The sequence below is a fragment of the Bufo bufo genome, chromosome 6 (assembly GCF_905171765.1).
Source record: "Bufo bufo chromosome 6, aBufBuf1.1, whole genome shotgun sequence".
NCBI classification, from domain to species: Eukaryota; Metazoa; Chordata; class Amphibia; order Anura; family Bufonidae; genus Bufo; species Bufo bufo.
In genome coordinates this window covers 323,780,028-324,068,385 of record NC_053394.1, presented here as the reverse complement: position 1 = coordinate 324,068,385, position 288,358 = coordinate 323,780,028, and the positions used below count along the sequence as shown (strand labels likewise).

General features: G+C 44.3%; 1 protein-coding gene and 1 long non-coding RNA gene across 2 annotated transcripts; one reads left to right on the top strand and one right to left on the bottom strand.

The window, feature by feature from the left end:
* Positions 1-148,665: 148,665 nt before the first annotated feature.
* LOC121003968 lies at positions 148,666-166,977 on the bottom strand. The gene is made up of 3 exons (XR_005779633.1): positions 166,967-166,977; positions 165,844-165,849; positions 148,666-148,802 (listed from the first exon to the last, which is right to left on the bottom strand). It is a non-coding gene; the product is annotated as an uncharacterized LOC121003968 (long non-coding RNA).
* DUSP3 (dual specificity phosphatase 3) lies at positions 148,775-283,278 on the top strand. The gene is made up of 3 exons (XM_040435962.1): positions 148,775-149,007; positions 234,787-235,013; positions 282,047-283,278. Exons 1-3 carry the CDS (start codon positions 148,886-148,888, stop codon positions 282,250-282,252), a joined length of 555 nt encoding a protein of 184 aa, XP_040291896.1. The 5' UTR covers positions 148,775-148,885; the 3' UTR covers positions 282,253-283,278.
* Positions 283,279-288,358: the final 5,080 nt, after the last annotated feature.

Sequence of the window (288,358 nt, the reverse complement as noted above, 5' to 3'; positions counted from 1 at the left end):
TAATTCTTTAGGTGAGTGTATAATTTGTTTCCGCTAATACACTCCACAAAAGGCTTTATAACAGGTAACTGCACCACTGAGTGGCAAATATATTTTTTCTTTTTCCACTAATACACGTCACAAAAGGCTTTAGAAAAGATAACTGTACCGCTGAACGGTAGTGATGAGCAGCATAGGCAATATTCAAATTCGCAATATTTTGCAACTTTTTGGCCGAATATTCGCCTTAAATTCGCAAATTCGAGAATTCGTGTTCTCCAGTCATTGTTAACTTGATTGTGAAAATCGGCAATGTAATATATTTGCGAAAAAATTTGCGATTAGAATATTCAACACTATTCGCGAATACGAATATATAGCACTATATTCTAAATATTCGCGAATTCTCGAATTTTCAACACTACTGAGCGACAATTTTTTTTTTCTTTTTCCGCTAATACACGCCACAAAAGGCTTTACAACAGATAACTGCACCGCTGAGCGGCAAATATATTTTTTCTTTTTCCGCTAATACATGCCACAAAAGGTGTTCACAGCGGTCCGTGCCGGTGCCGCTGCCCCTAACCGCGGGCACAGGCACCGGGCTCCCTCTTTTTTTCCTCCTGCCGCCATGCTGACAACGCGGGCTATCTGTGTTCCATGCCAGAGTTTCCTTCCTGCTGGAGACTTGCACTGGTGTTTAAAGAGGACCTTTCACTTGTAAAAACTATGTGAACTGAGTATGCTGCCATGTAGAGCGGCACCCGGGGATCTCACTGCACTTACTATTATCCCCGGGTGCCGCTCTGTTCTCCCGTTATGCCCTCCGGTACCTTTGCTCTTTAAGTTATAGTAGGCGGTGTCTTCCCTTGTCCTGTGGACGTCTCCTTCTCCTAGGCTGCAGCGCTGGCCAATCGCAGCGCACAGCTCACAGCCTGGGAGAAAAAAACCTCCCAGGCTGTGAGCTGTGCGCTGCGATTGGCCAGCGCTGCAGCCTAGGAGAAGGAGACGCCCACAGGACAAGGGAAGACCCGCCTACTATAACTTAAGGAGCAAAGGTACCGGAGGGCATAACGGGAGAACGGAGCGGCGCCCGGGGATAATAGTAAGTGCAGTGAGATCCCCGGGCGCCGCTCTACATGGCAGCATACTTAGTTCACATAGTTTTTACAAGTGAAAGGTCCTCTTTAAGCTTGTGTGGGTGTGTCTCTCTTCACCTATGAGGCAACACATACACGCCCTCTGTCTCACCAGCCTGTGGCTGGATTGCAGCAGGTATTTAAAGGCGCTTCCTACTACAGGAAGATGCCTGTGCAACCTCATGGTTTTAGTTTGTCTATCTTCAAGTGCTAAGGTGTCTCTTTGCTTCGCTGTGTACCAGATCTTGCTTATTGAACTCCTGGACTTTGCCTGTTTGCTGCCTGCCCCTGACCTCGGATCTTGTTCATGGACTTTGTTTGCCGCCTGCCTCTGACCTTGGACTTCGCTTACTGACCTTTCTTGATCGCTGCCTGTTGAGACCCGGATCCTTTTGGCCACACATGTCCCCTCGTTGCTTGCACCGGGTACTCTGACCCCTTGGTCAGCTGCCACTGACTCGGGGACTGCTCTGGAGTGGCACCTGCAACTACCCTAACGGATCAAGCCTATCCTCACCATCAGAGGCTCTAGTGAAGACCAGGTAGTTGCTTAGTTACGCCCCTCCAGAGTACAGCTAGTCAGTTGCGCAGCGGGTCCACACCCGCTTGCATAACAAAAGGCTTTACAACAGATAACTGCACCGCTGATCAGCAAATATATTTTTTCTTTTTCCTCTAATACACGCCACAAAAGGCTTTACAACAGATAACTGCAACGCTGAACAGCAAATATATTTGACTTTTGACACTAATACACGACAAAAAGGCTTTAATTTTAGCACTTCACCACACAACGGCTAATAAGCCCTTTTTTCCCACTAATACAAGCCAAAAAATGCTTTAGAACATATAACTGCACCGCACAAGGGCAAATAAGATGTAGAAATATTTCCTTGTAATAAACCCTGTTAATGGCTGTAACACCCCAATAACAAGAACGGTTTGCTGGAATTACAGAGCTGTATAATGGCAATTTGAGTCCCCAGTCAGTGCAGCAAGGTGTAATAGGATTGTTCCGATTACCCAGGCTAAAACCTCCCCTATTGAACCCTGTTCAACATAAATGCTGTGGAATGATTTCTCCCTATCCTTTCCCTACACCTTAAATAGTCTTTCCCTGCACTTGTAAATCGTTTTTTTAGCACAAAGAAGTTTTTTCTAACACTGTCCCTAGCACCTGCAGATGTCTCTCCCTGTACTAAGTACACTGGTAAATGGCAGAATCTAAGATGGCTGCCGCTATTTATAGGGCTGTGACATCACAGGGCTGTCTGGCTGCTGATTGACTGCATGCATGGCATTATGAGTGATCCCGCCTTCCCAGAGTTCCTTTCTCCATGTCCTCACACGTGCAGCAGCCATTTTAGTAAAAAATGTGATTCGTTACCGTGAAGCGCGAGGAAATTCGGCTAAGATGCGAATCAAATTTTTCCTGAAATTCAGATTGAATTCTACTTTGATTCGCTCATCTCTAATTATGATTATAAAGACACCAGTAATATGTATTAGCTGTCCAGGCAGTATGTTTAAAGAGTCTCTGTCATTAGGATGAACCATATTAAACCAGGCATATTTGCCTGGTAGAGTTGATCATGCTGAATGAAACAATATATTTCCTCTCCATTTTCCTCTCTAGGGTTAATAAGTGCCGACATATATAAATTTTTATATTCATGTAACTTAGTTATTTAGAGCACCAGGGGGCTGGCCAAAGCGCTAGGAGCACCACTAGCGCAATGCCACCTGTGCTTTCTGTATTCCCTTCTCCCCCTTGAGTGACAGGGCCAAGACTCATCAGATCAGCAGCGCTCATCCACTGCATAGGTACCGAGTCACTGAGCTGACTCTGCACTTTCACAAAGGATCTTTTGCTGCCTCCCAAGCTCAAGAAGCAGTAACTGATTCACTGTGCAAGCACGGAGTCACTGGGCCTCAGTGCTGCCACAAGAACACAGGGCTCGATGGATGGTCAGCCCTATCACTAAAAGTGGAGGGGGGTACAGACAGTATAGTGCTAGCAGTGCTCCTAGTGCTATGGCCATCCCCTTGGTGCAACAAATACCTAATTTACATAAATTTAAAAAAATAATTTATGTCAGCAATTTGCATTAATTAACTTTAGAGAGAAATGAACTATATGATCTACCTTACCAGGCAATATTTTCCTGGTTTAATAGGGTTGATTATGTTGATAGAGTCTCTTTAGGCTCTGAGGAGAGCTTCTGTTACAAGTAAGGAATTATTCTAGTAATTAAAACTACGTATGAGAATTCTCAACTTCAAAGAGTAACACTGTAAATGAGTTCTCAGAGATATCATCAGCGCCTGTGAGAACAAAAGGATGGGACCAGGGCGTTTGTTGTGTTGTATGAAAATATTGCAAGTCGTTAATCCAAGTGATACTGGCCCAGAAGATACAGAATATAACAGAACCAATAATGATGCAGTTAAATGATGAAAACAAGAAATGTATTCCAGCTCACCATGAAATCCCTCTGCATGGAACAGACTAGACCGGTCCTTGGCGTATAAACAGATAAAATGTTGCCAATTTCTTTATTAAACTTCGGTTACAATCCAATTAAACAGACATGATCTCCCTCCACTGCTCGGTAAACATGTTTCGAACCAACCAGGTTCTTACTCATAACCCAGGGTTATGAGTAAGAACCTGGCTGGTTCAAAACATGGAGATCATGTCTGTTTAATTGGATTGTAACGGAAGTTTAATAAAGAAATTGGCAACATTTTATCCTGGATGCTGGAACTTTTTCTTCTGTTTATATGCAGTTACATGATGCTCTCATTCTGCACCTGATTTCTGGGACGTTTTCAGTTCTTTAAGGGCATCTCTCATAGGTACTATTAGGAAAGTTTACTTCACTATTTGAACATGGATATAAGATCACCTTCCATTCCTCTTCCCATTTCTTGTGATCATAGTTTGACTTGCTGTCCTGAATCCTCTTGTGTATTGCTTGGTTCTCTGCAGTGATCCTTACAATTTCTCTGTTCCTTCTGCTGCTGTTAAAGCTATGAAACAGAATTAAGCGAAATAAAATTAGTAAGACAGAAAAATACTATACATCAAACTATGCCATACTATACAGTTCACTTCTTTCACGTTATGTTGCGGCCTTGTGCTAAAATTTTAAAATAAAAAATCTAGTTTTTCCCATCAATCTGGACTCAGTTTCTCACAATTAGAAAGTGAAAAAAAGAATTTTAGAATTTTTTTGAAAATTTATTGAAAAGGAAAGTAAAATTTCGCATGAATGTAAGAATTCCCTTGCTATGGCACTTGAAATTGATGTAGTTCTGGGGGCCTCCCATTTCTCTTCATCATCTTAGAGATGTTTCATCTTGATTGAAGTCCACCTGCGGTAAATTCGCTTGATTGAACATGATTTACAACACACACGCTGATGTCTATATAAAGTCTCACAGCTGACAGTGCATATCGGAGCAAAAGCTATGCCATGAGGAGGAAAGAACTGCCTGTAGAGCTCAGAGCCAGAATTGTGTTGAGGTACAGATCTGGAGAAGGGTACAAAAAAAAAATTCTGCTTCATTGAAAGTTCCTAAGAGCCAGGGGCAAATTGGCAATGTACTTTACCAGGACTTTCCCGGTGGGCGGACTGCCTTTCACATGCAGTGGTATCCACTTTTGCCTGACTCCATATACGGCTATTTCCATATATAGAGTCATCGTTGAGGGTATTCCCAAACACTTTTAGCATTCTGACATTGTATGGGGATACCGCTATATATTTAAAATGTTTTACTTTTAAACTGTCACCAGAGGGGTTCAAACTCACAACTTTCTATGCATTTTACCTAGTAGGCTGAGAGGCACCATCTGGTCATAGCCATGACCTCTTTAGGCACATGACTGCCTTTTACCTCTTGACCAAGCAAACTTGGAGGCACTGTAATTAGCTTATAATGTGCACTTTGAATATTGCCCCAATCATAGCACCCATTAAATCACAAAAAAAGTCTTTCTCTAATTAATACATATACAAATACAGAGGGTACTCCATCGTATAAAACCAATGTGAATATTAAACAAATATATAATGTTCATGGCTACTACAGCTAAACAAGCATGTTACTGTAACTGTGTGAATCATGGCTGCACATTTGTACCTCTGACAGCGAGCGATAAAGCTGCACATCAAGGACCTGGGAGTGACTTGGTCACCAAAAGAACCTGATCTTCCCCTAAAATAGCATTGTTTAACCTGTGGGCCGGCATTCTGTGTGGTCCCCAACCATCTGGTCACAGACATGCTTATTTGTATCTGACCATTTCTCACATGTATTTTACAAGTCAGTGGCACATAGTGTGGGAGCAGGTAAGTACTAATGATGTACTGTGTGGCCATCTCTGAGACCCAGATATATTGGCAGAGTGGGGGCACTCCAGTAAGAACTAAATAAAGTGCAGAGGTGGCCATGCATAAGAGAGGCTTACTGTAGATTACTGTAGACTGTTTCACTAATTAAAGTACAAGTGAGATAGACACACTTTCTGCTGTGTGAATTGTGAAGAAGGAGACCTCATTTTCCCAATAGGTGGGAGTCCTGGAGGTGGAGCCGCCACCTACCAGACATGCCATTAAAAGGCTATTCCAGGATTTTTTTTTTACTGATGACCTATCCTCTGGATAGGTAATCAGTCTCTGATTGGTGGGAGTCCGACACCTGGGACCCCTGCCGATCAGGTGTTTTGAGAAGGCATCGGCGCTCCTGTGAGCACCAAGCATAGCACCATACATTTTATAGTGGCGGTGCTTGGGGTTGAGCTGCTCCTAGGCCACGTGACAGATGAATATGTCATCACTTGGCCTAGGAAAAGGCATTCACAGGAGCGCCGCTGCCTTCTCAAATAGTTGATCGGCGGGAGTCCTGGGTGTCGGACCCCCACTGATCAGATACTGATGATCTATCCTGAGGATAGGTCATCAGTAAGGAAATCTTAGAAAACCCCTTTAATTTCTGATATGGTAAAACCCATTTAAAGGGGTTGTCCGGGTTCAGAGCTGAACACGGACATACCCATTATTTCACCCAGGAAGCACGCCTGATGTTAGCATCGGAGCATCTCATGCTCCGATGTGCTCCCTTGCCCTGTGCTAGATCGCGCAGGGCAAGGGCTCTTTTGTTTACAATAACACACTGCCAGGCGGAAGCTTCTGCCCGGCAGTGTGTTAGGTGACGTCACCGGCTCTGATGGGCGTGCTTTAATGCTGCCCTAGCCGTTTTACAGGCTAGGGCAGCGCTAAAGCCCGTCCATCAGTGCCGGTGACGTCACCGGGCTTCCTGGCAGCCCCATGGAAAGCCCGCTACGTCACCGGAACTACGGAAAATACCTTTGCCCTGCGCGATTTAGCGCAGGGCAAAGGAGAGCATCGGAGCATGAACTGCTCCACTGCTCAAGTCAGGGGGGCTGCCTGGGTGAAAATGGAGGTATGTTGTCTGAACCTGGACAACCCCTTTAAGTTTTATTGTGGCCCTTGGGAATGATTTAGTCTTACCATGGGGCTCTCGGACCACAAAAATGTGTCCATCCCTACTCTAAAATGTATCTGTACAGATTCCGTCAAAAATACCTGCATGCAGGACTTTTTCGTCTGGTAAAAGTGTCTTCCTGAACAGAAACCCAATGGACCACACCCATTAAGTTCAGCTACGTATGTGCCAAATCCGGCACTTCAGTTATTTTCATTGTTCCGCTCTTCTAGTGGCTAAGAACAATGAAAATTGCTCCAGCTGATGTAATCCTACCACACAGTTTACCACGCTGTGACAGATTGAAGTCTATTTTAAACGGATGCAAAAGAATGCCCTTCAGTTGGCATCAGTTTTTCATTCTATTTTTTGAGTTTCTGTTAGGGTACCTTCACACGTCGCAGATTTTTTTGCAGAAAGTTCTGCGACTTAAATCAGTTACATTCATTTGAGTGATATTTGTAGAGTTCCAAGTGCTTCCCGGCAAAACAACCCCATTCAGATGAAAGGAACTGATTTTCAGTGACAGAAATTTCTGCAACAAAATCTGTTGCATGTGATGGATCTAAAGATAGAAATGTGATGTGAGCCCAACCTAGGGGCATTGTTTGCTTCCTAACTATTAGCCCCCCCTGCATGTGGTTTACCCATTCTTGGCAGTTGCAGACACAAATGTATCTAATACTGTAAAATACTGTACATAAATAATATGTAATACACATTAGATACAACATAATAAATACAAAAAATATCAAATCAAATGCGATGTATGAATGGCACCAGCACCATTTACAAGTGGCTCATGAGCTAGAAGGTGAAAGATCTCTGCTGTAGTCTATGGCAGAGCTGGCTGTGACAGAAAGAAGATGATTGTGCATTGTATTCACGAAAGAAGAATCATATATCACTGCTCATATACAGTGGCGGAAATAATTATTTGACCCCTCACTGATTTTGTAAGTTTGTCCAATGACAAAGAAATGAAAAGTCTCAGAACAGTATCATTTCAATGGTAGGTTTATTGTAACAGTGGCAGATAGCACATCAAAAGGAAAATCGAAAAAATAACTTTAAATAAAAGATAGCAACTGATTTGCATTTCATTGAGTGAAATAAGTATTTGAACCCTCTAACAAAAAAAGACTTAATACTTGGTGGAAAAACCCTTGTTTGCAAGCACAGAGGTCAAACGTTTCTTGTAATTGATGACCAAGTTTGCGCACATTTTAGGAGGAATGTTGGTCCACTCCTCTTTGCAGATCATCTCTAAATCCCTAAGGTTTCGAGGCTGTCTCTGTGCAACTCTGAGCTTGAGCTCCCTCCATAGGTTTTCGATTGGATTAAGGTCCGGAGACTGACTAGGCCACTCCATGACCTTAATGTGCTTCTTCTTGAGCCACTCCTTTGTTGCCTTTGCTGTATGTTTTGGGTCATTGTCGTGCTGGAACACCCATCCACGACCCATTTTCAGTTTCCTGGCAGAGGGAAGGAGGTTGTCGCTCAGGATTTCACGATACATGGCTCCGTCCATTTTCCCGTTTATGCGAATAAGTTGTCCTGTGCCCTTAGCAGAAAAACACCCCCAAAGCAAAATGTTTCCACCCCCATGCTTGACGGTGGGGACGGTGTTTTGGGGGTCATAGGCAGCATTTTTCTTCCTCCAAACACAGCGAGTTGAGTTAATGCCAAAGAGCTCTATTTTGGTCTCATCAGACCACAGCACCTTCTCCCAGTCACTCTCTGAATCATTCAGGTGTTCATTGGCAAACTTCAGACGGGCCTGCACATGTGCCTTCCTGAGCAGGGGGACCTTGCGAGCCCTGCAGGATTTTAATCCATTGCGGTGTAATGTGTTTCCAATGGTTTTCTTGGTGACTGTGGTCCCTGCTAATTTGAGGTCATTAACTAACTCCTCCCGTGTAGTTCTAGGATGCTTTTTCACCTTTCTCAGAACCATTGACACCCCACGAGGTGAGATCTTGCGTGGAGCCCCAGAGCGAGGTCGATTGATGGTCATTTTGTGCTCCTTCCATTTTCGAACAATCGCACCAACAGTTGTCACCTTCTCTCCCAGCTTCTTGCTAATGGTTTTGTAGCCCATTCCAGCCTTGTGCAGGTCTACAATTTTGTCTCTGACATCCTTGGACAGCTCTTTGGTCTTTCCCATGTTGGAGAGTTTGGAGTCTGCTTGATTGATTGATTCTGTGGACAGGTGTCTTTTATACAGGTGACTAGTTAAGACAGGTGTCCTTAATGAGGGTGACTAATTGAGTAGAAGTGTCTAACCACTCTGTGGGAGCCAGAACTCTTAATGGTTGGTAGGGGTTCAAATACTTATTTCACTCAATGAAATGCAAATCAGTTGCTATCTTTTATTTAAAGTTATTTTTTCGATTTTCCTTTTGATGTGCTATCTGCCACTGTTACAATAAACCTACCATTGAAATGATACTGTTCTGAGACTTTTCATTTCTTTGTCATTGGACAAACTTACAAAATCAGTGAGGGGTCAAATAATTATTTCCGCCACTGTAGTTCACACAGTCTGGAGTCAGTCTTTCTTTTTCATCTGCATCAAAGGCTTTTCAGGTGTCACCATGCTTCCTCATTGATTGCTGATTGCTAGTGTCTCAAAAGATCTGAACTTCACTGTTCTCGTTTTCGTATTCTTCAATCAGGGATATTTGCCCAGCCCCAGCAAACCATGAGAAATTGCATTACCAATACATAAGCCTGCAGAAACTACAACCATGGCCTAGAGCTGATGTCCCAGACACTGGATTTTTTTATACAGAGCATCATAGCTTCAGATGAAAATGTTTGCATCTATACTGTCCCTATAAGTTATATGTGAGAGGAGTGTGCAAAGATGGCGTGGAGAAACCAGTCTTTACACATGGGGGGGGGGGGGTAATTTTCCATCCATGCCAGTTTCCAGGCATAAAAAAGTCGCAAACCCCATTTCAAATGCCACTGCCCTGAATCTAGGCACAAGTGACATTTCTACGCCGCCCTCGTCCCTTTATGAGAAGCGGGTGTAGTGAGGTAGGGGGCGGGGACAGGGGGCCTGGCACATTTACCTTCTTTTACTCCAGTTTTCTGAGCTGCCATAGATTTCAGTCTGGGCAAACAGACTGCCAGAGGACACGTCTAATTTATGATGAGGCCCGCACCTCGCCATAAATTAGAAGAATCAGCCAAAAGCGCAGGGGAAATCATAGGTCTTGATAAACACCCCCATATTAATTGTACCCCACATGATAGGTGATGGCCCTTTTTCCTGATTTTGCATGGGGACCCAGTAGTTTCAAGGTAGGCCTCTAATCATATATGCTCTGTTGACACCCCCCCCCCCCCAACAGGACCTTCACTGCAAAATGATAGCAATTGATTCTTAACTTCTACTATGAATGATATAGGAATAGCACAACTTAAAGGCTATGGACACCTTTGGGTGCTTTTTTTTTTAAATTACTGCATTGTACTCATTTAGAGCTAAAACTCATTTTTTAAATTGGTCTTTATTACAAATATGAAACCCTTTTTTCTGTACAGAGCTGAGATGCTCCCGTAGCAGCCTCTGTATTTTCTCTCTTTTCTGTCAGGCAGGGAGCTGACATGCTCCTTATTTCTGCTCTCTGACATTATAAACTTTCATTATAGTTCAGTTCTTATCTTACTGATACGAATGTGGCTTAAATAAGTGTTTATGACCTCTTAGTAATTTAGAGATAAGGGTTATTAGATGACCGGCACAAAGTGAAAGTAAAAAGTACGATTCACACAGCTAGACAGTTAACCCTTTGTGACAGTATGGCTTAATATTTTTACTAAACACCAATTGAAAAAAGATTTTTAGCCCAAAATAAGTAAAATGCAATCATACAAAAATTGCCTCCAAAAGGTATACATCGCCTTTAAGAATAGATGCTCGAGAATTGTTACTACATGGGGGATGTAAGTAGCTACTCAAATAGACATGTCAGGATATGGGACAGATCATCTCTAAATGGTAACAGGAAAGAACGGAGATTTGCCCTTAAAGGCTATGTACACCTTTGGGAGCCTTTTTTTTTTTTTTACTATTGCATTGTACTTATTTTGAGCTAAAAATCTTTTTTTCAATTGGTCTTTATTAAAAATATGGAATCCTTTTTTGTGCACCTAGCTGAGATGCTATAATAGTAGCCTGTGGATTTTTTGTATTTTCCGTCATGTGGGGAGCAGATGGACTCCTTATCTCTGCTCTCTGTCCTTATAAACCCAAATAAATCTTTGTTGCACTCTTGCAGGGAGCTGTAAGTAGGGTTCCAACCCCGTTTTCAATAAAGTATAAAACTACAGCTTGTTTGGTTTGCAATTATGTTTTTATTTGACTTGCAGCAATATTCATATCGTATAACGTTTCGGCACGCAGGCCTTCTTCAATTACTATACATGATAAAACATAGAAAGAGACATTTTTAGAAAATGTATCCAAAGTATAATGACCATGATTCAGTACAAATAGTACATTATGGGGGTAAGTATTAACAGCATGACGAAACATAATATCAAGGGGGTAGGTAGATACGATATATCGGATTCAACACAGATATCACATCACAGAAATGTGTGAACAGCAAGTGAAGTCATCAACTGGAACAGTTTATATAACAAGTAAAGTCATCAGTTGAAGAGAAAATTTGAGTGGACCGAACTGGAGGTTTGTAGGGTATGCTTCTCTCATAGGTACACCGGGACTAAAAAAACGGACCATATCTGGTTATGGTTAAGACTAAAGGCATAAGTTGATATAATGAATAGGTGAACTAAAATACTGGCACATGCAAAACCACGAATACTTACAAAGGACCCATTTGAACTTACCTATGCCGCAGAATTGAAGGAGGAAAAGGAAGAGCAGGTAGCAGGAGGGCAGACGCAGATGGAGCAGCGCCCCCGTATGCAAACTGCTACATGAATCATTTAGAGAAATCTTTCATTTACACTAATCCACTTTTCTCTGAACATGCCATCACCTGGAAAAGATACATTGATGATATCTTCTGCATTTGGCAATGCCCACAGGAATCACTTATCCTTTTTCACAACTTTCTAAATTCCGTTTACCCTAAACTATACCAGTTTTCATCCGCCAAGTACCAAAAAAGCTTTACCAGGCTCACAATTCCAAAGAGTTAACAGAATAGTCCAGCAGGTTCCCTTACTTGCAAAAAGATTAGAATAGATGAAAACAAGGTTCTCAGAAAGGGGCTATCCCCCTCATATTCTTAATCAACCAACAACAGTTAGAACTAGACCAATGTCACCAACACAACGGGTCTCTTTGGTTCACATCTACCATCCCTGTTCCCGTAAAGTCCTGAACATTATTAGAAATCATTGACACATTCTGCACAAGGCATATCCACAGATAAGTGAATTTAGCTAACCAATCTTACCCTGTAACAAAAGACCCAGAAACTTAAGAGACCTATTAGTACGGGCTGACGTAGGTTCATCCACACGCATTCCCAGACAAACCTTTTTACAAACTCAAAAACGGGGCACATTCCCCTGCCTGCATTGCATGCAATGCTCTCATGTACTTAAGGGATCCTAAATCTCCCATCCACACACAGGCAAAACCATCCCAATAAGGGAGTTCCACACCTGCGATTCAGAGTATGTGGTATACATCTTGAAGTGTCCATGTGGACTCATATACGTAGGGGAGACCACCCAAAAGATACACGACAGAATATGCCAGCATAAATCCACTATCAGGAGAAACAATCTACTTTTACCAGTCCCGGCCCACTGTCACGAGGGTGTCAAGAGCCACGCCTGACTCCGTTATACCCGGGGTCAGGAAGTCGCAGCGGGTGGCTGCGCGCTCTATGTCTAATGACAGTGCTGTTTATTAATGGTAGCTTTCTGGGTTTGCCTTGCAATCCTTTTTGGCTCACTCAGGTATCCGTAGCTTCTCCTCCTCAGCTGTTTCTTGTCCAGCAATCCCAACCTCCTTATATTCCCATCTCTCACTTCTCTGGTTGCCAGATAAAGAGCTTCCTGCCTGGACTTCTATACTGACCCAGTGGAGCTGTGTCGCTGTGTTCCCTGGTTGTTGTTCCAGAACGTTACCCTCCGGATCCCTGTTGGGCCTTGGTGGTCTACTGTTGTCGCCCACCTGGGATTATATGTTTGTCTGTATTGTCTGTCCTCTCCTTGGTGTTCTCCTCTTAGTGTCAGTGCTGCGGACTAGTGATCCCACCGCCCCATTCACTACATAGGGCTCATCTTAGGGAAAGCCAGGGTTTAGGCACATGATCGGCGTACAGGTGAGGAACCCGTCTAGGGACGTCAGGGCAGTCAGGTGCCAGCCACGAGGTGAGTCAGGGGTCACCATCTTTCCCTCTCCCTTGGACAGGGCCTTCCCATTTCCCTCCCTTTGCGTGACGCCGGTCATTACACCCACTTCCATAATGCCAGACATAACATTTCTCAACTCAGGTTCCAGGTCGTAGAACATGTCGTCGCCCCCCCCCCCCCAGACGAGGAGGAGACAGGGCTAAATGTCTTAAAATCAGGGAGGCATACTGGATCCACAGACTACAAAGCCTCTCACCAAAAGGCCTGAACAGAGAATATGAAATCCAGAGTTTTCTGTGATGCATAAAGAGCCAATTTGTATATTTATGTTAATTTCTCTTACAGGCCCATTAAAACTGCGCTGAACCCGCCCTATGCCGCATAGTCGTATCCTTTTATAGTTCCTAATGTAATTTTCTTATTTTCTATATTTTACCTTCTCTTTCTCCTTCTTTTCTCCTTTTACCTTCTCTCTTTCCTTATCCTCCCCCTCCCCCCTTCCCCTCCCTTGCCTATATCTACATTCCTGTACCTCATATACTCACACACATTTTATAACATACATTATTCATAGCCCCACTCCTCACTACAGGCCCTATTCCCAATCATCCCCTTATCTACACTGCGGGCTCCCGATTCTCGTGGAACGCATACCGATTCTGCCCATGCGCACTGGCCAAACCATAACATGCGTTCCACGACTACAACAGGTGGAACGCATGCACTTCCGGTTATACACACTTCCGGTCTTACAATCTCCTACGGAGCAGCGCCCAGTGAGACACAGTATTTATAGTTATATCTATATTTTCATTTCATAAAGCCCACACAAATTTTCTCTTCAACTGATGACTTTACTTGTTATATACACTGTTCCAGTTGATGACTTCACTTGCTGTTCACACATTTCTGTGATGTGATATCTGTGTTGAGTCCGATTGTCACGGCGGACAGGATACAAAATACACAGGATATCAACAAACAAGTGTCTAGGCAAGAAGCTGGGGATAGAGGTCACCTCCTGACAAATCCCTACCAGCTCTCCCTAGACTTCTATGCCCACGTTCAGACCCTGAAGGTAGAAATAAATGTGTTCCCGTGCCTAGGCTGAAGATTCCCTAGAATCCCTAAGATGGTGAAAGGGGGAAAGAGGCAGCCTGCTCCCTCAGGACCTGGAGGGGGCAGGCGTCTCTCTAACAGCCTAGACAGGCAACCACAAGAAAACAAAACCAACTTATCTTTTACTGAGCAACAACAGCAAATCCTTCCTTCCTTCCTCTGAGCCAGACAGAAGCTATAACCCGCACAGGACACTGGGAGTGGGCGTAATTTAAACTCAAACCAACGACCCCACCCAGTGCACCTGAAGGGAGGCGGATATAGCTCAACTCCAAAACAAAAACAAAAAGGCTACACACATGCTGCTAACCTGGCAGACCTCCGCACATAGCCTGAGCAGGGCATGACAGTACCCCCCCTTCTACGGGTGACCTCCGGACACCCCGGCCCAACTTTATCCGGGTGGAATCTGTGAAAAGCCCTCACCAGTCGGCTGGCACTAACATCCACAGCCGGAACCCACATCCTCTCCTCAGGGCCGTATCCCCTCCAGTGTACCAGATACTGAAGGGAACCCCGAAGAACTCTTGAGTCGAGAACCCTGGAGATCTCGATCTCTAAATTTCACATATTTCTTCAGTAAAGACTTGTGGAACACATCATGGATCCTCCAAGTCTGCGGAAGATCCAGACGAAATGCTACTGGATTGACAACCGCAGATATTTTGTAAGGTCCAATAAATCTTGGACCCAGTTTCCAAGATGGTACTCTCAGTTTAATATTTTTAGTAGATAACCACACCAGATCACCCACACACAGGTCCGGACCAGTCATACGTCTCTTGTCAGCCATTCGCTTATACCTCTCACCCATCTTTTCCAAATTCACCTGGATACTCCGCCAGATAGAAGACAAGGCAGAAGAAAATCTCTCCTCCTCTGGCATCCCAGAGGAACTAGTCCCAGAAAAGGAACCAAACTGAGGATGAAAACCGTATGCGCCAGAAAATGGTGACTTACCCGTGGACTCCTGCCTACGGTTATTCAAAGCAAACTCTGCTAGGGACAAGAATGAGGACCAGTCCTCCTGATTTTCAGCCACAAAGCACCTCAAGTAGGTCTCTAGGTTTTGATTAGTGCGCTCTGTCTGCCCATTCGACTGTGGATGAAAAGCCGAAGAGAACGAAAGTTGAATGCCAAGCCGAGAGCAGAACGCCCTCCAAAACCTGGAGACAAACTGAGAGCCCCTATCTCAGAAACCACATTCGAGGGAATACCATGCAATTTCACGATATTATCAACAAAAATCTGAGCAAGAGTCTTGGCATTGGGCAGACTGGCTAACGATACAAAGTGAGCCATTTTACTAAAACGGTCAACAACCACCAAAATTACTGTTTTCCCGGAGGAACTCGGCAGATCCGTAATAAAGTCCATAGACAAGTGCGTCCAAGGACGAGACAGAATAGAAAAAGGAAGAAGTGCACCAGCAGGTCGAGTATGAGCAACCTTTGACCGTGCACAGATTTCACAAGCTGCTACGTAATCCTCAACACTCTTATGTAACCCGGGCCACCAGAACCTCCGGGACATAAGATCAAAGGTGGACTTACCACCAGGATGTCCAGCAAGGACAGTATCGTGATGTTCCTTGAATACCTTGTATCGCAGTCCATCAGCAACAAACAACCTCACTGGGGGACAAGAACCAGGAGCCCCCTCCTGGGCTCCCAACACCTCCATCTCCAATTTGGGGTACAGAGCGGAGACCACCACCCCATCAGCCAAAATCGGAGCAGGATCCTTTGAATCACATCCCCCAGGAAAACTGCGAGACAACGCATCAGCCTTGACGTTTTTAACCCCCGGGCGAAAAGTAACCACAAAATTGAACCTGGTAAAGAACAGTGACCATCTGGCCTGTCTAGGATTCAGACGCTTGGCAGATTGCAGGTAAGCCAAATTCTTATGATCCGTATATACTGTAACGGGATGAGACGCCCCCTCCAACCAGTGACGCCATTCCTCAAAGGCCAATTTGATGGCCAGCAATTCCCTATCTCCTACATCATAATTCCTCTTGGCGACCGAGAGCTTCTTGGGAAAAAAAAGCACATGGAATCCATTTGCCAGGAGATGAACCCTGCGACAGCACTGCTCCAACCCCCACTTCTGATGCATCAACCTCCACCACGAATGGCTGAGACACATCGGGCTGCACCAGAATGGGAGCAGACGCAAAACATTCCTTAATAGCCGAAAAGGTCTGCAATGCCTCATCCGACCAGACAGAGACATCGGCGCCCTTCTTAGTCATATCGGTCAGAGGTTTCACAATGGTAGAATAGTTCAAGATAAATTTTCTATAATAATTAGTAAACCCCAAAAACCGCTTCAAAGCTTTCTGATTCTCCGGTCGGTCCCATTCCAGAACCACCCGGACCTTTTCGGGATCCATACGAAAACCAGAGTCAGAAAGCAGATATTCCAGAAACAGAAGCTCCTGCACAAAAAACACACATTTCTCCAATTTGGCATATAATTTATTCTCCCGAAGGATCGTCAAAACCTGTCTCACGTGATCCTGATGGGTCTTCAGATCAGGAGAGTAAATTAGAATGTCATCCAAGTAAACTACCACGAACCTCCCCACAAAATGATGGAAAATGTCATTGACGAATCGCTGAAATACCGCTGGCGCGTTAGTTAACCCAAAAGGCATAACCAGATTCTCAAAATGACCCTCGTGCGCGTTGAAGGCCATTTTCCACTCATCCCCTTCCTTGATTCTGATCAGATCGTAGGCCCCTCTTAAATCCAACTTGGAGAACACCTTGGCTCCAACAATCTGATTAAAAAGATCGGAGATCAAAGGAAGGGGATACGGATCACGGACCATAATACGGTTCAATTCCCGGAAATCCAAACAAGGTCTCAGTGATCCATCCTTTTTCTTTACAAAGAATAAACCCACTGCCACCGGAGACTTATATGGGCTAATATGACCTTTTGCCAAATTCTCGGCAATATACTTCCGCATGAGCTATCTTTCAGGTTGAGAAAGATTGTAAAGCCGAGACTTTGGCAACTTAGCCCCTGGTATGAGATTAACTGGACAATCATAGTCACGATGAGGGGGCAATTCCTGAGCCCCACCCTCCGAAAAGACATCCGCAAAATCTGAGAGATACTGAGGTAAAGCTGTAGTAGACACACCAGAGATAGATGTGCCAAGACAATTTTCCGAACAAAATTCACTACAACCAATGATCTGTCTTGCTTGCCAATCTATAATTGGGTTATGTTTTGTCAGCCACGGTAACCCTAAGACTATAGGAGTGGGCAAGTCCTTCATGACAAAACAAGATATGATCTCAACATGTGAATCACCCACCCTTAACAGAATACCATGAGCAATATGAGTGAGACTCCTTTGAGAAAGAGGGGAAGAATCAATTTGCGAAAACTGGAATCTCTCTTTCTAAAGTGCAAGTACTTAGACCCAGATTTTGAAGAAAAAGAAAATCAATAAGGTTTACCCCAGCACCACAGTCAATGAATACTTCAACAAAAAAAAATCTTGAGTCTAGCGCCACCATAGCTGGAAGGAATAAACAAGTATTACAGGGAGCTTGCATACCTGCTTGCTCCACCACCCCATTCACATTACCAAGAGTCAGGGATGTTTCTTTTTTCTCTTTAAGTAAACCTCTTTGTGATTCTTTTTCATCAACATGCGGTTTAACAGAAGGACAAGCAAAAATAAAATGACCACTTTTTCCACAGTAATAACATAGTTTATGCAACCTCCTAAAGTTCCTACTACCAGAACGGATAGATACCTGACCCAGCTGCATGGGTTCCTCCCCTACCCCAGAGTTACATGTCATATCACCCTGGGGAGCAGGTGAGACGAAACCACTCACAAAAGGGATTCCTTGCGCGGAGGGAACCTTACACCTCTCTCTAATACGTCTATCTAACCGTACTGCCAAAGAGATAGCATTCTCCAATGTATCCGGGTACTCATGAAAAGCTAGGGCATCTTTCAATCTCTCAGATAACCCCTGACAAAACTGACTACGTAACGCAGGGTCATTCCACTCTGACTCGGTAGCCCATCTCCTAAACTCAATGCAGTAAGCCTCTGCAGTATGTTCACCTTGTAATAAATTACGCAATTTAGATTCCGCCATCGAGACCCAATCTGGATCATCATAAATTAATCCCAAGGCTTTAAAAAATTCTTACACCGACCGGAGGGCCAGAGAACCGGACGGCAGAGAAAAGGCCCAGGATTGCGTGTCCCCTTTAAGCAGGGAAATGATTATCCCTACCCTCTGACTCTCATCACCAGAAAAAGATGGATGCAGCCGAAAATACAACTTGCATGACTCTTTAAAGTGGATAAAGTCATTTACACCCCCTGCAAATCTATCAAGGAGAGCAACTTTAGGCTCCCCATAAATTTGACTTCCTCCTATTGCACCTGATGCCAGAGCATTCTGACACCGTGAGACCGAATTACGCAGATCCGCAACCTCTAGGGATAATCCCTGCATCCGATCAACGAAATGGCAGTCAAAGTATTGGCGGGTTATAATGTCATGGCGGACAGGATACATGATACACAGGATATCAACAAACAAGTGTCTAGGCAAGAAGCTGGGGATAGAGGTCACCTCCTGACAAATCCCTACCAGCTCTCCCTAGACTTCTATGCCCACGTTCAGACCCTGAAGGTGGGAATAAACGTGTTCCCGTGCCTAGGCTGAAGATTCCCTAGAATCCCTAAGATGGTGAAAGGGGGAAAGAGGCAGCCTGCTCCCTCAGGACCTGGAGGGGGCAGGCGTCTCTCTAACAGCCTAGACAGACAACCACAAGAAAACAAAACCAACTTATCTTTTATTGAGCACGAACAGCAAATCCTTCCTTCCTTGAGTTGAGGCGGGTATAGCTCAACTCCAAAACAAAAACAAAAAGGCTACGCTCGTGCTGGTAGCCTGGCAGACCTCCGCACATAGCCTGAGCAGGGCATGACACCGATATATCGTATCTACCTACCTCCTTGATATTATGTTTCGTCATGTTGTTAATACTTACCCCCATAATGTACCATTTGTACTAAATCATGGTCATTATACTTTGGATACATTTTCAAAAAATGTCTCTTTCTATGTTTTATCATGTATAGTATCTGAAGAAGGCCTGTGTGCCGAAACGTTATACGATATGAATATTGGCGCATGTCCTTATAAACCCTCATTAAAGCTCAATCCTTATCTAACTGGCCTAAATAAAGTGTTTATGTCCTCTTAGTAGTTTAGATATAAAGGTTATTAAATGACCGGCACAAAGTGAAAGTACCAGTCACACAGTTAGAAAAACAGTTAACCCTTTGTGACAGAATGGGTCAATATTTTTAATAAAGGTCAATTGAAAATATGATTTTTAGCCAAAAATGAGTAAAATGCAATCATAAACAAAAAATACCCCCAAAGGTGTACATAGCCTTTATAGCACACATACTGTATAAATGTCCCTGGAACGCCTGGGTTCCCATTTGGAGGCACAGTGGTCTGGCACTTGTTTCCACTCCCTCTTTGCATAACCTTTGCGTCATTCCCTTTTCTTTATTTGCTAATTCTGTGGTGCTATACTTTTTGTAGCTGTACTTTGGGTAGACTTTTGGTGATCAGTTTGCAAACATCCCCATATCAACAACATCTTCATCATTCAGATTACACCCTTAAAGCTTAAGTTTGACATTTCAATAGAAGAAAAACAAAGCACAATCTGTGCACAGTAGCAAACATGTAATGTTCTTGTACAGGCCGCCGTGCCCTGTAATGCTGAGATAAAAGAGGCAATCTAGCGGTTTGCTGCACATGACAGAGAGTTGCGAGAAATCTAATTAAAATGGTGAGGGGAAAAAAAATCTAATCTCCAGTATGTGAAGAATTTAACGGAAGAGGATCTCATCTGCAGCCAGACTCCGAAGATTGGGCTTGCACTGGATATGTTGACAAATTATAGTGAAAAACCTCCCCAGTAGAGAATACATATCATGTGAGAAGACTGCTGCTTGTAGAATGGATTATATACATTACTATGTGATTTTATATATATATATATATATATAATGCTCTACAGGGAGTGCAGAATTATTAGGCAAGTTGTATTTTTGAGGATTAATTTTATTATTGAACAACAACCATGTTCTCAATGAACCCAAAAAACTCATTAATATCAAAGCTGAATATTTTTGGAAGTAGTTTTTAGTTTGTTTTTAGTTTTAGCTATTTTAGGGGGATATCTGTGTGTGCAGGTGACTATTAATGTGCATAATTATTAGGCAACTTAACAAAAAACAAATATATACCCATTTCTATTATTTATTTTTACCAGTGAAACCAATATAACATCTCAACATTCACAAATATACATTTCTGACATTCAAAAACAAAACAAAAACAAATCAGTGACCAATATAGCCACCTTTCTTTGCAAGGACACTCAAAAGCCTGCCATCCATGAATTCTGTCAGTGTTTTGATCTGTTCACCATCAACATTGCGTGCAGCAGCAACCACAGCCTCCCAGACACTGTTCAGAGAAGTGTACTGTTTTCCCTCCTTGTAAATCTCACATTTGATGATGGACCACAGGTTCTCAATGGGGTTCAGATCAGGTGAACAAGGAGGCCATGTCATTAGATTTTCTTCTTTTATACCCTTTCTTGCCAGCCACGCTGTGGAGTACTTGGACGCGTGAGATGGAGCATTGTCCTGCATGAAAATCATGTTTTTCTTGAAGGATGCAGACTTCTTCCTGTACCACTGCTTGAAGAAGGTGTCTTCCAGAAACTGGCAGTAGGACTGGGAGTTGAGCTTGACTCCATCCTCAACCCGAAAAGGCCCCACAAGCTCATCTTTGATGATACCAGCCCAAACCAGTACTCCACCTCCACCTTGCTGGCGTCTGAGTCGGACTGGAGCTCTCTGCCCTTTACCAATCCAGCCACGGGCCCATCCATCTGGCCCATCAAGACTCACTCTCATTTCATCAGTCCATAAAACCTTAGAAAAATCAGTCTTGAGATATTTCTTGGCCCAGTCTCGACGTTTCAGCTTGTGTGTCTTGTTCAGTGGTGGTCGTCTTTCAGCCTTTCTTACCTTGGCCATGTCTCTGAGTATTGCACACCTTGTGCTTTTGGGCACTCCAGTGATGTTGCAGCTCTGAAATATGGCCAAAGTGGTGGCAAGTGGCATTTTGGCAGCTGCACGCTTGACTTTTCTCAGTTCATGGGCAGTTATTTTGCGCCTTGGTTTTTCCACACTCTTCTTGCGACCCTGTTGACTATTTTGAATGAAACGCTTGATTGTTCGATGATCACGCTTCAGAAGCTTTGCAATTTTAAGAGTGCTGCATCCCTCTGCAAGATATCTCACTATTTTTGACTTTTCTGAGCCTGTCAAGTCCTTCTTTTGACCCATTTTGCCAAAGGAAAGGAAGTTGCCTAATAATTATGCACACCTAATATAGGGTGTTGATGTCATTAGACCACACCCCTTCTCATTAAGGAGATGCACATCACCTAATATGCTTAATTGGTAGTAGGCTTTCGAGCCTATACAGCTTGGAGTAAGACAACATGCATAAAGAGGATGATGTGGTCAAAATACTCATTTGCCTAATAATTCTGCACGCAGTGTATGTGTTTTTCCTACTTTACTTGGACTTTTTTATAGTCTCTCCTCAGGATAGACTATCAGTGAATAATCCAACCCCCAGATACCCCCACCAATAGGCAGTGGAATAGTGACCACTATATGATTGTGTCTGTGACCAATACTGCAGCTCATTCAATTAAAGATTGTCCCATTAAAAATATTTTACAGTAATCAAACCAGCACCTGGATCTGAATGCTTTTGTAATTGCATGTAATAAAAATTTTGTGTGGGCACAGAGCTATTCAATAAAATGTATCTGTATAGCACCACCTGCTGTTTTTTTTTTCTAATTTCTCTGTCCACCTCACTGAGATGGACACACATGCTCAGTTCTATCCTTCAACTACAACCAGCTACAGCAGACAGGGGACGCCCCCGGGAAAGCACTCACTACCTGAGCTGGCTGCATGAAATAAATCTAGATTTGCGAGAAAGAAATTGGCACTATATGATGTATGATTTACATTTTCTACATTAATCATGGGGTATCCCCTCTAAAAGAGGCTGAGTTGCAGTACCAGGCACAGTCGCACTAACATGATTGTGTCTGATACTGCAGGGAGGGTCCAGTCTCCAGTTAAGTTGTTACTCTGTCATTCCTCCTGGAAAAGCATGATTCAATTAACACCTGGGCAATAGCCCTCCAATTGTCAGAAGAGTTCATCCCTACAATTGTTGGCACTGTCCATCCAGTGTGTGGGGACACAACCTATTGACAAGGGGGATGGTTACATCCAATTAGCAATACATTAATTCCGTTCCAGGTGGAATAACAGAGGAACAACACAAAGAGTTCTAAGAAAATATGTTCCAGAATTGTTATTGCGTATAAGTGCTAAAACAGACATGTTAGGACTGGTCCTCTTTACATATGGAGGGACAGGTGTTTGGAATGAATTCTAGGCTTTATAATGAACCAGAAAAGGTCTGATATAAAAAGTTAGCACATCGTCCTTGACAACAATGAATGAAAGTGCAGAGAAATTATCAAAATAAATGCGCATGACGGAAAAGGCAAATTAGTTCCCACGCCATCCTGTGACATTCATTTTAATCAATACAAATAATGGATTTTGAATATGACAGTTTAATCCACTCCTATCGATAGTCTCCAGTTTACCTTGCCGTTGTATAGTCATTGTATCTGTATGGCGCAGAGATTTGTGCTGGAGGGCAAGCTGGTCTATTATTTCAACATTTTAGATGAAATTGACATAAAGCCATCATGGATATTAATAATAGAAGTTAGATCTCACAGTGTAGTATATGTGAAGTACAGCATGTCATTGCTAAAAGGGAAAGAATTACCAATATTTTTTTTTATTGTGAAACACATATTTAGTCATTTCTTTGTTATTTCCTGAATGTCATTTGTTTCTACTATATCTTCTTTACCTGATTATGACCGGTAGCCATCTATCCCGAGCTGCTGTTCTGAGGTGCAAAGGGAACCATACAAAATGGCAGGACTGGACAAACATCTAATGGAGAGGTGAGTAACCTTCAACACCCCAGCTGTTGTGAAACTACAACTCCTAGCATGCACAACTGCTTAACTGTTATCTGAACGTTCTTAAAAGGGAATGGAGCCTGCAGGGAGTTGTAGTTTCACGACAGATGGAGACCCAAAGGTTGCTGACCACTGATGTCTGTGGGGGTATACTGACTCTCACCTGGTGGCAGATGCCGGAGGAAAGAAGGATTGGGCATATTGATTTTAACATGCCAAATCTTTTTTGACGCAGGAGATAAATTGCTACCAGAGGTGGCAGCAGCTTATTTCCCTCTCCCTATTAAATACAGGCTTGCTTGGCCAACCCAAGTATATATGTATATATGTATATGGAGGAGGGGTTCAGCAGAATAATTTACGGCTGAATGAGTGTCAAGCCGTCAGCTATCTAAGGCATATGGTGACCACAGATAGCAGTTCCAGAGATTATGCACACAGTCATATCATAGCTCTGTTTTGGATGGAGTGGTTTAGAGTTGTGTTGATCCCAAATATTCAAATTGCGAATTTTTATTGCGAATATCGCCACTTCGAGAATTCGCGAAGATGTAGAATATAGTGCTATATATTCGTAATCGCGAATATTCAAGATTTTTCAAAGTCAGTAACCTCCCGTCTTGCTTGTGGGCCAATGAGAAGGCTGCAATGTCTTTGTCAGAGCTTAGCAACATCCCTAGCAACCAATAGGAAAGTTGCCTACCCCATTACTATATAAGAAACTCCCCAGCAGCCATTTTCTGAGAGAGAGCAGTGACATTGCTGTGCTCTGTGCTTTCATCTGGATCCTATTCCTTATCCAATCACATTAGTTAGTTAGTTAGCTCATATATATAATACAGATAGATAGTGGGAGATAGTCAGTGTAGGTTAGATAGTGATATAGTGTAGCTGATAGGTTCCAGTGCAGGGTGTTAGGTAGTGTGATAGGAATTACTGTTTCTCTGCTGTCCATATATACATGCTACAGACATAGTGATGTCACAACAATACTTAGTGCATGTAAGACACTCTCCTGTTTTGCGATCCACTGGGGCCCCCAGGGGTCCTCGTGGGGCTCCGCCTGCGGGGGACCCCATTGGAGTAGCGAGACAGGTCACGTATTTGCCTGGGGAATCTTCGGTTCCGACTCCTTTGTGGGCAGACGCGGTAGTGCGTCCGCATGGTCGCTGGAGGGGAAGACCGCTGGGGTCTCGGAGGCAGGTTGACAGGACTGGTGGCGGCATGCAGCTGCCGGTCCTGTCTCCGGTATCACCTGCGGGTTCCGTTCCGGTGTCCGTGTCGACGCGATCGTGTATTAATGCTGGGCCGCTCGAACGTCCGCGTGCACGCTCGAGAGGAGGTTCACAAAAGGATAAGCGGCCGAACGTATGCGCATCTTATTCACTATGCCGGCCACTGACGGGGAAAATACCTGTACGTAAATTCTAGTAGATTAGAGGGCAGACATGGGTTAAGTGACTAAGGACCAGCCTAGGCTGCACAAGTGTCAGGGATTAGGATCATTATATAACCTATGAGGAATAGACACATGGCACTTTGTGATTGGCTAGCAGGTACTTAAAAGGTGATCTCCCTGGCTGGTCAGTGCCCATTGTTGTTTTGACAACCCAGGTGTTTGTTGTGGTTCATATTCTCCCAGACTTACCTGTGCATGACCTCTGCCTTCCTCGATTTATCTCTAGAGACTGCCTCTAGATACCTCATCTTTGCTGAACAGTTTTTCTCATGTATGACCTTGGATCGGACCCTGGAAATCCTGACGTCTCATCCCTAGGTACCACGTTACACGGACTAATACTGCGCATATGAACTTTGGCCTGGTCACTGACTGTCCCCTTGGTGTTTCCCTGCACAGGGTGTTATTTGGGTTGGTTACCTGTATATGCTTACTGGTTTGGACTGTACTTCAGTTTATTTAATAAATCCACTATTGTTTAACCTCTGTCTGGTTGCTTGGGGTTCTGCACCATATCAGTGCACCAATCAGTAATATCTACTCAGACCTAAAAAAATGTGAAGTTGCATGTATTGCACAAAAATTATGTGGATCATTAGTGTCGATTTGCGCAACCGTGAAAATAATGACTGGAGATCACAAATTTTGGAATTCGCAATTGGGTGGGGGGGGGGTGTAGTCTCTGGCTTATTTTTAGAATTGCAGCTTTTTTGAAGCTTTTGGCATTTTTTTCTGGTGTTTGAACATCTCCTTCTATAGGGAAAGAATACCAGATATAAATGGAATTCACAAAAAAATGCTATAAAACGTCCATGAGGTGTGGAAACACTGCAAGCAGTTTCATTTTTAGTGTTAAAAAAAATAGGCCAGACAAAATTCATGTGTGTATGGACACAAGGGCGGATTCACACAGTTTTCGTTTTCAGCACTTTTGCATTTCTAGTGGCACCTTGTGGTTTTTGGTGCATTTTGCTGCAAAAACACGAGCTCCAGATGTTAGCCGAAAATCACTGGTGAATATAAAATGCAGAACACACATGAGTTTTCTTTAGTAGTGGACTTTTTCCGTATTTGGTGGTGTTTTTCGTGTCTCTACAATTTTTTATTAAAACAGAGCAGCTTGAAGCTATAGAGTTTTTTTTTTCAGCATTTTCCATCTCCTTTAAGAAATTGCTGCCAACTAAACATTTATTTAAAAAAAAAGTACAAAAAAATGCCATAAAAAACGCATGCAGTATGGGAGAGAATGCAAGCGCTTACAATAGTGTTTTTTTAGCGGTCAAAAAATGCTACAGCAAATGCATGTATTTTGAGGCCCTAAAGTAGTCCCTTTTTAGGAGGGAGTCGGATGTGTGAAAGGAGCCGGTCAACCGAAAAGTCAGACAACATAAGAGAAAACATAAATATAAGGCCTCTTTCACACTACAGTATGTCCATTTCAGTGTTTTGCGTTCCATTTTTCACTGATCCGTTTTTCCGTTTTTTGTTTCCGTTGTGGTTTCGGTTCCGTTTTTCCGTTCCGTTTTTCCGTATGGCATATACAGTATACAGTAATTTCATAGAAAAAATTGGGCTGGGCATAACATTTTCAATAGATGGTTCCGCAAAAAACGGAACGGATACGGAAGACATACGGATGCATTTCCGTATGCATTCCGTTTTTTTGCGGACCCATAGACTTTAATGGAGCCACGGAACGTGATTTGCGGCCAAATATAGGACATGTTCTATCTTTCAATGGAACGGAAAAACGGAAAAATGGAAACGGAATGCATACGGAACACGTTCCGTTTTTTTGCGGAACCATTGAAATGAATGGTACCGTATACGGACCGCAAAACGGAAAAAAAAAAACGGTAGTGTGAAAGAGGCCTAATAAAGATTGTAATGCATAAAACCAATTTAGTATTGCCAGAAAAGATTAGTGATACATGTAATTAAAGATATGTTCTTAATGTATATGTAATAAAGATTCACTTTTCTTTATTCATTTATTGTTAAAGTTAAGGCCTCTTTCACACGACAGTATGGCTTTTTCAGTGTTTTGCGGTCCGTTTTAAACGGATCCGTTGTTCGGTTTTTTGTTTCCGTTGTGTTTCCGTTCCGTTTTTCCGTTCCGTTTTTCCGTATGGCAAATACAGTATACAGTAATTTCATAGAAAAAATTGGGCTGGGCAAAACATTTTCAATAGAAGGTTCCGCAAAAAACGGAACGGATACGGAAGACATACGGATGCATTTCCGTATGCATTCAGTTTTTTTGCGGACCCATAGACTTTAATGGAGCCACGGAACGTGATTTGCGGCCAAATATAGGACATGTTCTATCTTTCAACGGAAAAACGGAAATACGGAAACGGAATGCATACGGAGTACATTCCGTTTTTTTTGCAGAACCATTGAAATGAATGGTTCCGTATATGGACCGTATACGGAACGCAAAAAACGGCCCGCAAAATGGAAAAAAAAAACGGTCGTGTGAAAGAGGCCTAACAAAGATTTAAGAAGGCACTTTTGTGTACATGTTTATTTTATTTTACTGCAATTTATTCTAATACATGCATAATCAATTATATTTGAAACGTAGATTATGTGTTCCCACCTCATGTGATATGAAGTAATATTACATGTGAAAAATTAAATTTTTCTGTATGTTATATTGAAATTTCTTTGAAAATTCTAATAAAAAATTATTTTGTTCTAAAGTAGTCCCTTTTTTTATACAAACCCATAATCCAAAGCGGTCAAAGGTCAAGAGGAGGTGAAACAACATGAATTGTACAAAAGACTTTTAAATCTTAATCTAAAAAAAAATATTTCTCTGCGGTTCTTTGTTTTATCAGCCTAGGCGATGAGACATAAAAGCTTTGACGGGAAAAGGATTTTCCACATGGAGTGACGTTTGTGATAAAAATAATCAAAATATTATCTTTATTTGAATATAAAAAGCTTGAATATGCTGTTGTTTCTCAAGCTATTAAATTTTCACTCTTCTATAATAGAGGTTTAGCTTGGTCTATTATGTAACATAATGTATGGCACTAAGACGATATAATGAAGGGGGAAGCTGTGTGAAAAGCAGCACAATGCCGATACAGCTTTACTCGCTGGTATTTTAAAACATTTCAAGTTAAAATTCTATTCACTTCAGTAATTTTATTTTCTTAAATTACTATTAGTACAAAATTTAAGCTGGATTCCCATAAATACACAGCAGCCCATCAATCACTATAAGGAGGGCAAGGAGAGGTGGGGGCGTTCTCTCCTCATGAATACCACAGACTCACTGCTATGCAATGTATTCTTTAAAGGGGATTTTGGCTACAGATAATTATGGCCAATACTCAGGATAGGTCATCAATATCAGATCTAACACACAGCGCCCCCTTCCCCCCCAAATCAGCCATTTCAGATAACCACAGACAGCAGAAACTATATAGTGGATGAAAGGCTCCATCCTCTGTGTAGTGTCTAGTGGCGGCATACTGCAGCTCAACTCCCAGCTACACAGTGGATGGAACCTTGTGCTTTGGGTTCCTTCGTGTACAAAGTTTTCGGCGGCTGCCCAAAACAGCTGATCAGTGGGGATGCCGGATGTTGGACCTCAGGGTGATAGGCCATCAATATCTAAATACTGGAAAACCCCTTTAATAGCTTCTTTTGCATTGCTTTGGCTAATATAGGAGAATAGCCCTATCCCTTTAACGTATCAGGCCTATTTTTTGCATTGAAAGGGGTTTTCCTGCCACATATATTAATGACCTATCATCAGGATAGGTCATCGATATCTGATTGGCTGGTGTCAGACACCCGGCACCCCCCTCCAATCAGCTGTTTTGAGCAGCCACCGAAAACTATGTAGCAGAAGGATCCCGAAGCAGAAGGATCCATCCACTGTGTAGCGGCTGTGCCGTTCAAGTGAATGAGAGTTGAGCTGCAGTTTGCCGGCAAAAGACACTACACAGAAGATGGAGCCTTCTAGTGAACGGAGCGAGTACTTGTAATTACACTACACCGCACCAGAGGAGACGACGCATAGTGTAATAATCAGGAAGCAGCACTCTCATGGAGTGCCGCCTTCTGTTCAAACAGCTGATCGGCGGGGTGCTGGGTATCAGACCCCTCCCCCCCGAATAGATATTGATTACCTATCCCAATGATAGGTCATCAATACATATGGCAGGACGACCCTTTTAAGGCCCACAGAATCAACACATTCTTAGAGCCATAACTTTTTTATTTTTCCATTGACATTGTGGTATGAAAGCTTGCTTTTTGTGGGATGAATTGTATGGGAAGGAATGAAAAAAAAAACTGACATTACAGCATTGATTTAGCATTTTTACTTTTGAGGCATTCAGTGTGCGGCATACTAATTTGTTCATTTTATTTACGGGTTGGTAGGGTTATGTTGATACCAAATGTGTATAGTTTCTGCTTTACTACTTTTGCATAATAATCACACATCTCAAGGAAATAATGATTTTTTATTGCCGCTTTCCAAGAGCCATAACTTTTTTTTTTTTATGTAAATGTAGCTGTATGTGGGCTTGTTTTTTCTTTTAGCAAAATTAGTCATATTTTTTATAGAACCATCTTGCTGCACATATGACTTATTGATTAACTTTTATTAACATTTTTGGGGGTAAATGAAAGAAACAGCAATTCCACAATTGTTTTTTGGGGCAAATGTGTCAGAAGAGGGATAGGTGCTCATAGGGTAATAGTTTTTGGGTAAAATGTTAAGGAAAAAGATTAATTGTTCTCACCTTTTTGTGTTGTGCTAGCATAGGCACAACTCTAGTGTAGGCGTGTGTTTAGACGATGGTCAGTGCTGCCGGTATGGTTCTCTCCTCACTTGTAGGATTGCCAGTCCTCCAGAGGAGCGATGAAAGACAATATATGAGACTCGACCTCGACCTCAAGTGGTTGTAGATAGTTCTTTTATTGTTTATATATAGGTGACAACGCTGAGAAAAATGCGCTGTGTGCACAGAAGGCATCGTTTTCTAACCCCAGACTTGAAAAAGGAGTGTTTCCAACTCAGAAACGCGTTGTCACCTATATAGAAACGATAAAAGAACTATCTATAGCCACTTGAGGTCTTGTCATTGCGCCAAGAAGTATCGATTGTGGACCACAATTATTCCACACGATTGTTTTTTTATATTTTAAATTTCTGCCATTTGTCATGCACCATAACAAGCATGTTACTTTTAATCTATGGCTCAGTTTATTTGCGGCAATACCAAACGTTTAATTTCTTTACATCTTTTACCACTTTTGCACAAATATACTGTAGTACTGTCACGAGGGTGTCAAGAACCACGCCTGACTCCGTTATACCCGGGGTCAGGAAGTCGCAGCGGTTGGCTGCGCGCTCTATGTAAGATAGGGCTGTTTCCTTATGGTAGCTTTCTGGCTTTGCTTTGCAAACCCTTTTGGCTCACTCAGGGATCCGTAGCTCCTTCTCCTCAGCTGTTCCTTGTCCAGCACTCCCAACCTCCTTATATTCCCCTCTCACACTTCTCTGGTTGCCAGATATAGAGCTTCCTGCCTGGACATCTATACTGACCCTCTGGAGCTGTGTTGCTGCGTTCTCTGGTTGCTGGTCCAGAACGCTACCCTCCGGATCCCTGTTGGACCTTTGTGGTCTGCTGTGGTCACCCACCTGGGTGTATGTGTTTGTCTGTATTGTCTGTCCTCTCCCTGGTGTTTCCCTCTTAGTGTCAGTGGTGCGGACTAGCGATCCCACCGGCCCGTTCACTATCTAGGGCTCATTTTAGGGAAAGACAGGGTTTAGGCACATGATCGCCGCACGGGTGAGGAACCCGTCTAGGGACGTCAGGGCAGTCAGGTGCAAGCCGCAAGGTGAGTCAGGGGTCACCACCTTTCCCTCTCCCTTGGGCAGGGCTTTCCCTTTTCCCTCCCTGTGCGTGACGCCGGTCATTACAAGTACATCATGCAGAATTTATTTTTATTTTTTTATGTCATAGAGCCATACCTTAATTTTTCTGCAAATGTAGCCATATGATTTATTTTATTTTATTTTTTATTTTTTTGGGGGTAGGGGGGCTGAGATGTGATTTTCATTGGTATAATTTTGGGTTACATGGGACATACTGATTAACACATTGGAAGTCATTTATTTTAGCATATAAAAGGCACAAATTGTGTTGCAAGTGCCAGTTTGTGACCAGATTTGGGACTTTTTAGCTTTTTTCCAACATCCTCACCACTTTTCCAAAATGTGGGCTGGGTGTGGGCAGAAGGAGGCAGACTGGGGGGGATGGAAAAACTGGCACACATTACACCAGAAATCTACTCTAGCTCCTGGCTGGAGTAGATTTTAGTTCTAGCAGAAGATGGGACATATTTATTAAAAGGTGTGCGCCTTCTAATAAACTGGTTGGATTTTTCTCCAGTTTTTACTAGGACTGGCGTGTGAAATGCTGGTCTTTGGTAAATTATCCCCATTACTTTTTTGGTGTGGAGAAATGGGCAAAAAGTGATTCCAACATTGTTTTTTACATTTTGTTTTATGCTGCTCACCATGTCCTTTTAGTAGCAGATTAACTTTATTATATGGGCCATGATAATTACAGCAATACCATATACTGTATGTGTGTCCTTTTTTTACATTGAACATTGAAATGGGCGTTACATCACAACCCTTCACCCTCTTTATAAGGCCGTATACCTATAGTAGTCAATAGTGTCTGAAAATATGGATGTGGAATTTAGACTCCATTAACTTACGTATTAAGAATACAAATACGTGCTATTGAGCTATATTGTCCCTATAAACATAAGTTAACCACCTCAGCCCCCAGTGCTTAAACACCCTGAAAGACCAGGCCACTTTTTACACTTCTGACCTACACTACTTTCACCGTTTATTGCTCGGTCATGCAACTTACCACCCAAATGAATTTTACCTCCTTTTCTTCTCACTAATAGAGCTTTCATTTGGTGGTATTTCTTTGCTGCTGACATTTTTACTTTTTTTGTTATTAATCGAAATTTAACGATTTTTTTGCAAAAAAATGACATTTTTCACTTTCAGGTGTAAAATTTTGCAAAAAAAACGACATCCATATAGAAATTTTGCTCTAAATTTATAGTTCTACATGTCTTTGATAAAAAAAAAATGTTTGGGTAAAAAAAAAATGGTTTGGGTAAAAGTTATAGCGTTTACAAACTATGGTACAAAAATGTGAATTTCCGCTTTTTGAAGCAGCTCTGACTTTCTGAGCACCTGTCATGTTTCCTGAGGTTCTACAATGCCCAGACAGTACAAACACCCCACAAATGACCCCATTTCTGAAAGTAGACACCCTAAGGTATTCACTGATGGGCATAGTGAGTTCATAGAACTTTTTATTTTTTGTCACAAGTTAGCGGAAAATGATGATTTTTTTTTTTTTTTTTTTTTTTCTTACAAAGTCTCATATTCCACTAACTTGTGACAAAAAATAAAAAGTTCTATGAACTCACTATGCCCATCAGCGAATACCTTGGGGTCTCTTCTTTCCAAAATGGGGTCACTTGTGGGGTAGTTATACTGCCCTGGCATTCTAGGGGCCCAAATGTGTGGTAAGGAGTTTGAAATCAAATTCTGTAAAAATTGACCTGTGAAATCCGAAAGGTGCTCTTTGGAATATGGGCCCCTTTGCCCACCTAGGCTGCAAAAAAGTGTCACACATCTGGTATCTCCGTACTCAGGAGAAGGTGGGGAATGTGTTTTGGGGTGTCATTTTATATATACCCATGCTGGGTGAGAGAAATATCTTGGCAAAAGACAACTTTTCCCATTTTTTTATACAAAGTTGGCATTTGACCAAGATATTTATCTCACCCAGCATGGGTATATGTAAAAAGACACCCCAAAACACATTCCTCAACTTCTCCTGAGTACGGAGATACCAGATGTGTGACACTTTTTTGCAGCCTAGGTGGGCAAAGGGGCCCATATTCCAAAGAGCACCTTTCGGATTTCACAGGTCAATTTTTACAGAATTTGATTTCAAACTCCTTACCACACATTTGGGCCCCTAGAATGCCAGGGCAGTATAACTACCCCACAAGTGACCCCATTTTGGAAAGAAGAGACCCCAAGGTATTCGCTGATGGGCATAGTGAGTTCATGGAAGTTTTTATTTTTTGTCACAAGTTAGTGGAATATGAGACTTTGTATGAAAAAAAAAAAAAAAATCATCATTTTCCACTAACTTGTGACAAAAAATAAAAAATTCTAGGAACTAACCATGCCCCTCACGGAATACCTTGGGGTGTCTTCTTTCCAAAATGGGGTCACTTGTGGGGTAGTTATACTGCCCTGGCATTCTAGGGGCCCAAATGTGTGGTAAGGAGTTTGAAATCAAATTCAGTAAAAAATGACCTGTGAAATCCGAAAGGTGCTCTTTGGAATGTGGGCCCCTTTGCCCACCTAGGCTGCAAAAAAGTGTCACACATCTGGTATCTCCGTACTCAGGAGAAGTTGAGGAATGTGTTTTGGGGTGTCTTTTTACATATACCCATGCTGGGTGAGATAAATATCTTGGTCAAATGCCAACTTTGTATAAAAAAATGGGAAAAGTTGTCTTTTGCCAAGATATTTCTCTCACCCAGCATGGGTATATATAAAATGACACCCCAAAACACATTCCCCACCTTCTCCTGAGTACGGAGATACCAGATGTGTGACACTTTTTTGCAGCCTAGGTGGGCAAAGGGGCCCATATTCCAAAGAGCACCTTTCGGATTTCACAGGTCAATTTTTACAGAATTTGATTTCAAACTCCTTACCACACATTTGGGCCCCTAGAATGCCAGGGCAGTATAACTACCCCACAAGTGACCCCATTTTGGAAAGAAGAGACCCCAAGGTATTCGCTGATGGGCATAGTGAGTTCATGGAAGTTTTTATTTTTTGTCACAAGTTAGTGGAATATGAGACTTTGTATGAAAAAAAAAAAAAAAAAAAAAATCATCATTTTCCACTAACTTGTGACAAAAAATAAAAAATTCTAGGAACTCGCCATGCCCCTCACGGAATACCTTGGGGTGTCTTCTTTCCAAAATGGGGTCACTTGTGGGGTAGTTATACTGCCCTGGCATTCTAGGGGCCCAAATGTGTGGTAAGGAGTTTGAAATCAAATTCTGTAAAAATTGACCTGTGAAATCCGAAAGGTGCTCTTTGGAATATGGGCCCCTTTGCCCACCTAGGCTGCAAAAAAGTGTCACACATCTGGTATCTCCGTACTCAGGAGAAGGTGGGGAATGTGTTTTGGGGTGTCATTTTATATATACCCATGCTGGGTGAGAGAAATATCTTGGCAAAAGACAACTTTTCCCATTTTTTTATACAAAGTTGGCATTTGACCAAGATATTTATCTCACCCAGCATGGGTATATGTAAAAAGACACCCCAAAACACATTTCTCAACTTCTCCTGAGTACGGAGATACCAGATGTGTGACACTTTTTTGCAGCCTAGGTGGGCAAAGGGGCCCACATTCCAAAGAGCACCTTTCGGATTTCACAGGTCATTTTTTACTGAATTTGATTTCAAACTCCTTACCACACATTTGGGCCCCTAGAATGCCAGGGCAGTATAACTACCCCACAAGTGACCCCATTTTGGAAAGAAGAGACCCCAAGGTATTCGCTGATGGGCATAGTGAGTTCATGGAAGTTTTTATTTTTGTCACAAGTTAGTGGAATATGAGACTTTGTATGAAAAAAAAAAAAAAAAAAAAAAATCATCATTTTCCACTAACTTGTGACTAAAAATTAAAAATTCTAGGAACTTGCCATGCCCCTCACGGAATACCTTGGGGTGTCTTCTTTCCAAAATGGGGTCACTTGTGGGGTAGTTATACTGCCCTGGCATTTTACAGGGGCCCTAATGTGTGGTAAGTAGGTAAATGACCTGTGAAATCCGAAAGGTGCTCTTTGGAATGTGGGCCCCTTTGCCCACCTAGGCTGCAAAAAAGTGTCACACATCTGGTATCTCCGTACTCAGGAGAAGGTGGGGAATGTGTTTTTGGGTGTCATTTTACATATACCCATGCTGGGTGAGAGAAATATCTTGGCAAAGACAACTTTTCCCATTTTTTTTATACAAAGTTTGCATTTGACCAAGATATTTATCTCACCCAGCATGGGTATATGTAAAAAGACACCCCAAAACACATTCCTCAACTTCTCCTGAGTACGGAGATACCAGATGTGTGACACTTTTTTGCAGCCTAGGTGGGCAAAGGGGCCCAAATTCCTTTTAGCAGGGCATTTTTAGACATTTGGATACCAGACTTCTTCTCACGCTTTGGGGCCCCTAAAATGCCAGGGCAGTATAAATACCCCACATGTGACCCCATTTTGGAAAGAAGACACCCCAAGGTATTCAATGAGGGGCATGGCGAGTTCATTGAAAAAAAAAATTTTTGGCACAAGTTAGCGGAAATTGATTTTTTTGATTTTGTTCTCACAAAGTCTCCCTTTCCGCTAACTTGGGACAAAAATTTCAATCTTTCATGGACTCAATATGCCCCTCAGCGAATACCTTGGGGTGTCTTCTTTCCAAAATGGTGTTATTTGTGGGGTGTTTGTACTGCCCTGGCATTTGAGGGTCTCCGCAATCATTACATGTATGCCCAGCATTAGGAGTTTCTGCTATTCTCCTTATATTGAGCATACGGGTAATGAGATTTTTTTTTTCCGTTCAGCCTCTGGGCTGAAAGAAAAAAATGAACGGCACAGATTTCTTCATTCGCATCGATCAATGTGGATGAAAAAATCTCGGCCAAAAAAAGAAAAAAGGAGGGGAAAGGCGTCTGCCAGGACATAGGAGCTCCGCCCAACATCCATACCCACTTCAGCTCGTATGCCCTGGCAAACCAGATTTCTCCATTCACATCAATCGATGTGGATGAATAAATCATTGCCGGGATTTTTTTTTTTATATATACAAAGTGTTTGCCAAAGTATATGAACACCGCCACCTCCTCAGCTCATATGCCTTGGCAAACATATCTTTTACTGCAGAGGAGAAATCTCGTCTTGCAGCGCCGCATACACCGACTTGCGTGTAATCTGACAGCAGCGCAATGCTTCTGTCCGAATGCACATCAGTGCTGCAGCTGGTCGATCGGATGGTCCACCTGGAAGGTAAAAAAAACAAAACAAAAAAGAAAAAACCAGGCCGCAAAGCAATAACTTTATTAACTTTAGAACAGAACATATTAACTTTTTTAAACTTTTTTAACTTTTTTACTTACCGGTAATTTTTTTTTTGTTTTGTTTTTTTTACCTTTATAGAACAAACCTCTCCTTCCCCATGGGACAATGTGCAAAGCGCAAATCGCCCAAAGATGTGGCGAAGTACGTTATGCACTTTATCCCAGGTGAAAGGAGAGGTTTGCAGCAGCTGTGAGAGAAAGGGCCCTAATAGCCCTGTGTGCCTGTCCTGGTGAGATGTGATCCCTATGCTAGGTGTACCTGTGTGTGGTACTTCCGGAAACACTCTCCTAAGCATAGGGCAGGGTGGTCCGGACAGTCAGGACAGAAATAGCGGGTGTCACGCCTTATTCCACTCCTGCTACAGACACGACATTTTTTTCGGGGTGGCGGTTGGGTTGAGGTACCAGCAACGACACTGGGGAAATGTCGCTCGTGTAGACGGCTAACTACACTGGTGGATGGGGCCACGGAACCTCCTGGGTAAAGGAGGTTCTCGATGATCTCTTCCTGGAATTTGAGGAAGGATCGTGTTCTCCCAGCCTTACTGTAGAGAACAAAACTATTGTAGAGCGCCAATTGAATTAAATATACAGACACCTTCTTATACCAGCGTCTGGTTCTGTGGGAAACTAAATAGGGAGCCAACATCTGGTCATTGAAGTCCACCCCTCCCATGAGCGCATTATAGTCGTGGACTGAGAGGGGCTTTTCAATGACACGGGTTGCCCTTTGAATTTGTATTGTCGTGTCTGCGTGAATGGAGGAGAGCATGTAAACGTCACGCTTGTCTCTCCATTTCACCGCGAGCAGTTCTTCATTACACAAGGCAGCCCTCTCCCCCCTTGCAAGACGGGTGGTTACAAGCCGTTGGGGGAAGCCCACGCGACTAGTTCGCGCGGTGCCACAGGCGCAAATCCGTTCTAGAAACAAATGCCTAAAGAGGGCCACACTTGTGTAAAAATTGTCCACATAAAGATGGTACCCCTTGCCGAATAAGGGTGACACCAAGTCCCAGACTGTCTTCCCACTGCTCCCCAGGTAGTCAGGGCAACCGACCGGCTCCAGGGTCTGATCTTTTCCCTCATAGATCCGAAATTTGTGGGTATAGCCTGTGGCCCTTTCACAGAGCTTATACAATTTGACCCCATACCGGGCACGCTTGCTTGGGATGTACTGTTTGAAGCCAAGGCGCCCGGTAAAATGTATTAGGGACTCGTCTACGCAGATGTTTTGCTCAGGGGTATACAAATCTGCAAATTTCTGGTTGAAATGGTCTATGAGGGGCCGAATTTTGTGGAGCCGGTCAAAAGCTGGGTGGCCTCTGGGACGGGAGGTGGTGTTGTCGCTAAAGTGCAGGAAACGCAGGATGGCCTCAAATCGTGTCCTGGACATAGCAGCAGAGAACATGGGCATGTGATGAATTGGGTGCGTTGACCAATATGACCGCAATTCATGCTTTTTTGTCAGGCCCATGTTGAGGAGAAGGCCCAGAAAAATTTTAAGTTCGGAAACTTGGACTGGTTTCCACCGGAAAGGCTGGGCATAAAAGCTTCCCGGGTTTGCGGTTATAAATTGTGTGGCATATTGGTTGGTCTCTGCCACGACTAAGTCCAAGAGCTCCGCAGTCAAGAACAGCTCAAAAAATCCCAGGGCCGTACTGATCTGAGCCGTCTCAACCCGAACTCCAGACTGGGCGGTGAAAGGGGGAACTACTGGTGCGGCTGAAGTTGGTGACTGCCAATCAGGGTTTGCCAGCACCTCAGGGATTCTAGGGGCTCTACGGGCCTGTCTGTGCGGTGGCTGCGACGGGGTAACTAGTGCACGTGCCACCGTACCAGCTTCAACTGCCCTTCTGGTGCTCGCTACTTCACCATGTTGTACGGCAGTGCTGGTACTAGGTCCAGGAAGGGCTGCGCTGCTGGTGTATGCCTCACCACGTGATCCGGCAGCGACAGCCCCACTCTGCTGCTCTTGAAGCGGATCCTGCATAACCTGTGGTCTAGCGACACGGGGCCGGGTACGCCTGGTGCTGCCAGGGACCTCAACCTCCTCGTCCGAACTTTGGGTCAGAGAGCCACTGCTTTCTACAGGTTCATATTCTGACCCGCTAGATTCATCAGATGAGGGTTCCCACTCCTCATCCGACTGGGTCAGAATCCTGTAGGCCTCTTCAGAAGAATACCCCCTGTTTGACATTTGGACTACTAAATTTAGGGGTATTCCCTGAGACTACCCAAGAAAAAAAGCAAGCCTGTCTTACAAAGGGGAGGCTAGCGAAGTACCGGAGGCCGCTGCGGTTGATAAAAAATATCAAAACTGATTTTTTTATCGCCGCAGAGCGTGTAAAGTGAATGTGCAGTGATCAAAAAAAAAAATTTTTTTGTCACTGCGGTGGGGCGGGCGTGGGTGAACGCACGTGTGGGCGACCGATCAGGCCTGATCGGGCAAACACTGCGTTTTGGGTGGAGGGCGAACTAAAGTGACACTAATACTATTATAGATCTGACCGTGATCAGTTTTGATCACTTACAGATACTATAAAAGTACAAATGCTGATTAGCGATACGCTAAACAGCGAATAAAAGTGACTGCGGTGCGGTGGGGTGGGCGCTAACTGACGCTAACTACCTAACCAAGGGGCCTAAACTATCCCTAAAACCTAACAGCCAATACTAGTGAAAAAAAAAAGTGTCAGTTTACACTGATCACTTTTTGTCTTTCACTAAGTGATTGACAGGGGGCGATCAAGGGGTTAATTTGGATGATGGGGGTGATGGATGGTGATCAGGGGCTAAGGGCAGTGTTTGGTGTGTACTCACAGTGATGTCTGCTTCTCTGCTGGATCCAACCGACGAAAAGGACCAGCAGAGAAGCAGAGAAGCCATATAACAGATCATATTTACTAATATGATCTGTTATCTGGCTTGTGATTCGATTTTTTAAAAATCAGCAACCTGCCAGCGACGATCATTGGCTGGCAGGTTGCTGATGAAATACTCCTCTAACTTTTGCCGGCCCGCGATGCGCATGCGCGGGCCGGCTGTGACCGAAATCTCGCGTCTCGCGAGATGACGCGCCGGCGCGTCCAGGAGGAATGAATCAACCACCTCCAGGACGCGTCTGTGCGTACAGCGGTCCGGAGGTGGTTAAAGGGCATCTGTCAGCAGATTTGTACCTATGACACTGGCTGACCGGTTACATGTGCACTTGGCAGCTGAAGACATCTGTGTTGGTCCCATGTTCATATGTGCCTGTATTGCTGAGAAAAATGAAGTTTTAATATATGCAAATGATCCTCTAGGAGCAACAGGGGCGTTACCATTACACCTAGAGGCTCTGCTCTCTCTGCAACCGCCGCACCCTCTAAACTTTAATTGATAGGGCCAGGCAGTGAAAACGTCATCACACCTGGCCTTGACTTCTCTTAAAGTCAATCAAAGTGCAGAGGGCGCGACAGTTGCAGAGAGAGCCGAGCCTCTAGGTGTAATGTCAACGCTGCTCCTAGAGGCTCATTTGCATATATTAAAACTTCCTTTTTCTCAGCATTGCCGGCACATATGAACATGGGACCAACACAGATGTCTTCAACTGCCAAGTGCACATGTAACAGGTCAGCCAGTGTCATAGAACTTTACATGTGAAATGCTACAATATGCCAAATTCACACCAAATTCCAAGTCAAGGTAATTTTTTTTTTACTCATCGTTTTTTGCCATTTTTGAAAGACAATGACCATGTACATTTTACAGCTGCAGTTTGTTACAATGTATTAATGTAGGTATCAGATCTATGAAGCTGCTCATACATACATAATGTAGTCTAGCAGCTGGATCTGTATATGGATCACTACTAAATGCTGAGCCACATCTGTATTTGCCAGACCACACTTGTACCCAGTGGCGTACCTTCAATACAGGAAGATCAGGCGACTACTTTGGGGCCTGGGAGAGAGGAAGGGCTTCCTTGCATTTTCATGCAGCTGCCTCTAGGGGGAGCTCAGTGCAATGATATTATTACAGTAACTGTATACATTCCTATGCCCTGAGCTCCTGCTAGTGGTGGCTGCCGGCAGCCAGTTTTGTAATATATTAAGTGAAGGTAAGCAGTGATTTAGGGGAGATGTATCAATGTATTTATGGTAGTTGTCTGGTATAAGTACATTGAATAATATGGTGTTTAGAATAAGAGCCATATTTTTGAAGCACCTATTCCACTTTTTTTTTATTAAAATGTCTTCAGCTCGATGAAAAAGCTGCATTGAGAAAGATTTGGGCGATTGCTGTGATAAGCTCACATAAAGTTTCTAGATTAATCAGCTGTACCAGCAGGACTAGGACATGACGGGTTTTCAGCTTCCATTCACTGACAGACATCTTGAAAAATGCTGAATGAAACAAGGTAAGGATGGTCAGTGATTTCCATCAGTGATTGTGAGCCAAAACCAGGTGCTGCTCTAAACACAGAACAGGAGCAGATCCTTCCCTTATACCTCATCTCTGAGTAGGGTTCACTACTGGTTTTGGCTCACAATAAGGGCTCATTCACAGGACCGTATGAATGGGTCCACATCCGTTCCGCGATGTTGCAGAACGGGTGTGGACCCATTCATTTCAACGGGGCCGCAAAAGATGCAGACAGCACACCGCGTGCTGTCCGCATCCGTAGTTCCGTTCCGCGGCTCCACAAAAAAGATAGAGCATGTCCTATTCTTGTCCACATTTGCGGTTAAAAATAGGCATTTCTATCAAAGTGCCAGCCATGTGCGGTCCGCAAATTACGGAATGTACATGGGCGATATCCGTGTTTTGCAGATACGCAAAATGCGGACCGCAAAACACTGCGGTTGTATGAATGTAGCCTAACTGATTGCAATAACTGACCAGATAACTGAAGTATGAACCTAACATTGCAAAAGGTTAATCTACTACTGAGGCTTTAATTATATGAGTGGACAATTTTTTTTGAATACAATATATAAAATTGGGCATTACCTTCTTAAAAGACAATTGTTCCAGTTGTCCACTGCCCCCCTAGTGCGCATAATGTGAGCAATTTTCTCCATGAGCAGCCGGTTGTCCTTTTCTATCACAGCCAGCCGTTCTTGTTCCATCTGTACGAACAAGGGCGATGCAGAAAATGGGCCTATTAGACAAATCCCCAGCCAGGCGCCTGCAATAATGTTGTAATCAAGTTCCAGCTAATGTGATATGTGGTGTGAAGAAAAACCACTGATTCTAAAATACTGTATCAAGGTCATAAGACGCTAAGAACTAACAGTGGAATACATAGCATTTTCTTTTCAAATACCGCATGGAAAAATAAATGTATTTAATAAAAAAGATTGAGGCCAGAAACAAGTACACAATATACAGGGAGATTCACCCGAAAGAGGCCCCGAATATTCTGTAATAACTCTCACTAGGACGGAGCAATCTAATGTGCTCCTCAGTATATGGACAACGTAGGAATTTCGGACATCACGTGATGCTTAGATGAGGTGTTGGGTTATGTTAACTCGCAAAACACCTGTATATGGGCTGCTGAAAATCCTGCAGCCACTCAAAAAACCACCCCATGATCAGTGTATGTTGCGTGATGTCTCAGTTGCACAACATAGGCCCTTATTTGATATGACACCACCGTGGACACCAATGTGTACCTGAACAGTTCTTGAATCAACTGGATGATCGTGAGTTAACGGAAGTTTATTCCAGCAAGCGTGGAGCAACGTATTACACATACGTCAAGGTATGTAGTATGTTTTTTGGGTTCATATATCTTAACAGGAATTACAGCAGAATATTTGGGGCCTCTTTCGAGTGAATCTCCTTGGACAGGTATACTGCGTTTATACAAAAAAAGATGATGGTGTCAGACTGAATCACGCTGGATATAAAGGGGTTCTCCCAGAATACCAGTTTTTCACCTATTCACAGGTTAGGTGATACATGTGGGATCAGTGGTGGTCTGATTGCCGGGACCCCACGAATCAAGAGAATGGGAGCTCTGATCCCCCTAGAGCAGCAGTTTAGGATGTGCATTGTCTCTGCATTCAAAGTCCATAAGACTGCCCAAGCACTGAGCTCAGTTAGCGGCATTAGTCCTTTAGAGATAAATGGAGAAGCACTGCGCATGCTCATCTGCTGTTCCATTCAAACAGGAGACCTGTAACATCCATTTTTAAGATCACTTAAAGTCCAACCAGTCAGACCACTGTAACACCAGTGGTCAGTGGCCATTGGCATCCCTCCTTCCCCATCTGTCACAGCCACCAGAGTATTTACCTCTCCCACTGCGCTGCGGTCCATGTCACTCGCAGCCACCCCCACATCCTTCCTCTTGCTTGTGTGTGCTCCCATAGGGTACGTGCATGCTCTACCTGCCACTTAAACGGCCAGTGCGTGCACAGGCTAATCTGTTTCCAGCCTATTACAGTGTTCCTTGTGGTATATATGGCACTTTTACCTATAGGAAGGTGCCTAAGCATTGAGGTTGCTCGCCTGCCTAGCTCCTGTAAATGTGTTCTGCTACAGTGTATTCTAACCTCCCATGTCCTGCCATCTGCCTGTTAACCATGCAGACCCTGTATTGCCTGTCTTGGGCTCAGATTTCCCTCTGGTCATGGCTCTGCCTGTCCACTTGGTACCATGCACCACTTGCACCAAAGTATCTTGATCTGCTTTAGGCCTCATGCACACGACCGTTGTTGTGTTCTGTTCCGCAAAATGGGGTTCCGTTGTTCCGTGATCCGTTTCCGTTTTTGTTTCCGTGTGTCTTCTTTTATTTTTGGAAGACCACCAGACATAAAGGAAAGTAAAAAAAAGTCAAAGTCAAGTTTGCCATGCAAATGATAGGAAAAAAAATGGACGCGGACGTGCGGATGACAATCTTGTGCATTTTTTAGCGGTCCCATTGACTTGAATGGTTCCGTGAACCGTTTTCCGCGAAAATAATAGGACAGGTTATATTTTTTGGATGGACTGGAACCACAGATCACGGACGCAGATGGCAAACGGTGCATTAGCCGAGTTTTCAACGGACCCATTGAAAGTCAATGGATCCGCAGAAAATCACGAAAAACGGCACAACGTACACGGAATAAAACAACGGTCGTGTGCATGAGGCTTTAGTCAGCAGCAACTGAACGGAGACTACTCCTAGAGGTAGAGGCCTAGTGGTTCCGTACAGTCAAGTCCAGATCCCCATATGAGGTAAAAGGGTAAATACAAGGGGACCACCTAGACAATGTCCTCAGGAGTAGCCCCAAGTCAAATCAATTCAGTGACACAGTGGGTCCACACCTGATCCATTACAACAACCCCCAATCTGACACATCACCTATTCTGTGGATAGGTGATCAGATGTTATTCTGGACAACCCTTTTACCCATGTGTTTTTGAGAATGCACATGTTATGATCACATTTTTTTTTTATTTCTAAGCTTAATTGCTTTTCCCAGAGATGATTAAAGGGGTGGTCCGTTGTGGAAAATTATGTTTTGCTAGAAATATCCCCAAAACAAGCTGATTGCAGGGTGCGGAACCCCAGTGATCAGCTGCAATTTGTTTGAAATCCTGGCACAAGTGTTCCCTTTCCCCTGTAGTGCCAACCTAGGGTTGGACGATATAAAAAATATTCCCACGATAACGATATTAAGAAATTTATCGCAATAACGATATATATCGCGATAAATGCCCATTTAGAAGAAAAAAACACTTGGGGCCACAAGGAGACGTTATACTGTAGGGGGGGCCTCAAGGAGACGTTATACTGTATAGGGGGCCACAAGGAGACGTTATACTGTATGGGGGCGGCCACAAGGAGACGTTATACTGTATGGGAACAGCCACAAGGAGACGTTACACTGTATGTGGCAGCTACAAGGAGACGTTACACTGTATGTGGCAGCTACAAGGAGACGTTATACTGTATGGGGGCAGCCACAAGGAGACGTTATACTGTATGGGGGCAGCCACAAGGAGACGTTATACTGTATGGGAACAGCCACAAGGAGACGTTACACTGTATGTGGCAGCTACAAGGAGACGTTACACTGTATGTGGCAGCTACAAGGAGACGTTATACTGTATGGGGGCAGCTACAAGGAGACATTATACTGTATGGGGGCAGCCACAAGGAGACGTTACACTGTATGTGGCAGCTACAAGGAGACGTTACACTGTATGGGGCAGCCACAAGGAGACGTTATACTGTATGGGAACAGCCACAAGGAGACGTTACACTGTATGGGGCAGCCACAAGGAGACATTACACTGTATGGGGGCCACAAGGAGATGTTATACTGTATGGGAACAGCCACAAGAAGACGTTACACTGTATGGGGCAGCCACAAGGAGACGTTACACTGTATGGGAACAGCCAAAAGGAGACGTTACACTGTATGGGGGCAGCCACAAGGAGACGTTACACTGTATGGGGCAGCCACAAGGAGACGTTACACTGTATGGGGGCCACAAGGAGATGTTACACTGTATGGGAACAGCCACAAGGAGACGTTACACTGTATGGGGGCAGCCACAAGGAGACGTTACACTGTATGGGAACAGCCACAAGGAGACGTTACACTGTATGGGGACAGCCGGGCAGCCACAAGGAGACGTTATACTGTATGGGGACAGCCAGGCAGCCACAAGGAGACATTATACTGTATGGGGGCAGCCAGGCAGCCACAAGGAGACATTATACTGTATGGGGGCAGCCAGGCAGCCACAAGGAGACATTATACTGTATGGGGGCAGCCAGGCAGCCACAAGGAGAAGTTATACTGTATGGGGACAGCCAGGCAGCCACAAGGAGACATTATACTGTATGGGGACAGCCAGGCAGCCACAAGGAGACGTTAATTGTTATACTTTTATATGTCATTTTTCACCATTTCGGGTATCTGTAACTAGTCGATTGACTTCTAGTAACAACAAAAACATTACAGGGTTAATTCTGTACCAGAACGAGTGGTTTATAGTAATCTTGTGTATCATCTCCTTCTAGAAGGTGTATTGCAGGCTGTAAGCAGAAGTGTTGGTTGTGCTCCTGTCCTGTCCTGCGCTGCGCAGCCTCGCCTGTCATCTGATTCCGAAGTCAGACGTCAGTGGGCGGAGACTGCATTATGGGAGCCTGCATGGAGGAGTCGGGGTAGCCGCTGCGGGCAGCAATTGGTATGGAATCATGCCAATCAGGCGGCCACGGACTCAGATTTTGAAGCGGTCAGCGCACATGACCGCTTCTATGACGCCACAAAATACCGTGGTATATCGTGATACCGGTATATCGCCCAACCCTAGTGCCACTACAGGAAAACTGAAACATGAAGTGAGCTAGCTGTGTAATTCCCAGACATGTTAGGTCCCCCGGAGTAAGACACTTTCATTATAGCCTTCGCTTTACTTTCTCATAGATAGATGTTCTGTATAAGGAACTACATTCGGTGAACTCAGAATGCTGTAATAGGGTATTTTAGAATGAATTCTCTAAACCAGACAACCCATTAAGGTGATAATTAGAGACAGGGTTAAATAGTTGTGCATTATTTTATTAATAAATGTAATTAGAGTAGATAACTTTGTAACATTTTGTTTTCACCTTTCTATAAGAAAAAAATATATAAATTCATTTAATGTCCTTCTATACTTTTATATATTAAAGGACAATACCTTACATGTGAAAAAGTAGAGTTAAAGGGGTTTTCCAGGCTCCTTATATTGATGACCTATCCTCAGGGTAGGACATTAATATCTGATCTGTGAGGGTCTGACACCCTGTACCCCCAGTGATCAGCTGTTTCCTTCAGCCTCTGGTGCTGGAACTAGCTCTTGAATGTAACAGGAAGCAGACAGCCCCGTTCAAAGTGTAGTGGCCGTGCTGGGTTACTGCAGCTTAGGTCCCATTCACTTCAATGGGAGCTGAGGTAAAGTAACCCTGCACGGCCACTACACTTTGAACGGAGCTGTCTGCTTCCTGTTCCATTCAAGAGCTAGTTCCAGCGCGAGTGGCTGAAGGGAACAGCTGATCACTGGGGGTACAGGGTGTCAGACCCTCACAGATCAGATATAAATGTAACAGGAGCTTGGAAAAACCCTTTAAGCTGCAATATCAGATAAAATCGATGGTCATGAATGGTGCTGTTCCTGGCAGAAAGCAGGCGTCTGTTTGTAATCTATAACAACATTCTTGAAGTCAGCCATTTTTATAAAATATGAACAGTTTATACCTGGATTTTTTTCATTTGGACATGGTGGTGTAAAAATATCTTTGGAGGCTTGTTGTCAACTTCAGGTTTAGCTGTAAAATACATAATAGATGGAAGAGTACTCATGAAAACTAATAGACATACATTCAATATTGCCTGCAGATTGCATTATCATGGTGACATGTCCCCTTTAAGTACCACCTGATAATTATAAGTAAGGATCGCCTCTGTAGGGGTTACTGAAGGAAGCATACAGCACTATTCTCAAGTGAATCGGAGCCTTCATAAGTCCATCATTTACCTCTTTGTATGAATATTATTACCTCCTTTTATTATTTACCTCCTTTGTATGAATAGAGCCATATAAAAATGAAGTAAAACAAAATTCTATAACAAAATCATACAGTCAAACATAGAAGAGAGCAGATAGATTTTCCCCAAAGGTCAATTATTGGCTTTTTTGGAATATTACCAGGAATATGTTGTGAATTTGCCTCCGTTCACATAGTTCCAGCTTGGGAATATTTCTGTGAAGTTTTATTAATCCAAGCTGGGGCAGTAAAATTTATGATCTGTGCTGCCGCCATAAATACTGTACTGATATATAAACTGTTTATGGCTGTGAAGAAAGTGAACTTCTAGCACTGGATTAATGAAATGTAAATCCCACCTTCCAGGATGTCCTTGTCACTGAGCAGGCAGCCTACCATAGCATATTTACCGTCATGCTTTGTGTAAGAGCAGTTTATATGCTGATCTGAAGTTTTAATGACCGTTTCTGTCAGGGAATTTATTAACTATCACAGAAAATAAAAATTGAATTATAATTTTGAAATACAGAATTATGGCAAGAACTTATGGCCAAGGGTTAGACAGAAGAGGCAACAGCCAATAATCTTAGGGGAGATGAGCACATAGGTCTTGTAGATGAGTGAATTGATTCTTCAGAATCAAAATTTAGATTTGTTAGAATAAGAATTTCTTGAGATTCAATTCGGGCGAAGAGAGAGCGAGAGGAAGCAAGAGCAGGCGAGAGATGGAGAGAGGGGAAGAGAAGGAGAAAGAGAGAAGAGGAAGGAGAGGGGTAGGAAGAGCCACACACCTGTCAGAATGTCCATGCTGGCCCTTGTACACCACAAACCCATCATGGAGCAATGGAAAAACTATGCCCTAGTTGGATGAATCAAATCTTCTTTTGCATCATGTGGACAGCCAGCTGTGAGTGCATGGTTCGCCTTCAGAAGAGATATTGCCAGGAGGCACCATGGGGAAAAGGCACGCTGGCAGAGGCACTGTGATGCTCTGGACAATGTTCTGGTGGGAAACCTTGGGTCCTGGTATTCATGTCCATGTTACTTTGACATGTACCACCTACCAAATCATTGAACATGTCTTGCATCACCCTTTATGGCAACTGTTTCTTTAAGCAGTGCAATACAGTATGCCCTGCCACACTACAAATATTGCTTGGAAATGCTTTGAGGAACATGATGTTGACTCCAATCTGATTGAAACCTTTTTAGGCATTCAAAGTACTTTCGTTTCAGGTGAAATCGATTCATACCCGAATCGTATCACACAGTCAATTCAGATGAATCGGACCCAAAACAAATTTTAAGAAAATCACTCATCAACACATATAGATGTAGCCGCGCTAAAATTAACTCTGATAACTCTGATAACACATGGCACAGTGTCTTTTGACAAAAGCCATTGAAATACATTGAAAGAGTTAACCTTTTTGTGCCATATTTAACGTAACGCGTTAACCATCAAGTTTAGCTCTGCTGCATCTGTATCTATTGCACACCTTTTCTTTTAGCAATTTCATCAGGTAACCTTTAAAGAGTTTTGTTACACAGGCTGATTCCACTGACGAGCATGCAGTCATTAATATACAAGTTGATTAGCACTTATTTAAAGGGACTATTACATGGGCAAATGCAAAGTGAATGAGGGACAAACAATGATTATTTTGATTGTTCGGCCCCATTCAATTTGCATATGGTTGGCAGCAAATCTGTTTACACAGGGCGGTGTGCTGCTAACAAACAAGGATTTTTGGAGCTGCACGAACAATGCCATCACATAACAAATGAGCATTTGCTTGTCTGTTGGGTGATCGGCTGGGCACAGGCACAAATGCAATAAGGCAAAATAGGACCACGGTAAAGAGAAGCATGCGCACTACTGCTCCATTCACACAGGGACTCAGGACCACTCTCCACTTTGTGGGGCTCCCAGCTGTTAGATCTCCAACGCTCATACATTTATCACCTATCCAGAGGGTAGCCGGTAGCTAATAAACATATGGGATAACCCCTTAAAAAAATTGCTGGAATATGTTTTTACTTTTTGTGCATTTTTCTACGTATAGGGTTCCTTTAACTGAGGGTCTACAGACCCTTCTTTGCCCACAGGCCCTCAGGCACTGCTCAAATTATCAATACAGTTCAGTAACAGTATTGTTACTGACTGAAGAAACATGGATCGCACATCTACAAGCTCTGCATTGATCTGTTGCTTCTCAGCACAATTTACATTGCTTATCACCATAATTACTAGTATACAATGCCATAGTTCACTTCATGTACACAAGGTTATTTGTATACATTTTGATCAAAGTGCATAAGCCCACTCACCATGTCAAGGTAGCCTCTTTTGAATGGGGCCTACTCTAATTTGGTGAAAAGTCTGAAAGCAGGGGTGCTGTTGGGCTGCTGGGTCTTGCCACCTGTCGGAGCTGTATTTTGGTGGCGGTGGTTGCCACGTGGTACTGCACCAAGTAAGAGTAGGCCCCAATCGAAAGAGGTAACCTTGACATGGTGAGTGGGCTTATGCACTTTGATTAAAATGTGTACAAAAGGCCTTGTGTACATTAAGTGGACTATGGCGTTGTATACTAGTAAGTAGGCTGAATAGCAATGTAAATTGTGCTGAGAAGCAACAAATCAATGCAGGGCTTGTAGATGTGCGAACCATGTTTTTTCTCTTTTTGGAATTTTGTTACTGACTGATTTCTTTATATAACAATACTAAAGCCTCAAATGTGGCTAAAATATGTACCCAAAATGTTTTATTTTACTTCTGACATGGTTCCTTCTCAGCATGATGCTACCAGCATGGAGTGGTATCATGATCCATCCTATCGTCTGCATAAATAAATGCTTCCTCTGCTAGATATTAAATGATTTGCCAATAACATTATTTATATAACACAACATTTACCCTTGATGGTCATGACCCAGTCACCAATGACCCCCCAGAAATTGTCACACACCTCAATAAAGAACACGTGGAGAGAAGAGAAAACTGTGATGCATCCACATACCCTATTCTGGTGGAGCCAATCTGTCCATGCATTACATTGACAGTCATAGTGGCCCCTGCAGGAGAAATGACTAGCCAGAGGCAGCTTCACCCATCATTCATCTGCCTGCTTCCATTAAGAAAAGGATTGTGTTCATGAGAACTCCTTTAATAAGAGGCAATAAAATTTGAATTTACTATTGTTAAGCCATAATAACCTGATGGGGAAGTTTATACATGAGTCACCAAACCTAGAGACCCAACAATTTGGAGCAAGGAGCACAATCAATAATGTAATCTATATCTGTTAGCATATAATTATACATATTGGCTAGCATTTCTAAAATAGCTGAAATAAACTTAACACCCCCATAAAAAATATGATTTTCCATACCAGCATCTGCACTGCTTAGCCGAAGTTGGCAAACTTGGACCAAGGATGAACAGTCATTATTGGATTGGAGGTTTATTTTTGTTCTTGGGAACTCGACTATTGGGAAACTGTAAAATAGATATATTTTAAGACCCTCTCTGTTGTAAGAGGGCAATCCATCTTACAACAAGGGTCTGTAATTATTGTTAAAACCATTTTCTCTGTGATATACCCACACGTACTAAATAAAGACTTTTACTAATGTCACTGAGCATAATTACTTTCAGAGACAAGAGCTTAAAATAGGATTCAAAGAATGGTACAGGCTGAAACATAAAGATATAGTTCTGCAATAAGTATAGGTTTTCACTGCAAAGTAACCCATTCCCATTGGAAACTTAACAATACAAACAGTCCTTTATTTTGGAGCGTAAGTAGATGTAGAAGTAATGTGCGTAATAGGAGTAGGACAACTTTTTTTCCGTACTTCTCACTTTTACAGGATGGGGTAATTGCTCTACTTTACTGGAATGTGATGTTACGCACAAAACATGTCCTATCATATAGAATACTTTAAGACCATCAAAGTGGAAATTTACCACCATTGTTCTCTAAGGTGCCTAAGAAGGGGTTGTATAGCACTATGAGAAAGGAATCGCAACTAGATATGAGCAAATTTCTCAAAATTCCATTAGCGTCCAATTTTGTCAAATTGACTGTCAGATTTGATTTTGTCTGAATGAAAAGTTCTTCTAGGACTGTGTCCAACCCCTTTCAAGCACTTTGATGAGAAGACAGCATTAGTAATGTCGAAGTAACAGTGACATACTGTATATACTATATTGACTGTATAGACTACTGTATGTCTAACTAAACTGATGGTAACCAGGGGTAACAAACAGCCTGTTTAACTACTTGTTGACCACCCGTTGACAAAATACGTCCGGGCAATCGGCACACATCTCAGTCCGTTTGTTCCTAAACATCTATGCAGAGATCAAAGTTGCATGCTAATCATGCAGCTGTGGGAGCAGAGAGCCCTCCATCAGTGACAGCAGGGCTCCACATTGAGAAGGGACAGTGTTTTACCGTCTCTGCCTTCCTCATCACTCTAAAGAAGAAGAGAGGGTGGGATATAGCAGAGGCTCAACCGCTCTACACAGAGGTCAGGGAGCAAAAATGCTGCTTCCAGCACCACTCCCAGCAGTCATGTGATCACCATGGACCAGGAGTCTGCAAGAGCTGCTGGTTCTTAGTAGACGCGGATCAGCTCTGTAGTGAGGCTGTACAAGCTTGTGGCAGTATACCCCTACTACTATGTCATCCCTAGTTATAGGAGAAATCAGCAATAAATAAATAAAACATTTTTGTTAAATGTCCCTCAAAGGTCTTGTGTGACTTTATAGAGGGCACAACATAGCTATTTACATAACCAAATGAAAAAAGAAAAAAAAAGTCTTTCAAGGATCCATGTGCTAACACTAAATTCTGAAAATGACCTGGTCTGCAACGGGGGTAAACGGCCCTGTCTGGAACTGGTTAAAAACACACTACAATTTCATATTTTTGTAAAATAAAAAAAAAGGTCCCAAAATAGTGGAAAATGCCTTTTTCTACTTCTTCTGATCTGTAAAATTGTGGCCGCTGTTTTGAGAGATTTTAGCAAGGACAGAACAAAAAATTTTTGGATTGCTGAAATGATAATCTTTTGGGAAATTCATAACAAATTTGATTAGTGTAGAATTAATTTGATTATCTCTAGTGACAACTCCATGTCTTGTTCATGGGCTTAGCAGCTGGATCCCAATACCTGTTGAAGCCTATCAACAATGATGGTGCCGCTTCTAAGGAGCAAGGGGTTCAGCTCTCCATGTTGGAAAGCTCCTTTTTTGTAACAGTCATGATTACTTGTCTAAGAACTGTACGAGTAATAGTGTTACGTTAACCTCTATATTAGGGGTATCTTAAATGCACTGCGTTTTGGTGGACCGCGCGATTTTCAAGGTAGCCACTCCAGCACATATGGGTAAAATATTAGTCTCCACAGATATCTTTCCTCCTCCAGTTATTCCTGCGGAATGCCAAAAAATCACACTAATAGTGAACTACTGCTGCTATTAGCTGTATGCACTCCTGATGCTATACTCACAGGCGCACAATGTTATGCAGACACTTCAAACAAGCGCTATAGTTATGAGCACATCCGGGTCCTCCTTCCCAGTGATGGTCCTACAAGGAATTCGCTCTGATAGTGAAGCACCGTCTCCAATATATGTATAAACAGGTATTTATTATACTCACAAAATTCCATAAAATACAGGCAAAGTCAAAGATAAAACACAGCAGCCTTGTGCACGCCCGACCCGGGTTTCGCCTCAAGTTTCGTCAGGGGCCTTGTGCACGCCCGACCCGGGTTTCGACTCAAGCTTCGTCGAAACCCGGGTCGGGTGTGCACAAAGCTTCTAACATAGTAGTAGTACATAAGGCCGAAAAAAGACATTTGTCCATCCAGTTCGGCCTGTCATCCTACAAGTTGATCCAGAGGAAGGCAAAAAAAACCCTGTGAGGTAGAAGCCAATTTTCCTCACTTTAGGGGAATAAAAAATTCCTTCCCGACTCCAATCAGGCAATCAGAATAACTCCCTGGATCAACGACCCCTCTCTAGTAGCTATAGCCTGTAATATTATTACACTCCAGAAATACATCCAGGCCCCTCTTGAATTCCTTTATTGTACTCACCATCACCACCTCCTCAGGCAGAGAGTTCCATAGTCTCACTGCTCTTACCGTAAAGAACCCTTTTCTATGTTTGTGTACAAACCTTCTTTCCTCCAAACGCAGAGGATGTCCCCTCGTCACAGTCACAGTCCTGGGGATAAATAGATGATGGGATAGATCTCTGTACTGCCCCCTGATATATTTATACATAGTAATTAGATCTCCCCTCAGTCGTCTTTTTTCTAACGTGAATAACCCTAATTTTGATAATCTTTCAGGGTACTGTAGTTGCCCCATTCCAGTTATTACTTTAGTTGCCCTCCTCTGGACCCTCTCCAGCTCTGCTATGTCTGCCTTGTTTACAGGAGCCCAGAACTGTACACAGTACTCCATGTGTGGTCTGACCAGTGATTTGTAAAGTAGTAGGAATATGTTCTCATCACGGGCATCTATGCCCCTTTTGATGCAACCCATTATCTTATTGGCCTTGGCAGCCGCTGCCTGACACTGTTTTTTGCAGCTTAGTTTGCTGTTTATTAAAATTCCTAGATCCTTTTCCATGTCAGTGTTACCGAGTGTTTTACCATTTAGTATGTACGGGTGACTTGCATTATTCCTTCCCATGTGCATAACTTTACATTTCTCAGTGTTAAACCTCATCTGCCACTTATCTGCCCAAGCCTCCAATCTATCCAGATCCCTCTGTAGCAGTATACTGTCCTCTTCAGTGTTAATTACTTTACACAGTTTAGTGTCATCTGCGAAAATTGATATTTTACTATGCAAGCCTTCTACAAGATCATTAATAAATATATTGAAGAGAATAGGGCCCAATACTGACCCCTGAGGTACTCCACTAGTGACAGTGACCCAATCTGAGTATGTACCGTTAATAACCACCCTCTGTTTTCTATCATTGAGCCAGTTACTTACCCACTTACAGACGTTTTCTCCGAGTCCGAGCATTCTCATTTTATATACTAACCTTTTATGAGGTACAGTGTCAAATGCTTTGGAGAAGTCCAGATACACGACATCCATTGATTTGCCGCTGTCAAGTCTAGTACTTACCTCCTCATAGAAACTGATTAAATTAGTTTGACATGACCGATCCCTCACGAAGCCATGCTGATATGGCGTTATTTGCTTATTTCCCATAAGATGCTCTAACATAGCATCTCTCAGAAAACCTTCAAACAGTTTACCCACAACAGATGTTAAACTTACCGGCCTATAGTTTCCAGGCTCTGTTTTTGGACCCTTTTTGAATATTGGCACCACATTTGCCATGCGCCAATCCTGTGGGACATTCCCTGTTAGTACAGAGTCCGCAAATATCAGAAATAAGGGTCTGGCTATGACATTACTTAATTCCCTTAGGATACGGGGGTGTATGCCATCCGGTCCTGGCGATTTGTCTATTTTGATTTTTTTAAGTCGCTGTTGTACTTCTTCCTGGGTCAGACAGGACACTTTTAATGGCGAATTTATTTCAGCATTCAGCATTTCATCTGACAGTTTATTTTCCTCAGTGAATACATTGGAGAAAAAAATATTTAACAGCTTTGCTTTCTCCTCGTCGCTCTCTGCGACTCCCCCCTCATTACTCTTTAAAGGGCCGACACCTTCAGATTTATACTTTTTAACATTTATATAATTGAAGAACATTTTAGGGTTAGTTTTACTCTGTTTGGCAATTAATCTCTCGGTCTCTAGTTTGGCCGCTTTTATTTGTTTTTTACATGTTCTGTTTTTTTCCTTATAGTTTTTCAGTGCTTCCGTGCTACCCTCCTGTTTTAGGGTTTTATATGCTTTCTTTTTGTCATTTATTGCTTTCTTTACAGTTCTGTTTATCCACATTGGTTTCTTTTTGTTCCTTAACCTTTTATTCCCATACGGTATGTACCTCTCACAATGAGATTTTAGGATGTTTTTAAAGATATCCCATTTTTTGGCTGTATTTTTATTTTTGAGGACTTTGTCCCAGTTAGATAGGCCTATTGCCTCTCTTAGTTGGCTAAATTTAGCTTTTTTGAAGTTTGTTATTTTTGTTTCTCCCTGTAGAAACGCTCTTTTGAATGATAATTGGAAGGTTATTACTTTATGGTCACTATTTCCCAGGTGTCCCCCAACCTGCACGTCTGTTGTTCTGTCAGGTCTATTGGTTAATATTAAGTCCAGTATGGCCGTCCCTCTAGTCGGGTCCTGAACCAGTTGGGAGAGATAATGGTCTTTGGTTATTGCCAAGAATCTGTTTCCTTTATGAGATATACAAGTTTCAGTTTCCCAGTCTATATCTGGGTAGTTGAAGTCCCCCATAATAACCACCTCATTATGATTTGCCGCCTTGTCTATCTCGTTTAGTAGTAGATTTTCTGTGGACTCTGGTATATTAGGTGGTTTATAGTAGACTCCTATTAGTAATTTATTGTTGTTTTTAGCTCCATGTATCTCTACCCACAGTGACTCCACATGTTCATGTCCCTCACTTATATCTTCACGGAGTGTGGGCTTTAGACAAGATTTTACATAAAGGCAGACCCCTCCACCTCTCCGGTTTTGACGATCCTTTCTGAACAGACTGTAACCTTGTACATTAACTGCCCAGTCATAGCTATCATCCAGCCATGTCTCAGTTATTCCCACTATGTCATAGTCCTCCTCACACATCACTAATTCCAGTTCACCAGTTTTATTAGTCAGACTTCTGGCATTAGTATACATACATATGAGAGGTTTATGTATATTTTTTACCCTACACCTTTCCTTCTGAACTGTTCTTGTCCCTCCTTCCATTTCTCCCCCAGTCCCACTACCTTGCCCCCGGTCTCTATCTGCACTATCTTCCCCTTCTATAGTGTAATTACCCTCCCCCCCAGTCCCTAGTTTAAACACTCCTCCAACCTTCTAGCCATCTTCTTCCCCAACACAGCTGCTCCTTCCCCATTGAGGTGCAGCCCGTCCCTACGATAGAGGCTGTAGCCGACAGCGAAGTCGGCCCAGTTCTCCAGGAACCCAAACCCCTCCATCCTACACCAGTTCTTGAGCCACTTGTTAATTTCCCTAATCTCCCGCTGCCTTTCTTGTGTGGCCCGTGGTACCGGTAGTATTTCGGAAAATACTACCTTTGAGGTCCTTGCCCTAAGCTTTTGCCCTAAATCCCTGAAATCATTTTTAAGGACTCTCCACCTACCCCTAACTTTGTCATTGGTTCCGATATGGACCATGACCGCTGGATCTTCTCCAGCCCCTCCCAGTAATCTGTCAACCCGATCCGCGATATGTCGAACTCTAGCGCCAGGAAGACAGCACACTGTTCGGCGATCACGGTCTTTGTGACAGATTTCCCTATCTGTTCCCCTAATAATTGAGTCTCCCACTACCAGCACCTGTCTGGCCTGCCCTGCTCTCCTGGTCCCCTGCTTACCGGAGCTGACATTCCCCTGACTGGCAGAGGAAGTGTCCGGCTGCGGCAGTGCCGTCCCTGGACTGACATCCCCCTCATCTGCCAAACGTGCAAACTTGTTGGGGTGTGTCAGATCAGGGCTAGCCTCCCTGGCACTCTTCCCTCTACCCCGCTTTCTAAATGTTACCCAGCTAGCTACCTCACTTTCCTCAGCCTCCTCTCTGTCACCCTCTCCCTCATCTACCCCAAAGAGTGCTTGCTCGGTGAGAAGCAAACTTTTTTGCAAATTGTCAATGCCTCTCAGTGTTGCAACTTGCCCATTTAGAGACTCGATTAGCGATTCCAAACGGGTAATTTGCTCACATCTTGAACAAAGAAATTCACCCTGGAACGGCTGTTCCAGGACTGCATACATCATGCAAGATGTGCACTGGACTGCGTTGTCAATTGTGCAACACATACTAAATGGGGATTACACCACAAAAGAAAAAAATACAATGCAATGTAGTAATAATATACAGGCTAATTGCAGTCCCCCTCTGAAGTCACTTAATCTTAAGTCACACACTTACACAACCACACTTAATCAACCACGCGTCGCGGTCAAACTCGCGTTATATATCTGCTTATATTAATATAAATGCAGCTCACTGCACCAGCCTGGTTTGCTTCCCCTCTGGAATCAAAAAGGCTGTGCTGTTCTTACTGCTGAGTTTTTAAAGTCTCCTAATTAGACAGCCACACCCTAATTAAACAGCCACACCCTAATTGCTCACCTGTGCAACCCCTGGAGAAAGAAAAAAAAAAGTGCCTTTATTTTTATGGAATTCTGTGTTTTATCTTTGACTTTGCCTTTATTTTTATGGAATTTTGTGAGTATAATAAATACCTGTTTATACATATATTGGAGAAGGTGCTTCACTATCAGAGCGAACTCCTTGTAGGACCATCTGTCACAGGACGCAGGATAACCGCGTCCTTCCCCTTGTGCCGCCGACGTCCTGTTCCTCTTCGGCAGCTGCAGAAGGCGCCCTCTGCGCAGAACGGGGAACCGCTCGGCGTCTCCACTGCCATGGCAACGGAGGGCGGAGCGCGCCCGGCCGCACGTTCCTTCTATGTGCGACCGGCGTTTTCTGTTGCCAGGATACCTGTGTGGGCTGAGCGCTGAGCCGGACACTCGGCACTCAGCTATCAGTCCTGGGACAGGTCATGTGGCGCTGGCCACGTGACATGACCTCAGCCCTTCAGTATATAAGCAGGCAACCTGCTGGCCACAGGTTTCCTGTGATATTGTTTATATAGGCTCTTGATACTCTGCTCCATTGCTCTTGAATTTGACCGACGGCTAGTTATTTGACCACGCTCCTGCTTCTCTCTTGTACTCTGACACGACCTCCAGGTTTGACCTCCGGTTTGTTATTGGTATTATCTTTGCATCTCCCTCGTAGTTTGATGTAACCTCTCGTTGTGACCTTTGCTAGTTTGTTGACCCTTCTCGACTGCTGTACGCTCCTGTCGCCCCCCCCCCCCCCCCCCTCCGTTAACTGTCTCTGTATTCTCTGTCCCTCCCGCACTTACTCAAGTTAGGGATCGCCGCCCAGTTGCGCTCCGTCGCCCATGACGGGTAAGTACAAATAGGCAGGGACAGGGGCATGGGTGGCAGACTAGTGGGTGCACGCTCTCCCTCTCTCCTTCCGGGGCGGCGTGACACCATCACTGGGAAGGAGGACCCTGATGTGCTCGTAACTATAGCGCTAGTTTGAAGTGTCTTCATACCATCGTGCGCCTGTGAGTATAGCATTAGGAATGCATACAGCTAATAGCAGCAGTACTTCACTATCAGTGTGATTTTTTTTTGAGCATTCCGCAAGAATAACTGGAGGAGAAAAGATACCCGTGGAGACTAATATTTTACCCATACAGTTGCAAGAAAAAGTATGTGAACCCTTTGGAATGATATGGATTTCTGCACAAATTGGTCATAAAATGTGATCTGATCTTCATCTAAGTCACAACAATAGACAATCACAGTCTGCTTAAACTAATAACACACAAAGAATTAAATGTTACCATGTTTTTATTTAACATACCATGTAAACATTCACAGTGCAGGTGGAAAAAGTATGTAAACCCCTAGACTAATGACATCTCCAAGAGCTAATTGGAGTGAGGTGGCAGCCAACTAGAGTCCAATCAATGAGATGAGATTGGAGGTGTTGGTTACAGCTGCCCTGTCCTATAAAAAACACACACCAGTTCTGGGTTTGCTTTTCACAAGAAGCATTGCCTAATGTGAATGATGCCTCACACAAAAGAGCTTTTAGAAGACCTACGATTAAGAATTGTTGACTTGCATAAAGCTGGAAAAGGTTATAAAAGTATCTCCAAAAGCCTTGCTGTTCATCAGTCCATGGTAAGACAAATTGTCTATAAATGGAGAAAGTCCAGCACTGCTGCTACTCTCCCTAGGAATGGCCGTCCTGTAAAGATGACTGCAAGAGCACAGCGCAGACTGCTCAATGAGGTGAAGAAGAATCCTAGAGTGTCAGCTAAAGACTTACAAAAGTCTCTGGCATATGCTAACATCCCTGTTAACGAATCTACGATACGTAAAACACTAAACAAGAATGGATTTCATGGGAGGATACCACAGAGGAAGCCACTGCTGTCCAAAAAAAACATTGCTGCGCATTTACAGTTTGCACAAGAGCACCTGGATGTTCCACAGCAGTACTGGCAAAATATTCTGTGGACAGATGAAACCAAAGTTGAGTTGTTTGGAAGAAACACACAACACTATGTGTGAAGAAAAAGAGGCACAGCACACCAACATCAAAACCTCATCCCAACTGTGATGTATGGTGGTGGGGGCATCATGGTTTGGGGCTGCTTTCCTGCTTCAGGGCCTGGACGAATTGCTATCATCGAAGGAAAAATTAATTCCCAAGTTTATCAAGACATTTTGCAGGAGAACTTAAGGCCATCTGTCCACCAGCTGATGGGTGTTGCAACAGGACAACGACCCAAAGCATAGAAGTAAATCAACAACACAATGGCTTAAACAGAAGAATATTACCCTTCTGGAGTGGCCCAGTCAGAGTCTTGACCTCAACCTGATTGAGATGCTGTGGCATGACCTCAAGAAAGCGATTCACACTAGACATCCCAAGAATATTGCTGAACTGAAACAGTTCTGTAAAGAGGAATGGTCAAGAATTACTCCTGACCCATTTAAAAAGCTGCACTTAATTGATTAGCAGGGTAGAATTTTGTGGTCACCCATCAGTACTGCTCTTTAGGACAGATACAGTAGCCATTGACCAAATGAGATGACAGCAATCTAATGTGTATGGCCAACTTTAGATGCCCTACCCTGCAGTTGAGGAATCATTAATATATAGCCTAGGAAATAGTATAGGTTCTACATGTTCTATCATGTTTCTCACTGGTTATGCACATTATTGAACTTGGTTGTTATCTTATTACGCCTTATACACAGCAATCTGTACTAGGTTTATTAAACAAATACAGTAAATTCTTCATAGAAAATTTTAACCAAAGAATCCACATTGTTAATTACATTCTTTATTTGCCATGTGTAAAGCCGCTGCACCTATGATACTGTACATCATTTCAGCTATTTATAATAAAATGATAACTGAAGGAAATTCTTACAATCTCCATGGAACCTGCATAAAGAGGCTTTTCATTGCTCACAAGTGGTAAATTCTCTATTTTGCTGGTGTAAATCAAGGCTAATGACAAAATACATTTCATTGCATTTACAAGGTAACAACACAACTAAGAACAAGACAAATGACTGTCTTTAGGTGGTTTTATTTTTCCTTTGGATCCACCAGCCTGTACTTATATATTTCTAACATACGCTAATACATAGTGTATTAAACTTAGGCTAAAAAGTGTGATATGTTGGGCCCCATATCACACTTTCAAAGGCTATGTACACCTTCAGGAGCAGCTTTTTTATTATTGCATTTTACTCATTTTAAGGCTTTAAATCATTTTTTAAATTGGTCTTTTTTTTAAATATTCAGCAGTTTTGTCATAAAGGTTTAATTTCTGCCTAGCTGTGAGAATCGTACTCTAATAACCCTTATCTCTATATTACTAATAGCTCAAAAATACTTATTTATGCCACGTTCTTATCAGTAAGATAAGAATTGAACTATGACTGTTTATAAAGTCAGGGATCAGATCTAAGGAGCTGTCAGCTGAGCTGCCTGATGGAACACAGTAAAAACACAGAGCATGCTACTAGAGAATCTGAAGGCTGTACAGAGAAAGGGGCTCACATTTTTAATAAAAAACAATTGAAAAAATGATCTTTTTTGCTCAAAATGAATACAATGCAATAATAAAAAAAATTCCCCCAAAGGTGTCCATAGCCTTTAAATGCATAGCACCTTTTCTAAATATGGGACCCACAGATAGGACCCTCAGATTAAACATTTTAAAAAACAAACACACAATATACATCTGCTTATATATCCTTGCTCCTGGCTTCTCTTATCTTCAGGCCCAGCCTGTGCTGCAGCACATATGATGTCCAGACACTGCAAACATCAGGACATTCAATATGACGCAGAACACAACATACGTTCTGATACTGCTTACCATCAGGACCTTTTGTGTGCATGGTTGAAACCTTAACGTGCTGAGGTGCATGGAAATAGCCGCATAGGTGAGCAGGGGAGGGCCTAGGTCCAGGACACATGATACTAGAAGAGTGCTGCTTTATGCTTTTTTAGCTTTGTACATATGTGGGCTCATTCGCACATGGTTTTCACTTCACACAGGCTGTTTTTTTCATAATATTCAATTATTATTTTGGAGGTATATGCATATCTTGCATTTTGCAATGAGTTTTTGCTCTTAATATCATAATTCCTTTGCTTGCCTGTGGATAGTGTAACCTGAATAATTGTATCTGGAGTACAGATATGAGTACATTTATGGCAATAAATACTGTTATTCAGTGAAACAGATAATGCTAAGTATGGGGACGTTCACACGATAGATTTTGAAAACGAGTTGATTTTCTGCGCGGTTTTGGTTTTAGGGAGAACCAGTATGGATTTTGCTTCAATATGCTGGTTCTTTTTTCCAAGCTGCTTTTTTTGTATTAAAAAGCAAGTTCTGCCTCCCACTGAAATAAATGGGAGGCTTTTTTGGTGCAGATTCAGAGCAGAAAACGTGCCAAAAAACATTGTGTGAATGGGCCCTATGTGCAAAAGCATCTGTCATTCTTGGTCCTGTGCGCATGCATGCACATTTCCTAGTGACAGATTCCTGATGTTGGTATCCTGAGATTACATCAGACTTCTCTGCATCACTGTGTGCATCAACATCTGATGCCACTGGACGCAGCTCCTGGGGTTTCTGGCGAGCTAGGCACATAACATGCGACATCTGTGTACAAAGTAATTATTTAATTAGATTCACATGCCACTTCAATGGGGGAGATCTGTAAAAGTATGTGCTACACAGAGTCTAGTGTCACCCCTAGACGAAATACAATTTGATCAAAATCATTTGTGCCCATCCACCACAGCAAGATAAACTCTTTTAGATAGGACCCTACTCTATAATGCCTCCTCTCCTTGCACCAACAGGCCTTTAATTAATTAAAGGGAAAGTAGGCTCCTATATACAGCACTAATAAAAATGGTCTGTGGGAAAATGGGATTGTTAGCAGTGCACAAAAAAATGCTGTTGCATTGTTTGGTTTTATTTTTGTCGTTTCAGCCATGGATGTGAACTTTGTGTCTCGGTTTTACAGTATACAACTGGAGGTGTAGCTGATACCATGTTAGTTGTGCACTCCGTCCTAATTAGGCCCTTTTAAGCCTGATCTCCTTGAATTCATTTGAGACCTGTTGGCACAAGCAGAGGGGTCGTTATAGGGTAAGGTTCCATCTAAGAGATCACCTTGCAATGGTGGATGGGCTCAAAGGATTTTTATCAAAATATATTTCTAAGTATCTTATATTCATTTATATAGTGAATAGAGCATTGGTTCATACACTAGCAGAAAATGAAAAAAGAACAGCTAGACATCTTATTGCAATTGACAATGTACACTGCGTGCAGAATTATTAGGCAAATGAGTATTTTGACCACATCATCCTCTTTATGCATGTTGTCTTACTCCAAGCTGTATAGGCTCGAAAGCCTACTACCAATTAAACATATTAGGTGATGTGCATCTCTGTAATGAGAAGGGATGTGGTCTAATGACATCAACACCCTATATTAGGTGTGCATAATTATTAGGCAACTTCCTTTCCTTTGGCAAAATGGGTCAAAAGAAGGACTTGACAGGCTCAGAAAAGTCAAAAATAGTGAGATATCTTGCAGAGGGATGCAGCACTCTTAAAATTGCAAAGCTTCTGAAGCGTGATCATCGAACAATCAAGCGTTTCATTCAAAATAGTCAACAGGGTCGCAAGAAGCGTGTGGAAAAACCAAGGCGCAAAATAACTGCCCATGAACTGAGAAAAGTCAAGCGTGCAGCTGCCAAGATGCCACTTGCCAACAGTTTGGCCATATTTCAGAGCTGCAACATCACTGGAGTGCCCAAAAGCACAAGGTGTGCAATACTCAGAGACATGGCCAAGGTAAGAAAGACTGAAAGACGACCACCACTGAACAAGACACACAAGCTGAAACGTCAAGACTGGGCCAAGAAAGATCTCAAGACTGATTTTTCTAAGGTTTTATGGACTGATGAAATGAGAGTGAGTCTTGATGGGCCAGATGGATGGGCCCATGGCTGGATTGGTAAAGGGCAGAGAGCTCCAGTCCGACTCAGACGCCAGCAAGGTGGAGGTGGAGTACTGGTTTGGGCTGGTATCATCAAAGATGAGCTTGTGGGGCCTTTTCGGGTTGAGGAGGGAGTCAAGCTCAACTCCTAGTCCTACTGCCAGTTTCTGGAAGACACCTTCTTCAAGCAGTGGTACAGGAAGAAGTCTGCATCCTTCAAGAAAAACATGATTTTCATGTAGGACAATGCTCCATCACACGCGTCCAAGTACTCTACAGCGTGGCTGGCAAGAAAGGGTATAAAAGAAGAAAATCTAATGACATGGCCTCCTTGTTCACCTGATCTGAACCCCATTGAGAACCTGTGGTCCATCATCAAATGTGAGATTTACAAGGAGGGAAAACAGTACACCTCTCTGAACAGTGTCTGGGAGGCTGTGGTTGCTGCTGCACGCAATGTTGATGGTGAACAGATCAAAACACTGACAGAATCCATGGATGGCAGGCTTTTGAGTGTCCTTGCAAAGAAAGGTGGCTATATTGGTCACTGATTTGTTTTTGTTTTGTTTTTGAATGTCAGAAATGTATATTTGTGAATGTTGATATGTTATATTGGTTTCACTGGTAAAAATAAATAATTGAAATGGGTATATATTTGTTTTTTGTTAAGTTGCCTAATAATTATGCACAGTAATAGTCACCTGCACACACAGATATCCCCCTAAAATAGCTAAAACTAAAAACAAACTAAAAACTACTTCCAAAAATATTCAGCTTTGATATTAATGAGTTTTTTGGCTTCATTGAGAACATGGTTGTTGTTCAATAATAAAATTAATCCTCAAAAATACAACTTGCCTAATAATTCTGCACTCCCTGTATAAACTGCTAGTGGTGCTTGGTCAATGTTTACACAACCAAGGTGATGTAGCCTGTACTTTGGGTTCCGTAGCAGGGTATATGTTGAGGTAATGTCACATTAATAGTGGATCTCCCTTTGCCTCCATACTGGCATAGTAACAGTCATACAGGTTGGATATCCTCATATAATTCCAAATTCTTTCATTTTGGACCCATTGTTCAGCCGAAGTTGGTTGTTGGCTGCTGTGCATGGGCAGATCCATTGTCCCATCCATTTTGAATGGAGCAGAGATGTGGCAATTTAGCTGGCAAGAGGAGCTGCTGGATACACTAAAAAGCACATTGTGTAGGACAAGCAGTATGTGGACAAGCGTTATCTTGTTAGAACACTGCATCTCCTAAGTCAAAAAGGCCAGTAGGACTGGTTCCACAATGTTCTGGACATACTGAAAGCTGCTCAATGTTCCCTCCACATGGGACTGGACTATTATTGGTCCTGTGTGTATCCACATTATGCATGATGCCAGTAAGTGCTATCCAGACCTCTTGTAAACTGTGATGTGGCCATCATTAGTACCAACCCAGAACCTGCTTTTCTCACGAACACTATTGTGTGCCATTCTGGCAAATGAGCTAGTGGAGTGCATGAATGCAGTCCTGTTTCAAGTAGATGGTTTCTTATGATCCAGGTGGTCCCTGCAGGAATTACTGCAGAACCAATTTATAATGCTGTGGCTGTCTTTTAAGATACAGCAGCTCTATTTATACTGGCAAGCTTGGCATGCATCTGTCTGTCTTGACCATCCAGAACACTCTCTACGTGTGCGAGTGCCCTCCTCTGACCACGGTTGAGAAGACCAATGCACTACAGAAACTTCTCGTCTAACTGTTAATGAGATTTGACAGATGGGCTATCCAGCTCTCTTATTCCCACTATTTGGCCCTTAGCAAAGTCTGTTAATTGCACAAGTGGTGTACACCGTTGTCTAGCAGGAGTGGTGAACACTCTAACAATACCCAACAGTCCTGTAAGAAAGAAGATGAAAAGCAGTACAAGACAAAGAACAACCACAGTGATGCCAGACCAAAAATGTCTGTGGCATTTACATCTGTATGTCAAGTACGAATCTTGGAACTTTGATCACTATATGTAACACCATCCAGCATTGTCATATTGTATAATAGTCTTTTTATGTTAAAGAGGACCTTTCATCAGAATAAAACATCTAAACTAACTATACAGACATGTAGAGCGGCGCCCAGGGATCTCCCTGCACTTACTGTTATCCCCGGGCGCCGCTCCGTTCGCCCGGTATAGCCTCCGGTATCTTCATAGTTAGGCTCCACCCAGGGGAACCTGACGGCGTCTCTTTCTCCTATGCTGTAGCGCTGGCCAATCGCAGCGCTCAGCTCATAGCCTGGGAGTTTTTTTTTTCTCTCAGGCTATGAGCTGAGCGCTGCGATTGGCCAGCGCTACAGCATGGGAGAATGAGACGCCGTCAGGTTTCCCTGGGTGGAGCCTAATTATGAAGATACCGGAGGCTATACCGGAGAACGGAGCGGCGCCCAGGGATAACAGTAAGTGCAGGTGGATCCCTGGGCGCAGCTCTACATGTCTGTATAGTTAGTTTAGATGTTTTATTCTGGTGAAAGGTCCTCTTTAACTTCTTCTAGCTGTTCTTTTCTAGTTTTCCGGTGGTCTGTATTCAATATTTGCAGAGTGTTTTTGCATTGTTTGGTTTTACCCCTAGATGACATTGCAGTGCTGAAGCACGTGCCAGGCCACATGTATGCTATCTGGTTTAGCTAATTATGGGTTAGTATTATATTACTATATTGATCTTTGTACAATATGGTCTTTTTACAGTGTGCAGTTTATAATGTATATCATTAATGGAGGGACCTTGTGTAATTATCTATAGCATTAGATGGCAGTATTGCTTCCTTGTCAGTCAACTGTGTGACTCATTATTAACATAATGTAATTTTAATGCATGAATTTTCAATAACGTATATATTTTTTTTAAAGAATTTGCACATTTGCCCAATAATTTGTCTCCTAGGTTAAGTGTTTGTATACAGTTCAGCCCCGTTATAGATAAGTTAAGATCTCCCTGTATATATGTTATTTGACATTGGTGCACTTACATTTGTGTATACAAAATTGCTATTATTGCTAGAGATAAGCGAATTTCTCAAAAATTCGATTCGGCCTGTTCACTGAGTTTTTCAAAAAGATTTGATTCGATCTGAGTTTATTCATGGTGAATCTCATTAAAAAAACAGCTATTTACTGGCTGCAGAGAGCCTTTATAGTGGTGTAGAACACTATGCCTTGCAGAAACACGCATAGGGAGTCTGCTGTGGCAGTGAAACAATACTGTGAGTCAGTATGACATGCAGATGACAGGCATCGCTCTTAGAATCACTGCAAACTTCATGGGGCCAAAACTGACCAAATAACTCAAGTGTAAACTCAGCCTTACAGGTCAATGTTATCGTCCGGTATAAAGAACTGTGTAGAGGCCTGCGATCTCACTATAGCGTGAAAGAGCGCACTCCTTTTACACAGTCGTCAGCTGATTCCACATAGATTTCTACAGAACCTGTTCTATTAAATGCTTATACAAGTAAAGCCCCCCTGACAGAGTGGAGTGGGTGTCAGCAGTAAGGTTGTGTTGACGTTGAAAATAGGCACCATGTCATACAGGCGTAACAGCTGGTAATTAGACAGGATCCGCTGTGTGTCTAATTTGTCTTTCCTTTTGTCAGATCAGAAGAAGGGTCAAATAAATGGTGATGCCATCCAGGCCAAAAAAGCAAAATAGTGGCCCAGTCATTGAGTGGGGAGGGTGGGAACAGCATGAGTAGTCCACAGAGAGGACCAGTGACAGAGTAATGAACTGGCAGCAGCATGAGGAGACCACAGAGTGGTGAGGTAGCAGCAGCATGAGGAGACCACATAGTGGTGAGGTGGCAGCAGCATGAGGAGACCACAGAGTGGCCCAGTTACAGAGTGGGGAGGTAACAGAAGCATTAGGAGACCACAGAGTGGCCCAGTGACAGACTGTTGAGGTGGCAGCAGCATGAGAAGACCACAGAGTGGCCCAGTGACAGAGTGGTGAAGTAACAAAGTGAGGAGAGGGGAGGAACACCAGAATGACAACAGAAGGAAAATAACCAGAAATTATGCCTCACGGCTAGGGAAAGGGAAGAGGTCACCACCTAGGAAACCCCAAACCTAGCCCTGACTCCTGTCAGAATGAATAGACCCTGAAGGTTGGAATATTCAAACACAAGAAACTTAGGCCCTAGAAGCCCTGGAAAGCCCTAGGAGTAGTGACTGGGTCTGAGACCACTGATTCCCTCCCAGATAAATGAACCAGCGTCTCCCTGAGGCCTAGTAAACAACGAGCAAATGGGAACAACAAAATACAAAGGGAAGTACACTTATCTTCAATAGAAAATGGATGAGCAGGAACACAGATGAGGAACTCACACCAGCTCTTATAACTCCAGGCAGATAACATCAACCTCATGGTATGAAGTGTGAGTCGAGACTAAATAGAGGAGCAGAAATGACCACAAGCTACACCTGAGACAAGGGGTGTGGTCATTACCAACAACAACACTGCAGCAAGTCAGATTGGAACAGTTTCAATGGAGTCCAGGAGAAATGGGACTACTTAAAAGTGGCACTATTGAAGGCAACAGATAATTGCATTAGGCTTGTCAGTAAAAGCAAAAAAAGGAAGAGGCAACTGTGGTACTCAGCAGATGTGGCCAAAATCATTAAAAACTAAAAGATAGCATTTAGTAATCATAAAAAAAACTAAACGAGGATGACAGGCAAATTCATAAGATTAGGCAGAGAGAGGCCAAACAAGTTATAAGAGCTTCTAAAGCACAGGCAGAAGAAAAATTAGCTCAGTCAGTGAAAAAAGGCAATAAGACATTCTTCAGATACATAAATGAAAAAGGGAAACTAAAACAAGGAATTAACAAATTAAAAACAAAAGAAGGAAGGTATATGGAAGAAGATAAAGAACTAGCTGTCTGCCTCAATGAATACTTCTGTTCAGTTTTTACAAAGGAAAATGAAGGAAAAGGACCTCAGTTAGGAAGGAAGACTAATGAATCTTTTGATGCATGTGCCTTTACAGAGGTTCTAAATCAGCTGTCTAAAATTAATACAAATAAGTCACAGGGGCCTGATGGGATACACCCAAAGCAATTAAAAGAGTTTAGCGGTGAACTAGCAAAACCATTAACAGATTTATTTAACCAATCACTGGTAACAGGAGTCGTCCCAGAGGATTGGAAATTAGCAAATGTTGTGCCCATTAACAAGAAAGGTAGTAGGGAGGAATCGGGCAACTATAGGCCAGTAAGCCTGACATCAATAGTGGGGAAATTAATGGAAACCATACTTAAGGAGAGGATTGTAGAACATCTAAAATCCCATGGATTGAAAGATGAAAAACAGCATGGGTTTACTTCAGGGAGATCATGTCAAACTAATCTAATTGATTTTTTTGATTGGGTGACTAAAATAATAGATGGCGGAGGTGCAGTAGACATCGCTTATCTTGACTTTAGTAAGGCTTTTGATACTGTCCCACATATAAGGCTAATCAATAAATTAGAGTCTTTGGGTTTGGATTCCCATATTGTTGAATGGATTAGGCAGTGGCTGAGGGACAGACAACAGAGGGTTGTAGTCAATGGAGTATATTCAGACCGTGGTCTTGTTACCAGTGGGGTACCTCAGGGATCTGTTCTGGGACCCATATTGTTTCATATCTTTATCAGCGAAATTGCAGAGGGCCTCAATGGTAAGGTGTGTCTTTTTGCTGATGACACAAAGATTTGTAACTGATTTTCCTGGAGGGATACACCAAATGCAAAAGGATTTAGGAAAACCAGAGGAATGGCCAAAAATCTGGCAACTAAAATTGAATGTTGATAAGTGCAAGATAACACACCTGGGGCGTAAAAACCCAAGAGCAGAATATAAAATCAGTGATACAGTCCTAACCTCAGTGTCTGAGGAAAGGGATTTAGGGGTCATTATTTCAGAAGACTTAAAGGTAGGCAGACAATGTCATAGAGCAGCAGGAAATGCTAGCAGAATGCTTGGGTGTATAGGGAGAGGCATTACCAGTAGAAAGAGGGAGGTGCTCATGCCGCTCTAAAGAGCACTGGTGAGACCTCATTTGGAGTATTGTGCGCAGTACTGGAGACCATATCTCCAGAAGGATATTGATACTTTGGAGAGAGTTCCGAGAAGAGTTGCTAAACTAGTACATGGATTGCAGGATAAAACTTACCAGGATAGATTAAAGGACCTTAACATGTATTGCTTGGAAGAAATACGAGACAGAGGGGATATGATAGAAACCTTTAAATACATAAAGGGAATCAACACGGTAAAAGAGGAGAGAATATTTAAAAGAAGAAAAACTGCTACAAGAGGACATAGTTTTAAATTAGAGGGGCAAAGGTTTAATAGTAATATCAGGAAGTATTACTTTACTGAGAGAGTAGTGGATGCATGGAATAGCCTTCCTGCAGAAGTGGTAGCTGCAAATACAGTGAAGGAGTTTAAGCATGCATGGGATAGGCATATGGCCATCATTCATATAAGATAGGGCCAAGGGCTATTCATAGTATTCAGTATATTGGGCAGACTAGATGGGCCAAATGGTTCTTATCTGCCGACACATTCTATGTTTCTATGCTTCTATAAGTGAAAACTCATAGGCTGTCAGAAAACTTAACGTGCAGCCAGTCTCTCAGATCTTCTAACCTCTGTCACAGGAGGGACCGTGACAGTGAGCTGGCAGCAGCATGAGGAGACCACAGAGTGGCCCAGTGACATAGTGGTGAGGTGGGAGGCAATACCAGAACCAACTGAAGATGGTGGGTGGCAGTAGGAGCACCTGGCAGCGGGTGTGTGACATCAGGTGGGTGGTAGCATCAGAATAGTAACTGAAGCAGGTAGCCAGAAGAAACAGGTCTCTTTTGACAATGTTTAGGTGTGGCACCATGGATGATGTAGTCTGTTGTATTAGGCACTGGTGTGTGAAAATCCTGGCTGATCCATGCCTGATTTATCTTCACAAAGGTCAGTTTCTCCACATTTTAGGTGGACAGGCAAGTTCTCCTAGGGGTAACTATGGCCCCTGCCGCACTACCTGCTCTAATGCCACACTGCTGGCCGGGCAGGAAAGCTTGTCCAGGGCAAACTCGGACAGTTGATGCCACAAATCTGGTACTGCTCCTGTCCCCACAACCCCCCCTCAGCAGCCATGGCAGTGGAAAGTGAGCGCAGAGGACCCCCCGGTCAGACCTGCATGCGGATGGGCGATGGCGCACATAGGCAGCGGCACACTGACTACATATATCTCGATAGTAGTTCAGTTTGTCCTTCCTCTCAGTGGGTGTAAAAAAAGGCCCCCATTTTGGACTGGTAGCGAGGGTCTAACATGGTGGAGGACCAATAGTCATCTCTCTGCCGAATGGTGACAAGTCGGCTGTCAATACGCAAGCAACTGAGCATGCATCGGGCCATTTGCGAATGTCCTCCTCCTCCTCTAGTTCAGCCCCCACAGGGCTCATGTGGCTGTGAGATGTAGTCTCCATGTCTCCTGTCCAGCCAGATTTAGCATTGATGTTGTTCATCCCATAGTCCTGGCGACTGACAAATAAAGTGGCCTCCTCAAAGGGCCCGATCAAACAGCAGGTGTCACGCATAAGCTGCCACTGGCTAACATTGAAGTTACTTAGGGGAGTACCTCTGTCCACCTGTATTATCAAGAAATCGTTTATGGCCTTTCTCTGTTCATATAATCGGTCCAACATATGGAGGGTGGAATTCCAACAGGTGGAAATGTAGCATATTAGCCTATGTTGGGGGATGCCATTCTTCTGCTGCAGCTCAAGGAGACTGTGCTTTGCGGTGTACAAGTGGCTGAAGTGCATGCAAAGTTTCCTGGCCATTTTCAGGATGTCTTGCAAGTTGCTGGTGTGGCTGGGCAGGAACCACATTTACCCAGTGGGCCGTAAAAGACATATATTGTCTTTTACCTTAGTTACAGCTCCACACATTGGCGCTGCCGTGCACTTCGGCATGCACCGACAGGCTCAAGGACTGGCCCACCTTCTGTTCTAAATATGTGTGTAGGGCTGGTACTGCCTTTTTCACAAAGAAATGACAGCTTGGGACTCTCCACCTCAGCTCAGCACAAGCCATCAGTTCTCTGAAAGGTGCAGAGTCCACCACTTGGAAAGGAAGGGACTGCAGCACCAGCAACTTGACCAGGAGCACGTTCAGCTTCTGCACCCTTGGATGAGTGCATGCATACTATTGTCTCTAGGCAATCGCTTCGGTGATTGATTGCTGACAGAATGACTGACGAGGAGTAGGAGGACGAGGAGCAGGAGCATCAGGACCAGTAGATGATGGGAAGGTCAGACAACTCTCTTCGACTGAGGTGGTGGAGCCTTGACTGCATGAAATCGGGTGCGTGCCATTGGGTGATACAGCAGTTTTTGCGGCAGGATGGACCACCACATCGGAGACACGGTTCTCCCAGGCCACTTTATGGTGACACCGTATGTGTTGATGCAGGGCTGTGGTGCCAACATTGGCAGCCTGGCCACGCTTCACCTTATGCCCACAAGTTTGGCAAATGGCCATGTTCACCTCCTCTGGCGGCTTAACAAAATATTGCAACACCGCCGAGTATGGCATCCCCCTCCCCAACACTTCACGCTGACTGCCCGCTACCGCTGCCTCCATGAACCCCTGCACCGCTACTTTCTGGGCAGGTAGGATCCTGCGAAGCGGGCAGTCTACCCGGGGCACGTTTGGCTCCAGACCTCCCACTGCTGCCTCACAGCCACGCTACCACCTTGCTGGCTCAGCTATTGCCTCATGCATAAGGTGCCACCCTCTTCTCCTGATGATGATGATGAAGCCCCTTCTTCACCCGGCTCCCTCATCATCATCATCACATGCGGCTACTGTCTGCACATCACTTACATCCCCCTCAACATTCTCAGGGCCAGGAGCCTGAACGCTAGCAACACCTGCTCCCATGCAACTCTCATTATCGCTACTTGCCCGCCTACCGGAGGAAACGGTGGATGTCTCCTCCAGATCTTGGCTGGGCAGTAGCTGCTGACTGTCTTCTAGTAGCTCGTCCTTGATGAAAAGTGGAGCCGAGCCTACGGCATATAATACTTCTCGTGCTGAGGGAACAGAAAATGACAGTGGCAGGTTGAGGACAGGTGGGGGCACAGGGCCTGCTCCCGGGCCATGCCAACTAAGCGTCGTGTCAGAGGATCCCGACTCTTGGCTGGGGGTGTCTGATGTCACTTGCGACTGAGTAAACCATTCAAGCACCGCTGGGTCGCTGGTCAAGACACAACCGCTAGACACTGGAAGCTCAGGCCTCTCTTAGCGACTCCTGCTGCCACCCCCCTTCTTCTGCTGCTACTTCTGCCTGCGACAGAATCCCTTTGAAGGGCCTGTCACTTGTCTGTCTGACATACTGTATAATAAAATATTTACATTAAAATTAAAATAATACACCCCACAAAGGCTGTATTGCAATGTAACTTCACCGCAGAACAGCAATTAAGACGTATTCTTTTTCCTATTAATACACCCCCCCAAAAAAAAATAGAACAATCAAAATTCACCCTAGAACGCCTAATAGGACGTATGTATCTTTCCTATTAATACACCCCGTAAATGACTGTAGTACAATGTAACTTTACCTCAGAACGGCAGTTAAGACTTATTCTTTTTCCTATTAGTACACCCCCCAAAAAAATATATAACAATCAAAATTCACCGCAGAACGATTAATTGGACGTAAGTATCTTTCCTATTAATACACACCGTAAATGGCTGTAGTACAATGTAACGTCACCGCAGAACAGCAAGTAAGACGTATTTTTTTCCTATTAATACAACCCCCAAAAAAAGTATAACAATAAAAAATCACCGTAGAATGAATAATAGGACGTACGTATCTATCCTATTAATACACCCCGTAAATAGCTGTAGTACAATGTAACTTCACTGCAGATCGGCAATAGGATGTACGTATATTTCCTATTAATACACCCCATAAATGGCTTTATCACACAGCACTTTCACCCCAATAACCCCATTTAGTGCAATTTGGATCCCCAGTTAGTGCCGCAAGGTGTAATAGGATCGCTCCTATTGCACCCTGTTCTCCTTTTATAGTGTAGATGATGCCTCCCTATCCTTTCCCTACACTGTGAATAAGTTTTCCCTGAACTTATAAATTGTTTTTTTTAGCACAATTAAGTATTTTCTACCACTTTCCCTAGCGCCTGCTGATGTCTCTCCCTGCACTAAGTACTCTGGAAAATGGCAGCAACCAAGATGGCTGAGGCTATTTATAGGGCTGTGACATCACAGGCCTGGCTGGCTGCTGATTGGCTGTATGCATGGCATTGTGGGTGATTCCTCCCTAAGTCCTAACATATGCAGCAGCCATTTTGCGAATTGAATTTTTCCTGAAATTCGGATCAAATTCCACTTCATCAACTTCGATTTGCTCATGTCTAATTATTACCTTAATTTCACGTAAGAGGTGGTTATTCAGGGCTTCCAAGAGGGTCCTCATCCTCTCAAGGCCTGATCACAGTTGCTGGTGACCACAATCATTACACCACTGATAGTTTGGGTTTCAGACTTTCATAGGGACAGATTTTCATACATGTGAAGATTATTATCTTAACTTAAAAGGTTTTTTTGGGAGTTCTATATTGATGACCTGTTCTTAGAAAAAGTGGGGGTCTGACTCCCCGCACATCACCGATCAGCTGTTTGAAGAGGTTGCACCCTAGTTAGTGCTGTGGCCTCTTCTTAGGTCACGTAGCCTTCAGGTGAATGGGCCGGAGCTGCAATACCAAACACAGCCACTATAAAATGTACAGTGATGTGCTTGATAAGCTATGAGGACACTCACTAGAGCACTGCAGCCTGTTCTAACAGCTGTTCTGTGGAGGTGCTGGGGGTCATACCTCCACCGATCAGATATTGATGATCTATCCTGAGGATAGGTCATCAATATTGAACTTTCAGAAAACCAACTGCACATCTGCACTAAGATTCTGGTATTATGGTATGGCACAGGAAGGAAATACAGGAATTACATGGATCTGGCATATGCCAGACACTGCTGACACCTGGCGGATCCCATTCACCATAATGGGGTCCATTAAGTGCATGGCGAGAATGCTATACTATACTATTTTGCCACACAAAATACTGTTGCATGCAACTATATTTTGTCCTTTTTTTTGTCTGAATGTGAAACTAACCTACGTCAATCTGAATCATGATGCACACATCAATAGTTTGGGGGATTCAATCAGCACAACCCTATATGCAGGTGCACATCGCTATGGCGAAATACATATACAAAGAAAAAGACACAAATGCAATAGCACTCTGCAACCAGCATTCTGCCCTGCCTCTATGCTGGATGAGGCATTGGTGTACATTTTGGCCAAAGCGTAATAAGCCACTCACCACGTCAAGGTCGCCTCTATGGAGTGGTCCCTAACACTAGTTCCTACCTGTTTGTGGGCCATGACAGCCACACAAAGTCCAGGGAATGCAGATGCAGCATGCACACCAAGCACACTCTGCTTTTAACCCCGTCCGGTGCCATTACAGCTTTCATCGGATCCAGGGATGCAAGTACCAACATGCATGCTGAGCCCACTATATACTTCTCCTGGAGCCAAATGGCTACTGGTAGGTGCTATATATGCAGACTCAGTTTTATACTGACTTTAAAACCAGCCAGGTGATTCAGTCAGCACAACCCTGTATGCAGGTGCACATCGCTATGGCGAAATACATATACAAAGAAAAAGACACAAATGCAATAGCACTCTGCAACCAGCATTCTGCCCTGCCTCTATGCTGGATGAGGCATTGGTGTACATTTTGGCCAAAGCGTAATAAGCCACTCACCACGTCAAGGTCGCCTCTATGGAGTGGTCCCTAACACTAGTTCCTACCTGTTTGTGGGCCATGACAGCCACACAAAGTCCAGGGAATGCAGATGCAGCATGCACACCAAGCACACTCTGATTTTAACCCCGTCCGGTGCCATTACAGCTTTCATCGGATCCAGGGATGCAAGTACCAACATGCATGCTGAGCCCACTATATACTTCTCCTGGAGCCAAATGGCTACTGGTAGGTGCTATATATGCAGACTCAGTTTTATACTGACTTTAAAACCAGCCAGGTGATTCAGTCAGCACAACCCTGTATGCAGGTGCACATCGCTATGGCGAAATACATATACAAAGAAAAAGGCACAAATGCAATAGCACTCTGCAACCAGCATTCTGCCCTGCCTCTATGCTGGATGAGGCATTGGTGTACATTTTGGCCAAAGCACCTGCATATAGGGTTGTGCTGATTGAATCCCCCACATTTTTTCTTTGTAGTATATATTGGAGGCGTGGCGATCTATTGGAGGGGTGGCGATCTCCATGCAGTCATGCACAATCTGTCCTGGAGGCTGGTTTTAAAGTCAGTATAAAACTGAGTCTGCATATATAGCACCTACCAGTAGCCATTTGGCTCCAGGAGAAGTATATAGTGGGCTCAGCATGCATGTTGGTACTTGCATCCCTGGATCCGATGAAAGCTGTAATGGCACCGGACGGGGTTAAAAGCAGAGTGTGCCTGGCGTGCATGCTGCACCTGCATTCCACTCCATAGAGGCGATCTTGACGTGGTGAGTGGCTTATTACGCTTTGGCCAAAATGTACACCAATGCCTCATCCAGCATAGAGGCAGGGCAGAATGCTGGTTGCAGAGTGCTATTGCATTTGTGTCTTTTTCTTTACACATCAATAGTTGATGAGTTGGATATTATCTTACTACCAAATTAACCTTTTGGGTGAAGAAAACATTTGGCCCAATGTTACAAGGTGAATACAAATGAATGTAATTTTTGATAAAAATGTCAGTTTAGTTTTAGTGCATGAATATGAGGAGACGCTGATGTATTATTTATCATTATCCTGATGAGGTGTAGGCAGATGCTGTGTGAATAAGAAGCTGGCATATTGGGTATTATGGGTATTACACTTGTGAATAAAGGGCAGATGTCATGAGAATTTGAGTGATCACACTGTGGATACGCAGCACAAATAAGGTGTATAATAAGCGTCCTAGGTGGTGAAACAGCAGCAGACAAGATGTGACTGGAAGATGAACAGAACCCCTGTAAGTGAATAGTAGACACAGGCATCAGTTAGTTTCATTTTCTCAATTCTTTTCACTTGAGCAGAAACTTGTTTAATTCCTCACGCACATTATAACCTTCTGTATGCAACAGGATTTATAGGCAATGAAACCACTTTGACATGACTACCCAATATTGCATTGAAAAATGATCTTCAGGAGAGAAATCCTCTCAAAGAATTACACATTGGGGCAGATTTATCATAGTCGGTGACATACACCGGGCTAAGATAACCAGGCACGCCAACGCCAGAAAATTGTCATAGAAGATGATAAATGTGGCGGCTGCAACCTCTACATGCCTCCTTTTCAGGAAAGTGTCGAGGCTTGCAAAAATGTTTGAGCAAGTGCCATTGCGACTTTTTCATGCCACAAAGGTGGTATTATCTTTATGATAAATGTGGCCCTGTAATTTTTTGTGATTTTTTTTTTTAATGCCACTTGCCCAAAAATGTTTGCACAAGTACCATTACTCCACTGGCCTCGCCACTTGTCCAAATAGAGGGGGTGGCGAGGGGAGGGCCAGCAGCCCCTCCACAGTTATTTTCTGTGCCAATTTTATGGCATGGAAGAAGATCTGAAATCGCTTTGGCTGGCATTGATTTCAGTTCACTTGCACAGACTGCCAGATGCTGCACCTAATTTATGACGAGCCCACAGACAAGAGTGCCAATGTTCCTGAACAAAATGCAGACCCTTGTTTCAAATCTCACAGCCCCTTTAATTGAACATTTTGTTAAAGTTGCTTTATTTAATGTGACCATGTGTTGTTTTTTTATTGATGACATTAAAGGGTTTTTTCAGGCTCCTGATATCGATGACTTATCCACAAACAAGCAACGTGGTTACAGTTAATGATGGCCGAACATCGGCCAAGACGATTTGCGAAATGTTCGCGATCCGCGCGTTCGCGGCGACATTTACTTCAATGGCAGGTGAACCTGAAAAACCTTCAGGTCATATTTGCAGCCAACAAACACTTACTAGAAGTACACAAATAGTCCCACAACATGGACAGTGATATACCAGAGGGGGATCATTTGCAAAAATTCCCACAAAAAATATGTATTTTAATCAGGGGCCATTTTTATACGTCTTAAAGGGAAACTCTCAAAAATGTGCCCTGCTGGAGTCTAGAAATTTTTTATTTCCTATCGGTTTGATGTATACAAATGTGCAGCACTCCATGTTTTTGTATCCTGCAGAGTCCATAAAAAAACATACGTTAACGTAATTTTTTTTTCTACCATGGAACTGTATGGTGAACGGACGCCACTGTAGGGCATCAGTCTCAGGCATCTGTTAACACATACCTTTTTGGTATGCATTAAATGGATGGCAAAAATAGGATGTGAACCCAGCCCTAGTGTCAGAATAAGCACCAGTACACAGCGGAGCAGCGTGGCGGAGAGGGGAGGCCGCCATGTACTGACAGAGCGCTACCTGGTCCTGGTGGTCAGGGATGAGGACTGTGTTTCCCAAGGATCATTTTCTACTGGGAAATACAGGGCACAGTATAATACATTAGAATCTATATAATATAAAGATATTAGCCCTACCCCCAAATAATAATACAATTAGGTGGTCATTTATTATATAGAAATACGTCTATGTTAGGCGTATTTCTGACACAGATTGTGGCGCAAAGGTCCTTAGCACCGCAATCTGCATATTTTTCCCGCTCATGCTAGGTCTAAAAAAGGATGGCGTGGGCAGGGAAAGGGATAAAGTTATGGCAATCCAGTTATTAGATACTACCAGCGCCATACATTGACCGGATAACACCGCCATACCGTGACCGGATAAAAGGGTATAAGAGGGTACAGTACAGGGAATGCCTAGGGGCACTGCACAGGGTGTGATAAGAGGGCTCAATGCAGGGTATAAGGGGGCACAGTCACATGACCCTGTGACATTAGAAGGTCCTTATGGTGAATGCGGTTCATACGCCACCATAATGAGAGGCAGAGGAGTGAGACAGGGGTGTGATTATGTGGCTAGAGATAAAAAATGTAACTGTCGGCCAGTACAGGCCCCAAAAATTATGAAATAGGCATTCACCTGACAGCAAAGAACTTTGGATTCTGTGGCTGGAGGTACATTAGAAACATAGAAACATAGAAACATAGAATGTGTCGGCAGATAAGAACCATTTGGCCCATCTAGTCGGCCCAATATACTGAGTACTATGGATAGCCCCTGGCCCTATCTTATATGAAGGATGGCCTTATTCCTATCCCATGCATGCTTGAACTCCTTCACTGTATTTGCAGCTACCACTGTTGCAGGAAGGCTATTCCATGCATCCACTACTCTCTCAGTAAAGTAATACTTCCTGATATTACGTTTAAACCTTTGCCCCTCTAATTTAAAACTATGATAGAAAAAAGGCGGTCACAGGATGAATATGTAACTGTCGGCCTGTACAGGCCACAGAAATTAGGCAATAGGCATTCACTGACAGCAAAGAACTTTGGATTCTGTGGCTGGAGGTACATTAGGCGTCACAGGATAAATATAAAACTGTCGGCCAGTTCATGACCCAAAAATTAGGCAACAGGTATTCACCTGACAGCAAAGAACCTGGATTCTGTGGCTGGAGGTACATTAGGTAGTCACAGTGGAGTACAGGCCCCAAAAATTAGGCATTCACCTGACATAAAAGGCCTTTTATGCCGCTGTATGTACATAGGACAAGGACCATTTTTGGTTCTGGGTGGTGGCAGATATGTGTGGGCTGGCATGAGGAAATTCAATTACACGTGGTCATCACAGGTGTTGAATTACTCTGAGATCCATGCCTCATTCATATTTAAAAGTGTGAGGTAGTCCACACTGTCGTGAGCTAGGCGAGTGTGCCTATCGGTCACGATCCCCCCTTGCTGCGCTGAACGTCCTTTCGGACAGGACACTCGACAAGGGGCAAGCCAAGAGTTCCATGGCAAATTTTGCCAGCTCTGGCCACAGGTCAAGCCTGCACACCCAGTAGTCCAGGGGTTACTCGCTTCTCAGAGCGTCCACATCGGCCGTTAACCCGATGTAGTCGGACACCTGTCGGTCTAGGTGTTCCCTGAGGCTGGATCTGGAAGGCGGCTGTCGATGGGTTGGCTGCAAGAATGATCTCATATCCGAAGTGACCAACACATCTTCAAACCGCCCTCTTTTTGCATGCGCGGTAGGATTGGTACCCGCACCTGTTTCGCTGTGGGTGGAAATCCTGCCAGCCCTCTGTGATGCTGGTAACATGTCCGCCATTTTCTGTTTGTACCAGGGGTCTAAGTACATTGCTACCCAGTACAGGTCCTTGACCTTTATGATTTTTATACGGGGATTCCTTTTCAAACACTGGAGCATGAAGGCCCCTATTTGCGCTAAATTGGAAACGGTGGAGAGCCCTGGCTCCTGCTCATCGCCCAGGTGAATGTCATCCTCAGTCTCCTCCCCCCAGCCATGGACAACACCAGGGATCTGCGAAAAGTTTAAAGCCCCCCTCAAAACCTGCTCTTCTTGCTCCTCTTCCCCCTCAGCCACCATCCTCCTCTGACTCCTCTTCACACTCCTGCTGACTTGTCTCAGATGGAGTAGATCCCCGTGGGAATTCATTCAGCATTGCAACTTCCTCATCTTCCAGCTCCTGCTCCTCGACGGCTTGATCAATGACACGACGCAATGCATGCTCCAGAAAGAAGGCGTAAGGTATGATGTCACTGATGGTGCCCTGGCTGAGACTGATTTGTGAGTGCATTTTGCACTGTTTCAGCGCGCTCAGCAGATTGGCACCGTTGTCGCACACCACTTTACCAACTGTCAAATTGAGCGGGGTTAGCTACTGATCGGACTGTGACCGCAGAGCTGCAGAGCAGTGCAGGACCGATGTGGCTCTTGGCTTCCAGGCACAATAGCTGCAGCACAGCATTGCAACGTCTCACCTGGCACGTCGAATAGGTTCTGGGGAGCTTGGGGAGTGCAGTAGAAGAGGCGGTAGCAGTGGAAAAGGAGTCAGCCGAGGAGGAGACGGAGGATGGAGTAGGAGGAGGAGGAGAAGAAGAGGCAGGCCTGCATGCAATCCATAGCGGTAACACCAAATCCACACGGGTGCCACGGGTTACATGCTTGACGGCCGTCAAAAGGTTCACCCAGTGGGCAGTAAAAGTTATGTACCTTCCCTGCCCGTGTTTGCTGGACCACGTGTCTGTGGTCAGATGTATCTTGTCACCGACACTGTGTGCCAGAGATATATTAACTTGCCGCTGAACGTGGCCATATAGTTCAGGGATGCCCTTCTGGGAGAAATATTTCCTTCCGGGACCCTTTCATTGCGGTGTGCCAATGGCCACAAATTTTCTAAAGGCCTCTGAGTCCACCAGTTTATATGGCAGTAGTTGGCGGGCTAGCAGTTCCGACAAGCCAGCGGTCAGCCATTCTGCAAGAGGATTATCCGGTGTCATGATTGTTTTACGCTCGAACATTTGGGCCATGGAAGCCTGCCTTGTGCCAGATGAACGCGATGACGGAACGGTGGAAGGTGGAGTGGAGGACAAATGGGAGGAGAGAGGAGAAGGAGAAGAGGCAGGACGTTGAGCGTTGGGAGTGTGGCTTTGTGGCTTCTGACGGCATTGTTCCCACTGGGCTCAGTGATGGGAGGCCAGGTGCCTTCTTAAGGCGGTCATCCCTCGGTGAGTGTTGGGCTTACGGCGACTTATGCGTTGACAGCACAGGCTGCAGATAGCATTACTATTGTCAGCAGCTGACACGTTAAAAAAAGCCCACACTGCAGAGTCATGTGCCGGCGTCCCGGGAGCGCAAGATGTGACCATGCATGGTGGATGGCTCGCTCCAGATACATTTGCAGTCTGCTTTTTGCCTCCTGTGCACTATGAGTTCTGCCTGCTTCTCCTCCCTATCTGCTTCTCCGTCTCTCCCTCTGAACTCCCCTCCTCTTCCTCTCTTGTGGGCACCCACGTGACGTCCATCGACACGTCATCTTCTTCACCTTTACCACCACTGACATTAGAGATCTCGGAGTAGGCAGCAACAGCGGGGACCACCCTCCTTGGGCTGATCTTGGTACTGTCGTCAGACCGCTGGGTGGCGGTTGTTGCTACCTCCTCTTTCTCATCCTATGCCAAGAATGGCTGCGCATCGGTAAGGTCTGGGAATGGAGGAAAAGTAATTCCTCTGACTTGAGTGGAGGGGCTATGGTGGTGGTGGTGGTGGTAGTGTCTTTGGGGCTGCACACAGCAGAGTGAGGAGGGTGCAGATACAGAGGATGAGGAGGGTACTGAAGCGGAAGGCTGAGTGAGACACTCAACCAACTCTGGTGCGTCCTTTGACATAATCGCATGCACCTTCTCCAACTGCCCACTTAGGCTCGGGGCTGGTGCACCTGCCCGACCCCTACCACCTCTGCAGAACGGCCTGCCTCTTCCTCTGCCTGTCATTTTCAAAATGACCCTGTGCCAAAGTCCCTAGAGAAGAGCAGTATTTCTGGAAGCAGGTATATCGCAGGTGTCACGGTCATATTGGTGTTTAACCGTGACATGGTTGCCACGCAGACTGGTTGCCGGTGGCAACGTGTTGTTGGCAGTTTGCATGTGCACTTCCCCTTTAAGGTTTGCCTCCCTGCTGTTTGGTGAGCAAGGGGTTAATCTTCTTGCTAGTGGGGATTAAGGTGTTTCCTGGGTGTGACCGCAGGCTTGATATATACCTATGGCTTGCTGGCTGGGTGCGGTTGCACTACAGCCTTGCTTGGTGTTGGAGCTTTGCTCCTTGCCTGGGTGTTTCTGCTCAGTCCTTGAGGGCCACCTTATGGAACATAAATTGTCCTCCCTTATGTACCCTCCATGTACCTTTACCCTCACTTGTTGTATGTGTGGTGTGTGTTTATGTTCTGGGTGTGTGAAGCGTTTTGTTGGTTGTTACATGTCTGGGCTGTTGTTGGTGTTGGTCCCTGCATGTATGCTATACGTCACCCGGTATGTTGATTTCCCTGGAAGGGGGTTGGTTTCCCGGAGGGGTGAACCATTTGCCAGGTGGTGCAGTTGCTGGAGTGCTAGTTCCTATGTGTCAGTATGTACTGCATCTGTATGGTGTTTGGATTGCTGTGCGTCTCTTTGGGTTCCAGTTAACTTTTGGTGTGTTCTTTGTTGGTTTCTTCCAGCAGCTGTGGCAGGTAAGTGACCAGGTTTACTGTTGTTTTGGTCCAGTTGTTACTGCCCACTGGTTACTTGCCTGTCATTCCACTGGGTGTGCTTTCTCTCTGTTGCTAGGCCTTTGGAGACTTTGGTTCATCCATGTCTTGGATGAGCCTGGTTGTCTCTGTTCCCTGTCTCCTAACCTTAGGGATATTCAGGGATTTCAGGGATCTGAGGTTCCAGTGTATGGGCCCTCCTACCTTAAGGGTCGGCTCATACAGTTAGGAGAACAGGGCCCCCACTCCCCACCGTGACAGCAGGCCTCAATCAGTATTTGGTGGAAGCTGATATATGGCAGGCCTCAATGAGTTGTTAGTTGAAGCAGGTATTTCACCCTCAAGCAGTAATTTTGTGGATGCAGGTATATGGAAAACCTCTATCACTATTTTGTGGAAGCTGATATACGGCAGGCCTCAATCAGTTGTTAATTGAAGCAGGTACATCAAAACCCGCAATCTGTATTTTGTGGATGCAGGTATATAAAAAACCTCTATCAATAATTTGTGGAAGTGATAGATGAAAGGCCTCAATCAGTTTTTAGTTGGAGCAGGTATATCAAAACCCGCAATCTGTATTTTGTGGACGCAGGTATATGGAAAACCTCTATCACTATTTTGTGGAAGCTGATATATGGAAGTCCTCAATCAATTGTTAGTTGAAGCAGGTATACCAAACCCGCAATCTGTATTTTGTGGACGCAGGTATATGGAAAACCTCTATCACTATTTTGTGGAAGCTGATATATGGAAGGCCTCAGTTGTTAGTTGAAGCTGGTATATCACCCTCAAGCAGTAATTTTGTGGACGCGGGTATATGGAAAACCTCTATCACTTTTTTGTGGAAGCTGATATATGGAAGGCCTCAATCAGTTGTTAGTTGAAGCAGGGATATCAAAACCCGCAATCTGTATTTTGTGGACGCAGGTATATGGAAAACCTCTATCACTATTTTGTGGAAGCTGATATATGAAAGGCCTCAATCAGTTGTTAGTTGAAGCTGGTATATCACCCTCAAGCAGTAATTTTGTGGACGCAGATATATGGAAAACCTCTATCACTATTTTGGGGAAGCTGATATATGGAAGGCCTCAATTAGTTGTTAGTTGAAGCAGGTATATCAAAACCTGCAATCTGTATTTTGTGGATGCAGGTATATGGAAAACCTCTATCACTATTTTGTGGAAGCTGATATATGAAAGGCCTCAATCAGTTGTTAGTTGAAGCTGGTATATCACCCTCAAGCAGTAATTTTGTGGACGCAGATATATGGAAAACCTCTATCACTATTTTGGGGAAGCTGATATATGGAAGGCCTCAATTAGTTGTTAGTTGAAGCAGGTATATCAAAACCTGCAATCTGTATTTTGTGGATGCAGGTATATGGAAAACCTCTATCACTATTTTGTGGAAGCTGATATATGGAAGTCCTCAATCAGTTGTTATTTGAAGCTGGTATATCACCCTTAAGCAGTAATTTTGTGGACGCAGGTATATGGAAAACCTCTGTCACTATTTTGTGGAAGCTGATATATGGAAGGCCTCAATAAATTACTAGTTGAAGCAGGTATAAGCAGCCCTAAGAGGTTTTCCATATATCTGCGTCCACAAAATACAGATTGCGGGTTTTGATATACCTGCTTCAACTAAGCTTATAGATCGCAGCCCTCAATCAGTATTTTCTGGAAGCATACAAATGCGCTATAATATACTTTCTATGTTTGAAAGTATATTATAAGTATATCACACCCCTCTGTGTATCACACTGATCGATAGCACAACGTTACCAGCCCTTAAAAGGACTTTTGTGGCCCTATTAGCTAGCGTTTGGTGTCCCTAAGTTCCTAACAGCCTGTCCGTGCTCCAAAATGCAACCTCTCCCTACACTTGCAAAACACATAATGTAAAATGGCTGCCAGATCGGGTTCTGTTATAGGGTTTGGGGTGTCCATGTGCTGAAACGTCTCAATTGACTGTCCTGTCCCACCTGATGGATGTGTCATGGGTCAAAGTTCGGCGCAATGCAAAAAAAATGGCGCGCGGATATTGCCATATGTTTGCATGTTCGGCGGATTGCGAACGCGCAAAGTTCGCCGCGAACCGACCACCAGGCAAACCGCAAGGCCATCACTAGTTATAGTTTCATGGAATTCTCACTGTAGACTTTCCCACAGTATAGTATTGAAAATTAGATTTGTGATTGAACTGCTCTGTAGTTTTGATGTAGGAGGATCATGCGCTTTGTATATTCCAAAGCTTCAGGCAGAAATTCACGTTGTTGGTTTTGTTAAATGTGCCTCGCGCTATAATAAAACTTGGCCAATGAAAAATACAAAATTCAAATCATTTTCAAGGTTCCTCCCTTTGCAAAATTGACAGATGATGTTCACCCTGACCAAATCAATCTGTCACATAGCTGCCTTGCAGCTGTTGCAGTTTTCCATTACTGCTTACACTGCACATCTTACATTATATTGTTGGCAGCTGTCATAATTCACAAACATTCTCTTTCTTGGTTCCCTAATCTAATTAACTCATTTTCTGCCAGGACATCTCTGGCTCAGTTCACTGTAACTAGCTGTAAATGGACAGCAACCAATACAGTATGTCAGCATAATTGTCTTAATTAGTCCTAAGAATAAATATAGCCCTATAGCACATTTAATTGACTAGGAGTGGATCATACACGTAGAGAAAGTATAAAGGACAGCTATGACCTCTTGTTTTTAATTCACTCTTGATTTTGGCATTCAAAACTGCATCAGGAAGCGTAATCATGTGGTCGTACCCTATGAGTGTAGGATGAATGGATGGGAGTCTATAGATAGGATTGATAGTCCACATAATACTCTTACCTATATTCTGTTTCTTTCAGGTCTGGACTACCATGGTAGCCAGGGGCGGACTGGCCATAGACCTTACAGGGAATTTTCCCAGCGGACCAATGCCCCAAAGGTCCACCTGAGCCCTCCTCACTGCCACTGGCTAGGTACATACTATTGGGGCACTATAGGGGTCATTATTAGAGGAAGTCTAGGCAGCATGTAAAAGTAGGTCTGGCTTGGTACTATCGACCACATCTCTCTTCGTAAGCCCCCTTCTCTATATCTTAACTGGAGGAGGACGAGGACAGAATGTGGCAGTTACAGAGAGAAGCATCTGGGAGGTATTTTGTGTGGCATTGTGATATTTGGTTCTTTGGGATAGCATTCTGTGCTGCACTATGGTATTGCTGACCCTGACAACTTGTATTGGCCCCATCTACTTGTGTTGCCCCGCCTTCTGTCAATTTGGACCCACCTACAACATAAGGGCCACTTTAGTTTTTTTCCAGCTCTACTTTAAGTTCCCAGTTCACCCCCCAGGAGCTCTAGAGCTCACCCCCAGGAGCTCTAGAGGTCATTGGAGGTGGGGCATAAGGATAGGTGATGGAGCTAAGGCTACTTTCACACTCGCGTTTTGGGCGGATCCGTCATGGATCTGCAAAAATTGATCCGTTACAATAAGGGTCCATTTACACGTCCGTAGAATGGTTCTTCATCCGTTCCGCAATTCTGCGGAACGGGTGCGGATCCATTCATTCTCAATGGGGACGGAAAGGATGCGGCTCCGTACTTCTGGTCCGCGGCTCCTGAAAAAAATAGAACATGTCCTATTTTGGCTTTCCCTTTGTGAGATCCGTTCAGGGATTCGGAACGTGATTTTAACAAGGGGGGGGAGATGTGAGGCCGCACTGGCCACCAATTGGACGGGTGAGTCAAGATGGCAGCCCGCATGTGCCCCCATTCCACAGCAAAAAAATGGCAGCCAAATGGAATGTGCCCCTATTCCACATCAAAAAAATATGTATCATGCACCAATGATAGGGGATTCGGAACGTGATTTTAACTAGGGGGGGGGAGAGGTGAGGCCGCACTGGCCACCAATGATGGGGGATTCGGAACATGATTTTAACAAGGGAGGGGGGAGATGTGAGGCCGCACTGGCCACCAATGATGGGGGATTCGGAACGTGATTTTAACTGGGGGGGAAGAGAGGGGAGGCCGCACTGGCCACCAATGAATATAATATTGGGGAGGGAGGGGGTCTGCCCCCTCCTGCCTGGCAGCACCTGATCTCTTACAGGGGGCTATGATACGCACAATTAACCCTTTAGGTGCGGCACCTGAGGGGTTAATTGTGCTGATCACAGCCCCCTGTAAGAGATCGGGTGCTGCCAGGCAGCAGGGGGCAGTCATGTACACAGTTCTCAGTATATTCTAACTTGAAGCGTCCCCATCACTATGGGAACGCCTCTGTGTTAGAATATACTTTTTATGTAGACGGATCTGCAATCCGTCTGTGTGAAAGTTGCCAACGGCCACGGATCACGGACGCGGATGCCAATCTTGTGTGCATCCGTGTTTTTTCACGGACCCATTGACTTGAATGGGTCCGTGAACCGTTGTCCGTCAAAAAAATAGGACAGGTCATATTTTTTTGACGGACAGGAAACACGGATCACGGCCGCGGATGAACAACGGTGCATTTTCCGATGGGTCCGCAGAAAATCACGGAAAACGGAACAACGGCCACAGATGCACACAACGGTCGTGTGCATGAGGCCTTAATCACATTGCGATTTCAACTTAGACCTGGTTTACTAAATTACTTTAAATTATCGAGGATGACAAATATATTTATTAGTCAAAACAAAATATTCTCCATCTTCACTAATTCAAGAAAGCCAACCATTGTAAACCAGGTACAAGTTAAAATCGTTATGCAATTTATTCAAGTTATATTATTCGCATTGCGATTGCAACTTGATTCTCACATCCGACAGTACATTCTAGCATGGAGGCGTTCCCATGGTGATGGGGACGCTCCATGCGCACGGGAAGTAGATAGAGGCGGCAACGGGCACTGACTTGAGCGGGCAGGGAGCAAGGAATCCTCTCTTAAAAGTACTGCTTTTGGACAAAGCTAGGGTAACAATAAAAAAAAAAGAATACTAAATATTCGAAATAACAAATATATAGCACTATATTCAAAATATTCGCGAATTAGCGAAGTGCCGATATTCGCTTAAAAATTTCGATATTCGAATATTCGCGCTCAACACTAAACAGCAAAAGAGCTGGTCTGGTGTAGATTTGCGCTATAATCTAGGCTAGTTCTCTGGAATACTGTAGATAATAGTGAATGTGCCCAGCTGGTTATAGCTGCCTCTGCACCACCCACTCCCCACCTCATCTGGCTAATTTTTTGCAAAAGTGTTGAGCAGGGCTGTAAATCCCCATAAAGTCATAATATTTTGCGCAAGCCAAGGCATGCACCAAATTTTTCAAATTTTTGACAATCAGTTTTCTGGCTTAAGGGGAATGATAAAGGTTCCTCTAAGTGACTGATAAAAATACTTACCAATGCAGATTTAGGCCTCTTGCACACAAAGGTTTTTTTTTCCCGTTTACATTCAGTTTTTTGCGTTCCGTATACGGAACTATTCATTTCAATGGATCTGCCAAAAAACGGAAGGTATTCAGAAGGTACGTATGCCTTCCGTTTCCGTATTTCCGTTTTTACGTTCCGTTGAAAGATAGAACATGTCCTATTGTTGCCTGCAAATCACGTTCCGTGGCTCCATTCAAGTCAATGGGTCTGCAAAAAAAACGGAACACACACGGAAATGCATCCGTATGTCTTCCGTATCCATTCCATTTTTGCAGAACCATCTATTGAAAATTTTATGCCCAGCCCAATTTTTTCTATGTAATTACTGTATACTGTATATGCCATACGGAAAAACGGAACAGAAACTGAAAGAAAAAAAGCGGAAAAATGCTGAAAAAGCCATACGGTCGTGTGCAAAAGTCCCTAGGGGCCAGATGTTCAGTTCCGCATGCGTTTTTTGCGGACCGCAAAATACTGAAAAAGACATACAGTCGTGTGCAAGAGGCCTTACTAAGCCTGAGGTTTCATACACCAGTCTTAGTAAAAAGACAGCAGGAGGATGATGCTTCACAGGCCTCTTTATTAATTTGGTGCATCTTCCAGCAGTCAAATCTACACCAAGTATAAGCTGTTGTAGATTTTGGTGTAAATTTCTGGTGTAAATTATAATAGATCTGGCAGGCAGTGGCAAGCACGCCCCTCCCGCAAAACCCTGCACTATTCGCCAGTTTTGAAAAGTGACGAGAAGCGCACAAAACCTCAAATTATGCCATGGATACAGCATGTGGAATAATTTGCAAAATTTTAACGCAAAAAAAAGAAGAAGGTGTAAATAGTTTAACCCCTTCAGTACCGAGCCAATTTTCACTTTAAATCCCAGGACAATTTTTGCAAATCACTTTATGTGGTAATAACTTTGGAACGTTTTTTCTTATCCAAGCCATTCTGAGATTATTTTCTCATGACACATTGTACTTCATGTTAGTGATAAATCTGAGTCAATATGTTTTACCTTTATTTATTAGACAATCCAAAAATTTGAGAACATTTGGAAAAATTCACTATTTTCTAAATATGAATTTCTCAGATTTTATGGCAGATAGTGATACCTCACAAAATAGTTATTACTTTACATTCCCCATATGTCTAATTCATGTTGGCATCTTTTTGTAAATGTCCTAAAAAAATTTTAGGACGTTACAAAGCTTAGAATTTTAGAAGCAATTTTTCACATTTTCAACAAAATTTCCAAAACCATTTTTTAAGCACCAGTTCAGTTATGAAGTGATTTTGAGGGTTTTACATAATGGAAACCACCCATAAATGACCCCATTTCAGAAACTACACCCCTCAAATTATTAAAAACTGATGTTACAAACTTTGTTAACCCTTGAGGTGTTCCACAATACTTAAAGGAAAATGGAGGTAAAGTTTCAAAATTTCATTTTTATGGTAGATTTTTTTTTATGTTAATCAAATTTTTTTTGCAAAACAGCAAGGGTTAACAGCAAAATAAACCTCAATATACTTTTCTCTGTTTCTGCAGTTTACAGAAATACCCCATGTGTGTTAGTAAACTGCTGTAGGAGCAGTGGTCAGAAGGAAAGAAGCGCCATATGGTTTTTGGGCACCATTGTGTATTTGAAGGGACCTGACGTACCCCTACAATGGAAACCTTCAAAAAGTGACCCAAGACTTCAGGCGATGGCCTTTCAGGGTGTCCTAAATGAAATTTTCAAACAAGTCTAGGAGCATGAACCTCCCTGGCAGGTACCCAAGATCTCTCTTCAGGTCCATACCCCTTCCAGTGAATCAGGTACTGCAAGGAATTACGCACCTTCCTGACATCCACTATTTTAGACACCACATACTCGACAGCATCATTAACAAGAACCAGCAGAGGCGAGGCTTTCGATGGTACTACCGGTTCAAAATATTTTTTAAGTAGAGATTTATGGAACACATTATGAATGTGGAATGACTCGGGCAGCTCCAACCTAAATGATACCGGGTTAATCACCTCCGTGATCTTATATGGTCCAATAAAGGAGCAAACTTTTTAGAATCTACCTTAAGAAAGAGATTCTTGGAGGACAACCATACCTTATCCCCAACCTGAAAATTCACCCCCCTTGAACGTCTCCTATCGGCCTTGAGTTTCTGAGAACTTTGAGCCTTTTCTAAGTTCGATTGAACCCGGGCCCAAACTGTGCACAGTTCAGAGGAGAGCCTATCCGCCTCAGGGTTAGATGAGGAGACGGATGACCCAGAATGAAAACGGGGATGGAAACCATGGTTACAAAAGAAAGGTGAAACCCCAGCAGAAGAATTGACACGGTTATTCAAAGCAAATTCAGCCAATGGAAGAAATTTCACCCATAATTGCTGGTCATCAGCAACATACAACCTCAAGAATTGTTCCACAGACTGAGTAAGGCATTCAGTCTGCCCATTACTCTCAGGGTGGTAGGCAGAGGAAAAAGACAATGAAATTTGACATTTTTGACAGAAGGCCCTCCAGAATTTGGACACAAACTGCACACCCCTGTCAGAAACAATATTTTCTGGGATACCATGCAATCGAACAATTTCTTTCACAAAAATAGACGCCAGGGTTTTGGCATTCGGGAGTTTAGACAGGGGAATGAAATGGATCATCTTGCTAAACCTATCGACCACTACCCAAACTACAGTCTTACCCTCTGCCGGCGGTAGGTCTGTTATAAAGTCCATCGAGATATGGGACCAGGGTCTACTGGGAATGGGTAGGGGTCGTAGGTTACCAGCAGGGTGAGTCCTAGGTGTCTTGGACCTGGCACAAACCTCACAGGCTGACACGTAGGACTTGACATCCCTAGTTAGAGTGGGCCACCAATAAGATCTAGAAACCAAATCCTTAGTGCCCTCAACACCCGGATGTCCACAAAAGGCAGAATCGTGATACTCACCCAACAGCTGGAGACGAAATTGTACGGGAACAAACAACTTATCTGTTGGGGTGGATACCGGTGCCAGATGTTGTTCAGACCTAATGCGAGCCGAGATATCCTGGGTTAGAGCTGCTATGAAGATTTTTGCTGGTAGGATGGATTCAGGTGGTACCTCAGTAGGTTCAAAAAAGCATGGAAGCTCTGAGATAATGCGTCCACCTTTACATTTTTACTTCCCGGCCTGAACGTAATGGAAAAATCAAAACGAGTAAAAAACAGAGCCCATCTGGCTTGACAGGGATTCAACCTCTTAGCAGACTCGAGAAACATAAGGTTTTTATGGTCAGTGACAACAGTTACACAATGCCTTGCCCCCTCCAGAAAATGCCTCCACTTCCCTATGTCGTAGTTTCTCTCCATGGGAGAGAATTTCCTGGAGAAGAAGGCACATGGTCTCAGGTTAGTGAGGCTAGCAGGACCTTGTGAAAGGACTGCTCCTGCGCTGTCCTCGGACGCATCCACCTCCACAATAAAAGGTCTCTCCTGATCAGGCTGGATCAGAATGGGAGCGCTACTGAATGCCTTTTTTAATTTTTCAAATGAAGAAATGGCCTCAGTAGACCAATTCTCCAAATCCGCCCCTTTCTTAGTAAGGTCGGTCAATGGTTTAGCAATTACGGAAAAATTCATAATAAATTTACGATAGTAATTGGCGAAACCTAAGAACCGTTGTAAGGCCTTTAAGGATGAAGGTCTTACCCATTCCTTAATTGCTAGTACCTTACCAGGATCCATCTTGAAGGCGTGAGGAGTCAGAACATGTCCTAGAAACAGAATCTCCTGTACACCAAAGACACATTTCTCTTGCTTAGCGGATGGCTGATTCTCCCTCAACACCTCTAATACTTGTTTAACATGAGACACATGAGATTCGAAGTCAGGAGAGAATATCAAAATGTCGTCAAGATAGACAATAATAAATTTACCTAAGAACTCCCTAAGAATGTCATTCATGAAGTTTTGGAACACAGCTGGGGCATTGCTGAGTCCAAAAGGCATCACCTGATATTCAAAGTGTCCTGCCGGAGTATTGAACTCCATCTTCCATTCGTCACCCTCCTTGATTCGGATTAGATTGTATGCCCCTTTCAGGTCAATCTTGGAAAACCAGGTTGCCCCCAGAACCTGGTTAAATAAATCTGGAATCAATGGGAGAGAGTATCTATTTTGGACAGTGATTTTATTTAATCTCCGGTAATCAATACAAGGCCTAAGACCACCATCCTTCTTCTTAACAAAGAAAAACCCTGCTCCCATAGGAGAGACTGAAGGTCTAATATGCCCTTTAGCAAGACTCTCCTTAATATAATCTTCCATAGCCTTGCGTTCAGGCTTAGAAAGATTATAAATTCGTCCTTTAGGAAATTTAGCCCCTATTAGCTCTATGGCGCAATCATAAGGTCTATGGGGGGGTAGAACCTCTGGAGTAGGGGATGAGAATACATCAGAATATTCCTTAATAACTGAGGGTAATGTATTAGACCTTACTGAAACCCCAGCCTGGACCACGGACAAGCATGAGTCACACTTAGGTCCCCATTTCACCAACTCTCCTTTGGACCAATCTATTGTGGGGTTATGTAAACGGAGCCAAGGCAACCCTAGTACCACCTCAACCGGTAGGTTCTCCAGGACTAAAAGAGAACATCTCTAAGAGTGGCACACACCCACGGTTAGAGAAATTTCAGAGGTACATGGCCTCACCGTACCACCAGTCAGGGGAGTAGCATCAATAGCCATGACATGGATAGGTGTAGGTAAAGCAAACATTGGAATACCCAATTTGCTAGCATATTCAAAGTCAATAAAGCTGGCCGCTGAACCAGAATCAATAAAGGCCTTATCCCGCCACTTATTAACCCCCAGAGAAATTGTTATGGGTACCAAAAGCTTACATTTAGAAAAATCAGGGTGTACCTGGTCTTTAGGTTGCCTTGCCTTAGGAGACTTGACAGAGAGGACCTTCTTAGGACACTGGTTGATCCAATGGTCAGGATCTCCACAGTAAAAGCATTCTCCACGTCTGTGACGAAGATTCCCTCGGGTCATGCCAACCTGCATGGGTTCCTCGGTGGAGACCTCAGCATTGTCTCTCGGATAGGCCTCTGGCTGGACCACCATCTGGGAAGAGAACTGTTGTTCCTGTCGTCTCTCTCTAACCCGTCGGTCAAGTCGGACAACAAGGGTCATCATCTCCTCTAAGGTCTCTGGAAGTTGATAACTGACCAGAAGATCCTTTAAATTATCAGTAGCGTTACCGTTGGGAAAATCCCCAGGCCCCGACGGCCTATCGAATGAATATTACCGCCATTTCCTGCCTGACCTCCTCCCCCACCTACTAGACCTTTTTAATCGAGTTATGGAGGGTGATCCCTTCCCTAATGACATGCTTGAGGCGCTAGTCGTCATGATACCCAAACCTGGTAAGTCACCTGATATACCCCAGAATTTCAGGCCGATCTCCTTGTTAAATTCTGATATAAAACTTTTTGCCAAGCTCATTGCAAGCAGACTTTCTCCCTTGATCCCTTCCCTGATCCACTCAGACCAGACCGGCTTTGTGGCAGGAAGACAGGCTTCTGACAACACCAGACGCATTGTAGACCTGGTCAATTTTGCAGAGTCTATACCCTCCCTATGCTTGCAGTGACCTTGGACGCTGAAAAAGCGTTTGATCGCTTACATTGGGATTACGCTTTTTCCACTCTCAGATGGATGGGTTTTTCAGGACAGATAATCCACGCCATTAGCAGTTTATACTCTCATCCCTCGGCGAGAGTGTGGATCAATGGAATCCTATCAGACCCCTTCATAATAACCAACGGATTGAGACAGGGATGTCCTCTGTCCCCGCTCCTATTTATTCTCGCGCTAGAGCCGTTGACACAACATATTAGAGCCTTACCCACCATATCGGGGATTACGGTCGGCGATAGATCCCACACTATCACCCTTTATGCTGATGACATCATACTCACTCTAACAAATCCCTTGCAATCCCTTTCAGCCACACTTGAGGTAATCTCCCATTATGGATCTCTCTCATATTATAAAATTAACAGCTCGAAATCACATGCCCTTCCTATAAACATTCCGCCCTCTGACCTAGCCACTTTAAAAGCCTCTCATGACCTTGACTGGCAGTGTTCAGAGGTTTCCTATTTGGGAATCAAGATTACCTCGCCCTGCTCTCAGCTCTACACGCGGAACTACGTTCCCCTGCTTACCACCCTGTCTACAGACTTCGCAAGCTTCTCTATGCAGACGGTCTCTTGGGCGGGCAGGATAGCATCTTTCCAGATGACGACCTTACCGAAAATTATTTACATTTTTCGGGCCCTTCCAATCCCGTTTCCAGCTGCATTCTTTCAAAAAGCACAAGCGTTGCTGGGCAAATATATTTGGGGAAAAGCTAAACCTAGAGTGGCCCGTGAACTCCTAACCAGGAGGAAATGTGCTGGTGGAGCAGGTCTCCCCGACATTAAAGATTATTTTATAGCAATAGGCCTTTCCTTTGCTAGAGAATGGTGGGCGTCCAACAATGAAAAAGCGTGGCAGCAGATTGAATCCCATGTATTGAAACAGATCCCGGTTAGTGATTACTTGATCCATCTGTTATTTACCCCCCAGAGACTTCATATAATCTACCTTACTACATCACCATATTGCTGGAGGAACTGTGGAGGAGGCGGATCCTTGCTTCATATTCTCTGGTCCTGTCCTATCCTCACTGAATACTGGAGGAAGGTCTTTCAACTTGTTTCCACTCTAACAAAGTATAGAATAGACCCCTCCCCAGAGCTAGCCTTGTTATTCATTGGTATTAACGAAATCTCTCTCCCGCATAGATATATTACTGGCCATATTTTGCTTAGCGCCAAACTGGTCATTACCAGGCATTGGAAAAACCTGGCCCCTCCTTCGATTTCCGAAGTCATACAAGAGATCAATCAGACTTGCAGATATGAACACTCTATACCCCCATCAATTATTCCCACTAAGTTGAGACAGGCGGCTTGGAGTGGATGGATCCACAGCACTTTTTATTCCCCCTGAAAGAGGACTTCTGGGTGACTATTGAAACAACGGAGATACAACTGAAGTACCCCCTCACCCTCTTCCTCTGATTCTTCTCCTTCCTCTACTTCGCTCCCTCTTGTTTTCTTTTCTTAATTGTTACTCTACCCTATTTTGCTCTGTGGCCCACCACAGTTTTGGTTACTACTTGAAATGTTTGCTGGTCACTAATTTAGTGACTACATTGTTCATTTTTATTTATTTTATGTTTAGTCGTTCTTGACTTATAGGTTTGAATCAGCCTCACAACTGCGATGGATGGATAGCATCTGCACAGATGCCTTGGTATTACAATTGCATTATAATCGATATATGCTATTACTGTATCTAACTTGTTTGATATACCAGTGGCAAACGATATAACTCAATAGTGGCTGTGACCACAGTTTTGCTGATCAGTTCATTTATACTCATATCTCTTATGTGGCTGCGACCACGTTTGGTTGATCCATTGTCTTTAGTCTCATGGTGCTGATAAAATAAAAAACTATTGAAACTAAATTATCAGACAGACCTGACCTGAACTGACTTTTCAGTGCTGGTTCGTTCCATCCTGAGGGGACACACCACCTTCTGAATTGGGTGCAATAATCCTCTGCAGGTAGATTGCCCTGAACCAGTGCCTTTAGAGCCGTCTCAGCTACTAGAGCCCTGTCTGGTTCATCATAGAAGGTACCCAGGGCCTGAAAGAACCCCTCCACAGAAGTTAAACACCTGGCGCCAGCAGGTAAAGAGAACGCCCAGTCCTGGGGATCACCCTGTAGTCGGGAAATGATAATGCCTACGCGTTGACTCTCGGGGCCAGAGGACACGGGGCGCAAATGGAAGTAAAGTCTGCAACTCTCCTTAAAAGAGAGAAACTTCTTCCGGTCTCCAGAAAAGGGTTCTGGTAGCTTAATCTGGGGCTCAAAATGCGGACTGGAGGCCTGAGGAGTGGAAGAACCTTACCCTAACTCAAAAGAACTGAGTTTTTCCCCTAGCTCCTGCACCATCTGCGTCAGATTAGAGACATGGTCAGTCAGGGTCACCAGAGGATTCATTATACAGTGGTTATTGGGCCTGTTAATTTGTAACGGTCACGTACACACACACACAGGGGGGAGGATAGTGACCACTGCGCTCCACCCTCACCCCTGGCTTTGCCTACTTGCCTCATGAGTCCTGATGACAGGGAGCAACTGGACTGCAGTCCCTAACTTAGTATACGTGCGGGAAGGACAGACAAGACAAATAACGGATAGTGAACGGACCGGGTCAAAACCAAGAGGACAACGCAGTACAGAGGGATAAGCAAAGAAAGGTCAGGAGAAGCCGGGGTCATAAATACCAGGAGAGTCGAGAAGCACCAAAGGAGTCTTCAAAGAATAGTCAGGTGGAAGCCGAGGTCAATATACCAGGAAGGATGCGCAGTACAGGAGGAGCAGGCAAAGGATCGTCTGGGAACAGGATCAGGTAAGTACACAGGTATCCAACAACTGCCAGGAACCTAAATTAACAGGCAACCTGTGGCCAGCAGGCTGCCTGTATTTATAGTGGGGAGTGAGGGTCATGTGACGTGGCCAGACCGACCAGTCGAGCACCGAGTGATCAGCTCTGCGCTCAAGGCAGACCTAGGAGCAGGGAGCCTCCCAGCTAGCAAAGCCGCCCTGAGAATGAGGTCAAACACAGATCCTCGCTCCCGAAGCTAAGCAGCAGGTCTGCGGCTGATGGGAGACCGAGTGTGCCTTCGGCACCCCGTTACAAATTTCTTCCAATAAAATGTTGCTTTAGCCCCAAATTTTTCATTTCCACAAGGGGTAACAGTAGAAAAATCACCCATAATTTGTTACCCATTTTCTCCTGAATACGGCAACATCCAATATGTGGTGGCAAACTGCTATGTGGGCACATGGCAGGACTCAGAACTTAAGGAGCGCCATATGGCTTTTGCAACGCAGATTTTGATGGATTGGTTTACGGGCGCCATTGGTTTTTATTTTTTGAGTGATTATCTTATGTGGGAGTTCATCTTTTGCGGGATTAGGTGACGTTTTCATTGGTATCATTTTGGGATACATACGACTTTTTGATCACCTGGTATTGCACTTTTTGTCTACTTTTCTTTTTTTTTTACAATTTTTTATAACTTAATTATGGAAAGGAACACTTTTGTTTACTTGGAATATTTTTTTATTTATTATATAAAACTCTTTTTTTTTTTACTTTTTCTACTTTTGAGGGTCTTATCCCCTGTACAATGCATTACAATTGTAATGTAATGTATTGTAATGCATTGGCTGTAAGTGTATGACACAGTGTATTACACTTACAGCCTGCTTGCCTGTGAGATCTAGGGGGCTGTATTTTCACCGATGCTGGCGCATACAGCAGTGGCCCGGTTATCAGTGACTGCCGGACCCCTGCTGCTTATCGGGCAGGTGCAGAATCCCTATAAATGTTGCACTGATGTAAAGTTTATAAGTCAAAATGTACAAACTGAGCCATGTTAGGGCGGGTTCTCATTGGCGTTAGGGAATTCCATTATAGGTTCCGTTATAACAGAGTTATAACGGAATATAACAGGATTTTAGGACGGAAAGCAAAGCAGAAAAGCCTGTAAGAGGGATTCCGTTTTACTCTGTCCTAATACATGTCTATGGGGCCAAATAATGGTTCCGTTTGTTTCCGTTATACATGACGGAAAAAATAGTTGGGTCGACTATTTATCTAGTTCTATCTATCTATCTATCTATCTCTATATAGTTATCTATTTCATATCTATCCAAATACCTATCTATGTACAGTAGCTATCTATCTCGTATCTATCTATAAGCAAACAAGGACTACAAATAGGAGCACATTGCCATGCGCTAACACTGCACTACTGCTATACTTACTATATGGAAGCTTTTTGAGCACATTTTTGATCAAAATTGTGTCAGGCCCATCTACCAGTGACAAGGTGGCTTCTAACACTACACTAACACATGCCTCTCCTGGGCTTCTGGCCTACAAATTTCAGGGCAATGTAGAATCCAGCTGTGTGATGACCTGATTAAAAACACCAGGCAGATGAGCGAGAGTGCACGATCTGAATAGGGGACAGCCATTCACTCAAATATACAATGCAAAATACAAAGTTAGACCAGCACCTCCAAACAATATCTATATATCTATCTATCTAGATCTGTTTATCTATCTCTATATAGTTATTTAGTTCATATCTATCTGCCTATCTCTCTGTATCTATCTATCTAAATATATATCTATTATCTATCTATCTATCTATCCAAATATCTATCTATCTATCCAAATATCTATCTATCTATCTATTATCTCTGTATCCAAATATCTATCTATTATCTATCCAAATATCTATATATTATCTATCCAAATATCTATATATTATCTATATTTATCTATGTATCTATCTCATCCCCACAGCATGCACTGTAATACATAACTAAGCCAAATAAAGTCTGTAAATATAGACCTACCAGCTCTCACACGTGACATGTGGCATTGGTAGTGGTAGCTGTCCCATTTTTTCTTCAGGATGTTATTTTGCCTGTGATTGGCAACTATTAGAGGAAAAGCCAAATAATCTACAGTGTTCATCCTTTTTCAATCACAGGTAAGAACTGAGCAGCTGATTCATAGGGTCGCATCGCACAACTATTCTTGGAGGGGTTACTATGGCAACCTGTACAGTGACATCAGTGATGAGGGCCATCGTAGGCAAGTACAATGGTACAGTACAGTGCATGTAGTGGGGTAACGGGGTCTGTGCAAAAAAATGTCATCAATTACAGGGTGAAGAAAGAACTGTCATATGCAGCAATGCAGAAATACAGAATCTCAATGCTGAATAATGTACAATGTTACCAAGCTTTGAAATATACACCAATCAGCCATAGGATTAAAACAGGTGGAAAACAAGTGATTAAAACAGGTGAATAACAGTGTCTTGTGATAATGTCATATGAACAGTAAGTAGCAGCTGATGTGAAGATGATGTGTTGGAAGTGGGAAAAATTGTAAAATGTAAGGATCGGCCATTTTCATTTTTTCTTCCTTTATGGCATTCATTATATGGTTTCAGATTTTAATAGTTTAAGCATTTTTAGACACAGAGATACCAATTTTAAATTTGCAGTTCTTATTATTTTTACTGTACTTTTTTTTACACCCCACCCCCAAGGGATTGAACATGCAAATATTAGGTAATTATACTATAGACTGCAATAGTGTACCACTGCAATCAATGGTAAAATCTCTGTGTTTCTATTAAGCCCACAGGCAGAGCTTAAAGAAGCCCTACCACAAAAGAAATTATTCTCTGACCTGTTAGAAAGATACATGATGTAAACTGCAGTGAAAGTCATTTTCTTACCAGGGACTGTATTTGTGAGTTATCCTCTCTCTTCTGACCCTCAGCTCAGGGTCTGACTTTCCAAACACAGCATCTTATATGTGCTATAACAGGAAGTCAGTTCCTCTGTGTATTCCTATGGGAGCCCCAATGTCAGGCTCATATGAATGAATAGAGAAGTAACGGACTTTCTGTCCTGTGTCAGTTGGAGATCAGATTGTTGGTCACATGACACAGCTCAGACTTAGAAAGAAGGTTATACATTTTTTAATAGTATCTTTTTATTAGTTAAAGATTAACAAAGCAATACAGACATTCAAATAACAAGTACAACACTACCAAGCACAGTACATTAATGAAAATGGGGTTAACCATAACATCATCTCATAACATTTATCCAAGTCTGAAGCGCAAGATAACTGGATAATACGTGTAACACCCAATGAAATATGACTTGAAGTAATGAAAGGCATTTCAGATACATACACATTCATACACACCCTCATCGGTCAGCGCTCAAGATCTCTGTCACTTTAGGGTAGCAGCGTTTGGGCATCAATCCAAGGACTCCAAAAAAGAAGGTTATAACTCACATATATAGTGACTGGTAAGAAGATTTCCTTCACTAGAGTTTACATCATGTATCTTTCTAACAGGTCAGGGAATAGATTTTTTGTGTGGGAATACTTCTTTAATAGGAACATTAGTATTGCAGTTCTGGGAGCCTTCAGAGGGCCCCAAGGTGTCATAGCAACCAAATGGCTCCCACAATCTCATTGTTTTCATGTGGTCACCAGCACGCTCCTTGTACATGACCCCTCAGAAGTTCTGGTCACAAATAACCATGGTAGGGGGGTTAAAAGTCCATGAGTGGTGTTGTCTCCAATGGACTCTGACTGCGGGTGTCTACTGTGTAAAAAGTTCTGGCAACTGCTCAGTTCCTTAGTGAGTGCCATCAGCTGTACATATCAGATGTCAAGAGTATTTCGGATTCCTACATCAGGTCATCTCCTGGACACTACATATAATAGTTGAATGGATTGGGTACCATATTTTGGCTTCCAGGGGAGCTGTGGATTTGGGTGGTATGTTTGTACCACAAGAGTTGGTACCTAGCAATGGTGATCTAAGAAAAGACAATAGGAGACTGAGTCACGGGCGCCCAAGAATCATTGATGCATGTGGGAAGTGCAGACTCCCAATCTGATCCCATAGAAAAGCTTCCAAGAGGGTCACTCAATGATGGCACAGTAATGATGGTGGACAAAGCCCAGTTTAAGGGAACAGGCCTTTATTCCAGCTGGGGCACTAGCATAAAAGTTATAAACAGTGTTTTCTTGCAGTTACAATTTGACACACAGCTTGCTGGTTACAAGACTGCAACCCATCAGAAAAATTATCAGGGACTCTACAATGACAAACGCTGGCAGGGTCTAATTTTGCCCCACTGATCTCTACCAGCCATCACCTACAATTTTAGTACTATGCTATGTACATACCTGCTTAATGAAGGCATTTCCCATTTTCAGGTGCCTCAACCTCAGGGTCTCCTCTACCCCCAACTAAACCACCAGTAGTTTATGCCCTCATATGACCCGGTGGCTCTTACCTGTTGTCAGTTGCTTTCCCATCACTGGACCTCATCACTTCTGAGTAATTATGCTCCTTCCTCAGTGGCATACAAAATACAAGAAATATACCACTGAAGAAGGAGCACGATTGTTCCGAAACTGTGCTAGCTAACAATATTGCCAATATTTCTAGTAATGGCGCACAATTCACAACCGAAGATTAACAAAAACTATTGACTTCTGCCAATTGTTAGCGTGAAAGCCCAAGAAGTCAATGAGAAACCCCAGACTATCCAAGTGAATTTAACTCTGCTGTCAACGTGCATGGGTCGGCCCGCAACGGGAGAAATAGCATCCAGCAGTCCGAGCCCCTGGCTCGTGTAGATTTCTGTCTTCTTTTATGCCGGAAAACTGGTGTAGAAGATAATAAATATGGTGGGCGCCCACAAGTACTGTTGAAAAAGTCACAAACACACAGTTTGTGACTTTTGCATGGCACAAAAGTGGCATATTTTAATGATAAATGTGATCCATTGAATGCAGCTTTGCTTCTTTTCAGTATATATTAATTTTTACAGCAGCTATATACAGCAGTGCGAGGGCCCCGCATTGGCACTTGTTTGGACCCAGAACTACATTGGTTTTATATTTATGTTAAATGTATTTATGGATTTCCTCTTTTTTATATTACTAAGTACATTTGACTCAATCTAATTAATAGATACTATTTATCTATTTGTTTTATTAAAACTACTTACCGTATTTGGTTTTTATACCTCTCTATTAACATATCAAATTGTGATTTTTTTTTAAGTCATTATAACTTGCAGAACCAATGTAGTTTACAGAACCGTATTTCAGCGGGTCAGGCTATAATCACTAAATAGCGAGCTAAACCCTTTTTAATCAAGAACAAATTAACAGGTTGTGGGTAGCTTATTTCATTTGGTTTAAAACTTAACATTTAATTATGTCAATAATAAAAAGATAGGCCCTTAAATATAGACACTAAAGAAGAGAATATATCTGTAACCACTGGTTACACTAGTCTCCTGAAAAAATAGACGGAGACGGGAAGGAACCATAAACAGGGATAGCGTAAGAAATAGATAGGGTGAAGGGTACGTGAGTACCAAGGCAGAGGGACACACTGCTGGGACTATACCCTAGATGTCCCTAGTCTGTCTAAGTCACACCACTATCTAATGCAAAATACCTGCATTCGCCCTCCCTAAAGATGGACTGCCCAGCTTGGCCCGATAGACAGAATAGATGGTCCTTTGATGAAATGAATTGCTCTATCGGGTATGGGCACAAAAGTTGGCAAAATGGACGTAGTGATTGGATTCCAGGTTGGATGGCAATGGCGTTGTAAGGGATCGCAGAACCTGGTCAATGTCAACCACAAATAGATGGTAATAATCAGAATAGATACAGTGTCCCGACGCGTTTCCTCAGTGATGTCTGATTCATCAGGGGACAAAATTATATACAAGAGGCTCCTTGATATAAGGGTACCTCTTCCAACCAAAGCACGTGACACAGGATGGTATCTAGTTCCAGATATTGAGTCCTGTATAGACCCAGACTATATATCAACCACCATCCGGTTATATGTCACAAACCGGATAGTGAGTCAAGAACAATCCTGTGTCACTTAATCACAGCGGTCTATCAAGATACATAGACTGCTGTGACTTAAATCCAAATATAGTGAATACACCACATATAAGATTACAAATAAATAACGATGAGTCAAGGTGTCAATTTCGTTTGCAGTGTAACAGATCCATGCTAGTTGTAACCCCCAGCATAAGTTAAAGATCCGTACAGTGCTAAATATGAGCCATACTGAATCACTATGATGGATAAGTATGTCAGCGTGGTACACTTATCTGTCCAGTTCTAAATGACAACCGTTCCCAGATATCGCTAGGTGGAAGGTGCTCCTTGGCGTCCCGCGTGTAGCAGTGGCAATGGAGCCGCGTTCGCGGGTTGTTTAAAAAGGCCAGGTAGCCCCGCCCCTACTCTACGCCCCCTCAGCGTCATGCCGTGCCGTCATCCTGTGATCTCTCAGCTGTTCGGCTTGAGTTCACATGACCGTACCTCTTCCTATGATGCGGTGTATAGAGGCGTGTACTGTCGCCAGGCAACCATCCGGCTAACCAGCTTCATTAATGAAGCCGAGATCCAAACAAAGCAGGTAACCCAGCAACCAGCCGTCTGACTAGTAACTGATCCTACGGCGAACACTCTCTCTTGCGCATGTGTGAGGCGGGTGTGTTATGGTGCAAAGATCGGGTCAAAGGGCAAGTTTGGCCCAACTTTTGCTACCACCTAAGTACAATATAGTGTCCACCTGTGTGCCTAGTTTGCAGTTCACATAGTGGAGTCTTGAAGTTTCTAAGGTAGTTCCTCAAAATTAATAGCGTTGCCAGCAGTGGCTGTCGCACCCCTTCAAAGAAAAAGGGGGCTCATCCTCCGTAAATAACCAAACCAAGTTAAAAATGAAGGAAGCTTATTTTATCCTACAGTTCATATTTGTTGTTAATGTTATGTGGGTACAGGAGGTGGAAGATATGGTCGGATAGTATGCCAAGTTGTCAGGGAGAGACACTATGGATCTATATAACAACTGAACGACAGTTGTTCGTTTAGACCCGTAGGCACAACTGTTTTAAGATGGAAGATCCACCATGTCTCTCTCTGTAAAATCCTCCGGTCCCAATCTCCCCCCCTGGGTTGTCTTACAACGGTCTCAATTCCCATGAATTTCAAAAATGACACATCACCTCCATGCATCATGTTGACATGTTTTGCCAGGGACGTATCTCTGTCATTCCTCACATCACCAAGGTGTTCACCCACTCTTCTTCGCAATTCACGGGTGGTCTTCCCTATATATTCAAGGCCGCATCTACAGTTCGCTCTGTAGATTACTCCTTGAGTGCGACAATTAATAAAATGTTTAATTAGGTAGGTTTTACCAGTGACGTTAGCACGGAATGACCGTCCCTGTGTAACGTATCGACATGCCACACAGCCACTACAGTGAAAGCAACCGATCGGGCGCTGAAGCCATGTCCCTTTAAGATCACGTGCCTCACTGTAGTGGCTGTGCACTAGGCGGTCCCTGAGGCTCAGGCCTCTACGATATGTGACCTGTACCCGCTCAGGAAGCACCTTTTTGATGTCCGGGTCGATTAGGAGGACCTCCCAGTGATTCCTCAAAATCTGTTTGATTTCATTTGAGGCATCATCAAACGTGCCTATGAGGCGTATAAAGCCATCCCCAGTTTTTTTCGGTTTCGGATGAAGGAGATCCTCTCGCTTACTTTCACATGCTCTCTTGAAGGCAAGTTTAAGCACTTTATCAGGGTAACCCCTCTCCCGAAAACGACTTCTCAAGTCATTTGCCTGTTCTTTAAAGGCTTCCCAGGTGGAACAGTTCCTCCTAATGCGCAGGTACTGTCCCACCGGTATTCCCTTCTTCAGGGGAAAGGGATGATGGCTACTCCAGTGTAGGAGTGAGTTGGTGGAGGTGGGTTTCCTAAAAGTGCTTGTTTGTAGTGCGTCTTTCTTGTCTCTTGAGATCAATATATCAAGAAAGGGTAGGGTGTCCTTTTCAAAGACTGAAGTAAATCTCATGTTGATGTCATTCACGTTTAGATTTTTAACGAAATCACAGAAATCTCGCTCTCCCCCTTTCCAGACAACAAAGACATCATCAATAAACCTTGCCCAAGTAACGATGCATGGGGAGTGTATGATGGGAGTGTCACCAAAGACCAATGTCCTCTCCCACCAGCCCAGGAACAAATTTGCATACGACGGGGCACATGAACTCCCCATCGCAGTGCCCCTGAGCTGGTGGTAGAGGACCCCGTCAAACAGAAAATAATTCCTCGTCAGGACAAAGTTTAACAGTCGCAGGACAAAGCCATTGTGTGGATAGAACTGTTGTCCCCTAGTGAGGAGAAATGATTGCACTGCCCTCATACCTAGATCGTGGGGTATTGAGGAATAGAGGGCCTCAACGTCAATTGAGGCTAATGATGTATCCGCCTCTAGACTGATTCCCTCTAGTCGACCAAGGAGGTCACTCGTGTCCCTCAGGTATGAGGGCAGTGCTTTCACAAAAGGCGCCAGGATGTGATCCAAATAGATTCCTAAATTTTGGGTCAGGCTATTGACGCCTGACACAATTGGGCGCCCTTTAACCGGGGTACCCCCCTTATGAACTTTAGGCAAGCTGTAGAATGTGGCTACCATGGGGTGTTTCTTATAAAGAAAATCAAGTTCATCCCCAGATATCAAATTATCAGTCTTTGCCTGTCGCAATATATCAATTAGATCTTTCTGATAGACGGCTGTAGGATCACCCCCAAGTCTCTCATATGTCTCTTTGTCATCGAGAAGGGTCTTACACATCTTTCTGTAGTCATCCGTGTCCATCAAGACAATATTGCCCCCCTTATCTGAGGGTTTGATGGTGAGATTTTTCTTCTTCTCAAGATCTAGCAATGCTTTGTATTCACTGATGCTACAATTAAAGCCCCCCTGCAAAGAGGTAAGATTAGATAGATCTCGACAAACTTGGTTAACGAACACGTCTATGCATGTTGGATCCCCCAGGGGAGGCATCTTTATGCTCTTATTTTTGAGCCCAGTGAAGGGACCCTTACCCTCGTGGGGGGTACTGTCGCTCAAACTGAACAAGAGGCGGACATCTTGAAGTATATCAGGTGAGATACCCATCTCTTTGCTCTCCCGCCTTGCGATGAGCGCAAAGTGTTTCCGCCATCTAAGTTTACGAGCAAAGAGATGGATATCTCTAACCCAATTGAAGAGGTTAAAATTAGGGGTAGGAACAAATGAAAGGCCTTTACAGAGTATGTTCATTTCTGAACCCTGAAGTAACTGATCAGAGAGGTTAATTATCTGGTTTTGTTGCCTAACGGCCTGTTGGTCTGGGGTGGTGATTTTTGAGTCCCTCGATTGCGCAGGGGGTATGGTGTATCTAAAAAATCAGACCCACCTTGATCTTGCCTACCTCTCTGATTATTCCTCTCCCCTCTACCTCTAAAGTTTTGTACTTTCCTATAGCCCCTACCTCTCTCTCCAGATGTCTGATTCCCCTCCCTTTCGTTTTCAGAGGCCTCAGTGTCACTAGATGTGATGTCCACCTCAGGACGCTTCGTTTGTGATATATTGCGATCTAGCATGGAGTACACCCGGTTGTCCCTAAAATCTTGGAGGTCCCGGTTAAATTGGCGGTGTTTCCGCTCCTTGAGGTGAAACTGAAATTTGTCAACAGTATTCTTCAATTGAAGTTCCTTGTTAGCAAACTCAGTCTCTCCCCCAAATTTCTGTGTGAGTTCAATTTGATCTTTTAGTTTACCGTCCAATTTAACCAGGTTAACCTTTTCTTCTTCCAGCAATATATGCATAAATCTGAGAGAGCTTTTTGTAGCCTCGTCCTCCCACTTACTCATCAAAGAGGTAGACCTACATCTGATTGCTGGAGTTAGGGTAATCCTCAGTCCTCTGGGTACGATCTTATTTTTCAAATAGTTCTCTAATGATTGAATCTCCCACCATGAGGATATTTGTTCCTTGTAAACCTTGGTAAGGTCCTTGAAAGCGGCCTTAAATGAAGGTGCGTATTTGCTCTGTGTCAAGGTCTTCTCTGAGAAAACCTCATTGGCATCAGAGAGCAACTGTGTTTTGTCAACGCCAATGGAGAGGAAGCCAGCCATACTCCAAAAAGAAATGAATGTAGTTTACAGAACCGTATTTCAGCGGGTCAGGCTATAATCACTAAATAGCGAGCTAAACCCTTTTAATCAAGAACAAATTAACAGTCCATCTTTAGGGAGGGCGAATGCAGGTATTTTGCATTAGATAGTGGTGTGACTTAGACAGACTAGGGACATCTAGGGTATAGTCCCAGCAGTGTGTCCCTCTGCCTTGGTACTCACGTACCCTTCACCCTATCTATTTCTTACGCTATCCCTGTTTATGGTTCCTTCCCGTCTCCGTCTATTTTTTCAGGAGACTAGTGTAACCAGTGGTTACAGATATATTCTCTTCTTTAGTGTCTATATTTAAGGGCCTATCTTTTTATTATTGACATAATTAAATGTTAAGTTTTAAACCAAATGAAATAAGCTACCCACAACCTGTTAATTTGAACTTGCAGAACCAGTCAATTCATATATAAAATGTTCAAGGTGTTGACTTGGCTTCAAATACCCCAAATCTCAACCTGAACTGCCATCTGCTGGAAAAATAAGTTTGATCAATTGAGACCCCCTTCTTGCTACTTACAGCAAATATAGTGTGCAATGGAGAGCGCTGAATATATACTGTAAGTATTATGAGACATCCCAATTCTTGGTTGCTCTCTTCTCCCAGGGGGTAGTTCTTAGAACCTCAATTCCTTTGTGCAGAATCACTTGCTAGTCATGTATGGTCCTAATCTGGGACTTCATAGCTGCCCACAACCAGACAAGGTAAATATTTATTGTAGTGCCATAAAATGAGCCAGTTCAATGAGTTTCAGGAGTCTTCCTTTCATCAGGAGTAGGAATGAAACAACTTTGCAAATAGACTTGATAAAAACGATCCTGGAATTGTTCGTCTACAGCTCTTAATATTGCCATCTGTTGTGTTTATGTGTTTGTGGTGGTGGTGGGGATCAGTCCTTACAGAGAGTATTTTTATTTGCCCTGAATGATATTCGTAGCTTCCCACCCTAGGATGGTAACAGACAGACACAGTTGTAGCTTAAAGGGGTTTCCAGCTTGAATCATCCTTTATCCTTAAAGGGTTTCTGTCACCAGATTTAACCCTATTAAGCTAGCTGACATAGCGATGTGCTAATGTCAGCTAAACCTAACTAGCCTATTCCTACTTTTATCTATGCCCCCGTTACGCCAGAAATCTAACTTGTATAATATGCTAATTAGCCTCTAGGAGCAGGTGGGGGGGGGGGGGGGGGGGCGTTGTTCATGTTCCTAGAGGCTCCGTTCTCCCACCTTTGTCGCCTCCCTCCAAGTCCTGACAGGGCCAGGCAGCGCTTGCATCTGTCTGCCAGCCCTGTGCTCTGGTGAAATCTCGCGCCGTTCAGCATTCGGCACAGGCACGGTGAGTGAAAGACTCTCGCAGGCTGCCAGCTTCCTCACCGCGCCTGCGCGAATACTGAACGGCGCGAGATTTCACCTGAGCACAGGGCTGGCAAACAAATGCGCTGGATGGCCCTGTCAATCAGGACTTGGAGGGAGGCGACAAAGGTGGGAGAACGAAGCCTCTAGGAGCATGAACAATGCCCCCCCACCCCTGCTCCTAGAGGCTAATTAGCATATTATAAAAGTAGGGGCATAGATAAAAGTAGGAATAGGCTAGTTAGGTTTAGCTGACATTAGCACATCGCTAATGTCAGCTAGCTTAATAGGGTGAAATCTGGTGACAGAAACCCTTTGAAGGGGTTGTCTCACTTCAGTAGTGGCATTTATCATGTAGATAAAGTTAACACAAGGCACTTGCTAACAGATTGTGACTGTCTATATTGCTTCCTTTGCTGGCTGGATTCATTTTTCCATCACATTATACACTGCTTGTTTCCATGGTTACAGACCACCCTGCAATCCATCAGTGGTGGTCGTGCTTGCACACTATAGGAGAAAGCGTCAGCCTCTCTGGTGGCTCGGACCATGGGATCACACAGAGGCTAGTGCTTTTTTCCATATTGTGCAAGCACGACCACCACTGATGGATTGCAGGGTGGTCTGTAACCATGGAAACGAGCAGTGTATAATGTGATGGAAAAATGAATCCAGCCAGCAAAGGAAGCAATATGGACAATCATAATACATTAGTAAGAGCCTTGTATTAACTTTCTCTACATGATGAATGCCACTTACTGAAGTGAGACAACCCCTTTAATCATGTATGAAGGTAGCTAAAATTTTGTAATGTATTTATTTTTCCTTTGTCGCTTCTTTCTTCCGTTCTCTGGGCTGTAGTCACACGACCATGCTGTTCTCTGTTATTTCCTGTGATGTTATGTCCACGGGCGTGTGAGTGATAGGGAAATATCTATATAACTAGATGGGTGGGAGGATCTATAAAGTAGCTGGGGGCATTGTTAGGGGTGGTGCTGTGGCAGAGAAAGTGGATCATGGGTTTGGTTGGATCCAGCAACAGGAAGTGCTACATACAAGATTATTTGGGCCTTTTTTTGGTGGTGGGAAACACCGTGCTTTTTTACCATTCGATTTCAACGTTTTTTTGGGCACCTTTTGCAGTCTTTTAAAACAGTATACTTATGACAGGCATTTTTCAGCTTCGATGGAGATTCTTGAGGGAATGTCTGAAAAAAAGTTCATGCCTAGAAGATGCTGCCTTTTCATAAAAACATATGCTGTGGATTTCATAGTTCACTATAGACTTGAAAGTAACATCTGACAACATAATAAAAAAAGGAAAACTTTCATATGTCGTGAAACCACACGCTCCACATCAGACTTAATCTGGCTGAGAATATGCCACTCTGATGCTGACCCCACTTATTGGACAGCTTTATGGACAGATCGAGGAGAAAACTGCATGTAAACAAACATGGATGGCTTCCTGGGAACAGGGGGGCCCAGAGACATAAAAGAAAAACCCAAAGCAACAAGTGCCTGAATGAGGTGGTAACCTGCCTCGACCGGTGATCGGCAGAGAGGCCAGTCCAAGTAGTTTCCAGCATGTCGAGCCTGAGAACAAGAAGTGGGGACCAAAACAGTGGAGAGGGATCAGAAAGGGGAGGGCTCACTGTTTGTTATTTTCGCTGTTACCAACCCCATTTTTGTTTAAACTTATGTCATCTTCCTATTCTAGGCATTTATTACGGCTAAGACACCCATCACCCAGAACATTACAAGACCAATACAACCTCAGAGCTTAACTGCAGCCATGCAACCTGCCTCCAGATTTCTTGCTGGTGCCAGAGAGAATTGCACTTGGAAATTGCTGCTATTGAATATATTTGAAGTTCTATGTTGCATTTAGTAAAAAAAAGACTGTTATATTTAACTGTGGCCTCCTTCTTCAGTTCTATATTTCCACTGCACTGATCCCCTGGGAGCATGGCCTGAGGGAATACACCGTGACACAGCACTTAATCTGGGCCACTACCACCCCTGTCCTCTACACCGTCACCTCGGGGTGGGGGGGTCGTGCACATTTATTCATGACAATGATCAAGAAATGCAGAATAAGTTCAGATTCACACACTGCATTGAGTTGTAGTCCATATATTGCTAATGAATGCTTCATATTCTAGTTTGCATCTAATCTCAGATTTGAGTACAAAAAATAATTGAAGTGCAGCAAGACTCCTCTGCAATTGAAGAGTGAACACAGCTTTAATTTTTGTACGATTAACATTTCATTTGTATCCTGCTGAGGAAATAGAAACTTTGCCATCATTTTGCTAGAATAAATTATTTACAAACCAAGGTATGTCCACCTGCATAGATTTATTGGTAATAATTCAATGTACTATGTGTTGAAATGTTTTAAAGGGGAACTCTATCCAAAATATCTAGGGTAAATTCTAGTCCTTGTGTTACAAAAACCTCGGTGTGGATGCTAGTAGTATACCCCCACCCTTATACCGGTAATTCTTTCTCCATTTTGGTCTCACATCATACCCCCTTGTTTTCTAAGAAAGCAGTTCCTCTGGAGAGTGGAGTCCTGCACAGGTACTCACCACCCACTTGCAAAGTGGATGGGACCAGCAAAGTCCAGGCCCCTCTCTCCAGCAGCATAGTCCACCTTATCACTCTATGAAATGAAGACCGGTTGATGTTGCTGGAGACACAAATGGCATAATTTTACATTTATACTTCACATCTACAGTATGAGCCTCCAAATCATCAACTTGGTCATAGGCCAATAGCTGGGGTCTATTATAACAAGTGCAGATTTTTAGCAGTGTATGCAAATCTATAGTACCTGAGCCAAATTGATGTACTGTATGTCCAGCTTACATTTCAGTGAATGATGCACTGATTTAATAATCATATTTAATTATACAAAACCGGTGACAGAACACAACACTACATGTAGATATTAATAACCAGTGAAATCATGCTGGAGACCAGAGCCACAGATCGGGAGGCTCTGGTCTCCAGCATTATTTCATAGCACTATTCATATAAAAAACAACCAATAGTATGCAATATTCCAATCAAAAGCAATCTTAAAGGGGCTCTTCAGGAATGATTTAAATTGGCCACCAGCAGCCTGTCCTAGAATGTGAACAGGACTGGTTGCCTCTACTTGCAGAGCTGCATTGGATGGTGAGGGGCCGCATTACACGCTACACTGTTCTACAGTAGATGGTAATGATGTGATCCTGCCTATGATATGCCATTATGGCTGAGCAGCCTGACATGAAAACTTACCAATATGCAGTATATGCAAGAGCCAAGTGTAGTGTGTAGTGAGGCCTCTCACCCACCTAAGCAGCTGTAACAGAGTATTTAACCCCTTATGGACCAGTATGTTTAGACAGCCATAACCTTTTAAAAAAAAAAATAATTGACATGGCTGTATAAGGCTAAGTTTTAGGGCTCATTCAGAGGACTGCGCTGTGTTTTACAGTCCACAAATTGCAAATATGGATGTCGCCCGTGTGTGTTCCGCAGTTTATGGAATGGCCGGCCCAAGAATAGATGCCTATTCTTGTCCGACAAGAATAGGACACAATCTATCTTTTTTATAGGGCACGGTGTGCTGTCCGCATCTTTTGTGGCCCCTTTGAAATAAATGGGTCCGTACCCGTTCCACAAAATTGCGGAACGGATGCAGACCCAATCATATGGTCGTGTGTAAGAGACCATATGCAGAAGAAATTGTATTTTGGCACTCTTTGTAATTTACGGTAAACACATTAGTTTTTTGCAAATATAGAAAAAAACTATTGTTGACATTGCTTTTTATACTTTACATATTTAACACTGAGTAACATGTTAAATGAGTTGTGCGGATTATTTTGGTCATATGGATACCTAAAAGGTATAATTTATTTTGCTTTTACGTAACTTATGCACTATAATTTGTATTTTATGTAAAATAATCACTTGGAATCAATTTTCAATTTATTTTTCTTAATTTATTATTTTTTTAAATCCCATTAAGAAATTACTGTCTTACAAAATTATTACATACTTATAATGTAATATCATACTACTATATGCTAATACATTATGCTCTGTGTCTCTGTGGCACACATGATTATTGAACTTGGTCCCCAGGTATGACTGTAGGGAGAGCTTACCCAGCCTCTAATCAGATCACTGGGATCCAGTTAGAGCGGAAATTCCCTTTGATCATGAAGGCCGTGGAACTTAAAACGTTAACAGTTGTGATTGGAGCTACCTCCTATCCTGGCTGTAGAGAAAAAAGTTGCTCTAAGAACCACTGCTGATGCTCATAGTTTGTTTGTAAAGCAGGAGTGCTCCCAGAAGTGTTCTCCCTCTTAAACAGCTATAACAAAAGACAATGAGTGGCTATTAAGGGGCCATTTTTACATTAATTCAAATGCAGAGAGCACCTGAGGAGCTGTGCAGAGGATGGAAGTGGTTGTGTCACAGTGTACTCCCACAGGTCGCCACCTTGCAGGGGAGTCTGTATAGCTTAATTGCTTGATGACTCTGCTGACAAAAAATATGCTATATTTTACAGATCTTCTATCGGCTGGGGCCCTGAAGACTCTCTAGAGTAGTGGTCTTCCAAGATGAACTGACTCTGAGATCCTCATGGCCCGGAGGAGCCAGAGCTGGATTGCAAGCTCCATCAGTCCCCCCTCTCTTCTTTCCAACTCCCTAATGAGCTGTGCCTGTCACAGGGTTCCGAAGGTGCACTCGGTCCCCCATTTCCCGCAGACCTATTGCTTAGCTTTGGGAATGAGGATTTGTGCTTGACCTCATTCCCAGGGCGGCTTTGCTGGCTGGGTGGCTCCCTGCTCCTAGTCTGCCTTGAGCGCCGAGCTGATCACTCGGTGCTCGACTTGTTGGCCTGTCGGTCATGTGACGCTGGCCACGTCACATGACCCTCACTCCCCACTATAAATACAGGCAGCCTGCTGGCCACAGGTTGCCTGTTAATTTCTAGGTTCCTGGCTATTTGTTGGACTACTGAATACTTACCTGATCCTGTTCCCTGACGATCCTCTGCCTGCTCCTCCTGTACTGCGCATCCATCCTGGTATTGTGACCTCGGCTCCCACCTGACTACTCTCCTAGGACTCCTCTTGTACTTTGCTACTCTCCTGGTATTTGACCCAGGCTTCTCCTGACCATTCTTTGCTTAATCCGTTGTACTGCGTAGCTCTCTTGGTTCTGACCCGGTCCGTTCATGTTCCGTATTTTGTCTTGTCTGTCTTCCCTGCACATATCCTAAGTTAGGGACTGCCGTCCAGTTGTCCCCTGTCATCAGGACTCGTGAGGCAAGTAGGCAGGGCCAGGGGTGACGGTGGAGCGCAGTGGTCACTACCCTTCCCCCTGTGTGTGTGTGTGGACGTGACCGTTACAGATTAACAGGCCCAACAACCACTGTATCATGAATCCTCTTATTACCCTGACTGACCATGTCTCTAACTTGACACAGATGGTGCAGGAGCTAGGAGGGAAACTCAGTTATTTTGAGTTAGGGCAAGGTTCTTCCACTCCTCTGCCCCCCAGTCCACATGTTGAACCCCAGATCAAGCTCCCAGAACCCTTTTCTGGAGACCGGAGGAGGTTTCTCTCCTTTAAGGAGAGTTGCAAACTCTACTTCCGTTTGCGCCCCGTGTCCTCCGGTCCCAAGAGCCAACACGTGGGGATTATTATTTCTCTACTACAGGGTGATCCCCAGGACTGGGCATTCTCGTTACCTCCTGGGGCCAGTTGTCTGACTTCCGTGGAGGTTTTTTTTCAGGCCCTGGGTACCCTCTATGACGAACCAGACAGGGCCCTGGTAGCTGAGACGGCTCTTAGGGCACTGGTTCAGGGCCATCTCCCTGCGGAGGAGTATTGCACCCAATTCAGACGGTGGTGTGTCCCCTCTGGATGGAATGAACCAGCCCTGAAGAGTCAGTTTAGGTCTAGTCTGTCTGATATTTTAAAAGATCTATTAGTCAGTTATCAAGTTCCAGAGACCTTAGAGGAGATGATGACCCTAGTTGTCTGACTTGACCGACGAGTTAGAGAGACGACAGGAATGACAGTTCTGTTCTCAGATGATGGTCCAGCCAGAGGCCTTTTCCAGGGACAACACTGAGGTCTCCACCAAGGATCCCATGCAGGTTGGCATGACCCGAGGTAATCTGCATCGCAGACGCGGAGAGTGCTTCTACTGTGGAGATCCTGGCCATTGGATCAACAAGTGTCCTAAGAGGGTCCTCTCTGACAAGTCTCCTAAGGCAAGACAACCTAAAGACCAGGTACACCCTGATTTTTCTAAATATAAGCTTTTGGTACCCATAACAATTTCTCTGGGGGTTAATAAGTGGCCGGGTAAGGCCTTTATTGATTCCGGTTCAGCGGCCAGCTTTATTGACTTAGAATTTGCTAGTAAATTGGGTATTCCAATGTTTGCTTTACCTACACCTATCCATGTCATGGCTATTGATGCTACTCCCCTGATTGGTGGTACGGTGAGGTCATGTACCTCTGAAATTTCTCTGACCGTGGGTGTGTGCCACTCTGAAAGATGTTCTCTTTTTGTCTTGGAGAACCTACCGGTTGAGGTGGTACTAGGGTTGCCTTGGCTCCGTTTACATAACCCCACAATTGATTGGTTCAAAGGAGAGTTGGTGAAATGGGGACCTAAGTGTGACTCATGCTTGTCCGTGGTCCAGGCTGGGGTTTCAGTAAGGTCTAATACATTACCTTCAGTTATTAAAGAATATTCTGATGTATTCTCATCCCCTATTCCAGAGGTTCTACCGCCCCCTTGACCTTATTATTGCGCCATAGAGCTAATAGAGGGTGCCGAATTTCCTAAAGGGCGAATTTATAATCTTTCAGGGCCCGAACGCAAGGCTATGGAAGATTATATTAAGGAGAGCCTTGCTAATGGGCATATTAGACCTTCAGTCTCTCCTATGGGAACAGGGTTTTTCTTTGTTAAAAAGAGGGATGGTGGTCTTAGGCCTTGTATTGATTACCGGAGACTAAATAAGATCACTGTCCAAAATAGATACTCTCTCCCATTGATTCCGGATTTATTTAACCAGGTTCTGGGGGCAACCTGGTTTTCCAAGATTGACCTGAAAGGGGCATACAATCTAATCCGAATCAAGGAGGGAGACGAATGGAAGACAGCGTTCAATACTCCGATAGGACACTTTGAATATCAGGTGATGCCTTTTGGACTCAGCAATGCCCCAGCTGTGTTCCAAAACTTAATGAACGATATTCTTAGAGAGTTTTTAGGTAAATTTATTATTGTCTATCTTGACGACATTTTGATATTCTCTCCTGATTTCGAGTCTCATGTCAAACAAGTATTAGAGGTGTTGAGGGAGAATCAGCTATCCGCTAAGCAAGAGAAATGTGTCTTTGGTGTACAGGAGATACTGTTTCTAGGGCATGTTTTGACTCCTCACGCCTTTAAGATGGATCCTGGTAAGGTTTTAGCAATTAAGGAATGGGTAAGGCCTTCATCCTTAAAGGCTTTACAACGGTTTTTGGGTTTCGCTAATTACTATCGTAAATTTATCATGAATTTTTCTGTAATTGCTAAGCCATTGACCGACCTTACTAAGAAAGGGGCGGATTTGGAGAATTGGTCTACCAAGGCCATTTCTTCATTTGAAACATTAAAAAAGGCATTTAGTAGCGCTCCCATTCTGATCCAGCCTGATCAGGAGAGACCCTTTATTGTGGAGGTAGATGCGTCCGAGGACAGAGCAGGAGCAGTTATTTCACAGGGTCCTGCTAGCCTCACTAACCTGAGACCGTGTGCCTTCTTCTCCAGGAAATTCTCTCCCACGGAGAGAAACTACGACATTGGGAATAGGGAGCTGCTGGCTATTAAATGGGCATTTGAGGAGTGGAGGCATTTTTTGGAGGGGGCAAGGCATCGAGTAACTGTTGTCACTGATCATAAAAACCTAATGTTTCTCGAGTCGGCTAAGAGGTTGAATCCCCGACAAGCCCGATGGGCTCTGTTTTTTTACCCGTTTTGATTTCTCCATTACGTTCAGGCCGGGAAGTAAAAATGTGAAAGCAGACACATTATCCCGGAGCTTCCATACCTTTCAACCCACTGAGACGCCGCCTGAATCCATCCTACCAGCAAACATCTTCTTAGCAGCTCTAACCCAGGATATCTCGGCTCGCATTAAGGCTGAACAACATCTGGCACCGGCATCCACCCCAACAGATAAGTTGTTTGTTCCCGTACAATTTCGTCTCCAGCTGTTGGGGGAGTGTCACGATTCTGCCTTTTGTGGACATCCGGGTGTTGAGGGCACTAAGGATCTGGTTTCTAGATCCTATTGGTGGCCCACTCTAACCAGGGATGTCAAGTCCTACGTGTCAGCCTGTGAGGTTTGTGCCAGGTCTAAGACACCTAGGACTCGCCCTGCTGGTAACCTACGACCCCTACCCATTCCCAGTAGACCCTGGTCCCAAATCTCGATAGACTTTATAACTGACCTACCGCTGGCGGAGGGTAAGACTGTGGTTTGGGTAGTGGTCGATAGGTTTAGCAAGATGGTTCATTTCATTCCCCTGTCTAAACTTCCGAATGCTAAAACCCTGGCGTCTATTTTTGTGAGAGAGATTGTTCGTTTACATGGCATCCCGGAAAACATTGTTTCTGACAGGGGTGTGCAGTTTGTGTCCAAATTCTGGAGGGCCTTCTGTCACAGATGTAAAATTTCATTGTCTTTTTCTTCCGCCTACCATCCTGAGAGTAATGGGCAGACTGAACGCCTTAATCAGTCTGTGGAACAATTCTTGAGGTTGTATGTTGCTGATGACCAGCAATTATGGGTCAAATTCCTTCCGTTGGCTGAATTTGCTTTGAATAACCGTGTCAATTCTTCTGCTGGGGTCTCCCCTTTCTTTTGTAACCATGGTTTTCATCCCCGATTTCATTCTGGGTCGTCCGTCTCCTCCTCTAACCCTGAAGCGGATAAACTCTCCTCCAAACTGTGCACAGTTTGGGCCCGGGTTCAATCGAACCTAGAAAAGGCTCAAAGTTCTCAAAAACTCAAGGCCGATAGGAGACGTTCAAGGGGGGTGAACTTTCAGGTTGGGGATAAAGTATGGTTGTCCTCCAAGAATCTATCTCTCAAGGTAACTTCTAAAAAATTTGCTCCTCGTTTTATTGGACCATATAAGATCACGGAAGTGATTAACCCGGTATCTTTTAGGTTGGAGCTGCCCGAGTCATTCCACATTCATAATGTGTTCCATAAATCTCTGCTTAAATAATATTTTGAACCGGTAGTACCATCAAAAGCCTCGCCTCCGCCGGTTCTTGTTAATGATGCTGTCGAGTATGTGGTGTCTAAAATAGTGGATGTCAGGAAGGTGCGTAATGCCTTGCAGTACCTGATTCACTGGAAGGGGTATGGACCTGAAGAGAGATCTTGGATACCTGCTAGGGAGGTTCATGCTCTTAGACTGGTTCGTAAATTTCATTTAGAACACCCTGAAAAGCCATCGCCTGAAGTCTTGGGTCCGGTGGCCCCTCGTAAAAGGGGGGGTACTGTCACGGGTTTCCGAAGGTGCACTCGGTCCCCCATTTCCCGCAGACCTGTTGCTTAGCTTTGGGAATGAGGATTTGTGCTTGACCTCATTCCCAGGGCGGCTTTGCTGGCTGGGTGGCTCTCTGCTCCTAGTCTGCCTTGAGCGCTGAGCTGATCACTCGGTGCTCGACTTGTTGGCCTGTCGGTCATGTGACACTGGCCACGTCACATGACCCTCACTCCCCACTATAAATACAGGCAGCCTGCTGGCCACAGGTTGCCTGTTAATTTCTAGGTTCCTGGCTATTTGTTGGACTACTGAATACTTACCTGATCCTGTTCCCTGACGATCCTCTGCCTGCTCCTCCTGTACTGCGCATCCATCCTGGTATTGTGACCTCGGCTCCCACCTGACTACTCTCCTAGGACTCCTCTTGTACTTTGCTACTCTCCTGGTATTTGACCCCGGCTTCTCCTGACCATTCTTTGCTTAATCCGTTGTACTGCGTAGCTCTCTTGGTTCTGACCCGGTCTGTTCATGTTCCGTATTTTGTCTTGTCTGTCTTCCCTGCACATATCCTAAGTTAGGGACTGCCGTCCAGTTGTCCCCTGTCATCAGGACTCGTGAGGCAAGTAGGCAGGGCCAGGGGTGAGGGTGGAGCGTAGTGGTCACTACCCTTCCCCCTGTGTGTGTGTGTGGACGTGACCGTTACAGTGCCCCTCCCTTGGCAGGAAGTCCCATTCCTGTTGCCAAACACTACCAACCGTACCCCATCTTGTAATGTACAAGGTGTATAGCATGACATTACATCGCATTACACTACACAACATTTACAGTAGTACCCCCAGGTCTGGGGTACTATGCAATAAATAAAAAATAAATAAAAAGGAAGCAACCTTCCAAATAGTCTTTATTAAAAAATACTACACTTTTGTGTACACAGAACCTATGCAGATCCAGGTGTCTCCACAGTAACAGATAACAGATAAGCTCTGTGTGTAGTCTGATCCTGCAGCCAAGTGTTCAAACTACCCCCTACTCGTTTGTCTAGATCGAAGTAACACATGATTTCGGCATAGGCGCTATATACTCCAGCTTTTTTTTTTTATTCACTTTATTTTTTGTTTAGAATAGACACATTGGAGCAATGATAAAAGTTGCTGAAGTGCACATACTCTTTTAAAGAGGCGGTCCAGCCATTTCATTTTTTTTTAAAAGACTCCTCATGTCATAAAATCCCAAAGTAAGTAAAATTTTACCCTACTGGTCCCCCACCGCCTCCGTTCCAACATTTCATGTTTCCCTAGTCACCCGACATTTTCTGCTTAAAACACAGGAAATACTCACTTAGCCCATCACTGGCAGCACCAGTGAACCGCTCAAAGGGGGACATGAAGAGTTGGAAGGGGAGCAGTGGAGGATCGGTGAGTACTGAATTATTTTATTACCGTAATCATGGGGCCTTTATAAAAGATGTAAATGGTAGGACAACCCCTTTAAAGCTGTATTATATAAATTTTGTCTCTTCTTCCCCCCCAGCACAGGTACCACCATCATCCATAAAGTTGTCTGTGAAGGATTCGAGTTTGGTCCATGTGTCCTTCTTTTGGGTCCTCCGTGTGTCATCAGTATTCCATGGACACTGCTAGGCTGAGAGTTAATTTCCAGAGAATATTCTGGACATGATCCGTGAAAACCATGGACCAAAAATGGATGTCATCTGTGTTGTGTCTATGGTTTTCATGACTATAATATGCGTTTGGGATCCATAATCATGGACAAAAATAGGACATGCCTCTGTGGTGTCACTGCAGACCCATGGTCCATGGAAAACCACTGATGTGTGAATACACACATAAAAGTCAATAGATACATCTGCTGTCCACGGACAGCACACATCCGCGAATCACTGATGTGTGAAAGAGGCCTTAGTAAAGTTAGTTTGATTATTTTTACATTTGTTGAAGTGAAAAAGAAATATCTTTTTTCCAGTTAATTACATTTCATACCAAAGAAAATCAAAGTCTGATTTTGTGGTAGAGATGGAAAATTCACAAAATGTTTTGATTAAATTCAAAAGGTGGCTTGGAGTATAATCTACACTTATTTTTAGTTCCTCTTCAGGCGGCTGCTATTGTTGAGACATCATAATGCTGTAAAAGCCAAAAATCCGGTTAATACAAACAAACTGTAGTAACGCTAGAATGTTCCAGAAAGCGGGCCGTTGAGAAATGTTCTACCATATGCTGTTACCTACAATTCTTCTGCCTTATTTTATTAGCTATAATAACTTTACTCCAGTACAGCGTCTACAGGGCACACAATGTGCTGCTGAATAGGAAGCAGTGTGTTATAAGCAGAGACGTGCCAGCTCTCTTCATGGCACAATAAACCACGTTTATTATTACTATTAAGCCATGCACATTTTGCTCACAGCACTGGGCCCAATGGTTATTATTACACAGAGCTGTTTTAGATTGGCTTCTGTATACTGGATTTTCTCTATACATGACTGTATGAGGGACACAAAGTTGTATTTTTAATGGTATCTTTTTGGGGTACACAATGTATTATATAATTTTTGTTAATTTTATTGCGTGAGAAGGGGGTGGAAAATGTTGGCCTTTTTTTGACTACAGCTAAATCACTTTATTCTGTGGGTGTACCGATCCTGGCTGAACATTAGAACTAGACTTCACCTATAGCTGTCACCTTTCCTGGGTAATAACACTGTCTCCCAGTACTTAGCTACCCCCAGGACTTACAGTAAGGCCAAATTGTGTAAAAGGTGGATAGTCGAATTAAGAATAATATGAAGTCTATATCACAATACTAGCAGGTAACAGGAATGATGATGAGAAGCTGGATGATGATAACCAGAGATGAAAAAACAGATAACTGACCCTAGACAACTCTCCCAGAACCTTTCCTTAGATCTATCCTTGAACACTGACCCTCACTGCCCCCAAAAGACATCCTTATGAAAAATCTTAATCGCCAATTATATTATAAGCCTAAGGCCTCTTGCACACGACTCTATGGCTTTTTCAGTATTTTGCGGTCCGCAAAAAATGGATCCGCAAAAAATACGGATGACGTCCGTGTGCATTCTGTTTTTTTGCGGAACGGAATAGCTGACCCTTAATAGAACAGTACTATCCTTGTCCGTTATGCGGACAATAATAGGACATGTTCTATCTTTGAACGGAATGAAAAAACGGAAATTCGGAAACGGAAGGCATACGGAGTACCTTCCGTTTTTTTTGCGGATCCAATGTAATGAATGGTTCCATATACGGAACGCAAAAAATGGAACGTAAGGGGGAAAAAAAAAGTTTGTGTGCAAGAGGCCTAAGACAAACACTAGGACCCAGATACAAGAAACCCAAAATGAACTATTTACTACTTTTATGCAATAATATTTTATATATATATATATATATATATATATATATATATATATATTTGTGGTCATGGCTGCGGATGCAAGGACCTTGTGTGAGAAGTGGGGGACAGGCCTGCCCTGTTTACTTACCTCAGACCTGGACTGAATGGCTGGTGGTGTGCCCTTAGCCATGAACGAGGGTAGGCCTATAAGGGGGCAAAGAATAAGCCAGGTAGCGTAGAAAAGGAGTTTATTATACACGCAGTACGTCATAAAACCAGACTACAGAAAGCCTCAGATATCTCTCTGTGTGGATTCGGAATGTACCGCCCATTGCATGCCGAGTGCCAGCGACCCATTTTTTGGATGATGTGTGCTGGGACATTATGCTTTGATGCTGCGGATGCAGCCCCAATGCGGAAAGAATGCCCAGAAATTGTTTTCGGATCATAACCTAAACCCCCACTAGTGAACGGATGTTCGAAATTAACTGGGATGACGTGATGGATCTGACTTTGAACGGAAGCAAAGGGCTGTCTTGGGCCGAATCGCACAACACCGGAAGACCTGAACCGGGCACCATTTATTGAAAGTAGGGAAGTACCTGATCCCTACTGGTGGACCGACTTGGGATGTCTTGGAAGAAGCGAGGTACAGGATGAACTGGTCATCGTGCCGGACCAGTTGGCCCTTGGTTAAACCTTTGACTTTGGCAGAGGAGCTGGTGAACTCCCCTGGCCTTAAAAAACCATAAAAGCTGAGGTACATGGCCGCTTTGACAACGGTACTAGCAAGGAGCCCAAAAGGATTACCATCTAGGGAGGTGGATAACTTCCTAAAGAGTTCTCCTGACACCGGCTGTCTAAGAGTGCTTGTCCCCCCGCTGCTCTTTTGAATGCCCCTAAGGGTGGCTTTTATCGCCTGTGACAAGAAAATCGACCTACAGTCCGGATCGTCCAACGTAAGGAAATGCTGTACCCCGGCCAGGTATAACTTTATGGAGTTGTAGGAAAGTTTGAGCTCCAAATGGCAGTATGCCAAGAAAGCCATGATGTATGCAGTCTTGCCGGTATCATGTCTTGGGTGAAGGAGTGTGAACTTGTGGAACACATTCCAGCCTGTTCTATAGTTTCTGAACGTGTTGACAGACAAAGATTTTTGCACAGATAGCTCACTGGCAAGGAGGGACGCGCGCCTTTGCTTTTTAAAGGCACCTCCGCCCCTCCCACAAATACAGGCTGATACGTCAGCCTTAACTACATATATATAATTTTTTTTTTTTACATTTGAGTGTGTCACTCATTCTAAGACCCATAGTATTTTCATTTTACTGCTGACCATGGTGTTCATCATACAGGATAAATAACAATTTTAAATTTCCGTTTATTACAGATGTGGCGATACCAATTTTGTGTTTCTGTTTTTTCCCATAATGAAGCATTTTGTAAGGGACAAAGGGTTTGTTTTTTACCTGGGATTTTTACTTTTGTATAAACTTTATTTTGTTACAGATAACAGCTTCTGCAGATGGCAGGAGCTGAACCTGCACCATCCCTATGCTATACGGCGTTGAGCAGAAACTACCTCCCACTAATAACCTAAATGTATGGCACAGAGCGGGATAAGATTAAAGGGCCATGCAGCTTTTTTTGCTTAGACCTTGTTAACCTAATCAGGGGCACACAAGTTGTTCTGGTCCAAGGGCTACAATCCAAATTGTAGCACTTCCAAAGGCCGCAATGAACCCTAAAACTAATACACATACACTGTGTAATGCCTAGTCCAGGTGCTGATTTGCTGAACCGTTTGTGCATGACAGTGATTTAAAGAAAACCAAAGAAAAAACCCAGTTATATTTTTGTTCTTTGTATGTTTCTAACTAGGCAAATGTAAGGATTTTACAATTCACTTACTTTATCTCCAGTTGCTGCTTTCTCAGATTTCACTGAGGGTCACATGACCTGTGATGTCAGTCTCTCTCCCTGCTCTGATGATAATAATTTTGAGCACAAGCCTGAGAGAGCAGATATGTGCCTGTACATGGCCACGACCACGCCCCCCTGCACTGTGGCTGCTGCTTATTGCTCTCTCCCTGGATTCTCATGAAAAAACATTAACCCCCTCAGTTGCACAGACTCATGGCTGAAGGCTTTACTGAGTAGCTGCAGGCAGTGAGGAGACAAATGCTGGGCACAGGAGCTGACAGAGGAGTTCTGCTCATTTTGCCCTGTCTCAGCTCAGGCCCTTCACAGTAGTTATTAACCCCTTTCAGCAGTCCCCCATTCACTGAAGGGGGGACTGCTGAAAGGGGTTAATAACTACTGTGAAGGCGGGACTGCTGAAAGGGATTAAAGTACAAGGGGGGTGGGGGGATGATCTGTGGGGTTGCCCAGACGGCTAGCACTGCTGAAAGGGGTTAATAACTACTTCTCCTCTCTCCTCCCATTTGTCCTCCACTCCACCTTTCACCGTGCCGTCGCCGCGTTCATCTGGCAGAAGGCAGGCTTCCATGGCCCAAATGTTCGAGTGTAAAAAGTTGATGACGCCGGATAACCCTCTTGCTCATCGGCTGACCGCTGGCTTGTCGGAACTGCTAGCCCGCCAACTACTGCCATATAAACTGGTGGACTCGGAGGCCTTTAGAAAATTTGTGGCCATTGGCACACCGCAATGGAAAGTCTCCGGAAGGAAATATTTCTCCCAGAAGGGCATCCCAGAGCTATATGGCCACGTTCAGCAGCAAGTGAATGTATCTCTGGCACACAGTGTCAGTGCCAAGAAACATCTAACCACAGACACGTGGTCTAGCAAACACGGGCAGGGAAGGTACATAACCTTTACTGCCCACTGGGTGAACCTTCTGATGGCCGTCAAGCATGTAACCAGTGGCACCCGTGTGGATTTGGTGTTACTGCCACGGATTGCATGCAGGCCTGCCTCTTCTTCTCCTCCTCCTACTCCATCCTCCGTCTCCTCCTCGGCTGACTCCTCCTTTTTCTCTGCTACAGCCTCTTCCGCTGCACCCCCCAAGCTCCCCAGAACCTATTCGACGTGCCAGGTGAGACGTTGCCATGCTGTGCTGCGGCTGTTGTGCCTGGAAGCCAAGAGCCACACCGGTCCTGCACTGCTTTCAGCTCTGCGGTCACAAGCCGATCAGTGGCTAACCCCGCTCAATTTGACAGTTGGTAAAGTGGTGCGCAACAACGGTGCCAATCTGCTGAGCGAGCTGAGACAGGGCAAAATGACACACGTGCATGGCACACGTCCTTAACAAAGTCGTGCAGTGATTCGTTGCCAAATACCCCAGGGTCCAGGATGTCTTGCGGCAGGCCAGGAAAATCTCTGGCCATTTTAGAAGATCTCACCTTGCTGACGTTCACCGGCGACACCACCTGCCCGTCAGACGTTTGATATGTGACAGCCCGACGTGCTGGAACTCCACCTTGTATATGCTTGATAGGCTGCTCCAGCAGAAATGTGCCGTTAACGACTACCTGTACGAACTCAGCAGCAGGACAGGTTCTGGCAGCTTGATTTCTTTTCACCATGCCAGTGGCTGCTCGACGCATGCAGACTTCTGTGGCCATTTGATGAGATCACCAGACTGCTCAGTCGCAGCCAGGGCATCATCAGTGACATCGTACCTTACGCCTTCTTTCTGGAGCGTGCATTGCATCGTGTCATTGATCAAGCCATCGAGGGTTAAGGAGCTGGAAGATGAGGAAGTCGCAACGCTGAATGAATTCCCAGGGGAAGCTACTCCATCTGAGACAACCTGTCCGTGTGGCCGTACCCAGGGGCGTCGTTAGGTCAAAACATTTTGGGCTTGAGCCCCGGATGTTTTGTCCAGTGCCCCAAAAGTTATGCTGGCCCCACCCCCCTTGTACTTGTTCTGCTACTTGCGCGCTGCGCGGGCATGAGTTCAGTCACTTCGGTGCGTAATCCCGTCCTGCAGGTCACGGGTCTCGCGGGATCACACGCCGCAGGATGGGATTGCGCACTGAAGAGACTGAAGTTGAACTCATGCCCATGCAGCCAGCGGAACAAGTACAAGGGGGATGAGGGCATAATCTGTGGGGTTGCCCAGATGGCTAGGCCCTTCACAGTAGTTATTAACCCCTTTCAGCAGTCCCCCATTCACTGAAGGGGGGACTGCTGAAAGGGGTTAATAACTACTGTGAAGGCGGGACTGCTGAAAGGGATTAAAGTACAAGGGGGGTGGAGGGATGATCTGTGGGGTTGCCAGACGGCTAGCACTGCTGAAAGGGGTTAATAACTACTGTGAAGGGGGGACTGCTGAAAGGGGTTAATAACTACTGTGAAGGGGAGACTGCTGAAAAGGGTTAATAACTACTGTGAAGGGGGACTGCTGAAAGGGGTTAATAACTACTGTGAAGGGCTCCCCCCCTGGTGATGGGGGCGTGACTTCACAGGGGCGTGATACAGTGGGCTTGTGCACCGGATAATTTCAGACCCTAGCAATGCCCCTGGCCATACCCTAAGGCTACATTCACCCGGAGGTATTTTTCACTGATGCCGTCAAAAAAACGGCCGTGTGAATAACCCCATAGACCAGGGATGGTCAACCTGCGGCTCTCCAGCTGTTGCAAAACTACAACTCCCAGCATGCCCAGACAGCCTATAGCTAACTTTCAATGGGTCCGTTGAAAACTCGGCTAATGCACCGTTTGTCATCCGCGTCCGTGATCCGTGGTTCCAGTCCGTCAAAAAAATATAACCTGTCCTATTATTTTCGCGGAAAACGGTTCGCGGACCCATTCAAGTCAATGGGACCGCTAAAAAACACGAAGGCACACAAGATTGTCATCCGCGTCCGCGCATCCGCGTCCGTTTTTTTGCTATCATTTGCATGGCAAACCTGTCTTAGGCTTCTTTCAGACGGGCATTGCGGGAAAAGGTGCGTTTACGTTGCGGGATTTTTTCGCGCGAGTGCAAAACATTGTAATGCGTTTTGCACGCGCGTGAGAAAAATCGTGCATGTTTGGTACCCAAACCCGAACTTCTTCACAGAAGTTCGGGCTTGGGATCGGTGTTCTGTAGATTGTATTTTTTTCCCTTATAACATGGTTATAAGGGAAAATAATAGCATTCTGAATACAGAATGCATAGTAAAATAGCGCTGGAGGGGTTAAAAAAATAAATAAAAAATTTAACTCACCTTAATCGCGCACTTGATCGCGCAGCCGGCATCTCCTTCTGTCTTCATCTTAGCTGTGTGCAGGAACAGGACCTGTGGTGACGTCACTGCGGTCATCACATGATCCATCACATGATCTTTTACCATGGTGATGGATCATGTGATGGACCATGTGATGACCAGAGTGACGTCACCACAGGTCCTGTTCCTGCACACAGCTAAGATGAAGACAGAAGGAGATGCCGGCTGCGCGATCAAGTGGATTAAGGTGAGTTAAATATATATATATATTTTTTAACCCCTCCAGCGCTATTTTACTATGCATTCTGTATTCAGAATGCTATTATTCTCCCTTATAACCATGTTATAAGGGAAAATAATAATGATCGGGTCTCCATCCCGATCGTCTCCTAGCAACCGTGGTTGAAAATTGCACCGCATCCGCACTTGCTTGCGGATGCTTACGATTTTCACGCAACCCCATTCACTTCTATGGGGCCTGCGTTGCGTGAAAAACGCAGAATATAGAGCATGCTGTGATTTTCACGCAATGCATAAGTGATGCGTGAAAATCACCGCTCATGTGAACAGCCCCATAGAAATGAATGGGTCGGGATTCAGCGCGGGTGCAATGCGTTCAACTCACGCATTGCATCCGCGCGGAATACTCGCCCGTGTGAAAGGGGCCTTAGATTTTTTTTTACTTTCCTTCATGTCTGGTGATCCTCCAAAAATAAAGGAAGACACACGGAAACAAAAACGGAAACGGATCACGGAACAACGGAACCCCATTTTGCGGAACGGAACACAACAACGATCGTGTGCATAAGGCCTAAATGAATGGTGAGGGCAAACACAGCTGGTGATGTCATTCATCCGCAACTGACTGTCCAACTTACTCGAAAGCCAGAAAAAAAAGCATTGGGGCTCAAAAGCTAATTAATAATTTTTTATTTTTTTACTTTTTTTAGGCATAAATAGAGAATAAACCATCATGTAAAATAAATAAAGCAAAGGATTTACTAAGTCATTCTTAATTTTATATAGCTTTAAACAGTGGCATGCTGTAAATTGTTAAAACGCAGCTTTTCCCTTTAAGATCTTCAAAGAGTTTCCCAATTACTGAACACCTCATGGGCACAGCTAGTCTACCTCATGACGGAGATTCCTGTTGCTTTCTTGGCAGCCTCTTGACATCCCGATATTTCATATTTTATTTTCATAAATCTACATGAAGCAAAGTATTTTAGATCTCACAGTGACCCCCGTCTTTGAAGATCTGCTCAACCTGAGTTGGATATTGATAGCATAGCAGAGCTGAGAAAAAGCATACAATGAGAGTCACTGTGAAGGATATCAAAGCAAGAATGGAAGCAAAAAACTATCTGACAGACGATACAGATGTTTATTTAATGCTTTAGGCCGCATGCACATGACCGTGGTGTGTTTTGCGGTCCGCAAAAGACGGATGGCGTCCGTGCGCGTTCCGCAATTTGCGGAACGGCACGGACAGCCTTCAATACAAATGCCTATTCTTGTCTGCAAAGTGCAGCACACGGAGTGCTGTCCGCATCTTTTGCGGCCCCATTGAAGTGAATGGGTCCGCATCTGAGCCGCAAAAACAACGGCCGTGTGCATGAGGCCTTAGGCTTTGGAAATGATAGCATTATTATTTAATAATAATTTGTCTAATTTTGAGCATTCCGATTTTCAGATCTTACAAAGGGTGGACTTAGATGTTGTTGGTTCTTGGGCAATAAAGGAGGGGAAGGAGTGTGAGGGCCGGCTCGGGACTTCAGCCCAGACAAATTTACCATCTTTTACGCCTGAAAACAAGGGTAAAAGAAAAGTGAAAACGACTCCAGTCAGGGGTTGGAATACTTTTCACTCCAGGCGCACAGACAGCCGGAGGTGCGATTAATTTATGATGAGGTGCACAGCTCTTCATAAATTAGCCGAATCCTCAGATGGTGCAGAAGTGAAACAATTTTGTAAGTGACCCCCGATGCCTGGATAATGGCTTTGCTGTGGTACTGCAGCAGTTTTGAAGTGAATTTGTTAAAATTGTAACAAATTGTGCTGACAAAACGGTGTTGTGTGGTCAAACTGTGTACTAAATAGGGTTCTCCGGCCACGTAAAAGGTGTTAAAAACCACTCTGAATGCTTTAAAGAGGTTTCCAAGGACATATTTTTTTTTTATTCCCACCCCGCACCCAGCGGTATCAGTGAAGAAGTCTATACTTAGCTGCTCCCTGTCGCTCTGGTTCTGACTCCTGAGATGTCTTCCCTGGATTTCCAGTCCCTGCTTGTGATATTTACATAGATGGGGTCATGTGCGCCGCTGCAGCCAACAATTGGTCTCAGGGGTGACCGTGACATGTCCTCAAGTGGCAGCAGTGGTGTGCCGCTTAAGGACACTTTAGGCAGGACTAAAAGTCTAGTGAAGATCTCTTCTCATGTACCGCTGAGGGGATTTAAAAGAAAATCATGGATAACCCGATTAAAAGCTATGGACACCTTTGCATTGAAAAAGAAAAATTTTGGGATCATTTGCTTCCCAAATCTAAAACAAAGCAACTTTCTAATAATCTTCATTAAATATTTCCTACCATTTTGCTGCTAAAACTGACATAAAACAGAGCTGTGCTCCTGTCCTGAAGGCTCTCTCTGCTCCCCCCTCCATTCTCCAGCAGCGGGGAGGGTGAAGAGGTCGGAGTGGTGGAAAGCACCCAAAAAAAAGGGTAGCTCACACAGACTGTAGACAAGGAGGAGAGCGCACACAAGGAGGGGGAAGACAGCAGATCTTGTATGTTTTCATGAAAAAAGCCGGAAACTAGGTCTAGGTTTATAAACTGGACATCAGGAGGTCTGAAAATGAATGAAAGAATGAAGATTGCAGACTGAAACTTTACTTCTTTTTTTTTTTTACTCAAGGTAACCACTAAAATGTATCAAAATGATTTTTTCATATTAAAGGTGGCCATAGCCTTTATATTAATAACAGAAGTAATACTCACCTTACCAATCCCTTTTTTCTAATTCTACTGTTTCTCATGTCCCCGGCTGGTTTCTATACTTCCTGGTCCCTATCGACACGGAAATGTGATTTGTAGTTGGCTGAGCTCCCTCCATTGAAAGGTTCACATTGCTGTATAGTTCTGGCAATGGAGCTACACCCGAACAGATGATCAGCAGGGGTGCGGGTATCCCCACTGATCAGATAGTGTAGGCCTTTTCATGTTCATGAGCTCTTGGGTACTGCCCTAATGCCAGAACGGTCGATCCGCTCCTGGCTGCTTACGTTTGTTGGGCTCTGTGAGAGAGATTCTCTGTCGGTGCTGTATTATGGATGTGGAGCATAGGTACCTCACTGCTGCTGTTCACTTTGAGGGCTGATTAGCTAGACCAATTAATATCTACCACAAGCTAATTAGGGGCGTGTTGTAAATGTCCTTGGACCCATCAGTGACAGGTTTACTATAAATACGTGACCCTTAGGCTACTTTCACACTGGCGTTTCTGGGTCCGGTTGTGAGATCCGTTTCAGGGCTCTCACAAGCGGCCCAAAACGGATCAGTTTAGCCCCAATGCATTCTGAATGGTTAAGGATCCGTTCAGAAGGCATCAGTTTGCCTCCGTTCAGCCTCCATTCCACTCTGGAGGCGGACACCAAAACGCTGCTTGCAGCGTTTTGATGTCCGCCTGACGATGCGGAGCCAAACGGATCCGTCCTGACTTACAATGTAAGTCAATGGGGACGGATCCGTTTTCACTGACACAATATGGTGCAATTGAAAACGGATCCGCCTCCCATTGACTTTCAGTGTAAATCAAAACGGATCCGTTTGCATTATCATGAACAAAGAAAAAAAACAACGGATACAATAGTTTGCATTATAGGTGCAGATCCGTCTGTGCAGATACCAGACGGATCTGCACCTAACGCAGGTGTGAACGTAGCCTTATTTACAAGCCGGCAGACATTTGTAGAAATATTAGGCAGGGTCTTCTCTGACTAGTTCCAGACGAATACCCTTTTCTATAACATATATTACATTGAGACTAGGGATGAATCCCAGGGAGAATGGGTACGCTGTGTGCATTGTACATAAGATGGAATGACATCATATAATTGGCCCAGTTTTAGTCGTCCTCATTGGCTGAGTGTGTATGGCTGGAGGATAGATAAATATCACACTTGGCAAAAATGCACAGTTGAATTAGCATGACTGAGCTCTTCTCCGAATGGAGCCATGAGAAGTGTGATCACAAGGTAGCTCATAAAACATCGGCAAGAATTTCAATGCACCCTAAATTTAGTTGTGACGTTTTTTACATGAGGAACCTTTTGTAGAGTTTTAAGAACGCACATGAAAATCTGTTAACGTGCCAGTACACCTAAGGCCTTATGCACACGACCGTTGTTGTGGTCCGCATCCGAGCCGCATTTTTTGTGCTGTCCACATCCGTTGCTCCGTTCCCCCGCAAAAAAATATAGCATGTCCTATTCTTGTACGTTTTGCTGACAAGAATAGGCATTTCTACAATGGGCCACCCGTTCCGTTCCGCAAATTGCGGAAGGCACACGGGCGGCTTCCGTTTTTGCGGTCATCTCACCTTAAGGCCCTATAATGTTTTAGAGGGTCTGCTCACCTGCAGGCCCTCACCTACGACCTTTTACAGGGTCAGGTCACCAGCAGGCCCTCGCATATATTTTTTAGAGGGTCAGCTCATCAGCAGGCCCTCGCATATAATGTTTTACAGGGTCAGCTCACCAGCAGGCCCTCGCATATAAAATTTTTGAGTGTCAGCTCACCAGCAGGCCCTTGCATATAATATTTTACAGGGTCAGCTTACCAGCAGGCCTTCGCCTACAATCTTTTACAGGGTCAGCTCACCTGAAGGCCCTCGCATATAATGTTTTAGAGGGTCAGCTCACCTGCAGGCCCGCATCTAAAATCTTTTACATGGTCAGCTCACCTGCAGGCCCGCACCTAAAATCTTTTACAGGGTCAACTTAACTGCAGGCCCTCACCTAATTATACCTAATAGGTAATTTGCGCGCATGCTGCCTTGCTTGGATGTGGTAGTCATAGCTGTTTCTCAGGCTCCCTCTCTGGAATCTTTTAGAGGGTCAGCTCAACTGCAGGCCCTCACCTAATTATACATAATAGGTAATTTGCGTGCATTCTGCCTTGCTTGGATGTGGTAGTCATAGCTGTTTCTCAGGCTCGCTCTCCGGAATCGAACCATGATTCCCCTGTTACCCATCGATTACATGGTTTGGGCTCCTTTATGTGTAACAAAGGGTGTATTGGAGTGCCGGTTCCTTGTAATTTTTGGCAGCCCTTTCACTGTGCATAGGCTTTATGAGTGTAGGAGTCCCACTACATGAACAATTGTACCAAAATGTGAATGAGGCCCTCCTTTATGCGATATACAGGTTGTATCGGAGTGCCTCTTCCTTGTAATTTTTAGCAGCACTTGCACTTCATATATAAGTTCATATACAGGAAAGAATGTTTCCTAACAATTTTTACTCCAAAATCGATTTTATCTTCGGTTTTGTGCGCATTATTGTCAGTCTGTAAAAGTGGCGTACTACTCGGACAACATAGTTCCCAGCAGGGATCTGGGAGTCCAAGATGCATCCAAGCATCCTCCCCATGCTGTTCCCGAACCATTTAGGTGGTGTTACCATTATTTTCTGACCTTTTCCTATTAACCAGGCACCCTCCCCTCTCCCATTGACTTCCATTGAGCTCTACCGAGCACCTGAGCATCCCGATGTGTTCGGCCCGAGCCCCCGAGCACTATGGTGCTTGATCAACACTAGTGTCCGCTTGGCGCAGAACCTGAATGAATTGATCCATCGTATTCAACAAATTGAATTGACTGCTGCAGGTTCTGCTACTTGTTGTGGCAGATAATGCATTAAGATCTTAATTCAGTTGGGGGCAGAGAGGGGCCTCCTGGTCAAATACATTGGCGACAGATGTCTGCTCGGAGAAAGCTGCGGCAAGATGTGTACAGAGCATATTCTGGTAATACTACAATTTTTACTTCCCTTTCGGCATCAGAAAAACATTCCCCATTTTTTATACTGAGGGTCTGAAAGCATGGCTATTCAGTAGTCAGTATGCAGCTTGAAAGATGCTCACCACTATGCACAGGGACCCAGATCTATCAGGCTATGTGATGCTACTGTAATGATTGGTTACGGCCAGTATCGTCATCATTATCAGCCTCCTTCTGTGGTAGCTTCTCATCCTTCTCCGTGGGACTTCGTCCATGTGGATCTACAGGGTGACCATCAAGATGTGGAAGCTGTTAATCTTCCATCATCACTTGTTGCATCAGTGTGAGCGTTTGTTCTAATAAATATAAGGGGGATGACATCGTTCATGCCAATGTTGTCCCTACTCACAAATTTGGTGGCCTCTTTGAAGGACCTGAGTATGTGACGCGCATCCCTGATGAGTTGCCAAGGCCTATGCTCAAAATAACACATGTATTGGTCTGATGCATGATGTAATTATTGACCAGTTTACGCTACTCATATAGATGCTATAGCATATGCAAGGTGGAATTCCAGCAAGTTGGAACGATGCAGGTCAAGAGAAGAAAAAGCAGACTGCTCTGTTGCTCCAAGTCCAGGAGAGCTTTTTAGCCACAAAAACGTCTGAAATGCGCAGACACTTTCTTGGACATGGCCAGCACCCAGGGGTGCACCTAGCCTTTCTTTGACCTGAGGTTAAATTTGAAATGCTCCCCAATGCCAAATTTTCAACCTGAACTCTTCACTCCTAGCATTACAGCACTACAAAACATACAGGGTAATACAGTGCCACATACCTCTTACAGCCAGTGACGTCTCCTTTGATGTAGATGTTCTCTTTTCTCATCTCCTTTCAGACCAGACCACCATGATGATTTCTTTTAGCTACATCTCGTCTCTGCAGTTTGACAAACAGACATCTTAGTTTCCTACTTTTCCATCATCCTCCTGCCTTCTGAACACACTATCCTACCACCCCCAGTACTGTGCCACTTCCAGACTGGGCCATTTGCCCCCTTCCTGACGAGGCCTAATTTTGCAAATCTGACATGTGTCACTTTATGTGGTAATAACTTTGGAACGCTTATACTTATCCAAGCCATTCTGAGACTGTTTTCTCGTGACACATTGTACTTCATGTTAATGGTAAATTTGAGTCAATATGTTTTACCTTTTTTTATTTAAAAAATCCAAAAGTTAACGAAAATGTGAAAGAATTCACTGTTATCTAAATTTGAATCTCTTTGCTTTTAGGACAGATAGTGATACCTCATAAAATATTCATTATTAACCACTTTCCGTCCGCCCATAGGATATAAACGTCCTATGGGCAGTTTATCTCTAAATGGACGTTCTAAAACGTCCAATTAGAGATGGCAGCTGCACGCTATGCTATTCCTGTCCCGGGCTGGTGGTCATGTGATCGTCGGAGTCAGGAGAGTGCAGGAGCTGTCGGGTCTTCCACAGACCTCGATCAGCCATGCACTGAGGCTGTACAGTGCTGTATAGTGCTGTACAGCCTCTCTGGGGGGTGTATTTCCCCTGTAAATGGGTCTACTATGTCAGCCCCAGTTACAGGAGAAATCAATAGTGAAAAAAAAGAAAAGTAAAGTTATATGTCCCCCAGAAGTCTTGTATGACCTTATGGGGGACACAAAGTGTAAAATAAAAAATAAAGTTTTTTATTAAAAAAAATAAATAAAGGTTTCACATGTAAAAAAAAAAATAATAAAAAAATCCCCAATTAAGTAATTACAAATAAACATTTAAAAATAGAAAACAAATAAATAGACATATTTGGTATTGCAGCGTCCCTGACGGTCAGCTCTATAAATATATCACATGATCCACTCCGTCCGATAAACACCATAATAAAATAAATGCAATTTTTGTCACCTTACAGTACAAAAAGTGCAACACCAAGTGATCAAAAAGGTGTATGTCCCACAAAATGGTACCAATAAAACTGTCACCTCATCCCTCAAAAAATGAGCCCCTACATAAGAAAATCGCTCAAAAAATAAAAAAAAAACTATAGCTCTCAGAACATGGAGACATTAAAACAATTTTTTGTTTCAAAAATGCTATTGTGTTAAAGTGAAATAAAAATAAAAATTATACATATTAGGTATCGCTGCATCCGTAACAACCAGCTCTATAAAAATATCAGATGACCTAACCCCTCTGGTGAACAGTGCCAAAAAAAGCCCAAATAATTTTGTCACCTAACTTCACATAAACTGCAACACCAAGCGATCAAAAGCCATATGCCCCCCAAAATAGTACCAATCAAACCGTCACCTCATCCCGAAAAAAATTTGATCCTAACTAAGACAATCGGTCAAAAAATAAAAAAAGCTATCGCTCTCAGACTATGGAGACACTAAAACAATATTTTCTTTGGTTTCAAAAATGCTATTATTGTGTAAAACTTAAATAAATAAGAAAAAGTATACATATTGGGTATTGCCACGTCCGTAACGATCTGCTCTATAAAAATGTCACATGACAACCCCTCAGATGAATGCTGTAAAAATAAATAAATAAAAACTGTGCTAAAACAACCATTTTTTTGGTCACCTTGCCCCATAAAGTGTAATAATGAATGATCAAAAAATCATATGTACCCAAAAATGATACCAATAAAAACATCAACTCTTTCTGCAAAAAACGAGCCTCTGCACAAGACGATTGGCAGAAAAATAAAAAAATATGGCGATCAGAAAATGGAGACACAAAAACATAATTTAAAAAAAAATGCTTTATTATGTAAAAACTGAAACAAAGAAAGTAGACATATTTGATATCATTGAATCCGTAACAACCTGCTCTTTAAAAATAGCATATGATCTACCCTGTCAGATGAATATTGTAAAAAATAAAAACAGTACCAAAACAGCAATTTTTTGGTTACCTTGCCTCACAAAAAAACATAATCTAGAGCAATTAAAAATCATATGTCCTCCAAAATAGTACCAATAAAACTGGCACCTTATCCCCTAGTTTCCAAAATGGGAACAATTTTTGGGAGTTTCTACTGTAAGGGTGCATCAGGGGGGCTTCAAATGGGACATGGCATCTAAAAACCAGTTCAGCAAAATCTGCCTTCCAAAAACTATATGGCGCTCCTTTTCATTGCGCCCTGCCGTGTGCCCTTACATCAGTTTACAACCACATGTGGGGTGTTTATGTAAACCGCAGAATCAGGGTAATAAATATTAAGTTTTGTTTTTGTTGTTAACCCTCCATGTGTTAAAGAAAAAAATGGATTAAAATGGAAAATATGTCAAAAAAATTAAATTGAGAAATTTAATTTCCATTTTCCTTTAATTCTTGTGGAACACCTAAAAGGTTAACAAAGTTTGTAAAATCAGTTTTGAGTAACTTGAGGGGTATAGTTTCTACAATGGGGTCATTTATGGGGGGTTTCCACTGTGTAAGCCCCACAAAGTGACTTCAGACCTGAACTGGTCCGTAAAAAATGTTAAGAATTGCTTCTAAAATTCTAAGCCTTCTAACGTCTTAAAAAAAATAAAATGACATTTACAAAATGATGCCAACATAAAGTAGACATATGGGGAATGTTAAGTAATAATATTTTATGAGGTATCACTTTCTGTTTTTAAAGCAGAGAGATTCAAATTTCGAAAACAGTGAATTTTTTCAAGTTTTCATTAACTTTTGGATTTTTGTTATAAATAAAAAGGTTAAAAAATATTGACTCAAATTTACCATTAACATGAAGTACAATGTGTCATGAGAAAACAATCATTGAATGGCTTGGATAAGTAAAAGTATTCCAAAGTTATTACCACATAAAGTGACACATGTCAGATTTGCAAAATTTAGCCTGGTCAGGAAGGGGGTAAATTCGCCCGGTCTGGAAGTGGTTAACATTTCCCATATGTCTACTTTTTGTTGGCATCATTTTGGTAATGTAATATTATTTTTTAGGACTTAAGAAGGTTTAGAATTGTAGAAGCAATTTTTTTAATTTTTAAGTCAGATTTTTTAATGACCAGTTCAGTTCTAAAGTCACTTTGTGGGGCTTACATAATAGAACCAACCCATAAATTACCCCATTTTAGAAACAAGACCCCTCAGACTATTCAAAACTGGCTTTAAAAATGTTGCTAACCCTTTAGGTATTCCACAGGAATTAAAGCAAAAAAGAGGTGAAATTTCAAAATTTCACTTTTTTTGCAGATTTTCCATTTTAATATAAAAAATTCCTGAAACACATCAAGGGTTAACAAAAAAAAAAATTACCCTGATTCTGCAGTTTACAGAAACACCCAATATGTGGTCGTATACCGCTGTATGGGCACATGGCAGGGCACAGAAGGCAAGAAGCGCCATATTATTTTCGGAGGGCAGATTTTGCCTGAATGGTCTTTGGGCACCATGTTGCATTTGAACAGACCCTGAGGTAACCCCACATTGAAAACCCCCAAAAAGTGAACACATTTTGTAAACTACACTACCCAAGGAATTTTTAAGGGGTGTAGCGAGCACTTCACTCAACAGCTGTTTCATAGAATTTTTAATACTTGTGTGTGAAAAATAAAAATTTCATTTTTTTTTTTTAAAAGGGCTAATTTTGTGCAGGACAAGCTGTGGTTTTTATTGGCACCATTTTGGGGTACATTTGGCTTTCTAGTTACTTTATATCTCATTTTTGGGAGGTGGTCACACAAAAAAAGCTGTTTGGTGTCATTTTTCTATTTTTTGTTTTACACCGTTCACTGGACAGGGTAGATCATGTGATATTTTTATAGGTCCGGTCATTATAAATGCAACAATAACAAATATGTCTATTTTTTTGGGGGTATTTTTACATTTTACACAACAAAAACATTCTTAGAAAAAAAAAATCATGTTTTTGCGTTACTATTTTCTTAGAGCCAGATTTTTTTTCATTTTTCTGGCTAAAGTCTTGTGTGAGGGCTTGTTTTTTGTGGGACGAGGTGCCGTTTTTATTGCTACATAAGACTTTTTGATATGTTGATATTATATTTTTTGTGAGGTGACTAAAAAAAATCTGCTTTGGCATCATTTTTATTTATTTATTTTTACACCGTTCATAATATTTTTGTAGAGCCAATTGTTACGGACGCGGCGATACCAAATATGTCTATTTTCTAATTATTTTTTTACATTTTACACAATAAGAGCATTTTTGGAAAAAAAATCATGTTTTTGTGTTGCAATTTTCTTAGAGCCAAGTTTTTTTCTGGCTATGGTCTTGTGTGGGGGGCTAATTTTTTGCAGGATAAGGTGACGTTTTTATTGCTACCATTTTGGGGTACATACAACTTTGTGATTGATTAACATTATGTTTTTTGAGAGATGAGCTAACAAAAAAAAAAAAATAATCTGTTTTGGCGCAATGTTTTTATTTTTTTTACGGCGTTCACCTGATGGGGTAGATCAAGTGATATTTTTATGGAGCCGGTTGTTGCGGACGTGGTGATACCAAATATGTCTATTTTATTTTTTATTTCTATTATTAACATTTTTTAAATGACAGATTTGGGGGGGAAATGTTATTTTTTATGTGAAACTTTTTTTTTCAAAACACTTTATTTTTTATTTTACACTTCGTGTAACCCAAAAGACCATACATGACCTCTGGGGGACATTTTTTTTTTTTTACTATTTATTTCTCCTGTAACTGGGGCTGACATAGGAGTCGCAGTTACAGTGTATTTACACTGTAACTGGGGCTCCTACCCCCCAGAGATGCTGTATAGCATTATACCATACTGTACAGCCTCAGTGCAGGGCTGGTCAAGGTCTATGGAAGACCCAACAGCTCCTGCACTCTCCCGACCCCAGCAGTCACATGATCACCAGGCCGGGACAGTAAGTGGCATAGCGCTTCCTTGCTGTATACAGTGATCTAGAAGGCAGGGACACCCAGGAACGGTCCCTGCCTTCTCTGTGGGGTGCCCTGCTGTCACTGACAGCGGGCCCCCCGCTCGGCAGCTACACGATTAGCGTGCAGCTGCCATCTCTGAAAGGACGTTCAAAAACGTCAGATCAGAGATTAACCTGCCCGCGCAGGAGGGCCACGCTGCATGAGGCGGTCACCTCTTTTCATTGGCGGTGTGGCCTTGCCAGCACCTTCTCCATGCCACATTATTTTTTTAACTAATCGTTGCACCATTAAATTTATCACATGCGCCATGCAGTGACCATGTGTTATTTCCAACAAATGCAGTGTAGCCACAATGTTCCTGCCATTGTTGTTGACCACCTTGTCCAGTTGTAGTTGGCGGGGAGAAATCCAGGGGGATATTTGCTGCTTGATACAGATTAGCAACTCATCCACTGAGTGGCTTCTCTCGCCTAAGGAGAAAGTGGGAGTGGAAGCAACTCTCTGCCCTATTTCTGTTGGGGAAGGGAGGATATCCATTTAGGATGTAAAGGAGGTGGAGAGCACCTGGTGTGACACAAATATGGAGGTGTTAATAGGCCTTGTTGCTGTTGTGCTGCATTGCCGCTATCACACAGAACGTTGACCCAGTGGGCTGTGAAAGACATGTACTGTCCCTGGTCATAACTGCTGCTGCAATTTTTTTGATTTTTTTTTCTCAAAGCAGAGCTTGCAGATGGCGGTTTGGTATACGCATGCACACTGACTGGGGAGAACGGGTTTTAAGGACAACAAGACAATTTTTATCAACTTTCAGCTATGTCCACATGTGACTACCTGGGCTCCAGTCTGGATTTGCCGTCGCAGATTTTCATGCAGCAAATCTGCAGCGGTGTAGAATACTGGCAAAGTAAATTAACTTTTTAGCAATTGTCATTCACATGTGCCAGAAAAAAACTGTAAGGCCTCTTGCACACGACCGTATGTATTTTGTGGTCCGCAAAAAATACGGATGACATCCGTGTGCATTCCGTATTTTGCGGAACAGCTGACCCCTAATAGAACAGTACTATCATTATCAGTAATGTGGACAATAATAGGACATTTTCTATTTTTTGGCGGAACGGAAACGGAATGCACACGGAGTAACTTCGTTTTTTTTTTGCGGACCCGTTGAAATGAATGGTTCCGTATACGGTCCGCAAAAAAACCCGAACGGAAACGGAATGAAAATACAGTCGTGTGCAAGAGGCCTAAAAGTGACCCGTGGTGCAGATTTTAAACATACAGTATGTCAATTTGCTGAGCAGATTTCATCCTTTCCAATACAAAAATTTAAATCTGTGCAGCTGTTCAGAAACATTCAGTGAAAAAAAAATGCACCATTTGTTTTTGTTTGGCTACAAATTGCTAGTGGAAATTCTGCAACCAATTAATCACTTGTGAACCTACCTTCATCAATTTTTTGTGGACAAAAAAGAAAATTTTAACCCCTTCTATTCCATTTTCCGTATTTTTTTTCCATTTTTTACTCCCTTCCTGAAGCCATAACTTTTATTTTTCCATTCACATAGCAGCTGTATTTTCTAATGGTACCCTTTAATATTACATATAATGTAGCAGGAGGCTGGAAAAAATTCCAAATGGAGCAGCATTTTTTGTGGCGTGATCTGTAGTTTTTATTGATAGCATTTTGGAGTGCATATGACTTTTTGTTAAATTTTTGGGGGAAGTGAAGCAAACAAACCCAGCAAATCTGTAATTTTTTTTTTTTCTGTTAAGCCATTCACCATACAGGATTACCTTTATATTTTAATAGTCTGGGCATTTTGAGATGCTAATGTAATGCAACGATAACGATGTTTATTTTTTATTGCTTATTTTTAATATGGGGAGGGGGGGTGATTTGAAATGTTATATCAGGATGTCATAGCAACTGAACAGCTCCTTCGATCTCAGTCCCCAGGAGCGTAGAGCTCCCAGGAAAAGACCACTCAGATGCCTTTGATCATGGCATCTGAGGAGTTAAATATCTGTGATCGGCAAATTGACAATCAGGAATAATGCCAGTGGTCTGCAGTGTAAAACAGCAGGAATCTGGCGGCTATAGTGCCCACTCAGCTTTTGAGAAGGTGCCATCTTGAAAGCCACACAACTTTGGTGAAAACCAAGAACTAGAGCAGAACTTTCATCAGTTTATTGAGAATATGTCACGGTCCCTCCTATGACAGAGGTGAGAAGATCTGAGAGACTGGCGGCACATGAGGGTATCTGACAGTCTGTGTTTTCTCCTTGCAGTGTTGTTGTTTGGTAATGACCACACCTCTTGTCAGGTTCAGCTTGTGGTCAATACTGAGGCTTTATTTATTTCTGACTCACACTGCTTACCATGCGGTTGATATTTCCTGCTGGAGTTGGTTGAGCTGGTGTGTTGTTCCTTTGGATCTCCTGCTCCTCCATTCTTCTTTAAGCTAAGTGCATTTTGTTGTTCGCTTGTGTTTGTTGTTTTCTAGGCCTCAGGGAGACGCTGGTTCCTTTATCTGGGAAGGAACCAGTAGTCTCATTCCCTGCCACCACTCCTAGGGATTTCCAGGGGCTCCAGGGCTAAGGTTCTTGTGATTCCTAGGAGGTCACCATCCCTCTCTTAGCTTTGAGGCCTAGACTACGGTCTATTTCCTTCTGTGTGTTATCTGGTGTTTTCCCCTCCCCATTACCTGTGACATTATCAATCGCCAAAAAAACAATTTTGTTTGTGTCAGGGCAGCAATGGATACTGTTTCTGCACTGGTCGATCGTATGCAGGGACTGTCTTTGGAGGTGGCTGACCTCCGCACGGCCATCTCGCAGTTTTAGAGACTACAGGCGGCGGCCTCCAGCAGCGGGAACCAGTCCTGCCCGGAACCTAAGGTCGCTCTCCTGGATAGGTTTTCCAGGGGAAGTGACAAATTTGTTCGGTTCAGGAAGTCGTGCAAACTATATTTTAGACGAGAGTCAAAGAGTGGGGATTATTATTTCGTTACTGAAAGGTGATGCTCAGTCTTCGGCTTTTTCTTTGCCGACCGGATCACAATCCCTCCGGTCGGTAGATTAATTTTTCAGAGCTCTGGGACTTATCTACGATGACCCTGATTGGGTCTCCCTGGCCGAGACTAAGTTGCGTGGTTTACGGAATTGAGAGCGTTCTGCTGAGTCCTATTGCTCTGAATTTAGGAGATGGGCAACTGATACTGAGTGGAATGACCCAGCCCTCCGTAGTCAATTCTGTCAAGGGTTATCCAAGAATCTGAAGGACACATTGGCATTTCACGAATAGCCAGAGTCATTGGAGGCAGCCATGTCTCTGGCTGTACGTATTGATAGATGCCTGAGAGAGAGATCTAAGGTTCCTCTCGCTCGGGACGCACTATCATATGGGGAGACGGCCTCTTCCGACATTTTGGGTAGGGAGGCACTTGAGCTCATGTCTGATGATGAGCCAATGCAGTTGGGGGAAGTCACTCCTGGATCTGGTAATGAAAACGTTAGGGGTAAAGGGGGGTATTTTGTTAACGTATGTCTTTATGTTAAACATGAAGGTGAAAAAGGAAAAAAAAAATAATAATGTGTTTAGTCCTCTTCTCACTCTTGGTGGTGAGGGTGGGGAATCTGAGAATGTACTTTTGTCATTTACCGGTAGTACCCAATTTCTTCTGCCTGCCAAGGTGGTGCTAGACTCTAAAACTGTGAGAATTGAAGTATTTATTGACAGTGGGGCAGGGGTTTACCTAGTGGATGGCCAATTGGTCTGTATGCATGGTTTAACAAGCGCATTAGACAAAAATATTTTGTTGTTTGCAATTGATTCCGCTCCAAGCTCACAAAAGTATTTATCACAAATGGTGCAGGACATTCGCCTAAAGGTGGGAGATTCTCATCAAGAATCCATTTCATTTTTTGTGCTGGAGGGTCTGCCTACTCCTTTGGTTTACCGTGGTTATCCAAACATAACCCTACCATCGATTGGCAAGCGAGACAGATTCTTGATTGTAGTAATTTTTGCATAGACAACTGTCTTAGCACATCGCTTTCTGTTGTAACCACTAAAATAGTACCTTCTTTTATGTTGGATTTTTCTAATGTATTCTCTGAAAGTGGAGACCAGGAGTTACCTCCACATCGGGAGTATGATTGTCCCGTCAACCTTATTCCCGGAGCTAGATTGCCCAAGTCTCTGTTGTATAATCTTTCTGAACCCGAAAGAGTAGCCATGTGAGAATATATCACCGAGAGCTTGGCTAAAGGTCATATTAGACCATCCAAATCACCAGTGGATGCAGGGTTCTTCTTTGTAAAAAAAAAAAGGACGGAACCCTTAGGCCATGATTGGACTTCTGTGAGCTTAATCGCATTACTGTCCGTGATCCCTATCCCCTTCCTTTGATCCCAGATTTGTTCAATCAAATTGTCGGTGCCAAGGTGTTCTCTAAGTTGGATTTGAGGGGGGCATATAATCTGGTAAGGATCAAGGAGGGGGACGAATGTAAGACGGCCTTTAATACCCCTGAAGGTCATTTTGAGAATTTGGTCATTCCTTTTGGGTTGACCAATGCTCCTGCTGTTTTTCAACATTTCATCAATGACATCTTTCATCATCTGGTGGGCAGCTTTGTGGTGGTGCATCTGGATGATATTTTAATTTATTCCCCCGACATGGAGAAGCATCAGGATCACGTGAGACAGGTCTTAAAGATACTAAGGGAGAATAAATTGTATGCTAAGATGGAGAAGTGTGTATTTGGGTTCCAGAAGTGCAATTCCTGGGTTACCTACTCTCATCTTTGGGTTCTCGTATGGATCTGGAAAAAGTCTGTGCTGCGTTGGACTGGGATTGACATGAAAATCTGAAAGTGCTCATGGGATTTTTGGGGTTCACCAACTACTACCGTTAATTTATCTTGAATTACTCGACTGTTGTTAAACCATTAACAGATATGACTAAGAAAGTTGCGGTTTTCTCAGTCTGGTCTGATGAGGCATTACATGCCTTTTCAGTGGTGAAGGAGTGTTTTGCTTATTTGAGATGTTTTGTCTTGGAGAATTAGGAGGAGTGGTCTTCATTTTTCTCGTTGGCTGAGTTTGCCATAAATAACCATAGGCAGGAGTCCACTGATAAGTTGCCGTTTTTTTCGGAGCATATGGGTTCCATCCGCAGTTTGGCACATTTTCTGGTACTAAGACTTCTGGTATACCGGAAGAGGAAAGATTTTCCTCTTCAATGTCATCTATTTGGCGTAAAATTCAAAACAATTTAAAAAAAATGGGCAAAAAGTATAAACGAATGGCTGACAAGAGACGTATGAGTGGTCCGGACCTGAGAGTGGGTGATTCTGTGTGGCTGTCCACAAGAAACATTAAGTTGAAGGTACCTACTTGGAAGTTGGGTCAAGGTTTATTGGGCCATATAAGATCTCTGCAATTATTAATCCGGTTGCTTTTCGTTTTGAACTTCCGCAAGGCTTTAAAAATTCATAATGTTTTTCACAAATCATTACTGAAAAGATATGTCAAACTTGCTGAACTGTCATCCTTACCTCCTGCTCCTGTCTTGGTGGACGGTAATCTTGAATTTCAGATTGCCAGGATAGTGAAATCACAAATTCTCGTTACGGTCCAGAGGAAAGAATGTGGGTTCCTGCGACCAACTTTAATGCCAGTCGCCTTGTGAAGGCCTTTGACAGAGCGCATCCTAATAAAGTCGGCCCTAGAGGTCACCCGTAGAGGAAGGGGGGGGGTGGGGGTACGGTCACGGTCCCTCCCATGACAGAGGTGAGAAGATCTGAGAGACTGGTGGCACATGAGGGTATCTGACAGTCTCTCTGTTTTCTCCTTGCAGTGTTGTTGTTTGGTAATGACCACACTTCTTGTCAGGTGCAGCTTGTGGTCATTACTGAGGCTCTATTTAGTTCTGACACTGCTTACAATGCGGTTGATATTTCCTGCTGGAGTTGGTTGAGCTGGTGTGTTGTTCTTTAGGATATCCTGCTCCTCCATTCTTCTTTAAGCTAAGTGCATTTTGTTGTTCGCTTGTGTTTGATGTTTTCTAGGCTTAAGGGAGATGCTGGTTCCTTAATCTGGGAAAGAACCAGTAGTCTCATTCCCTGCCACCATTCCTAGGGATTTCCAGGGTCTCCAGGGCTAAGGTTCTGGTGTATGAGTATTTCCACCTTCATGGATCTACTCATATCGGCAGGAGTCAGGGAGAGGTCTAGGGATTCCTAGGAGGACACCATCCCTATCCATTAGCTTTGAGGCCTAGACTCCGGTCTATTTCCTTCTGTGTGTTATCTGGTGTTTTACCCTCCCATTACCTGTGACAGAATAAGACAATTTTAAACAATTTTTTAGAAACAAATTTGCAAGCTAGACTCTTGGCCTTAACATTAGGGTAGTACTCACCTAGTGGTGCTATAACGCTGCACTTCCCCACTGTTGTGATCATGAAGAAGAGTAGGCTAAATAGTGCCAGGGCAGGAATGGCATGGGGCTGGAAAGACAAGAGGCCTCTTAGCCATATGTGGCTACGGTGCCACATTATAGCAACTCTAATAATGTTAGAAAATTACCTGTTCCCTGCCAAGAGTTTGCAGATACATGGAAATATAAAATATCCTATCAATAATCCATATGATTGTAAGTTCAGAAAGGTTGGTGAAAAAAGTTGGGTTGGTGTTCTATTTCCAACTGTAGGTCAAAGACTCCAGAGCAAAAAGCTGTATGCTGATCTCTAGCACTTCCAAGGGCAGTGCTAGGGTCTTAAAAGACTACTATTTCAGAACTATAGTTCTGACACCATTATTTCAGAAGTACAGGTTTGGTCGCACTGGGCAATACAGCAAGTACAGTAATAGGGGCAAATAGGGCAGCAGGATAAGGGATGTGTCGATTGGAAAATGGTAGGAAAGGTGCTAGAAAAGCTGAAAGAAGTCTGCATGACCAATATTACTACCATTATAGTGGTTATATATTACATCCATAATGTTAGTGAGCAAAATGCACTATACAGAGTATTACCAACAACCGCACTATACGAAGGGTGTTCAATGAGTTATCTACCCCAGCATGTTCTGTCAGTGTTAGAAAGCTGAGCTTGTCTGTACAGGTTAAGACATGTATGAACATAGAACACACCCTCAGTAGCAGTTCAGTCTGATGAAAGCACTGGAAGTGACAGGATGGCAAGTGCAGTACAGTGCGTGTCTACAAAGAAAGTGAGGGATTTGGAACTTTGTTCCGTGATTAAATTCCTTACAGAGGAAGAAAAGAAGCCTAAAGAAATCCATGAAAGGATGATTGCTGTATATGGTGATGATGCACTTTCCTACTACCAAGTAAAGATTTGAACCAAGCAGTTAATATGGGGTAGGGAATCAATTGAAGATGATCCCTGATCAGGGCGACCTGTCGAAACATCTTTAGAGGAAATGTGCCGTAAAGTGGAGGCCATAACTTTGGAAGATTGTCAGGTCAAAGTCAGTGTTATAGCTCATAAATTAGGCATTTCAGCTGGCATCAGCATCATTGATGATGTTTTTAGTCAATGGTCAGCTCCCGGTGGGTGCCACGAATGTCGACACCTTAGCAAAAAGACTTGTCGCCAGCAATTTAGCCAAAATGATTCTGACATGCTTAGAGAAAATCTAGGAGACTTCTATTCTCAAATTATTACGGGTGATGAAACATGGCTCCCCCACCATGATCCTGAGTCCATGCAAAGGAAGCACAAAGGGTCACCAACTCCAAAGATATTTAGTGCGCAGCAATCAACTAGAAAGATCATGGCAGACGTTTTTTTTAAGAAATGGAAGGTGTTTTATTACTAGAATTCACGCCACACAACAATTACTGGAAACACCTATGCTTCAACAATAAAGTCAAAGAGAAATGCCGAGGGAAGTTGTTGGCGGGTGTGTTGCTGCTTCATGACAATGCACCAGCTCACAAGTCTTGCAAATCACAAGCTGCTAACAGGGAATGCGGATTCATGGAGCTTAACTATCCACCCTACAGTCCAGACCTGGCTCCCAGTGATTACTTTCTCTTTTGGGAACTTGAAGAAATTTCTGCGTGGGCAACGATTTCCTGATGATAATGCAAAGAGGTGGCAACAGGGTTCCTGCAGCAGCAAGAAGTCTCCTATTCTGAGGATATCTGATCACTCGAGGTGAAGTGGAATAAGTCAAGAGGGATTACATTGAAAAGTAGTAAGTTAATTTTGTTTTTATATTCAGGTAGATAACTTATTTAACACCCCTCATACAAGGCACAAATAATACTGCCACACCATGATCACTACACAGTGGCTGCATGATATTACCATGAATAAAAACCACTCTATGAAGTACAATATTACTACCAAATGGTGGCAGATACCAATTCTACACAGGAGCTCTTGCAGACAATATAAGTGATATAGTACAGTTGTGTGAGATTTTCTCAGACTTTATTCACTTTTCCATCTGGCCCAGACCATCATGACAACTTTTTCCAGCCATGTCTTGTCTTTGCAGAGTTTGCTGCCCAGACATCTTTGGCTACTCGTTTTATGGTTTGACAATATGGTTTTGGCTACACAGATTTGAACCTACCAAACTTTATTAGCCTGTGGGATAGGTCAAGTGAGCGCAGTGGCCTCCTCACAGCATACCAACTTTCTATCCTGCGGACACCCCTAATTCTGTGCCTGCTGCCGTCCCATTTACCCTAACTGTACCTTTTCTGTTGCCCAGTGCCACTATTTTACTTCTGGAATAATGTGTCAGAACTATAGTAAATAACACCCCCCCCCCCCCCCCAATAAAAAAACTAAACAAAACAATAGTGCCACAGAGTAGTGAAAATAACAGCTTCATAGATTCTGCTCTAAGAAAAAAAAAGAAAGTGCCAAACAATACCCCAAATTGTGATCTATGCAGTAGTTGTATTCCAGACAGTAATAATAGTGCACCTACTTTAAATGTACCCCATGTGGCCCTCAAGATAATAGCACCCCAAACAGTAACAGTACCCACACACAGTAATAGTGACCTTCTCAGTGCCCCCCAAAAGTAATAGTGGCCCTTTAGGCCCCACACGGTAAAGGTGGCCCTTACAGTTATAATGTCCCTTTTGTGCCACCACAGAAAAGAATAATGCAGCTTCGGCAATAAAGGGGGCCAAAACGGTAATAACAACCCCTTGTGCCCCCTTATAAGTAATAATACCCCTGTTTTGATCCAGAAAATAATGCTATACTCTCCTAACTCTGATATCATGACAAGTGGTTTTTATGACCTGTGAGGACAAAGGTCTGGCACAGGCGGCATGCAGTTTAGGCCAGTTTCTCACTGGCATTTATCTGTTCTGGCAGGTGAACAGCCTGCTGGATCCGCACTACAGTGTGCACACATGCGCTGCTGGAACTCCATTCACTATAAAAACTGGTGCGTGCATTATAGTGAATGGGGCCGGGCGGACTACCGGCAGCACATTGCAGTGAACCGGCAAACTGTTCCTTTGCCACAACAGATAAATGCCGTTGTACTGCCGTCCAGGGCCGGTGCAAGGATTTTTGTCAACAAAAGCAAATATACATTTTGGCGCCCCCCCCCCCCCCCATCATTTCACATTTCTGCCCCTCATGATTCATGTCCCTTACTTGCCCCCCCCCCATGTGCTAATATCATAGTGACATCCTCTCCCCCTGCCCCCTAATGTGCCAATATCAAGTGCCTCTCTCCTCCCCCCTCCATATGCCAGTATCATGGCGCCAATAGCCCCCCCTCCCCCCGGCAGTAAAGTAACAGTCCAGTATTTAAAAAAAATAATAATTATACTTACCTCCATGTCAGTGATGCAATGCAGGCCTCTTCCGGCCTGTGTTCCCACCAGCCTCTAGTGTTGAAGATTTGGTGCTCGTGTTCATATTTAGCCTGTCTTTCAGAAAAGTTTATCCTGGGATTCGAACTCACGACCTTTAACATCAGAGGCAAAGCACTTAGGCTACTTTCACACTAGCGTTCGGGGTTCCGCTTGTGAGTTCCGTTTGAAGGCTCTCACAAGCGGCCCCGAACGGATCCGTAGAGCCCCAATGCATTCTGAGTGGATGCTGATCCGCTCAGAATGCCTCAGTCTGGCTCCGCTTGGCCTCCGTTCCGCTCAGCAGGCGGACATCCGAACGCAGCTTGCAGCGTTCGGGTGTCTGCTTGGCCGTGCGGAGCCAGACGGATCCGTCCAGACTTGTGGTGTGGGTCGGATCCGTTTGGAGTTGACACAATATGGTGCGATTTCGAACGGATCCGTCCCCCATTGACTTTCAATGTAAAGTCTGGACGGATCCGTCTGACTAACTTTCACACTTAGAATTTTTTCTGAACTATAATGCAGACGGATCCGTTCTGAACGGATCCCTTCGTCTGCATTATAGGAGCGGATCCGTCTGTGCAGACACCAGACAGATCCGCTCTGAACGCAAGTGTGAAAGTAGCCTTACCCACACAGCTATGAGAGCTGTATAGCCAGTTACTTAAAAAACATGGAGCCATGGGCTCCATGTTCTACTGCGTTCTGGGGGAAGCAGGCTGAACGTTTAATAGCTGGGTTCTCCAGGGGGCTTCCTGGAGGATGGGAGTCATAGCGCCTCCTTTATCGCTGACGCTGGCTGGGCACCAAATGCACACAACTGGATCCCTTTACATGGGACTGCTCTAATATATATATATATATATATATATATATATATATATATATATATATATATAGTGCATTTTTAAACAGTTATATTGTGAATCAGCCCTAGGGGTGCTGGCACCATGGGCACTGTAAAGTGCTGTCACCTGGCAGGATTTGGGCAGCAGCATACAGAGGACAGCCAGGCTGAGTGACAATGCACTGGGGTCAGGGACAATGTGCTGATATATAACACACGGCAGAGCCCCTGACGACGTGCAGAGCACAGCGACCAGCCTGCCATCCCGGGAGTCCGCCTACCCCCGCCGAGGACGAGGAGGGCGGGTCACAGGCAGCAGGCCACCCGGCTCGGGTGTAGGGCGGGTCACAGGCCGCGGGTATGTCGGACTATGAGATCTCCGTGCAGGCTCTCAATGAGCTCCTGGCCAACGATGGCGGTTTCTACAGCCTCCCCTCCCAGCATTTCAACGAGGTCTTCCCCCGGATCTACGTGGGCAACGCGTGAGTTACTGCCGCCCGGCGCGGGGTTACCGGGGCTCTGGGTTCTGTATGTGACTGCTGATTCCAGGGCGCACCTGCCGCTGGGTCATAGGTGACGGCTGTCACATATATGTAATGGGGGTAATGCTGCATATATAAGAGCTAATGCAAGCAAAGAGAGGAGGAGCTCCCCTACCAACCAATCAAACCATTGCTTCTATTTGGTAACCAAGACAAAATGAAAGCGAGAAGATGATTGGTTGCTAAGGGCAACAGGCTCCATCTCCTTTGGCCTGCACCAGTTTTCTCATGTGAGGCCCAATGCTGTGTGTAGTCACTGATGGTTTCTATAGGTTCAGCTATATGGACAGGGTGTGTATCTGTGTACACGGTGGCACCTATTTACCACGTTTGTCAAACTGGTGTAAAGGAAAACTGGCTTAGTGGTTCATAGCAACCAATCAGATTCCACCTTTCAGTTTCCAAAGGAGCTCTTAAAAATGAAAGGTGGAATCTGATTGGTTGCTATGGGCAACTAAAGAAGTTTTCCTTTACGCCAGTTTTGATAAATCTATCCCTTTGCAATGAAGTTTATAGTGTGCTTTGGTTGACAATATGGTTCTGGGAAGGCGGATTTGATTTGAACGTACCAAACTTTATTGGCCTGTGGTTGTAGGGTAGGTCATCATGATCTGATTCCGACTCCTAGCACCCCCACCGATCAGCTGTCAAGTGAGCACAGTGGCCTCCTCAAAGCATACCAACACTGCTCTGTGCGTTGTATAGTGGCTGTGATTGGTATTGCAGTCCTGGCCCGTTCACTTAGGCCTCTTTCACACGGGCGTTGCGGGAAAATGTGCGGGTGCGTTGCGGGAACATGCACGATTTTTCCGGCGCGAGTGCAAAACATTGTAATGCGTTTTGCACTCGCGTGAGAAAAATCGTCCTGTTTGGTACCCAAACCCGAACTTCTTCACAGAAGTTCGGGCTTGGGATCGGTGTTCTGTAGATTGTATTATTTTCCCTTATAACATGGTTATAAGGGAAAATAATAGCATTCTGAATACAGAATGCATAGTACAATAGGGCTGGAGGGGTTAAAATAAAAAAATAAAAAATGTAACTTACCTTAATCGCGCAGCCCGGCTTCTCTTCTGTCTTCTTCTTTGCTGTGTGCAGGAAAAGGACCTGTGGTGACGTCACTCCGGTCATCACGTGGTCCGTCACATGATCTTTTACCATGGTGATGGATCATGTGATGACCGGAGTGACGTCATCAAAGGTCCTTTTCCTGTACACAGCAAAGAAGAAGACAGAAGAGATGCGGGCTGCGCGATCAAGTGGATTAAGGTGAGTTAAATTTTTATTTTATTTTTTTAACCCCTCCAGCCCTATTGTACTATGCATTCTGTATTCAGAATGCTATTATTTTCTCTTATAACCATGTTATAAGGGAAAATAATAATGATCGGGTCTTCATCCCGATCGTCTCCTAGCAACCGTGCGTGAAAAATCGCACCGCATCCGCACTTGCTTGCAGATGCTTGTGATTTTCACGCAGCCCCATTCACTTCTATGGGGCCTGCGTTGCGTGGAAAACGCACAATATAGAGCATGCTGCGATTTTCACGCAACGCACAAGTGATGCGTGAAAATCACAGCTCATGTGCATAGCCGCATAGAAATGAATAAGTCAGGATTCAGTGCGGGTGCAATGCGTTCACATCACGCATTGCACCCGCGTGGAATACTCGCCGGTGTGAAAGGGGCCTTAAAGGGAACCTGTCACCGGGATTATGTGTATAGAGCTGAGGACACGGGTTGCTAGATGGCCGCTAGCACATCGACAATATCCATTTCCCCATAGCTCTGTGTACTTTTATTGTGTAAAAAAAAATGATTTGATACACAGGCAAATTAACCTGAGATATGCTCTTTCCACCACCTGCCGCCTTCAACTCAAAACATCTCCCGCATCCGCCCTTTCCTTAACTTTGAATCTGCGAAAATGCTTGTACATGCCTTCATCATCTCCCGCCTAGACTACTGCAACACTCTCCTCTGTGGCCTTCCATCTAGCACTCTCGCACCCCTCCAATCTATCCTCAACTCTGCTGCCCGACTAATCCACCTCTCACCCTATTACTCCTCTGCCTCTCCCTTCACTGGCTCCCCATTGCCCAGCGAATTCACTTCAAAGTACTAACAAATACATACCGTCCATAACAAGGCCGTCCATAACCTGTCCCCTCCCTATATCTCTGAGCTACTTTCCAAATACATCCCCACATGCACTCTCCGATCCTCACAAGACCTCCTTCTCTCCTCTCCTCTTATCACCTCATCCCACAATCGCCTCCAAGATTTCTCCCAGGCATCCCCCACACTCTGGAACTCGCTACCCCAACATATCAGACTCTCACCTACAGTGGAATCTTTCAAAAGAAACCTGAAAATCCACCTCTTCAGACAAGCCTACAACCAGTGACCCTGCTGCCTCTATACCGCCATGACTAACTTCACCCGCACCTACTGTGTCCTTCTCCCATACCATGTACAGTAAAGTTTGGACACACCTTCTCATTCAAAGAGTTTTCTTTATTTTCATGACTATGAAAATTGTAGATTCACACTGAAGGCATCAAAACTATGAATTAACACATGTGGAATTATATACATAACAAACAAGTGTGAAACAACTGAAAATATGTCATATTCTAGGTTCTTCAAAGTAGCCACCTTTTGCTTTGATTACTGCTTTGCACACTCTTGGCATTCTCTTGATGAGCTTCAAGAGGTAGTCCCCTGAAATGGTTTTCACTTCACAGATGTGCCCTGTCAGGTTTAATAAGTGGGATTTCTTGCCTTATAAATGGGGTTGGGACCATCAGTTGCGTTGAGGAGAAGTCAGGTGGATACATAGCTGATAGTCCTACTGAATAGACTGTTAGAATTTGTATTATGGCAAGAAAAAAGCAGCTAAGTAAAGAAAAACGAGTGGCCATCATTACTTTAAGAAATGAAGGTCAGTCAGTCAGCCGAAAAATTGGGAAAACTTTGAAAGTAAGGGCTATTTGACCATGAAGGAGAGTGATGGGGTGCTGCGCCAGATGACCTGGCCTCCACAGTCACCGGACCTGAACCCAATCGAGATGGTTTGGGGTGAGCTGGACCGCAGAGTGAAGGCAAAAGGGCCAACAAGTGCTAAGCATCTCTGGGAACTCCTTCAAGACTGTTGGAAGACCATTTCAGGGGACTACCTCTTGAAGCTCATCAAGAGAATGCCAAGAGTGTGCAAAGCAGTAATCAAAGCAAAAGGTGGCTACTTTGAAGAACCTAGAATATGACATATTTTCAGTTGTTTCACACTTGTTTGTTTTGTATATAATTCCACATGTGTTAATTCATAGTTTTGATGCCTTCATAGTCATGAAAATAAAGAAAACTCTTTGAATGAGAAGGTGTGTCCAAACTTTTGGTCTGTACTGTAGATTGTAAGCCCTCACGGACAGGACCCTCTCTGCTTCTGTACTAGTTTGTAACTCGTCTTGTTTATGATTAGTGCAATTGTCTGTATTATGTATGTATACCTCTTCTCATATGTGCAGCGCTATAGAATGAATGGCGCTTTAATAATATTAATAATAATAATAATAATAATAATGAGTCCTGTCCCTGACCCTGACCCATCTCAGGTTAATTTGCATATGTATCAAATCGTTTTTTTTACACAATAAAAGCACACAGAGCTATGGGGACTGGGTATTGCGGATGTGCTAGCGGCCATCTAGCAACCCATGTCCTCAGCTCTATACACAAAATCCCGGTGACAGGTTCCCTTTAAAGGGTTTCTGTCATTAAAAAAAATGGATATTAACCTGGCTGACATTAGCAATGTGCTAATGTCAGCCGAACATAATTATATTAGTCCCATGTCACTATGTGCCGATGTTATTTAGAAAAACAAACTTTTATAATATGCAAATGAGCTTCTAGGAGCAGGAGGGGGAGGGCGTTGAACCTGCTCCTAGAGGCTCCTAGAGGCTCTGTTCGCTTACCTCTTTCCACGCCCTTCTTACCTCTTTCCACGCCCAGGGCCAGGCCAGTGTTGGTCTCCTGTCTGCCGGGGAAATCTCGCGCCTGTGCCGTCCCGTTCAGTATTCGGCACAGTGAGGGAAGGTATCACGGTCGGCGTGACTATCACATACGTGACACAGAGGGAGGGAACGAGGAGGGCCCTGCCCAAGTGAGAGGGAAGATGGTGACCCCTGACTCACCTTGCGGCTGGCACCTGGCTGCCCTGACGTCCCTAGACGGGTTCCTCACCCGTACGCCGATCACGTGCCTAAAGCCCTGGCTTTCCCTAAGCTGAGCCCTAGATAGTGAACAGGGCGGTGGGAACACTAGTCCGCACCACTAGCTCTAAGGGAAAACACCAAGGGGAGGACAGACAACACAGACTCAACATATAATCCCAGGTGGGCGACAACAGGAGACAACAAGAAGCCCCACAGGGATCCGGAGGGAAGCACTCTGGAACGACAACCAGGATTCACAACTCCAGTGGGTCAGTATAGATGTCCAGGCAGGAAGCTCTATAACTGGCAACTAGAGAAGTGTGAGGGGAGAATATAAGGAGGTTGGGAGTGGCAGACAAGAAACAGCTGAGGAGGAGAAGCTACGGATCCCTGAGTGAGACAAAAAGGATAGCAAGGCAAACACAGAAAACAATCACTAAGAAACAACGTGATCTTTAGATATAGAGCGCGCAGCCACCCGCTGCGACTTCCTGACCCCGGGTAAAACGGAGTCAGACGTGGCTCTTGATACCCTCGTGACAGTACCCCCCCTTTCACGAGGGGCCTCCGGACACTCAGGACCGGGTCTCTCCGGATGAGAGGCATGGAAAGCCTGAATTAACCTGTTGGCGTTTACCTCTGACGCTGGAACCCACATTCTTTCCTCGGGACCGTAACCCCTCCAATGCACCAGATACTGAAGAGAGAGCGGCGGACCCGACGAGAATCAACAATTCTGGCTATTTGAAACTCCAGATTACCAGCCACAATAACAGGAGGAGGTGGCAGCGGTGATGGTTCTAGAGGTGGAACATACTTCTTGAGTAACGATTTATGGAAGACGTTATGGATCTTAAAAGTCTGAGGTAGCTCCAGGCGAAAAAGCCACAGGGTTAATGACGGCTACTATTTTATAGGGACCAATGAACCTAGGGCCCAGTTTCCAAGAGGGAACCTTCAACTTAATATTCCTAGTAGACAACCACACATAGTCATTCACTCCTAGGTCCGGACCTGGCGACCGTTTCTTATCGGCCATGCATTTATATTTACCACTCATCTTTTTCAAGTTAACTTGCACCTTCTGCCACACCGATGAAAGAGATGAAGAAAACCTTTCCTCTTCGGGAACCCCAGAAGAACCCCCCTCTTTGAAAGTACAAAATTGGGGATGAAAACCGTATGCACCAAGGAATGGTGACTTGCCAGTGGACTCCTGATAATGATTATTTATGGCAAACTCAGCTAACGGTAAATATGATGACCACAACTCTTGGTTTTCAGACACAAAACACCTTAAATATGTTTCTAGGTTTTGGTTGGTACGCTCAGTCTGTCCATTCGACTGAGGATGGAAAGCTGAGGAAAAGGACAAGTGTACCCCCAAACGGGAACAAAAAGCTTTCCAAAACTTAGAAATAAACTGGGTTCCCCGATCCGAAACCACATCGGAAGGGACCCCGTGAAGCTTCACGATTTCACTGATAAACACCTGAGCAAGAGTTTTAGCATTAGGAAGTGCGGGTAGCGCAATAAAGTGTACCATTTTGCTAAACCTGTCTACTACTACCAAGATAACTGTTTTACCCGCCGACAACGGTAAGTCAGTGATGAAATCCATTGACAGATGTGTCCATGGCCTATTGGGGATGAAAAGTGGCAATAAAGACCCTGCTGGACGTGTATGAGAGACTTTCGCGCGTGCACAAGTAGAGCAAGTAGACACGAAATCCATTACATCCTGACGCAACCTTGGCCACCAAAAACGACGAGATAATAGCTCCAAGGTTGCTTTACTACCCGGGTGCCCAGCAAGTGCCGAATTATGATGTTCTTTTAATAATTCAAGACGCAGGTTTAACGGTACAAACAATTTCTCTGAGGGGCAAGAGGCCGGGGCGTCCCCCTGGGCCTCTAACACCTTTCCCTCTAGAACAGAGTGTACGGCAGAGACAACCACTCCTCTTTGTAAAATAGGTACCGGATCACTAACATTACCCCCTCCAGGGAAACTACGGGATAATGCGTCTGCCTTGGTATTTTTTGCCCCAGGACGATAGGTGATTACAAAGTTAAATCTGGTAAAGAATAGCGACCACCTAGCTTGTCTAGGGGTGAGACGCTTAGCCGATTCTAGGTACAGAAGGTTTTTGTGATCCGTAATCACCGTGACGGGGTGGATTGCTCCCTCTAAGAAGTGACGCCACTCTTCAAGCGCCAGTTTAATCGCCAACAGTTCCCTATTTCCAATATCATAATTCTTCTCTGCAGAAGATAACTTTTTGGAAAAGAAAGCGCAAGGACGCCATTTGCCAGGAGACGGACCCTGAGACAATACAGCCCCCACTCCCACCTCTGACGCATCTACCTCAACAATAAAAGGCTGGGAGACATCAGGTTGAATTAAAACAGGTGCCGAGGTAAACCTCTCCTTTAGAGAGGAAAACGCATTTTTAGCGGCGTCAGACCATTTGGAAAAATCAGTCCCCTTCCTAGTCATGTCGGTAAGGGGTTTAACGATCACTGAATAATTTTTAATGAACTTTCTATAGAAATTTGCGAAACCCAAAAATCGTTGTAGGGCTTTAAGGTTCTCAGGAAGATCCCAATCTAAAATTGCCTGGACCTTCCCAGGATCCATACGAAAACCTGAAGCAGATAATAGATATCCCAGGAACTGTAATTCCTGAACGGCGAAGACACATTTTTCAATTTTCGCATATAATTTATTCGTCCGTAGGACCTGCAGTACTTGCCTGACATGCACCTCATGTGTTTTCAGATCAGCCGAATAAATTAAGATATCATCTAGGTATATAACTACAAACCTGCCGATGAGATGACTAAAAATATCATTAACGAAATGTTGGAAGACAGCAGGGGCATTGGTCAGACCGAAAGGCATAACTAGATTTTCATAATGCCCCTCAGGGGTGTTAAATGCTGTCTTCCACTCATCCCCTTCCTTGATACGAATCAGATTGTAGGCCCCCCTAAGATCAAGTTTGGAGAACCACCTAGCACCCGCAATCTGATTAAAAAGGTCAGGAATGAGAGGAAGAGGGTATGGGTCTCGGATGGTTATCCGGTTTAGCTCACGGAAATCTAGGCAAGGACGCAGGCCCCCATCTTTCTTTTTAACAAAGAAAAACCCTGCAGCCACGGGTGAAGAAGAGGGTCTGATGTGTCCCTTAGCCAGACTCTCGGAGATATAATCTTTCATGGCTTGTCTCTCGGGACCCGAAAGATTATACAACCTGGACTTGGGTAATTTTGCACCGGGAATCAGGTTAACCGGGCAATCATAAGGACGATGAGGTGGTAGCTTCTGACAACCCTTTTCAGAAAAAACGTCCTCAAAGTCCGAAATAAATGTAGGTAGGGGAGCTATGGAGGCGATTAAGCAATTGTTATTTAAGCAATTCTCTCTGCAATGCTCACTCCACTCCAATATCTCCCTGGCCTGCAAATCCACCACTGGATTGTGCGCTACCAACCAGGGAAGACCCAATACCACAGGAGAGGGAAGGCCCTCCAGAACGTAACATGAAAGACACTCATTATGGTGGTCCCCTACCCGAAGGTGTAAATTATGAACAATGTGGGTGAGGTTTCTCTGAGACAGAGGAGCAGAATCTATAGCGAATACGGGAATGGGTCTCTGCAGCGTACAGAGAGACAAACCCATAGTGCGGGCAAAATGGGCATCTATCAAGTTTACCCCTGCTCCACTGTCTAGAAAAAAAGAAATAGACTCCGTCTTAACACCAAAAACAATAACCGCTGGTAACACAAATTGAGATGTTCGTATGGAGGAAACGTATACCCCCCGGCTGACATCCTCTGCACAGCCTGGGGTTAGTAGTTTTCCGACGGTCTTTTGTTTTTGAGAAAGGAGGGACAGACATTAATGAAATGACCCTTCCCCCCACAGAAAAAACAAGCCCCCCCCTACGGCGAACCTCGGGAGGACGGACCTGACGAGAAGTTCCGCCTAGCTGCATAGGCTCATCTAAGTCAGTACAGACTAACTGTTGCTTGGGAGAGGTAACCAATTGCTCAGGAATTTTCGATCTCTCCCTAAGACGTCTATCTATTCTGATAGAGAGGGACATAACAGCATCAAGGGAAAGGGGGGTCTCATACAGCGCCAGTGCATCCTTAACCCTTTCAGATAACCCAGAGCAGAACTGACTCCTGAGAGCCGGGTCGTTCCACTGAGTATCCGTAGCCCACCTACGGAACTCTGAGCAATACTCCTTTACTGGCCGCTCTCCCTGTAGGAGTCTCCGTAACTTCGACTCAGCCAGGGCGACTCGGTCAGGGTCATCATATATGAGACCCAAAGCCCCAAAAAATCCCTCCACTGACAGAAGAGCCTGAGAACCAGGGGGTAACGAGAACGCCCAGGATTGCGGGTCCCCCTGAAGCAGGGAAATGACAATCCCTACCCGCTGTTCTTCATTACCTGAGGAGTAAGGGCGCAACTTAAAATATAATTTGCAGGCCTCACGGAACGTAGCAAATTTGTCCCTTCCCCCAGAAAATCTGTCAGGAAGAGCAACCTTGGGTTCTGTAACAACCTGGTTACCCATAGCAACCGCTGGGAGTGCGGTCTGCTGCATTTGCTGCTGTTGTTGGAGGACAGACGCCTTCAATCCTGCCACTTCCAAAGACAGGCCTTGAAGCTGTTTTGCCAAGGCAGCAATAGGATCCATATTGGATTCTAAGTAGAGAAAAAAAAACAACAAAAAAAAAATTTTTTATTTTTTTTTTTCTCAAAAAGTAATGGCCAGTTATAATATCACGGTCGGCGTGACTATCACATACGTGACACAGAGGGAGGGAACGAGGAGGGCCCTGCCCAAGTGAGAGGGAAGATGGTGACCCCTGACTCACCTTGCGGCTGGCACCTGGCTGCCCTGACGTCCCTAGACGGGTTCCTCACCCGTACGCCGATCACGTGCCTAAAGCCTTGGCTTTCCCTAAGCTGAGCCCTAGATAGTGAACAGGGCGGTGGGAACACTAGTCCGCACCACTAGCTCTAAGGGAAAACACCAAGGGGAGGACAGACAACACAGACTCAACATATAATCCCAGGTGGGCGACAACAGGAGACAACAAGAAGCCCCACAGGGATCCGGAGGGAAGCACTCTGGAACGACAACCAGGATTCACAACTCCAGTGGGTCAGTATAGATGTCCAGGCAGGAAGCTCTATAACTGGCAACTAGAGAAGTGTGAGGGGAGAATATAAGGAGGTTGGGAGTGGCAGACAAGAAACAGCTGAGGAGGAGAAGCTACGGATCCCTGAGTGAGACAAAAAGGATAGCAAGGCAAACACAGAAAACAATCACTAAGAAACAACGTGATCTTTAGATATAGAGCGCGCAGCCACCCGCTGCGACTTCCTGACCCCGGGTAAAATGGAGTCAGACGTGGCTCTTGATACCCTCGTGACAGAAGGACGTTCGCAGACAGCTGGCTTCCTCACTGCGCCTGCGCTGAATGCTTCGCAGTGAGGAAGCCGGCTGCCAGCGAACATCCTTCCCTCACTGAGCCTGCGCCAGACAGGAGACCAATGCTGGCCTGGCCCTGTCAGTCAAGTGTAGAAGGGCGTGGAAAGAGGTAAGCGAACGGAACGTCAGTCTAGGAGCAGGTGCAATGCCCCCCCCCCCTGCTCCTAGAGGCTCATTTGCATATTATAAAAGTTTGTTTTTCTAAATAACGGCGGCACATAGTGACATGGGACTAATATAGTTATGTTCAGCTGACATTAGCACATTGCTAATGTCAGCCAGGTTAATACCAGGGTGGATAAAAATCAATGATTAAAAAAAAAAATAAAAAAATCTGATTTTTTTGATTTAAATCCGATTTTTTTGATTTAAATCCGATTTTTTTTTTTATATAAAATGCTTTTTGAGGAAAATATATTACCATCCAAAGGTTATTCCATCATGAAATAAAGATTTGTTTTTTAATTATGTAGAATAAGGCTGTGCGTGGACTCCCATATTGTTGAATGGATTAGGCAGAGGCTGAGGGACAGACAACAGAGGGTTGTAGTCAATGGAGTATATTCAGACCAAGGTCTTGTTACCAGTGGGGTACATCAGGGATCTGTTCTGGGACCCATATTGTTTAATATCTTTATCAGCGAAATTGCAGAGGGCCTCGATGGTAAGGTGTGTCTTTTTGCTGATGACACAAAGATTTGTAACAGGGTTGATGTTCCTGGAGGGATACAACAAATGGAAAAGGATTTAGGAAAACTAGAGGAATGGTCAAAAATCTGGCAACTAAAATGTAATGTTGATAAGTGCAAGATAATGCACCTGGGGCGTAAAAACCCAAGAGCAGAATATAAAATCAGTGATACAGTCCTAACCTCAGTATCTGAGGAAAGGGATTTAGGGGTCATTATTTCAGAAGACTTAAAGGTAGGCAGACCATGTCATAGAGCAGCAGGAAATGCTAGCAGAATGCTTGGGTGTATAGGGAGAGGCATTACCAGTAGAAAGAGGGAGGTGCTCATGCCACTCTACAGAGCACTAGTGAGACCTCACTTGGAGTATTGTGCGCAGTACTGGAGGCCATATCTCCAGAAGGATATTGATACTTTGCAGAGAGTTCAGAGAAGAGCTACTAAACTGGTACATGGATTGCAGGATAAAACTTACCAGGAAAGATTAAAAGGACCTTAACATGTATAGCTTGGAAGAAAGACGAGACAGAGGGGATATGATAGAAACTTTTAAATACATAAAGGGAATCAACAAGGTAAAAGAGGAGAGAATATTTAAAAGAAGAAAAACTGCTACAAGAGGACATAGTTTTAAATTAGAGGGGCAAAGGATTAAAAGTAATATCAGGAAGTATTACTTTACTGAGAGAGTAGTGGATGCATGGAATAGCCTTCCTGCAGAAGTGGTAGCTGCAAATACAGTGGAGGAGTTTAAGCATGCATGGGATAGGCATAAGGCCATCCTTCATATAAGATAGGGCCAGGGGCTATCCATAGTATTCAGTATATTGGGCAGACTAGATGGGCCAAATGGTTCTTATCTGCCGACACATTCTATGTTTCTATATGTGTAATTTTTTTGGTAAATAAATTCCATTAATCCATTCTCAATGTCATGCTCTTCCAGAGGTTTTTGTAAGATTATTGGGCAGTTTCTCTGCCTACAAGATATTATCACAGATGCTTGGTTTACTTTTGCAGTTCTCAAAACTGAATTTGACTCAGCAGAGATCACATGCCTCTTCTTCACAGCAAAAATGTTATAACATGAACAGAGTTGAGAAAAATACTTCAATCCTACATAACTTCTACAAACCTATGAATACAGAATCAACCTAATCAAACTAATATGAAAAGTTATTTTAAAAATCTTCATCTACTTGCATATTATAAGTTATACCAGCAAGAATTAGTCTTTATGTAGAAAACTATGATTTAAATCAAGCCTTACTGACTAGTGATTTAAATTGCGACCCTGGTTAATACCCATTTTTCTGATGACAGAAACCCTTTAAAGGGGTTGTCTGGGTTCAGAACTGAACCCGGACATACTCCCGTTTCCACCCAGGCAGCTTCCCCCTAATATGAGCGTTGGAGCATTTCGTGCTCCGAAACTCTCCTTTGCCTTGTGCTGAATCGCGCAGAATAAAAGTTTTTTTAGCAGATTCGGTGACGTACAGGGCTCTCCATAGGGACTGCTAGGCGGAGGCTTCTGCCCAGCAGTGTCACCAGAACTAATGGGTGGGCTTTAGCGCTGCCCTAGCCTGTAAAACGCCTAGGGCAGCGCTAAAGACCTCCCATCAGAGCCGGTGATGGGGATATGTCTGAGTTCAGCTCTAAACCCCTTTAAAGGGGTTATCCAAACTATAAAACATGCCCGGGCACCCCGTTCCCTGGCACCCGCGTCGCTCCTGATATCCGCATGGCCGCTGCTGCATCTCACTAGTATTGTGGGGCTCGTCCCCATCGCGGCCTACTATTGGTTGCTCTCCCCTGCTGGATGTTTTGATCTGCGTGACGGGGAGATGCAGCGACAACCGTGCAGGGATCAGGAGCGACATGGGAGCGGGGTAAGTATAATCTATATGAATGGCCCGGGCATTGGGGGGCATGTTTTATAGTTTGGATAACTCCTTTAAATGGGGCTAAGCTGCACATAGGTAATGTGACCAATGACTGCCGTCACTGGCATAGGAAGTGGCCGCAACGTGCAACGTAGTGTCACATCCTTCTTCAGGTGAGGGGGGGGGTTTGATGAGATATTGATGACCTATCTTTAGGACAGGTCATCAATATTGTACGCCTGGACACCCCCTTTAATATCATGGCATATACCCGTAATATTTAATAAAACCCCACATTCCCTACATAAAGGGATGTGCTTTTCTCAGTGTCCTGCAGAGTGCTGCCACCTGATGTGCAGAGAGATGTAACTCAGACCGTTGTTAGTGAACTTAAAGGGGTTTTCCAAGGGCTTTGATATGGATGACTTATCTTTAGGATAGGCCATCAATATCAGGTTGGTGGAGGTCTGCCACTTGGCACCCCCATCGATTAGCGGCTAGCTGGAGCTGCAGCCACTTGAATTAACACAATGTGTAGAGCCGGAAGTAGTCAGCTCTGTCCACCAAGTAGTTGCTGTGCCAGGTCACTGCAGCTCAACTCCCTTTTCAGTATGGGAGCTTCAGTACCTGGCACGACCACTAGGCCGTGGACAGAGCTGTATGCTTCTGGCACCTTTCTCTGCATTAGTTATAGTGGCCCTTGATAGTGCTAATAGCTCATTGACGGGGGTCTCAGTTTTCCGACATGCATTGATATAAATTTGATGACCTATAGGACAGATCATCAATATTGAAGTCTTGGAAAAACCCTTCAACTATTGTTGCTAGTTAAAGGGATTGTCTTACTTCAGCAAGTTGCATCTATCATGTAGACAAAGTTTAAAGGGTTGTCACACAAAAAATATTCTACAGTTTTCAGACCAGCATCTGGATCTGAATACTTTTGTAATTGCATATAATAATTTTTTTTAGCATAGCCACTGAGTTCTTTAATGAAATATATCTGTATAGCGCCACCTGCTGTTTGTTCTTCTTATTTCTTTGTCCTGCTCACTGAGACGGCCGCACATGCTCCGTTTCATCCTTCAACTGCCTCCTGAGCTGTGATAGGCAGAGCTGAGACACGCCCCCTGAGCTGCAGCAGAAAAGACACTCCCCTTGAGCTGTCAGCTTGATATAAATCTAGCAGAGCAATGAATGGGGACATCTCTGGAACCATGTGAGGTACAGGGCTGGTTCTAGCTTTGTTAGAAAGAGGTTGTCATGTACTATATGATGTCTGATTTTATTTTATTTTTTTATATTAATCATGGGCACTTACTAATGTATTGTGATTGTCCATATTGCCTCAGTTGTTGGCTTGAATCCTTTTTTTCATATATCAAATGGAGAAAAACAGAACTGGATCGCACATCCACAAGCTATGCTTTGATGTAATTAACCTCGCTTCTCAGCGCAATAGTCAGTGTACTGCCCCCTATACTGCATGCTTATGCAAGAGGCATTAGTGTGCATTTTGATCAAAAGGCATAATCCCACTCACCACGTCAAGGTTGCCTCTTTCAGTGGGACGTACTCTAAACTGCTAGTTTCCAGGGCTTACGGCCACCCTGCAATCCAGCAGCAATCGGCAGCAGTGTGGGAGCGGACATAGGCAGTAGAGTGAAGAAAAGGGGCAAGGCACACCTATGACTGTAATATGAATATGAACTTCCCTACAAACCTGTCAGGGTTTACAGTTACATTTATGTACTACTATCAGACCGTGATAAAGCAGCATTTCCCCCCAGCAGTTAGTTACATGATTACACAGCTAGAAAAAAAGACACAGGTCCATCAAGTTCAACCTCTTTCAGTTCTGTATGTGCCTGCCCTGTACTGTATTGTCTGAGACAATGGGGGCATATCGCTAGGACAACCCCTGTAATTGTTTTAGATTAATTTATTTACGCCTCTCATTATAAGAGACATTGTCCATCACATTTAACCACCTAACAGTTTTGTCCGAGCTCCGCCTTTGAGAAAAGGACAGTTCAGCCCCAGCAGAACTTGGTCAGCAGGGTAAGGAAGGGGGTGGGAAGGTTACTTTAGCTGCTCATATCTGGCGTTCCAAGCTTTCAAACAAAACCAGAATCACAGGATTATCTTCATTACATTGGGTGATATTGCTGTTAGAAATTGGGTTGAAAGTGAAAGCAGTGAAAGCTGCTTTTACATTCATTTTCAGCTGCATTCAGCCAACAGCTATATCTTCAGATGTAGCGGAGGTAATGCCGATAATTCTGGTCTTCTTTGGACACTTGGAATGCCAGTTTTCAAACAAGATAAGGCACATATCAGCTGCTTACAATCCTGAGTTATAAGGTGTTAAAACAGCCCTCCTCTCTTCAGTCTGGAGGAGGAGTGAGGAGGGGGCAGTTGGGGACTGGAGTAGGTTTCAATCTAGTGACATGGACTGCTGGAGGATGCGTCTCATCATAAATTCGGCGCATCCTCTGGCAGCTCAGAGTGTACCAAAGACCAGTGTAAAACGCCGGGCTTTGATAAATAACCTCCAATGTCCCAGTTAATGTCAGGATAATTAAAATCCCCCACAATAAGGACCCCATTATGTCTAGTTGCTTTCCTATGTGTTGCAGCATTTATTTCTTGGCCTGTTCAGATTTTTTGGTAATTTATAACAAATCCCAATTAATAGTTTATTGTTATTGCCTGCTCCATGAATATTAACTCATAAGGACTCCACACTGTCAGAGCACCATCATTTAGCACAGGTCTTAAAGGGGTTTTCTGAGATTTTAATGTTGACCCCCACCGATCAGCTGTTTCAGAAGGCACCTGTGAGAGCCGTGGCCTTCTCTCTGCTTTTCCTAGGCCATGTGACGATACGTTCATCAGTCACGTGGCCGAGGTGCAGCTCAGCCCCATAGAAGTAAATGGGGGCTCACAGGCGTGCCGCTGCCTTCTCAAACAGCTGATCAGCAGGGATCCCGGGTGTCAGACCACCACCATTCAGATACTGATGACTAGAGTTGAGCGGACACCTGGATGTTCGGGTTCGACGGGTTCGGCCAACTTCACAAAAAGTTCGAGTTTGGGACCCGAACTTGACCCCGAACCCCATTTAAGTCAAATGGGACCCGAACTTTTGAGCACAAAAATGACTCTAAAAAACTAATGGAAAGGGCTAGAGGGCTGCAAATGGCAGCAAAATGTTGTTAAGAGCATGGCAAGTGCTCTGCAAACAAATGTGGATAGGGAAATTACTTCAAATAACATAAAATACATAAAAAAAATAATAATATAATAATCTTGATCTAGGAGGAGGAGGTCCATATGGAGTAGGAGGTTGAGGAGGCGGTGGATGTTGCGGTGTAGGTGGAAGCGGCGGTGGAGGAGGTGGTAGCCAACACTGGTTTTTGGTTTTCATTTTATATATTTTTTTTTAAATTAGGGTACACCCCAAAAATTGGGAAATATAACCTGTGATAACCCCCTCCAGCCATGCTAAACAAACGTTCAGACAATACACTGGCTGCAGGGCAGGCCAGCACCTCCAAGGCGTAAAGGGCAAGCTCAGGCCATGTGCCCAATTTGGAGACCCAGAAATTGAAGGGGGCAGACCCAATCAGTGCACACATACTGCTCAACCATGTCGCACGTCCCCTTGAGGTCCACGATGCAATTGGATATCTGCTCTATCAACTTTCGATGTTCTTTTATGCGCCTACCATGGTGATCACGGGTGTCGGGGAATCAGGGTTCCAGGCCGGAGAGGGAGCCTGAGAAAGAGATACCACATCCAAGGGAGGTCAATGGATGAAATTAAATGTGATCGAGCGGAAATGTGGGACAAAGTATTGAAGCATAAGATTCCAAGTTAAGGAGGGGGCGTGCAGCAATTACCCACTCCCAGGTAGTGACGATAAATAACAATACAGGACTCTTAAGATGCCCTGTTTTTGTAATGATTAATAAAAAATTACAGGGAATGTCACTGCGGTATTTTGGATTTGGAAACGTTAGCCAGGAGTGGCCCTGCTGCCGCTTTGTTGACTCTAGATAACTTTTGCCTGATCGCACGTCCCTGTGACGTCCACGATCCAATTGAATATCATCTCTATCAACTTTCGATGTTCTTTTCTGCGCCTACCTTGTTGATCACGGTTCGCTGCGAATCAGGGTTCCACGCCGGAGAGGGAGTGTGAAAAAGGGATACCACATCCAAGGGAGGTCAGTGGCTGAAATGGGATTGAGCGGAAATGTGGGACAAGTTGTTAAAGCGGAAGGATCGAATGAAAAGAGGTGGCGCGCGTCAATTAAAGACGAATTTTAGAAATTTAAGTCCCTCTCAACTATGCAGAGCAGGGGTTTATTCACGGCAAAAATAGTAAAATGTCACCCAAGAATGTAACAGACGCTTTTGCACCCTGCTCCCTCTTTTGCTGTGCTGGTGCCTCTGTGCGACCACCGCCTCTTCCTCCGAACTAGAGAGGTCACTCGCATGACCTTGATTCTATGTGGGGTCTAGTATTTCATCACCCTCCACATCATCTTCCACCCACTCTTTACCCCTGCCCTTCTTGTCGGTCTGCAGACTGCAGAAAGCCGCAGCAGTTGGCACCTGTGTTTTGTCATCATCAGAGACGTGATGCAGTGGTCTTCCAATGTCCTCACCCTGAAACCCATTTCCGCTGGTTGCAGGGTTTTGGAGGATAATTTCAATATTTGACTGGGTTGTTGGGGGGAGGACTTGTGTGGGTTGCACGTCCGAAGGTGATATGGTAGTCCTTGTTCTAAAAAATTCTGACCACTATTTTCAGATGTCGGATTCTTGTTTTTTATGTGGATTCACAGTCCAATCAATGGTTGTTGTAGGGATTCTCTCTGGTAGGCAGGGTAAGCGGACGCAGTACAGAGGCAAAAACCAGTTTGTAAAGCAAAACTTCAGTGTTTATTCACACACAAGGTATAGCACGAAACGCAAGACACTTTGCAGTCTTGGTGTTTGTTCACACACACGAAAAGTTCATAAAGCAAGAAGGTCACCTTATCTCCTGTGTGTTAGTTCACACCCTGCTGGCAATTCTGCCTCGTCGAGTCCATAAGCAGGCTTTAGGAGGCCTGTTTCCCATACACCCAGGTCTCAGCCCTCCAACTCGGCACAAGCCTCAGATCCCAACACAGAGATCCCCTGGGCAGTCAACTGGCGCAGCGGAGGGACGTCAAGGGACACATTAGGAGGGAGGACTAACACAGTGGGATTGCCCTGTCGAGGGTGATTGTACGTTTCCCCTGTGCAGAGGTACACTAGAGGAGGGATTTCTAGGGGTAGAGACCCAGTGTCCCCCTCCCCCCCTCCTTTTTTCTTTGGTACGACACAGCAGTTTTGCACCAACACCACTGTGTGTTATTTTCATTAATCGCTTTTATTGGGTCAACATTTTAACTGTGTAATAAAAGTTAAGTCTTAATTTAGATCACCCATAATTTTAGTTTTTCTTTGCTCAATTTTTGGGTACCCATCTGTTTGTGACCTGAAATTTACCATTGTTTTCCCATGGTTGTTTAAAGAGTTAAAAATTAGTAACCACATCTACCAATGGGTAAACATTTATATTATGAGATAAAGAAGAGCTGGACAAGTGCCTAGAAATCCGGTACTGCCATCTAACTTTCTAGTTTTTTATCTCATCATGTCTATGAAAGTTCTTCTTGACCTTTTTCCTTTCATCTTATTTTCGTGTTTGACAACTCAGCATTTTTCTTAACCTCTTTAGGCCACAGGGCGTACCTGTACGCCGTGTGTATTTCCGATCACCGCCGCGCGCCGGGCGGTGATCGGAACCCAGTACCTGCTCAAATCATTGAGTAGGCACCTGGGGCTAATGCGCCGGTGGGTCCTGTGAGCCCCCCGTTAGGCGATCGCAGCAAACCGCAGGTCAATTCAGACCTGCGGTTTGCTGCGTTTCCGGGTTATTCGGGTCACTGAGGACCCGATAACCCAGAACAGGATGGTGATCGGTGGTGTGATAATACACCACCAATCACCATCCTGCAATCCTGAGAGGTGATGGTGACATCACCTCTCAGGATCGCCTCTGATTGGTAGGTGGGCGGGCGGCGGGACGTTCAAATCTTGGCAACGCTCCTCTCATCCTCCTTTTGTGTCCTGGATCGGAGGAGAGAGGAGCGCTGCAGTGCACGTGTGGATTTGAGCCAGCATCACCCCATCTGTGCCCCAGCACCCCCCATTTGATCAGCCAGATAATTAGGGAAAGGCTACGGAAAGGTTGGGCTAGGCAGGGATATAAAAAAGTTTGATTGCATCACCCTAAGTAGGGTGTCTGGGGTCCACAGCACAGCTGTGTGACCCTAGACCCCCCAGGGGTGCTGCCGCTTGCCCCCCCCCACAACTTTTTTGGGCGCAGGCATTTTATCTTTATTTTTTTTGTGTGCGTACGCTGACTGTGGCCAGCACTCTTAGCGTCTGGCCACTGTTAGCGCATCGCACACCCCATCGCTGATCAACTTCAGACAGTTGATCAGCGGTTTAGAATTTTTTTTTAATTTTTTTTTCACGTTTCCCCTTTTTTTAGTTAGTCTTTTTTTTTTTCTGTTAGTTTTAGGGATAAGTACGCGAACACCAGTGCCCCCACACACACACTGAATAAAGACTTACACGCACGCACACACACACACGCAGACACACACTCCCCTACGGCCTGCCTGAGTCCAAGAGTCCTAGTGAGGATGAGGATGACTCCACTTTCCTGTTGTCATCCGCGTCCTCCTCATCATCTAGCGATGATGAGCCCACAAGGCGGCGGAAACGCCGCCAGGTGGAGCAAGGGGACCGCCATGCTAGGGACCCTGTGGCCCACCCTAGTACAAGCAGCTCTGGGGCTCGTACTAGTTTTCCGGCCCACCAGTTAAATCCACCGGAGCCCCCTGCCGGTGAACTTGTCTGGTGTACCCCAGAGCGATTTAAGCCTGTGATTCCTGAGTTTGTAGGCCAATCAGGAATCCAGATTTCCACTGTGAGCTTCACTGAATATGACTTTTTTAGTCTTTTTTTCAGTGACCAACTGGTAAATCTAATGGTGGAGCAAACAAACCTGTACGCCCAACAGTTTGTTGCTCAACACCCGGGCTCCATTTTGGCTAGGCCCGGTGGCTGGACCCCGGTCAGTGCAGCCGAGATGAGGACATTTTGGGGCCTCGTGCTGCACATGGGCCTAGTCAAGAAACCTAGTGTCAGGCATTACTGGAGTGGGGACGTCCTCTACCAGACCCCACTTTACAGTACGGCCATGACACGTACCCGGTTTAAAGCCATCCGGAAATGCCTGCATTATTCAGATAATGCAGCATGTCCCCCCCAAGGTGATCCTGCCTGTGACCACCTGTACAAAATCAGGCTGGTCATCGATCCCTTTGGGGCCAAATTTGTACAGGCCTATGTACCTGGAAGGGAGGTCGCGGTTGATGAGTCTCTCATTGCGTTCAAGGGGAGACTCATTTTCCGCCAGTATGTTCCCTCAAAGCGGGCGAGGTATGGCGTGAAGCTGTACAAACTGTGAGAGTACCTCAGGGTACACTTACAAGTTTCATGTGTACGAGGGGTGAGATTCCCGTATTCAACCCCCAGAATGTCCCCCCACTCTGGGTGTTATCGGGAAAATTGTGTGGGACCTTATGCACCCACTGCTAGATAAAGGTTATCACCTGTACGTGGATAACTTTTATACTAGTATCCCCTTGTTCCAGTCCCTCGCCGCCAGATCCACGTCCGCTTGTGGGACCGTGCGGAAAAATCAACGAGGCCTCCCTGCCCACCCCCTCCAGGTACCTACCCCAAGGGGTGAGACCCGTGCCCTTACCAGTGAAAACCTGTTGCTGGTCAGATATAAGGACAAGAGGGATGTCCTTGTACTGTCCACAATTCATGGTAACTGCATCACCCCTGTCCCTGTGCGAGGTACCGCGGCAACGGTCCTCAAGCCCGATTGTATCGTCGACTACAATCGGTATATGGGAGGAGTTGATGTCTCTGATCAAGTCCTCAAGCCATATAACGCCATGCGCCCTGGCATGGTACAAAAAAGTTGCGGTCTACTCGGTGCAAGTTGCCTTGTACAATTCTTTTGTGCTGTCCCGGAGCGCTGGCAACACAGGGACATTCCTTCAGTTCTATGAGGCAGTCCTCAAGGCCCTGATCTTTTCGGACCGGGAAAGAGCAGGCCGGACTACCTCGGGAACTGGAGGTGCCCGTATCGTCCCTGGCCAACACTTTCCAGGTGTGGTCCCCCATACTGGAAAGAAGAGACGGACCCAAAATAAGTGCAGAGTGTGTCGCAGGAGGGGGATACGGAAGGACACCACTACTCAGTGCGACACGTGCCCTGATCATCCGGGCCTCTGCATTGACAGTTGCTTCAGGGAGTACCACACTTCCATGGAGTACTACATTTATATCCCAATTTAGCCACTGACAATCGGATAAAAAAAACATGGTTCTCAGACTTGAGACACCCAAAAAAATTGGAAAAACTAAAATAATTTAAAAAAAGTATACAAAATAGGTATCGCCGCGTCGGTAATAATCTCCTCTATAAAAATACCCCATGACCTAACCCCCCCAGATTAACACGGTCCAAAAAAAAAAAAAAAAAGGGCAAAAAAAAAACTTTTTTTGTCACCTTATATAACAAAAAGTTTAGTAGCAAGCGATCAAAAAGTCATATAGCCCCCAAAATATGGCAATGAAACCGTCCTCTCATCCTGCAAAAAAGTAGCCCCTACATAAGATAATTGGCAAAAAAAAAAAATGACAGAATTTAGAGATACAAATTATTATTTTTTGTATCAAAAAGGATAATATAGTCTACAACCTAATTAATTGTAAAAAAGTTGACTTATTAGGTATCGCTGCGTCCGTAAGAATCTCATCTATAACAATACCACATTACCTAACCCCCCCAGATTAAGACGGTCCAAAAAAATAAATAAATACGGTGCAAAAAAAGAACTTTTTTGTCACCTTACATAACAAAAAGTTTAATAGCAAGCGATCAAAAAGTCATATAGCCCCCAAAATAGTGCCAATAAAACCGTCCTCTCGTCCCGCAAAAAATGAGCCCCTACATAAGATAATCGGCTAAAGAACGGAAAAAAAAATGACTCTTAGACTTTAGAGATACAAAAATGTTTTTTTTGTATCAAAAAGGATAATATAGTCTAAAACCTAAATAATTGTAAAAAAGTTGACTAATTAGGTATCACCGCGTCCGTAAGAATCTCCTCTATAAAAATACCCCATGACCTAACCCCCCAGATTAACACGGTCAAAAAAAAAAACTGTGCCAAAACTACTATTTTTGGCACTTTTCCATTTCAATCCTTTTTTTCCGGTAACAAAGCAAGGGTTAACAACCAAACAAAACTTAATATTTATTACCCTGATACTGCAGTTTACAGAAACGCCACATTTGTGGTCGTAAACTGCTGTATCACTAAAAGGCAGGGCGCAAAAGGTTTCTGGAAGGCCGATTTTGATGGCCGTTTTTATTGACACCATGTCCCTTTTGAAGCCCCCTGATGCACCCCTAGAAGTGACCCCATCTAAGAAACTACACCCCTCAAGGTATTCAAAATTGATTTTACAAACTTTATTAACCCTTTAGGTGTTCCTCAACAGTTAATGGCAAATGGAGATGAAATTTCAGAATTTCAATTTTTGGTAACCTTACCTCACAAAAATGTAATATAGAGCAACCAAAAATCATATGTACCCTAAAAATAGTGCCAACAAAACCGCCACCTTATCCCATAGTTTCCAAAATGGGGTCACTTTTAGGGAGTTTCTACTCCAGGGGTGCATCAGGGGGTTGGAACAGGACACAGTGTAAATAAACCGGTCCATAAAAATCAGCCCTCCAAAAACCACACGGCGCTCCTTCCCCCATACGCCCCGCCGTGTGGCCGTACAGTAGTGTACGGCCACATATGGGGTGTTTCTGTAAACGGCAGAGTAAGTGAATAAAGATACAGTCTTGTTTGGCTGTTAACCCTTGCTTTGTTAGTGGAAAAAATGGGTTAAAATGGAAAATTCTCAAATGTCATCCCCATTTGCCAATAACTCTTGTGCAACACCTAAAGTGTTAACAGAGTTCGTAAAATCAGTTTGGAATACCTTGAGGGGTGTAGTTTCTTAGATGGTGTCACTTTTATGGAGTTTCTACTCTAGGGGTGCATCAGGGGGGTTTCAAATGGGACATGGTGTAAATAAACCAGTCCAGCAAAATCTGCCTTCCAAAAACCATATGGCGCACCTTTCCCTCTAAACCCTGTTAGAGGGAAACTGTGCCCGTACAGTAGTTTACGGCCACATATGGGGTGTTTCTGCAAACTACAGAATCGGGGAAATAAATATTGAGTTTTGTTTGGCTGTTAACCCTTACTTTGTTACTGGAAAAAAATCGATTAAAATGGAAAATTTGCCCAAAAATCTAAATTCTGAAATTTTATCTCCATTTGCCATTAACTCTTGTGGAACACCTAAAGGGTTAACGACTTTTGTAAAATCAGTTTTGAATAGCTTGAGGGGTGTAGTTTCTAGAATTCGGTGGTTTCTATTATATAAGCCTAACAAAGTGACTTCAGACCTGAACTGGTCCCTAACAATTGGGTTTTTGAAAATTTCTGAAAGATTTCAAGATTTGCTTCTAAACTTCTAAGCCTTTAACATCCCCAAAAAATAAAATATTCCCAAAATGATCCAAACATGAAGTAGACATATGGGGAATGTAAAGTATTAACTATTTTTGTAGGTATTACTAGGTATTATAAAAGTAGAGAAATTGAAACTTGGAAATTAGCAATTTTTAAAAGATTTTTGGTAAATTTGGTATTTTTTTATAAATAAAAATATTTATTTTTTTTACTTCATTTTACCAGTGTCATGAAGTACAATATGTGATGAAAAAACTGTCCAGAATGGCCTGGTTAAGTCAAAGCGTTTTAAAGTTAACACTACTTAAAGTGACTTGCAAAAAATGGCCTGGTCCTTAAGGTGAAATAAGGCTGTGTCCTTAACCGCCACCGGACCGCCTAACGCAGGATCGCGTTCCGTAGGCGGCAGCTCCAGGCAGAGTCACGCATCTATGCGTCATCTCGCGAGACGCGAGATTTCCTGTGAACGCGCGCACACAGGCGCGCGCGTTCACAGGATCGGAAGGTGAGCGGCGATCGTTCGCTGGCAGGCTGTAGATGCGATTTTTTTTAACCCCTAACAGGTATATTAGACGCTGTTTTGATAACAGCGTCTAATAGACCTGCTACCTGGTCCTCTGGTGGTCCCTTTTGCTTGGATCGACCACCAGAGGACACAGGCAGCTCAGTAATAAGTAGCACCAAACACCACTACACTACACCCCCCCCTGTCACTTATTAACCCCTGATCACCCCATATAGACTCCCTGATCACCCCCCTGTCATTGATCACTCCCCTGTAAGGCTCCATTCAGACGTCCGTATGTTTTTTACGGATCCACGGATACATGGATCGGATCCGCAAAACACATACAGACGTCTGAATGGAGCCTTACGGGGGGTGATCAGGGAGTCTATATGGGATGATCACCCCCCTGTAAGGCTCCATTCAGACGTCCGTATGTGTTTTGCGGATCCGTGGATCCGCAAAACACGGACACCGCGGATCCGCAAAACACATACGGACGTCTGAATGGAGCCTTACAGGGGGGTGATCAATGACAGGGGGGTTATAACCCCATATACACTCCCTGATCACCCCCCTGTCATTGATCACCCCCCTGTAAGGCTCCAGACATTTTTTTGGCCCAAGTTAGCGGAAATTTTTTATTTATTTTTTTCTTACAAAGTCTCATATTCCACTAACTTGTCAAAAAAAAAAATCTCACATGAACTCACCATACCCCTCACGGAATCCAAATGCGTAAAATTTTTTAGACATTTATATTCCAGACTTCTTCTCACGCTTTAGGGCCCCTAAAATGCCAGGGCAGTATAAATTCCCCACATGTGACCCCATTTCGGAAAGAAGACACCCCAAGGTATTCCGTGAAGGGCATATTGAGTCCATGAAAGATTGAAATTTTTGTCCCAAGTTAGCGGAAAGGGAGACTTTGTGAGAAAAAAAACAAAAAAAAAATCTATTTCCACTAACTTGTGCCAAAAAAATATATATTTCTATGAACTCGCCATGCCCCTCATTGAATACCTTGGGGTGTCTTCTTTCCAAAATGGGGTCACATGTGGGGTATTTATACTGCCCTGGCATTTTAGGGGCCCTAAAGCGTGAGAAGAAGTCTGGGATCCAAATGTCTAAAAATGCCCTCATGAAAGGAATTTGGGCCCCTTTGCGCCTCTAGGCTGCAAAAAAAGTGTCACACTTGTGGTATCTTCGTACTCAGGAGAAGTTGGGCAATGTGTTTTGGGGTGTCATTTTACATATACCCATGCTGGGTGAGATAAATATCTTGGTCAAATGCCAACTTTGTATAAAAAAAATTGGAAAAGTTGTCTTTTGCCGAGAAAAGACACCCCAAAACACATTGATCAACTTCTCCTGAGTACGGCGATACCAGATGTGTGACACTTTTTTGCAGCCTAGGTGGGCAAAGGGGCCCAAATTCCAAAGAGCACCTTATGGATTTCACAGGGCATTTTTTACACATTTTGATTTCAAACTACTTCCCACGCATTAGGGCCACTAAAAAGCCAGGGCAGTATAACTACCCCACAAGTGACCCCATTTTGGAAAGAAGACACCCCAAGGTATTTCTTGATGGGCATAGTGAGTTCATGGAAGTTTTTATTTTTTGTCACAAGTTAGTGGAATATGAGACTTTGTATGAAAAAAATAAAAATAAAAAAAATCATAATTTTCCGCTAACTTGTGACAAAAAATAAAAAGTTCTATGAACTCACTATGCCCATCAGCAAATACCTTAGGGTGTTGACTTTCCGAAAATTGGGTTAGGCCTCTTTCACACTTGCGTTGTCCGGATCCGGCGTGTACTCCACTTGCCGGAATTACACTCCGGATCCGGAAAAACGCAAGTGTACTGAAAGCATTTGAAGACGGAACCGTCTTCCAAATGCTTTCAATGATACTATGGCACCCAGGACGCTATTAAAGTCCTGGTTGCCATAGTAGTAGTGGGGAGCGGGGGAGCAGTATACTTACAGTCCGTGCGGCTCCCCGGGCGCTCCAGAATGACGTCAGAGCGCCCCATGCGCATGGATGACGTGATCCATGCGATCACGTGATCCATGCGCTTGGGGCGCCCTGACGTCACTCTGGAGCGCCCGGGGAGCCGCACGGACGGTAAGTACACTGCTCCCCGCTCCCCACTACACTTTACCATGGCTGTAAGGACTTTAGCGTCCCGGCAGCCATGGTAACCACTCTGAAAAAGCTAAATGTCGGCTCCGGCAATGCGCCGAAACGACGTTTAGCTTAAGGCCGGATCCGGATCAATGCCTTCCAATGGGCATTAATTCCGGATCCGGCCTTGCGGCAAGTGTTCCGGATTTTTGGCCGGAGCAAAAAGCGCAGCATGCTGCGGTATTTTCTCCGGCCAACAAACGTTCCGTACCGGAACTGAAGACATCCTGATGCATCCTGAACGGATTTCTCTCCATTCAGAATGCATTAGGATAATCCTGATCAGGATTCTTCCGGCATAGAGCCCCGACGACGGAACTCTATGCCGGAAGACAATAACGCAGGTGTGAAAGAGCCCTTATTTGGGTGGTTTTTCTACTGTCTGGGCATTGTAGAACCTCAGGAAACATGACAGGTGCTCAGAAAGTCAGAGCTGCTTTAAAAAGCGGAAATTCACATTTTTGTACCATAGTTTGTAAACGCTATAACTTTTACCCAAACCATTTTTTTTTTTTTACCCAAACATTTTTTTTTTTTATCAAAGACATGTAGAACAATAAATTTAGAGAAAAAATTATATATGGATGTCGTTTTTTTGGAAAAATTTTACAACTGAAAGTGAAATGTCATTTTTTTGCAAAAATTTCGTTAAATTTCGATTAATAACAAAAAAAGTAAAAATGTCAGCAGCAATGAAATACCACCAAATGAAAGCTCTATTAGTGAGAAGAAAAGGAGGTAAAATTCATTTGGGTGGTAAGTTGCATGACCGAGCAATAAACGGTGAAAGTAGTGTAGGTCAGAAGTGTAAAAAGTGGCCTGGTCATTAAGGGTGTTTAAGCTAGGGGGGCATAGGCCCCTTAAAGGGAACTACAGTGCTGCCCTCATAGAGTAGTGACAGACACGCTGATCTCAGAGCTCTGTCACGTCTGAGCTGGCAGACAGCACTTTTATAGTACTGATATGCCAAACCCCACAGTGCGCACCAGGTCTTCGAGGGAGATGAGCCAGATGATGCTTGCTGTCCCTGCCCTCCCCCGCCTCTGGACCATAACTAGCCGGTCTCTTTCCCATGCATAACAGGAAAAAAAACTGCCAGTCATTGTCTGGAGGCAGCGAGCCTAATTGGACTCAATGCCGTCGACGTTCTGTGGGATTCGGCATGTCAGTACTATAAAAGTTCTGACCCAGCTGAGAAGTGAGCAGGTCTGTCACTACACTATGTTTACTGTAACGAACTTTAGACTACGGCTGGTTTCACACTATCGGTACAGCCTTCCGGGAGGCAGTTCCGACATAGAATGCTGGGAATCGGCCAGACAAAAAGCACTGCAGCGGTATTTGTCCGGCTGCTTCTCTGACTATTTGCTGGGTTGCAGCCAGATCCCCCGCGGTCCCCATTATTGTTTATTGGGGTCAGCGGGCATTTAGGCTACATCTGGCAGACTGATCTTGGCCGGAACAGCCTGCCGGATGTCTGAACTCTAGTGTGAAGCATCAGTTTTAGTAAATCTGCCCTGCTCTTTACACCCTTTGCTCCTACAGGCTGAGTTGTAGATTTTACACGTGTACCAAGCGCTAGTTTAACAAATGGTGCACTGCTCTAACTGTAGGTCACAAGATCACTGGCAGGACAGGTTTATTAGAGAAGGGATAGACCAATTACAGTAGATCCTAGGAGCCACTTAGGCCACTCCTGGAGCCATTCTGGTTACTTTGTAAGCGACAGTTTCCATGACTGTTCCCTGATTTGTTTCAGGTCCCCCTTCATTTCCCCCCCAGTTCGAACAAACATGCAATGGCCGTTTTATGAAGTTACTGTGAAACACGCTATCACAGAGGACACTGAAGGGGGAGAGGTAGTTTAAATTTCATCATAATTTGTCGTTGAAGTGGAAGATGTTGGCTGGGAGCTAAAAGTGCAGTTTGACTTGAGTGCACCTCTTTAGTGCAATCATCCAGTGATACATTTTCCCAGCTGGCTCATGTGTTGCTTTCTAGCTTTCGATTTGCCTATGAAGTTCTCCCAACATATTGATTGAGCCAGACATTAATCTCAGCTAATTAATTCACGTTCCTTTGGCTCTCCACCAGCAGCAGTTCTTGAACTGTCAGTGATATACAATAGGGTAGGGGAAGCTGGTTCTTAAGGGGTATTTCAGTTGTTTCAAGTTATCCCCTATTTCTATGGGAATTCCGGAGATAGCCTAGCGCTGTAGTCAGCCATCTCCGAAATTCCCATAGAAATGAATAAAGTATGACTGGCTGCTCTGTTGCTGCAGGGTCGACGGGGCCCTCATTTTCATGATCAGTGGGGTCCCAGTGGTAGGAACCCCACTGATCTAATAGTTAACAACCGGAATACCCCTTTAACTGTTTTCAAGACGATCTGCAGACCATAGCTGTCAGGTGTACGCTACAGTTTTATAAGAATCCTCCATAAGCATATAAATTTAGCTCTAGATTGGTTGTGCACCTCAACCTCCATACTTACCTGCTTCCCCGCGCTGGCTCCCAGCCCCTTTGCTACTCAGCCTCAGATGCTTTGCTGGGCTCCCTGGATGTAAACTTACTGTATGACACCACTGCAGCCACCAATTGCTGGCCACAGCGGTGACCTGCTCCCCTTGCATCATGGCAAATGGTCGCGTGACACAAATGGAACAGGTCATCACTGTGGTCAGCAATTGGCTGCAGCAGCATCAAACCGGAAATTTACATCTAGGGAGCTCACCTGAGACAACTGAGGCCGGGGAGCAAATGGGCTGGGAAACAGATAAGGCTACTTCACACTAGCGTTCAGAGCGGGTCCGTCTGATGTTTCATCAGACGGATCCGCTCCTATAATGCAGACGTTTGGATCCATTCAGAACGGATCCGTCTGCATTATAGTTTAGAAAAAATTCTAAGTGTGAAAGTAGTTCAGACGGATCCGTCCAGACTTTACATTGAAAGTCAATGGGAGACGGATCTGTTTGAAAATTGCACCATATTGTGTCATCTTCAAACGGATCCGTCCCCATTGACTTACATTGTAAATCTGGACGGATCCGTTTGCCTCCGCACGGCCAGACGGACACCCGAACGCTGCAAGCTGCGTTCGGGTGTCCGCTTGCTGAGCGGAGCGGAGGCTGAACGCTGCCAGACTGATGCATTCTCAGCGGATCCGCGTCCACTCAGAAAGCATTGGGGCTGGACGGATGCGTTCGGGGCCGCTTGTGAGACCCTTCAAACGGAGCTCACAAGCGGAGCCCCGAACGCTAGTGTGAAAGTAGCCTAAGTATGCTTCCATTCGCAGGTCTACCTAGGAGGGTAGAGGGGTTTCAACCCCCCAAAAAAAGGCACAACCCCCTTTTTTTTGGGGGAGAAAAATTCTTTATTGTTTTTCTGAGCCAAAAATGTGAATTCCATTACATATAGTTTAAAAATAACAGATAATCATACATCAATCCACGTAAGGCACAACCCCTTTATGTTCCTGATAACCCTTTTGTTAAAAGGAGACTTCTTTCACAAAAGGCATTTTTCGTAAACTCAGTATTCATAGAAAAAATTTTTTTTCTTTCTTTTGTTTTTTATTTTGGCAGGACTATGCCATTGAAAATAAAGTACAAAATACTATCCTTCTGAAACAGTCAGCACAATTGATAATAACTCCTATATAGATAGGTAGCCCATTGTTAGTTTAGGCTACTTTCACAATGGCGTTTCTGGGTCCGGTTGTGAGATCCGTTTCAGGGCTCTCACAAGGTGCCCAAAACGGATCAGTTCAGCCCCAATGCATTCTGAATGGATACGGATCTGTTCAGAATGCATCAGTTTGGCTCCGTTCCGCCTCCATTCCTCTCAGGAGGCGTTTTGGTGTCCGCCTGGCGATGCGGAGCCAAACGGATCCGTCCTGACTTACAATGTAAGTCAATGGGGACGGATCCGTTTTCACTGACACGATATGTTGCAATTGAAAACGGATCAGTCCCCCATTGACTTTCATTATAAGTCAGGACGGATCCGTTTTGACTTAAACTTTTTTTTTAAAGAATAATGCAAATGGATCCGTTCTGAACGGATACAAGCGTTTGCATTTTCAGTGCGAAGCCGGCAAAGTGGTGGCTGGAAGTGGTTCCTATTGCCCCGTCGAAAATAGCCGAGCAGCGCGCTCAGCTATTTTCGTGATCCCTATAGAAGTGTATGGAGAGCAGCTGCACATGCGCAGTGCACACTCCTTCACTTTGCTGGCTGTGTTTACCAGATAGGTGCGGGTCTCCCTTCTAGCTATATGCCCCCATTTTCTGAGATGGGATAGCTCCCTTTAACCACCTCAGCCCCCAGTGCTTAAACACCCTGAAAGACCAGGCCACTTTTTACACTTCTGACCTACACTACTTTCACCGTTTATTGCTCGGTCATGCAACTTACCACCCAAATGAATTTTACCTCCTTTTCTTCTCACTAATAGAGCTTTCATTTGGTGGTATTTCATTGCTGCTGACATTTTTACTTTTTTTGTTATTAATCGAAATTTAACGATTTTTTTTGCAAAAAAATGACATTTTTCACTTTCAGTTGTAAAATTTTGCAAAAAAAAACGACATCCATATAGAAATTTTGCTCTAAATTTATTGTTCTACATGTCTTTGATAAAAAAAAAATGTTTGGGTAAAAAAAAAATGGTTTGGGTAAAAGTTATAGCGTTTACAAACTATGGTACAAAAATGTGAATTTCCGCTTTTTGAAGCAGCTCTGACTTTCTGAGCACCTGTCATGTTTCCTGAGGTTCTACAATGGCCAGACAGTACAAACACCCCACAAATGACCCCATTTCGGAAAGTACACACCCTAAGGTATTCGCTGATGGGCATAGTGAGTTCATAGAACTTTTTATTTTTTGTCACAAGTTAGCGGAAAATGATGATTTTTTTCTTTTTTTTTTTTTTTCTTACAAAGTCTCATATTCCACTAACTTGTGACAAAAAATAAAAACTTCCATGAACTCACTATGCCCATCACGAAATACCTTGGGGTCTCTTCTTTCCAAAATGGGGTCACTTGTGGGGTAGTTATACTGCCCTGGCATTCTAGGGGCCCAAATGTGTGGTAAGGAGTTTGAAATCAAATTCTGTAAAAAATGACCTGTGAAATCCGAAAGGTGCTCTTTGGAATATGGGCCCCTTTGCCCACCTAGGCTGCAAAAAAGTGTCACACATCTGGTATCTCTGTACTCAGGAGAAGGTGGGGAATGTGTTTTGGGGTGTCTACCCCACAAGTGACCCCATTTTGGAAAGAAGAGACCCCAAGGTATTCGCTGATGGGCATAGTGAGTTCATGGAAGTTTTTATTTTTTGTCACAAGTTAGTGGAATATGAGACTTTGTATGAAAAAAAAAATCAAAAAAAAAAATCATCATTTTCCACTAACTTGTGACAAAAAATAAAAAATTCTAGGAACTCGCCATGCCCCTCACGGAATACCTTGGGGTGTCTTCTTTCCAAAATGGGGTCACTTGTGGGGTAGTTATACTGCCCTGGCATTTTCCAGGGGCCCTAATGTGTGGTAAGTAGGTAAATGACCAGTGAAATCCGAAAGGTGCTCTTTGGAATGTGGGCCCCTTTGCCCACCTAGGCTGCAAAAAAGTGTCACACATCTGGTATCTCCGTATTCAGGAGACGTTGGGGAATGTGTTTTGGGGTGTCTTTTTACATATACCCATGCTGGGTGAGAGAAATATCTTGGCAAAAGACAACTTTTTCCATTTTTTTATACAAAGTTGGCATTTGACCAAGATATTTATCTCACCCAGCATGGGTATATGTAAAATGACACCCCAAAACACATTGCCCAACTTCTCCTGAGTACGGCGATACCAGATGTGTGACACTTTTTTGCAGCCTAGATGCGCAAAGGGGCCCAAATTCCTTTTAGGAGGGCATTTTTAGACATTTGGATACCAGACTTCTTCTCACGCTTTGGGGCCCCTAGAATGCCAGGGCAGTATAAATACCCCACATGTGACCCCATTTTGGAAAGAAGACACCCCAAGGTATTCAATGAGGGGCATGGCGAGTTCATAGAAATTTTTTTTTTTTGGCACAAGTTAGCGGAAATTGATATTTTTTATTTTTTTCTCACAAAGTCTCCCGTTCCGCTAACTTGGGACAAAAATTTCAATCTTTCATGGACTCAATATGCCCCTCACGGAATACCTGGGGGTGTCTTCTTTCCGAAATGGGGTCACATGTGGGGTATTTATACTGCCCTGGCATTCTAGGGGCCCTAAAGCGTGAGAAGAAGTCTGGAATATAAATGTCTAAAAAATTTTACGCATTTGGATTCCGTGAGGGGTATGGTGAGTTCATGTGAGATTTTATTTTTTGTCACAAGTTAGTGGAATATGTGACTTTGTAAGAAAAAAAAAAAAATTCCGCTAACTTGGGCCAAAAAAAAGACTGAATGCAGCCTTACAGGGGGGGGGGGGATCAATGACAGGGGGGTGATCAATGACAGGGGGGTGATCAGGGAGTCTATATGGGGTGATCACCCAACTGTCATTGATCACCCCCCTGTAAGGCTGCATTCAGACGTCCGTATGATTTTTACGGATCCGATCAGTCTATCAGTGGATCCGTAAAAATCATGCGGACATCTGAATGGAGCTTTACAGGGGGGTGATCAATGACAGAGGGGTAATCAATGACAGGGGGGTGATCAGGGAGTCTATATGGGGTGATCACCACAGTCATTGATCACTCCCCTGTAAGGCTGCATTCAGACGTCCGTATGATTTTTACGGATCCGATCAGTCTATCAGTGGATCCGTAAAAATCATGCGGACATCTGAATGGAGCTTTACAGGGGGGTGATCAATGACAGAGGGGTAATCAATGACAGGGGGGTGATCAGGGAGTCTATATGGGGTGATCACCACAGTCATTGATCACTCCCCTGTAAGGCTGCATTCAGACGTCCGTATGATTTTTACGGATCCGATCAGTCTATCAGTGGATCCGTAAAAATCATGCGGACATCTGAATGGAGCTTTACAGGGGGGTGATCAATGACAGGGGGGTAATCAATGACAGGGGGGTGATCAGGGAGTCTATATGGGGTGATCAGGGGTGATCAAGGGCTAATAAGGGGTTAATAAGTGACGGGGGGGGGGGTGTAGTGTAGTGGTGCTTGGTGCAACATATTACTGAGCTGCCTGTGTCCTCTGGTGGTCGATCCAAACAAAGGGGACCACCAGAGGACCAGGTAGCAGGTATATTAGACGCTGTTATCAAAACAGCGTCTAATATACCTGTTAGGGGTTAAAAAAATCACATCTCCAGCCTGCCAGCGAACGATCGCCGCTGGCAGGCTGGAGATCCACTCGCTTACCTTCCGATCCTGTGAACGCGCGCGCCTGTGTGCGCGCGTTCACAGGAAATCTCGCGTCTCGCGAGAGGACGCACCGGCGCGTCCACCCAGAACAACAGGACCGCCGCAAAGACGCAATCCTGAGTACGGCGGTCCTGAGGAGGTTAATGAGCCATGACAGTAAGTAGAGTACATGGAGTGACTTCAAAAAATTATAAACCGAAAGCCATCCACCTGTTTTTTTATTTAAAAAAAAATGCATAATATATTTACATGTGGGTTGTTAATGAAAAAGTTTTTATAGAATTGACCCTTTATTCCACAAATAAATAAAAAAAATAGTAATGCTCACCATCAGAGGCCGCAATAACTCCTGTCTGTTTAGGCCATTTTACTCCCTGGAAAAAGTCTAAGGCCAATGCTAATCCTGGAGATAACAGGGGAGCAGAGAGGATGCTGCAAGCACCATGGAACAGGAGGCTGCATGAGGGGTCGGGTTCACACACGGGCAGTAGTGGCCAAGGAAAAGCATCACTGTCCCACTATATACCGTATACTATTAAACTATGTGTACTATAGTCCAGGACACTATCACACTATATACCGTATACTGTATCACTATGTACACTATAACAGTATACACTCACCTAAAGAATTATTAGGAACACTATACTAATACGGTGTTGGACCCCCTTTTGCCTTCAGAACTGCCTTAATTCTACGTGGCATTGCTTCAACAAGGTGCTGATAGCATTCTTTAGAAATGTTGGCCCATATTGATAGGATAGCATCTTGCAGTTGATGGAGATTTGAGGGATGCACATCCAGGGCACGAAGCTCCCGTTCCACCACATCCCAAAGATGCTCTATTGGGTTGAGATCTGGTGACTGTGGGGGCCATTTTAGTACAGTGAACTCATTGTCAGGTTCGAGAAACCAATTTGAAATGATTCGAGCTTTGTGACATGGTGCATTATCCTGCTGGAAGTAGCCATCAGAGGATGGATACATGTTCTCATTCTGTTTACGTCAAATTCGGACTCTACCACTTGAATGTCTCAACAGAAATCGAGACTCATCAGACCAGGCAACATTTTTCCAGTCTTCAAGGGTACATGCACACGTTCAGGATTCATGTGCGGAGAATCCGCACTGAAATCCGCAGGTGTTCGCAGGCAAATCTGTGCGGTCAATCCGCATTAATTGGTGCGGATTTGCATACGGATTTGTGTGCGGATTTGGTGCGGATTCGGTGCATGCGGATTTCACTAAGTGAATGAAGAAAATCCGGTCAGGAAAAAAAAAATTAATTGACATGTCGCGGATTTTAAAATCCGCACCGCAGGTCAAAATCCGCGCGGAAAAAATCCGCATCGTGTGCATTGAGAATTTCAAATTCTCATAGAACACAATGGACATGACCTACGGTGCGGATTTTCCGCACGCAAATCCGCGCGGAAAATCCGCACGCAATCCTGATCGTGTGCAGGGGGCCCAACAGTCCAATTTTGGTGAGCTCGTGCAAATTGTAGCCTCTTTTTCCTATTTGTAGTGGAGATGAGTGGTACCAGGTGGGGTCCTCTGCTGTTGTAGCCCATCTGCCTCAAGGTTGTGCGTGTTGTGGCTTCACAAATGCTTTGCTGCATACCTCGGTTGTAATGAGTGGTTATTTCAGTCAACGTTGCTCTTCTATCAGCTTGAATCAGTCGGCACATTCTCCTCTGACCTCTAGCATCCACAAGGCATTTTTGCCCACAGGACTGCCGCATACTGGATGTTTTTCCCTTTTCACACCATTCTTTGTAAACCCTAGAAATGGTTGTGCGTGAAAATCCCAGTAACTGAGCAGATTGTGAAATACTCAGACCGGCCCGTCTGGCACCAATAACCATGCCATTCTCAAAATTGCTTAAATCACCTTTCTTTCCCATTCTGACATTCAGTTTGGAGTTCAGGAGATTTTCTTGACCAGGACCACCCCGTAAATGCATTGAAGCAACTGCCATGTGATTGGTTGACTAGATAATTGCATTAATGAGAAATAGAACAGGTGTTCCTAATAATTCTTTAGGTGAGTGTATACAGTACATTATCACACTATGTACACTATAATAGTATAACAGTACACAATCACACTACACTCCACTACATACAGTACATTACCACACTGTGCTACCCTAACCCTGCAGAGCCCTGTGCTACCTAAGACCTAAGAGAGAAGAAACTGCTGCAGCGCGAGCAAGTGGATAAGGTGAGGTATTTTTTTTTTTTTAATTGTAAAATCAACAAAAAAAAAAAAAACTGTGGTGGGCCATCATGGGGGCATTATTTAAACCATGGGGGATATTATTTAAGATGGGGCCCTACATTGGGGGCATTATTAAAGCTGGGGACATTGAAAAAATAATTCCTACACTATGGGGGACATTATTTAAGATGGGGACTACATTGGGGGCATTATTAAAGCTGGGGGCGGTAAAAATAAAATCATACACTATGGGGGACATTATTTTACCAGGGAGCCTACACGGGGGACATTATTAAAGCTGGGGACAGTAAAAAAAAAAAATTCCTACACTACGGGGGCCATTATTTTAGATTGGGGCCTACATGGGGGTATTATTAAAGCTGGGGTCAGCAATAAAAAAATATCCTACACTATGGGGGACATTATTTTAGCTGGGGGCCTACCATACTGTGGGTCTAGAAATACCTGCCAATCAAATTCATCCAATTCAGCCAAACTGATGCAAAACAGACATTAAAAAACGGACACACGGCCAGAAAATTGATGCACACACTGATGCAAAATGGCCATGAAAAACTGACAGTGTGTTCGTTTTTAAGACTTTTTTTCACTGTCGTGTGCATGTAGCCTAAGCCTACCAACCTGACCCTGCAGAGCTCTCTGTGCCACCCTAAGACTACATAGCCTCATACTGTACCAACCTGACCCTGCTGAGCTCTCTGTGCCACCCTAAGACTACATACAGTCAGGTCCATAAAAATTGGGACATTGACACAATTCTAACATTTTTGGCTCTATACACCACCACAATGGATTTGAACTTAAACAAACAAGATGTGCTTTAACTGCAGACTGTCAGCTTTAATTTGAGGGTATTTACATCCAAATCAGGTGAACGGTGTAGGAATTACAACAGTTGCATATGTGCCTCCCACTTGTTAAGGGATCAAAAGTAATGGGAGAATTGGCACCTCAGCTGTTGCATGGCCAGGTGTGTGTTATCCCCTCATTATCCCAATTGCAATGAGCAGGTAAAAGGTCCAGAGTTCATTTCAAGTCTGCTATTTGCATTTGGAATCTGTTGCTGTCAACTCTTAAGATGAGATCCAAAGAGCTGTCACTATCAGTGAAGCAAGCCATCATTAGGCTGAAAAAACACAACAAACCCATCAGAGAGAAAGCAAAAACATTAGGCGTGGCCAAAACAACTGTTTGGAACATTCTTAAAAAGAAGGAAGGCACCAGTGAGCTCAGCAACACCAAAAGACCCGGAAGACCACGGAAAACAACTGTGGTGGATGACCAAAGAATTATTTCCCTGGTGAAGAAAACACCCTTCAAAACAGTTGGCCAGATCATGAACACTCTCCAGGAGGTAGGTGTATGTGTGTCAAAGTCAACAATCAAGAGAAGACTTCACCAGAGTGAATACAGAGGGTTCACTACAAGATGTAAACCATTGGTGAGCCTCAAAAACAGGAAGGCCAGATTAGAGTTTGCCAAACATCTAAAAAAAGCCTTCACAGTTCTGGAACAACATCCTATGGACAGATGAGACCAAGATCAACTTGTACCAAAGTGATAGGAAGACAAGAGTATGGAGAAGGAAAGGAACTGCTCATGATCCTAAGCATACTACCTTATCAGTGAAGCGTCGTGGTGGTAGTGTCATGGCGTGGGCATGTATGGCTGCCAATGGAACTGGTTCTCTTGTATTTATTGATGATGTGACTGCTGACAAATGCAGCAGGATGAATTCTGAAGTGTTTCGGGCAATATTATCTGCTCATATTCAGCCAAATGCTTCAGAACTCATTGGACGGCGCTTCACCGTGCAGACGGACAATGACCCAAAGCATACTGCAAAAGTAACCAAAGAGTTTTTTAAGAGAAAGAAGTGGGATGTTATGCAATGGCCAAGTCAATCACCTGACCTGAATCCGATTGAGCATGCATTTCACTTGCTGAAGACAAAACTGAAAGGAAAATGCCCCAAGAACAAGCAGGAACTGAAGACAGTTGCAGTAGAGGCCTGACAGAGCATCACCAGGGATGAAACCCAGCGTCTGGTGATGTCTATGCGTTCCAGACTTCAGGCTGTAATTGACTGCAAAGGATTTGCAACAAAAAGTGAAAGTTTGATTTATGATTATTATTATGTCCCATTACTTTTGGTCTCTTAACAAGTGGGAGGCATATATGCAAACTGTTATAATTCCTGCACCGTTCACCTGATTTGGATGTAAATACCCTCAAATTAAAGCTGACAGTCTGCAGTTAAAGCACATCTTGTTTGTTTCATTTTAAATCCATTGTGGTGGTGTATAGAGCCAAAAATGTTAGAATCGTGTTGATGTCCCAATATTTATGGACCTGACTGTAGCTTTAGCATCCAATCTGAGACCGCTGCAGAGGGGGAAGCTCTCATGCTTTGTACCAAGTTGCCCCTAAACTCAATTTCCACTGAGTGTAACAGTGTCCCCAGCTTTAGGCGTTGGAGGAATGACTGTAATAAGGAGTCTACTGATGACATCTATAAAGGCAAGAACTGGTGGCACTGTTTAGGTGGCAGTGGTCTTATGTTTAGTATATGATGTCGGCTAAATTTAAAATTGTCTAAATTTGCTATTTATGCATGGAAGACAGTTCTAGAGTACTAGTAATGGTTTCCCTGCATCAATAGCAACCCCTTAATGTTACATAGGCCTTCGTATTAACTATTTTAATTACTGTAACTTTTTGTACTCCTCATAGACTAAAAATACTCCTCAAAAATGGTAAAAGGAGTATTTTTATTCTTCCAGAAAAAATGTAGCGCAACCTCTGCTCACCATTATTTTATCTTTTTTTCAATGCAAAAAAACACTGGTGTAATTTTTACCAATTTTAGCTTGTTCACTTACCTGTCTGCATCTCTAGACTGTAGGCATGGCAGTTAGCTCTTACTACCCCTGCTCCCACAATTGCCAAAAATGAATTTAGAAGTTCTTCACTTGCTTCACCATTTCAGCTATAGGTAAAGTGAAACAGCAGGGTACTCTACCAGAGAGGAAAATGTAATATACACTACTCACAAAAAGTTACGGATATTTGGCTTTCGGGTGAAATTTATGGAAAGCGTAAAAAGTTCACGCTACATTGATATGATCTCATTAAAGTAGGGCATTTAAGTACATGCATGCAATTGTGATTTTCTCATATCAAACAATTTATTGCAACAAAAGCCAACAAAAGTGGTGGGTATACCCCCACAAAAAATGTCAATGTCTCAAAAACTTGTCATGTGGCCTTGAGCATCAATTACAGCTTGATAACAACATCTCATGCTATTCACAAGTCGACTTATTGTCTGCTGAGGCATGGCATCCCACTCTTCTTGAAGGGTAGCCCTCAGGTCATTAAGGTTCTGGGGTACAGAGTTACGAGCCTCTACACGGGATTCAGGTCTGGATAAAGTGCAGGCCACTCCATTTGAGGTACCCCAGTCTCCAGCATCCAGCGCCATGTACTACAGGGAGCCAGCTACAGATTAAGACCACTGAAGAAGGCCCTGACAGGCCGAAACGTCTGGTCGCCATACTGATTTATATATGCCTGCCTTATATACCCTGTAACTGCAATGGATCATGATGATCATATCATGATACAAAATTAAAACCTAACAGCAAAGAAAAATACTGTGTGCTGCAATTTTCTACTACTCCTTGCTGACACCAGCAATAACTGTGTACGGTACTCCAAATTTAACAGATCCCTAATGATGTGACCTCGATGAGCTGGCGCATTGTCGTCCATGAGGATGAAATTAGGTCTGTGTTGTTCATGCAGAGGCACAATGACTGGATTCATGATGTTATTCAAGTAGTATGGGCTTGTCACTGTACCATTCACAAAGTGAGGGCAGTTCTGTATTGATTAGACACATCTGCCCACACTAACACCACCACCAAAGGCTTGTCTAGTGACAACAGAGGCTGATGCATAGCGCTCTCCTTGATGCCTCCAACATCGTTGGTGGCCATAATTTATGCTTAGTGTGAATCGACTTTCATCAGTGAACAGCACTGAGGCCCACTGGTCCCTCGTCCAGCGTAGATGCTCCCTGGCCCATGCATGATGATGACGCCTGTGGTCAGGCACCCTTGCAGGTCATCTAGCAAGCAGACCACGCTAAGGCCTCTTTCACACTTGCGTTGTCCGGATCCGGCGTGTACTCCACTTGCCGGAATTACACTCCGGATCCGGAAAAACGCAAGTGTACTGAAAGCATTTGAAGACGGAACCGTCTTCCAAATGCTTTCAGTGTTACTATGGCACCCAGGACGCTATTAAAGTCCTGGTTGCCATAGTAGGAGCGGGGAGCGGAGGAGCGGTATACTTACAGTCCGTGCGGCTCCCGGGGCGCTCCAGAATGACGTCAGAGCGCCCCATGCGCATGGATGACGTGATCCATGCGATCACGTGATCCATGAGCTTGGGGCGCCCTGACGTCACTCTGGAGCGCCCGGGGAGCCGCACGGACGGTAAGTACACTGCTCCCCCGCTCCCCGCTACACTTACCATGGCTGTCAGGACTTTAGCGTCCCGGCAGCCATGGTAACCACTCTGAAAAAGCTAAATGTCGGCTCCGGCAATGCGCCGAAACGACGTTTAGCTTAAGGCCGGATCCGGATCAATGCCTTCCAATGGGCATTAATTCCGGATCCGGCCTTGCGGCAAGTGTTCCGGATTTTTGGCCGGAGCAAAAAGCGCAGCATGCTGCGGTATTTTCTCCGGCCAACAAACGTTCCGTACCGGAACTGAAGACATCCTGATGCATCCTGAACGGATTACTCTCCATTCAGAATGCATTAGGATAATCCTGATCAGGATTCTTCCGGCATAGAGCCCCGACGACGGAACTCTATGCCGGAAGACAATAACGCAGGTGTGAAAGAGCCCTAATGTGAACAATTTCAAATGGTCTGATGTGACACTTGGGTGCCTCTCACCTCCCTTAAATATGCCTGGAGTTGCGTGGCATTCATCATCCGGTTCCGCAGAGCAGTGTGGGATGTGGCCAAAGGACGCCTACTTCTATGCCTTTCTGTGACTCTTCCAGTCTCTCTGTATCTCTGTTGCAACCTGCTGATGACACTCTGTGACACTCTAAGCTCAGTGGCCGCTTCCATCTGAGAACATCCTGCTTGAAGCCTCGCAATTGCGAGGTGCTGTTGATCAATTGTTAGGTGTTGTCTTGGTGTCACGATGTCAAAATGTGTGAGGACCCGTCTTACAGAGATCACCTTGACGTTCGGCAGACGGGCTCAAATGGTTTTGTACAAAATGCATTTGCCAAGCATCTCACTTTATAAATAAGCGTAGCATTAGCACTATAATATTTTTTGTCACTGTGGCATTGTACTTTATCTGGTTTGCAGAGTGCTGTTGCATTGTCTTTTTATCTTTATGTTTTCAGCCATGGCAGCGTGCACCTGCGCATTGGGATGTGCTGACTAGCCCCCTTTTCTTTGCAGATTCCTGTAAAAGGAGGCGCCTTTAAATACCTCCTGCAGACCAGCAATAGGCAGGGGAAGATAGAGGGCGTGCGCAGGTTGCCTCATAAAGGGAGGAGAGACACCCTAAATACACCCAAGGAACTCTGAGCCAGAGTGCAAGCTCTGCTCAGAGCCAGGAGGGAAATGCTGGCAGCAGGCGTGCAGACCACAGCTAAGAACCCCGCTGCTCGTGCACAGCATGCAGCAGCGGGAAGGAGTGAAGAAGTCTAGCTCCCGTACCTGCGTGCAGGGACAGAATCGCAGGTACAGGAGCTGGACCAACAAAGGGTTTTTCCATATTAGACACTGAGTGACATTTTATAAGGTATAGGTTATCAATTTCTTATCAGTGGGGGTCCGACCCCCTGCACTCTCACAGTTGAGCTGTTGGAAGGGGCCGTGGCACTTGGGCGAGCGATGTGGCCTCTTCCTCATCCTGTGGCGTCACGTCCTTCAATCACATTGCCTTTGTGCAGCTCAGGTCCATTCAAGTGAATGGAACTCACGAATGGTACAATACCAAGCACAGCCACTATGAAATGTTAGGTGTCATGCTTAATATACTAAGAGGAGGCCACAGCGCTTGTTCAAGTGCTTGGGTTTCCTAAAACAGCAGATTGGCAGGAGTGCAGGAAGTCAGACCCTACAAATCGTATTGGTAGTCTATTCTGAGGACAGGCCATCAGTATTGAAAGAGGTATTCCAGTTGTTAGAAGTTATCCCCTCTCCACAGAATGGGTAATGACTGTTAGATTGTCGAGGGTCCTACCAGAGGGACCTCCACCGATCACAAGAATGGGTACTTCATACCCCTCAAACGCCGCATTGATGCAGTAATTTATGCAAAAGAAGCCCCGACCAAGTATTGAGGGCATATACTGTACAGACTTTTCAGTAGGCCAACATTTCTGTATTAAATAGCATTTTTTGAATTGGCCTTATATAATATTCTAATTTTAAACCATAATAAAACTGGGGCTGAAATGGCCCTTAGCAGCACTCTTCAAAAGAGCGTTGCTAAGGGCCATCCGTCCATTAGAAAAGACGGGCTGTGCAGACGCTGTGCTTCTGACTCATGCTTCCCTGGCAGACAGATGGCTGGGCACAGGAGTCTTAGGAGTTAAAATTACCGTACATTTATATTCCCCCTTTCTATGCAATCTAATGCTCAATTACATTCACTGTCCTGCGATCCCTGTGATAATAATTCATGTAGCAGCCGGCTCACTGCGCACAGTGCTTCTACTTCCATATGAACATGGGTCCAACACAGATGCCTTCAGCTGCCAAGTGCTGACGGATACCCTTTAAAACATAATATGCCTTCAAGAATATAACATAAAATAAACAATTTAAAATACCTGTATGTAACACAAAATGTTAAAAAACTAAGTTAGTATCCCTTTCATGTGTTAATATCAAAACGGCCTGATGTTAGCACACTCTTATTGTACCGCCAGTAAGAGCTAAGTAACCATGTAAGGGTTTGTGCCTTCTTAATAGGAGAATATCAAGCATTCTAAGATGTAATTGCACTAACAAGAGTAGATCGCCAGAAGCCCAACAATGAGACATAGGACCGAATTATCTTCAAACTATTTCATACGGCGAAGGAAATAGCTAATTCTGTAAGACGAGCAGCAAATCTTATTTTGTAAATTATGTGACTTCTGTGGGTTCTCTTAAATAAAAATAGATTTTTCCAGTAGTTGCATAACTTGCAGGATACTTTTTGAGTTGCTCATAAAGACACTAAAAATACCCTAATGAGGCATGAAGATGTAATATGAGGCGTACATATGGAAATAGGCAAAATCCAGATACCCACTATTTCTCTTAAGTGTCTATACACAATAAAGATTTTTTTCTCCATTAACGGCAAAACACATCCGCCCTATATGCAGATTTGTGCATGGCAGGGATTCTAATTACCTGTCATCTTGCTCCTCTGCTATACTCGGTATAAAGTATCATAAATTTAGAATACCAGTGCAGTCAGTATGTGAGCATTGCCTATTAGCATAAGTAACAAAACAAAAATAAAACCTCAGCTTTTGATGAAATGCCCATTTGGCCATCTTCCTTCTGCTCATATATCCATCCATGCATCCAAAACTGGAGTCATGGATTAGGACCTTTGGTAGCTCATGATAGATACTTGTATAACACAAATTACGTTCCCGACAGACTAGTGTATGGATGTCAGTTAGTGCCCAGCTGGCAGCAGCAATGTAGACAGCAGGTTCTCCAGAATATGATGCCAAGATGCGCAGGATATAGCAAGACCAAGTTGGAAGAACCTTGGCAGCAAGGCAGAAAATAGTTCCAGGAGACTGTTATTAGGTTGGAGCAGGCTAACCTGAAGTCTAAGTTATCCACTGCTCTTCAAACGTAACTACTGCAAGGTGGTGGGGACTGCTGTGCAGTCTCCAAGGTAGTCCCCAGTAGACAATTGGATCACTGATCGCTGATGTTTAGTGGCCAGCAGCTGACATTGATATTGCACCTGTGGTAGTGGCACTTACATGGTCTTATTTTATGGTTGGACAAAATACTTCTAGACTATAGGAGCCATGTCGACCTCTTCAAAGGTCAGATGGCCCAGCATTAGGAATTCCTACATCAGTTGGAAATACTCAAAAATGTTAAGACCTGGCAAGACATTTTCTGCACATGCTAACTTCCTGGCTGATATGACTTGTCATGCTCTGTCTTAACCCTGTCTTGCTGTAGTGAAGGGGGACTCTTGCTCAGGACCCTTCTAACGGTACGACCACACAGCACGGTTGTGTCAGGATTCTTTTCTTTGAGATCATGACTATGACAATCGTGAAGTTCAGATTTTCACTGGCGCTTCCCTTTAATTTATGACCTTATCGATATTAGTGAGTCTGTGCAGCTGAAAGGAGCAGACACTTTAGCCATGTTTTGGTTTACATGCCTCCAGTTTATAAATTTATCAGGGATGGACAATATATAGTACAGCTATAATGGCTTTTTCATAGATACTAAAAGGAAATAACCTGAAAAGTTACTTCTCAGATATGTCTAGTGGGCATGGATGCATTAATTTTCATATGACTTATTAGTAGCATGTGTGCAAATTAATTAGCTATCTTTCCAAACAGAAAAGAAAGCTGAACCTCCAACGCCACCAGATGTAAGGTCACTATCATGTAAGCCAGAGTTCAACCATTTAAACATGCTTTGAGACACAGTTTGGGATTATAGCTAAGCCAGTACCTCATCTGCCAGAGACAGCTGTTTCAAGCTATTGCACTTCATCAGTGCTGAGCCAAGACAATTGGCTTAAAGAGATTCTGATATTGTTGCCCTATAGTCAGGATAGGTCATCAATATGAGATTGGATGAACCGTCTCAGGAGGCCACAGCACTTCGGTGAGCACCGCTGCCTCCTTACAGCTTACCAAGCACAGCCTCATCCATTGGATAGTAGATGTACTTGGTATTGCCGCTCAGCCCCATTCATTCACATCTGGTGTCATTAGAAGCTCAGCTTTTCAACTAATTGGCATAACTTTTTCCCAGAGGAGCACTGCATGGACTATAAGACTCCTTATGCCTACTAAGTGTTCTCCACAAGGAGGAATAGTAACTCACCCCTTCCCTGGGTAGAAGCATGTGGACATTATAAAGGTGCCCCTTCTATAAGTCAGAGTGGAGAGCTACTGGAAAGAGCTCTGAAGAACTTAGCCTGGCAAAGTATGGCCAAGTATTCCCCTCACTAAATGTTAGGTGGTATTGCTTGGAGGGGGTCTTCAATCCCAGGACTGGTGGGAGTCCTAGCAGTCCGACCCCAAGAGATAAGAAAGTCCAATCTATATGCCATCAGATTCTATGGCGGGAGAAAGTGGAATAATTGTATTTGGTATTTTCACACCATACAGTCTAACAAACCTAATTTAAAAAGTCTGAAGGAGTCAGTGGTAGCGACATAGCTAAATAAAACTAGCTATTTAAGTGATTTATAAGGCGCTGCAGTATTCATCACCTAGCGGGTAATAGATATAAAAGAAACAAAATGGCTGACAGGTTCAATTTTTTTCCTTACACACAGAGCACTTGTGATCACAATGAGGAATTACATAGGAGCGTTTGTTATTATGTCTGGAAATGAATAATTGAACTCCTATTGACTCTCACATTCCTAACGATAATGACGGACTACACCCAACATTATGACATTGATTTTTTTGGTTCTGGCAGCCGGGGATGTTAATATGGCCGTCATGGAGGTTAAGTGATTTTTTTCTTTTGTAATTTAGTGGGCCTGATAATGACTTTTTAATTCTACTGATGGGACCCTCTGGAGGTTTTATAGATTTGTCATAATTACTTTACTTTGTAATTTACCATCACGTACAGTAGGAGATCTGGGAGATCACACCAGGACTTTTAGATCAAAGACTTCAGATTAAATCTAGGGCTGGGGCTTGTGATGTATAACCTTGCAGAGTTGTGAAGAGCTTACTAAGAGAAATGTCTGGCAAATCCGGCCTGCAGTCTGCAGTTTTACTGTATAATGAGGCACTCTTTGTTTTGAAGGTTGTTTGTCAAAAATGTTTCTTTTGTTTGTCCCTAAAATGTCCTGTTTGCACGGACCGTCTGAGAATACGTCTTCCATTGCTACTCAGTCTTAAATAGTAGACATAGGGGGTCATTTATTAAGACACCGGTCTTAATAAGCCCCTGCTCTGGTGGTGAATCCGCCAAAGTTATGAAGAGGCGCCTGACTCTACATAACTTTGGCGTATCCACCGCCTGTGTAAATGTAAGCCATCTTTCTTGCTGTCTTACATTTAGACCATTTTCTACACCTAAAACAGGCATAGAAAATGATGAATGAGATGTCTGCCCGCCCCCTTCACACCCACTTTTTTAGACCTGCGGGAACCAGCCTGCCGGAACGAATAACACCAGTCTGAAACAGGCCTAACACTGGGTTCAGACCTGAGCGTATTTGATATGCGCGTTTAACGCGCGTTTTTGTCGCGCGTTTTTGTGCGCATTTTTGTCCATAGTCAACGCACGTATTACGCGCGTTTGTGTGATTGACAGCAGTGTCCTATGGCCGCAAACGCGCGACAAAACGCCCCAAAGAAGCTCAAGAACTTGTTTATGCGTCGGGCGTTTTTCAGCGCGTTCGAACGCGCTGTAAAACGTGAAAATGTGAACCAGTCCCATAGGGAAGCATTGGTTTGCATCGGTTATGCGTTTTACAGCGCGTTCGAACGCGCTGTAAAACGCGCAAGTGTGAACTTAGGGTAAGAGTATTGAATGGAGCTGTGTAGTTCTGGCCAGAGCTACTGCAGAACAGCTGATTGCCGAGGTGTCAGACCCCTGCCGATCAAATAATGATCCTAAAGATAGACCATCCCTCGTAAAGGTTTGTACAACTCCTATAACCCCTTAATGCATAATGCCGTACAGGTATGGCATTATGCACCTGGTACTGTATGGAGCAGGCTTCTGCAGTGAGCCCGCTCCATACGTGGCGTATAATACAGCAGGTACCCAGCCACAATGACAGGAAACCGCTATCATGCCGAACCCAGTCATTTAACCTATCAGATTCCACATTCAACAGCGGTCGTGGAATCTGTGAAGTAAGGCAGAGGGATGTGGCTCCCTCTGCCTTCCGATCAGAGCCCCCGAAGTTAAATCGCAGGCATCCGATTGGTTACCATGACAGCCTGGTTCCTGCTGAGGCTTCTCAGGCCTGCCATGGTAAGCTCCCTGCTAAGCTGTGCACGAGGTACAGCTCAGCAGGAAGCGCATCAAAATCCCATCCACCCTAATAGAACACTTTTACGGTGAATAGGACAAGGGATCAAAAGATCCTAGTTCAAAAACCTCCAAGTTCAAATCACCCTCAATTTTACATATAAAAACATATAAACAATAAAAAATAAACATATTAGATATTGGCAGATCTGAAAATGTCTGAACTATGAAACTCTAAAAAGGGAATTTCCTGCGTGGGGAACACCGTAATAGAAAAAAATTTAAAAACATGATTCACCATTTTTAGTCACCTTGTCCCCCCCCCCCCCCCCAAAAAAAAAACAGCGATACAAAAGTCATATGTACTGCAAAAATGCTGCCAATAAAAACTACAGTTCAATATAGACTGTAGATTGGAATATAAAAAAGTTATGACTGTCAGCAAATGGTGTTGCAGAGAAATTTTAGATTTTTTTCAAAGGCTTTTATTTTTTTTAAAACACTAAAACAAAATAAAAATATACAAAGTATACAAGTTTGGTATTGCCTTAATCATATTGAGCTGCAGAATAAGGTTGCCATGTCATTTGTAGCGCACAGTGAACACCATGATGTCAAAACTCCAAAACCTTGGTGGAATTGTTTATTTATTTTTTTTTCAGTTTTACCCCACAAAGAATTTTTCCCCATTTCCAATACAAGACATGGTAAATTAAATGGTGCCATTAAAAAATGCATCTTCTCCCACAGAAAATAAGCCCTCATATGGCTATGTTAACGGAAAAATAAAAAATGTATGGCTATTGGAACGTAGGGAGGAAAAATCAAAAATGCAAAAATGAAAATAGGCCCTGTCTTCTAGGGGTTAAGCTTTATTTGCATAACCAGATCCATAAAAACGGAATTGTCACCACAAATAGGAACAGGGCCAGGGAATGTACACTCACCTAAAGAATTATTAGGAACACCATACTAATACGGTGTTGGACCCCCTTTTGCCTTCAGAACTGCCTTAATTCTACTTGGCATTGATTCAACAAGGTGCTGATAGCATTCTTTAGAAATGTTGGCCCATATTGATAGGATAGCATCTTGCAGTTGATGGAGATTTGAGGGATGCACATCCAGGGCACGAAGCTCCCGTTCCACCACATCCCAAATATGCTCTATTGGGTTGAGATCTGGTGACTGTGGGGGCCATTTTAGTACAGTGAACTCATTGTCATGTTCAAGAAACCCATTTGAAATGATTCGAGCTTTGTGACATGGTGCATTATCCTGCTGGAAGTAGCCATCAGAGGATGGATACATGTTCTCATTCTGTTTACGCCAAATTCGGACTCTACCATTTGAATGTCTCAACAGAAATCGAGACTCATCAGACCAGGCAACATTTTTCCAGTCTTCAACAGTCCAATTTTGGTGAGCTTGTGCAAATTGTAGCCTCTTTTTCCTATTTGTAGTGGAGATGAGTGGTACCCGGTGGGGTCTTCTGCTGTTGTAGCCCATCTGCCTCAATGTTGTGCGTGTTGTGGCTTCACAAATGCTTTGCTGCATACCTCGGTTGTAACGAGTGGTTATTTCAGTCAACGTTGCTCTTCTATCAGCTTGAATCAGTCGGCCCATTCTCCTCTGACCTCTAGCATCCATAAGGCATTTTTGCCCACAGGACTGCCGCATACTGGATGTTTTTCCCTTTTCACACCATTCTTTGTAAACCCTAGAAATGGTTGTGCATGAAAATCCCAGTAACTGAGCAGATTGTGAAATACTCAGACCGGCCCGTCTGGCACCAACAACCATGCCACGCTCAAAATTGCTTAAATCACCTTTCTTTCCCATTCTGACATTCAGTTTGGAGTTCAGGAGATTGTCTTGACCAGGACCACACCCCTAAATGCATTGAAGCAACTGCCATGTGATTGGTTGACTAGATAATTGCATTAACAGGGCTCCAGATGGCGACCAAAATGGTCGCCAATGGGCCTTAAAATTTGCACATGGCGACAAGACTTTTTAGTCTTGTCGCCATTTGCGACAGTACCGCCGCGATCCTGCGCAGCCTAAGTTCTCTTCAGTAGCACAGTGGAGAAGGAAGGAGTCCCTCCCTCTCCATGTGACACGGCCGCCACTACCACCAATGGGGAGATAGGAGGGGAGGAGCTATCGCCACTGCGCCACCAATGAATGTAAAACATAAGTATAGGCAGCGGTATCACAGACCCGGCACCCGGCCTCTATAACAGGGCATGCGATACACGGCAATTAACCCCTCAGGTGCCACAGATCGCATGCCCTGTTATTGAGGCCGGGTGCCGGGTCTGTTATACCGCTGCAGACAATTGTATGAAAGAGTTAAAGAGGACCTTTCGTGGGTCCAAAGAATATGAACTTAGTAGCAGGCTGCATAGAGCGGCGCCCAGGTATCTAAGTGCACTTACTATTATTCCTGGGCGCCGCTCCGTTCGTCCGCTGTGGCCCCCGGTATTTTCAGCATTCAGAGGAAGGAGGAGGAGACGCCAGTGTCTCTCCGTCTCCCTGACAGCAGCGCTGTCCAATCACAGCGCAGAGCTCAGAGCCAGGGAGGTTTTTTTTCTATGCAGCCTGCTACTAAGTTCATATTCTTTGGACCCACGAAAGGTCCTCTTTTTAATTACATTCATTGGTGGCGCAGTGCTCCCCCCCCAAAGCCTCTCCCCCCCCCCATTATCACTTGCCACAAGTCGTCGCCCCCCCCCCCCCTTCATTGTTATATGGTGGCCCCAGAGTCCCTTCCCCTCCAGTGGTGGCAGTGGCAGATTACACTGCTGGGTCTCAGATCATTACCATGGCAGCCAGGACGCTACTGAAGCCCTGGCTGCCATGTTCAGCTCCCTGCTGCTGTGTGCACAGAGCACAGAGCAGCAGGGAGAGTGTGAGGTCCTATTCACCCTAATAGAGCTCTATCAGGGTGAATAGCACAAGGGCTGAAAAGATCCAGGTTCTAGTCCCTAAGGGAAGAAATGGTTATTAAATAAAAAGTAAAAAAAACACCAAAATACTAAAAAGTTTAAATGGCCCCATTCCCAGTTTTACATATAAAATTTACAAACAATAAAGAATAAACATATTACATATCGCCATGTCCCAAAAAATGTGAACTATTAAAATATTAAAAAATATTCCCGCTCGGTGAAGGCAGTAACAGAAAAAAAAAAACTCTAAACCACGCAATTCGCCATTTTTAGTCACCTTGTCCCCCAGAAGATGTCCCTGGATGTGAGAGGCATGTGGTGCTGTTTTTTCCTATATGTAGTGCTGGCTCACTACTGTCACCTGCGTCTCATCTTCTCAAAGTCCTTTTTTTAAAATTATATACATTTTTAAATTTGGCGACTAAAAAATGTAATTTGGCTCCTAAATTTTTTAGTTTAGGAGCCAATGGCTCCTGGTAATTTTTTTTTGTCTGGAGCACTGATTAATGAGAAATAGAACAGGTGTTCCTAATAATTCTTTAGGTGAGTGTATATTGATTTGGGCTTATGTTTCATTTTCCGGTGCAGTTTGCCTGTATTGAGTAAGAACAGATAACATTTTCCAGGTTTGTACATTTGGGTCGAATCAGTGAATAGCGGCTGACTTCCTTCACCTTCCACAGTTTTGACATGGTGTGAAAGCCTAGGTAGGTGCAGGTATAGCGTATACTGATAGTTTGGCTTGGAAGACGAGAACATTTGTCAGACTTGATGTAAATGGGATTTCAGTAGAATTGCGCATTTTCTTTGTTGTACATGGAACATGAGAATAATAGCAGTGGACCTGATGACAGGTTTACCTTCAGGTCCGATCATTGTCCTCATTTTCAGTTTTCTATGCAGAAAGGTGGTGCTATTGAAACTATACTTATTTGTGCTCCTCGTTCCACTTTCAACGTGAAGCTCTGTAAGATCTGGTATGTGTAAAATAGATTTAGGGCCCTTTCAGATGGATAATATTTCCGTTCGGGTACTGGACATCAGCCAGGCTAAACACAGACCCATTCCATTGAATGAGTACATGTATCTTCACATGACCCATTTTCCTCATCAGCCATCGTCCTTGCCAGGAAGATCGGAGCATATTTTTTTCCATTTTTCCCCGCAAGATTCATTTGTTCCAATGAAGGTGTCTGCAGGAAAAATGGATAGATGATCCCCATCCTTTGGCAGTATATGGCCACCACTAGGGGGAGCTAACTTGTAGACAGGGTAAGATTTTGTTCACATCACATTTTTGATCTCCCTTTAGCATATATATTGGGAAGTTTGAGATGTACACGCTAAACATGTCCATGTGGGTCACATTATCCAGATGAAGGGTGAAGAGTAATGGTTGTTAGCAGCACTATTAATAATAATGTAGGGATTTAAGATTCAGTATTCACTGTGTTCAAAAAATCCCAACTTTTCATCCACAACCTCAAAAAGTACAATAGCGTGACAGCTTATACATAGTGTTTATTCACACATCACATACAAGAAGAAACCGCCTCACCATGCTTGATAAAGACCCCTGCTTGAGTTGAAACATATTATTTTTTTTCTTGTGTAAGTAAACACATTGGAGGACTTTTATCAAGACCGCCATTTCCATACGCCAGTGGAGTATGCGCCTAAATTATTAAGAGGCAAAAGCTTCTTAAAGGGGTTATGCAAGATGCGCCGCAATCCCATGCGGCCACCACATCTGGGATCACGTCCCATACATTGGGCATGTGATCACAGCCTGGAGTTAGAGCCCGCAACGCGTGCATGAGTCTCAATCTCTCACAAGCACTTTGGCGAGAGAATCAGACTCCTGCTTGCGGTCAGGCTGGGATCATGTGTCCAATGTCTGGCACGTAACCGCCGAAGTGGCAACAGTACAGGATCGCGGCGCATCTCAGATAACCCTTTTAACCATTTCACTACCAGCGTCGTACATGTACAGCGCTGGAGCAGTGGGAAAACATGGCGACTGCTCTAATGTGCATCAGACGTCATGACCGGCAGGTCTTCGCTGTTTCAAACAGCAGAGACCCGCGGCTAATTATCGCAATAATGCCAATATCAGTAATTAAATTGTGAAAAACCCGGAAGCTCGTGCTTCCGAGCTTCTTACTGGCATCCTTTGCCGGTAATTGATTTCAATATGCTGAGCCTCGCTGAAGAGGCTATTTTGGACACCAAGTGGCAGGCCAACATAAGAAATGAGCAATTCTAAGTAATAACTGGGTTTTAAAAATCCATGATTGTTCAGAATAATAAAAAAAAAAAAAAAAAAAAAATGATTTTGTACGCCCAAATACGAGCTTCAAAATCATAAAAAAGTAAAAAAAAAACTGCTAAAAATCAGCCCCCTTTCCGTATAATAACAAAAAATACATAAATAACAAAAAATAAACATCATGGGTGTCATCGCGACTGAAAATGCCCATACTATTAATATACAAAAATATTTTTACAAATGAAGAAAAAATTTATAGCGGCACCATGTGATTACGTTTGCAACTTTAGGGTCCATTTACAGGTCCGTAAGTGTTTTGCGGATCCGCAAAACAAGGACACCTGCAATGTGCGATCCGCACATCACAGACCCTTAGGCTACATTCACACGTCCGTGGTGTGTTGCGGGTCCGCAACACACCAGCCCGTCACCCCCATAGAAATGCCTATTCTTGTCCGCAAGCTGCGGACAAGAATAGGACATGCTCTATCTTTTTGCGGAGCTGCGGACCCAAAACCGCGCTCCGCAATTGCCGCTGCAGTTAGCACACTGTGTGCTGTCCGCATCCATTCCGTCCCCATAGAGAATGAATGGGTCCGCACCCGTTCCGCAAAATTGCGGAACGGATGTGGACACATTTTACGGACGTGTGAATGGAGCCTAATAGAAAATGCCTTTTCTGGTCCGCAATTGCAGACAAGAATAGGACATGTTCTATTTTTTTCAGGAACGAAATTGCGGATCCCGAAAAAACGGATCCCGAAAAAACGGATGCGGATCCCGAAAATGCGGATCCAGGAAATGTGGATTTGCATCTGTTCCAGCCCCATTGAAAGTGAATGGGTCCGCAAATTGCGGAACGAATGCGGACCCAAATTACGGATGTGTGAATGGACCCCAATTCTGGTTCAAAACAGGAAATTGCGGGCCCCGCACAGATGAATAAGGCAACCTGGGAGGCTTGACAAAGTGCAGGTAGCGCGAAATGGCTGTTGCCTTATTCATCTGTGTGGTGCCCGCACCTTCGCCTGTTTTTAACCAGAATAAAGCTGCAAACAGAATCACATGGTGAGTGCGGCTATTCATTTTTTCTTCATTTGTTGATTTTTGCATGGTTATCAAGCAGAGCACCACCATATATCGCATGATGGTAGTGCAGGTGTGAGAACCGTTGGACATTTACCACACTCGGCACTGTCAGTAGTGCCGACCCCATTATTTTTTATGGATAAAAATATTTTTCCAATATGACGAATGGCGTAACGGAAAAAACTGTCAAAATGGCCTATTTGTCATTTTTTCTTTGCTTCTCTTACCCAAATTCTTTTATAAAATGTGATCAAAAAGTCACACAGACTTTTGGTATCAATAAAAACTACAGATTGTCCCACAAAAAATGAGCCCCCACACAGCTCAGTAGATATAGCTATAAAAAATATTATGGGGGTCAGAATATGGTGATTGTATTGACATTTTTCAAAGTTTGCATTTATTTTTACACTATTTTGACATAAAAAACCTATACAAATGGGGTATCGTTGTAATCGTACTGACCCAGAGAATGAAGGGCATGGGTCAGTTTGGCCGCAAATGGAATGCCATGGGAACAAAACCCATAAAACGGTGGAGGAATTGGCATTTTTATTTCCAATTATACCCCATTTAGAATTTTTTTTACTGCTTCCCACTACATTGTATACCATTAGAAAGTACAACTTGTCCTGCAAAAAAATAAGCCCTCATACAGCTATGTGAACGGAAATATAAAAAAGTTATGGCTCAAGGAAGATAGGGAAGAAAAATGCAAACCCAAAAACGAAAAAAATCTCCAGTATCCTAAGGGTTAATAATTTAGGCACATGTCTGATGGATCAGAAGAACAGAAAAATAACGGTGATGTGAACTCTCCCTAAGGGCTCACAGACGGCCGTATGTTTTTTGCTATCCGCAAAAATGTGGATCTGGTTTTTTTGCGGACTGTCCGCAAAAAAAAACGGATTGTATTCCTCATTTTTGTGGACCCACAGACTTCAATGGGGCCACATCCTGATTTTCACTGACAAGTATAGGACATGTTTTATTTGTTTTGCGGGCCCGTGGAAGGGAGGGAAAGATGTGGTGTGCTGTCCGCATCTTTTGGAGCCCCATAGAAGTGAATGGGTCTGCATCTATTCCGCAAAATTGCGGATCAGATGCGGAAAGCAACATACGGCCGTCTGAATGAGACCTAAGTCAGTTTCCTTTTACACAAGTGTTGATAAATCTCCCCCAATGTCTTTATTTCATTAAGATATGGCCGTAAAAAATGAGTTTATTCTATTTCCAAGCTACTATATGTGCTGTCGCAATGCAAAGTGTTCTCAAGATGCCCAAAACAGCCCGTTCGGCCCTTTTCCAGACGAAGAGCCACGCTCATCACAGACCTCTATTAGCATCTGCCATCTGCAAGCTCAAATTGTGAAAAATTTCAAAGCAGAATAAAAAAATAAAAATAGAAATACAATTTCAGCATCAAGATTTTGTGACAAAGTCACCGCCGGTCAAACTCATTTGCACTTGTTGTGTCCTCACAAAACTGCGAGATGAGGCCGAGAAATGTGATTAGGAAGTATGATTGATTCGGAAGTTATAATGTAATTTTTGTTTGAAGTGGTCTCTTGACAATACTCATAAGATGAGACTTGGATTTAGCATGAAAAGCCTTGTGTCCCTGAATATTGACTAACGCGGTTAAGGCTATTCATCATTGTACCCGATAGCCATTAGCATTCCATTGGGTTTACTCTGTGACGTTAGCTGGTCCTACACAGACAATGTTTCTGCAAGGTAACGAATTAGTCTGAGAATTGAGCCTGTTTGATGTCACGAACCAGCGAGTGTGAACCCACTGTGCCACGTGTCCTACCTCCTCTAAGGGCGTTGAACTCCCGGATCGTCACAGTACCCCTGATGGTGGGGATAGACTTTCCCGAGGGGAACACCAGGTCGCTACCTCTTGACGAGGATAGGCACGCAAGGCAGCAGGTCCAGGCGGACCAGGAGGTACCTGAGAACTGTACCAGAGGTACAGGATCAAAGGATGAGGCAGAGGTGTAGTCAGACAGGCAAAAGGTCAGGGTAGGCAGCACAGGTACAGGTCAGGCAATCCAGATCGGCAACAGGAGAGTCAAGACAAGCAGGTAGGGATATAACAGGTAGCAGAGTCCAGGCATACAGATACGAGTCAAGAACACAAGCTGAAACCAGCACCTTAGCAGGGCACAAGGAGCTTGACACTGAGGCATCTGGGAAGGGGGCTGAGCCACTTATATATGCGCAGGAGGGCTAGGATAGGTCAGCGAGGTCACATGACCTAACCCATAAAGCCCAGGAAATGACGCGCGCCGGCCGTTAAGGAAGTTCTGCAGGGAACAAGCAGCAAGCATGCTGTGGCCAGGGCTGAGAGCAAACTGTGGAGCAGATCCCAGAACAACAGCACCCACACAGACAGAGCCCAGGACTGCAGCGGTGAATGGAAAGCCCCGGCCGCAGATCACCACTGAACACTGCGCCCGGGACCGTGGCGGTAAGCCGGGGAAACAGTGGCGCACAGCAGCCGCTGTTACATTTGATATGCGGAATTTCACATCACCGTTATTTTTTTGTTCTTCTGAATGCAGGACTTATTTCCATCTAAAATAACTGGTCTATAAGGCACAGGATCCATTTTTTCCTTTTTTTTTCTGTTCTGATGGATCAAAATAATGGAAAATTAGCTGTGATGTGAACTAACCAGTAGCATTTAAATGAGCTGTGTTAATGGGTCATCCTTTGCACTAAAGCAGGCTACACACTTAACCACTTAAGGACCACAGGTTTATACCCCCCTTTTTTACAAATCGGCACTCCACAACTTTAGCGGTTTATTGCTCGGTCATGCAACTTACCACCCAAATGAATTTTACCTCCTTTTCTTCTCACTAATAGAGCTTTCATTTGGTGGTATTTCATTGCTGCTGACATTTTTACTTTTTTTTGTTATTAATCGAAATTTAAAGATTTTTTTGCAAAAAAATGACATTTTTCACTTTCAGTTGTAAAATTTAGCAAAAAAAACGAGATCCATATATAAATTTTGCTCTAAATTTATTGTTCTACATGTCTTTGATAAAAAAAAATGTTTGGGTAAAAAAAAAATGGTTTGGGTAAAAGTTATAGCGTTTACAAACTATGGTACAAAAATGTGAATTTCCGCTTTTTGAAGCAGCTCTGACTTTCTGAGCACCTGTCATGTTTCCTGAGGTTCTACAATGGCCAGACAGTACAAACACCCCACAAATTACCCCATTTCGGAAAGTAGACACCCTAAGGTATTCGCTGATGGGCATAGTGAGTTCATAGAACTTTTTATTTTTTGTCACAAGTTAGCGGAAAATGATGATTTTTTTTTTTGATTTTTTTTTTCTTACAAAGTCTCATATTCCACTAACTTCTGACAAAAAATAAAAGCTTCCATGAACTCACTATGCCCATCAGCAAATACCTTGTGTCTTCTTTCCAAAATGGGGTCACTTGTGGGGTAGTTATACTGCCCTGGCATTCTAGGGGCCCAAATGTGTGGTAAGGAGTTTGAAATCAAATTCTGTAAAAAATGGCTGGTGAAATCCGAAAGGTGCTCTTTGGAATGTGGGCCCCTTTGCCCACCTAGGCTGCAAAAAAGTGTCACACATGTGGTATCGCCGTATTCAGGAGAAGTTGGGGAATGTGTTTTGGGGTGTCATTTTACATATACCCATGCTGGGTGAGAGAAATATCTTGGCAAAAGACAACTTTGTATAAAAAAATGGTAAAAGTTGTCTTTTGCCAAGATATTTATCTCACCCAGCATGGGAATATGTAAAATGACACCCCAAAACACATTCCCCAACATCTCCTGAATACGGAGATACCACATGTGTGACACTTTTTTGCAGCCTAGGTGGGCAAAGGGGCCCATATTCCAAAGAGCACCTTTCGGATTTCAATGGTCATTTTTTACAGAATTTGATTTCAAACTCCTTACCACACATTTGGGCCCCTAGAATGCCAGGGCAGTATAACTACCCCACAAGTGACCCCATTTTGGAAAGAAGACACCCCAAGGTATTCGCTGATGGGCATAGTGAGTTCATGGAAGTTTTTATTTTTTGTCACAAGTTAGTGGAATATGAGACTTTGTAAGAAAAAAAAAAAAAAAAAAAAATCATCATATTCCACTAACTTGTGACAAAAAATAAAAACTTCCATGAACTCACTATGCCCATCAGCGAATACCTTGGGGTCTCTTCTTTCCAAAATGGGGTCACTTGTGGGGTAGTTATACTGCCCTGGCATTTTCCAGGGGCCCTAATGTGTGGTAAGTAGGTAAATGACCTGTGAAATCCTAAAGGTGCTCTTTGGAATATGGGCCCCTTTGCCCACCTAGGCTGCAAAAAAGTGTCACACATGTGGTATCGCCGTATTCAGGAGAAGTTGGGGAATGTGTTTTGGGGTGTCATTTTACATATACCCATGCTGGGTGAGAGAAATATCTTGGCAAAAGACAACTTTTCCCATTTTTTTATACAAAGTTGGCATTTGACCAAGATATTTCTCTCACCCAGCATGGGTATATGTAAAATGACACCCCAAAACACATTCCCCAACTTCTCCTGAGTACGGCGATACCAGATGTGTGACACTTTTTTTGAAGCCTAGATGCGCAAAGGTGCCCAAATTCCTTTTAGGAGGGCATTTTTAGACATTTGGATACCAGACTTCTTCTCACGCTTTGGGGCCCCTAGAATGCCAGGGCAGTATAAATACCCCACATGTGACCCCATTTTGGAAAGAAGACACCCCAAGGTATTCAATGAGGGGCATGGCGAGTTCATAGAAATTTTTTTTTTTTTGGCACAAGTTAGCGGAAATTGATATTTTTTATTTTTTTCTCACAAAGTCTCCCTTTCCGCTAACTTGGGACAAAAATTTCAATCTTTCATGGACTCAATATGCCCCTCACGGAATACCTGGGGGTGTCTTCTTTCTGAAATGGGGTCACATGTGGGGTATTTATACTGCCCTGGCATTCTAGGGGCCCTAAAGCGTGAGAAGAAGTCTGGAATATAAATGTCTAAAAAATTTTACGCATTTGGATTCCGTGAGGGGTATGGTGAGTTCATGTGAGATTTAATTTTTTGACACAAGTTAGTGGAATATGAGACTTTGTAAGAAAAAATAAATAAATATTTCCGCTAACTTGGGCCAAAAAAATGTCTGAATGGAGCCTGACAGGGGGGTGATCAATGACAGGGGGGGTGATCAATGACAGGGGGGGGGTGATCAATGACAGGGGGGTGATCAGGGAGTCTATATGGGGTGATCACCCCCCTGTCATTGATCACCCCCCTATAAGGCTCCATTCAGATATCCGTATGTGTTTTGCGGATCCGATCCATGTATCCGTGGATCCGTAAAAATCATACGGACATCTGAATGCAGCCTGACAGGGGGGGTGATCAATGACAGGGGGGTAATCAATGACAGGGGGGTGATCAGGGAGTCTATATGGGGTGATCACCACAGTCATTGATCACGCCCCTGTAAGGCTCCATTCAGACGTCCGTATGCGTTTTGCGGATCCGATCCATCTATCAGTGGATCCGTAAAAATCATGCGGACGTCTGAATGGAGCTTTACAGGGGGGTGATCAGGGAGTCTATATGGGGTGATCACCCCCCTGTCATTGATCACCCCCCTGTAAAGCTCCATTCAGATGTCCGTATGTGTTTTGCGGATCCGATCCATCTATCAGTGGATCCGTAAAAATCATGCGGACGTCTGAATGGAGCTTTACAGGGGTGTGATCAATGACAGGGGGGTGATCAGGGAGTCTATATGGGGTGATCACCACAGTCATTGATCACGCCCCTGTAAGGCTCCATTCAGACGTCCGTGTGCGTTTTGCGGATCCAATCCATCTATCAGTGGATCCGTAAAAATCATGCGGACATCTGAATGGAGCTTTACAGGGGGTTGATCAATGACAGGGGGGTGATCAATGACAGGGGGGTGATGAGGGAGTCTATATGGGGTGATCACCACAGTCATTGATCACGCCCCTGTAAGGCTCCATTCAGACGTCCGTGTGCGTTTTGCGGATCCGATCCATCTATCAGTGGATCCGTAAAAATCATGCGGACGTCTGAATGGAGCTTTACAGCGGTGTGATCAATGACAGGGGGGTAATCAATGACAGGGGGGTGATCAGGGAGTCTATATGGGGTGATCAGGGGCTAATAAGGGGTTAATAAGTGATGGGGGGGGGGGGGGGTAGTGTAGTGTAGTGGTGCCTGACAGGGGGGTGATCAATGACAGGGGGGGTGATCAATGACAGGGGGGGGTGATCAATGACAGGGGGGTGATCAGGGAGTCTATATGGGGTGATCACCCCCCTGTCATTGATCACCCCCCTATAAGGCTCCATTCAGATATCCGTATGTGTTTTGCGGATCCGATCCATGTATCCGTGGATCCGTAAAAATCATACGGACATCTGAATGCAGCCTGACAGGGGGGGTGATCAATGACAGGGGGGTAATCAATGACAGGGGGGTGATCAGGGAGTCTATATGGGGTGATCACCACAGTCATTGATCACGCCCCTGTAAGGCTCCATTCAGACGTCCGTATGCGTTTTGCGGATCCGATCCATCTATCAGTGGATCCGTAAAAATCATGCGGACGTCTGAATGGAGCTTTACAGGGGGGTGATCAGGGAGTCTATATGGGGTGATCACCCCCCTGTCATTGATCACCCCCCTATAAGGCTCCATTCAGATGTCCGTATGTGTTTTGCGGATCCGATCCATCTATCAGTGGATCCGTAAAAATCATGCGGACGTCTGAATGGAGCTTTACAGGGGTGTGATCAATGACAGGGGGGTGATCAGGGAGTCTATATGGGGTGATCACCACAGTCATTGATCACGCCCCTGTAAGGCTCCATTCAGACGTCCGTGTGCGTTTTGCGGATCCAATCCATCTATCAGTGGATCCGTAAAAATCATGCGGACATCTGAATGGAGCTTTACAGGGGGTTGATCAATGACAGGGGGGTGATCAATGACAGGGGGGTGATGAGGGAGTCTATATGGGGTGATCACCACAGTCATTGATCACGCCCCTGTAAGGCTCCATTCAGACGTCCGTGTGCGTTTTGCGGATCCGATCCATCTATCAGTGGATCCGTAAAAATCATGCGGACGTCTGAATGGAGCTTTACAGCGGTGTGATCAATGACAGGGGGGTAATCAATGACAGGGGGGTGATCAGGGAGTCTATATGGGGTGATCAGGGGCTAATAAGGGGTTAATAAGTGATGGGGGGGGGGGTGTAGTGTAGTGTAGTGGTGCTTGATGCTACTTTGCTGAGCTACCTGTGTCCTCTGGTGGTCGATCCAAACAAAGGGGACCACCAGAGGACCAGGTAGCAGGTATATTAGACGCTGTTATCAAAACAGCGTCTGATATACCTTTCAGGGGTTAAAAAAAACACATCTCCAGCCTGCCAGCGAACGATCGCCGCTGGCAGGCTGGAGATCAACTCTCTTACCTTCCGTTCCTGTGAGCGCGCGCGCCTGTGTGCGCGCGTTCACAGGAAATCTCGGCTCACGCGAGATGACGCCAATTGGCGTTAGCGTAGCCTGGGGGAGCCGCCGCAATGACGCCTTTCGGCGTTACAGTTGCGGCAAGAGGTTAAAGAGGATCTTTCAGTGCAATAAAAAATCTAAACTAAGCATACAGACATGGAGAGCGGCGCCCAGGGATCCCCCTGCACTTACTGTTATACCTGGGCGCTGCTCCATTCTCCCGGTAGGGGCTCCGGTATCTTCAGATTTTCGGCTCAACTGGGAGGAGCCTGCTGGCATCTCCTTCTCCCAGGCTGGAGTGCTGGCCAATCGCAGCGCTCAGCTCATAGCCTGATAGGTTTTTTTTTCTCTCAGGTTATGAGCTGAGAGCTGCGATTGGCCAGCGCTACAGCCTGGGAGAAGGAGACGCCGGCAGGCTCCTCCCAGTTGAGCCGAAAATCTGAAGATACCGGAGCCTATACCGGGAGAACGGAGCAGCGCCCAGGGATAATAGTAAGTGCAGGGAGATCCCTGGGCGCCGCTCTCCATGTCTGTATGCTTAGTTTAGATTTTTTATTCTAGTGAAAGGTCCTCTTGAAGCCTCATGCACACGATTGTATTTTCGGTCCGTATCTGATTCGCATTTTTTGTGGATCTACTATGGACCCATTCATTTCCAGGTGGCCACAAAAATGTAATCACTGTGCTGTCCGCATCCATGCGCCCGTTGTGCAAATTATAGAACATCGTGGCCTTCTCCGTGCTCACCAAGCATAGCGCCGTCCATTGTATAGTGGCTGTGCTTGGTATCGCAGCCCTATTCAATTCTATGAGGCTGAGCAGCGCCTAGGCCACGGGACCGATGAACCCCACCACTGCCTTCTAAAAACAGCTGATTGGCGGGGGTCCCTGGGTGTCGAACCCCCACTGATCAGGATGCTCTGGCTAACAGTCATATAACTGTTCATATGACTACTAGAAGGTGGACATATACCTGAGCGTCTAAGGCTATTTCCAGTGTTGTTTCCTATGCCGGGAGGTGACACAAACGGAAATTCTCTCTCCAGGAGTTACTAGAAGAACTAATTCAGTAGAATTTCCTGCATTAAAAATGTAATGAAGCTTCTCTTTACAGATGGCGGCGTTTCAATAATTTGACCTCGCCAGAGAGGTTGTAAATGGGATTCTAATAGAGGAAAATTAAAACACAGACAAAGTAGTAAAATATGTGAAAAATGGGAAATAGACTGTATTATGATCTGATATCAGGTGAAACGTCCACTGTATTTGCCTCCCGATGTGCGATTTCTTTGGGTCCATTACCTTTAATAGCACTTTAATTGTCTTCTTAAATGGTCTAATAGGATCCATTAAGCCTAAAGCACACCTTACGTTACGCATAATTGAGCTATTAAAGGGAAACCCTGCGGTTTTTGTCCGGCCGCTCCTCGGCATGTTTGCCGTGCTGAGGCCGGACCTCCAGCTGCCCCCATTATAATGAATTGGGCCGGAGCGGACTTCTGGCGGCACGGTGGACTTTCGGTAGCACGCTGCATTTGTTAAAGAGGTTTAACCATCAGGGACATTAATGGCTTATCGCTAGGATATGTTATCCAAGTCAGATAGTTGTCGTTCCCACCTCTAGACCCCCTCCTGTCTAGAGAACGGGTCCTCTGAAGTTAAGGAGTGCACGCTGCGCATCAGTACAGAACACGGTACTGTTTGGCTGGGTTAGATGCAGCTCAGGGGTGGTACTGTTTCTCATTGAAGAGACACATAGGGGGTCATTTATTAAGACCGGCGGTTTAGATGCTGGTCTTAATACCCCCTATATCTGGTGGCGAATCCCCCGAAGTTATGAAGAGGCGCGGGCCAGCTCCCTACCTGTCTTACATTTAGACCATTTTTTACGCCCACGCCTACTTTTTAAACCCGACGTGAGAGGGAAAAAAGTTGCAGATTGCGGCGCAACTAACCATTGAGCCGCAATCTGCACCAGAAATACACCTAATATAGGCATATTTGTGGATCATTAATGACCCCCATAATCTGCTGTGTACTCTCAATCAGAAGTGGTACCCCTTTGTGCTGCATGTATGGGCTGTTTCACACGAGTGAGTCCATTGCGGGAATCGTGCCCCATGTGTGAATGTGATCCTCCGTTATGGATTTGCAGGATGATTTATAATGCTGTGTGCCTCTGCTTGACCTTACTTCTACAGGATCATGGTGACATAAGGCTGTCAGTGTGACTCTGTAGAAGTACAGTAAGGTCAAGCAGCGGCACACAGCATTATTAGACTCCATTCACACGTCCGTGGTATGTTGCGGACCCGCAAATTGCGGATCTGCAACACACCCGCCCGGCACCCCTATAGAAATGCCTATTCTTGTCCGCAGCTGCGGACAAGAATAGGACATGTTCTATCTTTTGTGGAGCTGCGGACCGGAAGATCGGGGCCACGCTCCGCAAATGCGGATGCTGACAGCACACTGTGTGCTGTCCGCATCACTTCCGTCCCCATAGAGAATGAATAAGTCCGTCAAAATTGCGGAATGGATGCGGACCCATTTCCGGACACGTGAATGGAGCCTAAATCATGATAACGCTGTGCACTCCTGCAAGTCCAGAATGGAGGATCACATTCACACATGGGGCACAATTCCCGCAATGGACTCGCTCGTGTGAAACTGCCCTAAGGCTACTTTCACATATTTGCCGGATTTCGGCTGGACACCATTATAGTTAATAGGGCGGCGGGCAATCCGGTTGCATCCGTCAGTGCCGGAATCAAAGAATTCCCATGGGCTGCTCTCTGTTGGAACAGCTTTCTGGAATCCATGCCGCAGATGTGAAACTAGCCTAATGCTTCCAGTACCTTGCGCTTTGCTAATGAGGATCAAGAAGCCAGAAACAGCAGTCTACAGATGGATGTCCCTGGTTTGTTCAGTATAATGTTATTATATACGATTGGTGCTTAGCGAAGCTCGATGTTTCACATGCAAGTCTTAGAAAAAAATGAGTAAATAGCCAGACAAAGATCTGTCTACTTAAGGCCCTATTCAGACGACCGTATGGCTGCGGTGCCCGTTTCAGACTGCAAATAGCAGTCCGCAATACATGGGCACTGACCGTGTAAACACAGTGCTGCGGTGCGCACCCACTGACTTGATTGTGTCCGCAATCCTCAAGAAACGGCAAAAGATAGGACATGTCTTATCTTTTGTGGTACAGAGGCACGTACCTAAAAGCCCACGGAAGGGCTTCCAAGTGTTTCTGCGGCTTCCGATCCGTGCCTCCGCTCCACAAAAGATAGTGCATGTCCTATCTTTTGCCGTATCTTGAGGTTCGTGAACACATTCAAGTCAGTGGGTCCACATTTCAGCACAGAGTTCACACGGCCGGTGCACGTATATTGCGGTTATGCTGTTTGCTGTCCACATGTGCACGGTGGCCATGCCATCATGCGAATGAACCCTTATTAAGAGGAGCAGGCTGTCCATTCACCAGAACTGAAATCTACTCCAGCCAGGAGTAGACTTCTGGCATAATGTGCACCGGTTTTCCATAAATGAGTCAAACCACAGAGCTCCCATCCGTGGCCCTGTCACCTCCCACCTACATGCTGCCCACTTTTTGGAAGCAGTGAAAGTGTCTGGAAAAACTAAAAAGTTGCAAATTTTGTTGCAAATTGCCGCTTGTGACAAAATTTGCAACTTTTCTATTCCAGAATACTGGAGTAGAGTTAAGGTAACCTTTGCCTGTCTTGACTCTCTTCTGCACATATATAAATGTTCACTGGTATCTGATAAGAACCAGTTGATCCACCTGTTAGTCATATGTCATGGGTTTATAGCTGTTGGAAACCAGTTGTTCCAGTAGCTGCTGTCACAGAAGATATGACTATAAGGGTCCATTCACACGTCCGCAAGTGTTTTGCGGTCCACAAATTGCGGATCCGCAAAACACGGACACCGGCCATGTCCGTTTCGCATTTTGCGGACCGCACATGGTCGGCACTTTAAATAGAAATGCCTTTTCTTGTCCGTGTCTGCGGACAAGAATAGGACATGTTCTATTTTTTTGTGGAACGGAAGTGCGTATGCGGACAGCACACTGTGTGCTGTCCGCATCTTTTGCGGCCCCATTGAAAATGAATGAGTCCGGATCCATTCCGCAACATTGTGGAACGTATCCGGACCCATTTTGCGGACGTGTGAATGGACCCTTACTGGTGCAGTACAGAATATGCTGCCCAGTACAGTAAAGTGATGCCTGAACCAGTTACACTGAAATGTAGCTAGGGCGGATAAGCTATAGGAAAAGTGTGATATATTTAGTTCAATTTTTAATTTTCAAGGGTGTCAGAATGAAGATAGAGAAGCTGATGTAACTGTGCATTGTAAGTTATATCTACTGTACATGTACATATAAGTAGATGTCCACCTTAGCAGCCACCTTAAAGGGGTTCTCCGGGAGTAATGACTTTCTATCTAATAACCGCAGCCTGTCTCTGTAAAAAAAGATTCATACTTACCTGCTACCTGCTCCTCTGGTCCTCCAAGCTGGCTCCTGCATGTCCATGTTCTGGTCCATGCATGGGAGTCGTGACATGTTCCACCGCAGCCAATAACTGGCTTCACTGTGATGTGCTGCTTGTGGCCACGTCACCAATTATTGGCTGAAGCAGAGCATGTGACCATGCCCATGCAGTATCGGCTGTAAACAGTCCAGGGACCGGAACATGGACATGTAGGTGCCAGCACGAAGGGCAGGGAGCAGATAAGTATGAATCTTCTATTGATGGAGACAGGCTGTCAGCAGTAGATAAAAAGTCAGTATTCCTGGAGAACCCCTTTTAAAGATAATTTAATTCCATAAAATACGAACAATTTTTAGCCTTGTGCACTCGAGCAAATTTCTTGAAATTAATTTCAGGTCTGACTCTAATAAATTGGTCAGAAGATTTGATTCAGGTACATCGACCCAAATCGAAATGACTCAGATTGCATGAAGTGTTGTGTTTCACACTCTGGGGTCTCTGAGGACTATGTGCAACTACTGCATGAAGAATGAAGAAACGTAAATGGTCAAATGGTCAAAAAACCCTTGATTTGTCATAGAGACGCATCAAAAGTTTTGACCGGTGGATGACTGAGCGTTGAGACCCCCATTTGATCTCGAGAAGTAGAGGAGAGAAGCGCGCGCATATTGCGCTCTCTCCTCGCTGTACAAGACGAGGTCCATAGAAGTCTGAGGGCCGATCTCAATTCTGTCCTCTGCAGCGTGAGGGCGATATGCGCACACTTCTCTCTCCTCGTTCTAGTGATCATTTGGGCTCTCAGAACTCTCGATGACATATCAAAAGTTTTTTAAAAGGTTAGTAATCCTTTAATTAAAACAAACAAAGAAACTTAGCATTAGGTTTATAGAAAAAAAGAAAAAAAAAAGAACTCATTGGGTCACCGCTGTGGCCAGTGATTGACTGAGTGGTCATTTCCTGTGTGTCGAGAGTGACCAGGAAGTCTAGACCGGTGCAGGAATGGGAATGTAAGGTCCACATGAAGTTTCCATCAATGCCCTTTGTTGATGGACCTCAGATGAGAGGCTGTGTCTGCAAAGGTAAAATTAAAAGCAGTGAATCTGATGTTCCCTCCAGTCCTAATTTGGGATATTTTTCCTAGAGTTTCGGGTAAATAACATGGGAATTAGTACATCATGCACAGCGCCGCCACAACATGATGTTCAGCTTTTGTGTATTCTCTTAGCATTATGATGTGGACTCTCCTTGGGTATAGGTTTATGCTCAGTGGGTAATAATGTCTCCCTGCTCCATCTGCTTTGTGCATGTTTCTTCCTGACGGTTTCCTTCCATTTGCTATAACCTGCCATGCTCTCAGTCATATTTCTATTAACCCTTGCTTATCAGGCAATCACTTATTTCTACACAGGATCAGGAGCACAACTTCACGCCAGTGTTATTCCTTTAGGCATCTTCTTCGAAACTTATTAACACTAGATGAACATGTCTGCATAGTACTCACTGGTCCACTAGTCTTATTACTGCTGGATAGACGTGGCCCTTTAAAGGGAGTTTCTCACCTCATTTTCACGTTAGACTACTCCACCATCGGGCTGCAATGCACATACATATTTGGGTCCATTAAAAGCAGCTTTAGCGGCGAAGGGCAGCATCGGCCGTTTCGCACAAATGTGCTTCTTCCGGCTACCTGTATGACGCAGACAGGTGTGCTAGCCTTTTTAAAGGGGCGTGTAATTAACCCTAGGAGGCATGGCAAAAAGTATACCAAAACACCACCTGTGTGCGTGTTAAAAGCAAATCACAGCAATCGGGTTACATTATAAGAACAGAGTATTTACCTCAAACAAATGCACTAAGATCATTGCGGTCATTCAGGCATAAGGGACCCATTGTATCCGTACGGATGATCCATCGCGCTTCTTTTTGTAGCAGGAGGCGATGTCTAGTATCCTCCTGTGTCATTAATGGAACCAATTCAATTCCCGCAAAACTCAAACATTTTTTACCCCCCCCCATGCTCTTGACATACATGATTTATAAGGCGGGGGCAACCTTTTTTCGTTCTTATGGAATCAAGGTGTTCCCGGAATCTTTCTAACATCGGCCTAATTGTCTTGCCTATATACAGGGTGGGCCATTTATATGGATACACCTTAATAAAATTGGAATGGTTGGTGATATTAACTTCCTGTTTGTGGCACATTAGTATATGTGAGGGGGGGAAACTTTTCATGATGGGTGGTGACCATGGCGGCCATTTTGAAGTTGGCCATTTTGAATCCAACTTTTGTTTTTTCAATAGGAAGAGGGTCATTTGACACATTAAACTTATTGGGAATTTCACAAGAAAAACAATGGTGTGCTTGGTTTTAACGTAACTTTATTCTTTCATGAGTTATTTACAAGTTTCTGACCACTTATAAAATGTGTTCAATGTGCTGCCCATTGTGTTGGATTGTCAATGCAACCCTCTTCTCCCACTCTCACACACTGATAGCAACACCGCAGGAGAAATGCTAGCACAGGCTTCCAGTATCCGTAGTTTCAGGTGCTGCACATCTCGTATCTTCACAGCATAGACGATTGCCTTCAGATGATACGAGATGTGCAGCACCTGAAACTACGGATACTGTAAGCCTGTGCTAGCATTTCTCCTGCGGTGTTGCTATCAGTGTGTGAGAGTGGGAGAAGAGGGTTGCATTGACAATCCAACACAATGGGCAGCACATTGAACACATTTTATAAGTGGTCAGAAACTTGTAAATAACTCATGAAAGAATAAAGTTACATTAAAACCAAGCACACCATTGTTTTTCTTGTGAAATTCCCAGTAAGTTTGATGTGTCAAATGACCCTCTTCCTATTGAAAAAACACTTCACTACATAGACAACATATGTGGTCCTACACGTGCAGAGCTGTCTCATTCTGTGGGATATACCTCCTATACATAGGATCTTGTCCCGGAGGATATATCCACAGAAGGAGCAATTACCGCAGCGATGATTGCCTGCAGGTTTTTTACTACCTAACCATTGTTCTGGGTTCTGTTCACACTTCATGCGGCTACTGACTAACTGTGGGTTTTTCGGAAAGCAATGAGAGTTTTTTTATCTGTAAATTTATCCAGACTACTTTCATTCTATAATAAATCCCAATTGTCATGGATGATTTTTTTGATTTGATCAGCCATAGGGCTGTATTTGAACACAAAAACGAAGCGATCCTCTTTCTCTGTTTTCTTACTTTGATGCAATAATTCATATTATGTGTGTCCATCCGCCCTAACAAATGCTTCATCCAGCATTCTCAGAGGATAACCCCTCTTCACTAGCCTTTTTTTTTTCTTTTTTGTTATTTAACATCTTTATTAATACAAAAAGAAAATCACACAAAATACAATTAGAAGTTAATACAAATTTTTTCCCCTTTTTTTCCTCCCCTTTCCTCTTCTCCCCTCCCCCTTTCTTTCTCTTATCCCCTATCTCTTTCCCCCCCTTAACCCCTATATCCCCCCCAACATGTGATGCGTGCCCCCCAGCATCCCCCCCCAACCCCCCTTGAAAAAAGTAAGGAGAAGGGAGGAGAGGGGAAAGGAAAAGGAAAAAAATAAAATAAAAAATAAAATAAAAAAAATAAAAATTATAAAGTTTAAGACAAAATAACATTATACAGTCCTATCAGAATTGCCAGCCGTCCCATATCTTAACCCATTTCTCTAGTCCACCCCGCCGCTTATAGAGGATCTGTTCAGAATTTTTCACCTTATTAACCAGATTTATCCAGTTATTCACTTCTGGGGCCTGTCGTGCAAACCAGCTCCGACTGATCAGGACCCTGGCCAATATTAGTACTCTGCCTAATAGAATCTTTTGAGGCTTATGACTAATTATTGTCGAGAGATCGTTCAGTAAAAACAATTGTGGCTCGAGAGGAATCCGTATTTTTAATTTATAAATCAAGAACTTATTAATACCACTCCAATATGCCCGATTTCTGGGCATGCCCAGATCATATGTAGGTAGTCCGCACCAGCAGTATCACATCGAGGGCAATTGGAGGAGGCTCTTATTCCACACCTGTTTAACCAAGTAGGGGTAACATATAATCTATGGTAAATATTGATCTGTATTAGAACATGATTAAAATTGTGAGAAAGTACATCTAAATTAGTGAAAATACTCCCCCACCCTACGCTTTGTATATTTGGGCAGTCCCTCTCCCAGGCCTTTTGCCCTGGTGATTGTGTCTCAGAAAACCGTGACCTAATTAATAATTTATACACTGCTCAACAAAATAAAGGGAACACAAAAATAACACATCCTAGATCTGAATTAATTAAATATTCTTCTGAAATACTTTGTTCTTTACATAGTTGAATGTGCTGACAACAAAATCACACAAAAATATAAAAATGGAAATCAAATTTTTCAAGCCATGGAGGTCTGGATTTGGAGACACACTCAAAATTAAAGTGGAAAAACACACTACAGGCTGATCCAACTTTGATGTAATGTCCTTAAAACAAGTCAAAATGAGGCTCAGTAGTGTGTGGCCTCCACGTGCCTGTATGACCTCCCTACAACGCCTGTGCATGCTCCTGATGAGGTGGCGGACGGTCTCCTGAGGGATCTCCTCCCAGACCTGGACTAAAGCATCTGCCAACTCCTGGACAGTCTGTGGTGCAACGTGACGTTGGTGGATAGAGCGAGACATGATGTCCCAGATGTGCTCAATTGGATTCAGGTCTGGGGAATGGGCGGGCCAGTCCATAGCATCAATGCCTTCATCTTGCAGGAACTGCTGACACACTCCAGCCACATGAGGTCTAGCATTGTCTTGCATTAGGAGAAACCAGGGCCAACCGCACCAGCATATGGTCTCACAAGGGGTCTGAGGATCTCATCTCGGTACCTAATGGCAGTCAGGCTACCTCTGGCGAGCACATGGAGGGCTGTGCGGCCCTCCAAAGAAATGCCACCCCACACCATTACTGACCCAATGCCAAACCGGTCATGCTGGAGGATGTTGCAGGCAGCAGAACGTTCTCCACGGCGTCTCAAGACTCTGTCACGTCTGTCACATGTGCTCAGTGTGAACCTGCTTTCATCTGTGAAGAGCACAGGGCGCCAGTGGCGAATTTTCCAATCTTGGTGTTCTCTGGCAAATGCCAAACGTCCTGCACGGTGTTGGGCTGTAAGCACAACCCCCACCTGTGGACGTCGGGCCCTCATATCACCCTCATGGAGTCTGTTTCTGACCGTTTGAGCAGACACATGCACATTTGTGGCCTGCTGGAGGTCATTTTGCAGGGCTCTGACAGTGCTCCTCCTGTTCCTCCTTGCAGAAAAGGCGGAGGTAGCGGTCCTGCTGCTGGGTTGTTGCCCTCCTACGGCCTCCTCCACGTCTCCTGATGTACTGGCCTGTCTCCTGGTAGCGCCTCCATGCTCTGGACACTACGCTGACAGACACAGCAAACCTTCTTGCCACAGCTCACATTGATGTGCCATCCTGGATAAGCTGCACTACCTGAGCCACTTGTGTGGGTTGTAGACTCCGTCTCATGCTACCACTAGAGTGAAAGCACCGCCAGCATTCAAAAGTGACCAAAACATCAGCCAGGAAGCATAGGAACTGAGAAGAGGTCTGTGGTCACCACCTGCAGAACCACTCCTTTATTGGGGGTGTCTTGCTAATTGCCTATAATTTCCACCTGTTGTCTATCCCATTTGCACAAAAAGCATGTGAAATTGATTGTCACTCAGTGTTGCTTCCTAAGTGGACAGTTTGATTTCACAGAAGTGTGATTGATTTGGAGTTACATTGTGTTGTTTAAGTGTTCCCTTTATTTTTTTGAGCAGTGTATATATTCGAAATCTTCATTCTTGCTGGTGTCTTCCCAAACCTCTCATTTAACGGGGAGGAATTATCTATTTCTAAAAGTGATTTGTTATCGAGACTAAATAGTGCCTAACGAAGCTGAAAATACCGAAACCATGACAAATTCTCTACACTATGTGACAATTCTACAAATGACTTAATTTCTCAATTTTTAACAACCTGTGCCAAATAAAGAATCCCATTCTTTTGCCAGAATTGATCCTTTACTATACCATCTAATATCTGTAAGTGAGTATTATGCCAAAGGGGTGTGAATGTGAGTGATCCCTTTAACCCCCAACCATTCTCTAATGACAGCCCATAATTTCAATAGTAGTTTTATAGTGCCTTTGAACCCCCGGTCACTATTAGTCAATGACCCAGATTCCAAAAGCGTAAATATATTATCATATGCAGAACTTCTTACCAGACTGCTTAGAAAGATACTATTTGGCCATTCGCTGCACGTCCATAACTGAGCGGCAATGAAATAGCCTTTAAAGCATGGGAGGTTTAAACCCCCATGGTCCAAAGGCTTATACAGATATTCCAATTTAAGTCTCACTCGTTTTCTTCCCCAGATCAGGTCATTGATTATTCTTTCCATTAATTTGAAATATTTATCCTCTATCCAGGTAGGTAAATTCCTAAGAACATAGAGGAATTGGGGTAGAATTACCATTTTAACCAGTGAAACTCGATCCGCTCTAGATAGGGGAAGTCTCAGCCAAGTCCCTATTCTTCCCTCGTTTTTGTTATCAATGGGGTCAGATTAAGATGTACCAGATCTTCAACCTTGAGTGATATCGTCATACCCAAGTATTGAAAGGTATCAACAAGATCCAACTGGGTTATCAAATATTCCTCTTCAGACACTGGGTCTATTGGCATCAGAATAGTCTTTGACCAGTTTATATCTAGGCCTGATACCTCACCAAATAGTTTAACAGTATGGATAATTCTTGGGACAGTTATCTCTGTATTATCTGCAAAAAAAAGAACATCATCCGCATATAGAGAAATACGATCTTCCTCACCTAGTATTCCAAAGCCTTTAATTTGAGCATCCTGCCTAACAGCCAGGGCCAGGGGCTCAATGTAAATATCGAATAAGAGTGGGGATAGTGGGCAGCCCTGCCGGTTACCTCTGTTTAAATCAATCTTGGGAGTAAGGCTCCCGTTGAGACTCAGCCTAGCCGTAGGGGATCTATAAAGTGTTTTAATCATGTTTATAAATCTCTCCCCAAAGCCCATCCTTGCCAGAACCCTCCACAAAAACCGCCACTCCACCCTGTCAAAGGCCTTAGAGGCATCTAGTGACAGGATGGAGCGAGCAGACCCACCAGGGGCCTGTATGTTGGCAAAAAGCCGGTGAAGATTATGGTGTGTACCTTTGTTTTGAATAAACCCGTTCTGGTCGGGGTGGACAACGGAGGCGATTACCCCGGGAAGTCTTGTGGCCAATATCCTCGCCAGGAGCTTTACATCTGCATTCAGCAGCGAAATCCTTTTTTTGGAATTAGTATTATTACCGCTTCCATCATTGAACCAGGCTCCCCTCCTCTACCGACTCAGCAAGGACCTCCAACAATCTAGGAAAAACATCCTCTTTATATCTAGCATAGAATTCATATGGAAGTCCGTCTGAGCCGGGGGTGGAGTTACCCGCACATAGCTTAATTGCACTTTCCAGCTCCTGGATAGAGAGATCGGCCTTAAGTACCTCCCTCTGCGCCAGAGTGATGGCAGGAAAAGCTATACCATCCAGATATGAGTCCATCAGTTGGTCCATGATCCTACAATCGGCTCTATAGAGGTCTGAAAAATAATCGAGGAAGGCCTTCTCTATAGAGTCGTGTCCCCTAACCGTTCTCCCATGGGGCAAACTTATATTATCAATATCTTTTTTGGACTCCTGGCTAGAGATCACCCTAGATAAGAGTTTCCCTGGGCGGCCTGATTCAGTAAAGTATTTTTGTCCTTTGAAGAATAGGCTCTGTTGTGCCTTATCCAGCAGGAAGTCGGAGTATGCTTGTGCAGTCTTCTGCATATCTTCCCTATTTTCCTCTGTCCTATTTATATAAAAAGATTGTGTAGCTGAGGACGCTTGTTCTTTTAGGTTTTTCTCATTTTTCCCATACTCCTTTCTCAAATTTGCAATATGGCTAACCCTTATACCCCTCATATAGGCCTTAAAAGTATCCCATACCACTTGGATCTTAGCTGACCCGTAATTAGCTAGCCAAAATGTATTTATTTCCTTTTGTATTTTTTCATGGTTCTTTATTAACGATAGCCAGTAGGGATTTAGTGTAAAAGGAGACCTCCCTATTTGTTTAGCCTGGGTCAGGCAAAATTCAAGGAGTATCGGTAGATGATCCGAAAGAGACCTAGCTTCGTACTTCATTCGTATTACGTGTCGTACATATTTTTTATTAATCAATGCGTGGTCTATTCTGGACATAGATCTACCTGATTTACTAATACATGAGAAGACTCTTTTCCCTTGCCCCAGACCTCCCCAGACATCCTCAAACCCGGCCTCGGAACAGAAGCGCGCCAGTGGGGATCCCTAAACAGGGGCATCTCCCTCCGCGTCCAAAGCCACCCTGTCTACTATCGGATTCATAACACAATTAAAATCCCCAATAATCAATGTGGGGCATTCTGGCCATTTGTCAATAAATGCTAACAAGGAGTTAAGCACTGAGAACGAGAATGGAGGTGGGATATAAACAAATGCCAGAATGCCACATCCTTCCGGCCAACTTTCAGTATAGAAAGACAAATCTTCCCTGGTGGTCAACAGAGGACGCCTCACAATAAAAACTCACTCCCCTAGAATAACTAGTAAAGGTCGAATGATAGGTATGCGCAGCCCATCCCCTGGTGACCACCCCCAGGGTCTCCCCCGTAAGATGTGTTTCTATCAGGCATACAATCGACGGAAGATGTATTCGCATCCTGTCAAAAACCGCATGTCTTTTTCTTTTGTCTCCCAGACCCCTAACATTCCAGGTCAAGATTCTGATAGACATTATCACTTATGGTTGAGAAGAGAGAAGAAAGAAAAAAAAAAAAAAAAAAGGGAACGCGCATCACAGCCCATCCCAATCCAACCCACCCCCCCCATACAAGTAATCCACCACAGATTGCAGCAGATTTCTCACCTGTGACCCCCCCCCCCCCCCCCACACACTCGGAACCTCCCTACTGAAAAGCCTGGAGAGAGAAACTATAAGCTTATTATGCATCCCAGCCAATCCATCTGTAGTTAAATCACATATTGTTATTGTCAAGCCAGTCCATGGCTTTATCCGAAGTATCAAAAAACAAAGTGGAATCTTTAAAAATAATTCAAAGTTTTGCTGGAAAAATAAGTGAATATTTAATGTCCCTTTCTCTTAGCCTCTTTTTAACAGCCATAAACGAGCGTCTCTTTTCTTGAATATCCTTTGAAAAATCCGGGAAGAAGGCCAATCTGTTCCCGTCATATAAAACAGGGGAGCATTCCCTCGCCCTTCTTAGTACCATATCTCTGTCCCTTGAGACTAGCATCTTAGCAAGGAGTGTTCGTGGTTGTCGCCCAGGGATTGGTTTCCCCCCCGTAACACGATGGACTCTTTCCACCATAAACATTGCTGGAAAAAAAATCCCTTCCAAAATTCTCCAGGATCAAGGACTGTATAAATTGGGTAGGGTTCTTATCTTCCGCACCCCCTGGAACCCCCAATATTCTCACATTGTATCTTCGTGACCGATCTTCAAGGTCCACTAACTTTTTTTTAAGAAGGTTGAAATCTATCTTCAGGGAGGAGACCTTGGTATTTATTTTTTGGGATTCATTCTGCATTATTACCATAGAGCTCTCCACATTATTAACTCTATCCCGGATTTCTGAGAGATCGTCTCTAATCAGTCCCACCTCAGCTTGGATTGAGCCGAGTTGTGTTGTAATACCTTGTATTAAATCACCGTTCTGTTTCACTGCCATTAATATTTCTTTTAGTGAGGTGGAGTCGACCTTAATCATATCTTCTCCTCCCTCTGTTCCCCCTTCCCCTTGGGTGTACCCAGAGGATTTTTGTAGTTCTGTTTCCATCCCCTCAATATTGTCAGTCCTTTTAGAACTAGTGTCCTTTTAACCGCCTCTTGTATTAACCCTTGGGGATTTTAGAAACTGATCTATTTTTATCCCTTCAAAGGGTTTAGTGGCAGGTTTCTGAGCAGAGAAGTCTGCCGACCGCCTGCTAGTTTTTGGAGCCATTCCGTATGTCTCTTTTCCTTAACTGCTCCTCCCCCTTTTTTTTTTTCCTCTTCGCTTTCTTCCTTCCTCCTCTTTTCCTTTTTTTTTTTTCTTTTTTTCTCCTTCCCCTTTCCCCCTATTCAACCTTTCCCCCTATTCAACCTTTCCCCTTCTTTTCTTTTGCTTTTTTTTTTTCTTCTTTTTTTTTTCTCTTTCTTTTCTGTCCCCCTTTCCTTTTCTCCTTTTCTTTCTCCCTTTCTTCCCCTTCTTCCTTTCCTTTCTTTTTGCTTTTTTTCCCCTAATCTCTGGATCCTTATCCTCCCTTAGTACTACTCTATGTATATAGAGTGTAAATTGGGAAGTAACACATAGGGAAAAAGGAGTCGTCTCACCCGTTTCCACGTCGGGCCAGGAAATCACGGATGCCAGGAGGACCAGACCGGCCAACCACTCCGGATCCCACCACAGGAAGACGGGACCGGAGACGCAGGACACAGCCGCAGACCACAGGAGAATAGGGGAGCAGGGCCGGAGACACTGGACTCAGCCAAAGCAAACCGCGTGGAGGGAAAGCCGGCCCAAGCAGCGGAGCCCACAATCAGTCCGGACGCCGGGCAGACACAGATTCAGCGGACGGAGCGCCGCACCGGCAGGAGAAGAACGCACAGAGCGAACCAAAGTCGGCACCCAGGTGCACCCAGGTGAAGCGTCCTGACAGCGTGCAGAGTTCAGGAGGAGGCTGGAGGTCTTACACGAAGTAGATAAAGTGGGAGGAGGGTACAAGCTGGAAGGCAGGGGTAGAATAGCAACGGGGATCACTGCATATCGATCCCCCTGGTCTAGGAGGAGAGAGACCGCGGGCCGCAGAGACACTCAGGGAAGCGGAGGAGGCCGAGCCCCGAGAGGAAGAGAGAGCGTGACGTGCTTCTCCTACGTCATCGCGTCACCCGACACTAGCCCATTTTTTAATTCAGTGGCCTGTCTTAAATAGCCTTCCCTCCTGTTATTGATACGTCTTAACCGTTTGAATTGTCCATATGGTATGGCCTCTTTTACGCTACGTGGATGAAAACTCCCATGGTGTAGAAGGGAATTAGAGGCCGTAGGTTTTCGAAAACCCTCTAACTATTTCACCATCACGTATAATGACACGAACATCAAGAAAGTCTAACACCTCACCTCCAAAATTCAAGATGAAGCGCATGTTAATGTCATTCTCGCGATTTAAATAGGAAACAAATTCCTCACATTGGGCCCGTGTTCCCTTCCACACCATGATATACATACAGACATTCCTGCGCTACGTGGATGATGTCTTCATGGTGTGGAAGGAAACACGGGCTCAATGTGAGGAATTTGTTTCCTATTTAAATCGCGAGAATGACATGAACATGCGCTTCACCTTGAATTTTGGAGGTGAGGTGTTAGACTTTCTTGATGTTCGTGTCATTATACGTGATGGTGAAATAGTTACAGAGGGTTTTCGAAAACCTACGGCCTCTAATCTCTCTATTATCTATCTATCTATCTATCTATCTATCTATCTATCTATCTATCTATCTATCTAATCTCTCTATTATCTATCCATCTCATATACATGTATTATCTATCTATCTATCTATCTACCATCTATTCATCTAAAAATCTTTACGTATATCTGTATGTTTGTGTGTATACATGTATATACTAGGGCTGCAGTAAACGATTATTTTAGTAATCGAGTATTACTGTAGGAGCAACGGGGGTGTTGCCGGTGCACCTAGAGGATCGGCCAATCCACTTTGATGGACTTTAGGAGAAGTCAGGGTCAGGCATGATGATGTTTACACTGCCTGGCCCTGTCAATCAAAGTGGAAAGGGTGCAGCAGAGCCTCTAGGAGCAAAGGTAACGCCCCTGTTTCTCCTTGAGCTGCATTTGCATATATTAACCACCTCAGCTCCCCTAGCTTAAACACCCTTAGGCTACTTTCACACCTGCGTTTAGGTCGGATCCGTCTGGTATGTGCCCAGACGGATCCGCACCTATAATGCAAACGTTTAGATCCGTTCAGAACGGATCCGTTTGCATTACCATGAACGAAATTTTTTTAAATTTTTTTTGTTCATGATAATGCAAACGGATCCGTTTTGACTTTACATTGAAAGTCAATGGGAGACGGATCCGTTTGAAAATTGAGCCATACTGTGTCAACTTCAAACGGATCCGTCCCCATTGACTTACATTGTAAGTCTGGACGGATCCGTTTGCCTCCGCACGGCCAGGCGGACACCCGAACGCTGCAAGCTGCGTTCGGGTGTCCGCCTGCTGAGCGGAGCAGAGGACAAACGGAGCCAGACTGATGCATTCTGAGCGGATCCGCATCCATTCAGAATGCATTAGGGCGGAACGGATCCGTTCGGGGCCGCTTGTGAGCCCCTTCAAACGGAACTCACAAGCGGAGCCCCGAACGCTAGTGTGAAAGTAGCCTAAAAGGGTTTCTGTCACCCTGCAAAACTCATATTTTTTTTTTTGGATAGTTAGATTGCTCATAGTGCGATATAGCAGAATATAATGCTCTTACTTACTTTCATGCGGCCGATTCTTTATAAAACGAACTTTTATAATATGTAAATGAGGGCTCTACCAGCAAGTAGGGCGTCTACTTGCTGGTAGCTGCTGCAGAAATCCGCCCCCTCGCCGTGTTGATTGACAGGGCCAGCCGTGATCTCCTCCTCCGGCCGGCCCTGTCAGTAATTCAAAAATCGCGCGCCTCGCGTCATTCGGCGCAGGCGCTCTGAGATGAGGAGGCTCGTATCCTCAGCACTCCCTCAGTGCGCCTGCGCCGATGACATCACCGAAAGAGAAGACGTCAGTGAAAGGGCCCTAATAGCCCTGTGTGCCTGTCCTGTGAGATGCAATCCCTATGCTAAGTGTACCTGTGTGTGGTACTTCCGGAAACACTCCCCAAAGCATAGGGCAGGGTGGTCAGGGCAGTCAGGAGAGAAATAGCGGGTGTCACGCCTTATTCCACTCCTGCTACAGACACAACATCTTTTTCGGGGTGACGGTTGGGTTGAGGTACCAGCAACGACATTGGGGAAATGTCGCTCGTGTAGACGGTTCACTACACTGGTGGTTGGGGCCACGAAACCTCCTGGATACAGGAGGTTCTCGATGATCTCTTCCTGAAATTTGAGGAAGGATCCTGTTCTCACAGCCGTACTGTAGAGAACAAAACTATTATAGGCAGCCAATTGAATCAAATATACAGACACCTTCTTATACCAGCGTCTGGTGCGTCGGGAAACTAAATAAGGAGCCAACATCTGGTCATTGAAGTCCACCCCTCCCATGAGCGCATTATAGTCGTGGACTGAGAGGGGCTTTTCAATGACACTGGTTGCCCGTTCTAGTTGTATTGTCGTGTCTGCGTGAATGGAGGAGAGCATGTAAACGTCACGCTTGTCTCTCCATTTCACTGCGAGCAGTTCTTCGTTACTCAAGGCAGCCCTCTCCCCCCTTGCAAGACGGGTGGTAACGAGCCGTTGGGGGAAGCCCCGGCGACTAGGTCGCACGGTGCCACAGCAGCCAATCTGTTCTAGGAACAAATGCCTGAAGAGGGGCACACTTGTGTAAAAATTGTCCACATAAAGATGGTACCCCTTGCCAAATAAGGGTGACACCAGGTCCCAGACTGTCTTCCCACTGCTCCCCAGGTAGTCAGGGCAACCGACCGGCTCCAGGGTCTGATCTTTACCCTCATAGATCCAAAATTTGTGGGTATAGCCTGTGGCCCTTTCACAGAGCTTATACAATTTGACCCCATACCGGGCACGCTTGCTTGGGATGTATTGTTTGAAGCCAAGGCGCCCGGTAAAATGTATAAGGGACTCGTCTACGCAGATGTTTTGCTCAGGGCTATACAAATCTGCAAATTTGTTGTTGAAGTGGTCTATGAGGGGCCGAATTTTGTGGTGCCGGTCAAAAGCTGGGTGGCCTCTGGGACGGGAGGTGGTGTTGTCGCTAAAGTGCAGGAAACGCAGGATGGCCTCAAATCGTGCCCTGGACATAGCAGCAGAGAACATGGGCATGTGATGAATTGGGTTCGTGGACCAATATGACCGCAATTCATGCTTTTTGGTTAGACCCATGTTGAGGAGAAGGCCCAGAAAAAATTTTAATTCGGAAACTTGGACGGGTTTCCACTGGAAAGGCTGGGCATAATAGCTTCCCGGGTTGGCGGCTATAAATTGAGTGGCATACCGATTTGTTTCTGCCACGACTAAGTCCAACAGCTCCGCAGTCAAGAACAGCTCAAAAAATCCCAGTGCCGAACCGATCTGAGCTGTCTCAACCCGAACTCCAGACTGGGCGGTGAAAGGGGGAACTACAGGTACGGCTGAAGTTGGGGACTGCCAATCAGGGTTTGCCAGCACCTCAGGGACTCTAGGAGCTCTACGGGCCTGTCTGTGCGGTGGCTGCGACGGGGTAACTATTGCACGTGCCACCGTACCAGCTTCAACTGCCCTTCTGGTGCTCGCCACTTCACCATGTTGTACGGCAGTGCTGGTACTAGGTCCAGGGAGGGCTGCGCTGCTGGTGTATGCCTCACCACATAATCCGACAGCGCCAGCCTCACTCTGCTGCCCTTGAAGCGGATCCTGCGCAACCTTTGGTCTAGCAACAAGGGGCCGGGTACGCCTGGTGCTATCAGGGACCTCAACCTCCTCGTCCGAACTTTGGGTCAGACTGCCACTGCTTTCTACAGGTTCATATTCTGACCCGCTAGATTCATCAGATGAGGGTTCCCATTCCTCATCCGACTGGGTCAGAATCCTGTAGGCCTCTTCAGAAGAATACCCCCTGTTTGACATATGGACTACTAAATTTAGGGGTATTCCCTGAGACTACCCAAGAAAAAAAGCAAGCCTGTCTTACAAATGGTAGGCTAGCGAAGTACCGGAGGCCGCTGCGATTGATAAAAAATATCAAAACTGATTTTGTTATCGCCGCAGCGCTTGTAAAGTGATTGTGCAGTGATCAAAAAAAATATATATTTTTGTCACTGCGGCGGGGCGGGCGTGGGTGAACGCACGTGTAGGCGACCGATCAGGCCTGATCGGGCAAACACTGCGTTTTGGGCGAACTAAGGTGACACTAATACTATTATAGATCTGACTGTGATCAGTTTTGATCACTTACAGATACTCTAAAAGTACAAATGCTGATTAGCGATATGCTAATCAGCGAATCAGTGACTGCGGTGCGGTGGGCTGGGCGCTAAACTATCGCTAACTACCTAACCAAGGGGCCTAAACTATCCTAAAACCTAACAGTCAATACCAGTGAAAAAAAAAAGTGACAGTTTACACTGATCACTTTTTTCCCTTTTACTAGTGATTGACAGGGGTGATCAAGGGGTTAATTGGGGGGTGATCTGGGGCTAAGTGTGGTGTTGGGTGTACTCACTGTGATGTCTGCTCCTCTGCTGGAACCAACCGACCAAAAGGACCAGCAGAGGAGCAGAGAAGCCATTTAACACCTTATATTTATAAATATAAGGTGTTAGATGGCTTGTGATTCGTTTCTTTGAAAATCATCAACCTGCCAGCCACGATTATTGGCTGGCAGGTTGATGACGAACTTGTCCTGTAACTTTTGCCGGCCCGCAATGCGCATGCGCGGGCCGGCTTTGAGCGAAATCTCGCGTCTCGCGAGATGACGCGTATATGCGTGACTCTGCCTGGAGCTGCCGCCTCCGGAACGCGATCCTGCGTTAGGCGGTCCGGAGGCGGTTAAAACATAATTTTTCTCAACAATATGAACATGGAACCAACACAGATGTCTTCAGCTGCCAAGTGCACATGTAACAGGTCAGACAGTGTCATAGGTACAATTCTGAGCAAACTGTAGTAGACAAGGCAGCAGCGTTTATTAGATGAGGCCATGGGCCGATGTGCACATAAAAGCATTATATTAGCATTGACTTGAGTCTGATACCACAACATTAGACTGTGTGATTGTCCTGAGTAAGTGTTTTACTATGTGATGAGTTATTACTTCAGTCAATGAAAGGCGCCTTAAAATTTGCAGATGGCAACAAGTCTTTTTAGCCTTGACGCCATTTGCGACAGGGCTGCCGCGCTGTAGCTGAATATTGCGGCGTGGCATGGGAGCCAATAATTCCTTGCCCTGCAGCCGATCACCTATGCTACAGGCCTGAGGTCTATTTGGTCTGCCTCTGCTGCGGGGGAAGAACATCCTCCGGACACAGGAAATGGTAGGAGAGAGAGTGGAGAGGCCACGTGACCGGCATGGTAGGGGCTTACTCCTGATGTGGCCCAATAAGGGAAAGAGAAATCTGCGGCTGCAGGTCTGGTGGTGTGTAACCGGAGAGGTAACGGAGGAAGCAGATTGTTAGGGGTGGTGCAGGGAGAGCGGTCTGTGTAGAGGGGGGAATGTATGGAGGCCGGTCTGTGTAGAGGGAGATGTATGGAGAGCGCTCTGTGTAGAGGAGGATGTATGGAGAGCGGTCTGTATACAGATGGTTGGACGGAGAGAGGTCTGTGTAGAGGGGGGAATGTATGGAGGCCGGTCTGTGTAGAGGGAGATGTATGGAGAGTGCTCTGTGTAGAGGAGGATGTATGGAGAGCGGTCTGTATACAGATGGTTGGACGGAGAGAGGTCTGTGTAGAGGGTGATTCATGGAAAGAGGTCTGTGTAGAGGGGGGATGTATGGAGAGCGCTTTGTGTAGATGGGGATGTATGGAGAGCGCTCTGTGTAGATGGGGATGTATGAAGAGCGCTCTGTGTAGATGGGGATGTATGGAGAGTGCTCTGTGTAGATGGGGATGTATGGAGAGCGCTCTGTGTAGATGGGGATGTATGGAGAGCGCTCTGTGTAAGGGGGGTATGTATAGAGTGCGCTCTGTGTACAGGGGGTGGTGTATGGAGAGCGATCTCAGTGCTGCAGATGTCGACCAAAATGGTCGCCAATGCGCCTTAAAATTTGCAGATGGCGACAAGACTTTTTTGCCTTGACACCATTTGCGACAGGGCTGCCGCGCTGTAGCTGAATATTGCGGTGGTGCATGGGAGCCAATAATTCCTTGCCCCACCGCCGAACACCTTTGCTACAGGCCTGAGGTCTATTTGGTATTGAAATCCCAGTGCATGCAGGCGTGATGACATCATCACACCCGCCTGTGTCGGGACGCACAGCAGTGAGGTCGTACCAGCAGCTAGTGATCGCCAGCGAAAGGACAAAGGTGAGTAAGAATTTAGCTTTTTTTTTTTTTTTAAGTGCCAACATTATCGGCCATAGGGGGGGGGGGGGCACTGGAGAGACATTACTGGCCATAAGGAGGACACTGGGGGGACATTACTGTCATAAGGGGGGCACTGGGGGGACATTACTGCCCATAAGGGGGGAACTGGGGGACATTACTGGCCATAAGGGGGGCATAACTGCCCATAAGGGGGGCACTGGGGGGACATTAACTGCCCATAAGGGGGGCACTGGGGGGACATTACTGGCCATAAGGGGGGCACTGGGAGGACATTACTGGCTGTAAGGGGGGCACTGAGGGGACATTACTGGCCATAAGGGGGGCAGTGGGGGACATTACTGGCCGTAAGGGGGGCAGTGGGGGACATTACTGGCCATAAGGGGGCACGGGGGGGGGGCATTACTTGCTGGAAGGCGGGCACTGGGAGACATTACTAGCCATAAGGGGGGCACTAGAGGACAGTATGGGGGAAATTACTACTGTGGAGCATATTTATACTGTGGGGGCAGCGGGGGAGTAATTACTATGTGTGGGAAATTACTATATGGGGGCAGTGTGGGAGAAAATTACTGTGTGAGGGCAGTGAGGGGGGAAGTTACTACTGTACGGGCAGTGAGGGGGGAAATTACTATGTGAGGGCAGTGTAGGGGGGAATTACTGGGGGCACTCTAGGTGGCATTTATGATTGCTGTAGATACTATTTCTAGTGGGGTCACTATTTTTTCAGCAGTATAGTACCTGGGGCATTGGGGAGCACCACAGGCACAGTATTGGGAATGGCAGCAGGATGACACTGTGGGGACACCAGGATGGGGGGGGGGGGGTGATAGAAAAATAGAAAAATCTAACATGTCTGTAACAAACTCTAGAGACGAGATGCGGCTGAAAGAATTTGTCATGGAGGTCTGGGTCAAATGGAGGAGAAGAGGAAAGAAAAGGTCTACATGACAGGAGATGTCACTGGATGTCATAGGTATGTGATGCTGTATTCTCCTATATGTAGTCTTTTTTTTTTAATTATAATTATATATATTTTCAATTTGGGGACTAAAAATGTAATTTGGCTCCTAAATTGTTCAGTTTAGGAGCCATTGTTTATTTTATTTTTTTGTCTGGGGCACTGAAAGGACAGGTAGGTTTAATAACAGAGGAGCCAGGATGGTAGTTGTTAATACTAGGGATGAGCGAATCGACTTTGGATGAAACATCCGAAGTCGATTCGCATAATACTTTATTTTAATACTGTACGGAGCTCCGTACAGTATTAGAATTTATTGGCTCCTATGAGACTTCGCATAATAACTTCATAAATCAATTTCTACTGTAGAATATAATTTCCTGAACTCGGGTTCGGTTCCAAGGTACCATTCATCCCTAGTTAATGCAGAAAAAACAGCAGAGGAAAAATATATAAAACAACGGGTAAAGGAAAGTCTAGCTACAGAAAAGCGTACATAGTGTACAATAGTTATATAGTTGAAAAAAGACATGTCCATGAAGTTCAACCAAGGGTTGGGAGGGGGCGCAAATTTTAGAAAAGGAAGTGAGACCCAGAAATCGACACATTTTCATAAGCATTAATGTCAGAACTGAACTGCATATTCCAGATGAGGCCTGACCAACGCTTTGTAAAGTGGTAGTATTACATCCCTGCCCCGCGAGTCCATGCCTCGTTTAATGCATGACAATATCCTGGTGGCCTCAGAAGCAGCTAATTGACATTGTATGCTCTTATTTAATCTACCATCTACAAGGACTCCCAAATCCTTCTCTATAAGTGACTCTCCCAGTGCTACATCACCTAGGACATATGAAGCACAGAGATTATTACTACCAAGATGTAGAACTATACATTCATCCACATTGAACGTCATTTGCCAAGTTGATGCCCAATCACTCAAAGTGTCCAAGTCAGCTCGTAGTTTATGGACATCTTCCATAGACCGTACAGTTCTACACAGCTTAGTGTCATCTGCAAAAAGAAAAGGTGCTATTAATCCCATCCTCAATATCATTGATAAATAAATTAAATAATAGAGGACCCAGCACTGAACCTTGGGGTACACCACTTATAACCCAGGACCATTCTGAATAGGAATCATTGACCACAACTCTCTGGACAATGTCCTTCAGCCAGTTTTTAATCCAATTACAAACTATACTTTCCAAGCCTATTAAGCGTCTATGAGGGACAGTATCAAAAGCCTTTGCACAATCCAGAAACACTACATCCACAGCCGCCCCTCTGTCCAAGCTACTACTCACCTCCTCATAAAAACAAATCAGGTTAGTCTGACAACTTCTGTCCTTGGTAAACCCATGCTGGTTATCACTTATGATATTATTTACAGTCACATACTCCTGTATATAGTCCCTTAAGAGTCCTTCAAACATTTTTCTCACAACAGAAGTTAAACTTACTGGTCTATAATTACCTATGAAGGACCTAGAGCCCTTTTTGAATATGGGCACCACATTTGCCTTGCGCCAGTCACTTGGCACTGTACCAGTCCCTAGAGAATCTCTAAAGATTATAAACAGGGGCACATCAATGATTGGACTGAGCTCTTGGGTGTAATCCATCTGGACCCGGAGCCTTGTTCACATTTACCTTATTTAACTTAGCTTGGACCATATCTACAGTTAGCCAGTTGAGTATATCAGTGCATGTACTAACAGCCCTGGCACCACCGATATGCTTTCTCTTCTTTTGTATATACAGAGCTAAAGAAACTATTCAATAACTCTGGCTTTTCCTTATCTTCAGCGACTTAGGGGACCTACCTGCTCTGACCTTGTTTTTTTAGCATTTATATATTTAAAGAATTTTTGGGGATTTTTTTTTATCTCGTTTGCCACCTGCTGTTTGTTTTGTATTTTTGCAGATTTTATCTCTGTTTTACTGATTGTGTTAAGCCCTTTGTAAATTTCAAAGGCTACAGCTGACCCCTTAGATTTGTATTTTTTAAATGCTCTTTTTTTTTTTGTCATTTATTGCCCTTTGTACAGTAGCTGTTAGCCATGTGGGGTTTAGTTTTAGCAGTTTATACTTGTTACCTACAGGAATATATTTTGCAGTGTAATTACCCAATGTGTATTTAAAGCTCTCCCATTTGTCCTCTCCTCATTTATTTGCATTATTATGGGACAGTAGCTGCTCCCGGTCAATAAATTGCTCTAGTTTCTCATAATATGATATGACGTTTCTGAGACACAACTATCCTGCCTGTGCATATACAATGGCTATGCTGTAAATCATCCACTCATTTTTTATATCTCTGTAATCCTTCTTTCCTGTGTTATTTTTTAGCTTCATCGCACAGAACATCATGAGACTGCAGCGCCTTGGGATAACTCACATACTCAATGCTGCCGAGGGGAATTCCTTTATGCACGTGAACACTAATGCAGCCTTCTACAACGGCACAGGAATTACCTACCACGGTATTAAAGCCAACGATAGACCAAATTTTGACCTGAGCTCTTACTTTGAGGAAGCCTCTGACTTTATTGATAAAGCATTTTCACAAAAAGATGGTAAGTAGGTGAACAGTTAAAGGGGTTCTCTCACTCCAGTAAATGGCATTTATCATGTAGAGAAAGTTAATACAAGCCACTTACTAATGTATTGTTATTATCCATTTTGCTTCCTTTGCTGGCTGGATTCATTTTTCCATCACATTATACACTGCTCATTTCCATGGTTACAGACCCTCCTACAATCCATCAGTGGTGGTCGTGCTTGCACACTATAGCAAAAGGCACTAGCCTCTGTGTGATCCCATGGTCCCAGCCACCAGAGAGGCTGAAGCTTTCTCCTATATTGTGCAAGCAAGACCACCACTGATGGATTGTAGGGTGGTCTGTAACCATGGAAACAAGCTGTGTATAACGGGATGGAAAAATAAATCCAGCCAGCAAAGGAAGCAAAATGGATAATAACAATACATTAGTAAGTGCCTTGTATTAACTTTCTCTTTATGATAAATGCCACTTACTGAAGTGACACAACCCCTTTAATTAAAGCTTAATCCCCACTGATCAGGAAACCTACATGAATGTATTTTAAAGCTCTTTTATTAAATTTTTTAACTAAACTATGATGAAGGATTTTTTTTAATCCAAAACGTGTAAGCTACACTGACGGAGACTACACTCTGACTCTGCATAGTAATAACTTTAGATAATAAAGACTGATATTTTAATTGGATCCTTCTCGACTTGCTCGTCCAGGTCCAGGTCGTTACGCTAATGGTAGTGGAACTGTTAACTTAATGGTAGTGGTGGACCCTGTAAGCTGCAATCTGATTTGCATTGACTAAACCAGAGTGGTAAGAGACTCCCTTGTATTCATCTTTTAAAGGGCTTTTCTGGTATCTAGTAGGTCTCATAAAGCCACCTTAATTACCCAGTGCACAACTGAACAAGAACATTTTTAATATTCCTAACATCCCAAAGGTTTATCTCATGAAGTTGATTACCACAGGTTGTGCTTCAGACACCACTCATGATCAGCTGTTAATTCCACGGGAAGCTGCTGCAGCCATACATTTCTCCTGTACCAGCCAGTGACATGTGGTATTAAAGGTGTTAGTCCATCAGCAGGGGTCCAGCACCCTGCATCCCACCGACCAGCTGTTCTTCAGTAGCTTCGACATCGGAAATCGGCAACTGTTCTGTACGTTGTGCAATGGACAGCGCTGGTGTCTGCAACGCTGCTCCCATCCGCTTCAGTGGCAGCAGCGCTGCAGTAACTAGCTCTGACCACTACACAGAAGACAGAGCTGTGTAGTTCCAGCGCTGACTTTGGCTTTCCCCTGTCGACTACTGCAGAACAGCTGATCGGCGGGGTGTCGGATCCCCACCAGTCAAATAGTGATGGCCCAGCTTTAGGCCATCACTTGTAAAGAGTTGGATAGCCCCTTTAAGGTCCCTTTATAATCGGCCCATGAAAAAGTGTCACCGATCAGTTGTTCATCAGGTAAAAGCATTGTGGATGCGGCCACTGAAATCACTGTTTCTACTGAAACCACTGTTTCTGGGCAGCATATCCTGACAATTAGTCGGCCCGTGTATACTGTATATAGGCCTTGAAATACATGCCATTGAAATGAATATCCAATCATGAATGACCAATCATGGATGGGCCAGGTCCTCCAGTTGCAGCATATACTAGAGAGGAGACATTACTTGGAGGAGCCCTCTGTTTGATATCTAGATGCTCTAATAGGACAAACAGGTGATGAGACAGCCTTAGCTAAGACACAGCTGAATGCCTCTAGAGGCAGCTTTTCCTCTTTGGGTGTTAAAATTCAACATGGCCGATCCTACCCCTTTCTTCCTGACATCATCTATCAGGGAATAATTGGGAGTCCCCTATACATATAAGATGGTCGACTGACTCTTCTCTTAGATGTTTGAGGATCCTTACATGACAAAAAAAGAGGAGCAGGTAGAAAAGCTCTTTAGTTATATACAGTATGACCTTTTTATGCTCTTGAGTACAGTCGTGGCCAAAAGTTTTGAGAATGACACAAATATTAGTTTTCACAAAGTTTGCTGCTAAACTGCTTTTAGATCTTTGTTTCAGTTGTTTCTGTGATGTAGTGAAATATAATTACACGCACTTCATACGTTTCAAAGGCTTTTATCGACAATTACATGACATTTATGCAAAGAGTCAGTATTTGCAGTGTTGGCCCTTCTTTTTCAGGAATCAACTTCTGGGCCAATTCCTGACTGATAGCAACCCATTCTTTCATAATCACTTCTTGGAGTTTGTCAGAATTAGTGGGTTTTTGTTTGTCCACCCGCCTCTTGAGGATTGACCACAAGTTCTCAATGGGATTAAGATCTGGGGAGTTTCCAGGCCATGGACCCATAATGTCAACGTTTTGGTCCCCGAGCCACTTAGTTATCACTTTTGCCTTATGGCACGGTGCTCCATCGTGCTGGAAAATGCATTGTTCTTCACCAAACTGTTGTTGGATTGTTGGAAGAAGTTGCTGTTGGAGGCTGTTTTGGTACCATTCTTTATTCATGGCTGTGTTTTTGGGCAAAATTGTGAGTGAGCCCACTCCCTTGGATGAGAAGCAACCCCACACATGAATGGTCTCAGGATGCTTTACTGTTGGCATGACACAGGACTGATGGTAGCGCTCACCTTTTCTTCTCCGGACAAGTCTTTTTCCAGATGCCCCAAACAATCGGAAAGAGGCTTCATCAGAGAATATGACTTTGCCCCAGTCCTCAGCAGTCCATTCACCATACTTTCTGCAGAAGATCAATCTGTCCCTGATGTTTTTTTTGGAGAGAAGTGGCTTCTTTGCTGCCCTTCTTGACACCAGCCCATCTTCCAAAAGTCTTCGCCTCACTGTGCGTGCAGATGCGCTCACACCTACCTGCTGCCATTCCTGAGCAAGCTCTGGACTGGTGGCACTCTGATCCCGCAGCTGAATCCTCTTTAGGAGACGATCCTGGCGCTTGCTGGACTTTCTTGGACGCCCTGAAGCCTTCTTAACTAGAATTAAACCTCTTTCCTTGAAGTTCTTGATGATCCTATAAATTGTTGATTGAGGTGCAATCTTAGTAGCCACAATATCCTTGCCTGTGAAGCCATTTTTATGCAACGCAATGATGGCTGCACGCGTTTCTTTGCAGGTCACCATGGTTAACAATGCAAGAACAATAATTTCAAGCATCACCCTCCTTTTAACATGTCAAGTCTGCCATTTTAACCCAATCAGCCTGACATAATGATCTCCAGCCTTGTGCTCGTCAACATTCTCACCTGAGTTAGCAAGACGATTACTGAAATGATCTCAGCAGGTCCTTTAATGACAGCAATGAAATGCAGTGGAAAGTTTTTTTTGGGATTAAGTTAATTTTCATGGCAAAGAAGGACTATGCAATTCATCTGATCACTCTTCATAACATTCTGGAGTATATGCAAATTGCTATTATAAAAACTTACGCAGCAACTTTTCCAATTTTCAATATTTATGTAATTCTCAAAACTTTTGGCCACGACTGTAGGTTACATTATACCCAAGAGTTTCCATACTGATGAAGGCACTGCTGAAATGCCCCATACTGGCAACTTTTCAATGTTACAGGTTGTTCTAGTGCCACTTAGCCCTCCTCTGTGTGACCTAGTTTTTTGGAATGGGCACAGTAGGTAGTCCGTTCTCTTGTAGAATTTTAAACAATAGCAAGTAACTGTATCACTACGGTAATGATCCTGATATTTTGGGTTATTTCTTGCTAGGGAAGTTCTTCTGCAGGATGAGATCTAAGAGAACCAGTATTCTCCTTGGTTAATTAGTCATTGGAATACAGGTAGTTGATGAATTGGGAATACTATAGATTATGGATTTCTGGTATATTATTGTCTTAATGGGACAGCCGTATATATGTGTCAGGGGGCTGCCCATATCTTTCCATGTAATCACTGGACCCCTATCTACAGCTTCTGCTGAAAATACAGCTGGTCATACATGTCTCAGGTTCCCTGAGATTCAGCCAGAATTCTGAAAAAAGGTGACCTAGATAAGATGGACAAGATATAGGGGGAGATTTATCAAAACCATTGTAAAGAAAAACTGTCTTAGTTGCCCATAGCAACCAGTCAGATTCCACCTTTCCATATTCCTTTGGAAATTGTAAGGCAGACTCTGATTGGTTGCTAGGGGCAACTAAGCCAGTTCTACTTTACACCAGTTTTGATAAATCTCCCCCAATGTATTTTTGGACTAGACATATACAATAGGTAGCACTGAAGTTTAGACAGCAGAAATTATGGAAAAAAATATTATTAAAACAAGTTGTCCGGCTTCTTACATAAAAAAAAGCTCAGAAAGCTTTAAAATAAGTACCTGTTTCCACCTACAATTTTGGCCTCAAAATTGCCTGACTTGCTCATCTTTTTTGTAGCCTTTTAAAAGACATTTTAGATTTTTTTTTTATGGCATTTTTCGTATTCCTTAATTTTTTTGTATATTTAACCCCCTGTAATGTCGCTTCCTCTGTAGGACAGTATGTTAAAAAAACATTGGTACAAAAAGCTGCCATGCTGAAACGCCGTTTAAAAAATCAATCACTTGGTTTTTAAGCAGGGCCAAAAAAAAAAAACCTGCCAAACAGTGAGAGAAAAAAAAATAGAGCCAGAGCACAATGTGTTTAGTTTTTTTTTTACACAAAAGCATACATCAATGTGAAGAAACAGCACTACAAAAATTGCCTGTTTGTCCTGCATTTAATATTGGCCATCTATGCAACATCTAGAGCTGGTGATTTTTGCCTAAGAAACACACCATAAACACCATAAAAATCTATATGTGACACTAGCCTAATATTAACTTTACTGATCCACTACTACTCCCAATCTGACGCTTCCTGGGTCACCCACATGCCTCTGTACTTCCCGGTCTCACCCTGCTCAGGTATTCACTGCCTGTAGTGGGTCACTTCTGCAGCCAGTGGTTGGCTGATAGCCACATGTCCATGTTGGTAGGGACCAGGAAGTTAAAGAGACCGGCAGGGGGACCTGGAAAGTGTCAGAACAGATAAGGGATTACTACTTTTTTTTTTTTTTTTTTTGCATTATAGGCAATTTTAAAATATTTTAGATGACCAGACAACCGCTTTTAAGACTTCCTTGGTGGTCTAGGGTAGTGGAGAAGTTAAAATAATTCCTCGGTGATCTAGGGTAGAATAGCGGTTGATATTTTATTCCCTGGTGGTCTGAGGTAGAAGAGACTATTCATACCTGATGGCATAGCATAGAAGAGAGGTTAATATTTTATTCCCTGGTGTTCTCTGGTAGAATAGGGGTTAGTACCTGGTAGTCTACAGCAGTGTTCCAGTCCTCAGGGCCCACTTACCGGTCATGTTTTCAGAATTTCCTTAGTATTGTGCAGGTGATATAATTAGTGTCAGTGCATCAGGACTTACCACAGGTATTCATTCTGTGAGATATTCTCAAATCATGGGTAGCCGGTGGGCCCTGAGGATGGAGTTGAGGAACTTTGGTCTAGAAGATAATATTATCCACTTGTGATCTAGGATAAAATAGGTAGTAGTTGATGGTCTGATGATTTATTCAACTCCCTAGGATCCCCAACGGCCAGCAAGGATAGGGGGGCCTCATTAGCTGCCTGGTTTTCTTTGTGATTGAGGAATGATGTGTATTGCAGAGGAAAAATATAATATTGGTTTGTAAGGCGTAACTCGGCCATCCCATGCTTCATCTACACCCCATGTTAAAATACCCAATATCAAGCTGCTGCCTATAAGGGTCTGCCAAGAGCGGTTCTTACTATTAAACATATCTCTGCATCGTCTATAAATTGTGAGATTTGATAAGTTTTTTTCCCACTTTTCATTTTTCTAATCTGAGCGTTCACACCAAGTCTGGATATCGGTTAGTCAGAAAAAGGAGACATTATCATTATTCCATCTCTTTTACCGGCCAACCATGAAATGTGGCTGTGCTGGAAAATTGAATTTGAGACTGTGCTCAAATTCAGTAATACCAGTAATTGTAACTGGTATGAAGGGATTCATAGTGCGACCAGAAAGCATTTGTTTTATCACCTGCAGTACATAGGACTTATGGAGAAGTAAGAATCACTGATTGGACTTCTTTAAAGGGAGTCTGTCACCAGCATTTCACTTTTTTAACCCTTCCCACAGCTCCCTAGCATGCTTACAGTTAATAAAAACGTTACCTCTGGCATCAATCCTGGACTTATAAAACCCTCAAAAACGATCTTTATAAGATATGCAAATGAGGGCTCGCAAGTGCCCAGGGGCGGCGTTACTCTCTTAGGTGCCCTGCTTGCTCAGCCTTCTCATTGCGTCCCCCTGCCCCTTCCTACCCTCTGCCCGCCCATCTTTTCCCTCTGACCGCCTTTGTACTAACTTGTTATTCTGCCGATATCCCGGGCCTGCGCACTCATTCTTTTGGCCGGCGCATGCGCACTGCGATGCCCATTCCTTGTACGGCATCACAGTAACTATTGCGCATGCGCCGGCTAACGACGCGAAAATCGGCAGCATAACAAGTTAGTACGATGGCGGTCAGAGGGAAAGGATGGGCGGGCAGAGGGTAGGAAGGGGCGGGGGGACGCAATGAGAAGGCTGAGCAAGCAGGGCACCTAAGAGAGTAACGCTGCCCCTGGGCACTTGCGAGCCCTCATTTGCATATCTTAAAAAAAGATCGTTTTTGAGGGTTCTATAAGTCCAGGATTGATGCCAGAGGTAACGTTTTTATTAACTGTGAGCTGTGGGAAGGGTTAAAAAAGTGAAATGCTGGTGACAGACTCCCTTTAATGACCAGGCTGTCTTATAGTTTTCTAGTCTTTAAATGTTCAGCTCAGTTTAGTAGGTGGTAGCCAACATCTGTAGAAGGGTCCTCATGTGCATTTCTTCCTTTAGGATTGGGACTGATCAGGCAATGGCATGATAATCAGATTCCTAGAAATGGCTTTCCAGTTTCTTAGACGAATAAGGGCTCTTTCACACGAGTGGATGCCGTGCGGGTAATCTGATGAGTGCCAAGCTCCGCTCTTGACAGCAGAGACACGGAGCATTAACATGATTTATAATGCTCTTTGTCTCTCTGTGACCTTTTTATTACAAAATCACAGTGAGATAAAGTTATCACTGTGATTTTGTAGTAAAAAGGTCACAGAGAGGCAAAGAGCATTATCGATTATGTTAATGCTCCGTGTCTCTGCTGTCCGGAACGGGGCTTGGCTGTCTTTCATGCAGCGGATTCCACGCACGGGATCTGCTCGTGTGAAAGAGCCCTAAAGGCCGCCTGTGTTTGTTGATTGGTCTGTATAGCAATTCCAGTCACGGTATATACTGTTATTAACTGCACATTCCTATTATTGCGGCAAAGGTCCCCAGAGTTGCTCCTGGAGGCCATCAGCAGAACACTGGCTGCTGTTTAGGACAGTCTGCATTCTGCTAAGTCTGTTGTTAAGAAAAACGCTACCTGCTAAATAAATAAAGGTCCGAGATCATTAAAAATATTGGACAACCCCTACAATGTCTTAACATTTTTTTTTTAATTACGTACTCACCCCTTTCTCCAATGCCTTTCTTTTCGGAGCTGGTCCAGTACTCCTGAACCCTGTGACATGCACAGTGAAACGCTTGGATTGGGCACATCACCTCTGCAGCAAATCACTGTCCTCAGCTTGGACAGTGATTGGCACCAGCAGTCACATGCCGTATCCAGGTATGTCACTGCTGCTGTTTGTAAGCGAACAGCAGCAGGAGTACCGAAACAGATGAGTATACCATGTTTTTTTTTTTTTTAAGACATGAAAGGACTTGTCTGAGATTTTTCATCATCCTGGAAAACCCCTTTAATTACCTTATATTAGCCAATCATAATTTCAGCAATCTGAACACTTGCTGGAATGCCGGATCCGGCATTAATTTCCATTGAAATGTATTAGTGCCAGATCCGGCATGTGCAGACCTTTAAAATTGAGAAAAAAAATAAATACCGGATCCGTTTTTCCAGATGACAACCGGAAAGACGGATCCGGTATTGCAATACATTTGTGAGACGGATCCGTCTCACAAATGCATCTGTTTGCGTCCGGATTGCCGGATCTGGCAGGCAGTTCGGGCGACGGAACTGCCTGCCGGAATCCTCTACCGCAAGTGTGAAAGTAGCCTTCTGTGTATATGTCCACACTGAAGATGCAGCACAAGGAAAATCCAGGTTTTTTTTTTCACCCAGTGAATATCAATGTTGTCTTTCCCTTATGCCCCTGGTCCTGTTCATAAAGCTGAAGATGGAGTGGCTAGCAATAGAGAGCAGAGGAGCTAGGGTGCATCCAGTGGTTCGGCCCCTCCCTCGGTGCACTTTAGACCTCATTAGCATATTTAAAAAGTCATTTTTCTATGGAATGGGACAATGGATCTGGGGGAGAAAGGTATGCATTAACCTTACTGGGGCAGGCCCACCAAGCATTGAGCCTGGTTTGATACTGATTCGTGACAGATTCTCTCGAGGCTTGTCTCATGAAGTCAGCACCCTTTATAGATACATGTATCAGCGGGCCCAGAAATCAGCAGTTAATTGGGTTCCCACTTCTGGAATTTGCAACCAGCATTTTCTAAGACAAAGTCATGGTAGGCCTGAAGTAATAATCTTATAGTTGTTTCCTATCCTGGTGTCTCTAATAGGCTTTATGGACAGTTGTAAGAGTGTTCAGAAGAATGCTTGTCCCCCATCATTGGCAGCAGATAACAAACAAATAAATGCTTGTTGGCCAGCTGATTGCATCTTTTATACAGGCTTAAAGGGGTTATCCAACCCCCAAAATGCCTCCCCAAATGCCGGGCCCTCACACAGATTGTGCTTACCTTGCTCGGCCGCCACTGCATCTCCCCGTCACGTGGATCAAAAAATCCAGCGTGCGGGGGGAGATCAGCCAATAGCAGGCTGGGACAGGAACGAGCTTCCCTAGCATCGCGGTTGATGCTAGGGAGGCTTGTTCCCATTGTGGCCTGCTATTGGCTGCCAAAAGCTGCCCCCACCGTTGCAGGATGTTTTGATGCTTCTGATGCAGTGGCGGCCGTGCCAGCATCAGAAGCGACACGGGTGCTGGGGAGCGAAGTAAGCACAATCTGTGTGAGGGCCCTGTGTGGGGGGGCATTTTTGGGGTTGGATAAACCCTTTAAAGATGATTGTTGTCAGCAGCACATCTTCCTATATAAATAGGGCAAGTACTATCAATCATATGGAAACTGTATCAGGACCAAGCGATTATGCAAAAGTTTTTTTCATCCTCCCTACAGTTTCCATTGGCCCTTTAAAGGGAAACTGTCACTATGAAAATGCTGTACAATCTGCAGGAGCTGGGGAGATTGATAAATCGTATTATGGGAAAATATTCAGTAAAACATGTAGTTTATTTATTTTTAGGGTGAATTAAACGTCTCAGGACACCTTTTTATTTCAGAAACGAAAGGTAAAATGAAATACCTGAATATCTCAGCAAATAATAGGTGAGGAGGCCTATTTTTTAGATTATGTCCGTAACATGGTCGCCATCTTGAATGCCGCCATATTGGATCAAGGGGAAATTTTCCCAATGGGAACGGGGTCATGTAGCATATCAGTGAAGCCCAGAATTTTCTCAGAAATCAATTGCCTCAATCAGATATACAATATATCTTGTGGTTCAAAAGTTATCAACACAGAAAGTTAAAAAATTCAAAGTTCAAAATTCTGTATTCAGCACCAGGGACAACACATTGAACACATCAAATAGCTGTGCATCAACGTTTCTGGTTGTTATTGCAACTTTTTTGTGTTGACAACTTTTGAACCACAATAGATGCTGAAAATCTGATTGGGGCAATTGATTTCTGAGAAAATTCTGTTCTTTTTTTTTATTTTTGATATGCTACATGACCCCCTTCCCACTGGAAAAATTTGCCCTTGATCCAATATGGCGGCTTTCAAGATGGCGACCATGTTCCGGACATAACCTAATAGATAGGTCCCCTCACCCATTACTTGCTGGGGTATTCAGATATTTCATTTTCACTTTTGTTTCTGAAATAAAAGGGTGTCCTGCGACTTTTGACTCACTCTGTATATTCTTGCTCATTCTGGGCTTTCAAGTTAAGGAGGTGGTCCTGTCAGTGATTGACAAATATCTCTGTATACATAGTCCTAGAGGGAAGGCTATCAATCACCAATAGGACCACCTCCTTGACCCCAGAAGTAACACGGTGGCTGGTAAAGTACTAGAGGGGGCGTATATCTCACCCAGAATCCTGAGATGGATGAGGTAAAAGAATCTAGCAAAGCTGGGTGGTTTTACCAAAGTCTAGTTTACTGAGGCACTTTTACTGTTTTAGGGGCCTGTTTTCTTATGGAATGGTTGGTAGAGGGGCCTGCTATTCCCTTCCCCGCTCTGGTACACCACTTTAAGCTGAGGAAAAGATAGGTGTAGTTCATAGGATCATTACTGTGGGGATAAATACAGGGCTGAAATGCTCTGTTAGGCCTCATGCACACCACCGTTCCGTTTTTTTGCGGTCCACAAATTGCGGATCTGCAACACAATTTGCAGAACGGAACAGGTGGCCCATTGTAGAAATGCCTATTCTTGTCCGCAAAACGGACAAGAATAGGACATGTTCTATTTTTTTTGCGGGGCTACATACCGGAGCAACAGATGCGGACAGCACACGGAGTGCTGTCCGCATCTTTTACTGCCCCATTAAAGTGAATAGTTCCGCACCCAAGCTGCAAAAACTGCGGTCTCGGATGCAGGCCAGAACAACGGTCATGTGCATGAGGCCTTAGTGTCAGTGCCTGGAAGCTGCATGACCCGCTGGCTGAGGAGAGCCTGATCGTGTGTTCACCAAGTACCTAGGTGAGGTGACAGTTCTGTTTAGTTAGTGCCCAGATGGGCAAGAACTTTATGTTGCTGTTTATGGTTTATTTTTCTGTGGAGTCATACAAGGAAATGTATAACTTGGATGCCATTATCTTGTGTGGGACAAAAATAAACAGTGTTGGACATTTTAAACTTCTGAATCCTGTGAAATTTGTCATTGCCGACCCCTGTTCACACACGGATGCCACTAATGGATGTAAATGAGTAAATTGCAAGTTATACAGAATCTTTTCCCATAAAACGATCAATTTGCTCAGCTCCTCCTGCTCTATAACATGCTGCCTTCAGGTGAGATGCCTCGTTCTGACTGGCGTTCAACTTGTTACATTTTTTATTGGACTATATGGAAGGACTGTTAAGCTGGACACACACTTTAGATAAATGTTGGCTGATTGAGGGGCCCGACTCTCCTCTGACCGTAGACATCATGGGAGATAAGGATCGCATTATTGGTCTTCAACTGCCTGACCCTTTTGTTCTTGGGAGATAAGCGACCATCAGTGGTGTCTGGTGATGGCTATCTCCCCGGTCAGCACACATGCATGCTCAGCCAACCTAGAGGGCTCAGGAGAGATAGCTGTTGGGCGAGCAAAGCCACATATTTGTGTTTTTAACACCGTCACATAATTGCCTCTCATAGGCTCAACTCCTTGTTGGTTATTGATTGATATGCGGTGCATTGATGGTGGAGTGGCCGGAGATGATCAGAAGTAGACTGAGCATATCAGAATCTAGTCAAAACATCTTCAATACATAATGCACAAATACACCTATAGAAACCACTTGGGTGGATAAACAGCAGTCACTTTGTGCTGTGCCTCCATCTGCTCGCATTTAATTAACAGGGGTTATATGAGTACAAAACTGCAGCTCCGGCAGAATCCTCAGCAGGTAAATTGGGTAACGCAGAGTTAGAGCAAAAAAGCATAATTATTGCTTACTGTGTTCCAACAAAGATGGATAGAAATGTAAAGCTTTAACCCCTTACGATAAAAACGTATATTGTGGATCAAGCAGTTTTTTTATTGTCAGATTTCACGAGCCATAACGTTTTTATATTTCCTTCAATGTACGGCGGCTTGATTTTGTGGGAAAATTAGCATTTTCCAATGGCACAATATGGGGGGGTTGGATGGAATTGAAAAAGGCAACAATCTTTTTACATCCAACAAACGTGGCCGTAGGAGAGCTTGTTTTTTGCAGGATAGGTACCATTTTGGAGTACACATGCATTCAATTTCTATATTTTTAATTGGTGGGGAGGGAATGCAACGAAAACCATTCATTTTGCAGTTTTTTTTTCTGTTTGCTACGTGGTAGAAATGACAAGTTAACTTTCTTCTGTGAGTTGTCACAATTACAGCAGTACAAAGTATGTATTGTTATGGGGAACTATTTCCAAAAATGATTTATTTTATTGGGGAACTTATTGGGGAACTTTTTCATTTATTAAACTTATTAAACTTTATTGTACTTTATTGTACTTTATTGTACTTTATTGTACCCACTTCAATGTAGCAATTTTTGAGGCCCCATTGAAGTGAATCGGTCCGCATCTGATCAGCAAAAAAAGCGGATTGGATGCGGACCAAATTTACGGTCGTGTGCATGAGCCCTAACACTGACAATAATGCTTTGAATTTTAATTGTATTTCAAAGCAATATAGAAGTGATCTAATGATTGCTACATTGAAGCGGGTACAATAAAGTACAATAAAGTACAATAAAGTTTAATAAGTTTAATAAATGAAAAAGTTCCCCAATAAGTTCCCCACTCACGCTTTATCCCGCCCAGGTCCCCTGTTCTGCCCGCCCCACTCCTCTTGATTGATGTCACTGTTCCCTGCATCGCAGACGAAATCCCGCACCTGGGCTGTTCACTTCTGTATTTGGCGCAGGCGCAGTGAGTGAATGATGCACTCCTGGTGCCGGATTCCTCACTGCGCCTGCGCCAACTACGTCACAGTGAGGAAGCCGGCATCAGGAGAGCGGCCTTTACTCACTGCGTCTGCGCCGAAGACAGAAGTGAACGGCGCAGGCGCGGGATTTCGTCAACGATGCAGTAGACCGTGGCATCAATCAAGAGGAGCTGGGCAGGCAGAACACTGGACCTGGGCGGGATAAAGCGTGAGTGGACGGAGCCTCTAGGTGCTGATTTTACGCCCACATAGCATCTAGAGGCTCATTAGCATATAATAAAAGTGCTTTTTTTACAAAAACGGCTGCAGGGACAAATGTTAGAAACATACTGTTATGTAGTGCTGACATTAGCGCATCGCTATATCAGTCAGCTACATAACAGTATTTCTGGTGTTAGAAGCCCTTTAAAAATAAAATGATATTAAGCTTGTATTAAACTCTTATTAAGTTATTATAAATATTGGCAATAGCTATTTGATCCGTCTATCTAACTATCTATATATAGACCTTCGATGATGTCACCGAAGGTCCTGCAAGGTATATGATGCAGTATCTAAAAGGGCAGTAGTAAAATATAACTTTTAATAATAAATCTAAATAGTCAAATGGCCCAAATTGTAACCATGAAGCCACACTGATTAGGCAATGGACATCACAAAAACCATGTCGGACATGTGTATATGGATAGGTATACTGTAATGAATACCTGGTCACCTGCATCTGTGGATTTCAGTATGTGGGTAAGACGGGTAGAGAACTGCGCCGTCGGCGATGTCCGGAATAAAAGAGACACGCCGATAGCGAGACATGTAAACACGGTTCATAGTGGACGATTGTTGGTGCCCAAATTTACAGGTATTGAACGAGTCCAAAAACCCAAACGAGGAGGTGACTGGGATAGACGTATCTTGCAGAGAAAATGTCGTTGGATCTTTGAGCTTGATACGTCTAACCCCCACGGCCTCAATGAACAACTGAATTTTAGTTGTTTCATTTAAAATATTACATCTCCTTAGTCATGTGCTTCCTGATATGACATGGTAAAAAGCCAGCCTTAAAGAGGACCTTTCACTTGTAAAAACAATATGAACTAAGTATGCTGACATATAGAGCGGCGCCCGGGGGTCTCACTGCACTTACTATTATCCCCGGGCGCCGCTCCGTTCTCCCGTTATGCCCTCCGGTACCTTTGCTCTGTAAGTTATAGTAGGCGGTGTCTGCCCTTGTCCTGTGGGCGTCTCCTTCTCCTAGGCTGCAGCGCTGGCCAATCGCAGCGCACAGCTCACAGCCTGGGAGGTTTTTTTCTCCCAGGCTGTGAGCTGTGCGCTGCGATTGGCCAGCGCTACAGCCTAGGAGAAGGAGATGCCCACAGGACAAGGGAAGACACCGCCTACTATAACTTACAGAGCAAAGGTACCGGAGCCTATAGCGGGAGAACGGAGCGGCGCCCGGGGATAATAGTAAGTGCAGTGAGATCCCCGGGCGCCGCTCTCCATGTCAGCATACTTAGTTCACATTGTTTTTACAAGTGAAAGGTCCTCTTTAAATGTCCATCTACAATTTTTTCTTGTATTTATTGATTGTTTGTCCCTTTGAGGGACGTTAATCTATTGAGGTATTTTGTGTATCTAATCCCTTATATGGGTAGTTATTTGTATGCCCCTTATTGGTACCGGCATGACCTGTGTATACAGGCGAGGTGTTGACCTTCCAGGACCTGGGAGGGGGCGGCACCTGACGGACGTTTGGTGGCATAATGATCTTTCAGGACCTGGGACTAGATGTAATTGACCCAATAGGTTCCCGCCCTCCCCCTTGGACGCATGTTGCAATCCCATGTGACGTTCCCCACGTGCGCGATGACGGGACATGCGGACGTGGGATGACGTCAGGACTGGTGGGCGGAGTGTGTATTGAAAAGAAGGCGCGCTACGGCGCCTGACTGCTATGACGCCACATCGGATAGGGGACGCCACACATCTACAGTGGCTTCTTACCCTATGTTATAACACCCACATCTTTTATGGGTGAACATCACTGGAGGTGCGACCTTACACCCCCTCAGGACGACTATTTTAGGATTGGACTATGCCATATAGACGTGAGTAAGAGGTTTAACGGCTGCCCTGAATGGTGATAGGGGTCTATCTCTTCGCTGTCCTCTGATACACCACACAACATCAAAGCAAATGACTAGGGGGTGACGCGTTTGAGGAGTGAAGACGACTGGAGCCGACTTAATCTGTGTATGAGGACAAGATTTATTTGGTGTGGATGCTGGTTCTGCCCACCTTTACCTACACATTTATTTGGATAAGCAGTGTATTCATTACAGTATACCTATCCATATACACATGTCCGACATGGTTTTTGTGATGTCCATTGCCTAATCAGTGTGGCTTCATGGTTACAATTTGGGCCATTTGACTTTTTAGATTTATTATTAAAAGTTATATTTTACTACTGCCCTTTTAGATTTTTGTTTTTCGCATAGGGTGGTAGCCTTGTAGGACTATATCTCTGACCTATGAGCAGTAACAGCTCCTGTGGTGGCTGTATTGATTTTTTGTATATGATGCAGTCCAACACGTCAGTAATTTAATTAAGTTTAATATGTTGTTAAAATAAAATTATTTTAAGTTTGTAGTTAGGCTACTTTCACACTCGAGTCTAGTGCGGATCCGTTCAGATAATACAACTGTCTGCATCCGTTCAGAACGGATCCGTTTGTATTATCTTTTAACATAGCCATGACAGATTTGTCTTGAACACTATTGAAAGTCAATGGAGCACAGATCCGTTTGGCTCAATTTCGTCAGACGGACACCAAAACGCTGCAAGCAGCGTTTTGGTGTCCGCCTCTAAAACTGTATGTAGTCGGAACGGCGGCAAACTGATGCATTTTGAGCGGATCCTTTTCATTCAGAATGCATTAGGTCAAAACTCATCCGTTTTGGACCGCTTGTGAGATCCCTGAACGGATCTCACAAACGGAAAGCCAAAACGCCAGTGTGAAAGTAGCCTTACTAAGCTGTTGTAAATATTGTCAGCGGCTAATTGATCCTTCTATCTTCCTAAAAGCTAAAATACCTTTGATGATGTCTCCGAAACGCCCCATTTTCCACCCATAACCCCAGCCCACTCCGACCACAACCCCGCCCATCGTGATGTCATCGAAGGTCCCGCAAGGCAGCAGTCCCTTTGTTAGTGGATTTGCGATCTTTGAAATTTGCTTTTAATTATATACAATCGTGTTTAATAAATCGAAGGCGTACGTGATTTAAGCAAAAATATATCAACAGAATATAAAGTTATCTAGCTAATCTATCTATCCAGCATCTATCTATCTATTAGCTAAAGGACCTTTTGATGAGTCCCTTTCCCCTGCCCATAAACGCCCCAAGCCTCCCACAAACCCACACAGCCCCGCCCAAAGATGATGTCACCACCTACCAAATTTAGAAGCCAACAATTGTTATACATGTGTTACGAGACATAGTCAGCCTAATGTACGAGCAGCTGTGACAATAGTAAAACATGCCCCGGTCACGTCCTAATATCTTTGAAAACAAAATGATATTAAGGCTCTATCAATCTCTTTATCAGGCTATTATAATTCTATTAGAAAAAACAATAAAGACCAAAGGTGGCCAATTGGTAAAAAATGGAAAACAGTGTCCACCCAATACAACCAAAAGGACACCCGTAGTTGTAACTCGGTACTAGTAGCTCCAGAGTAAAACAAGCGAAAAAACAAAAAAACTGAGCTCATGGTACCGTATGTAAAAATATAATTTTATTGTAACATGATTAAAATATAAAGCAATAAGTGATATGCCGTTAAAAAGTGAATGGAAGCAGAAAAAGAACGCCACCCTGGGATAGCACACATGTCAAATGTAAAAGATAATGATCAATGGAATTAATTATATACGGTAAAATGACCAGCCATTGACCAAAAAATGCAGCATGAGTAACAGTTGAGTCAGCAATCAAAAGAAAACCTACACGGCAAAAAATGGAACAGGGTTTGCATGCGAGTGCAGCATAAGCAAAATAGGAGCAAACCTCAATAATGACTAGGTGTGAAATAACCTGAATCAAATGCCGTATAGGTAAAAAAGGAAAGCAAAGACTCACCATAAAAGACCGTGTGCTATGTCACCCAGGATGGCGCTACCCCAACGCGCGTTTCGGCGTGCCTTCGTCCGGGGGTAACGCCGTCACTGTGAATCATCTATTTACAGGTTCTCTCCACCAATCAGATGTTGATTATACGTACTTGTCCTCAGCTGTGCATGTATACCGCGCCCAGCCACCTCCCGGCCGTCCCGGCCAGCGTCCCGCCTACACGCCCACATCACGTGGCGAAGTCACATGATCGGACGATAGCGGCGTAAGGACCTGATGAAAGCAAAAGGGTGCAGCTGGACCAATATGGATGAAAGCCAATCCAACAGATACAGGACAAAAAAAGGATGGGCAGCACTCCAACAACACAATGTAACTCCAAGTCAATCACACTTCTGTGAAATCAAACTGTCCACTTAGGAAGCAACACTGAGTGACAATCAATTTCACATGCTGTTGTGCAAATGGAATAGACAACAGGTGGAAATTATAGGCAATTAGCAAGACACCCCCAATAAAGGAGTGGTTTTGCAGGTGGTGACCACAGATTACTTCTCCGTTCCTATGCTTCCTGGCTGATGTTTTGGTCACTTTTGAATGCTGGCGGTGCTTTCACTCTAGTGGTAGCATGAGACGGAGTCTACAACCCACACAAGTGGCTCAGGTAGTGCAGCTTATCCAGGATGGCACATCAATGCGAGCTGTGGCAAGAAGGTTTGCTGTGTCTGTCAGCAGAGTGTCCAGAGCATGGAGGCGCTACCAGGAGACAGGCCAGTACATCAGGAGACGTGGAGGAGGCCGTAGGAGGGCAACAACCCAGCAGCAGGACCGCTACCTCTGCCTTTGTGCAAGGAGGAACAGGAGGAGCACTGCCAGAGCCCTGCAAAATGACCTCCAGCAGGCCACAAATGTGCATGTGTCTGCTCAAACGGTCAGAAACAGACTCCATGAGGGTGATATGAGGGCCCGACGTCCACAGGTGGGGGTTGTGCTTACAGCCCAACACCGTGCAGGACGTTTGGCATTTGCCAGAGAACACCAAGATTGGCAAATTCGCCACTGGCGCCCTGTGCTCTTCACAGATGAAAGCAGGTTCACACTGAGCACATGTGACAGACGTGACAGAGTCTGGAGACGCCGTGGAGAACATTCTGCTGCCTGCAACATTCTCCAGCATGAGGTTTGGCATTGGGTCAGTAATGGTGTGGGGTGGCATTTCTTTGGAGGGCCGCACAGCCCTCCATGTGCTCGCCAGAGGTAGCCTGACTGCCATTAGGTACCGAGATGAGATCCTCAGACCCCTTGTGAGACCATATGCTGGTGCGGTTGGCCCTGGGTTCCTCCTAATGCAAGACAATGCTAGACCTCATGTGGCTGAAGTGTGTCAGCAGTTCCTGCAAGACGAAGGCATTGATGCTATGGACTGGTCCGCCCGTTCCCCAGACCTGAATCCAATTGAGCACATCTGGGCATCATGTCTTGCTCTATCCACCAACGTCACGTTGCACCACAGACTGTCCAGGAGTTGGCAGATGCTTTAGTCCAGGTCTGGGAGGAGATCCCTCAGGAGACCGTCCGCCACCTCATCAGGAGCATGCACAGGCGTTGTAGGGAGGTCATGCAGGCACGTGGAGGCCACACACACTACTGAGCCTCATTTTGACTTGTTTTAAAAGGACATTACATCAAAGTTGGATCAGCCTGTAGTGTGTTTTTCCACTTTAATTTTGAGTGTGACTCCAAATCCAGACCTCCATGGGTTGAAAAATTTGATATCCATTTTTTTATATTTGTGTGATTTTGTTGTCAGCACATTCAACTATGTAAAGAACAAAGTATTTCAGAAGAATATTTAATTAATTCAGATCTAGGATATGTTATTTTTGTGTTCCCTTTATTTTTTTGAGCAGTGTACTTTATTTACCCAAGCAGGCTTGAGAAAGGCTCCTGTATAGAGCCGAAACATTGCATGTCCTGCTTGGGTAAATTACGTATTTTTGTATTTTTTACTTCTTGGAGTGCTGCCCATCCTTTTTTTGTCATATATATATATATATATATATATATCATATCTATCTTTCTATCTATCTCATATCTATCTTTCTATCTATAGTTTTATCTCTCTCTATATCTATCTTTCTATCTATCTAACATTTTATCTATTTTTCTATCTAACTATCCATCAATCTATCTATCTGTACATCACATATCTATTTATCTAACCATCTATTTATCCATATATCTGTTTATCTATTTATCAAGCTATCTATATATCTTCTAATATATATCTAGCTACCTATCTTTCTATCTAGCTATCTATCTATAACATGGCTAACTATCAAATATCTATCTATTTATCTTTCTATCTATAACATCTATTTATCTTTCTATCTAAATGCCTATCTTTCCACAATCTATCTATCTATCTATCTATCTATCTATCTATCTATCTATCTATCTATCTATTTATCTATTTTCTAGCAGGTTTCTTTGAGGTACCCAGCTTTCCCGAAGCTATTAAATACCATCAAGCTAATAAAAGCCTATGAAGCTATTAGCTATTAATAAAAGCGCATGAATCGCACAAACCTCTTAGAATCTTTAAAATATCTATCTATTTATCTTTCTTCTAATAAGCCAGCTGGCAATAATTTTGTACAAACACCTGCCAAATTTAGAAGTCCACAAAGTATAGTCAGCCTAATGCACGAGCAGCACCAATTTTTACAGTCTTTTCTTATTCCAAATTTTCGTTGAATAAGGTTCAACGCCTCCATAAGAACCGATAGCTTTTGTCGTCTAGTACTGTTTTTCTCAATATTTCGGATATGTAAAACAAATACATACAATTACATTTTTACATACATGCAAAGTAAAAGTTACAACGTGAACCAAGACGTCTGTAACAAAGTTATGTAAAACATTATCAGACATTACATACAAATGCATTTTTATATACAGGCAAAGTAAAATCTACAACGTTAACCAAACTTTCTGTAACAAAGATATGTTAAAGGGGTTCTACAGTTATTTTGAACTGATGATCTATCCTCTGGATAGATCATCATCATCTGATCGGCGGGGGTCCGACACCCGGGACCCCCGCCGATCAGCTGTTTGAAAAGGCCCAGCATCGCGGTCTTCTCGCTGTTTACCGCAGGCCCAGTGACGTCACGACTAGCATCAACTGGCCTGGGTGGGGCTAAGCTCTGTTCACTTGAATGGAGCTTAGCCCCGCCCAGGCCAGTGATACTAGTCGTGACGTCACTGGGCCTGCGGTAAACAGCGAGAGCCGCTGCCTTCTCAAACAGCTCATCGGCGGGGGTCCCGGGTGTCGGACCCCCGCTGATCAGATGCTGATGATCTATCCAGAGGATAGATCATCAGTTTAAAATAACTGCAGAACCCTTTTAAACAACAAAAAATGTAGGCCGTTTTTCTTTTGACAATAAATACACCGCTAATTTGTTAGAGGTCTTATTATCTCTCATGAAGTGCCTTTTTTTACTGAATACTTGTATTCCTCATGAAATAACAAGGCTGTTTCCTTTTTTTTCTTAGAACTCTATATTGTTCCTATGTTATTTCTTCCTAGAAATTAAGATATAAATGAATAACTGACACATGGATAGTTATGTGAGCGGTTTGTCCCTACAATTACATATTTATAAATAACTAGATATTCTGCCTGTTGCAATAACTGGCGCTAGAATTGGCCGGCGCGCAGAGCAATCAACCCCCCCACACTCTGGCCTATCAACGATGCCCCACACGCTGTCCGCTCAACACCGCCCGCACCGTCCATGGAATGTGGTGCGATGATTGCTCTGCACGCCGGCCAGTTCTAGTGCTGGCCAATTCTAGGTAGATATATAGATGGATTGATGGAAAGATAGATAGAAAGATAAATTGTTTAATAGATAGATAAATAGATAAATTGTTAGATGTATAGATAGACAGAAAGATCGTGGAAAGATAGGCATTTAGATAGAAAGATAAATAGATATGTTATAAATAGAAAGATAGATATTTGATAGTTAGCCATGTTATAGATAGATAGAAAGATAGATAGCTAGATAGATATTAGAAGATAGATAGATGGAAAGATAAGTCGTTAGATAGATATTAGAAGCTTGATAAATAGATATGCGTATACATAGATAAATAGATATATGGACAAATAGATGGATAGATAAATATATATGTGATAGATAAATAGATAGATATTAGAAGCTTGATAAATAGATATATGGACAAATAGATGGTTAGATAAATAGATATATGATAGATTGATAGATAATAGTTAAATAGATATGTGATAGATAAATAGATACATAGACAGATACATAGATAGATAGTTAGATAGATAAATAGATAAAATGTTAGATAGTTAGGTATGAGATAGAAAGATAGAAAGATAGATATGTGATAGATAGATAGATAGATAGATAGATAGATAGATAGATAGATGAGAGATAGATAGATAAATATATGATATAGAAAGATAGATAGATAGATAGATCTATAGAAAGATAGAGCCTTAATATCATTTTGTTTTTAAAGATATTAGGACGTGACCGGGGCATGTTTTACTATTGTCACAGCTGCTCGTACATTAGGCTGACTATGTCTCGTAACACATGTATAACAATTGTTGGCTTCTAAATTTGGTAGGTGGTGACATCATCTTTGGGCGGGGCTGTGTGGGTTTGTGGGAGGCTTGGGGCGTTTATGGGCAGGGGAAAGGGACTCATCAAAGGTCCTTTAGCTAATAGATAGATAGATGCTGGATAGATAGATTAGCTAGATAACTTCATATTCTGTTGATATATTTTTGCTTAAATCACGTACGCCTTCGATTTATTAAACACGATCGTATATAATTAAGAGCGGATTTCGAAGATCGCAGGTCCACTAACAAAGGGACTGCTGCCTTGCGGGACCTTCGATGACATCACGATGGGCACTGCCAATATTTATAATAGCTTAGGCCTCTTTCACACTTGCGTTGTTGGGATCCGGCATGCACTTCCGTTGCCGGAGGTGCCTGCCGGATCCGTAACAACGCAAGTGTACTGAAAGCATTTGAAGACGGAACAGTCTTCCAAATGCTTTCAGTGTTACTATGGCACCCAGGACGCTATTAAAGTCCTGGTTGCCATAGTAGGAGCGGGGAGCAGGGGAGCGGTATACTTACAGTCCGTGCGGCTCCCCGGGCGCTCCAGAATGACGTCAGAGCGCCCCATGCGCATGGATGACGTGATCCATGTGATCACGTGATCCATGCGCTTGGGGCGCCCTGACGTCACTCTGGAGCGCCCGGGGAGCCGCACGGACGGTAAGTATGCTGCTCCCCTGCTCCCCGCTACACTTACCATGGCTGTCAGGACTTTAGCGTCCCGGCAGCCATGGTAACTATTCAGAAAAAGCTAAACGTCGGGTCCGGCAATGCGCCGAAACGACGTTTAGCTTAAGGCCGGATCCGGATCAATGCCTTTCAATGGGCATTGATCCCGGATCCGGCCTTGCGGCAAGTCTTCAGGATTTTTGGCCGGAGCAAAAAGCGCAGCATGCTGCGGTATTTTCTCCGGCCAAAAAACGTTCCGTACCGGAACTGAAGACATCCTGATGCATCCTGAACGGATTACTCTCCATTCAGAATGCATTAGGATAATCCTGATCAGTATTCTTCCGGCATAGAGTCCCGACGACGGAACTCTATGCCGGAAGACAATAACGCAAGTGTGAAAGAGCCCTTAGTAAGAGGTTAATACAAGCTTAATATCATTTTATTTTGTAAACATATTAAACTTAATTGAATTACTGATGCTTTATCAGATCTAAAAGAATAAAGGGGATTTGAATGGTCGGCATTTTAGGCGCGGTTTGGGCGGGATTGTGGGTGGGGTTATGGGTGGAGTGAGCGGGGTTATAGGCGGAAAAGGGGCGTGATCACCTGTCACTTTGAGTTTGACGAGAACAGTCTCCCTATATTACTACTACCCTAATTGAATCTACTTGATATGGCGTAAGAATGCTCAGTATTGTATCCCATCCTTTACCATTATAGACCTTCCTGTCCGGGTTGAGTTTATCCGCGATATTACAGTTTCTCTCAATGGCTCAACTTGGCTAGCCTGTTCCTGTCCTTGTTAACTGTGAGCTTTCATTTATCACTTCTTTTGGCTACTATTCCACTGGATGAAGGCTTAAATCTCCCCCATCTGCCCATCCATCTGTACATGTTTATATTGTGCTATTGGGATAAAAGTGAATACGTATTGCCAGCACTATGTGTTACGTGATGAAAGGACAGCTAAGTGCCATATCTCAGTCTGATGGCTGATGAAAAATGGGAGGGAGGAACAGTGTAGTGCCGTCAGCGCCAGATGTTTAGTGCATAAATCACCGAATCATATTCACAATTACTTGCCTAGTAGCGGGGAATATTTGTCTAAATGGATGTCTAAATGATAAACAGGGCTTGCTCCCATGTCGCGGTCAAGACTCACATAGCAGCCGAGGTGCAGCTGAGTACCCCATGGACGTGCACGTTTTTTTCAGAGATTTGCAGATACCACATGGATATTATCAATTAACCATTCATTTTTTATTAGTTATTTTAAAAATTGTGCAGATTTACATATCTGCATGTTTTTCCTCCCGTTTATCAGTCGTTTGATGGCCTATTTACGAGACCATATCTTTAAGGCTACTTTCACATTCGTGTTTGGTGCGGATCCGTCATGGATCTGCACCAACGGATCCGCACCGATAATACAACCGCATGCATCCGTTCAGAACGGATCCGTTTGTATTATCTTTAACATAGCCAAAACGGATCCGTCTTGAACTCCATTAAAAGTCAGTGGGGGGTGGATCCGTTTTCATTGACTTACATTGTGTGTCAGGATGGATTCGTTTGCCTCCGCAAGGTCAGGCGGACACCAAAACACTGCAAGCAGCGTTTTGGTGTCCACCTCCAGAGCGGAATGGAGGCGGAACGGAGGAAAACTGATGTATTCTGAGCGGATCCTTTTCCATTCAGAATGCATTAGGGCAAAACTGATCCGTTTTGGACCGCTTGTGAGAGCCCTGAACGGTTCTCACAAACGGAAACCAACACGTTAGTGTGAAAGTAGCCTAAGGAGCTTCTACACCTGATTTGTATTGCATTGTCGCATTTTGCTTGTTTTTGGCCTTCAGACCACCGTGGGAGCCAGCACTGACTATAGCCGGGTTCCTGCTGTCACGGCCGAATCAGAGATAATGCCTATGCTGGTCATTTAACTCCCTAGATCAGGGTTTCTCAACTCTGTTCCTCGGGACCCACCTACCGGTCAGGATTTGAGAATATCCCACAGAATGAATACCTGTGGTAAGTCCTGATGCATTCACACTAATTATATCACCTGCTCAATACTAAGGAAATCCTGAAAACATGACCGGTAGGTGGGTCCCGAGGTCCGGAGTTAAGAAACCCTGCCCTAGATGGAGCGGTCAATAGTGACGGCGGCATGTAGACAGTTACACAGAGTTATGTGTACCCAAAATGGTACCAGTAAAATCTACATCTTTTTCCACAAAAAAAAAAACAAGCCCATATACGGCTGCATCGGTAGAAAAATGAGCACGGTCTGACTCTTAGAATGTGACTGCATTAAAAAAATAAAACTTCTTTTTGCATGAGACGTGTTACTATTGAGCAAAAGTAGTGAAAAGCAATACGATACCAAATATGTAGAGTTTTACATCATACTGACCCGTACATAAAAGTAACTTTCTAGTAATACTACATAAATTTAAAGTACAAAACACAATGGAGGAATAGCTTATATCTTGTTACTGCATGCCAAAAAAAAACAATAAAGGTTACTCGATAAGTTGTATGTACCCAAAAATGGTCCCACATAAAAAACAAGCCCTCATACAGGGACATCAACAGAACAAAATAATTGAGAAAAATCGTGCCCTCAAATTGAAAGTAATCAAGATTACATTTTTTTTGCATAATCGCCCAGAAGCCTGATGGGGGGGATGGGGGGGGAGGAAGTGACCACCCTGAGCACAAATTAGGCTCAGAAGCTAAAGAAGTTGTCTGCATTTTCCAGGTCCTATATCCATTACCCCATTGTTCTTACTGTTCAGGCTCGGGTGCTGTTCAGGCGCTGTGGGTAGCATTCTGCTTTCAATTATTCTGTTTTTGAGATAAAAAACGGATCTGATTGTAACCTTTCCATAAGATGACTTCCTGGGGTAAATATTCCTGAGCAGAAATGCGTTACCCATAAAGAGAGGCTGCCTCATTATGCTGCGTTGGCATATTGGAGATTGCAGCGGGGTGCTGGGTCATTTGCAGAGGAGGCACACTTTAGCGCATTTGCATGATGTTACGCGTCTCTCTTCCTCTCTCTGCCTTTGACTCTTGTTAGAATCCCATTATAGAGCGGAGTCTTCAGTTTGAAGCTGATTTCCAGTGTAGCTCAGCTCCATTTCATTGTGAGAAGCATCTCAGAAATGGTGTAATTTTCCCGTTTGAACATCAGCTGCATATAAATGATAGCACAGCGTTCTGGGATAGATACACTCTAATGCTTGGTTGTAATAGTTTCACTTGTGAATTATCTACTGTGAAAGAAGCTGTACAAACATAATGAATAGAAACACAAAAATAATCAATATACAAACATACATCTACAGAAAAGATTGTTAGTGCCATGTATGGCTGATAGTTCCAGATCAAAAATACTATATTACAGCAATTACCTGTCCAGAAAAGTCAGTCCGTGGCAAAAAATCATAATAGTAACAAACTTTATTAAATATCAATTAAGAACATGGACGTTTAAAGGATAACTGTCATATTTTTATTTTATTTGCTAGTTTATTAGAGCTAGGCATGTATACCTGAGTTAATCTGTCAATGATTGCCAAAAGATCTGTAATTACCTTATAATAACAGCTTTCATTAATGTCTCCTCTCCCTTCCACTGCTCCCGTAAAAGACCGTTGCTAAGGCTCATCTGTCTCCGGCTAGGAAGACAGAGGGGCGGTCCTTCACACTGCATGCCTGCATTAGGCTTCAGAGTGAGGAGGCGTGTCTTTTAGTAATCAATCCGATTGGCTGGCAGGAAGCTGCTGGCTCAGCAAGTTTGTATGTGAAGTGATGGAAAGCAGTTTGGGCCTCAGAGAACTGGCAGAGGAGCCATCTTGAGAAGGTCCTCATATTGTAAATGTTTAAAAAGCCGTAACTAAGGGAAAAACTCAAGGAAAACTGTGGTATGTGAAGAAACTAAAGATTGCTTTATGCATAATGCTGCTGCAGCAGTAACATATGCATAATGATCAGTACAAAGAAACAGGAAGAAACAGGAAAAGGGAGTCAACTGGAAAACAGTAACCGCTAACTTCACTCATAAGTGGTGGTGCAAGCCAAAGGGACAGGCAGGGGTGCACCTAGCCTTTCTGCTGCCTGAAGCGCCCCCATGCCAATTTCTTAGCCTAACCCCTTCCCTTCAGCCCTACTGTTAAAGTTATACTTGAAAAACATTACATACAGCTCTACAAAACATACAGGGTAATACAGTACCACATACCTCTTACATCCAGTGATGTCTCCTTTGATGTAGATGTTCTCTTTCTTTATCTTCTCCATTTAGACCAGATCGCCATGATTACTTCTTTCAGACTTCTCTTGTCTCTGTGGAGTTTGACAACTATTTTTCCATCCACCTCCCCACTTTCTGAACACCCCATTCTACCACCTCTATTACTATGCCTACTGTGCTTCCCAAAATTATACTGCAGAAACAGATAAACCCCCTGAAAATACTGTTACCACACAGATAGTTCCTCATTAAAAATTATTGGCACACAGCGCCCTAAAAAATAACTGTGCCCAGCATATAGTGTCCCTGAAGCTTATAGTGCAGTAAACATAGTGCCCTCCAAAAATAATTGTGCTAAGGGCTCTTTCACACCTGCGTTCTTGTCTTCCGGCATAGAGTTCCGTCGTCGGGGCTCTATGCCGGAAGAATCCTGATCAGGATTATCCCCATGCATTCTGAATGGAGAGTAATCCGTTCAGGATGCATCAGGATGTCTTCAGTTCCGGAACGGAACGTTTTTTGGCCGGAGAAAATACCGCAGCATGCTGCGCTTTTTGCTCCGGCCAAAAATCCGGAACACTTGCCGCAAGGCCGGATCCGGAATTAATGCCCATTGAAAGGCATTGATCCGGATCCGGCCTTAAGCTAAACGTCGTTTCGGCGCATTGCCGGAGCCGACATTTAGCTTTTTCAGAGTGGTTACCATGGCTGCCGGGACGCTAAAGTCCTGGCAGCCATGGTAAAGTGTAGCGGGGAGCGGGGGAGCAGTATACTTACAGTCCGTGCGGCTCCCGGGGCGCTCCAGAGTGACGTCAGGGCGCCCCAAGCGCATGGATCATGTGATCACATGGATCACGTCATCCATGCGCATGGGGCGCTCTGACGTCATTCTGGAGCGCCCCGGGAGCCGCACGGACTGTAAGTATACCGCTCCCCCGCTCCCCGCTCCTACTATGGCAACCAGGACTTTAATAGCGTCCTGGGTGCCATAGTAACACTGAACGCATTTGGAAGACGGTTCCGTCTTCAAATGCTTTCAGTACACTTGCGTTTTTCCGGATCCGGCGTGTAATTCCGGCAAGTGGAGTACACGCCGGATCCGGACAACGCAAGTGTGAAAGAGGCCTAAGCTGATACTGTGCCAGGGTGCCGCCCAATTTAACAGTCCTCCCAAAAGTCCCAACAATAGTAATAATTCTCTGCCAGAGTGCAGTGCCAGTGTTACAGTGCACCAAATAGTAATACTGTCCCTCATTTTGCCCTAGTAGTAATAATTCCCCCTATAATGTGTGCTTGTACAAAAATTACCCCCTTATAATGTGTGGCAGTACAAAAATGACCCCTTATAATGTTTGCCAGTAAAATAATCCCCCCTTGCAATGCGTGCCAGTACAGAAATGCTCCCTTATGACGTGTGCCAGTACAAAAAAAAAACTTTTGTACCCCCATATAGAAGAAATGTCCCCATAGTGGCCACCTTAGAATGTGTGCCAGTACAAAAATGCTCCCTTACAATGTGTTCAAAGTACAAAAAACGACCCACTTTTAGTGACCCCAGTACAACGAATGTCCCCATAGAGGCCCTGTTATAATGTGTGCCAGTACAAAAATCCTCCTTTTTACACCCACAATGTCCCCATAGCACTTTCTCTAATTACAAAGTAATGACCTCCACCCCATTGTGGCCGAATACCATAATGCCAAATAAAAATAATAAACTCAAATACTTTCCTCCATTCTGGTGTCAGCGATGCAGTGCAAGACATGGACCTCTTCTAGTCTGTGCCCTGAGCTCTATGCAGCCCGTCTCGGGCAGCGCGATAATAACGACATTAGCCTCTGATAGGCTACAGGAACTAGGACTAAAGTCTATTAGAGAAAACGGTGGGCCAGGGAGACATCGCTCCTGTGCCCACTTGCAGCGATGCAGTTGAATATGTAGAGATGAGTGTTGAAATGAAATGAAAGCGCTCATTGCCCATGGCCCTTCCGCTGCCTCTCCCTTGCTCCTACCAGGTGCTGCCTTAGGCGACCGCCTCACCTGGCCTCATGGATGGTGCACCCCTCGGGACAGGGTAGCATGTTTAGGTATTGGTAACACAAGCCTGTAGTTTATGAAGGCATGATGCTATATGAATGACTGATTTGATGCTCAAAATCAGCAATTGCCCATTTAACTATGTACTTCCAGGGTGACATTAGTATATGCACGTATTCAGCGTGTGCTCTACATTTTTCTGGAAGAGTAAAAAAGTACTCCATATTTTTGAGGTGTACGAAAAAGGACACTGGGTGGCTGTTTTTTTCCCTGGCCATAACTTTGTCAGCGTTGCCATATAAGGGTTTGTTGTATGCGGGGTGTAGAAGGTAGTGACACCATTTTAGGGTACATATATAACTTATAAACTTTTATTACCTTTTTTTGTTTAATAATGGGGGGGGGGGGGGAATATTTTTTTTTGCACTTTGAATTTACGATACTCATCATGTGGCATTTCTAGTGTGCTACTGTTATTTTCAGGGTCAGTAGGATTATGGCAGTACCACATATGAATAGTTTTAGTGTTTTTTACTGCATTCTAAGAGTCAGAACTCTTTTTTATGCTACTGTAGCTGTATGATGGCTAGTGTTTTGTGGACCGAGATGTAGTCTTCATTGATGATCTTTTTGGTGGTACATGGGACTGATTGACAGTTATTTTTGTGGTAGAGGAGTGAATAGGAAAAAAACAATTCTGTATTTTTTGCATTTTTTTACGTTGTTCATGGGCCAGTTTAAATTTTTACACAGGTTGCGTCAAGCAGGGTGTGATTATCATATATACTGTATGTGCGCATGTGTGTTTTTTACACTTTTACTAATGAAAACTACATTTTATGAAAAAGTAGTTTTATTTTTTTATTTCAATTCATTAACTAATATATATATATATATATATATATATATATACCGGTATATATAATTTTTTATTTTTTTTTCATGTACTGGTATACCTTGTGTACCAATGCGTTATAACTAGAGTTGAGCGAACACCTGGATGTTCGGGTTCGAGAAGTTCGGCCGAACTTCCCGGAAATGTTCGGGTTCGGGATCCGAACCCGAACCGAACTTCGTCCCGAACCCGAACCCCATTGAAGTCAATGGGGACCCGAACTTTTGGGCACTAAAAAGGCTGTAAAACAGCCCAGGAAAGAGCTAGAGGGCTGCAAAAGGCAGCAACATGTAGGTAAATCCCCTGCAAACAAATGTGGATAGGGAAATGAATAAAAATAAAAAATAAAAAAAATAAAAATGACCCAATATCAATTGGACAGAGGTCCCATAGCAGAGAATCTGGCTTCACGTCAGCAGAGAATCAGTCTCTTCATGCCATAGCAAAGAATCTGGCTTCATGTCAGCAGAGAATCAGTCTCTTCATGCCATAGCAGAGAATCTGGCTTCATGTCACCCACCACTGGAAGAGGCCACTGTCACATATTTAGGCCCCGGCACCCAGACAGAGGAGAGCAGTCCCGTAACAGAGAATCTGGCCTTATGTCAGCGCAGAATCTGTCTTCATGTCATAGCAGAGAATCAGGCTTCACGTCACCCACCACTGGAACAGGCCACTGTCACACATTTAGGCCCAGGCACCCAGGCAGAGGAGAGAGGTCCCGTAACAGAGAATCTGGCCTTATGTCAGCGCAGAATCTGTCTTCATGTCATAGCAGAGAATCAGGCTTCACGTCACCCACCACTGGAACAGGCCACTGTCACATATTTAGGCCCAGGCACCCAGGCAGAGGAGAGAGGTCCCGTAACAGAGAATCTGGCCTTATGTCAGCGCAGAATCTGTCTTCATGTCATAGCAGAGAATCAGGCTTCACGTCACCCACCACTGGAACAGGCCACTGTCACATATTTAGGCCCAGGCACCCAGGCAGAGGAGAGAGGTCCCGTAACAGAGAATCTGGCCTTATGTCAGCGCAGAATCTGTCTTCATGTCATAGCAGAGAATCAGGCTTCACGTCACCCACCACTGGAACAGGCCACTGTCACATATTTAGGCCCAGGCACCCAGGCAGAGGAGAGAGGTCCCGTAACAGAGAATCTGGCCTTATGTCAGCGCAGAATCTGTCTTCATGTCATAGCAGAGAGTCAGGCTTCACGTCACCCACCACTGGAACAGGCCACTGTCACATATTTAGGCCCAGGCACCCAGGCAGAGGAGAGAGGTCCCGTAACAGAGAATCTGGCCTTATGTCAGCACAGAATCTGTCTTCATGTCATAGCAGAGAATCAGGCTTCACGTCACCCACCACTGGAACAGGCCACTGTCACATATTTAGGCCCAGGCAGAGGAGAGAGGTCCCGTAACAGAGAATCTGGCCTTATGTCAGCGCAGAATCTGTCTTCATGTCATAGCAGAGAATCAGGCTTCACGTCACCCACCACTGGAACAGGCCACTGTCACACATTTAGGCCCAGGCACCCAGGCAGAGGAGAGAGGTCCTGTAACAGAGAATCTGGCCTTATGTCAGCGCAGAATCTGTCTTCATGTCATAGCAGAGAATCAGGCTTCACGTCACCCACCACTGGAACAGGCCACTGTCACATATTTAGGCCCAGGCACCCAGGCAGAGGAGAGAGGTCCCGTAACAGAGAATCTGGCCTTATGTCAGCACAGAATCTGTCTTCATGTCATAGCAGAGAATCAGGCTTCACGTCACCCACCACTGGAACAGGCCACTGTCACATATTTAGGCCCAGGCACCCAGGCAGAGGAGAGAGGTCCCGTAACAGAGAATCTGGCCTTATGTCAGCACAGAATTTGTCTTCATGTCATAGCAGAGAATCAGGCTTCACGTCACCCACCACTGGAACAGGCCACTGTCACACATTTAGGCCCCGGCACCCAGACAGAGGAGAGGTTCATTCAACTTTGGGTTGCCCCGCAATATAATGGTAAAATTAAATTAAAAATAGTATTGAATTAGAAAGTGCCCTGGAGTAGAATAATATATTGTTAAGGGGAGGTAGTTAATATCTAATCTGCACAAGGGATGGACAGGTCCTGTGGGATCCATGCCTGGTTCATTTTTATGAACGTCAGCTTGTCCACATTGGCTGTAGACAGGCGGCTGCGTTTGTCTGTAATGACGCCCCCTGCCGTGCTGAATACACGTTCAGACAAAATGCTGGCCGCCGGGCAGGCCAGCACCTCCAAGGCATAAAAGGCTAGCTCTGGCCACGTGGACAATTTGGAGACCCAGAAGTTGAATGGGGCCGAACCATCAGTCAGTACGTGGAGGGGTGTGCACAGGTACTGTTCCACCATGTTAGTGAAATGTTGCCTCCTGCTAACACGTTCCGTATCAGGTGGTGGTGCAGTTAGCTCTGGCGTGGTGACAAAACTTTTCCACATCTCTGCCATGCTAACCCTGCCCTCAGAGGAGCTGGCCGTGACACAGCTGCGTTGGCGACCTCTTGCTCCTCCTCTGCCTTCGCCTTGGGCTTCCACTGGTTCCCCTGTGACATTTGGGAATGCTCTCAGTAGCGCGTCTACCAACGTGCGCTTGTACTCGCGCATCTTCCTATCACGCTCCAGTGTAGGAAGTAAGGTGGGCACATTGTCTTTGTACCGGGGATCCAGCAGGGTGGCAACCCAGTAGTCCGCACACGTTAAAATGTGGGCAACTCTGCTGTCGTTGCGCAGGCACTGCAGCATGTAGTCGCTCATGTGTGCCAGGCTGCCCAGAGGTAAGGACAAGCTGTCCTCTGTGGGAGGCGTATCGTCATCGTCCTGTGTTTCCCCCCAGACACACACCAGTGATGGGCCCGAGCTGCTTTGGGTGCCACCCCGCTGTGAACATGCTTCATCCTCATCCTCCTCCACCTCCTCCTCATCCTCGTCCTCCTCGTCCTCCAGTAGTGGGCCCTGTCTGGCCACATTTGTACCTGGCCTTTGGTAGGGATCGACCGATATTGATTTTTTAGGGCCGATACCGATAATTTGTGAACTTTCAGGCCGATAGCCGATAATTTATACCGATATTCTGGGAATTTTCATTTTTGAGAAAAAAAAAAAATTCCTACACAAATCTGCTGAAAATTATTATGTTTATTGTTAATGTGTATTTTTTTTGTTTATTGTTAATGTGTATTTTTTTTTTTATAAATCTTTTTCATTTATACTTAATATTTTAGTGTTTTTTTTTTTACTAACTTTTAACCCCCTTAGGGACTAGAACCTTTGTCCTATTCACCCTGATAGATCTCTATCAGGGTGAATAGGAGCTCACACTGTCCCTGCTGCTCTGTGCATAGTGCACACAGCAGCATGGAGCTGAACATGGCAGCCAGGGCTTCAATAGCGTCCTGGCTGCCATGGTAACCGATCGGAGCCCCAGGCTTACACAGCTGGGGCTCCGATCGGAGGAGCAGGAGAGAGGGGATCCTGTGGCCACTGCCACCAATGATTAATACTGGGTGGGGGGGGGGGGGGGCACTGCGCCACCAATGTTTTTACTATTGGCCGGGATTGGGATGGGGGTGGGGGGCGCACTGCGCCACCAATGATTAATACTGGGGGGCTTGGGGGGGGCGCACTGCGCCACCAATGAAGATAAGTCTCTCGATCATTCATATACAGGAGGCGGGAGCTGGCTGCAGAATCACATAGCCGGCTCCCGACCTCTATCAGCGGTAGCTGCGATCCGCGGCACCTGAGGAGTTAACTACCGCGGACCGCAGCTATTGCTCATAGAGGTCGGGAGCCGGCTATGTGATTCTGCAGCCAGCTCCCGCCTCTTGTATATGAATTAATGAAAGACTTCTCTTCATTGGTGGAGCGGTGGCCACAGCCCCTCCCCTCCTCTTATCTTCTCTCCCCTCATTGGCGGCGGCGGCAGCAGCAGCACAGGGGGAGGAGACACTGCTTCCTTCTCCCCTGTGCTGCGGAGGGAACACAGAGAGCGCTGTCAGCAGCGCGTTCTGTGTTCCCCATACGTTATCGGTATATCGGCAAAATTGATACCGATACCGATAACGTTCAAAATCCTCAATATCGGCCGATAATATCGGCCAAACCGATAATCGGTCGATCCCTAGCCTTTGGTGTTGCAAAAAACCTCCCTCTGAGTCACTTCGAAGAGACTGGCCTGAAAGTGCTAAAAATGACCCCTCTTCCTCCTCTTCCTCTTGGGCCACCTCCTCTTCCATCATCGCCCTAAGTGTTTTCTCAAGGAGACATAGAAGTGGTATTGTAACGCTGATAACGGCGTCATCGCCACTGGCCATGTTGGTGGAGTACTCGAAACAACGCAACAGGGCACACAGGTCTCGCATAGAGGCCCAGTCATTGGTGGTGAAGTGTGTCTGATCCGCAGTGCGACTGACCCGTGCGTGCTGCAGCTGAAACTCCACTATGGCCTGCTGCTGCTCGCACAGTCTGTCCAGCATATGCAAGGTGGAGTTCCACCTGGTGGGTACGTCGCATATGAGGCGGTGAGCGGGAAGGCCGAAGTTACGCTGTAGCACAGACAGGCGAGCAGCGGCAGGGTGTGAACGCCGGAAGCGCGAACAGACGGCCCGCACTTTATGCAGCAGCTCTGACATGTCGGGGTAGTTGCGAATGAACCTTTGCACCACCAAATTCAGCACATGCGCCAGGCAAGGGATGTGCGTCAAACCGGCTAGTCCCAGAGCTGCAACGAGATTTCGCCCATTATCGCACACCACCAGGCCGGGCTTGAGGCTCACCGGCAGCAACCACTCGTCGGTCTGTTGTTCTATACCCCGCCACAACTCCTGTGCGGTGTGGGGCCTGTCCCCCAAACATATGAGTTTCAGAATGGCCTGCTGACGTTTACCCCGGGCTGTGCTGAAGTTGGTGGTGAAGGTGTGTGGCTGACTGGATGAGCAGGTGGAAGAAGAGGAGGAGGAAGCTGAGGAGGAGGAGGAGGAGACAGGAGGCAAAGAATGTTGCCCTGCGATCCTTGGCGGCGGAAGGACGTGCGCCAAACAGCTCTCCGCCTGGGGCCCAGCCGCCACTACATTTACCCAGTGTGCAGTTAGGGAGATATAGCGTCCCTGCCCGTGCTTACTGGTCCACATATCTGTGGTTAGGTGGACCTTGCCACAGATGGCGTTGCGCAGTGCACACTTGATTTTATCGGACACTTGTTTGTGCAGGGAAGGCACGGCTCTCTTGGAGAAGTAGTGGCGGCTGGGAACAACATACTGTGGGACAGCAAGTGACATGAGCTGTTTGAAGCTGTGTGTGTCCACCAGCCTAAATGACAGCATTTCATAGGCCAGTAGTTTAGAAATGCTGGCATTCAGGGCCAGGGATCGAGGGTGGCTAGGTGGGAATTTACGCTTTCTCTCAAATGTTTGTGAGATGGAGAGCTGAACGCTGCCGTGTGACATGGTTGAGATGCTTGGTGACGCAGGTGGTGGTGTTGGTGGTACATCCCATGTTTGCTGGGCGGCAGGTTCCAACGTTCCTCCAGAGGCAGAGGAAGAGGCCGAGGCGGCGGCGGCAGCAGCAGCAGAAGAGGCCGAGGCGGCGGCAGCAGCAGAAGAGGCCGAGGCGGCAGCAGCAGAAGAGGTAGCAGGGGGAGCCTGAGTGACTTCCTTGTTTTTAAGGTGTTTACTCCACTGCAGTTCATGCTTTGCATGCAGGTGCCTGGTCATGCAGGTTGTGCTAAGGTTCAGAACGTTAATGCCTCGCTTCAGGCTCTGATGGCACAGCGTGCAAACCACTCGGGTCTTGTCGTCAGCACATTGTTTGAAGAAGTGCCATGCCAGGGAACTCCTTAAAGCTGCCTTTGGGGTGCTCGGTCCCAGATGGCGGCGGTCAGTAGCAGGCGGAGTCTCTTGGCGGCGGGTGTTCTGATTTTGCCCACTGCTCCCTCTTTTGCTACGCTGTTGGCTCAGTCTCACCACTGCCTCTTCCTCCGAACTGTGAAAGTCAGTGGCACGACCTTCATTCCATGTGGGGTCTAGGACCTCATCGTCCCCTGCATCGTCTTCCACCCAGTCTTGATCCCTGACCTCCTGTTCAGTCTGCACACTGCAGAAAGACGCAGCAGTTGGCACCTGTGTTTCGTCATCATCAGAGACGTGCTGAGGTGGTATTCCCATGTCCTCATCATCAGGAAAAATAAGTGGTTGTGCGTTAGTGCATTCTATCTCTTCCACCCCTGGGGAAGGGCTAGGTGGATGCCCTTGGGAAACACTGGCAGCAGAGTCTTCAAACAGCATAAGAGACTGCTGCATAACTTGAGGCTCAGACAGTTTCCCTGATATGCATGGGGGTGATGTGACAGACCGATGGGCTTGGTTTTCATGCGCCATCTGTGCGCTTTCTGCAGAAGACTGGGTGGGAGATAATGTGAACGTGCTGGATCCACTGTCGGCCACCCAATTGACTAATGCCTGTACCTGCTCAGGCCTTACCATCCTTAGAACGCCATTGGGCCCCACCAAATATCGCTGTAAATTCTGCTGGCTACTGGGACCTGAGGTAGTTGGTTCACTAGGACGTGTGGCTGTGGCAGAACGGCCACGTCCTCTCCCAGCACCAGAGGGTCCACTAACACCACCACGACCATGTCCGCGTCCGCGTCCCTTATTAGATGTTTTCCTCATTGTTCCCGTTCACCACTATTTTGAGAATGGCAAATTTGGGAATAGTTTTTCAACCCAGAACAAAAAATGTGCTTTTACGGTCACTACAAATAACTTGACCAGATAAAACAGTACAGATTTGGTTGAATAGAAATGTCAGGCCTGTTTTTTTTTGCGCTGTGTGACAGGTATAGGTTTAATCACAGAATCAGACTTCTATCTGCACGGTAGCGTGTGTCTTAGGTTTTTTCTGAATGACACTATCAGCGCCTTCAATGTAAGATATCCTTTCTGGGATAGATTTCAAGTAGGCCTCATATACCAGAAACTAGTTATTTTGAGAATGGCAAATTTGGGAATAGTTTTTCAACCCAGAACAAAAAGTGTGCTTTTACGGTCACTACAAATAACTTGACCAGCTAAAACAGTACAGATTTGGTTGAATAGAGATGTCAGGTCTATTTTTTAGGCGCTGGGTGACAGGTTCAACTTGCCCCTGATGTAGTATATGGCAAAAAAATAACCACACTGTTGATGGTTAAATGCACTTCGGTGATACAGGCTCAGCCTGCAGCTGATGTAGGATATAGCACAAAATAACCACACTATTGATGGTTAAATACACTTGGTGATAGCTTGTGCTGGCGCACCACAAGTCACAAAATGGCCGCCGATCACCCCAGAAAAAAAGTGATCAAAAAACGCTCTGGGCAGCCTCAAAAAAGTGAGCAAGTCGATATTATCACTTCAATGATCCACAGCTGCAGATCGATCACAGAATGAAGTCTTTTGGAGGAGTTAATCTGCCTAATCTCGCCCTAACGTCGCAGCTGCAACCTCTCCCTATGCTTGAATCAGCAGAGTGACGTGCAGCGCTACGTGACCCAAGCTTATATAGAGGCTGGGTCACATGCTTCACTGGCCAATCACAGCCATGCCAATAGTAGGCAAGGCTGTGATGGCCTCTTGGGGCAAGTAGTATGACGCTTGTTGATTGGCTGCTTTGCAGCCTTTCAAAAAGCGCCAAGAAAGCGCCGAACACCGAACCCGGACTTTTACGAAAATGTTCGGGTTCGGGTCCGTGTCTATACAGTTCGGGTTCGCTCATCCCTAGTTATAACCTATCACTCTTCCAGTTTAGGCTGTGTCTGCTGCAGTCTAATAGACATTCAGTCATGTCAGGCCTGGAGCTTTTGTTAGGCCCCTGGCTGCCATGGCTCACATCAGCACCCTGCGATTGCGTTCTCTGGGAGCCCTATCCCTCTAACTGCCTAGATGCAACAGTTGCTATTGATCTCAGCATCTAGGGAGTTCAGCGGATAGCGTTGAAGTCATCACCTATGCCGGCGATTACAGTGGGAGTCAATGGTGGTCTCCCGCTGTGATCCAGAGCTCTGTATGAGCACAGACTGTGAGGTCTGTTCAGTTACTGCCCCCACGCAAAGATTAATGGTGCAGGAGTGAACAGACTACAAAGGCTGTGCTGATACAGCCTTCTGGACCAAAGAATGTCTCGTAAGTAGAAATACGCATGAGACTTTTTTCTAAAGAGTGAAATTGCCTGTACAGGTGTTACTGTGACCTCTGCAAGTATGTACCGCACATATAACTGGCTTCACCATTAAGTCTCTTCACATCTGCATTGTGACTTTCGAATGGCCACATTTTCTTACAATGAGTTCTGTCTAAGTTCTGTCTGGTATCCATCAGGTTGATGGCAAGACTAGCAGGGACTGCAGTTTGTGGAGTACCCTAGGACAGGGTTTTTCTGCAAATGTTTGGTTTGTGGTGTTATTTAAATGTTTGCATTGTACACCAGTAGGTGAGGTATTGATTGGCATCAGGAATGGGGCTAACCACTCCATTCCTCCCCTTTTGGTAGTAGTGGGCTGGTCCTATTTCCTACAAGGGGAGAGAGGTGTTAGCTAGGACTGTGAGGAGGCACGTCTGATTGCTCCTGCTGCTAGGGCCTTAGGGACCAGAGAACCAACTCATATGTGAGACCACTACTCCAGAGAGACTTCAAAGACAAAAACTACAGATATTCTTAAAGGCCACAGCGTTACAGTTAGCAAAGTGACCAGCAAACATAGCTATCCAAAAATTGCAGGTGAGGGACTACAGCTCAGACACCCATCACCTTAGAGGCTTTGGTAGCAATATGAACAGAGCTTATAAGGCATTCTAAAGATGTGCACTCACATCAGTGCTCTTACTTTGTACAGGAGCGGTTTAGCATTAGATATTATGTTATTCGTACGGATATAGAATAGGGACAGCTAGCCAGTTGAACTAATGACAGATGTATAGGAGAGAGAGCAAAGCCTTTTGGCCTTTGGGACAATTTACATAGGCTGATACACAGGGCAATGATTGGGGACGAACTGTTTATTCCTGATCATTGCCCACTTATGTGAGCCGCATTTAAAGGCAGCAATCATCTCCTCTGTATGGGGGCAAGCGATCGCTTGAAGGCGTTGTTGGCGAGATATACCCTTTACTTATGATAGTGCCCCCTGGTGTTCATTCTTGATAGCAATGTGCATGTCCTCCTACTGAATCTATTTTGGTTGGCATTGCTAGACATAATGTGGGTGCTGCATTGTGGTGTGTGTTCGGCGCTGCTGTGGAGGTGCGGTAATATAGGTGCCGCTGGTGAGGCCATGGCATCACCATAGATTGGCTGGTGAGCCCTGAGTTTAAAAGTTTGAGAAGCCCTGAGCAGAGAGATAGGTGCAGAATATACTTTGGGCTGCATGCCTCTTGCCTCCTTGTCCTTTTTCCCAGAATACCGTGCAGTAAATCAGAAGGCAATTGCTTTATGATATGAACTAATGATCCCAGCAAGTGATTTACCCAGTAGAATAATTAATTCCATCTTTCTGCTGTGCGTGTTCTCCGTGACAGCAACTAGTTCAGTCATTGTTTATGGACTCGCCAAATGTCACCGTGAGCGCTATTCTGGGCCTCGCAAACGTAATCGGCACATTAAATAAACATTAACAAAATGGCAACATTACATCAAACGCACAAGTCAGCTGCAGAGGCGACCACACACTGCCATCTTCATTGCCGAAATTTTGACGTCCTATGTTTTTTTTCTGAACTTGTGTTTTCTCCTCTGCAAAGTGTAAACAACAGCAATGATTAAATTCCCGACTTGACAGATCCATTTACTCTCTGCGAGCGGCGGCCACATCACAGCTATGTTTTCGGTCTGCGATCTGACTCCGGAGTGCGGATTCATTTTCTGATAGCGAGACAAGTTATGACTTGCCAGATCAGTTTATTGAAATGCACATCTCGCTGAGTTTTTTTATTTCAACATCAAGATATTTGCTTCATCAGTCAAACATTTCTTGTATTTACCGACCACAATATTGGTGAATGAACCATATGGGGTAACTTAGGGGCACAACCTAGGCAGAGAATTTCTTATGACATACCACATGGATGAAATAAAACGTATTATAGATTACAATTCATCACGTGTATCATGCATTTATTTCATGTGTATATACCGTTTAAGGCTACTTTCACACTAGCGTTTTTACTGGATCCGGCAGGGTTCAGCAAAAACGCTTCCGTTACTGATAATACAACCGTCTGCATCCTTTATGAACGGATCCGGTTGTATTATTTTTAACATTGCCAAGATGGATCCATCATGAACTCCATTGAAAGTCAATGGAGGATGGATCCGTTTTCGATTGTGACAGAGAAAACGGATTAGTCCCCATTGACTTGCATTGGGGTAATGCCGGATCCGTCTTGCATCCGCATCCCAGGACGGAAAGCAAACTACAACATGTTGCAGTTTGCTGTCCGGTATGAGAACACAACTAAACGGAACGGAATGCATTTTGGAGAATTCCGTTCTGTTCAGTTCAGTTTTGTCCCTGAGGGGTTAACTGCCGCTGATGGCAGCTCCCTGTCATAGAGGTCGGGTGCCGGGTATGTGATTCTGCTGCTGGCACCCGCCTCCTGTATCTGTATTAAACGTTAGTTACTTTCATTGGTGGCCAAAATCACCCCCTTTCCCAATTTTACATTTAAAATATATAAACAATAAATAAAAAAACATATTACATATCGCCGTGTCTGAAAAGTCCAAACTATTAAAATATTTTTAAAAATTCCTATGCGATGAACACTAACAGAAAAAATAAAATAAAATGCCCGATTCACAATTTTTTTGTCACCTTGTCCCCCCAAAAAATAAGATAGCACTGTTCGATTATAAGCCGGACGTTCCATAAAATGCGTAATGCACGCTTTTTTCGGTGTTTCATTTTTTTGGTGTCGAGTATCGCAATACTTTTTTATGGTATCGAAATCGAATCAAAATGTTGGTATCGTGACAACCCTAGTTAGATCCCTACTGAGCAGTACTTGGTATATAACATAGTAACATAGTAGTAACATAGGACATAAGGCCGAAAAAAGACATTTGTCCATCCAGTTCGGCCTGTCATCCTGCAAGTTGATCCAGAGGAAGGCAAAAAAAACCTTTGAGGTAGAAGCCAATTTTCCTCACTTTACGGGAATAAAAAATTCCTTCCCGACTCCAATCAGGCAATCAGAATATCTCCCTGGATCAACGATCCCTCTCTAATAGCTATAGCCTGTAATATTAAGCTCCAGAAATACATGCAGGCCCCTCTGGAATTCCTTTATTGTACTCACCATCACCACCTCCTCAGGCAGAGAGTTCCATAGTCTCACTGCTCTTACCGTAAAGAATCCTTTTCTATGTTTGTGTACAAACCTTCTTTCCTCCAGACGCAGAGGATGTCCCCTCGTCACAGTCACAGTCCTGGGGATAAATAGATGATGGGATAGATCTCTGTACTGACCCCTGATATATTTATATATAGTTATTAGATCTCCCCTCAGTCGTCTTTTTTCTAACGTGAATAACCCTAATTTTGATAATCTTTCAGGGTACTGTAGTTGCCCCATTCCAGTTATTACTTTAGTAGCCCTCCTCTGGACCCTCTCCAGCTCTGCTATGTCTGCCTTGTTCACTGGAGCCCAGAACTGTACACAGTACTCCATGTGTGGTCTGACTAGCGATTTGTAAAGTAGAGGGAATATGTTCTCATCACAGGCATCTATGTCCCTTTGATGCAACTCATTATCTCATTGGCCTTGGCAGCAGCTGCCTGACACTGTTTTTTGCAGCTTAGTTTGCTGTTTATTAAAATTCGTAGATCCTTTTCCATGTCAGTGTTACCGAGTGTTTTACCATTTAGTATGTACGGGTGACTTGCATTATTCCTTCCCATGTGTATAACCTTACATTTGTCAGTGTTAAACCTCATCTGCCACTTATCTGCCCAAGCCTCCAATCTATCCAGATTCCTCTGGATCTGGATAGATTGCAGAGGGATTGTTCATAATGAAGATTCCCGATATACTCTGTCCATTAAGGTTACATTTGCCTGACAGAACCCAAAAGAATGTTCTTTTGGCCTCTGGCCAGTAGACATTAGTACACCAAGAAAAAGACTATATAGAATATCGCAGTAGACTACCCTATTGCATACAGTGGTATCCAGTAGGGATCGACCGATTATCGGTTTGGCCGATATTATCGGCCGATATTGAGGATTTTGAACGTTATCGGTATCGGCATCTATTTTGCCGATATACCGATAACGTATTGGGAACACAGAACGCGTTGCTCTCAGCGCGTTCTGTGTTCCCTCCGCAGCACAGGGGAGAAGGAAGCAGTGTCTCCTCCCCCTGTGATGCTGCTGCCGCTGCCTCCAATGACAGGACGGAAGACAAGAGGAGGGGAGGGGCTGTGGCCGCTGCGCCACCAATGAAGATGAGTCTTTCATTAATTCAAATACAGGAGGCGGGAGCTGGCTGCAGAATCACATAGCCGGCTCCCGACCTCTATGAACGGCAGCTGCGGTCCGCGGTAGTTAACCTCTTAGGTGCCGCGGATCGCAGCTACCGCTCATAGAGGTCGGGAGCCGGCTATGTGATTCTGCAGCCAGCTCCCGCCTCCTGTATGTGAAAGAGAGGTATCTTCATTGGTGGCGCAGTGCGCCCCCCCCCCCCCCTCAAGCCCTCTAGTATTAATCATTGGTGGCGCAGTGCGCCCCCCACCCCCATCCCAATAGTAAAAACATTGGTGGCGCAGTGCGCCCCCCCCCCTCAAGCCCCCTAGTATTAGTCATTGGTGGCGCAGTGCGCCCCCCACCCCCATCCCAATAGTAAAAACATTGGTGGCGCAGTGCGCCCCCCCCCCCCCAGTTCTAATCATTGGTGGCAGTGGCCACAGGATCCCCTCTCCCCTGCTCCTCCGATCGGAGCCCCAGCAGTGTAAGCCTGGGGCTCCGATCGGTTACCATGGCAGCCAGGACGCTATTGAAGCCCTGGCTGCCATAGTCAGCTCCATTTTGCTGTGTGCACAGGGCAGCAGGGAGAGTGCAAGATCCTATTCACTCTGATAGAGATCTATCAGGGTGAATGGGACAAGGGTTCTAGTCCCTAAGGGGGCTAAAAGTTAGTAAAAAAAAAAAACACAAAAATATTAAGTATAAATTAAAAAGATTTACAAAAAAAATAAAATAATAATACACGTTAACAATAAACATTAATTTTCAGCAGATTTGTGTAGGAAATTTTTTTTTTCCTCAAAAATAAAAATACCCAGAATATCGGTATAAATTATCGGCTATCGGCCTGAAAGTTGACAAATTATCGGTATCGGCCCTAAAAAATCAATATCGGTCGATCCCTAGTATCCAGTGAAAAAAAGTATAGAGTGCGTTACATGTATACTTTTTTATTGCCACTCTGTGGCATCTGTCAGAGGCATCGATTTAATATATATGTCCCTGCCATGTGAATAGAGCCTTGGGCACGTAATCGCCAAAGATTTTATATCACGTGCACTCTTCTGAGTCTTTTTGCAGTCTAGTTTACTCTGAAAGCTGAAGCTGCTTTTCTCAGCCCATGGGAGGGCCAGCTGCATGTCTGCCTGTTTCTAACCCAGTGCAAACCGTTTGTCATCTACACCAGCGGTCCCCATCAGCCGGGCTGCGGCCCAGAACGGGCCCTGGAGGATTGTTTGCCGGGCCGCGGCAAAAGGGCCCATCGCCGACGTCGCGATTGCGCCACAGTAATAGCAAATAACATATCTGCAGCATCAGTGCTTCAGTTGGTCCCGCCCCCATCAGCGCCGCGGTGGAAGAGAGGAGAGGAGGGCTCCGTGACTCAGTCACTCACTTCAGGCAGCTCCGGCCTCCTCCAGCACAGAAGCCTAAGCTGCAGTGCTTTATCCCCACCAGCGCCAATGTGCCCGCCCCCAGTCTTCTCAGTGCCAGCACAGCTGTGGGTGGTTGCAGATTAGAAGTGTCATTGTGGTAACTAAGAAAGCAGCAAGGAGGAGGACTAGCAGCAGCCAAAGCTCCATCAATAGTAAATTTTACTGAATGTTGAGGGGCAGCAGGACAGGGTAGTGGGATGTGAGTGAGAGGCACTCAGAGCAGCAGAGAGGCTCACTGAGGCCAGGAGCAGCCATTTTAGTCAGAGTACAGCCATTCTGCAGTTTTGGCTCTAATCTGATTAAAATGGCTGCTGCTGGCCTCAGTCTCTCCCTCTGCCTGCTCTGCCTCTTTTTTCACAGGTGCCCAGCACAAAGTGTTTGACCCTCAAAATGGTGTATTATATTAATCGCACATCAAGTGTTTCAATATCAAAATGGTGTATTATTATTAATCCTTCTCTTCATAGGTGCCCAGCCCAGCACACCAAGTTTTTGAACCTCAAAAAGCCCCGCCCACCCCCCCCACACACACCAGACCCGGTCCCTGGGAAAATTGTCTTGCATGAAACTGGTCCTTGGTGCAAAAAAAAGGTTGGGGGCCACTGATCTACACGACCGTATTTATGGGTCCGTATCCATTCCGCAATTTTGTGGAACGGATGCAGACGCATTCATTTCTATGGGTCCTGAAAACATGCGGACAGCACAACGCATTTGTACTTCTGTTCTGCGGCCTCGCAAAAAAGATAGAGCATGTCCTATTCTTGTCCGCAGACAAGAATAGGCATTGCTAATATAGGGCTGGCTGTGTGCGTTACGCAAAAAGCGAAACGCACACAGCCGGTATCTGTGTTTTGCGGATGCGCAATTTGCAAAAAACATACTAAATAAGGTAAGGTTCAGTCAAGTGCCTGTAGATAGCTCTAAATTGAGCTTCAGTTTTGAGAGATGTTAAACATTATTGCTAATAGGATATACTTTACTAAAACCTACTTTAACATGTGTTAGGCAAAAAAAACTCTTGAAAATGTGCCAGAAACCCCAGGCTACTTGTGTCCCTATGGCAATACTTTGTTTTGTATCCTGGCCGTTCAAGAGTCTCTGTCAGCATGATCAACTCTATTAAACCAGGCATATTGCCTGGTAGGGTTGATCATCCTGACTAAAATGATAACTTTCTTTTCTTTTCAGGCAGAGATATGTGGACATTTATACTTACGCAAATTAGGCAGTTAGAGCACCGAGGGGCCGGCATGGCTCTTAGAGCATTGCTACAGCTACGTCCCTCAATGCTCAGTATCCCCCCCCCCCTCCCCTGATTGACAGCACTAGACAGCCTTGGCTAATGGTGGTTCTACTGTGATTCCCTCAAGGCCCCTTTGTACAAACAGATTGTCGGGAAGGAACCGTTCCTTCCCGAGAATCTGCTGATCGCTCGCGGAGGAGACTTCTGCATTTACATGCAGCGATCTCCTCCAGAGTATAGGAAGGAAAGTTCGCTAATGTAATTGCTCTTCCCCATTCTGACTCATTTCCAGGCAACAGATCGCGTTTACACAGTACGATCTGTGGCTTATATATACGGAATCATTGGTGGCAGCGCCGTGTGGGAAGGAGATTTCCAACCTCCCTGATGCCGCTGCAATTTCTGCTTCCTGGTGAACTGAAGTCACCAACGGGTTCACAGAGTAGCACAGCAGCTGAGAGGATGGAAAGTTCAGTAAGGCCTAATGCACACGACCACAAGTATTTTGCAGTCCGCAAACTCCATATACAGTTGTGTTCCAAATTATTCAACCCCCAATGCTGTAAAGGGTTTTAGGGAATTTAGTGTACATTTGTAATTGTGTTCAGAATGAAATCTTAAAAGGACTTTTTAAAGAACCAAATGCAACTAAAATGACATCAATTGTTTTTGTAATACAGTATTAAATGTTTTTTTTGTGATTTCTTCATTGACACAATTATTCAACCCCTTAAAGACTACCACTCTTAAGAACAGAGGTTCATTCAAATGTTTTCGATCCCAGGTATTGAAAACACCTGTGGATGTCAAGGAGCAGCAATCAAGCATAATAAGCACCAATTAGGCAGATTTAAAAGGACTGTGATACTCAGCTCCTTCTAGACATTTACTGGTGTGTTTACAAACATGGAGAAGTCAAGAGAATGGTCCAGGAAGACAAGAGAAGAGGTGATTTCTCTTCACAGGAAGGGCAATGGCTATAAGAAGATTGCAAAGATGTTAAACATACCAAGAGACACCATAGGAAGCATCATTCGCAAATTCAAGGCAAAGGGCACTGTTGAAACGCTACCTGGTCGTGGCAGAAAGAAGATGCTGACTTCGACTGCTGTGCGCTACCTGAAGCGCAAAGTGGAGAAAAGTCCCCGTGTGACTGCTGAGGAACTGAAAAAAGATTTGTCAGATGTGGGTACTGAAGTTTCAGCTCAGACAATAAGGCGCACACTGCGTAATGAAGGCCTCCATGCCAGAACTCCCAGGCGCACCCCCTTGCTGTCTCCAAAGAATAAGAAGAGTCGACTGCAGTATGCCAAAAGTCATGTGGACAAACCACAAAAGTTTTGGGATAGTGTTCTGTGGACTGATGAAACAAAATTAGAACTGTTTGGGCCCATGGATCAACGCTATGTTTGGAGGAGGAAGAACAAGGCCTATGAAGAAAAGAACACCTTGCCTACTGTGAAGCATGGCGGGGGGTCAATCATGCTTTGGGGCTGTTTTGCTTCTACAGGTACAGGGAAGCTTCAGCGTGTGCAAGGTACCATGAATTCTCTTCAGTACCAGGAGATATTGGATGAAAATGTGATGCAGTCCGTCACAAACCTGAGGCTTGGGAGACGTTGGACCTTTCAACAGGACAATGATCCCAAGCATACCTCCAAGTCCACTAGAGCATGGTTGCAGATTAAAGGCTGGAACATTTTGAAGTGGCCATCGCAGTCACCTGACTTAAATCCGATTGAGAACCTCTGGTGGGACTTAAAGGAAGCAGTTGCAGCGCGCAAGCCTAAGCCATGAAGAATGGGCGAAGATACCCGTAGATCGCTGCAAGACACTTGTGTCAAGCTATGCTTCACGTTTAAAAGCTGTTATAACTGGAAAAGGATGTTGTGCTAAGTACTAAGATTGAATGTCACTTGGGGGTTGAATAAAACTGATAATGATGTGAGCACAGAAAATACATTTGTGGTTATTTCATTATAAATGTTATGTTATATTTGTCTGACTTACAAGTGCCTCTTTGATTTAATTGTAAACAAGATGACTGAAATGATCAAAATCAATGTCAAACTGGCCAAAACACTCAATTTCAGTGGGGGTTGAATAATTTTGAAAACAACTGTATAGCTTTTTTCTTTTTTTTCTAATTTTATTTCCATTTCCTGCAATTTTTAATATGTATTGTTGAAATGTGAGGAAAAACAACCTAATTGCTTTAATAATGAATATACAATGTAAATTTTTGTAATAAATAAAATAAAAATTATGTGAAAAAAATGTGTAACTCAAGCTACTCACCAGGCCTTGTGTTCTCTTCTGCTTTCAGGTCGCGTGTTTGTCCACTGCCGTGAGGGCTACAGCCGCTCGCCCACGTTGGTCATAGCTTACCTGATGCTACGTCACAAGATGGATGTAAAAACCGCGGTTGCAACGGTGCGGCACAAAAGGGAGATTGGCCCCAATGATGGCTTCCTAAAGCAGCTATGCCAGCTCAATGAAAAATTGGTGAAAGAGGGTAAAGTCAAGTGTTGATTGTAGCTCAGAGCTACAGCATTTAAACTACAAGTACAATGTGTTCCCACAGCAGGGATTTCAAAGTGAAACCGTCCTCTAAACAGCATGTAGGCAGCCATTTTTGTTGCTATCAGTTATAGTTCCGGAGCCATTGTGAGGCATGAGGCTCGTTGTATGCCTCATGGCTCGCTGGTGTGATTAGTTTCTAGTTCATTAGAAAATGGATGCCTTCACTGTTTTTAGGAGGTGAGTTCCGTTCAAAAAGCAACAAACATAAGCAGGAAGGGATCTCCCGGTGGTTCGGTGTTGTCCTGACGTAGTTCAGCTGCCAAATATTTTTGGCTTTACTTTTTTTAGAGTTTAAATGAACCATTTTATTTTGGTTTATTTTTTAAATTGTGATACTTGCTAGAACTGAAAATCTACAAACAACCCCTATGCCTGAGGGGTGACCCTTCTTCAGTCTGTTTCATTGTGATCAGCATGACCATTGCCTTTCAAGACTGATTCTTCTCACTGTCATTAACTATCAACATATGCCTTTTTTGTTTGCTATGATTTTTTGGGGGTCTATGTATCAAAACAGGAAAACAAATCTTTTGTCTAAGGGAGTACATGCACTGCTTGTGTTTGAAAGGGTTGTCCCACCATAGCAACCTATCTGATATGCGAGGATCTGACCACTGGGACCTCAAGTGATCACAAGAATAGGGGTTCTGTGTCCCCAAATATGAATGGAGTGATAGTGATTCATGCACACTCCAACTCCATTCATGTCCGTGGAAGTGCCATGTCAACCAACTGCTGTACTTGGGTATCTCCAGTACTCGCGTCGAGAAGAATGGCGAGGTGGCGCACAAGTCTGACGCTCCATTCACACAGGGAACTCCCTGTTCTTGTGATCGATCAGGATCAGAGTGGTCGGATCCCACCGATTGTATAGGTATCACCTGTCCTATACATAGATGGTAATTTGTTATGGTGCAACAACCTCTTTAAACCCCTTTTAATGGGTTTTAAAAAGCTGTGATTGTGGTTAGAGGCTACTTGTGCTCCTATGGCAACATTTTCCGCTTTGCGTGCTGGCAGTGCAGTGTTGTCATAGGGACTTGGTGTCAATCAAAATCTCTTTCCATATCCTGGGTGAGATGGAACATGCACATTGAGTTGTACAGAGATTTAGATCCCCAAAATTTTGTTTCTATGACAACACTGCATGTCAAAGATAGAAAGTGTTGTCATAGCCACACAGAAGGTTTTCACACAGACCTCCTGGAACAGGTGTAACATACTAAAAGTATTTCATTTAACTGCCACTCCATCCGCTTGCTTGTCACGTACCTCAGAATCCATAATGAGTGTCCCATGTTGTAGTTAGAAATTTAAGAATTTATATTAGTTATTGTAGTTTTACCATGATTTTGTTCATTTTTTTTCTTTAAATTACATTCTTTTTAACTTAAACTAGTTTTACATCTGCGGCTGGACGCTCCGGCAGGATGATCTGGCAGACTTCTCTGGATCCGGCATTGCCGGACCGCGCCGCCTGCCCGCCAGACTCCGTTGACTATCATGGGATCTGGAGGGGAAACAGCTGCAAATATTCGGGGATTCGTCACGCAGTGGTTTCTGTGTGGCCGATTCCCGGACTCTCTGCCTGAACAGCCTTCTGGAGACACAGCCGCAGATATGAAACTAGCTTTAGGGTCCATTCACACGTCTGTTGTTTCTTTCCTGATCTGTTCCGTTTTTTGCGGAACAGATCTGGACCAGTTCTGTACCCATTCATTTTCAATGGGTCTTGAAAAAAAATCAGACATTGAGCTGTCCGATTTTTTTCAGGACCCATTGAAAATGAATGGGTACAGAACTGGTCCAGATCTGTTCCGCAAAAAACGGAACAGATCAGGAAAGAAACAACGGATGTGTGAATGGACCCTTAGTGTAATCTATTGTCCTTTCTGAAATATGGTACAGTATTTGCAATTGTGTTATTTTTGTTTTTAAAGGGTAACTCTAGATTACAATTACTGTTCTGACCATATATAGCCTGAGCTTCATAGGCAAACTATAGATCTCTAGCTAGAAACAGTGACAAACTCCTAGGTCAACCATGGAGAATCCCTAGTGTGAATTTAGTAGGGAATTGTAGTTGATGGGCCTCACTTTAAAATGAAGGTATACAGGACAGCCCTGTAGCTTCAAATGAGAAAATGGAAAGTTAATCAGTCTGAATTCCCCTGCACCACCCAGACAATAAGGGTATGTGTACACAACATTTTTTTTCTTCAAAAACAGAAAATGATACAAATTGTTTGCTCATAGTTGGAGTGGATTTCATTTTTTGTCTTTAGGACAGTCCACAATGGGCTATAAGGACCACTCCAGCCACTTCTCTCTGGAAACTAGTGATGGTGCAATCTCATGGACGTTATCTTCTGATAACACATAGTGAGAATAAGAAGGTTCACGCCCTGGTAAAACAGCATGAAAATGTCTCACTGATTGACAGGGATAACTGGCTTTAGGCTACATGGTGGCATGTCGTCCTTGCTCTTCAGTACTTCCAACAGCAGAGATCACACCATATGACAACTTCATATCCTTTTTCCAATCATTTGAATCTCAAACCTTTAAGGGGTTGTCCCTTCTCACTTTTTGCAGAAGTTAGGGCCGTTTCCATATTCCCAGACACTTAGGGCCAGCGCTTAGTCCCATCTTATCACGCAAGTGGAGAGATGGAACAACCCCTTTGAAGGGGTTGCTTGAGATGTGAAAAAACCTTCATACTTTTGGTCACATTCCAGTCCCCTGCTGGTCTCTACTTCCTTTATGCCTCTCAGAACACTGGAAATGCCAACGCGGCCAATCACTGTCCGCATTGGTAACCTGCTAAAACCAGTGACCAGCTGAGTAGGCATTTCCTTCATGTTCAGAAGGAGAAGTAAGCCACTGCCAGAAGTGTCTGGTGGTGGCATACTCCCTCTTCCCATTGACAACGCATGCATGCTTGGCCGAATCCAGCGTGTATGTGCATGGGAGGGTCGGAAGGAATAGCTGTCAGCCGACAGCTATCGAAGGTGTATAGGCACCTTTAGTATGACGACCATTGGCTACAGACTGAAAGCTGACTGGTTGCGACAGGTCATCATTGCTTATGTCACGTAGTCCCTCAGTAGACGATGGCTGTCATGTACTTTTGTACAGTATATTACCTCAATACAGGATTTGCACAATGCAAGTCTATTATCAACCACTCTCACCCTACAAAATGAAGAACGGGCGCGACGGCCTGGAAAATATGGCGCACATTGTTTTGATACATAGACTCATTGTACTTAACTTTTAAATAAGTGTGTTGATTTTATAATTGTCTATCTTAATGGTTGTTACTTGTGATTGTTCATTTACAAAACGGGTGCCTACAGATTTTCTGCATATATAGGTAAAGGTGAACACAATGGTTTATATGCAAATTGAAATGTCTCACCCCTGCCTGTGTATGTCCACCTAAGTGTTTTGTGTGATTAAATAACTACTGCTCACATGTTGTACGTGCAGTTTTTTTTATAACCGGTGTAAACGTTTTGTAGAATAAGTAGGTCATGTGTTTGCGGTCTGCTGGGTTATGCCTCATTTAGATGCACTAAGCAAGCAGGCAATTATTGGAAAGGGGCATTTCTTCCTTTATAATTCCCTGCTCGTCAGTGGAGTTGAAGAGCTACAATTACATGCAGCAATCACCTCCACGGTATGGGGAAGAACGATGGTTACCGTTGTTTGTCCTCATACACATTTGTTTTTGGACGGCAGATCGATGTTCACACAGCACAATCTGCTGACCAGGAACAGTTTTTAATGTGCTGCATGAAAGATCATTTCACCTGATGAGCGAGCATTCATTTATTGGGCAATCGGCAGCACATTTACAGGGGCAGATTTCCAGGAACGAGCATTTGTAGCAACATTTGATCCCGATAATCTGTCCAACAATTGTGCGGTGTAAATCCGCCTATAAACAGGCTCATAGCACTAAGAATTCTCATCAAACTGACCACAAGTGTTGTTGCTCAACTAGACAAAGCAATTCATGCTCACAATACAGAGATAATCCTAAACTTCCTATCCACTGACTATACATCATAGCTTCCCTATTGATCATGACTACCACCAATACCAGTACTGTCACGGGTAGTGGTTGGGCTAGTTCCAAGGGTGTTATCCTGGTAATGACCTGCTTTTCACCTTTTAACCCCTGTACAGGGATCTGGACTTGGAATAATCCTGGTGTGGTTGGCTGCTGACCCACAGGGGTCAGAGACACTGGTAAAAAACACAGATGGATCAGGCAGTATTTGTAGTCAGGACTGGCAGAGTACGTGTGAATCCACTAAAATAGTCTGAGGTCAGGACAGGCAGCACAGGTTCAATACGGTAAACAGGCAAAGCTCAGGTCAGGCAGCGACAGGTCAGAATTGATTAATAGGTAGATGTCAGTACATAGGCAGACAAACAGAACACCACACCTCTTTAAGGAACTAACAAGCTAGGCAACCTAAAGCTCCGGCGCCCGCCCCTAGGGGAAAAGGGGCTTAAGTCCCAGAGGTGGCGAAGCATTAGCTGGAGAAGACTAGGGTTCGTGCGTGCTCTAGGGATAGACCTGAGGGAACATGCAAAGAAGCACAGGCCAAGGCCTGAAGAAGGAGAGGTCGCATGAGACGTCTGCAGTCAGACCCGCTGCTGGCGGGTCGAGGAGGGCAAGTAGGTCCAGACCGCCAAGACAGCAGAGAAGCCAGCTGGCTGGGTAAACCAATGCCAGTGCCTGCTAGGGGAAGCAGGGCAACAATGGGCACGGGCCACCAGTACAAGTACCATGACTCCCACAAGCTAGCAGCACCTGTTTTGCTAGGATCTCTGTGTGAGTAAATCATACTTTTCTTTAAGGGAGCCATTTGGATGGTATGTGTCTACCAAGCGTCCACCAGTCCTTAGGCCTCTTTCACACGAGCGTGTCCGGATGCGTCCCGTTGCATTGCGGCAAACCCGCCCGAGTAGGTACGCAATTGCAGTCAGTTTTGACTGCGATTGCGTTCCGATGTTCAGTTTTTATCGTGCGGGTGCAATGTGTTTTGCACGCGCATGATAAAAAACTGACTGTGGTACCCAGACCCGAACTTCTTCACAGAAGTTCAGGTTTGGGTTAGTTGTAGTGTAGATTGTATTATTTCCCCTTATAACATGGTTATAATGGAAAATAATAGCATTCTGAATACAGAATGCATAGAACAATAGGGCTGGAGGGGTTAAATTTTTTTTTATTTAACTCACCTTAATCCACTTGTTCGCGCTGCTGGCATGGTGATGAATCATGTGATGGACCATGTGATGAACGTAGTGACGTCATCAAAGGTCCTATTCCTCACAAAAGAAGACAGAAGAGATGCCGGCTGCGCGAACAAGTGGATTAAGGTGAGTTAAATTATTTTACTTTTTTTTTAACCCCTCCAGCCCTATTAAACTATGCATTCTGTATTTAGAATGCTATTATTTTCCCTTATAACCATGTTATAAGGGGAAATAATAAAGATCGGGACCCCATCCTGATCGTCTCCTAGCAACCGTGCGTGAAAATCGCACCGCATCCGCACTTGCTTGCGGATGCTTGCGATTTTCACGCAGCCCTATTCACTTCTATGGGGCCTGATTTGCGTGATAAACGCACAAAATACAGCATGCTGCGATTTTCAAGCAACGCACAAGTGATGCGTGAAAATCACCGCTCATGTGCACAGCCCCATAGAAATGAATGGGATTCAGTGCGAGTGCAATGCGTTCAACTCGCGCATTGCACCCGCGCGGAAAACTCGCCCGTGTGAAAGGGGCCTTACAGCTTTGCTCTAATCTCCAATGATCTTATTAGCTTAAAGAGGACCTTTCACCAGAGGAAAGCGTCTAAACTAACTATACAGAGGTGTAGAGCGGCGCCCAGGGATTCCCCTGCAGTTACTGTTATCCCCGGGCGCCGCTCCGTTCGCCCGGTACAGCCTCCGGTATGTAAGGAGTTAGGCTCCACCCATTTGATCCTGCCGGCGTCTTCTTCTCCTATGCTGTAGCGCTGGCCAAT

What these genes read in the sequence shown, in the direction of transcription:
- DUSP3 (XM_040435962.1), top strand. Translation starts at nt 148,886, where the DNA reads ATGTCGGACTATGAGATCTCCGTGCAGGCTCTCAATGAGCTCCTGGCC. An exon ending in CGGATCTACGTGGGCAACGC is followed by an intron (nt 149,008 to 234,786) that starts GTGAGTTACTGC and finishes GTTATTTTTTAG; the next exon opens with CTTCATCGCACAGAACATCA. An exon ending in AGCATTTTCACAAAAAGATG is followed by an intron (nt 235,014 to 282,046) that starts GTAAGTAGGTGA and finishes TTCTGCTTTCAG; the next exon opens with GTCGCGTGTTTGTCCACTGC.